The sequence below is a fragment of the Hemiscyllium ocellatum genome, chromosome 45 (assembly GCF_020745735.1).
Source record: "Hemiscyllium ocellatum isolate sHemOce1 chromosome 45, sHemOce1.pat.X.cur, whole genome shotgun sequence".
NCBI classification, from domain to species: domain Eukaryota; kingdom Metazoa; phylum Chordata; class Chondrichthyes; order Orectolobiformes; family Hemiscylliidae; genus Hemiscyllium; species Hemiscyllium ocellatum.
Window position 1 is genome coordinate 31,629,247 of NC_083445.1, and position 288,358 is coordinate 31,917,604.

At 52.1% G+C, this 288,358-nt stretch overlaps 2 protein-coding genes across 14 annotated transcripts in view; both read right to left on the reverse strand.

Moving 5' to 3' along the window:
• Positions 1 to 119,792: 119,792 nt before the first annotated feature.
• Positions 119,793 to 208,506, reverse strand: LOC132836041 (zinc finger protein Gfi-1-like). Of its 2 annotated transcripts, XM_060855273.1 has the most exons (7): positions 208,337 to 208,506; positions 191,348 to 191,492; positions 187,719 to 187,973; positions 137,501 to 137,745; positions 136,302 to 136,445; positions 130,412 to 130,577; positions 119,793 to 120,625 (listed from the first exon to the last, which is right to left on the reverse strand). In XM_060855273.1, exons 2-7 carry the CDS (start codon positions 191,454 to 191,456, stop codon positions 120,435 to 120,437), a joined length of 1,110 nt encoding a protein of 369 aa, XP_060711256.1. In that variant the 5' UTR covers positions 191,457 to 191,492; positions 208,337 to 208,506; the 3' UTR covers positions 119,793 to 120,434. The 2 variants fall into 2 exon arrangements, with proteins under 2 accessions (XP_060711256.1, XP_060711257.1); XM_060855274.1 differs by lacking the exon at positions 187,719 to 187,973.
• Positions 208,507 to 245,945: 37,439 nt separating this feature from the next.
• Positions 245,946 to 288,358, reverse strand: part of LOC132836039 (EVI5-like protein) — a 313,206-nt gene continuing 270,793 nt past the window's right edge. For all 12 annotated transcript variants that reach the window (XM_060855265.1, XM_060855263.1, XM_060855261.1 and 9 more), the window contains 2 exons: positions 283,521 to 283,616; positions 245,946 to 250,290 (listed from right to left, as the gene is read on the reverse strand). In XM_060855265.1, coding sequence (XP_060711248.1) covers positions 249,949 to 250,290; positions 283,521 to 283,616 — 438 coding nt within the window. In that variant the 3' untranslated portion in view covers positions 245,946 to 249,948. The remainder of the gene's footprint in view (positions 250,291 to 283,520; positions 283,617 to 288,358) is intronic.

A 288,358-nucleotide genomic window follows, 5' to 3' on the forward strand; every position in this document is an offset into this window, starting at 1 on the left:
CAGTGTGTGATCATGGTGATGGTCAGTGTGTGATCGCGGTGATGGTCAGTGTGTGATCGCGGTGATGGTCAGTGTGTGATCACGGTGATGGTCAGTGTGTGATCGCGGTGATGGTCAGTGTGTGATCACGGTGAAGGTCAGTGTGTGATCACGGTGATGGTCAGTGTGTGATCGTGGTGATGGTCAGTGTGTGATCGCGGTGATGGTCAGTGTGTGATCGTGGTATTGGTCAGTGTGTGATCGCGGTGATGGTCAGTGTTTGATCGCGGTGATGGTCAGTGTGTGATCACGGTGATGGTCAGTGTGTGATCGTGGTGATGGTCAGTGTGTGATCGCGGTGATGGTCAGTGTGTGATCGCGGTGATGGTCAGTGTGTGATCGCGGTGATGGTCAGTGTGTGATACTGGTGATGGTCAGTGTGTGATCGCGGTGATGGTCAGTGTGTGATCGCGGTGATGGTCAGTATGTGATCATGCTGGTGGTCAGTGTGTGAACACTGTGATGGTCAGTGTGTGATCGTGGTGATGGTCAGCGTGTGATCGCTGTGATGGTCATTGTGTGATCGTGGTGATGGTCAGTGTGTGATCGCGGTGATGGTCAGTGTGTGATCGCGGTGATGGTCAGTGTGTGATCGTGGTGATGGTCAGTGTGTGATCACGGTGATGGTCAGTGTGTGATCGCGGTGATGGTCAGTGTGTGATCGCGGTGATGGTCATGTGTGATCGCGGTGATGGTCAGTGTGTGATCGCGGTGATGGTCAGTGTGTGATCGCGGTGATGGTCAGTGTGTGATCGCGGTGATGGTCAGTGTGTGATCGTGGTGATGGTCAGTGTGTGATCACGGTGATGGTCAGTGTGTGATCGTGGTGATGGTCAGTGTGTGATCACGGTGATGGTCAGTGTGTGACCGCGGTGATGGTCAGTGTGTGATCGCGGTGATGGTCAGTGTGTGATCGTGGTGATGGTCAGTGTGTGATCGCGGTGATGGTCAGTGTGTGATCGCGGTGATGGTCAGTGTGTGATCGCGGTGATGGTCTGTGTGTGATCGTGGTGATGGTCAGTGTGTGATCGCGGTGATGGTCAGTGTGTCATCATGGTGATGGTCAGTGTGTGATCGTGGTGATGGTCAGTGTGTGATCGCGGTGATGGTCAGTGTGTGATCGTGGTGATGGTCAGTGTGTGATCGTGGTGATGGTCAGTGTGAGATCACAGTGATGGTCAGTGTGTGATCGTGGTGATGGTCAGTGTGTGATCGCGGTGATGGTCAGTGTGTGATCACGGTGATGGTCAGTGTGTGACCACGGTGATGGTCAGCGTGTGATCGCGGTGATGGTCAGTGTGTGATCGCGGTGATGGTCAGTGTATGATCGTGGTAATGGTCAGCGTGTGATCGCGGTGAAGGTCAGTGTGTGATCGCGGTGATGGTCAGTGTGTGATCACGGTGATGGTCAGTGTGTGATCGTGGTGATGGTCAGTGTGTGATCGCGGTGATGGTCAGTGCGTGATCGTGGTGATGGTCAGTGTGTGATCGCGGTGAAGGTCAGTGTGTGATCGCGGTGATGGTCAGTGTGTGATCACGGTGATGGTCAGTGTGTGATCGTGGTGATGGTCAGTGTGTGATCGCGGTGATGGTCAGTGTGTGATCGCGGTGATGGTCAGTGTGTGATCGCGGTGATGGTCAGTGTGTGATCGCGGTGAAGGTCAGTGTGTGATCGCAGTAATGGTCGGTGTGTGATCACGGTGATGGTCAGTATGTGATCGTGGTGATGGTCAGTGTGTGATCGCAGTGATGGTCAGTGTGTGATCGCGGTGATGGACAGTGTGTGATCGCGGTGATGGTCAGTGTGTGATCACGGTGATGGTCAGTGTGTGATCGCGGTGATGGCCAGTGTGTGATCATGGTGATGGTCAGTGTGTGATCGCGGTGATGGTCAGTGTGTGATCGCGGTGATGGTCATTGTGTGATCGCGGTGACGGTCAGTGTCCGATTGCGGTGATGGTCAGCGTGTGATCGTGGTAATGGTCAGTGTGTAATCATGGTGATGGTCAGTGTGTGATCACGGTGATGGTCAGTGTGTGATCGTGGTGATGGTCAGTGTGTGATCGCGGTGATGGTCAGTGTGTGATCGCGGTGACGGTCAGTGTGTGATCGTGGTGATGGTCAGTTTGTGATCGTGGTGATGGTCAGTGTGTGATCGCGGTGATGGTCAGTGTGTGATCGCGGTGATGGTCAGTGTGTGATCGCGGTGATGGTCAGTGTCTGATCACGGTGATGGTCAGTGTGTGATCGCGGTGATGGTCAGTGTGTGATCGTGGTGATGGTCAGTGTGTGATCGCGGTGATCGTCAGTGTGTGATCGCGGTGATGGTCAGTGTGTGATCGCGGTGATGGTCAGTGTGTGATCGCGGTGATGGTCAGTGTGTGATCGCGGTGATGGTCAGTGTGTGATCGCGGTGATGGTCAGTGTGTGATCGCGGTGATGGTCAGTGTGTGATCGCGGTGATGGTCAGTGTGTGATCGTGGTGATGGTCAGTGTGTGATCGCGGTGATGGTCAGTGTGTGATCGCGGTGATGGTCAGTGTGTGATCGCGGTGATGGTCAGTGTGTGATGGTGGTAATGGTCAGAGTGTGATCGCGGTGATGGTCAGTGTGTGATCGTGGTGATGGTCAGTGTGTGATCGCGGTGATGGTCAGTGTGTGATCACGGTGATGGTCAGTGTGTGATCGTGGTGATTGTCAGTGTGTGATCACGGTGATGGTCAGTGTGTGATCGTGGTGATGGTCAGAGTGTGATCGCGGTGATGGTCAGTGTGTGATCGTGGTGATGGTCAGAGTGTGATCACGGTGATGGTCAGTGTGTGATCGCGGTGATGGTCAGTGTGTGATCGCGGTGATGGTCAGTGTGTGAACGCGGTAATGGTCAGTGTGTGATCGCGGCGATGGTCAGTGTGTGATCGCGGTGATGGTCAGTGTCTGATCGTGGTGATGGTCAGTGTGTGATCGCGGTGATGGTCAGTGTGTGATCGCGGTGATGGCCAGTGTGTGATCATGGTGATGGTCAGTGTGTGATCGCGGTGATGGTCATTGTGTGATCGCGGTGATGGTCAGTGTGTGATCGCGGTGATGGTCAGTGTGTGATCGCGGTGATGGTCAGTGTGTGATCACGGTGATGGTCAGTGTGTGATCGCGGTGATGGTCAGTGTGTGATCGTGGTGATGGTCAGTGTGTGATCGCGGTGATGGTCAGTGTGTGATCGTGGTATTGGTCAGTGTGTGATCGCGGTGATGGTCAGTGTTTGATCGCGGTGATGGTCAGTGTGTGATCACGGTGATGGTCAGTGTGTGATCGTGGTGATGGTCAGTGTGTGATCGCGGTGATGGTCAGTGTGTGATCGCGGTGATGGTCAGTGTGTGATCGCGGTGATGGTCAGTGTGTGATACTGGTGATGGTCAGTGTGTGATCGCGGTGATGGTCAGTGTGTGATCGCGGTGATGGTCAGTATGTGATCATGCTGGTGGTCAGTGTGTGAACACAGTGATGGTCAGTGTGTGATCGTGGTGATGGTCAGCGTGTGATCGCTGTGATGGTCATTGTGTGATCGTGGTGATGGTCAGTGTGTGATCGCGGTGATGGTCAGTGTGTGATCGCGGTGATGGTCAGTGTATGATCGTGGTAATGGTCAGTGTGTGATCGCGGTGATGGTCAGTGTGTGATCGCGGTGATGGTCAGTGTGTGATCGCGGTGATGGTCAGTGTGTGATCGCGGTGATGGTCAGTGTGTGATCGCGGTGATGGTCAGTATGTGATCATGCTGGTGGTCAGTGTGTGAACACAGTGATGGTCAGTGTGTGATCGTGGTGATGGTCAGCGTGTGATCGCTGTGATGGTCATTGTGTGATCATGGTGATGGTCAGTGTGTGATCGCGGTGATGGTCAGTGTGTGATCGTGGTGATGGTCAGTGTGTGATCACGGTGATGGTCAGTGTGTGACCGCGGTGATGGTCAGTGTGTGATCGCGGTGATGGTCAGTGTGTGATCGCGGTGATGGTCAGTGTGTGATCGCGGTGATGGTCAGTGTGTGATCGCGGTGATGGTCAGTGTGTGATCGCGGTGATGGTCAGTGTGTGATCGTGGTGATGGTCAGTGTGTGATCGCGGTGATGGTCAGTGTGTGATCGTGGTGATGGTCAGTGTGTGATCACGGTGATGGTCAGTGTGTGACCGCGGTGATGGTCAGTGTGTGATCGCGGTGATGGTCAGTGTGTGATCGTGGTGATGGTCAGTGTGTGATCGCGGTGATGGTCAGCGTGTCATCGTGGTGATGGACAGTGTGTGATCGCGGTGATGGTCAGTGTGTGGTCGCGGTGATGGTCAGTGTCTGATCGCGGTGATGGTCTGTGTGTGATCGTGGTGATGGTCAGTGTGTGATCGCGGTGATGGTCAGTGTGTCATCATGGTGATGGTCAGTGTGTGATCGCGGTGATGGTCAGTGTGTGATCGTGGTGATGGTCAGTGTGTGATCGTGGTGATGGTCAGTGTGAGATCACAGTGATGGTCAGTGTGTGATTGTGGTGATGGTCAGTGTGTGATCGCGGTGATGGTCAGTGTGTGATCGCGGTGATGGTCAGTGTGTGATCACGGTGATGGTCAGTGTGTGATCGCGGTGATGGTCAGTGTGTGATCGCGGTGATGGTCAGTGTGTGATCGTGGTAATGGTCAGCGTGTGATCGCGGTGAAGGTCAGTGTGTGATCACGGTGATGGTCAGTGTGTGACCACGGTGATGGTCAGTGTGTGATCGTGGTGATGGTCAGTGTGTGATCGCGGTGATGGTCAGTGTGTGATCGTGGTGATGGTCAGTGTGTGATCGCGGTGATGGTCAGTGTGTGATCGCGGTGATGGTCAGTGTGTGATCACGGTGATGGTCAGTGTGTGATCGTGGTGATGGTCAGTGTGTGATCGCAGTGATGGTCAGTGTGTGATCGCGGTGATGGACAGTGTGTGATCGCGGTGATGGTCAGTGTGTGATCGCGGTGAAGGTCAGTGTGTGATCGCAGTAATGGTCGGTGTGTGATCACGGTGATGGTCAGTATGTGATCGTGGTGATGGTCAGTGTGTGATCGCGGTGATGGTCAGTGTGTGATCGCGGTGATGGACAGTGTGTGATCGCGGTGATGGTCAGTGTGTGATCACGGTGTTGGTCAGTGTGTGATCGCGGTGATGGCCAGTGTGTGATCATGGTGATGGTCAGTATGTGATCGCGGTGATGGTCAGTGTGTGATCGCGGTGATGGTCATTGTGTGATCGCGGTGACGGTCAGTGTCCGATTGCGGTGATGGTCAGCGTGTGATCGTGGTAATGGTCAGTGTGTGATCATGGTGATGGTCAGTGTGTGATCACGGTGATGGTCAGTGTGTGATCGTGGTGATGGTCAGTGTGTGATCGCGGTGATGGTCAGTGTGTGATCGCGGTGATGGTCAGTGTGTGATCGTGGTGATGGTCAGTTTGTGATCGTGGTGATGGTCAGTGTGTGATCGCGGTGATGGTCAGTGTGTGATCGCGGTGATGGTCAGTGTGTGATCGGTGATGGTCAGTGTGTGATCACGGTGATGGTCAGTGTGTGATCGCGGTGATGGTCAGTGTGTGATCGTGGTGATGGTCAGTGTGTGATCGCGGTGATGGTCAGTGTGTGATCGCGGTGATGGTCAGTGTGTGATCGCGGTGATGGTCAGTGTGTGATCGCGGTGATGGTCAGTGTCTGATCGCGGTGATGGTCAGTGTGTGATCGCGGTGATGGTCAGTGTGTGATCGCGGTGATGGTCAGTGTGTGATCGCGGTGATGGTCAGTGTGTGATCGTGGTGATGGTCAGTGTGTGATCGCGGTGATGGTCAGTGTGTGATCGCGGTGATGGTCAGTGTGTGATCGTGGTGATGGTCAGAGTGTGATCGCGGTGATGGTCAGTGTGTGATCGTGGTGATGGTCAGTGTGTGATCGCGGTGATGGTCAGTGTGTGATCACGGTGATGGTCAGTGTGTGATCATGGTGATGGTCAGTGTGTGATCACGGTGATGGTCAGTGTGTGATCGTGGTGATGGTCAGTGTGTGATCGCGGTGATGGTCAGTGTGTGATCGTGGTGATGGTCAGAGTGTGATCACGGTGATGGTCAGTGTGTGATCGCGGTGGTGGTCAGTGTGTGATCGCGGTGATGGTCAGTGTGTGAACGCGGTAATGGTCAGTGTGTGATCGCGGCGATGGTCAGTGTGTGATCGCGGTGATGGTCAGTGTCTGAACGTGGTGATGGTCAGTGTGTGATCGCGGTGATGGTCAGTATGTGATCGCAGTGATGGCCAGTGTGTGATCATTGTAATGGTCAGTGTGTGATCGCGGTGATGGTCAGTGTGTGATCGCGGTGATGGTCAGTGTGTGATCACGGTGATGGTCAGTGTGTGATCGCGGTGATGGTCAGAATGTGATCACGGTGAAGGTCAGTGTGTGATCACGGTGATGCTCAGTGTGTGATTGTGGTGATGGTCAGTATGTGATCGCGGTGATGGTCAGCGTGTGATCGTGGTATTGGTCAGTGTGTGATCGCGGTGATGGTCAGAATTTGATCGCGGTGAAGGTCAGTGTGTGGTCACGGTGATGGCCAGTGTGTGATTGTGGTGATGGTCAGTGTGTGATCGCGGTGATGGACAGTGTGTGATCGCGGTGATGGTCAGTGTGTGACCGCGGTGATGGTCAGTGTGTGATACTGGTGATGGTCAGTGTGTGATCGCGGTGATGGTCAGTGTGTGATTGCGGTGATGGTCAGTATGTGATCATGCTGGTGGTCAGTGTGTGAACACAGTGATGGTCAGTGTGTGATTGTGGTGATGGTCAGCGTGTGATCGCTGTGATGGTCATTGTGTGATCATGGTGATGGTCAGTGTGTGATCGCGGTGATGGTCAGTGTGTGATCGCGGTGATGGTCAGTGTGTGATCGTGGTGATGGTCAGTGTGTGATCACGGTGATGGTCAGTGTGTGATCGTGGTGATGGTCAGTGTGTGATCACGGTGATGGTCAGTGTGTGACCGCGGTGATGGTCAGTGTGTGATCGCGGTGATGGTCATGTGTGATCGCGGTGATGGTCAGTGTGTGATCGCGGTGAAGGTCAGTGTGTGATCGCGGTGATGGTCAGTGTGTGATCGCGGTGATGGTCAGTGTGTGATCGTGGTGATGGTCAGTGTGTGATCACGGTGATGGTCAGCGTGTGATCATGGTGATGGTCAGTGTGTGATCACGGTGATGGTCAGTGTGTGACCGCGGTGATGGTCAGTGTGTGATCGCGGTGATGGTCAGTGTGTGATCGTGGTGATGGTCAGTGTGTGATCGCGGTGATGGTCAGCGTGTCATCGTGGTGATGGTCAGTGTGTGATCGCGGTGATGGTCAGTGTGTGATCGCGGTGACGGTCAGTGTCTGATCGCAGTGATGGTCTGAATGTGATCGTGGTGAAGGTCAGTGTGTGATCGCGGTGATGGTCAGTGTGTGATCATGGTGATGGTCAGTATGTGATCGTGGTGATGGTCAGTGTGTGATCGCGGTGATGGTCAGAATGTGATCGTGGTGATGGTCAGTGTGTGATCGTGGTGATGGTCAGTGTGAGATCACAGTGATGGTCAGTGTGTGATCGTGGTGATGGTCAGTGTGTGATCGCGGTGATGGTCAGTGTGTGATCACGGTGATGGTCAGTGTGTGACCACGGTGATGGTCAGCGTGTGATCGCGGTGATGGTCAGTGTGTGATCGCGGTGATGGTCAGTGTGTGATCGTGGTAATGGTCAGCGTGTGATCGCGGTGAAGGTCAGTGTGTGATCACGGTGATGGTCAGTGTGTGATCACGGTGATGGTCAGTGTGTGATCGTGGTGATGGTCAGTGTGTGATCGCGGTGATGGTCAGTGCGTGATCGTGGTGATGGTCAGCGTGTGATCGTGGTGATGGTCAGTGTGTGATCGCAGTGATGGTCAGTGTGTGATCACGGTGATGGTCAGTGTGTGATCGTGGTGATGGTCAGTGTGTGATCGCAGTGATGGTCAGTGTGTGATCGCGGTGATGGACAGTGTGTGATCGCGGTGATGGTCAGTGTGTGATCGCGGTGATGGTCAGTGTGTGATCGCAGTAATGGTCGGTGTGTGATCACGGTGATGGTCAGTGTGTGATCGTGGTGATGGTCAGTGTGTGATCGCGGTGATGGTCAGTGTGTGATCGCGGTGATGGTCAGTGTGTGATCGCGGTGATGGTCAGTGTGTGATCACGGTGTTGGTCAGTGTGTGATCGCGGTGATGGCCAGTGTGTGATCATGGTGATGGTCAGTGTGTGATCGCGGTGATGGTCAGTGTGTGATCGCGGTGATGGTCATTGTGTGATCGCGGTGACGGTCAGTGTCCGATTGCGGTGATGGTCAGCGTGTGATCGTGGTAATGGTCAGTGTGTAATCATGGTGATGGTCAGTGTGTGATCACGGTGATGGTCAGTGTGTGATCGTGGTGATGGTCAGTGTGTGATCGCGGTGATGGTCAGTGTGTGATCGCGGTGATGGTCAGAGTGTGATCGTGGTGATGGTCAGTGTGTGATCGCGGTGAGGGTCAGTGTATGATCGTGGTGATGGTCAGTGTATGATCACGGTGCTGGTCAGTGTGTGATCGCGGTGATGGTCAGTGTGTGATCGCGGTGATGGTCAGTGTGTGATCGTGGTGATGGTCAGTGTGTGATCGCGGTGATGGTCAGTGTGTGATCGCGGTGATGGTCAGTGTGTCATCATGGTGATGGTCAGTATGTGATCATGGTGATGGTCAGTGTGTGATCGCGGTGATGGTCAGTGTGATCGTGGTGATGGTCAGTGTGAGATCACAGTGATGGTCAGTGTGTGATCGTGGTGATGGTCAGTGTGTGATCGCGGTGATGGTCAGTGTGTGATCACGGTGATGGTCAGTGTGTGACCACGGTGATGGTCAGCGTGTGATCGCGGTGATGGTCAGTGTGTGATCGCGGTGAAGGTCAGTGTGTGATCGCGGTGATGGTCAGTGTGTGATCGCGGTGATGGTCAGTGTGTGATCGTGGTGATGGTCAGTGTGTGATCACGGTGATGGTCAGTGTGTGATCGTGGTGATGGTCAGTGTGTGATCGCGGTGATGGTCAGTGTGTGATCGCGGTGATGGTCAGTGTGTGATCGCGGTGAAGGTCAGTGTGTGATCGCAGTAATGGTCTGTGTGTGATCACGGTGATGGTCAGTGTGTGATCGTGGTGATGGTCAGTGTGTGATCGCGGTGATGGTCAGTGTGTGATCGCGGTGATGGACAGTGTGTGATCGCGGTGATGGTCAGTGTGTGATCGCGGTGAAGGTCAGTGTGTGATCGCGGTGATGGTCGGTGTGTGATCGTGGTGATGGTCAGTGTGTGATCGCGGTGATGGTCAGTGTGTGATCGCGGTGATGGACAGTGTGTGATCGCGGTGATGGTCAGTGTGTGATCACGGTGTTGGTCAGTGTGTGATCGCGGTGATGGCCAGTGTGTGATCATGGTGATGGTCAGTATGTGATCGCGGTGATGGTCAGTGTGTGATCGCGGTGATGGTCATTGTGTGATCGCGGTGACGGTCAGTGTCCGATTGCGGTGATGGTCAGCGTGTGATCGTGGTGATGGTCAGTGTGTGATCATGGTGATGGTCAGTGTGTGATCACGGTGATGGTCAGTGTGTGATCGTGGTGATGGTCAGTGTGTGATCGCGGTGATGGTCAGTGTGTGATCGCGGTGATGGTCAGAATGTGATTGTGGTGATGGTCAGTATGTGATCGCGGTGATGGTCAGTGTGTGATCGCGGTGATGGTCAGTGTGAGATCGCGGTGATGGTCAGTGTATGATTGTGGTAATGGTCAGTGTGTGATCACGGTGATGGTCAGTGTGTGATCACGGTGATGGTCAGTGTGAGATCGCGGTGATGGTCAGTGTGAGATCGCGGTGATGGTCAGTGTGTGATCGTGGTGATGGTCAGTGTGTGATCACGGTGATGGTCAGTGTGTGATCGTGGTGATGGTCAGTGTGTGATCGCGGTGATGGTCAGTGTGTGATCGCGGTGATGGTCAGTGTGTGATCGTGGTGATGGTCAGAATGTGAACGTGGTGATCGTCAGTATGTGATCGCGGTGATGGTCAGTGTGTGGTTGCGGTGAAGGTCAGTGTGTGATCACGGTGATGGTCAGTATGTGATCGCGGTATTGGTCAGTGTGTGATCGTGGTGATGGTCAGTGTGTGATCGCGGTGATGGTCAGTGTCTGATCGTGGTAATGGTCAGTGTGTGATCACGGTGATGGTCAGTGTGTCCTCACGGTGATGGTCAGTATATGATCGTGGTGATGGTCAGTGTGTGATCGCGGTGATGGTCAGTGTGTGATCGCGGTGATGGTCAGTGTGTGTTCGTGGTGATGGTCAGTGTGTGATCACGGTGATGGTCAGTGTGGGATCACAGTGATGGTCAGTGTGTGATTGTGGTGATGGTCAGCGTGTGATCGCGGTGATGGTCAGTGTGTGATCGCGGTGATGGTCAGTGTGTGACCACGGTGATGGTCAGCGTGTGATCGCGGTGATGGTCAGTGTGTGATCGCGGTGATGGTCAGTGTGTGATCGCGGTGAAGGTCAGTGTGTGATCGCGGTAATGGTCGGTGTGTGATCACGGTGAAGGTCAGTGTGTGATCACGGTGATGGTCAGTGTGTGATTGCAGTGATGGTCAGTGTGTGATCGCGGTGATGGTCAGTGTGTGCTCGCGGTGATGGTCATTGTGTGATCGCGGTGACGGTCAGTGTGTGATCGCGGTGATGGTCAGTGTGTGATCGTGGTGATGGTCAGTGTGTGATCACGGTGATGGTCAGTGTGTGATCGTGGTGATGGTCAGTGTGTGATCGCGGTGATGGTCAGTGTGTGATCGCGGTGATGGTCAGTGTGTGATCGTGGTGATGGTCAGTGTGTGATCGCGGTGATTGTCAGTGTGTGATCACGGTGATGGTCAGTGTGTGATCGCGGTGATGGTCAGCGTGTGATCGCTGTGATGGTCAGTGTGTGATCGCGGTGATGGTCAGTGTGTGATCGCGGTGATGGTCAGTGTGTGATAGCAGTGATGGTCAGTGTGTGATCGCGGTGATGGTCAGTGTGTGATCGTGGTGATGGTCAGTGTGTGATCACGGTGATGGTCAGTGTGTGATCGCGGTGATGGTCAGTGTGTGATCGTGGTGATGGTCAGTGTGTGATCGCGGTGATTGTCAGTGTGTGATCGCGGTGATGGTCAGTGTGTGATCACGGTGATGGTCAGTGTGTGATCGTGGTGATGGTCAGCGTGTGATCGCTGTGATGGTCAGTGTGTGATCGCGGTGATGGTCAGTGTGTGATCGCGGTGATGGTCAGTGTTTGATCGCGGTGATGGTCAGTGTGTGATCGCGGTGATGGTCAGTGTGTGATCGCGGTGATGGTCAGTGTGTGATCGCGGTGATGGTCAGTGTGAGATCGCGGTGATGGTCAGTGTATGATTGTGGTAATGGTCAGTGTGTGATCGCGGTGATGGTCAGTGTGTGATCACGGTGATGGTCAGTGTGAGATCGCAGTGATGGTCAGTGTGTGATCGCGGTGATGGTCAGTGTGTGATCGTGGTGATGGTCAGTGTGTGATCACGGTGATGGTCAGTGTGTGATCGTGGTGATGGTCAGTGTGTGATCGCGGTGATGGTCAGTGTGTGATCGCGGTGATGGTCAGTGTGTGATCGTGGTGATGGTCAGAATGTGAACGTGGTGATCGTCAGTGTGTGATCGCGGTGATGGTCAGTGTGTGGTTGCGGTGAAGGTCAGTGTGTGGTCACGGTGATGGTCAGTATGTGATCGCGGTATTGGTCAGTGTGTGATCGTGGTGATGGTCAGTGTGTGATCGCGGTGATGGTCAGTGTCTGATCGTGGTGATGGTCAGTGTGTGATCAGTGTGTGATCGCGGTGATGGTCAGTGTGTCCTCACGGTGATGGTCAGTATATGATCGTGGTGATGGTCAGTGTGTGATCGCGGTGATGGTCAGTGTGTGATCGCGGTGATGGTCAGTGTGTGTTCGTGGTGATGGTCAGTGTGTGATCGCGGTGATGGTCAGTGTGGGATCGCGGTGATGGTCAGTGTGTGATTGTGGTGATGGTCAGTGTGTGATCGCGGTGATGGTCAGTGTGTGATCACGGGTGATGGTCAGTGTGTGACCACGGTGATGGTCAGCGTGTGATCGCTGTGATGGTCAGTGTGTGATCGCGGTGATGGTCAGTGTGTGATCGCGGTGAAGGTCAGTGTGTGATCGCGGTAATGGTCGGTGTGTGATCACGGTGAAGATCAGTGTGTGATCACGGTGATGGTCAGTGTGTGATCGCGGTGATGGTCAGTGTGTGATCGCGGTGATGGTCAGTGTGTGCTCGCGGTGATGGTCAGTGTGTGATCGCGGTGATGGTCAGTGTGTGATCGCGTGATGGTCAGTGTGTGATCGTGGTGATGGTCAGTGTGTGATCACGGTGATGGTCATTGTGTGATCGTGGTGATGGTCAGTGTGTGATCGCGGTGATGGTCAGTGTGTGATCGCGGTGATGTCAGTGTGTGATCGTGGTGATGGTCAGTGTGTGATCGCGGTGATTGTCAGTGTGTGATCACGGTGATGGTCAGTGTGTGATCGCGGTGATGGTCAGCGTGTGAATGCTGTGATTGTCACCGTGTGATTGCGGTGATGGTCAGTGTGTGATCGCGGTGATAGTCAGTGTGTGATAGCAGTGATGGTCAGTGTGAGATCGCGGTGATGGTCAGTGTGTGATTGTGGTAATGGTCAGTGTGTGATCACGGTGATGGTCAGTGTGTGATCGCGGTGATGGTCAGTGTGTGATCGTGGTGATGGTCAGTGTGTGATCGCGGTGATGGTCACTGTGTGATCACGGTGATTGTCAGTGTGTGATCGCGGTGATGGTCAGTGTGTGATCGTGGTGATGGTCAGCGTGTGAACGCTGTGATAGTCACCGTGTGATTGCGGTGATGGTCAGTGTGTGATCGCGGTGGTAGTCAGTGTTTGATCGCGCTGATGGTCAGTGTGTGATCGCGATAATGGTCAGTATGTGATCGCGGTGATGGTCAGTGTGTGATCCCGGTGATGGTCAGTGTGTGATCGTGGTGATGGTCAGTGTGTGATCGGGGTGATGGTCAGTGTGTGATCGCGGTGATGGTCAGTGTGTGATCGCGGTGATGGTCAGTGTGTGATGGTGGTGATGGTCAGAGTGTGATCGCGGTGATGGTCAGTGTGTGATCGTGGTGATGGTCAGTGTGTGATCGCAGTGATGGTCAGTGTGTGATCGCGGTAATGGTCAGTGTGTGATCACGGTGATGGTCAGTGTGTGATCGCGGTGATGGACAGTGTGTGATCGCGGTGATGGTCAGTGTGTGATCGCGGTGATGGTCAGTGTGTGATCGCGGTGATGGTCAGTGTGTGATCGTGGTGATGGTCAGTGTGTGATCGTGGTGATGGTCAGAGTGTGATCGCGGTGATGGTCAGTGTGTGATCGCGGTGATGGTCAGTGTGTGATCGTGGTGATGGTCAGAGTGTGATCGCGGTGATGGTCAGTGTGTGATCGTGGTGATGGTCAGTGTGTGATCGCGGTGATGGTCAGTGTGTGATCGCGGTGATGGTCAGTGTGTGATCGCGGTGATGGTCAGTGTGTGATCGCGGTGATGGTCAGTGTGTGATGTGGTGATGGTCAGTGTGTGATCGCGGTGATGGTCAGTGTGTGATCGTGGTGATGGTCAGTGTGTGAGCACGGTGATGGTCAGTGTGTGATCGCGGTGGTGGTCAGTGTGTGATCGCGGTGATGGTCAGTGTGTGATCGTGGTGATGGTCAGTGTGTGATCGCGGTGATGGTCAGTGTGTGATCGCGGGGATGGTCAGTGTGTGATCGCGGTGATGGTCAGTGTCTGATCGCGGTGATGGTCAGTGTGTGATCGCGGTGATGGTCAGTGTGTGATCGCGGTGATGGTCAGTGTGTGATCGTGGTGATGGTCAGTGTGTGATCGCGGTGATGGACAGTGTGTGATCGCGGTGATGGTCAGTGTGTGATCACGGTGATGGTCAGTGTGTGATCGCGGTGATGGCCAGTGTGTGATCGCGGTGAAGGTCAGTGTGTGATCGCGGTGATGGTCAGTGTGTGATCGTGGTGATGGTCAGTGTGTGATCGCGGTGATGGTCAGTGTGTGATCGCGGTGATGGTCAGTGTGTGATCGTGGTAATGGTCAGTGTGCGATCGTGGTGATGGTCAGTTTGTGATCGCGGTGATGGTCAGTGTGTGATCGCGGTGATGGTCAGTGTGTGGTCGCGGTGATGGTCAGTGTGTGATCGTGGTGATGGTCAGTGTGTGATCGCCGTGATGGTCAGTGTGTGATCGCGGTGATGGTCAGTGTGTGATCGTGGTGATGGTCAGTGTGTGATCGCGGTGATGGTCAGTGTGTGACCGCGGTGATGGTCAGTGTGTGATCGGTGATGGTCAGTGTGTGAACGTGGTGATGGTCAGTGTGTGATCGCGGTGATGGTCAGTGTGTGATCCCGGTGATGGTCAGTGTGTGATCGCGGTGATGGTCAGTGTGTGATCGCGGTGATGGTCAGTGTGTGATCGTGGTGATGGTCAGTGTGTGACCACGGTGATGGTCAGTGTGTGATCGCGGTGATGGTCAGTGTGTGATCGCGGTGAAGGTCAGTGTGTGATCGCGGTGATGGTCAGTGTGAGATCGCGGTGATGGTCAGTGTGTGATTGCGGTGATGGTCAGCGTGTGATCGCGGTTATGGTCAGCGTGTGATCGTGGTGATGGCCAGTGTGTGAACGCGGTGATGGTCAGTGTGTGATCGTGGTGATGGTCAGTGTGTGACCACGGTGATGGTCAGTGTGTGATCGCGGTGATGGTCAGTGTGTGATCGCGGTGAAGGTCAGTGTGTGATCGCGGTGATGGTCAGTGTGAGATCGCGGTGATGGTCAGTGTGTGATTGCGGTGATGGTCAGCGTGTGATCGCGGTTATGGTCAGCGTGTGATCGTGGTGATGGTCAGTGTGTGAACGCGGTGATGGTCAGTGTGTGATCGTGGTGATGGTCAGTGTGTGATCGCGGTGATGGTCAGTGTGTGATCGCGGTGATGGTCAGTGTGTGATCGCGGTGATGGTCAGCGTATGATCATGGTGATGGTCAGTGTGTGACCACGGTGATGGTCAGTGTGTGATCGCGGTGATGGTCAGTGTGTGATCGCGGTGAAGGTCAGTGTGTGATCGCGGTGATGGTCAGTGTGAGATCGCGGTGATGGTCAGTGTATGATTGTGGTAATGGTCAGTGTGTGATCGCGGTGATGGTCAGTGTGTGATTGTGGTGATGGTCAGTGTGTGATCGCGGTGATGGTCAGTGTGTGATCGCGGTGATGGTCAGTGTGTGATCGTGGTGATGGTCAGTGTGTGTTCGCGGTGATGGTCAGTGTGGGATCGTGGTGATGGTCAGTATGTGATCGCTGTGATGGTCAGTGTGTGATCGTGGTGATGGTCAGTGTGTGATCGCGGTGATGGTCAGTGTGTGATCGCGGTGATGGTCAGTGTGTGATCACGGTGAAGATCAGTGTGTGATCACGGTGATGCTCAGTGTGTGATCGCGGTGATGGTCAGTGTGTGATCGCGGTGATGGTCAGTGTGTGATCGTGGTGTTGGTCAGTGTGTGATCGTGTTGATGGTCAGTGTGTGATCGTGGTGATGGTCAGTGTGTGATCGCGGTGATGGACAGTGTGTGATCGCTGTGATGGTCAGTGTGTGATCGTGGTGATGGTCAGTGTGTGATCGCGGTGATGGTCAGTGTGTGATCGCTGTGATGGTCAGTGTGTGATCGTGGTGATGGTCAGTGTGTGATCGCGGTGATGGTCAGAGTGTGATCGCGGTGATGGTCAGTGTGTGATCGCGGTGATGGTCAGTGTGTGATCGGTGATGGTCAGTGTGTGATCGCGGTGATGGTCAGTGTGTGAACGTGGTGATGGTCAGTGTGTGATCGCGGTGATGGTCAGTGTGTGATCGCGGTGATGGTCAGTGTGTGATGGCGGTGAAGATCAGTGTGTGATCGCGGTGATGGTCAGTGTCTGATCGCGGTGATGGTCAGTGTGTGATGGTGGTGATGGTCAGTGTGTGATGTGGTGATGGTCAGTGTGCGATCACGGTGAAGATCAGTGTGTGATCGCTTTGATGGTCAGTGTGTGTTCGCGGTGGTGGTCAGCGTATGATCGCGGCGGTGGTCAGTGTGTGATGGCGGTGATGGTCAGTGTGTGATGGCGGTGATGGTCAGTGTGTGATGTGGTGATGGTCAGTGTGTGATCGCGGTGATGGTCAGTGTGTGATCGCGGTGATGGTCAGTGTGTGATCGTGGTGATGGTCAGTGTGTGATCGCGGTGATGGTCAGTGTGTGACCACAGTGAAGATCAGTGTGTGATCGCCGTATTGGTCAGTATGTGATCGCAGTGATGGTCAGTGTGCGATCGCGGTGATGGTCAGTGTGTGATGGCGGTGAAGATCAGTGTGTGATCGCGGTGATGGTCAGTGTCTGATCGCGGTGATGGTCAGTGTGTGATCTCGGTGATGGTCAGTGTGTGATGTGGTGATGGTCAGTGTGCGATCACGGTGAAGATCAGTGTGTGATCGCTTTGATGGTCAGTGTGTGTTCGCTGTGGTGGTCAGTGTATGATCGCGGCGGTGGTCAGTGTGTGATGGCGGTGATGGTCAGTGTGTGATGGCGGTGATGGTCAGCGTGTGAGTGTGGTGATGGTCAGTGTGTGATCGCGGTGATGGTCAGTGTGTGATCGCGGTGGTGGTCAGTGTGTGATCGCTTTGATGGTCAGTGTGTGTTCGCGGTGGTGGTCAGCGTGTGATCGCGGTGGTGGTCAGTGTGTGATCGCTTTGATGGTCAGTGTGTGTTCGCAGTGGTGGTCAGCGTGTGATCGCGGTGGTGGTCGGTGTGTGATCACGGTGATGGTCAGTGTGTGATCACGGTGATGGTCAGTGTGTGATCGCGGTGATGTTCAGAATGTGATCGCGGTAATGGTCAGTGTGTGATCGTGGTGATGGTCAGTGTGTGATCACGGTGATGGTCAGTGTGTGATCGTGGTGATGGTCAGTGTGTGATCGCGGTGATGGTCAGTGTGTGATCGTGGTGATGGTCAGTGTGTGATCGCGGTGATGGTCAGTGTGTGATCGCGGTGATGGTCAGTGTCTGATCGCGGTGATGGTCAGTGTGTGATCTCAGTGATGGTCAGTGTGTGATCGCGGTGTTGGTCAGTGTGTGATCGCGGTGATGGTCAGTGTGTGATCGCGGTGATGGTCAGTGTGTGATCGAGGTGATGGTCAGTGTGTGATCGCGGTGATGGTCAGTGTGTGATCGTGGTGATGGTCAGAGTGTGATCTCGGTGATGGTCAGTGTGTGATCGTGGTGATGGTCAGTGTGTGATCGTGGTGATGGTCAGTGTGTGATCACGGTGATGGTCAGTGTGTGATCGCGGTGGTGGTCAGTGTGTGATCGCGGTGATGGTAAGTGTGTGATCGTGGTGATGGTCAGTGTGTGATCGCGGTCATGGTCAGTGTGTGATCGTGGTGATGGTCACGGTGTGATCGTGGTGATGGTCAGTGTGTGATCACGGTGTTGGTCAGTGTGTGATCGCGGTGATGGTCAGTGTGTGATCGCGGTGATGGTCAGTGTGTGATCACGGTGATGGTCAGTGTGTGATCGTGGTGATGGTCAGTGTGTGATCGCGGTGATGGTCAGTGTGTGATCGTGGTGATGGTCAGTGTGTGATCGTGGTGATGGTCAGTGTGTGATCGCGGTGATGGTCAGTGTGTGATCGCGGTGATGGTCAGTGTGTGATCGCGGTGATGGTCAGTGTGTGATCGTGGTGATGGTCAGTGTGTGATCGCGGTGGTGGTCAGTGTGTGATCGCGGTGATGGTCAGTGTGTGATCGCGGTGATGGTCAGTGTGTGATCGTGGTGATGGTCAGTGTGTGATCGCGGTGGTGTTCAGTGTGTGATCGCGGTGATGGTCAGTGTGTGATCGTGGTGATGGTCAGTGTGTGATCGTGGTAATGGTCAGCGTGTGATCACGGTGATGGTCAGTGTGTGATCGTGGTGATGGTCAGTGTGTGGTCAGGGTGATGGTCAGTGTGTGATCACAGTGATGGTCAGTGTGTGATCGTGGTGTTGGTCAGTGTGTGATCGCGGTGATGGTCAGTGTGTGATCGCGGTGATGGTCAGTGTGTGATCGCGGTGAGGGTCAGTGTGTGATCGTGGTGATGGTCAGTGTGTGATCGCGGTGATGGTCAGTGTGTGATCGTGGTGATGGTCAGTGTGTGATCACGGTGATGGTCAGTGTGTGATCTTGGTGATGGTCAGTGTGTGATCACGGTGATGGTCAGTGTGTGATCGTGGTGATGGTCAGTGTGTGATCGCGGTGATGGTCAGTGTGTGATCGTGGTAATGGTCAGTGTGTGATCGTGGTGATGGTCAGTGTGTGATCGCGGTGAAGGTCAGTGTGTGGTCACGGAGATGGTCAGTGTGTGATCGCGGTGAAGGTCAGTGTGTGATCGCGGTGAAGGTCAGTGTGTGATCATTGTGATGGTCAGTCTGTGATCGTGGTGATGGTCAGTGTGTGATCGTGGTGATAGTCAGTGTGTGATCGCGGTGATGGTCAGAGTGTGATCGCGGTGACGGTCAGTGTGTGATCGCGGTGAGGGTCAGTGTGTGATCGTGGTGATGGTCAGAGTGTGATCACGGTGATGGTCAGTGTGTGATCGTGGTGATGGTCAGTGTGTGATCACGGTGATGGTCAGTGTGTGATCGCGGTGATGGTCAGTGTGTGATCACGGTGATGGTCAGTGTGTGATCGCGGTGAAGGTCAGTGTGTGATCACGGCGATGGTCAGTGTGTGATCGCGGTGATGGTCAGTGTGTGATCACGGTGATGGTCAGTGTGTGATCGTGGTGAAGGTCAGTGTGTGATCACGGTGATGGTCAGGGTGTGATCGCGGTGATGGTCAGTGTGTGATCGCGGTGATGGTCAGTGTGTGATCGTGGTGATGGTCAGTGTGTGATCGCGGTGATGGTCAGTGTGTGATCGCGGTGATGGACAGTGTGTGATCGTGGTGATGGTCAGTGTGTGATCGCGGTGATGGTCAGTGTGTGATCGTGTTGATGGTCAGTGTGTGATCACGGTGATGGTCAGTGTGTGATCGCGGTGATGGTCAGTGTGTGATCGCGGTGATGGCCAGTGTGTGATCGCGGTGATGGTCAGTGTGTGATCGCGGTGATGGTCAGTGTGTGATCGCGGTGATGGTCAGTGTCTGATCGCGGTGATGGTCAGTGTGTGATCTCGGTGATGGTCAGTGTGTGATCGCGGTGATGGTCAGTGTGTGATCGCGGTGATGGTCAGTGTGTGATCGAGGTGATGGTCAGTGTGTGATCGTGGTGATGGTCAGTGTGTGATCGCGGTGATGGTCAGTGTGTGATCGTGTTGATGGTCAGTGTGTGATCGTGGTGATGGTCAGTGTGTGATCACGGTGATGGTCAGTGTGTGATCACGGTGATGGACAGTGTGTGATCGCGGTGATGGTCAGTGTATGATCGTGGTAATGGTCAGTGTGTGATCACGGTGATGGACAGTGTGTGATCGCGGTGATGGTCAGTGTGTGATCGCGGTGATGGTCAGTGTGTGATCACGGTGATGGTCAGTGTGTGATCGTGGTGATGGTCAGTGTGTGATCGCGGTGATGGTCAGAGTGTGATCGCGGTGATGGTCAGTGTGTGATCGCGGTGAGGGTCAGTGTGTGATCGTGGTGATGGTCAGTGTGTGATCACGGTGATGGTCAGTGTGTGAAGGTGGTGATGGTCAGTGTGTGATCACGGCGATGGTCAGTGTGTGATCGCGGTGATGGTCAGTGTGTGATCACGGTGATGGTCAGTGTGTGATCGTGGTGATGGTCAGTGTGTGATCGCGGTGATGGTCAGTGTGTGATCACGGTGATGGTCAGTGTGTGATCACGGTGATGGTCAGTGTGTGATCGCGGTGATGGACAGTGTGTGATCGTGGTGATGGTCAGTGTTTGATCGCGGTGATGGTCAGTGTGTGATCGTGGTGATGGTCATTGTGTGATCACGGTGATGGTCAGTGTGTGATCGCGGTGATGGTCAGTGTGTGATCGCGGTGATGGTCAGTGTGTGATCGTGGTGTTGGTCAGTGTGTGATCGCGGTGATGGTCAGTGTGTGATCGTGGTGATGGTCAGTGTGTGATCGAGGTGATGGTCAGTGTGTGATCGCGGTGATGGTCAGTGTGTGATCGTGGTGATGGTCAGTGTGTGATCGCGGTGATGGTCAGTGTGTGATCGTGGTGATGGTCAGTGTGTGATCGTGGTGATGGTCAGTGTGTGATCGCGGTGATGGTCAGTGTGTGATCGCGGTGATGGTCAGTGTGTGATCGTGGTGATGGTCAGTGTGTGATCGCGGTGATGGTCAGTGTGTGATCGTGGTGATGGTCAGTGTGTGATCGCGGTGATGGTCAGTGTGATCGCGGTGATGGTCAGTGTGTGATCGTGGTGATGGTCAGTGTGTGATCGCGGTGATGGTCAGTGTGTGATCGCGGTGGTGGTCAGTGTGTGATCACGCTGATGGTCAGTGTGTGATCGCGGTGATGGTCAGTGTGTGATCGCGGTGATGGTCAGTGTGTGATCGTGGTGATGGACAGTGTGTGATCGCGGTGATGGTCAGTGTGTGATCGCGGTTATGGTCAGTGTGTGATCGTGGTGATGGTCAGTGTGTGATCGCGGTGATGGTCAGTGTGTGATCGCGGTGTTGGTCAGTGTGTGATCGCGGTGATGGTCAGTGTGTGATCGCGGTGGAGGTCAGTGTGTGATCACGGTGATGGTCAGAATGTGATCGTGGTGATGGTCAGTGTGTGATCGCGGTGATGGTCAGTGTGTGATGACGGTGATGGTCAGTGTGTGATCGCGGTGATGGTCAGTGTGTGATCACGGTGTTGGTCAGTGTGTGATCGTGGTAATGGTCAGTGTGTGATCGCGGTGATGGTCAGTGTGTGATCGCGGTGATGGTCAGTGTGTGATCGTGGTGATGGTCAGTGTGTGATTGTGGTGATGGTCAGTATGTGATCGCGGTGATGGTCAGTGTGTGATCGTGGTGATGGTCAGTGTGTGATCACGGTGATGTTCAGTGTGTGATCGTGGTGATGGTTAGAATGTGATCGTGGTGATGGTCAGTGTGTGATCGCCGTGATGGTCAGTGTGTGATCGCGGTGATGGTCAGTGTGTGATCGTGGTGATGGTCAGTGTGTGATCGCGGTGATGGTCAGTGTGTGATCGCGGTTATGGTCAGTGTGTGAACGTGGTGATGGTCAGTGTGTGATCACGGTGATGGTCAGTGTGTGATCGCGGTGTTGGTCAGTGTGTGATCGCGGTGATGGTCAGTGTGTGATCGCGGTGGAGGTCAGTGTGTGATCACGGTGATGGTCAGAATGTGATCGTGGTGATGGTCAGTGTGTGATCACAGTGATGGTCAGTGTGTGATCACGGTGATGGTCAGTGTGTGATCGCGGTGATGGTCAGTGTGTGATCACGGTGTTGGTCAGTGTGTGATCGTGGTAATGGTCAGAGTGTGATCACGGTGATGGTCAGTGTGTGATCGCGGTGATGGTCAGCGTGTGATCGCGGTGATGGTCAGTGTGTGATCACGGTGATGGTCAGTGTGTGATCGTGGTAATGGTCAGTGTGTGATCGCGGTGATGGTCAGTGTGTGATCGTGGTGATGGTCAGTGTGTGATCGCGGTGATGGTCAGTGTGTGACCGCGGTGATGGTCAGTGTGTGATCGCGGTGATGGTCAGTTTGTGATCGTGGTGATGGTCAGATTGTGATCGTGGTGATGGTCAGTGTGTGATCGTGGTGATGGTCAGTGTGTGATCGCGGTGATGGTCAGTGTGTGATCACGGTGATGGTCAGTGTGTGATCGTGGTGAAGGTCAGTGTGTGATCGCGGAGATGGTCAGTGTGTGATCACGGTGATGGTCAGTGTGTGATCGCGGTGATGGTCAGTGTGTGATCGTGGTGATGGTCAGTGTGTGATCGCGGTGATGGTCAGTGTGTGATCGCGGTGATGGACAGTGTGTGATCGTGGTGATGGACAGTGTGTGATCACGGTGATGGTCAGTGTGTGATCGCGGTGATGGTCAGTGTGTGATCGTGGTGATGGTCAGTGTGTGATCATGGTGATGGACAGTGTGTGATCGTGGTGATGGTCAGTGTGTGATCGTGGTGATGGTCAGAATGTGATCGTGGTGATGGTCAGTGTGTGATCGTGGTGATGGTCAGTGTGTGATCGTGGTGATGGTCAGTGTGTGATCGCGGTGATGGACAGTGTGTGATCGCGGTGATGGTCAGTGTGTGATCCTGGTGATGGTCAGTGTGTGTTCGCGGTGATGGTCAGTGTGTGATCGCGGTGATGGTCAGTGTGTGATCGCGGTGATGTTCAGAATGTGATCGCGGTAATGGTCAGTGTGTGATCGTGGTGATGGTCAGTGTGTGATCACGGTGATGGTCAGTGTGTGATCGTGGTGATGGTCAGTGTGTGATCGCGGTGATGGTCAGTGTGTGATCGTGGTGATGGTCAGTGTGTGATCGCGGTGATGGTCAGTGTGTGATCGCGGTGATGGTCAGTGTCTGATCGCGGTGATGGTCAGTGTGTGATCTCAGTGATGGTCAGTGTGTGATCGCGGTGTTGGTCAGTGTGTGATCGCGGTGATGGTCAGTGTGTGATCGCGGTGATGGTCAGTGTGTGATCGAGGTGATGGTCAGTGTGTGATCGCGCTGATGGTCAGTGTGTGATCGTGGTGATGGTCAGTGTGTGATCTCGGTGATGGTCAGCGTGTGATCGTGGTGATGGTCAGTGTGTGATCGTGGTGATGGTCAGTGTGTGATCACGGTGATGGTCAGTGTGTGATCGCGGTGGTGGTCAGTGTGTGATCGCGGTGATGGTAAGTGTGTGATCGTGGTGATGGTCAGTGTGTGATCGCGGTGATGGTCAGTGTGTGATCGTGGTGATGGTCAGTATGTGTGATCACGGTGATGGACAGTGTGTGATCGCGGTGATGGTCAGTGTGTGATCGCGGTGATGGTCAGTGTGTGATCGCGGTGATGGTCAGTGTGTGATCGCGGTGATGGTCAGTGTGTGATCGCGGTGAGGGTCAGTGTGTGATCACGGTGATGGTCAGTGTGTGATCGTGGTGATGGTCAGTGTGTGATCGTGGTGATGGTCAGTGTGTGATCGTGGTGATGGTCAGTGTGTGATCGTGGTGATGGTCAGTGTGTGATCGCGGTGATGGTCAGTGTGTGATCGTGGTGATGGTCATTGTGTGATCACGGTGATGGTCAGTGTGTGATCGTGGTGATGGTCAGTGTGTGATCGTGGTGATGGTCAGTGTGTGATCACGGTGATGGTCAGTGTGTGATCGTGGTGATGGTCAGTGTGTGATCACGGTGATGGTCAGTGTGTGATCGTGGTGATGGTCAGTGTGTGATCGTGGTGATGGTCAGAATGTGATCGCAGTGATGGTCAGTGTGTGATCGTGGTGATGGTCAGTGTGTGATCGTGGTGATGGTCAGTGTGTGATCACGGTGATTGTCAGTGTGTGATCGCGGTGATGGTCAGTGTGTGATCGTGGTGATGGTCAGTGTGTGATCACGGTGATGGTCAGTGTGTGATCGCGGTGATGGTCAGTGTGTGATCGTGGTGATGGTCAGTGTGTGATCGCGGTGATGGTCAGTGTGTGATCTTGGTGATGGTCAGTGTGTGATGTGGTGATGGTCAGTGTGTTATCACGGTGATGGTCAGCGTGTGATCGTGGTAATGGTCAGTGTGTGATCACGGTGATGGTCAGTGTGTGATCGCGGTGATGGTCAGTGTGTGATCACGGTGATGGTCAGTGTGTGATGGTGGTGATGGTCAGTGTGTGATCGCGGTGATGGTCAGTGTGTGATGGCGGTGAAGATCAGTGTGTGATCGCGGTATTGGTCAGTGTGTGATCGCGGTGATGGTCAGTGTCTGATCGCGGTGAAGGTCAGTGTGTGATGGCGGTGATGGTCAGTGTGTGATCTTGGTGATGGTCAGTGTGTGAGTGTGGGGATGGTCAGTGTGTGATCGCGGTGATGGTCAGTGTGTGATCGCGGTGATGGTCAGTGTGTGATCGCGGTGATCGTCAGTATGTGATCGCGGTGATGGTCAGTGTGTGATCGCGGTGATGGTCAGTGTGAGATCGTGGTGATGGTCAGAGTGTGATCGCGGTGATGGTCAGTGTGTGATCGTGGTGATGGTCAGTGTGTGATCGCGGTGATGGTCAGTGTGTGACCACAGTGAAGATCAGTGTGTGATCGCCGTATTGGTCAGTATGTGATCGCAGTGATGGTCAGTGTGCGATCGCGGTGATGGTCAGTGTGTGATGGCGGTGAAGATCAGTGTGTGATCGCGGTGATGGTCAGTGTCTGATCGCGGTGATGGTCAGTGTGTGATGGTGGTGATGGTCAGTGTGTGATCTCGGTGATGGTCAGTGTGTGAGTGTGGTGATGGTCAGTGTGTGATCTCGGTGATGGTCAGTGTGTGATGTGGTGATGGTCAGTGTGCGATCACGGTGAAGATCAGTGTGTGATCGCTTTGATGGTCAGTGTGTGTTCGCGGTGGTGGTCAGCGTATGATCGCGGCGGTGGTCAGTGTGTGATGGCGGTGATGGTCAGTGTGTGATGGCGGTGATGGTCAGCGTGTGAGTGTGGTGATGGTCAGTGTGTGATCGCGGTGATGGTCAGTGTGTGATCGCGGTGGTGGTCAGTGTGTGATCGCGGTGATGGTCAGTGTGTGATCGTGGTGATGGTCAGTGTGTGATCGCGGTGATGGTCAGTGTGTGACCACAGTGAAGATCAGTGTGTGATCGCCGTATTGGTCAGTATGTGATCGCAGTGATGGTCAGTGTGCGATCGCGGTGATGGTCAGTGTGTGATGGCGGTGAAGATCAGTGTGTGATCGCGGTGATGGTCAGTGTCTGATCGCGGTGATGGTCAGTGTGTGATCTCGGTGATGGTCAGTGTGTGATGTGGTGATGGTCAGTGTGCGATCACGGTGAAGATCAGTGTGTGATCGCTTTGATGGTCAGTGTGTGTTCGCTGTGGTGGTCAGCGTATGATCGCGGCGGTGGTCAGTGTGTGATGGCGGTGATGGTCAGTGTGTGATCGCGGTGATGGTCAGTGTGTGATGTGGTGATGGTCAGTGTGTGATCGCGGTGATGGTCAGTGTGTGATCGCGGTGATGGTCAGTGTGTGATCGCTTTGATGGTCAGTGTGTGTTCGCGGTGGTGGTCAGCGTGTGATCGCGGTGGTGGTCAGTGTGTGATCGCTTTGATGGTCAGTGTGTGTTCGCGGTGGTGGTCAGCGTGTGATCGCGGTGGTGGTCGGTGTGTGATCACGGTGATGGTCAGTGTGTGATCACGGTGATGGTCAGTGTGTGATCGCGGTGATGTTCAGAATGTGATCGCGGTAATGGTCAGTGTGTGATCGTGGTGATGGTCAGTGTGTGATCACGGTGATGGTCAGTGTGTGATCGTGGTGATGGTCAGTGTGTGATCGCGGTGATGGTCAGTGTGTGATCGTGGTGATGGTCAATGTGTGATCGCGGTGATGGTCAGTGTGTGATCGCGGTGATGGTCAGTGTCTGATCGCGGTGATGGTCAGTGTGTGATCTCGGTGATGGTCAGTATGTGATCGCGGTGTTGGTCAGTGTGTGATCGCGCTGATGGTCAGTGTGTGATCGCGGTGATGGTCAGTGTGTGATCGAGGTGATGGTCAGTGTGTGATCGCGCTGATGGTCAGTGTGTGATCGTGGTGATGGTCAGTGTGTGATCTCGGTGATGGTCAGCGTGTGATCGTGGTGATGGTCAGTGTGTGATCGTGGTGATGGTCAGTGTGTGATCACGGTGATGGTCAGTGTGTGATCGCGGTGGTGGTCAGTGTGTGATCGCGGTGATGGTAAGTGTGTGATCGTGGTGATGGTCAGTGTGTGATCGCGGTGATGGTCAGTGTGTGATCGTGGTGATGGTCAGTGTGTGATCGCGGTGATGGTCAGTGTGTGATCGCGCTGATGGTCAGTGTGTGATCGGTGATGGTCAGTGTGTGATCGCGGTGATGGTCAGTGTGTGATCGTGGTGATGGTCAGTGTGTGATCGCGGTGATGGTCAGTGTGTGATCGTGGTGATGGTTAGAAAGTGATCGCTGTGATGGTCAGTGTGTGATCGTGGTGATGGTCAGTGTGTGATCGCGGTGATAGTCAGTGTGTGATCGTGGTGATGGTCAGTGTGTGATCACGGTGATGGTCAGTGTGTGATCGTGGTTATGGTCAGTGTGTGATCGTGGTGATGGTCAGTGTGTGATCACGGTGATGGTCAGTGTGTGATCGCGGTGTTGGTCAGTGTGTGATCGCGGTGATGGTCAGTGTGTGATCGCGGTGATGGTCAGTGTGTGATCACGGTGATGGTCAGTGTTTGATCGCGGTGATGGTCAGTGTGTGATCGTGGTGATGGTCAGTGTGTGATCACGGTGATGGTCAGTGTGTGATCACTGTGATGGTCAGTGTGTGATCGTGGTGATGGTCAGTGTGTGATCGCGGTGATGGTCAGTGTGTGATCGCGGTGATGGTCAGTGTGTGATCGTGGTGATGGTCAGTGTGTGATCGCGGTGATGGTCAGTGTGTGATCGCGCTGATGGTCAGTACGTGATCACGGTGATGGTCAGTGTGTGATCGCGGTGATGGTCAGTGTGTGATCGTGGTGATGGTCAGTGTGTGATCGCGGTGATGGTCAGTGTGTGATCGTGGTGATGGTTAGAAAGTGATCGCGGTGATGGTCAGTGTGTGATCGTGGTGATGGTCAGTGTGTGATCGCGGTGATAGTCAGTGTGTGATCGTGGTGATGGTCAGTGTGTGATCGCGGTGATGGTCAGTGTGTGATCGTGGTTATGGTCAGTGTGTGATCGTGGTGATGGTCAGTGTGTGATCACGGTGATGGTCAGTGTGTGATCGCGGTGATGGTCAGTGTGGATCGCGGTGATGGTCAGTGTGTGATCGCGGTGATGGTCAGTGTGTGATCACGGTGATGGTCAGTGTTTGATCGCGGTGATGGTCAGAATGTGATCGTGGTGATGGTCAGTGTGTGATCACGGTGATGGTCAGTGTGTGGTCACTGTGTTGGTCAGTGTGTGATCGTGGTGATGGTCAGTACATGATCGCGGTGATGGTCAGCGTGTGATCGCGGTGATGGTCAGTGTGTGATCACGGTGATGGTCAGTGTGTGATCGTGGTGATGGTCCGTGTGTGATCACGGTGCTGGTCAGTGTGTGATCGCGGTGATGGTCAGTGTGTGATCGCCGTGATGGTCAGTGTGTGATCACGGTGATGGTCAGTGTGTGATCGTGGTGATGGTCAGTGTGTGATCACAGTGATGGTCAGTGTTTGATCACGGTGATGGTCAGTGTGTGATCGTGGTGATGGTCAGTGTGTGATCACGGTGATGGTCAGTGTGTGATCGCGGTGATGGTCAGTGTGTGATCGTGGTGATGGTCAGTGTGTGATCGCGGTGATGGTCAGAATGTGACCGCGGTGATGGTCAGTGTGTGATCGCGGTGATGGTCAGTTTGTGATCGTGGTGATGGTCAGTGTGTGATCACGGTGATGGTCAGTGTGTGATCGTGGTGATGGTCAGTGTGTGATCGTGGTGATGGTCAGTGTGTGATCGCGGTGATGGTCAGTGTGTGATCACGGTGATGGTCAGTGTGTGATCGTGGTGATGGTCCGTGTGTGATCACGGTGATGGTCAGTGTGTGATCGCGGTGATGGTCAGCGTGTGATCGCGGTGATGGTCAGTGTGTGATCACGGTGATGGTCAGTGTGTGATCGTGGTGATGGTCAGTGTGTGATCGTGGTGATGGTCAGTGTGTGATCACGGTGATGGTCAGTGTGTGATCGCGGTGATGGTCAGTGTGTGACCGCGGTGATGGTCAGTGTGTGATCGCGGTGAGGGTCAGTGTGTGATCGTGGTGATGGTCAGTGTGTGATCACGGTGATGGTCAGTGTGTGATCGTGGTAATGGACAGTGTGTGATCGCGGTGATGGTCAGTGTGTGATCGCGGTGATGGTCAGTGTGTGATCGTGGTGATGGTCAGTGTGTGATCGTGGTGATGGTCAGTGTGTGATCGTGGTGATGGTCAGTGTGTGATCGCGGTGATGGTCAGTGTGTGATCGTGGTGATGGTCAGTGTGTGATCACGGTGATGGTCAGTGTGTGATCGCGGTGATGGTCAGTGTGTGATCACGGTGATGGTCAGTGTGTGATCACGGTGATGGTCAGTGTGTGATCACGGTGATGGTCAGTGTGTGATCGCGGTGATGGTCAGTGTGTGATCGCGGTGATGGTCAGTGTGTGATCACGGTGATGGTCAGTGTGTGATCGCGGTGATGGTCAGTGTGTGATCGTGGTGATGGTCAGTGTGGGATCGTGGTGATGGTCAGTGTGTGATCGCGGTGATGGTCAGTGTGTGATCGTGGTGATGGTCAGTGTGTGATCACGGTGATGGTCAGTGTGTGATCGCGGTGATGGTCTGTGTGTGATCGTGGTGATGGTCAGTCTGTGATCGCGGTGATGGTCAGTGTGTGATCGTGGTGATGGTCAGTGTGTTATCACGGTGATGGTCAGTGTGTGATCGTGGTGATGGTCAGTGTGTGATCGTGGTGATGGTCAGTGTGTGATCGTGGTGATGGTCAGTGTGTGATCGCGGTGATGGTCAGTGTGTGATCGTGGTGATGGTCAGTGTGTGATCGCGGTGATGGTCAGTGTGTGATCGTGGTGATGGTCAGTGTGTGATCGTGGTGATGGTCAGTGTGTGATCGCGGTGATGGTCAGTGTGTGATCGTGGTGATGGTCAGTGTGTGATCGCGGTGTTGGTCAGTGTGTGATCGTGGTGATGGTCAGTGTGTGATCACGGTGATGGTCAGTGTGTGATCGCAGTGATGGTCAGTGTGCGATCGCGGTGATGGTCAGTGTGTGATCGCCGTATTGGTCAGGATGTGATCGCAGTGATGGTCAGTGTGTGATCGCGGTGATGGTCTGTGTGTGATCGCGGTGAAGATCAGTGTGTGATCGCGGTATTGGTCAGTGTGTGATCGCGGTGATGGTCAGTGTCTGATCGCGGTGAAGGTCAGTGTGTGATGGCGGTGATGGTCAGTGTGTGATCTTGGTGATGGTCAGTGTGTGATGTGGTGATGGTCAGTGTGTGATCGCAGTGATGGTCAGTGTGTGATCGCGGTGGTGGTCAGTGTGTGATCGCGGTGATCGTCAGTATGTGATCGCGGTGATGGTCAGTGTGTGATCGCGGTGATGGTCAGTGTGTGATCGTGGTGATGGTCAGAGTGTGATCGCGGTGATGGTCAGTGTGTGATCGTGGTGATGGTCAGTGTGTGATCGCGGTGATGGTCAGTGTGTGACCACAGTGAAGATCAGTGTGTGATCGCGGTATTGGTCAGTGTGTGATCGCGGTGATGGTCAGTGTGTGATCGCGGTGATGGTCAGTGTGTGATGGCGGTGAAGATCAGTGTGTGATCGCGGTGATGGTCAGTGTCTGATCGCGGTGATGGTCAGTGTGTGATGGTGGTGATGGTCAGTGTGTGATCTCGGTGATGGTCAGTGTGTGATGTGGTGATGGTCAGTGTGCGATCACGGTGAAGATCAGTGTGTGATCGCTTTGATGGTCAGTGTGTGTTCGCGGTGGTGGTCAGCGTATGATCGCGGCGGTGGTCAGTGTGTGATGGCGGTGATGGTCAGTGTGTGATGGCGGTGATGGTCAGCGTGTGAGTGTGGTGATGGTCAGTGTGTGATCGCGGTGATGGTCAGTGTGTGATCGCGGTGGTGGTCAGTGTGTGATCGCGGTGATGGTCAGTGTGTGATCGTGGTGATGGTCAGTGTGTGATCGCGGTGATGGTCAGTGTGTGACCACAGTGAAGATCAGTGTGTGATCGCCGTATTGGTCAGTATGTGATCGCAGTGATGGTCAGTGTGCGATCGCGGTGATGGTCAGTGTGTGATGGCGGTGAAGATCAGTGTGTGATCGCGGTGATGGTCAGTGTCTGATCGCGGTGATGGTCAGTGTGTGATCTCGGTGATGGTCAGTGTGTGAGTGTGGTGATGGTCAGTGTGCGATCATGGTGAAGATCAGTGTGTGATCGCTTTGATGGTCAGTGTGTGTTCGCTGTGGTGGTCAGCGTATGATCGCGGCGGTGGTCAGTGTGTGATGGCGGTGATGGTCAGTGTGTGATGGCGGTGATGGTCAGCGTGTGAGTGTGGTGATGGTCAGTGTGTGATCGCGGTGATGGTCAGTGTGTGATCGCGGTGATGGTCAGTGTGTGATCGCTTTGATGGTCAGTGTGTGTTCGCGGTGGTGGTCAGCGTGTGATCGCGGTGGTGGTCGGTGTGTGATCGCTTTGATGGTCAGTGTGTGTTCGCGGTGGTGGTCAGCGTGTGATCGCGGTGGTGGTCGGTGTGTGATCACGGTGATGGTCAGTGTGTGATCACGGTGATGGTCAGTGTGTGATCGCGGTGATAGTCAGTGTGTGATCGTGGTGATGGTCAGTGTGTGATCGTGCTGATGGTCAGTGTGTCATCGCGGTGATGGTCACGGTGTGATGGTGGTGATGTTCAGTGTGTGATCACGGTGATGGTCAGTGTGTGATCATGGTGATGGTCAGAATGTGATCGCGGTGATGGTCAGTGTGTGATCGCGGTGATGGTCAGTGTGTGATCGTGGTGATGGTCAGTGTGTGATCGCGGTGATGGTCAGTATGTGATCGCGGTGATGGTCAGTGTGTGATCGTGGTGATGGTCAGTGTGTGATCGTGGTGATGGTCAGTGTGTGATCGCGGTGGTGGTCAGTGTGTGATCGCGCTGATGGTCACTGTGTGATCGTGGTGATGGTCAGTGTGTGATCGCGGTGGTGGTCAGTGTGTGATCGCAGTGATGGTCAGTGTGTGATCACGGTGATGGTCAGTGTGTGATCGTGGTGATGGTCAGTGTGTGATCGCGGTGGTGGTCAGTGTGTGATGGCGGTGATGGTCAGTGTGTGATCGTGGTGATGTCAGTGTGTGATCGTGGTGATGGTCAGTGTGTGATCACGGTGATGGTCAGTGTGTGATCGTGGTGATGGTCAGTGTGTGGTCAGGGTGATGGTCAGTGTGTGATCACAGTGATGGTCAGTGTGTGATCGTGGTGTTGGTCAGTGTGTGATCGCGGTGATGGTCAGTGTGATCGCGGTGATGGTCAGTGTGTGATCGCGGTGATGGTCAGTTTGTGATCGTGGTGATGGTCAGTGTGTGATCACGGTGATGGTCAGTGTGTGATCGTGGTGATGGTCAGTGTGTGATCACGGTGATGGTCAGTGTGTGATCGCGGTGATGGTCAGTGTGTGATCACGGTGATGGTCAGTGTGTGATCGCGGTGATGGTCAGTGTGTGATCGTGGTAATGGTCAGTGTGTGATCGTGGTGATGGTCAGTGTGTGATCGCGGTGATGGTCAGTGTGTGGTCACGGAGATGGTCAGTGTGTGATCGCGGTGATGGTCAGTGTGTGATCGTTGTGATGGTCAGTGTGTGATCACGGTGATGGTCAGTCTGTGATCGTGGTGATGGTCAGTGTGTGATCGTGGTGATAGTCAGTGTGTGATCGCGGTGATGGTCAGAGTGTGACCGCGGTGATGGTCAGTGTGTGATCGCGGTGAGGGTCAGTGTGTGATCGTGGTAATGGTCAGAGTGTGATCACGGTGATGGTAAGTGTGTGATCGTGGTGATGGTCAGTGTGTGATCACGGTGATGGTCAGCGTGTGATCGCGGTGAAGGTCAGTGTGTGATCGCGGTGATGGTCAGTGTGTGATCGCGGTGAAGGTCAGTGTGTGATCACGGCGATGGTCAGTGTGTGATCGCGGTGATGGTCAGTGTGTGATCATGGTGATGGTCAGCGTGTGATCGTGCTGATGGTCAGTGTGTGACCGCGGTGATGGTCAGTGTGTGATCGCGGTGATGGTCAGTGTGTGATCGCGGTGATGGTCAGTGTGTGATCGCGGTGATGGTCAGTGTATGATCGTGGTAATGGTCAGTGTGTGATCACGGTGATGGTCAGTGTGTGATCGTGGTGATGGTCAGTGTGTGATCGCGGTGATGGTCAGCGTGTGATCGCGGTGATGGACAGTGTGTGATCGTGGTGATGGTCAGTGTGTGATCGCGGTGATGGTCAGAATGTGATCGTGTTGATGGTCAGTGTGTGATCACGGTGATGGTCAGTGTGTGATCGCGGTGATGGTCAGTGTGTGATGTGGTGATGGTCAGTGTGCGATCACGGTGAAGATCAGTGTGTGATCGCTTTGATGGTCAGTGTGTGTTCGCGGTGGTGGTCAGCGTATGATCGCGGCGGTGGTCAGTGTGTGATGGCGGTGATGGTCAGTGTGTGATGGCGGTGATGGTCAGCGTGTGAGTGTGGTGATGGTCAGTGTGTGATCGCGGTGATGGTCAGTGTGTGATCGCGGTGGTGGTCAGTGTGTGATCGCGGTGATGGTCAGTGTGTGACCGTGGTGATGGTCAGTGTGTGATCGCGGTGATGGTCAGTGTGTGACCACAGTGAAGATCAGTGTGTGATCGCCGTATTGGTCAGTATGTGATCGCAGTGATGGTCAGTGTGCGATCGCGGTGATGGTCAGTGTGTGATGGCGGTGAAGATCAGTGTGTGATCGCGGTGATGGTCAGTGTCTGATCGCGGTGATGGTCAGTGTGTGATCTCGGTGATGGTCAGTGTGTGAGTGTGGTGATGGTCAGTGTGCGATCACGGTGAAGATCAGTGAGTGATCGCGGTGATGGTCAGTGTGTGATCGCGGTGATGGTCAGTGTGTGATAGCGGTGATGGTCAGTGTGTGATCGTGGTAATGGTCAGTGTGTGATCGCGGTGATGGTCAGTGTGTGATCGCGGTGAAGGTCAGTGTGTGGTCACGGTGATGGTCAGTGTGTGATCGCGGTGATGGTCAGTGTGTGATCGCGTGATGGTCAGTGTGTGATCACGGTGATGGTCAGTGTGTGATCGTGGTGATGGTCAGTGTGTGATCGTGGTGATGGTCAGTGTGTGATCGCGGTGATGGTCAGAGTGTGATCGCGGTGACGGTCAGTGTGTGATCGCGGTGAGGGTCAGTGTGTGATCGTGGTGATGGTCAGAGTGTGATCGCGGTGATGGTCAGTGTGTGAGTGGTGATGGTCAGTGTGTGATCACGGTGATGGTCAGTGTGTGATCGCGGTGAAGGTCAGTGTGTGATCGCGGTGATGGTCAGTGTGTGATCGCGGTGAAGGTCAGTGTGTGATCACGGTGATGGTCAGTGTGTGATCGCGGTGATGGTCAGTGTGTGATCATGGTGATGGTCAGCGTGTGATCGTGCTGATGGTCAGTGTGTGATCGCGGTGATGGTCAGTGTGTGATCGCGGTGAAGGTCAGTGTGTGATCGCGGTGATGGTCAGTGTGTGATCGCGGTGATGGTCAGTGTATGATCGTGGTAATGGTCAGTGTGTGATCACGGTGATGGTCAGTGTGTGATCGTAGTGATGGTCAGCGTGTGATCGCGGTGATGGTCAGCGTGTGATCGCGGTGATGGTCAGTGTGTGATCGTGGTGATGGTCAGTGTGTGATCGCGGTGATGTTCAGAATGTGATCGTGTTGATGGTCAGTGTGTGATCACGGTGATGGTCAGTGTGTGATCGCGGTGATGGTCAGTGTGTGATGTGGTGATGGTCAGTGTGCGATCACGGTGAAGATCAGTGTGTGATCGCTTTGATGGTCAGTGTGTGTTCGCGGTGGTGGTCAGCGTATGATCGCGGCGGTGGTCAGTGTGTGATGGCGGTGATGGTCAGTGTGTGATGGCGGTGATGGTCAGCGTGTGAGTGTGGTGATGGTCAGTGTGTGATCGCGGTGATGGTCAGTGTGTGATCGCGGTGGTGGTCAGTGTGTGATCGCGGTGATGGTCAGTGTGTGATCGTGGTGATGGTCAGTGTGTGATCGCGGTGATGGTCAGTGTGTGACCACAGTGAAGATCAGTGTGTGATCGCCGTATTGGTCAGTATGTGATCGCAGTGATGGTCAGTGTGCGATCGCGGTGATGGTCAGTGTGTGATGGCGGTGAAGATCAGTGTGTGATCGCGGTGATGGTCAGTGTCTGATCGCGGTGATGGTCAGTGTGTGATCTCGGTGATGGTCAGTGTGTGATGTGGTGATGGTCAGTGTGCGATCACGGTGAAGATCAGTGTGTGATCGCTTTGATGGTCAGTGTGTGTTCGCTGTGGTGGTCAGCGTATGATCGCGGCGGTGGTCAGTGTGTGATCGCGTGATGGTCAGTGTGTGATGGCGGTGATGGTCAGCGTGTGAGTGTGGTGATGGTCAGTGTGTGATCGCGGTGATGGTCAGTGTGTGATCGCGGTGGTGGTCAGTGTGTGATCGCTTTGATGGTCAGTGTGTGTTCGCGGTGGTGGTCAGCGTGTGATCGCGGTGGTGGTCGGTGTGTGATCGCTTTGATGGTCAGTGTGTGTTCGCGGTGGTGGTCAGCGTGTGATCGCGGTGGTGGTCGGTGTGTGATCACGGTGATGGTCAGTGTATGATCGCGGTGATGGTCAGTGTGTGATCGCGGTGATAGTCAGTGTGTGATCGTGGTGATGGTCAGTGTGTGATCGTGGTGATGGTCAGTGTGTGATCGCGGTGATGGTCACGGTGTGATGGTGGTGATGTTCAATATGTGATCACAGTGTTGGTCAGTGTGTGATCGCGGTGATGGTCAGTGTGTGACCGCGGTGATGGTCAGTGTGTGATCACGGTGATGGTCAGTGTGTGATCGTGGTGATGGTCAGTGTGTGATCGCGTGATGGTCAGTGTGTGATCGCGGTGATGGTCAGTTTGTGATCGTGGTGATGGTCAGTGTGTGATCGTGGTGATGGTCAGTGTGTGATCGCGGTGGTGGTCAGTGTGTGATCGCGTGATGGTCAGTGTGTGATCGTTGTGATGGTCAGTGTGTGATCGCGGTGGTGGTCAGTGTGTGATCGCAGTGATGGTCAGTGTGTGATCGCGGTGATGGTCAGTGTGTGATCGTGGTGATGGTCAGTGTGTGATCGCGGTGGTGTTCAGTGTGTGATCGCGGTGATGGTCAGTGTGTGATCGTGGTAATGGTCAGCGTGTGATCACGGTGATGGTCAGTGTGTGATCGTGGTGATGGTCAGTGTGTGGTCAGGGTGATGGTCAGTGTGTGATCACAGTGATGGTCAGTGTGTGATCGTGGTGATGGTCAGTGTGTGTGATCGCGGTGAGGGTCAGTGTGTGATCGTGGTGACGGTCAGTGTGTGATCGCGGTGATGGTCAGTGTGTGATCGTGGTGATGGTCAGTGTGTGATCACGGTGATGGTCAGTATGTGATCGCGGTGATGGTCAGTGTGTGATCACGGTGATGGTCAGTGTGTGATCGCGGTGATGGTCAGTGTGTGATCACGGTGATGGTCAGTGTGTGATCGTGGTAATGGTCAGTGTGTGATCGTGGTGATGGTCAGTGTGTGATCGCGGTGAAGGTCAGTGTGTGGTCACGGAGATGGTCAGTGTGTGATCGCGGTGAAGGTCAGTGTGTGATCATTGTGATGGTCAGTGTGTGATCACGGTGATGGTCAGTCTGTGATTGTGGTGATGGTCAGTATGTGATCGTGGTGATAGTCAGTGTGTGATCGCGGTGATGGTCAGAGTGTGACCGCGGTGACGGTCAGTATGTGATCACGGTGAGGGTCAGTGTGTGATCGTGGTAATGGTCAGAGTGTGATCACGGTAATGGTCAGTGTGTGAAGGTGGTGATGGTCAGTGTGTGATCACGGTGATGGTCAGAGTGTGATCGCGGTGAAGGTCAGTGTGTGATCACGGTGATGGTCAGTGTGTGATCGCGGTGAAGGTCAGTGTGTGATCACGGCGATGGTCAGTATGTGATCGCGGTGATGGTCAGTGTGTGATCATGGTGATGGTCAGCGTGTGATCGTGCTGAAGGTCAGTGTGTGATCACGGTGATGGTCAGTGTGTGATCGTGGTGAAGGTCAGTGTGTGATCGCGGTGATGGTCAGTGTGTGATCGCGTGATGGTCAGTGTATGATCGTGGTAATGGTCAGTGTGTGATCACGGTGATGGTCAGTGTGTGATCGTAGTGATGGTCAGCGTGTGATCGCGGTGATGGTCAGCGTGTGATCGCGGTGATGGACAGTGTGTGATCGTGGTGATGGTCAGTGTGTGATCGCGGTGATGTTCAGAATGTGATCGTGTTGATGGTCAGTGTGTGATCACGGTGATGGTCAGTGTGTGATCGCGGTGATGGTCAGTGTGTGATCGCGGTGATGGCCAGTGTGTGATCGTGGTGATGGTCAGTGTGTGATCGCGGTGATGGTCAGTGTGTGATCGCAGTGATGGTCAGTGTCTGATCGCGGTGATGGTCAGTGTGTGATCTCGGTGATGGTCAGTGTGTGATCGCGGTGTTGGTCAGTATGTGATCGCGGTGATGGTCAGTGTGTGATCGAGGTTATGGTCAGTGTGTGATCGTGGTGATGGTCAGTGTGTGATCGTGGTGATGGTCAGTATGTGATCACGGTGATGGTCAGTACGTGATCACGGTGATGGACAGTGTGTGATCGCGGTGATGGTCAGTGTATGATCGTGGTAATGTTCAATGTGTGATCACGGTGATGGACAGTGTGTGATCGCGGTGATGGTCAGTGTGTGATCGCAGTGATGGTCAGTGTGAGATCACGGTGATGGTCAGTGTGTGATCGTGGTGATGGTCAGTGTGTGATCGCGGTGATGGTCAGAGTGTGACCCCGGCGACGGTCAGTATGTGATCGCGGTGAGGGTCATTGTGTGATCACGGTGATGGTCAGTGTGTGAAGGTGGTGATGGTCAGTGTGTGATCACGGCGATGGTCAGTGTGTGATCACGGTGATGGTCAGCGTGTGATCGTGGTGATGGTCAGTGTGTGATCGCGGTGAAGGTCAGTGTGTGATCACAGTGATGGTCAGTGTGTGATCGTGGTGATGGTCAGCGTGTGATCGCGGTGATGGACAGTGTGTGATCGTGGTGATGGTCAGTGTGTGATCGCGGTGATGTTCAGAATGTGATCGTGGTGATGGTCAGTGTGTGATCACGGTGATGGTCAGTGTGTGATCGCGGTGATGGTCAGTGTGTGGTGGTGGTGTTGGTCAGTATGTGATCGCGGTGATGGTCAGTGTGTGATCGCGGTGATGGTCAGTGTGTGATCGCGGTGATGTTCAGAATGTGATCGTAGTGATGGTCAGTGTGTGATCGCGGTGATGGTCAGAGTGTGACCCCGGCGACGGTCAGTATGTGATCGCGGTGAGGGTCATTGTGTGATCACGGTGATGGTCAGTGTGTGGTGGTGGTGATGGTCAGCGTGTGATCGCGGTGATTGTCAGCGTGTGATCGTGGTGATAGTCAGTGTGTGATCGTGGTGATGGTCCGAGTGTGATCACGGTGATGGTCAGTGTGTGATCGCGGTGATGGTCAGCGTATGATCGCGGTGATGGTCAGTGTGTGATCACGGTGATGTCAGTGTGTGATCGTGGTAATGGACAGTGTGTGATCATGGTGATGGTCAGTGTTTAATCGCGGTTATGGTCAGTGTGAGATCGTGGTGATGGTCAGTATGTAATCATGGTGATGGTCAGTGTGTGATCGCGGTGTTGGTCAGTGTTGGATCGCGGTGATGGTCAGTGTGTGATCGCGGTGGAGGTCAGTGTGTGATCACGGTGATGGTCAGAATGTGATCGTGGTGATGGTCAGTATGTGATCACGGTGATGGTCAGTATGTGATCACAGTGATGGTCAGTGTGTGATCGCGGTGATGGTCAGTGTGTGATCACGGTGTTGGTCAGTGTGTGATCGTGGTAATGGTCCGAGTGTGATCACGGTGATGGTCAGTGTGTGATCGCGGTGATGGTCAGCGTATGATCGCGGTGATGGTCAGTGTGTGACCACGGTGATGGTCAGTGTGTGATCGTGGTAATGGTCAGTGTGTGATCGCAGTGATGGTCAGTATGTGATCGTGGTGATGGTCAGTGTGTGATCGCGGTGATGGTCAGAATGTGACCGCGGTGACGGTCAGTGTTTGATCATGGTGATGGTCAGTGTGTGATCGTGGTGATGGTCAGTGTGTGATCGCGGTGATGGTCAGTGTGTGACTGTGGTGATGGTCAATGTGTGATCGCGGTGATGGTCAGTGTGTGATCGCAGTGATGGTCAGTGTCTGATCGCGGTGATGGTCAGTGTGTGATCTCAGTGATGTTCAGTGTGTGATCGCGGTGTTGGTCAGTATGTGATCGCGCTGATGGTCAGTGTGTGATCGCGGTGATGGTCAGTGTGTGATCGAGGTTATGGTCACTGTGTGATTGCGCTGATGGTCAGTGTGTGATCGTGTTGATGGTCAGTGTGGGATCTCGGTGATGGTCAGCGTGTGATCGTGGTGATGGTCAGTGTGTGATCGTGGTGATGGTCAGTGTGTGATCACGGTGATGGTCAGTGTGTGGTCGCGGTGGTGGTCAGTGTGTGATCGCGGTGATGGTAAGTGTGTGATCGTGGTGATGGTCAGTACGTGATCGTGGTGATGGTCAGTGTGTGATCGTGGTGATGGTCAGTATGTGATCGCGGTGATGGTCAGTGTGTGATCGCGCTGATGGTCAGTACGTGATCACGGTGATGGTCGGTGTGTGATCGCGGTGATGGTCAGTGTGTGATCGTGGTGATGGTCAGTATGTGATCGCGGTGATGGTCAGTGTGTGATCGTGGTGATGGTTAGAATGTGATCGCTGTGATGGTCAGTATGTGATCGTGGTGATGGTCAGTGTGTGATCGCAGTGATGGTCAGTGTGTGATCGTGGTGATGGACAGTGTGTGATCGCGGTGATGGTCAGTGTTGGATCGCGGTTATGGTCAGTGTGAGATCGTGGTGATGGTCAGTATGTAATCACGGTGATGGTCAGTGTGTGATCGCGGTGTTGGTCAGTGTTGGATCGCGGTGATGGTCAGTGTGTGATCGCGGTGGAGGTCAGTGTGTGATCACGGTGATGGTCAGTGTGTGATCGCGGTGATGGTCAGAATGTGATCGTGGTGATGGTCAGTATGTGATCACGGTGATGGTCAGTGTGTGATCACTGTGTTGGTCAGTGTGTGATCGTGGTGATGGTCAGTGTGTGGTCAGGGTGATGGTCAGTGTGTGATCACAGTGATGGTCAGTATGTGATCGTGGTGTTGGTCAGTGTGTGATCGCGGTGATGGTCAGAATGTGACCTCGGTGACGGTCAGTATGTGATCGCGGTGAGGGTCAGTTTGTGATCGTGGTAATGGTCAGTGTGTGATCACGGTGATGGTCAGTGTGTGATCGTGGTGATGGTCAGTGTGTGATCACGGTGATGGTCAGTATGTGATCGCCGTGATGGTCAGTGTGTGATCACGGTGATGGTCAGTGTGTGATCGCGGTGATGGTCAGTGTGTGATCGTGGTAATGGTCAGTGTGTGATCGTGGTGATGGTCAGTGTGTGATCGCGGTGAAGGTCAGTGTGTGGTCACGGAGATGGTCAGTGTGTGATCATGGTGATGGTCAGTGTGTGATCGCGGTGAAGGTCAGTGTGTGATCATTGTGATGGTCAGTGTGTGATCACGGTGATGGTCAGTCTGTGATTGTGGTGATGGTCAGTATGTGATCGTGGTGATAGTCAGTGTGTGATCGCGGTGATGGTCAGAGTGTGATCGCGGTGACGGTCAGTATGTGATCGCGGTGAGGGTCAGTGTGTGATCGTGGTAATGGTCAGAGTGTGATCACGGTGATGGTCAGTGTGTGAAGGTGGTGATGGTCAGTGTGTGATCACGGTGATGGTCAGCGTGTGATCGCGGTGAAGGTCAGTGTGTGATCACGGTGATGGTCAGTGTGTGATCGCGGTGAAGGTCAGTGTGTGATCACGGCGATGGTCAGTATGTGATCGCGGTGATGGTCAGTGTGTGATCACGGTGATGGTCAGCGTGTGATCGTGCTGAAGGTCAGTGTGTGATCACGGTGATGGTCAGTGTGTGATCGCGGTGAAGGTCAGTGTGTGATCGCGGTGATGGTCAGTGTGTGATCGCGGTGATGGTCAGTGTATGATCGTGGTAATGGTCAGTGTGTGATCACGGTGATGGTCAGTGTGTGATCGTAGTGATGGTCAGCGTGTGATCGCGGTGATGGTCAGCGTGTGAACGCGGTGATGGACAGTGGGTGATCGTGGTGATGGTCAGTGTGTGATCGCGGTGATGTTCAGAATGTGATCGTGTTGATGGTCAGTGTGTGATCACGGTGATGGTCAGTGTGTGATCGCGGTGATGGTCAGTGTGTGATCGCGGTGATGGTCAGTGTGTGATCGTGGTGATGGTCAGTGTGTGATCGCGGTGATGGTCAGTGTGTGATCGCAGTGATGGTCAGTGTCTGATCGCGGTGATGGTCAGTGTGTGATCTCGGTGATGGTCAGTGTGTGATCGCGGTGTTGGTCAGTATGTGATCGCGGTGATGGTCAGTGTGTGATCGAGGTTATGGTCAGTGTGTGATCGTGGTGATGGTCAGTGTGTGATCGCGGTGATGGTCAGAATGTGATCGTGTTGATGGTCAGTGTGTGATCGTGGTGATGGTCAGTATGTGATCACGGTGATGGTCAGTACGTGATCACGGTGATGGTCAGTGTGTGATCGCGGTGATGGTCAGTGTATGATCGTGGTGATGTTCAGTGTGTGATCACGGTGATGGTCAGTGTGTGATCGCGGTGATGGTCAGTGTGTGATCGCGGTGATGGACAGTGTGTGATCACGGTGATGGTCAGTGTGTGATCGTGGTGATGGTCAGTGTGTGATCGCGGTGATGGTCAGTGTGTGAAGGTGGTGATGGTCAGTGTTTGATCATGGCGATGGTCAGTGTGTGATCACGGTGATGGTCAATGTGTGATCGTGGTGATGGACAGTGTGTGATCGCGGTGATGGTCAGTGTGTGATCGCGGTTATGGTCAGTGTGTGATCGTGGTGATGGTCAGTATGTAATCACGGTGATGGTCAGTGTGTGATCGCGGTGTTGGTCAGTGTTGGATCGCGGTGATGGTCAGTGTGTGATCGCGGTGAGGTCAGTGTGTGATCACGATGATGGTCAGTGTGTGATCACGGTGATGGTCAGTGTGTGATCGCGGTGATGGTCAGAATGTGATCGTGGTGATGGTCAGTATGTGATCACGGTGATGGTCAGTGTGTGGTCACTGTGTTGGTCAGTGTGTGATCGTGGTGATGGTCAGTGTGTGGTCAGGGTGATGGTCAGTGTGTGATCACAGTGATGGTCAGTATGTGATCGTGGTGTTGGTCAGTGTGTGATCGCGGTGATGGTCAGAATGTGACCTCGGTGACGGTCAGTATGTGATCGCGGTGAGGGTCAGTTTGTGATCGTGGTAATGGTCAGTGTGTGATCACGGTGATGGTCAGTGTGTGATCGTGGTGATGGTCAGTGTGTGATCACGGTGATGGTCAGTATGTGATCGCGGTGATGGTCAGTGTGTGATCACGGTGATGGTCAGTGTGTGATCGCGGTGATGGTCAGTGTGTGATCGCGGTGATGGTCAGTGTGTGATCGTGGTAATGGTCAGTGGGTGATCGTGGTGATGGTCAGTATGTGATCGCAGTGAAGGTCAGTGTGTGGTCACGGGGATGGTCAGTGTGTGATCATGGTGATGGTCAGTGTGTGATCGCGGTGAAGGTCAGTGTGTGATCATTGTGATGGTCAGTGTGTGATCACGGTGATGGTCAGTCTGTGATTGTGGTGATGGTCAGTATGTGATCGTGGTGATAGTCAGTGTGTGATCGCAGTGATGGTCAGAGTGTGACCGCGGTGATGGTCAGTATGTGATCGCGGTGAGGGTCAGTGTGTGATCGTGGTAATGGTCAGAGTGTGATCACGGTGATGGTCAGTGTGTGAAGGTGGTGATGGTCAGTGTGTGATCACGGTGATGGTCAGCGTGTGATCGCGGTGAAGGTCAGTGTGTGATCGCGGTGAGGGTCAGTGTGTGATCGTGGTAATGGTCAGAGTGTGATCACGGTGATGGTCAGTGTGTGAAGGTGGTGATGGTCAGTGTGTGATCACGGCGATGGTCAGTATGTGATCGCGGTGATGGTCAGTGTGTGATCACGGTGATGGTCAGCGTGTGATCGTGCTGAAGGTCAGTGTGTGATCACGGTGATGGTCAGTGTGTGATCGCGGTGAAGGTCAGTGTGTGATCGCGGTGATGGTCAGTGTGTGATCGCGGTGATGGTCAGTGTATGATCGTGGTAATGGTCAGTGTGTGATCACGGTGATGGTCAGTGTGTGATCGTAGTGATGGTCAGCGTGTGATCGCGGTGATGGTCAGCGTGTGATCGCGGTGATGGACAGTGTGTGATCGTGGTGATGGTCAGTGTGTGATCGCGGTGATGTTCAGAATGTGATCGTGTTGATGGTCAGTGTGTGATCACGGTGATGGTCAGTGTGTGATCGCGGTGATGGCCAGTGTGTGATCGTGGTGATGGTCAGTGTGTGATCGCGGTGATGGTCAGTGTGTGATCGCAGTGATGGTCAGTGTCTGATCGCGGTGATGGTCAGTGTGTGATCTCGGTGATGGTCAGTGTGTGATCGCGGTGTTGGTCAGTATGTGATCGCGGTGATGGTCAGTGTGTGATCGAGGTTATGGTCAGTGTGTGATCGTGGTGATGGTCAGTGTGTGATCGCGGTGATGGTCAGAATGTGATCGTGTTGATGGTCAGTGTGTGATCGTGGTGATGGTCAGTATGTGATCACGGTGATGGTCAGTACGTGATCACGGTGATGGACAGTGTGTGATCGCGGTGATGGTCAGTGTATGATCGTGGTAATGTTCAGTGTGTGATCACGGTGATGGACAGTGTGTGATCGCGGTGATGGTCAGTGTGTGATCGCAGTGATGGTCAGTGTGTGATCACGGTGATGGTCAGTGTGTGATCGTGGTGATGGTCAGTGTGTGATCGCGGTGATGGTCAGAGTGTGACCGCGGTGATGGTCAGTATGTGATCGCGGTGATGGTCATTGTGTGATCGTGGTAATGGTCAGTGTGTGATCGCGGTGATGGTCAGTGTGTGAAGGTGGTGATGGTCAGTGTTTGATCACGGCGATGGTCAGTGTGTGATCACGGTGATGGTCAGCGTGTGATCGTGGTGATGGTCAGTGTGTGATCGCGGTGAAGGTCAGTGTGTGATCACGGTGATGGTCAGTGTGTGATCGTGGTGATGGTCAGCGTGTGATCGCGGTGATGGACAGTGTGTGATCGTGGTGATGGTCAGTGTGTGATCGCGGTGATGTTCAGAATGTGATCGTGGTGATGGTCAGTGTGTGATCACGGTGATGGTCAGTGTGTGATCGCGGTGATGGTCAGTGTGTGATCGCGGTGATGGTCAGTGTGTGATGGTGGTGTTGGTCAGTGTGTGATCGCGGTGATGGTCAGTGTGTGATCGCGGTGATGGTCAGTGTGTGATCGAGGTTATGGTCAGTGTGTGATCGCGGTGATGTTCAGAATGTGATCGCAGTGATGGTCAGTGTGTGATCGTGGTGATGGTCAGTATGTGATCACGGTGATGGTCAGTGTGTGATCGCGGTGATGTTCAGAATGTGATCGTGGTGATGGTCAGTGTGTGATCGCGGTGGTGGTCAGTGTGATCGCGGTGATGGTCAGTGTGTGATCGTGGTGATGGTCAGTACGTGATCGCGGTGATGGTCAGTGCGTGATCGCGGTGATGGTCAGTGTGTGATCGTGCTGATGGTCAGTACGTGATCACGGTGATGGTCAGTGTGTGATCGCGGTGATGGTCAGTGTGTGATCGGGGTGATGGTCAGTGTGTGATTGTGGTGATGGTCAGTATGTGATCGCGGTGATGGTCAGTGTGTGATCGTGGTGATGGTCAGTGTGTGATCACGGTGATGGTCAGTGTGTGATTGTGGTGATGGTTAGAATGTGATCGTGGTGATGGTCAGTGTGTGATCGCCGTGATGGTCAGTGTGTGATCGCAGTGATGGTCAGTGTGTGATCGTGGTGATGGACAGTGTGTGATCATGGTGATGGTCAGTGTTGGATCGCGGTTATGGTCAGTGTGTGATCGTGGTGATGGTCAGTATGTAATCACGGTGATGGTCAGTGATTGATCGCGGTGTTGGTCAGTGTTGGATCGCGGTGATGGTCAGTGTGTGATCGCGGTGGAGGTCAGTGTGTGATCATGGTGATGGTCAGAATGTGATCGTGGTGATGGTCAGTATGTGATCACGGTGATGGTCAGTATGTGATCACAGTGATGGTCAGTGTGTGATCGCGGTGATGGTCAGTGTGTGATCACGGTGTTGGTCAGTGTGTGATCGTGGTAATGGTCCGAGTGTGATCACGGTGATGGTCAGTGTGTGATCGCGGTGATGGTCAGCGTATGATCGCGGTGATGGTCAGTGTGTGATCACGGTGATGGTCAGTGTGTGATCGTGGTAATGGACAGTGTGTGATCATGGTGATGGTCAGTGTTTAATCGCGGTTATGGTCAGTGTGAGATCGTGGTGATGGTCAGTATGTGATCACGGTGATGGTCAGTGTGTGATCGCGGTGTTGGTCAGTGTTGGATCGCGGTGATGGTCAGTGTGTGATCGCGGTGGAGGTCAGTGTGTGATCACGGTGATGGTCAGAATGTGATCGTGGTGATGGTCAGTATGTGATCACGGTGATGGTCAGTATGTGATCGTGGTGATGGTCAGTGTGTGATCGCGGTGATGGTCAGAATGTGACCGCGGTGACGGTCAGTGTTTGATCATGGTGATGGTCAGTGTGTGATCGTGGTGATGGTCAGTGTGTGATCGCGGTGATGGTCAGTGTGTGACTGTGGTGATGGTCAATGTGTGATCGCGGTGATGGCCAGTGTGTGATCGTGGTGATGGTCAGTGTCTGATCACGGTGATGGTCAGTGTGTAATCTCAGTGATGGTCAGTGTGTGATCGCGGTGTTGGTCAGTATGTGATCGCGCTGATGGTCAGTGTGTGATCGCGGTGATGGTCAGTGTGTGATCGAGGTTATGGTCACTGTGTGATCGCGCTGATGGTCAGTGTGTGATCGTGTTGATGGTCAGTGTGTGATCTCGGTGATGGTGAGCGTGTGATCGTGGTGATGGTCAGTGTGTGATCGTGGTGATGGTCAGTGTGTGATCACGGTGATGGTCAGTGTGTGATCGCGGTGGTGGTCAGTGTGTGATCGCGGTGATGGTAAGTGTGTGATCGTGGTGATGGTCAGTACGTGATCGCGGTGATGGTCAGTGTGTGATCGTGGTGATGGTCAGTATGTGATCGCGGTGATGGTCAGTGTGTGATCGCAGTGATGGTCAGTGTCTGATCACGGTGATGGTCAGTATGTGATCGCGGTGATGGTCAGTGTGTGATCGTGGTGATGGTCAGAATGTGATCGCTGTGATGGTCAGTAGGTGATCGTGGTGATGGTCAGTGTGTGATCGCGGTGATGGTCAATGTGTGATCGTGGTGATGGACAGTGTGTGATCGCGGTGATGGTCAGTGTTGGATCGCGGTTATGGTCAGTGTGAGATCGTGGTGATGGTCAGTATGTAATCACGGTGATGGTCAGTGTGTGATCGCGGTGTTGGTCAGTGTTGGATCGCGGTGATGGTCAGTGTGTGATCGCGGTGGAGGTCAGTGTGTGATCACGGTGATGGTCAGTGTGTGATCGCGGTGATGGTCAGAATGTGATCGTGGTGATGGTCAGTATGTGATCACGGTGATGGTCAGTGTGTGGTCACTGTGTTGGTCAGTGTGTGATCGTGGTGATGGTCAGTACGTGATCGCGGTGATGGTCAGCGTATGATCGCGGTGATGGTCAGTGTGTGATCACGGTGATGGTCAGTGTGTGAGCGTGGAAATGGTCCGTGTGTGATCACGGTGATGGTCAGTGTGTGATCGCGGTGATGGTCAGCGTATGATCGCGGTGATGGTCAGTGTGTGATCACGGTGATGGTCAGTGTGTGATCGTGGTAATGGTCAGTGTGTGATCACGGTGATGGTCAGTGTTTGATCACGGTGATGGTCAGTGTGTGATCGTGGTGATGGTCAGTGTGTGTTCACGGTGATGGTCAGTGTGTGATCGTTGTGATGGTCAGTATGTGATCGCGGTGATGGTCAGTGTGTGATCACGGTGATGGTCAGTGTGTGATCGCGGTGAAGGTCAGTGTGTGATCACGGTGATGGTCAGTGTGTGATCACGGTGATGATCAGCGTGTGATCGCGGTGATGGTCAGTGTGTGATCACGGTGATGGTCAGTGTGTGATCACGGTGATGATCAGCGTCTGATCGCGGTGATGGTCAGTGTGTGATCACGGTGATGGTCAGTGTGTGATCGCGGTGAAGGTCAGTGTGTGATCGCGGTGATGGTCAGTGTGTGATCACGGTGATGGTCAGTGTGTGATCGTGGTGATGGTCCGCGTGTGATCGCGGTGATGGTCAGTGTGTGATCGCGGTGAAGGTCAGTGTATGGTCACGGTGATGGTCAGTGTGTGATCGTGGTGATGGACAGTGTGTGATAGCGGTGATGGTCAGTGTGTGATCGCGTTGATGGTCAGTATGTGATCGTGGTGATGGTCAGTGTGTGATCGTGGTGATAGACAGTGTGTGATCGTGCTGATGGTCAGTGTGTGATCGCGGTGATGTTCAGAATGTGATCGTGGTGATGGTCAGTGTGTGATCACGGTGATGGTCAGTGTGTGATCGCGGTGAAGGTCAGTGTATGATCACGGTGATGGTCAGCGTGTGATCACGGTGATGGTCAGTGTGTGATCACGGTGATGATCAGCGTGTGATCGTGGTGATGGTCAGCGTGTGATCGTGGTGATGGTCAGTGTGTGATCACGGTGATGGTCAGCGTGTGATCGTGGTGATGGACAGTGTGTGATCGCGGTGATGGTCAGTGTATGATCGTGGTAATGTTCAGTGTGTGATCACGGTGATGATCAGCGTGTGATCGCGGTGAAGGTCAGTGTGTGATCGTGGTGATGGTCAGTATGTGATCGTGGTGATGGTCAGCGTGTGATCGTGGTGATGGTCAGTGTGTGATCGCGGTGATGGTCAGTGTGTGATCGTGGTGATGGTCAGTATGGGATCGCGGTGATGGTCAGTGTGTGATCGCGCTGATGGTCAGTACGTGATCACGGTGATGGTCAGTGTGTGATCGCGGTGATGGTCAGTGTGTGATCGCGGTAATGGTCAGTGTGTGATCGTGGTGATGGTCAGTATGTGATCGCGGTGATGGTCAGTGTGTGATCGTGGTGATGGTTAGAATGTGATCGCTGTGATGGTCAGTATGTGATCGTGGTGATGGTCAGTGTGTGATCGCGATGATGGTCAATGTGTGATCGTGGTGATGGACAGTGTGTGATCGCGGTGATGGTCAGTGTTGGATCGCAGTGATGGTCAGTGTGTGATCGCGGTGGAGGTCAGTGTGTGATCACGGTGATGGTCAGTGTGTGATCGTGGTGATGGTCAGTGTGTGATCGTGGTGATGGTCAGTATGTGATCGCGGTGATGGTCAGTGTGTGATCGTGGTGATGGTCAGCGTGTGATCGCGGTGATGGTCAGCGTGTGATCGCGGTGATGGTCAGTGTGTGATCGCGGTGATGTTCAGACTGTGATCGTGGTGATGGTCAGTGTGTGATCGCGGTGATGTTCAGACTGTGATCGTGGTGATGGTCAGTGTGTGATCGCGGTGATGTTCAGACTGTGATCGTGGTGATGGTCAGTGTGTGATCACGGTGATGGTCAGTGTGTGATCGCGGTGATGGACAGTGTGTGATAGTGGTGATGGTCAGCGTGTGATCGTGCTGATGGACAGTGTGTGATCGTGGTGATGGTCAGTGTGTGATAGCGGTGATGGTCAGTGTGTGATCGCGGTGATGTTCAGTGTGTGATCGTGGTGATGGTCAGTGTGTGATCGCGGTGATGGTCAGTGTGTGATCGCGGTGAAGGTCAGTGTGTGATCGTGGTGGTGGACAGTGTGTGATAGCGGTGATGGTCAGTGTGTGATCGCGGTGATGTTCAGTGTGTGATCGTGGTGATGGTCAGTGTGTGATCGCGGTGATGGTCAGTGTGTGATCGCGGTGAAGGTCAGTGTATGATCACGGTGATGGTCAGTGTGTGATCGTGGTGATGGTCAGTATGTGATCGTGGTGATGGTCAGCGTGTGATCGTGGTGATGGACAGTGTGTGATCGTGGTGATGGTCAGTGTGTGATCGCGGTGATGTTCAGAATGTGATCGTGGTGATGGTTAGTGTGTGATCATGGTGATGGTCAGTATGTGATCGCAGTGATGGTCAGTGTGTGATCGTGGTGATGGACAGTGTGTGATCGCGGTGATGTTCAGAGTGTGATCGTGGTGATGGTCAGTGTGCGATCACGGTGATGGTCAGTGTGTGATCACGGTGATGGCCAGTGTGTGATCGCGGTGAAGGTCAGTGTATGATCACGGTGATGGTCAGCGTGTGATCACGGTGATGGTCAGTGTGTGATCGTGGTGATGGTCAGTGTGTGATCGCGGTGAAGGTCAGTGTATGATCACGGTGATGGTCAGCGTGTGATCACGGTGATGGTCAGTGTGTGATCACGGTGATGATCATCGTGTGATCGCGGTTATGGTCAGTATGTGATCATGGTGATGGTCAATGTGTGATCGTGGTGATGGACAGTGTGTGATCGCGGTGATGGTCAGTGTTGGATCGCGGTTATGGTCAGTGTGAGATCATGGTGATGGTCAGTATATAATCACGGTGATGGTCAGTGTGTGATCGTGGTGTTGGTCAGTGTTGGATCGCGGTGATGGTCAGTGTGTGATCGCGGTGGAGGTCAGTGTGTGATCACTGTGATGGTCAGTGTGTGATCGCGGTGATGGTCAGAATGTGATCGTGGTGATGGTCAGTATGTGATCACGGTGATGGTCAGTGTGTGGTCACTGTGTTGGTCAGTGTGTGATCGTGGTGATGGTCAGTACGTGATCGTGGTGATGGTCAGCGTATGATCGCGATGATGGTCAGTGTGTGATCACGGTGATGGTCAGTGTGTGATCGCGATGATGGTCAGCATATGATCGCGGTGATGGTCAGTGTGTGATCACGGTGATGGTCAGTGTGTGATTGTGGTAATGGTCAGTGTGTGATCACGGTGATGGTCAGTGTGTGATCGTGGTGATGGTCAGTGTGTGTCACGGTGATGGTCAGTGTGTGATCGCAGTGATGGTCAGTATGTGATCGTGGTGATGGTCAGTGTGTGATCGCGGCGATGGTCAGAATGTGATCGCGGTGACGGTCTGTATGTGATCGCGGTGAGGGTCAGTTTGTGATCGTGGTAATGGTCAGTGTGTGATCACGGTGATGGTCAGTGTGTGATCGTGGTGATGGTCAGTGTGTGATCACGGTGATGGTCTGTGTGTCATCGCGGTGTTGGTCAGTGTGTGATCATGGTGATGGTCAGTGTGTGATCGCGGTGATGGTCAGAATGTGACCGCGGTGATGGTCAGTTTGTGATCGTGGTAACGGTCAGTGTGTGATCACGGTGATGGTCAGTGTGTGATCGTGGTGATGGTCAGTGTGTGATCGTGGTGATGGTCAGTATGTGATCGCAGTGATGGTCAGTGTGTGGTCACTGTGTTGGTCAGTGTGTGATCGTGGTGATGGTCAGTACGTGATCGCGGTGATGGTCAGCGTATGATCGCGGTGATGGTCAGTGTGTGATCACGGTGATGGTCAGTGTGTGAGCGTGGAAATGGTCCGTGTGTGATCACGGTGATGGTCAGTGTGTGATCGCGGTGATGGTCAGCGTATGATCACGGTGATGGTCAGTGTGTGATCACGGTGATGGTCAGTGTGTGATCGTGGTAGTGGTCAGTGTGTGATCACGGTGATGGTCAGTGTGTGATCGTGGTGATGGTCAGTGTGTGGTCACGGTGATGGTCAGTGTGTGATCGCAGTGATGGTCAGTATGTAATCGTGGTGATGGTCAGTGTGTGATCGCGGTGATGGTCAGAATGTGACCGCGGTGACGGTCAGTATGTGATCGCGGTGAGGGTCAGTTTGTGATCGTGGTAACGGTCAGTGTGTGATCACGGTGATGGTCAGTGTGTGATCGTGGTGATGGTCAGTGTGTGATCGTGGTGATGGTCAGTATGTGATCGCGGTGATGGTCAGTGTGTGATCACGGTGATGATCAGCGTGTGATCGTGGTGATGGTCAGCGTGTGATCGCGGTGTTGGTCAGCGTGTGATCGCGGTGATGGTCAGTGTGTGATCACGGTGATGGTCAGTGTGTGATCGCGGTGATGGACAGTGTGTGATCTTGGTGATGGTCAGCGTGTGATCGTGGTGATGGACAGTGTGTGATCGCGGTAATGGTCAGCGTGTGATCGCGGTGATGGTCAGCGTGTGATCGTGGTGATGGACAGTGTGTGATCGTGGTGATGGTCAGCGTGTGATCGCGGTGATGGTCAGTGTGTGATCGCGGTGAAGGTCAGTGTATGATCACGGTGATGGTCAGTTTGTGATCGTGGTGATGGTCAGTGTGTGATAGCGGTGATGGTCAGTGTGTGATCGCGGTGATGGTCAGTGTGTGATCGTGGTGATGGTCAGTGTGTGATCGCGGTGATGGTCAGTGTGTGATCGCGGTGAAGGTCAGTGTATGATCACGGTGATGGTCAGTGTGTGATCGTGGTGATGGTCAGTATGTGATCGTGGTGATGGTCAGCGTGTGATCGTGGTGATGGACAGTGTGTGATCGTGGTGATGGTCAGTGTGTGATCGCGGTGATGTTCAGAATGTGATCGTGGTGAAGGTCAGTGTGTGATCACGGTGATGGTCAGTGTGTGATCGCGGTGAAGGTCAGTGTATGATCACGGTGATGGACAGTGTGTGATCACGGTGATGGTCAGTGTGTGATCACGGTGATGATCAGCGTGTGATCGTGGTGATGGTCAGCGTGTGATCGTGGTGATGGTCAGTGTGTGATCACGGTGATGGTCAGCGTGTGATCGTGGTGATGGACAGTGTGTGATCGCGGTGATGGTCAGTGTATGATCGTGGTAATGTTCAGTGTGTGATCACGGTGATGATCAGCGTGTGATCGTGGTGATGGTCAGTATGTGATCGCAGTGATGGTCAGCGTGTGATCGTGGGGATGGTCAGTGTGTGATCGTGGTGATGGTCAGTGTGTGATCACGGTGATGGTCAGTGTGTCATCACGGTGATGGTCAGTGTGTGATCATGGTGATGGTCAGTGTGTGATCGCGTTGATGGTCAGAATGTGACCGCGGTGACGGTCAGTATGTGATCGCGGTGAGGGTCAGTTTGTGATCGTGGTAACGGTCAGTGTGTGATCACGGTGATGGTCAGTGTGTGATCGTGGTGATGGTCAGTGTGTGATCGTGGTGATGGTCATTATGTGATCGCGGTGATGGTCAGTGTGTGATCACGGTGATGATCAGCGTGTGATCGTGGTGATGGTCAGCGTGTGATCGCGGTGATGGTCAGCGTGTGATCGCGGTGATGGTCAGTGTGTGATCACGGTGATGGTCAGTGTGTGATCATGGTGATGGTCAGTGTGTGATCGTGGTGATGGTCAGCGTGTGATCGTGGTGATGGACAGTGTGTGATCACGGTGATGGTCAGTGTGTGATCGCGGTGATGGTCAGTGTGTGATCACGGTGATGGTCAGCATGTGATCGCGGTGATGGACAGCGTATGATCGCGGTGATGGTCAGTGTGTGATCACGGTGATGGTCAGTGTGTGAGCGTGGAAATGGTCCGTGTGTGATCACGGTGATGGTCAGTGTGTGATCGCGGTGATGGTCAGCGTATGATCGCGGTGATGGTCAGTGTGTGATCACGGTGATGGTCAGTGTGTGATCGCGGTGAATGTCAGTGTATGATCACGGTGATGGTCAGTGTGTGATCGTGGTGATGGACAGTGTGTGATAGCGGTGATTGTCAGTGTGTGATCGCGGTGATGGTCAGTGTGTGATCGTGGTGATGGTCAGTGTGTGATCGCGGTGATGGTCAGTGTGTGATCGCGGTGAAGGTCAGTGTATGATCACGGTGATGGTCAGTGTGTGATCGTGGTGATGGTCAGTATGTGATCGTGGTGATGGTCAGCGTGTGATCGTGGTGATGGACAGTGTGTGATCGTGGTGATGGTCAGTGTGTGATCGCGGTGATGTTCAGAATGTGATCGTGGTGATGGTCAGTGTGTGATCACGGTGATGGTCAGTGTGTGATCGCGGTGAAGGTCAGTGTATGATCACGGTGATGGTCAGCGTGTGATCACGGTGATGGTCAGTGTGTGATCACGGTGATGATCAGCGTGTGATCGTGGTGATGGTCAGTGTGTGATCGTGGTGATGGTCAGTATGTGATCGCAGTGATGGTCAGTGTGTGGTCACTGTGTTGGTCAGTGTGTGATCGTGGTGATGGTCAGTACGTGATCGCGGTGATGGTCAGCGTGTGATCGCGGTGATGGTCAGTGTGTGATCACGGTGATGGTCAGTGTGTGATCGTGGTATGGTCAGTGTGTGATCACGGTGATGGTCAGTGTGTGATCGTGGTGATGGTCAGTGTGTGGTCACGGTGATGGTCAGTGTGTGATCGCAGTGATGGTCAGTATGTGATCGTGGTGATGGTCAGTGTGTGATCACGGTGATGGTCAGAATGTGATCGCGGTGACGGTCAGTATGTGATCGCGGTGAGAGTCAGTTTGTGATCGTGGTGATGGTCAGTGTGTGATCGTGGTGATGGTCAGTATGTGATCGCGGTGATGGTCAGTGTGTGATCACGGTGATGATCAGCGTGTGATCGTGGCGATGGTCAGTGTGTGATCGCGGTGATGGTCAGTGTGTGATCACGGTGATGGTCAGTGTGTGATCGTAGTGATGGTCAGCGTGTGATCGCGGTGATGGACAGTGTGTGATCTTGGTGATGGTCAGCGTGTGATCGTGGTGATGGACAGTGTGTGATCGCGGTAATGGTCAGCGTGTGATCGCGGTGATGGTCAGCGTGTGATCGTGGTGATGGTCAGTGTGTGATCGCGGTGAAGGTCAGTGTATGATCACGGTGATGGTCAGTTTGTGATCATGGTGATGGACAGTGTGTGATAGCGGTGATGGTCAGTGTGTGATCGCGGTGATGTCAGTGTGTGATCGTGGTGATGGTCAGTGTGTGATCGCGGTGATGGTCAGTGTGTGATCGCGGTGAAGGTCAGTGTATGATCACGGTGATGGTCAGTGTGTGATCGTGGTGATGGTCAGTATGTGATCATGGTGATGGTCAGCGTGTGATCGTGGTGATGGACAGTGTGTGATCGTGGTGATGGTCAGTGTGTGATCGCGGTGATGTTCAGAATGTGATCGTGGTGAAGGTCAGTGTGTGATCACGGTGATGGTCAGTGTGTGATCGCGGTGAAGGTCAGTGTATGATCACGGTGATGGTCAGCGTGTGATCACGGTGATGGTCAGTGTGTGATCACGGTGATGATCAGCGTGTGATCGTGGTGATGGTCAGCGTGTGATCGTGGTGATGGTCAGTGTGTGATCACGGTGATGGTCAGCGTGTGATCGTGGTGATGGACAGTGTGTGATCGCGGTGATGGTCAGTGTATGATCGTGGTAATGTTCAGTGTGTGATCACGGTGATGGTCAGCGTGTGATCGTGGTGATGGTCAGTATGTGATCGTGGTGATGGTCAGTGTGTGATCGTGGTGATGGTCAGTGTGTGATCACGGTGATGGTCAGTGTGTGATCACGGTGATGGTCAGTGTGTGATCATGGTGATGGTCAGTGTGTGATCGCGTTGATGGTCAGAATGTGACCGCAGTGATGGTCAGTATGTGATCGCGGTGATGGTCAGTTTGTGATCGTGGGAACGGTCAGTGTGTGATCACGGTGATGGTCAGTGTGTGATCGTGGTGATGGTCAGTGTGTGATCGTGGTGATGGTCATTATGTGATCGCGGTGATGGTCAGTGTGTGATCACGGTGATGATCAGCGTGTGATCGTGGTGATGGTCAGTGTGTGATCGCGGTGATGGTCAGCGTGTGATCGCGGTGATGGTCAGTGTGTGATCACGGTGATGGTCAGTGTGTGATCATGGTGATGGTCAGTGTGTGATCGTGGTGATGGTCAGTGTGTGATCGTGGTGATGGACAGTGTGTGATCACGGTGATGGTCAGTGTGTGATCGCGGTGATGGTCAGTGTGTGATCACGGTGATGGTCAGCGTGTGATCGCGGTGATGGACAGCGTGTGATCGCGGTGATGGTCAGTGTGTGATCACGGTGATGGTCAGTGTGTGATCGTGGAAATGGTCAGTGTGTGATCACGGTGATGGTCAGTGTGTGATCGCGGTGATGGTCAGCGTGTGATCGCGGTGATGGTCAGTGTGTGATCACGGTGATGGTCAGTGTGTGATCGCGGTGAATGTCAGTGTATGATCACGGTGATGGTCAGTGTGTGATCGTGGTGATGGTCAGTGTGTGATAGCGGTGATTGTCAGTGTGTGATCGCGGTGATGTTCAGTGTGTGATCGTGGTGATGGTCAGTGTGTGATCGCGGTGATGGTCAGTGTGTGATCGCGGTGAAGGTCAGTGTATGATCACGGTGATGGTCAGTGTGTGATCGTGGTGATGGTCAGTATGTGATCGTGGTGATGGTCAGCGTGTGATCGTGGTGATGGTCAGTGTGTGATCGTGGTGATGGTCAGTGTGTGATCGCGGTGATGTTCAGAATGTGATCGTGGTGATGGTCAGTGTGTGATCACGGTGATGGTCAGTGTGTGATCGCGGTGAAGGTCAGTGTATGATCACGGTGATGGTCAGCGTGTGATCACGGTGATGGTCAGTGTGTGATCACGGTGATGATCAGCGTGTGATCGTGGTGATGGTCAGTGTGTGATCGTGGTGATGGTCAGTGTGTGATCGTGGTGATGGTCAGCGTGTGATCGTGGTGATGGACAGTGTGTGATCACGGTGATGGTCAGTGTGTGATCGTGGTGATGGTCAGTATGTGATCGCGGTGATGGTCAGTGTGTGATCGCGCTGATGGTCAGTACGTGATCACGGTGATGGTCAGTGTGTGATCGCGGTGATGGTCAGTGTGTGATCGCGGTGATGGTCAGTATGTGATCGCGGTGATGGTCAGTGTGTGATCGTGGTGATGGTCAGTGTGTGATCGCGGTGACGGTCAGTGTGTGATCGTGGTGATGGTTAGAATGTGATCGCTGTGATGGTCAGTATGTGATCGTGGTGATGGTCAGTGTGTGATCGCGGTGATGGTCAATGTGTGATCGTGGTGATGGACAGTGTGTGATCGCGGTGATGGTCAGTGTTGGATCGCGGTTATGGTCAGTGTGAGATCGTGGTGATGGTCAGTATGTAATCACGGTGATGGTCAGTGTGTGATCGCGGTGTTGGTCAGTGTTGGATCGCGGTGATGGTCAGTGTGTGATCGCGGTGGAGGTCAGTGTGTGACAACGGTGATGGTCAGTGTGTGATCGCGGTGATGGTCAGAATGTGATCGTGGTGATGGTCAGTATGTGATCACGGTGATGGTCAGTGTGTGGTCACTGTGTTGGTCAGTGTATGATCGTGGTGATGGTCAGTACATGATCGCGGTGATGGTCAGCGTGTGATCGCGGTGATGGTCAGTGTGTGATCACGGTGATGGTCAGTGTGTGAGCGTGGAAATGGTCCGTGTGTGATCACGGTGATGGTCAGTGTGTGATCGCGGTGATGGTCAGCGTATGATCGCGGTGATGATCAGTGTGTGATCACGGTGATGGTCAGTGTGTGATCGTGGTAATGGTCAGTGTGTGATCACGGTGATGGTCAGTGTTTGATCACGGTGATGGTCAGTGTGTGATCGTGGTGATGGTCAGTGTGTGGTCACGGTGATGGTCAGTGTGTGATCGCAGTGATGGTCAGTATGTGATCGTGGTGATGGTCAGTGTGTGATCGCGGTGATGGTCAGAATGTGACCGCGTTGACGGTCAGTATGTGATCGCGGTGAGGGTTAGTTTGTGATCGTGGTAACGGTCAGTGTGTGATCACGGTGATGGTCAGTGTGTGATCGTGGTGATGGTCAGTGTGTGATCGTGGTGATGGTCAGTATGTGATCGTGGTGATGGTCAGTGTGTGATCGTGGTGATGGTCAGTATGTGATCGCGGTGATGGTCAGTGTGTGATCACGGTGATGGTCAGTGTGTGATCACGGTGATGGTCAGTGTGTGATCGTGGTGATGGTCAGTATGTGATCGCGGTGATGGTCAGTGTGTGATCACGGTGATGTTCAGAATGTGATCGTGGTGATGGTCAGTGTGTGATCACGGTGATGATCAGCGTGTGATCGTGGTGATGGTCAGTGTGTGATCGCGGTGATGGACAGTGTGTGATCGCGGTGATGGTCAGTGTGTGATCGTGGTGATGGTCAGTGTTTGATCGTGGTGATGGTCAGCGTGTGATCGCGGTGATGGTCAGCGTGTGATCGCAGTGAAGGTCAGTGTATGATCACGGTGATGGTCAGTGTGTGATCGTGGTGATGGACAGTGTGTGATAGCGGTGATGGTCAGTGTGTGATCGCGGTGATGGTCAGTATGTGATCGTGGTGATGGTCAGCGTGTGATCGTGGTGATGGACAGTGTGTGATCGTGGTGATGGTCAGTGTGTGATCGCGGTGATGTTCAGAATGTGATCGTGGTGATGGTCAGTGTGTGATCACGGTGATGGTCAGTGTGTGATCGCGGTGAAGGTCAGTGTATGATCACGGTGATGGTCAGCGTGTGATCACGGTGATGTTCAGAATGTGATCGTGGTGATGGTCAGTGTGTGATCACGGTGATGGTCAGTGTGTGATCGCGGTGAAGGTCAGTGTATGATCACGGTGATGGTCAGCGTGTGATCACGGTGATGGTCAGTGTGTGATCACGGTGATGATCAGCGTGTGATCGTGGTGATGGTCAGCGTGTGATCGTGGTGATGGTCAGTGTGTGATCGTGGTGATGGTCAGTGTGTGATCACGGTGATGGTCAGCGTGTGATCGTGGTGATGGACAGTGTGTGATCGCGGTGATGGTCAGTGTATGATCGTGGTAATGTTCAGTGTGTGATCACGGTGATGGTCAGCGTGTGATCGTGGTGATGGTCAGTGTGTGATCGTGGTGATGGTCAGTATGTGATCGCAGTGATGGTCAGCGTGTAATCGTGCGGATGGTCAGTGTGTGATCGTGGTGATGGTCACTGTGTGATCACGGTGATGGTCAGTGTGTCATCGCGGTGTTGGTCAGTGTGTGATCATGGTGATGGTCAGTGTGTGATCGCGGTGATGGTCAGAATGTGACCGCGGTGACGGTCAGTATGTGATCACGGTGTGGGTCAGTTTGTGATCGTGGTAACGGTCAGTGTGTGAACACGGTGATGGTCAGTGTGTGATCGTGGTGATGGTCAGTGTGTTATCGTGGTGATGGTCAGTATGTGATCGCGGTGATGGTCAGTGTGTGATCGTGGTGATGGTCAGCGTGTGATCGCGGTGATGGTCAGTGTGTGATCGCGGTGATGGTCAGTGTGTGATCGTGGTGATGGTCAGCGTGTGATCGTGGTGATGGTCAGTGTGTGATCGCGGTGAATGTCAGTGTATGATCACGGTGATGGTCAGTGTGTGATCGTGGTGATGGTCAGTGTGTGATCGTGGTGATGGTCAGTGTGTGATCACGGTGATGGTCAGTGTGTCATCGCGGAGATGGTCAGTGTGTGATCACGGTGATGGTCAATGTGTGATCGTGGTAATGGTCAGTGTGTGATCACGGTGATGGTCAGTGTTTGATCACGGTGATGGTCAGTGTGTGATCGTGGTGATGGTCAGTGTGTGGTCACGGTGATGGTCAGTGTGTGATCGCAGTGATGGTCAGTATGTGATCGTGGTGATGGTCAGTGTGTGATCGCGGTGATGGTCAGAATGTGACCGCGTTGACGGTCAGTATGTGATCGCGGTGAGGGTTAGTTTGTGATCTTGGTAACGGTCAGTGTGTGATCACGGTGATGGTCAGTGTGTGATCGTGGTGATGGTCAGTGTGTGATCGTGGTGATGGTCAGTATGTGATCGCGGTGATGGTCAGTGTGTGATCACGGTGATGATCAGCGTGTGATCGTGGTGATGGTCAGCGGGTGATCGTGGTGATGGACAGTGTGTGATCGTGGTGATGGTCAGCGTGTGATCGCGGTGATGGTCAGTGTGTGATCGCAGTGAAGGTCAGTGTATGATCACGGTGATGGTCAGTGTGTGATCGTGGTGATGGACAGTGTGTGATAGCGGTGATGGTCAGTGTGTGATCGCGGTGATGGTCAGTATGTGATCGTGGTGATGGTCAGCGTGTGATCGTGGTGATGGACAGTGTGTGATCGTGGTGATGGTCAGTGTGTGATCGCGGTGATGTTCAGAATGTGATCGTGGTGATGGTCAGTGTGTGATCTCGGTGATGGTCAGTGTGTGATCGCGGTGAAGGTCAGTGTGTGATCGCGGTGATGGTCAGTGTGTGATCGCGGTGATGTTCAGAATGTGATCATGGTGATGGTCAGTGTGTGATCACGGTGATGGTCAGTATGTGATCGCGGTGATGGTCAGCGTGTGATCGTGGTGATGGACAGTGTGTGATCGTGGTGATGGTCAGTGTGTGATCGCGGTGATGTTCAGAATGTGATCGTGGTGATGGTCAGTGTGTGATCACGGTGATGGTCAGTGTGTGATCGCGGTGAAGGTCAGTGTATGATCACGGTGATGGTCAGCGTGTGATCACGGTGATGGTCACTGTGTGATCGCGGTGATAATCAGCGTGTGATCGTGGTGATGGTCAGCGTGTGATCGTGGTGATGGTCAGTGTGTGATCACGGTGCTGGTCAGCGTGTGATCGTGGTGATGGACAGTGTGTGATCGTGGTGATGGTCAGTGTATGATCGTGGTAATGTTCAGTGTGTGATCACGGTGATGATCAGCGTGTGACCGTGGTGATGGTCAGTGTGTGATCGTGGTGATGGTCAGTATGTGATCGCAGTGATGGTCAGCGTGTAATCGTGCGGATGGTCAGTGTGTGATCGTGGTGATGGTCAGTGTGTGATCACGGTGATGGTCAGTGTGTCATCGCGGTGTTGGTCAGTGTGTGATCATGGTGATGGTCAGTGTGTGATCGCGGTGATGGTCAGAATGTGACCGAGGTGACGGTCAGTATGTGATCACGTTGAGGGTCAGTTTGTGATCGTGGTAACGGTCAGTGTGTTATCATGGTGATGGTCAGTGTGTGATCGTGGTGATGGTCAGTGTGTTATCGTGGTGATGGTCAGTATGTGATCACGGTGATGGTCAGTGTGTGATCGTGGTGATGGTCAGCGTGTGATCGCGGTGATGGTCAGTGTGTGATCGCGGTGATGGTCAGTGTGTGATCGTGGTGATGGTCAGCGTGTGATCGCGGTGATGGTCAGTGTGTGATCGCGGTGAATGTCAGTGTATGATCACGGTGATGGTCAGTGTGTGATCGTGGTGATGGACAGTGTGTGATAGCGGTGATGGTCAGTGTGTGATCGCGGTGATGTTCAGTGTGTGATCGTGGTGATGGTCAGTGTGTGATCGCGGTGATGGTCAGTGTGTGATCGCGGTGTAGGTCAGTGTATGATCACGGTGATGGTCAGTGTGTGATCGTGGTGATGGTCAGTATGTGATCGTGGTGATGGTCAGCGTGTGATCGTGGTGATGGACAGTGTGTGATCGTGGTGATGGTCAGTGTGTGATCCCGGTGATGTTCAGAATGTGATCGTGGTGATGGTCAGTGTGTGATCACGGTGATGGTCAGTGTGTGATCGCGGTGAAGGTCAGTGTATGATCACGGTGATGGTCAGCGTGTGATCACGGTGATGGTCAGTGTGTGATCACGGTGATGATCAGCGTGTGATCGTGGTGATGGTCAGTGTGTGATCATGGTGATGGTCAGTGTGTGACCGTGGTGATGGTCAGCGTGTGATCATGGTGATGGACAGTGTGTGATCACGGTGATGGTCAGTATGTGATCGCGGTGATGGTCAGTGTGTGATCGCGCTGATGGTCAGTACGTGATCACGGTGATGGTCAGTGTGTGATCGCGGTGATGGTCAGTGTGTGATCGCGGTGATGGTCAGTGTGTGATCGTGGTGATGGTCAGTATGTGATCGCGGTGATGGTCAGTGTGTGATCGTGGTGATGGTCAGAATGTGATCGCTGTGATGGTCAGAATGTGATCGTGGTGATGGTCAGTGTGTGATCGCGATGACGGTCAATGTGTGATCGTGGTGATGGTTAGAATGTGATCGCTGTGATGGTCAGTATGTGATCGTGGTGATGGTCAGCGTGTGATCGCGGTGATGGTCAGTGTTGGATCGCGGTTATGGTCAGTGTGAGATCGTGGTGATGGTCAGTATGTAATCACGGTGATGGTCAGTGTGTGATCGCGGTGTTGGTCAGTGTTGGATCGCGGTGATGGTCAGTGTGTGATCGCGGTGGAGGTCAGTGTGTGATCACGGTGATGGTCAGTGTGTGATCGCGGTGATGGTCAGAATGTGATCGTGGTGATGGTCAGTATGTGATCACGGTGATGGTCAGTGTGTGGTCACTGTGTTGGTCAGTGTGTGATCGTGGTGATGGTCAGTACATGATCGCGGTGATGGTCAGCGTATGATCGCGGTGATGGTCAGTGTGTGATCGCGGTGATGGTCAGTGTGTGATCGTGGTAATGGTCAGTGTGTGATCACGGTGATGGTCAGTGTTTGATCACGGTGATGGTCAGTGTGTGATCGTGGTGATGGTCAGTGTGTGGTCACGGTGATGGTCAGTGTGTGATCGCAGTGATGGTCAGTATGTGATCGTGGTGATGGTCAGTGTGTGATCGCGGTGATGGTCAGAATGTGACCGCGTTGACGGTCAGTATGTGATCGCGGTGAGGGTCAGTTTGTGATCGTGGTAACGGTCAGTGTGTGATCGCGGTGATGGTCAGCGTGTGATCGCGGTGATGGTCAGTGTGTGATCGCGGTGATGGTCAGTGTGTGATCGTGGTAATGGTCAGTGTGTGATCACGGTGATGGTCAGTGTTTGATCACGGTGATGGTCAGTGTGTGATCGTGGTGATGGTCAGTGTGTGGTCACGGTGATGGTCAGTGTGTGATCGCAGTGATGGTCAGTATGTGATCGTGGTGATGGTCAGTGTGTGATCGCGGTGATGGTCAGAATGTGACCGCGTTGACGGTCAGTATGTGATCGCGGTGAGGGTCAGTTTGTGATCGTGGTAACGGTCAGTGTGTGATCACGGTGATGGTCAGTGTGTGATCATGGTGATGGTCAGTGTGTGATCGTGGTGATGGTCAGTATGTGATCGCGGTGATGGTCAGTGTGTGATCACGGTGCTGATCAGCGTGTGATCGTGGTGATGGTCAGCGTGTGATCGCGGTGATTGTCAGCGTGTGATCGTGGTGATGGACAGTGTGTGATCGTGGTGATGGTCAGCGTGTGATCGCAGTGAAGGTCAGTGTATGATCACGGTGAAGGTCAGTGTGTGATCGTGGTGATGGACAGTGTGTGATAGCGGTGATGGTCAGTGTGTGATCGCGGTGATGGTCAGTATGTGATCGCGGTGATGGTCAGCGTGTGATCGTGGTGATGGACAGTGTGTGATCGTGGTGATGGTCAGTGTGTGATCGCGGTGATGTTCAGAATGTGATCGTGGTGATGGTCAGTGTGTGATCACGGTGATGGTCAGTGTGTGATCGCGGTGAAGGTCAGTGTGTGATCGCGGTGATGGTCAGTGTGTGATCGCGGTGATGTTCAGAATGTGATCGTGGTGATGGTCAGTGTGTGATCACGGTGATGGTCAGTGTGTGATCGCGGTGAAGGTCAGTGTATGATCACGGTGATGGTCAGCGTGTGATCACGGTGATGGTCAGTGTGTGATCACGGTGATGATCAGCGTGTGATCGTGGTGATGGTCAGCGTGTGATCGTGGTGATGGTCAGTGTGTGATCACGGTGATGGTCAGTATGTGATCGTGGTGATGGTCAGTGTGTGATCGCGGTGATGGTCAGTGTGTGATCGCGGTGAAGGTCAGTGCATGATCACGGTGATGGTCAGCGTGTGATCACGGTGATGGTCAGTGTGTGATCGTGGTGATGGTCAGTGTGTGATCGCGGTGATGGTCAGAATGTGATCGTGTTGATGGTCAGTGTGTGATCGTGGTGATGGTCAGTGTGTGATCATGGTGATGGTCAGCGTGTGATCGTGGTGATGGACAGTGTGTGATCGCGGTGATGGTCAGTGTATGATCGTGGTAATGTTCAGTGTGTGATCACGGTGATGATCAGCGTGTGATCGTGGTGATGGTCAGTGTGTGATCGTGGTGATGGTCAGTATGTGATCGCAGTGATGGTCAGCGTGTGATCGTGGGGATGGTCAGTGTGTGATCGTGGTGATGGTCAGTGTGTGATCACGGTGATGGTCAGTGTGTGATCGCGGTGTTGGTCAGTGTGTGATCATGGTGATGGTCAGTGTGTGATCGCGGTGATGGTCAGAATGTGACCGCGGTGATGGTCAGTATGTGATCGCGGTGAGGGTCAGTTTGTGATCGTGGTAACGGTCAGTGTGTGATCACGGTGATGGTCAGTGTTTGATCCCGGTGATGGTCAGTGTGTGATCGTGGTGATGGTCAGTGTGTGGTAACGGTGATGGTCAGTGTGTGATCGCAGTGATGGTCAGTATGTGATCGTGGTGATGGTCAGTGTGTGATCGCGGTGATGGTCAGAATGTGACCGCATTGACAGTCAGTATGTGATCGCGGTGAGGGTTAGTTTGTGATCGTGGTAACGGTCAGTGTGTGATCACGGTGATGGTCAGTGTGTGATCGTGGTGATGGTCAGTGTGTGATCGTGGTGATGGTCAGTATGTGATCGCGGTGATGGTCAGTGTGTGATCACGGTGATGATCAGCGTGTGATCGTGGTGATGGTCAGCGTGTGATCACGGTGATGGTCAGTGTGTGATCGTGGTGATGGACAGTGTGTGATAGCGGTGATGGTCAGTGTGTGATCGCGGTGATGGTCAGTATGTGATCGCGGTGATGGTCAGCGTGTGATCGTGGTGATGGTCAGTATGTGATCACGGTGATGGTCAGTGTGTGATCGCGGTGTTGGTCAGTGTTGGATCGCGGTGATGGTCAGTGTGTGATCGCGGTGAGGTCAGTGTGTGATCACGGTGATGGTCAGTGTGTGATCGCGGTGATGGTCAGAATGTGATCGTGGTGATGGTCAGTACATGATCGCGGTGATGGTCAGCGTATGATCGCGGTGATGGTCAGTGTGTGATCACGGTGATGGTCAGTGTGTGATCGCGGTGTTGGTCAGTGTTGGATCGCGGTGATGGTCAGTGTGTGATCGCGGTGAGGTCAGTGTGTGATCACGGTGATGGTCAGTGTGTGATCGCGGTGATGGTCAGAATGTGATCGTGGTGATGGTCAGTACATGATCGCGGTGATGGTCAGCGTATGATCGCGGTGATGGTCAGTGTGTGATCACGGTGATGGTCAGTGTGTGAGCGTGGAAATGGTCCGTGTGTGATCACGGTGATGGTCAGTGTGTGATCGCGGTGATGGTCAGCGTATGATCGCGGTGATGGTCAGTGTGTGATCACGGTGATGGTCAGTGTGTGATCGTGGTAATGGTCAGTGTGTGATCACGGTGATGGTCAGTGTTTGATCACGGTGATGGTCAGTGTGTGATCGTGGTGATGGTCAGTGTGTGGTCACGGTGATGGTCAGTGTGTGATCGCAGTGATGGTCAGTATGTGATCGTGGTGATGGTCAGTGTGTGATCGCGGTGATGGTCAGAATGTGACCGCGTTGACGGTCAGTATGTGATCGCGGTGAGGGTTAGTTTGTGATCTTGGTAACGGTCAGTGTGTGATCACGGTGATGGTCAGTGTGTGATCGTGGTGATGGTCAGTGTGTGATCGTGGTGATGGTCAGTATGTGATCGCGGTGATGGTCAGTGTGTGATCACGGTGATGATCAGCGTGTGATCGTGGTGATGGTCAGCGGGTGATCGTGGTGATGGACAGTGTGTGATCGTGGTGATGGTCAGCGTGTGATCGCGGTGATGGTCAGTGTGTGATCGCAGTGAAGGTCAGTGTATGATCACGGTGATGGTCAGTGTGTGATCGTGGTGATGGACAGTGTGTGATAGCGGTGATGGTCAGTGTGTGATCGCGGTGATGGTCAGTATGTGATCGTGGTGATGGTCAGCGTGTGATCGTGGTGATGGACAGTGTGTGATCGTGGTGATGGTCAGTGTGTGATCGCGGTGATGTTCAGAATGTGATCGTGGTGATGGTCAGTGTGTGATCTCGGTGATGGTCAGTGTGTGATCGCGGTGAAGGTCAGTGTGTGATCGCGGTGATGGTCAGTGTGTGATCGCGGTGATGTTCAGAATGTGATCATGGTGATGGTCAGTGTGTGATCACGGTGATGGTCAGTATGTGATCGCGGTGATGGTCAGCGTGTGATCGTGGTGATGGACAGTGTGTGATCGTGGTGATGGTCAGTGTGTGATCGCGGTGATGTTCAGAATGTGATCGTGGTGATGGTCAGTGTGTGATCACGGTGATGGTCAGTGTGTGATCGCGGTGAAGGTCAGTGTATGATCACGGTGATGGTCAGCGTGTGATCACGGTGATGGTCAGTGTGTGATCACGGTGATAATCAGCGTGTGATCGTGGTGATGGTCAGCGTGTGATCGTGGTGATGGTCAGTGTGTGACCGTGGTGATGGTCAGCGTGTGATCGTGGTGATGGACAGTGTGTGATCGTGGTGATGGTCAGTGTATGATCGTGGTAATGTTCAGTGTGTGATCACGGTGATGATCAGCGTGTGACCGTGGTGATGGTCAGTGTGTGATCGTGGTGATGGTCAGTATGTGATCGCAGTGATGGTCAGCGTGTAATCGTGCGGATGGTCAGTGTGTGATCGTGGTGATGGTCAGTGTGTGATCACGGTGATGGTCAGTGTGTCATCGCGGTGTTGGTCAGTGTGTGATCATGGTGATGGTCAGTGTGTGATCGCGGTGATGGTCAGAATGTGACCGAGGTGACGGTCAGTATGTGATCACGGTGAGGGTCAGTTTGTGATCGTGGTAACGGTCAGTGTGTTATCATGGTGATGGTCAGTGTGTGATCGTGGTGATGGTCAGTGTGTTATCGTGGTGATGGTCAGTATGTGATCACGGTGATGGTCAGTGTGTGATCGTGGTGATGGTCAGCGTGTGATCGCGGTGATGGTCAGTGTGTGATCGCGGTGATGGTCAGTGTGTGATCGTGGTGATGGTCAGCGTGTGATCGCGGTGATGGTCAGTGTGTGATCGCGGTGAATGTCAGTGTATGATCACGGTGATGGTCAGTGTGTGATCGTGGTGATGGACAGTGTGTGATAGCGGTGATGGTCAGTGTGTGATCGCGGTGATGTTCAGTGTGTGATCGTGGTGATGGTCAGTGTGTGATCGCGGTGATGGTCAGTGTGTGATCGCGGTGTAGGTCAGTGTATGATCACGGTGATGGTCAGTGTGTGATCGTGGTGATGGTCAGTATGTGATCGTGGTGATGGTCAGCGTGTGATCGTGGTGATGGACAGTGTGTGATCGTGGTGATGGTCAGTGTGTGATCGCGGTGATGTTCAGAATGTGATCGTGGTGATGGTCAGTGTGTGATCACGGTGATGGTCAGTGTGTGATCGCGGTGAAGGTCAGTGTATGATCACGGTGATGGTCAGCGTGTGATCACGGTGATGGTCAGTGTGTGATCACGGTGATGATCAGCGTGTGATCGTGGTGATGGTCAGTGTGTGATCATGGTGATGGTCAGTGTGTGACCGTGGTGATGGTCAGCGTGTGATCATGGTGATGGACAGTGTGTGATCACGGTGATGGTCAGTGTGTGATCGTGGTGATGGTCAGTATGTGATCGCGGTGATGGTCAGTGTGTGATCGCGCTGATGGTCAGTACGTGATCACGGTGATGGTCAGTGTGTGATCGCGGTGATGGTCAGTGTGTGATCGCGGTGATGGTCAGTGTGTGATCGTGGTGATGGTCAGTATGTGATCGCGGTGATGGTCAGTGTGTGATCGTGGTGATGGTTAGAATGTGATCGCTGTGATGGTCAGAATGTGATCGTGGTGATGGTCAGTGTGTGATCGCGATGACGGTCAATGTGTGATCGTGGTGATGGTTAGAATGTGATCGCTGTGATGGTCAGTATGTGATCGTGGTGATGGTCAGCGTGTGATCGCGGTGATGGTCAGTGTTGGATCGCGGTTATGGTCAGTGTGAGATCGTGGTGATGGTCAGTATGTAATCACGGTGATGGTCAGTGTGTGATCGCGGTGTTGGTCAGTGTTGGATCGCGGTGATGGTCAGTGTGTGATCGCGGTGGAGGTCAGTGTGTGATCACGGTGATGGTCAGTGTGTGATCGCGGTGATGGTCAGAATGTGATCGTGGTGATGGTCAGTATGTGATCACGGTGATGGTCAGTGTGTGGTCACTGTGTTGGTCAGTGTGTGATCGTGGTGATGGTCAGTACATGATCGCGGTGATGGTCAGCGTATGATCGCGGTGATGGTCAGTGTGTGATCGCGGTGATGGTCAGTGTGTGATCGTGGTAATGGTCAGTGTGTGATCACGGTGATGGTCAGTGTTTGATCACGGTGATGGTCAGTGTGTGATCGTGGTGATGGTCAGTGTGTGGTCACGGTGATGGTCAGTGTGTGATCGCAGTGATGGTCAGTATGTGATCGTGGTGATGGTCAGTGTGTGATCGCGGTGATGGTCAGAATGTGACCGCGTTGACGGTCAGTATGTGATCGCGGTGAGGGTCAGTTTGTGATCGTGGTAACGGTCAGTGTGTGATCACGGTGATGGTCAGTGTGTGATCATGGTGATGGTCAGTGTGTGATCGTGGTGATGGTCAGTATGTGATCGCGGTGATGGTCAGTGTGTGATCACGGTGCTGATCAGCGTGTGATCGTGGTGATGGTCAGTATGTGATCGCGGTGATGGTCAGTGTGTGATCGTGGTGATGGTTAGAATGTGATCGCTGTGATGGTCAGAATGTGATCGTGGTGATGGTCAGTGTGTGATCGCGATGACGGTCAATGTGTGATCGTGGTGATGGTTAGAATGTGATCGCTGTGATGGTCAGTATGTGATCGTGGTGATGGTCAGCGTGTGATCGCGGTGATGGTCAGTGTTGGATCGCGGTTATGGTCAGTGTGAGATCGTGGTGATGGTCAGTATGTAATCACGGTGATGGTCAGTGTGTGATCGCGGTGTTGGTCAGTGTTGGATCGCGGTGATGGTCAGTGTGTGATCGCGGTGGAGGTCAGTGTGTGATCACGGTGATGGTCAGTGTGTGATCGCGGTGATGGTCAGAATGTGATCGTGGTGATGGTCAGTATGTGATCACGGTGATGGTCAGTGTGTGGTCACTGTGTTGGTCAGTGTGTGATCGTGGTGATGGTCAGTACATGATCGCGGTGATGGTCAGCGTATGATCGCGGTGATGGTCAGTGTGTGATCACGGTGATGGTCAGTGTGTGAGCGTGGAAATGGTCCGTGTGTGATCACGGTGATGGTCAGTGTGTGATCGCGGTGATGGTCAGCGTATGATCGCGGTGATGGTCAGTGTGTGATCGCGGTGATGGTCAGTGTGTGATCGTGGTAATGGTCAGTGTGTGATCACGGTGATGGTCAGTGTTTGATCACGGTGATGGTCAGTGTGTGATCGTGGTGATGGTCAGTGTGTGGTCACGGTGATGGTCAGTGTGTGATCGCAGTGATGGTCAGTATGTGATCGTGGTGATGGTCAGTGTGTGATCGCGGTGATGGTCAGAATGTGACCGCGTTGACGGTCAGTATGTGATCGCGGTGAGGGTCAGTTTGTGATCGTGGTAACGGTCAGTGTGTGATCACGGTGATGGTCAGTGTGTGATCATGGTGATGGTCAGTGTGTGATCGTGGTGATGGTCAGTATGTGATCGCGGTGATGGTCAGTGTGTGATCACGGTGCTGATCAGCGTGTGATCGTGGTGATGGTCAGCGTGTGATCGCGGTGATTGTCAGCGTGTGATCGTGGTGATGGACAGTGTGTGATCGTGGTGATGGTCAGCGTGTGATCGCAGTGAAGGTCAGTGTATGATCACGGTGAAGGTCAGTGTGTGATCGTGGTGATGGACAGTGTGTGATAGCGGTGATGGTCAGTGTGTGATCGCGGTGATGGTCAGTATGTGATCGCGGTGATGGTCAGCATGTGATCGTGGTGATGGACAGTGTGTGATCGTGGTGATGGTCAGTGTGTGATCGCGGTGATGTTCAGAATGTGATCGTGGTGATGGTCAGTGTGTGATCACGGTGATGGTCAGTGTGTGATCGCGGTGAAGGTCAGTGTGTGATCGCGGTGATGGTCAGTGTGTGATCGCGGTGATGTTCAGAATGTGATCGTGGTGATGGTCAGTGTGTGATCACGGTGATGGTCAGTGTGTGATCGCGGTGAAGGTCAGTGTATGATCTCGGTGATGGTCAGCGTGTGATCACGGTGATGGTCAGTGTGTGATCACGGTGATGATCAGCGTGTGATCGTGGTGATGGTCAGCGTGTGATCGTGGTGATGGTCAGTGTGTGATCACGGTGATGGTCAGCGTGTGATCGTGGTGATGGACAGTGTGTGATCGCGGTGATGGTCAGTGTATGATCGTGGTAATGTTCAGTGTGTGATCACGGTGATGATCAGCGTGTGATCGTGGTGATGGTCAGTGTGTGATCGTGGTGATGGTCAGTATGTGATTGCAGTGATGGTCAGCGTGTGATCGTGGGGATGGTCAGTGTGTGATCGTGGTGATGGTCAGTGTGTGATCACGGTGATGGTCAGTGTGTCATCGCGGTGTTGGTCAGTGTGTGATCATGGTGATGGTCAGTGTGTGATCGCGGTGATGGTCAGAATGTGACCGCGGTGACGGTCAGTATGTGATCGCGGTGAGGGTCAGTTTGTGATCGTGGTAACGGTCAGTGTGTGATCACGGTGATGGTCAGTGTTTGATCCCGGTGATGGTCAGTGTGTGATCGTGGTGATGGTCAGTGTGTGGTAACGGTGATGGTCAGTGTGTGATCGCAGTGATGGTCAGTATGTGATCGTGGTGATGGTCAGTGTGTGATCGCGGTGATGGTCAGAATGTGACCGCATTGACAGTCAGTATGTGATCGCGGTGAGGGTTAGTTTGTGATCGTGGTAACGGTCAGTGTGTGATCACGGTGATGGTCAGTGTGTGATCGTGGTGATGGTCAGTGTGTGATCGTGGTGATGGTCAGTATGTGATCGCGGTGATGGTCAGTGTGTGATCACGGTGATGATCAGCGTGTGATCGTGGTGATGGTCAGCGTGTGATCACGGTGATGGTCAGTGTGTGATCGTGGTGATGGACAGTGTGTGATAGCGGTGATGGTCAGTGTGTGATCGCGGTGATGGTCAGTATGTGATCGTGGTGATGGTCAGCGTGTGATCGTGGTGATGGACAGTGTGTGATCGTGGTGATGGTCAGTGTGTGATCGCGGTGATGTTCAGAATGTGATCGCAGTGATGGTCAGTATGTGATCGTGGTGATGGTCAGTGTGTGATCGCGGTGATGGTCAGAATGTGACCGCGTTGACGGTCAGTATGTGATCGCGGTGAGGGTCAGTGTGTGATCGTGGTAACGGTCAGTGTGTGATCACGGTGATGGTCAGTGTGTGATCATGGTGATGGTCAGTGTGTGATCGTGGTGATGGTCAGTATGTGATCGCGGTGATGGTCAGTGTGTGATCACGGTGCTGATCAGCGTGTGATCGTGGTGATGGTCAGCGTGTGACCGCGGTGATTGTCAGCGTGTGATCGTGGTGATGGACAGTGTGTGATCGTGGTGATGGTCAGCGTGTGATCGCAGTGAAGGTCAGTGTATGATCACGGTGAAGGTCAGTGTGTGATCGTGGTGATGGACAGTGTGTGATAGCGGTGATGGTCAGTGTGTGATCGCGGTGATGGTCAGTATGTGATCGCGGTGATGGTCAGCGTGTGATCGTGGTGATGGACAGTGTGTGATCGTGGTGATGGTCAGTGTGTGATCGCGGTGATGTTCAGAATGTGATCGTGGTGATGGTCAGTGTGTGATCACGGTGATGGACAGTGTGTGATCGCGGTGAAGGTCAGTGTGTGATCGCGGTGATGGTCAGTGTGTGATCGCGGTGATGTTCAGAATGTGATCGTGGTGATGGTCAGTGTGTGATCACGGTGATGGTCAGTGTGTGATCGCGGTGAAGGTCAGTGTATGATCACGGTGATGGTCAGCGTGTGATCACGGTGATGGTCAGTGTGTGATCACGGTGATGATCAGCGTGTGATCGTGGTGATGGTCAGCGTGTGATCGTGGTGATGGTCAGTGTGTGATCACGGTGATGGTCAGCGTGTGATCGTGGTGATGGACAGTGTGTGATCGCGGTGATGGTCAGTGTATGATCGTGGTAATGTTCAGTGTGTGATCACGGTGATGATCAGCGTGTGATCGTGGTGATGGTCAGTGTGTGATCGTGGTGATGGTCAGTATGTGATCGCAGTGATGGTCAGCGTGTGATCGTGGGGATGGTCAGTGTGTGATCGTGGTGATGGTCAGTGTGTGATCACGGTGATGGTCAGTGTGTCATCGCGGTGTTGGTCAGTGTGTGATCGTGGTGATGGTCAGTACATGATCGCGGTGATGGTCAGCGTATGATCGCGGTGATGGTCAGTGTGTGATCGCGGTGATGGTCAGTGTGTGATCGTGGTAATGGTCAGTGTGTGATCACGGTGATGGTCAGTGTTTGATCACGGTGATGGTCAGTGTGTGATCGTGGTGATGGTCAGTGTGTGGTCACGGTGATGGTCAGTGTGTGATCGCAGTGATGGTCAGTATGTGATCGTGGTGATGGTCAGTGTGTGATCGCGGTGATGGTCAGAATGTGACCGCGTTGACGGTCAGTATGTGATCGCGGTGAGGGTCAGTTTGTGATCGTGGTAACGGTCAGTGTGTGATCACGGTGATGGTCAGTGTGTGATCATGGTGATGGTCAGTGTGTGATCGTGGTGATGGTCAGTATGTGATCGCGGTGATGGTCAGTGTGTGATCACGGTGCTGATCAGCGTGTGATCGTGGTGATGGTCAGTATGTGATCGCGGTGATGGTCAGTGTGTGATCGTGGTGATGGTTAGAATGTGATCGCTGTGATGGTCAGAATGTGATCGTGGTGATGGTCAGTGTGTGATCGCGATGACGGTCAATGTGTGATCGTGGTGATGGTTAGAATGTGATCGCTGTGATGGTCAGTATGTGATCGTGGTGATGGTCAGCGTGTGATCGCGGTGATGGTCAGTGTTGGATCGCGGTTATGGTCAGTGTGAGATCGTGGTGATGGTCAGTATGTAATCACGGTGATGGTCAGTGTGTGATCGCGGTGTTGGTCAGTGTTGGATCGCGGTGATGGTCAGTGTGTGATCGCGGTGGAGGTCAGTGTGTGATCACGGTGATGGTCAGTGTGTGATCGCGGTGATGGTCAGAATGTGATCGTGGTGATGGTCAGTATGTGATCACGGTGATGGTCAGTGTGTGGTCACTGTGTTGGTCAGTGTGTGATCGTGGTGATGGTCAGTACATGATCGCGGTGATGGTCAGCGTATGATCGCGGTGATGGTCAGTGTGTGATCACGGTGATGGTCAGTGTGTGAGCGTGGAAATGGTCCGTGTGTGATCACGGTGATGGTCAGTGTGTGATCGCGGTGATGGTCAGCGTATGATCGCGGTGATGGTCAGTGTGTGATCGCAGTGATGGTCAGTGTGTGATCGTGGTAATGGTCAGTGTGTGATCACGGTGATGGTCAGTGTTTGATCACGGTGATGGTCAGTGTGTGATCGTGGTGATGGTCAGTGTGTGGTCACGGTGATGGTCAGTGTGTGATCGCAGTGATGGTCAGTATGTGATCGTGGTGATGGTCAGTGTGTGATCGCGGTGATGGTCAGAATGTGACCGCGTTGACGGTCAGTATGTGATCGCGGTGAGGGTCAGTTTGTGATCGTGGTAACGGTCAGTGTGTGATCACGGTGATGGTCAGTGTGTGATCGTAGTGATGGTCAGTATGTGATCGCGGTGATGGTCAGTGTGTGATCACGGTGCTGATCAGCGTGTGATCGTGGTGATGGTCAGCGTGTGATCGCGGTGATTGTCAGCGTGTGATCGTGGTGATGGACAGTGTGTGATCGTGGTGATGGTCAGCGTGTGATCGCAGTGAAGGTCAGTGTATGATCACGGTGAAGGTCAGTGTGTGATCGTGGTGATGGACAGTGTGTGATAGCGGTGATGGTCAGTGTGTGATCGCGGTGATGGTCAGTATGTGATCGCGGTGATGGTCAGCGTGTGATCGTGGTGATGGACAGTGTGTGATCGTGGTGATGGTCAGTGTGTGATCGCGGTGATGTTCAGAATGTGATCGTGGTGATGGTCAGTGTGTGATCACGGTGATGGTCAGTGTGTGATCGCGGTGAAGGTCAGTGTGTGATCGCGGTGATGGTCAGTGTGTGATCGCGGTGATGTTCAGAATGTGATCGTGGTGATGGTCAGTGTGTGATCACGGTGATGGTCAGTGTGTGATCGCGGTGAAGGTCAGTGTATGATCACGGTGATGGTCAGCGTGTGATCACGGTGATGGTCAGTGTGTGATCACGGTGATGATCAGCGTGTGATCGTGGTGATGGTCAGCGTGTGATCGTGGTGATGGTCAGTGTGTGATCACGGTGATGGTCAGCGTGTGATCGTGGTGATGGACAGTGTGTGATCGCGGTGATGGTCAGTGTATGATCGTGGTAATGTTCAGTGTGTGATCACGGTGATGATCAGCGTGTGATCGTGGTGATGGTCAGTGTGTGATCGTGGTGATGGTCAGTATGTGATTGCAGTGATGGTCAGCGTGTGATCGTGGGGATGGTCAGTGTGTGATCGTGGTGATGGTCAGTGTGTGATCACGGTGATGGTCAGTGTGTCATCGCGGTGTTGGTCAGTGTGTGATCATGGTGATGGTCAGTGTGTGATCGCGGTGATGGTCAGAATGTGACCGCGGTGACGGTCAGTATGTGATCGCGGTGAGGGTCAGTTTGTGATCGTGGTAACGGTCAGTGTGTGATCACGGTGATGGTCAGTGTTTGATCCCGGTGATGGTCAGTGTGTGATCGTGGTGATGGTCAGTGTGTGGTAACGGTGATGGTCAGTGTGTGATCGCAGTGATGGTCAGTATGTGATCGTGGTGATGGTCAGTGTGTGATCGCGGTGATGGTCAGAATGTGACCGCATTGACAGTCAGTATGTGATCGCGGTGAGGGTTAGTTTGTGATCGTGGTAACGGTCAGTGTGTGATCACGGTGATGGTCAGTGTGTGATCGTGGTGATGGTCAGTGTGTGATCGTGGTGATGGTCAGTATGTGATCGCGGTGATGGTCAGTGTGTGATCACGGTGATGATCAGCGTGTGATCGTGGTGATGGTCAGCGTGTGATCACGGTGATGGTCAGTGTGTGATCGTGGTGATGGACAGTGTGTGATAGCGGTGATGGTCAGTGTGTGATCGCGGTGATGGTCAGTATGTGATCGCGGTGATGGTCTGCGTGTGATCGTGGTGATGGACAGTGTGTGATCGTGGTGATGGTCAGTGTGTGATCGCGGTGATGTTCAGAATGTGATCGCAGTGATGGTCAGTATGTGATCGTGGTGATGGTCAGTGTGTGATCGCGGTGATGGTCAGAATGTGACCGCGTTGACGGTCAGTATGTGATCGCGGTGAGGGTCAGTTTGTGATCGTGGTAACGGTCAGTGTGTGATCACGGTGATGGTCAGTGTGTGATCATGGTGATGGTCAGTGTGTGATCGTGGTGATGGTCAGTATGTGATCGCGGTGATGGTCAGTGTGTGATGACGGTGCTGATCAGCGTGTGATCGTGGTGATGGTCAGCGTGTGATCGCGGTGATTGTCAGCGTGTGATCGTGGTGATGGACAGTGTGTGATCGTGGTGATGGTCAGCGTGTGATCGCAGTGAAGGTCAGTGTATGATCACGGTGAAGGTCAGTGTGTGATCGTGGTGATGGACAGTGTGTGATAGCGGTGATGGTCAGTGTGTGATCGCGGTGATGGTCAGTATGTGATCGCGGTGATGGTCAGCGTGTGATCGTGGTGATGGACAGTGTGTGATCGTGGTGATGGTCAGTGTGTGATCGCGGTGATGTTCAGAATGTGATCGTGGTGATGGTCAGTGTGTGATCACGGTGATGGTCAGTGTGTGATCGCGGTGAAGGTCAGTGTGTGATCGCGGTGATGGTCAGTGTGTGATCGCGGTGATGTTCAGAATGTGATCGTGGTGATGGTCAGTGTGTGATCACGGTGATGGTCAGTGTGTGATCGCGGTGAAGGTCAGTGTATGATCACGGTGATGGTCAGCGTGTGATCACGGTGATGGTCAGTGTGTGATCACGGTGATGATCAGCGTGTGATCGTGGTGATGGTCAGCGTGTGATCGTGGTGATGGTCAGTGTGTGATCACGGTGATGGTCAGCGTGTGATCGTGGTGATGGACAGTGTGTGATCGCGGTGATGGTCAGTGTATGATCGTGGTAATGTTCAGTGTGTGATCACGGTGATGATCAGCGTGTGATCGTGGTGATGGTCAGTGTGTGATCGTGGTGATGGTCAGTATGTGATCGCAGTGATGGTCAGCGTGTGATCGTGGGGATGGTCAGTGTGTGATCGTGGTGATGGTCAGTGTGTGATCACGGTGATGGTCAGTGTGTCATCGCGGTGTTGGTCAGTGTGTGATCATGGTGATGGTCAGTGTGTGATCGCGGTGATGGTCAGAATGTGACCGCGGTGACGGTCAGTATGTGATCGCGGTGAGGGTCAGTTTGTGATCGTGGTAACGGTCAGTGTGTGATCACGGTGATGGTCAGTGTTTGATCCCGGTGATGGTCAGTGTGTGATCGTGGTGATGGTCAGTGTGTGGTAACGGTGATGGTCAGTGTGTGATCGCAGTGATGGTCAGTATGTGATCGTGGTGATGGTCAGTGTGTGATCGCGGTGATGGTCAGAATGTGACCGCATTGACAGTCAGTATGTGATCGCGGTGAGGGTTAGTTTGTGATCGTGGTAACGGTCAGTGTGTGATCACGGTGATGGTCAGTGTGTGATCGTGGTGATGGTCAGTGTGTGATCGTGGTGATGGTCAGTATGTGATCGCGGTGATGGTCAGTGTGTGATCACGGTGATGATCAGCGTGTGATCGTGGTGATGGTCAGCGTGTGATCACGGTGATGGTCAGTGTGTGATCGTGGTGATGGACAGTGTGTGATAGCGGTGATGGTCAGTGTGTGATCGCGGTGATGGTCAGTATGTGATCGCGGTGATGGTCAGCGTGTGATCGTGGTGATGGACAGTGTGTGATCGTGGTGATGGTCAGTGTGTGATCGCGGTGATGTTCAGAATGTGATCGTGGTGATGGTCAGTGTGTGATCACGGTGATGGTCAGTGTGTGATCGCGGTGAAGGTCAGTGTGTGATCGCGGTGATGGTCAGTGTGTGATCGCGGTGATGTTCAGAATGTGATCGTGGTGATGGTCAGTGTGTGATCACGGTGATGGTCAGTGTGTGATCGCGGTGAAGGTCAGTGTATGATCACGGTGATGGTCAGCGTGTGATCACGGTGATGGTCAGTGTGTGATCACGGTGATGATCAGCGTGTGATCGTGGTGATGGTCAGCGTGTGATCGTGGTGATGGTCAGTGTGTGATCACGGTGATGGTCAGTGTGTGATCGTGGTGATGGACAGTGTGTGATCGCGGTGATGGTCAGTGTATGATCGTGGTAATGTTCAGTGTGTGATCACGGTGATGATCAGCGTGTGATCGTGGTGATGGTCAGTGTGTGATCGTGGTGATGGTCAGTATGTGATCGCAGTGATGGTCAGCGTGTGATCGTGGGGATGGTCAGTGTGTGATCGTGGTGATGGTCAGTGTGTGATCACGGTGATGGTCAGTGTGTCATCGCGGTGTTGGTCAGTGTGTGATCATGGTGATGGTCAGTGTGTGATCGCGGTGATGGTCAGAATGTGACCGCGGTGACGGTCAGTATGTGATCGCGGTGAGGGTCAGTTTGTGATCGTGGTAACGGTCAGTGTGTGATCACGGTGATGGTCAGTGTTTGATCCCGGTGATGGTCAGTGTGTGATCGTGGTGATGGTCAGTGTGTGGTAACGGTGATGGTCAGTGTGTGATCGCAGTGATGGTCAGTATGTGATCGTGGTGATGGTCAGTGTGTGATCGCGGTGATGGTCAGAATGTGACCGCATTGACAGTCAGTATGTGATCGCGGTGAGGGTTAGTTTGTGATCGTGGTAACGGTCAGTGTGTGATCACGGTGATGGTCAGTGTGTGATCGTGGTGATGGTCAGTGTGTGATCGTGGTGATGGTCAGTATGTGATCGCGGTGATGGTCAGTGTGTGATCACGGTGATGATCAGCGTGTGATCGTGGTGATGGTCAGCGTGTGATCACGGTGATGGTCAGTGTGTGATCGTGGTGATGGACAGCGTGTGATAGCGGTGATGGTCAGTGTGTGATCGCGGTGATGGTCAGTATGTGATCGTGGTGATGGTCAGCGTGTGATCGTGGTGATGGACAGTGTGTGATCGTGGTGATGGTCAGTGTGTGATCACGGTGATGTTCAGAATGTGATCGTGGTGATGGTCAGTGTGTGATCACGGTGATGGTCAGTGTGTGATCGCGGTGAAGGTCAGTGTGTGATCGCGGTGATGGTCAGTGTGTGATCACGGTGATGGTCAGTATGTGATCGTGGTGATGGTCAGCGTGTGATCGTGGTGATGGACAGTGTGTGATCGTGGTGATGGTCAGTGTGTGATCGCGGTGATGTTCAGAATGTGATCGTGGTGATGGTCAGTGTGTGATCACGGTGATGGTCAGTGTGTGATCGCGGTGAAGGTCAGTGTATGATCACGGTGATGGTCAGCGTGTGATCACGGTGATGGTCAGTGTGTCATCACGGTGATGATCAGCGTGTGATCGTGGTGATGGTCAGCGTGTGATCGTGGTGATGGTCAGTGTGTGATCACGGTGATGGTCAGCGTGTGATCGTGGTGATGGTCAGTGTGTCATCGCGGTGTTGGTCAGTGTGTGATCATGGTGTTGGTCAGTGTGTGATCGCGGTGATGGTCAGAATGTGACCGCGGTGACGGTCAGTATGTGATCGCGGTGAGGGTCAGTTTGTGATCGTGGTAATGGTCAGTGTGTGATCACGGTGATGGTCAGTGTGTGATCGTGGTGATGGTCAGTGTGTGATCGTGGTGATGGTCAGTATGTGATCGCGGTGATGGTCAGTGTGTGATCGTGGTGATGGTCAGCGTGTGATCGCGGTGATGGTCAGCGAGTGATCGCGGTGATGGTCAGTGTGTGATCGCGGTGATGGTCAGTGTGTGATTGTGGTGATGGACAGTGTGTGATCACGGTGATGGTCAGTGTGTGATCGCGGTGATGTTCAGAATGTGATCGTGGTGATGGTCAGTGTGTGATCACGGTGATGGTCAGCGTGTGATCGTGGTGATGGACAGTGTGTGACGTGGTGATGGTCAGTGTGTGATCGTGGTAATGGACAGTGTGTGATAGCGGTGATGGTCAGTGTGTGATCGCGGTGATGTTCAGTGTGTGATCGTGGTGATGGTCAGTGTGTGATCGCGGTGATGGTCAGTGTGTGATCGCGGTGAAGGTCAGTGTATGATCACGGTGATGGTCAGTGTGTGATCGTGGTGATGGTCAGTATGTGATCGTGGTGATGGTCAGCGTGTGATCGTGGTGATGGACAGTGTGTGATCGTGGTGATGGTCAGTGTGTGATCGCGGTGATGTTCAGAATGTGATCGTGGTGATGGTTAGTGTGTGATCGTGGTGATGGTCAGTATGTGATCGCAGTGATGGTCAGTGTGTGATCGTGGTGATGGACAGTGTGTGATCGCGGTGATGTTCAGAGTGTGATCGTGGTGATGGTCAGTGTGCGATCACGGTGATGGTCAGTGTGTGATCACGGTGATGGCCAGTGTGTGATCGCGGTGAAGGTCAGTGTATGATCACGGTGATGGTCAGCGTGTGATCACGGTGATGGTCAGTGTGTGATCGTGGTGATGGTCAGTGTGTGATCGCGGTGAAGGTCAGTGTATGATCACGGTGATGGTCAGCGTGTGATCACGGTGATGGTCAGTGTGTGATCACGGTGATGATCATCGTGTGATCGCGGAGATGGTCAGTATGTGATCATGGTGATGGTCAATGTGTGATCGTGGTGATGGACAGTGTGTGATCGCGGTGATGGTCAGTGTTGGATCGCGGTTTTGGTCAGTGTGAGATCATGGTGATGGTCAGTATGTGATCACGGTGATGGTCAGTGTGTGATCGTGGTGTTGGTCAGTGTTGGATCGCGGTGATGGTCAGTGTGTGATCGCGGTGGAGGTCAGTGTGTGATCACTGTGATGGTCAGTGTGTGATCGCGGTGATGGTCAGAATGTGATCGTGGTGATGGTCAGTATGTGATCACGGTGATGGTCAGTGTGTGGTCACTGTGTTGGTCAGTGTGTGATCGTGGTGATGGTCAGTACGTGATCACGGTGATGGTCAGCGTATGATCGCGATGATGGTCAGTGTGTGATCACGGTGATGGTCAGTGTGTGATCGCGATGATGGTCAGCGTATGATCGCGGTGATGGTCAGTGTGTGATCACGGTGATGGTCAGTGTGTGATCGTGGTAATGGTCAGTGTGTGATCACGGTGATGGTCAGTGTGTGATCGTGGTGATGGTCAGTGTGTGGTCACGGTGATGGTCAGTGTGTGATCGCAGTGATGGTCAGTATGTGATCGTGGTGATGGTCAGTGTGTGATCGCGGTGATGGTCAGAATGTGACCGCGGTGACGGTCTGTATGTGATCGCGGTGAGGGTCAGTTTGTGATCGTGGTAACGGTCAGTGTGTGATCACGGTGATGGTCAGTGTGTGATCGTGGTGATGGTCAGTATATGATCGCAGTGATGGTCAGTGTGTGGTCACTGTGTTGGTCAGTGTGTGATCGTGGTGATGGTCAGTACGTGATCGCGGTGATGGTCAGCGTATGATCGCGGTGATGGTCAGTGTGTGATCACGGTGATGGTCAGTGTGTGAGCGTGGAAATGGTCCGTGTGTGATCACGGTGATGGTCAGTGTGTGGTCACGGTGATGGTCAGTGTGTGATCGCAGTGATGGTCAGTATGTGATCGTGGTGATGGTCAGTGTGTGATCGCGGTGATGGTCAGAATGTGACCGCGGTGACGGTCAGTATGTGATCGCGGTGAGCGTCAGTTTGTGATCGTGGTAACGGTCAGTGTGTGATCACGGTGATGGTCAGTGTGTGATCGTGGTGATGGTCAGTGTGTGATCGTGGTGATGGTCAGTATGTGATCGCGGTGATGGTCAGTGTGTGATCACGGTGATGATCAGCGTGTGATCGTGGTGATGGTCAGCGTGTGATCGCGGTGATGGTCAGCGTGTGATCGCGGTGATGGTCAGTGTGTGATCGTAGTGATGGTCAGCGTGTGATCGCGGTGATGGACAGTGTGTGATCGTGGTGATGGTCAGCGTGTGATCGTGGTGATGGTCAGCGTGTGATCGTGGTGATGGACAGTGTGTGATCGTGGTGATGGTCAGCGTGTGATCGCGGTGATGGTCAGTGTGTGATCGCGGTGAAGGTCAGTGTATGATCACGGTGATGGTCAGTGTGTGATCGTGGTGATGGACAGTGTGTGATAGCGGTGATGGTCAGTGTGTGATCGCGGTGATGTTCAGTGTGTGATCGTGGTGATGGTCAGTGTGTGATCGCGGTGATGGTCAGTGTGTGATCGCGGTGAAGGTCAGTGTATGATCACGGTGATGGTCAGTGTGTGATCGTGGTGATGGTCAGTATGTGATCGTGGTGATGGTCAGCGTGTGATCGTGGTGATGGACAGTGTGTGATCGTGGTGATGGTCAGTGTGTGATCGCGGTGATGTTCAGAATGTGATCGTGGTGATGGTCAGTGTGTGATCACGGTGATGGTCAGTGTGTGATCGCGGTGAAGGTCAGTGTATGATCACGGTGATGGTCAGCGTGTGATCACGGTGATGGTCAGTGTGTGATCACGGTGATGATCAGCGTGTGATCGTGGTGATGGTCAGCGTGTGATCGTGGTGATGTTCAGTTGTGATCACGGTGATGGTCAGCGTGTGATCGTGGTGATGGACATTGTTTGATCGCGGTGATGGTCAGTGTATGATCGTGGTAATGTTCAGTGTGTGATCACGGTGATGATCAGCGTGTGATCGTGGTGATGGTCAGTATGTGATCGCAGTGATGGTCAGCGTGTGATCGTGGGGATGGTCAGTGTGTGATCGTGGTGATGGTCAGCGTGTGATCGCGGTGATGGTCAGCGTGTGATCGCGGTGATGGTCAGTGTGTGATCACGGTGATGGTCAGTGTGTGATCATGGTGATGGTCAGTGTGTGATCGTGGTGATGGTCAGCGTGTGATCGTGGTGATGGACAGTGTGTGATCACGGTGATGGTCAGTGTGTGATCGCGGTGATGGTCAGTGTGTGATCACGGTGATGGTCAGCGTGTGATCGCGGTGATGGACAGCGTATGATCGCGGTGATGGTCAGTGTGTGATCACGGTGATGGTCAGTGTGTGAGCGTGGAAATGGTCCGTGTGTGATCACGGTGATGGTCAGTGTGTGATCGCGGTGATGGTCAGCGTATGATCGCAGTGATGGTCAGTGTGTGATCACGGTGATGGTCAGTGTGTGATCGTGGTAATGGTCAGTGTGTGATCACGGTGATGGTCAGTGTGTGATCGTGGTGATGGTCAGTGTGTGATCACGGTGATGGTCAGTGTGTGATCGCATTGATGGTCAGTATGTGATCGTGGTGTTGGTCAGTGTGTGATCGCGGTGATGGTCAAAATGTGACCGCGGTGACTGTCAGTATGTGATCGCGGTGAGGGTCAGTTTGTGATCGTGGTAACGGTCAGTGTGTGATCACGGTGATGGTCAGTGTGTGATCGTGGTGATGGTCAGTGTGTGATCGTGGTGATGGTCAGTATGTGATCGCGGTGATGGTCAGTGTGTGATCACGGTGATGATCAGCGTGTGATCGTGGTGATGGTCAGCGTGTGATCGCGGTGATGGTCATCGTGTGATCGCGGTGATGGTCAGTGTGTGATCACGGTGATGGTCAGTGTGTGATCGTAGTGATGGTCAGCGTGTGATCGCGGTGATGGACAGTGTGTGATCGTGGTGATGGTCAGCGTGTGATCGTGGTGATGGACAGTGTGTGATCGCGGTGATGGTCAACGTGTGATCGCGGTGATGGTCAGCGTGTGATCGTGGTGATGGACAGTGTGTGATCGTGGTGATGGTCAGCGTGTGATCGTGGTGATGGTCAGTGTGTGATCGCGGTGAAGGTCAGTGTATGATCACGGTGATGTTCAGTGTGTGACGGTGGTGATGGTCAGCGTGTGATCGCGGTGATGGTCAGTGTGTGATCGCGGTGAAGGTCAGTGTATGATCACGGTGATGGTCAGTGTGTGATCGTGGTGATGGTCAGTATGTGATCGTGGTGATGGTCAGCGTGTGATCGTGGTGATGGACAGTGTGTGATCGTGGTGATGGTCAGTGTGTGATCGCGGTGAAGGTCAGTGTATGATCACGGTGATGGTCAGCGTGTGATCACGGTGATGGTCAGTGTGTGATCACGGTGATGATCAGCGTGTGATCGTGGTGATGGTCAGCGTGTGATCGTGGTGATGGTCAGTGTGTGATCACGGTGATGGTCAGCGTGTGATCGTGGTGATGGACAGTGTGTGATCGCGGTGATGGTCAGTGTATGATCGTGGTAATGTTCAGTGTGTGATCACGGTGATGATCAGCGTGTGATCGTGGTGATGGTCAGTATGTGATCGCAGTGATGGTCAGCGTGTGATCGTGGGGATGGTCAGTGTGTGATCGTGGTGATGGTCAGTGTGTGATCACGGTGATGGTCAGTGTGTCATCGCGGTGTTGGTCAGTGTGTGATCATGGTGATGGTCAGTGTGTGATCGCGTTGATGGTCAGAATGTGACCGCGGTGACAGTCAGTATGTGATCGCGGTGAGGGTCAGTTTGTGATCGTGGTAATGGTCAGTGTGTGATCACGGTGATGGTCAGTGTGTGATCGTGGTGATGGTCAGTGTGTGATCGTGGTGATGGTCATTCTGTGATCGCGGTGATGGTCAGTGTGTGATCACGGTGATGATCAGCGTGTGATCGTGGTGATGGTCAGCGTGTGATCGTGGTGATGGTCAGTGTGTGATCGTGGTGATGGTCAGTGTGTGATCGCGGTGAAGGTCAGCGTATGATCACGGTGATGGTCAGCGTGTGATCACGGTGATGGTCAGCGTGTGATCGTGGTGATGGACAGTGTGTGATAGCGGTGATGGTCAGTGTGTGATAGCGGTGATGGTCAGTGTGTGATCGTGGTGATGGTCAGTATGTGATCGTGGTGATGGGCAGCGTGTGATCGTGGTGATGGTCAGTGTGTGATCGCGGTGATGTTCAGAATGTGATCGTGGTGATGGTCAGTGTGTGATCACGGTGATGGTCAGTGTGTGATCGCGGTGAAGGTCAGTGTATGATCACGGTGATGGTCAGCGTGTGATCATGGTGATGGTCAGTGTGTGATCACGGTGATGATCAGCGTGTGATCGTGGTGATGGTCAGCGTGTGATCGCGGTGATGGTCAGTGTGTGATCACGGTGATGGTCAGCGTGTGATCGTGGTGATGGACAGTGTATGATCGTGGTAATGTTCAGTGTGTGATCACGGTGATGATCAGCGTGTGATCGTGGTTATGGTCAGTGTGTGATCGTGGTGATGGTCAGTATGTGATCGCAGTGATGGTCAGCGTGTGATCGTGGTGATCGTCAGTGTGTGATCGTGGTGATGGTCAGTGTGTCATCGCGGTGATGGTCAGTGTGTGATCATGGTGATGGTCAGTGTGTGATCACGGTGATGGTCAGTCTGTGATCGCGGTGATGGTCAGTATGTGATCGTGGTGATGGTCAGTGTGTGATCGCGGTGATGATCAGCGTGTGATCGTGGTGATGGTCAGTGTGTGATCGTGGTGATGGTCAGTGTGTGATGGTGGTGATGGTCAGTATGTGATCGCAGTGATGGTCAGCGTGTGATCGTGGTGATGGTCAGTATGTGATCGCAGTGATGGTCAGTGTGTGATCGTGGTGATGGTCAGTGTGTGATCGTGGTGATGGACAGTGTGTGATCGTGGTGATGGTCAGTGTGTGATCGCGGTGATGTTCAGAATGTGATCGTGGTGATGGTCAGTGTGTGATCGTGGTGATGGTCAGTGTGTGATCGCGGTGAAGGTCAGTGCATGATCACGGTGATGGTCAGCGTGTGATCACGGTGATGGTCAGTGTGTGATCGTGGTGATGGTCAGTGTGTGATCGCGGTGAAGGTCAGTGTATGATCACGGTGATGGTCAGCATGTGATCACGGTGATGGTCAGTGTGTGATCATGGTGATGATCATCGTGTGATCGCGGTGATGGTCAGTATGTGATCGTGGTGATGGTCAGTGTGTGATCGCGGTGATGGTCAATGTGTGATCGTAGTGATGGACAGTGTGTGATCGCGGTGATGGTCAGTGTTGGATCGCGGTTATGGTCAGTGTGAGATCGTGGTGATGGTCAGTATGTAATCACGGTGATGGTCAGTGTGTGATCGCGGTGTTGGTCAGTGTGTGATCACGGTGATGGCCAGTGTTGGATCACGGTTAAGGTCAGTGTGAGATCGTGGTGATGGTCAGTATGTAATCACGGTGATGGTCAGTGAGTGATCGCGGTGTTGGTCAGTGTTGGATCGCGGTGATGGTCAGTGTGTGATCGGGGTGGAGGTCAGTGTGTGATCACGGTGATGGCCAGTGTGCGATCGCGGTGATGGTCAGAATGTGATCGTGGTGATGGTCAGTATGTGATCACGGTGATGGTCAGTGTGTGGTCACTGTGTTGGCCAGTGTGTGATCGTGGTGATGGTCAGTACGTGATCGCGGTGATGGTCAGCGTATGATCGCGGTGATGGTCAGTGTGTGATCACGGTGATGGTCAGTGTGTGATCGTGGTAATGGTCAGTGTGTGATCACGGTGATGGTCAGTGTGTGATCGCGGTGATGGTCAGCGTATGATCGCGGTGATGGTCAGTGTGTGATCACGGTGATGGTCAGTGTGTGATCGTGGTAATGGTCAGTGTGTGATCACGGTGATGGTCAGTGTGTGATCGTGGTGATGGTCAGTGTGTGGTCACGGTGATGGTCAGTGTGTGATCGTGGTGATGGTCAGTATGTGATCGTGGTGATGGTCAGCGTGTGATCGTGGTGATGGTCAGTGTGTGATCGCGGTGATGTTCAGAATGTGATCGTGGTGAAGGTCAGCGTATGATCACGGTGATGGTCAGCGTGTGATCACGGTGATGGTCAGCGTGTGATCGTGGTGATGGACAGTGTGTGATAGCGGTGATGGTCAGTGTGTGATAGCGGTGATGGTCAGTGTGTGATCGTGGTGATGGTCAGTATGTGATCGTGGTGATGGGCAGCGTGTGATCGTGGTGATGGTCAGTGTGTGATCGCGGTGATGTTCAGAATGTGATCGTGGTGATGGTCAGTGTGTGATCACGGTGATGGTCAGTGTGTGATCGCGGTGAAGGTCAGTGTATGATCACGGTGATGGTCAGCGTGTGATCACGGTGATGGTCAGTGTGTGATCACGGTGATGATCAGCGTGTGATCGTGGTGATGGTCAGCGTGTGATCGTGGTGATGGTCAGTGTGTGATCACGGTGATGGTCAGCGTGTGATCGTGGTGATGGACAGTGTATGATCGTGGTAATGTTCAGTGTGTGATCACGGTGATGATCAGCGTGTGATCGTGGTTGTGGTCAGTGTGTGATCGTGGTGATGGTCAGTATGTGATCGCAGTGATGGTCAGCGTGTGATCGTGGTGATCGTCAGTGTGTGATCGTGGTGATGGTCAGTGTGTCATCGCGGTGATGGTCAGTGTGTGATCATGGTGATGGTCAGTGTGTGATCACGGTGATGGTCAGTCTGTGATCGTGGTGATGGTCAGTATGTGATCGTGGTGATGGTCAGTGTGTGATCGCGGTGATGATCAGCGTGTGATCGTGGTGATGGTCAGTGTGTGATCGTGGTGATGGTCAGTATGTGATCGCAGTGATGGTCAGCGTGTGATCGTGGTGATGGTCAGTATGTGATCGCGGTGATGGTCAGTGTGTGATCGTGGTGATGGTCAGTGTGTGATCGTGGTGATTGACAGTGTGTGATCGTGGTGATGGTCAGTGTGTGATCGCGGTGATGTTCAGAATGTGATCGTGGTGATGGTCAGTGTGTGATCGTGGTGATGGTCAGTGTGTGATCGCGGTGAAGGTCAGTGCATGATCACGGTGATGGTCAGCGTGTGATCACGGTGATGGTCAGTGTGTGATCGTGGTGATGGTCAGTGTGTGATCGCGGTGAAGGTCAGTGTATGATCACGGTGATGGTCAGCATGTGATCACGGTGATGGTCAGTGTGTGATCACGGTGATGATCATCGTGTGATCGCGGTGATGGTCAGTATGTGATCGTGGTGATGGTCAGTGTGTGATCGCGGTGATGGTCAATGTGTGATCGTGGTGATGGACAGTGTGTGATCGCGGTGATGGTCAGTGTTGGATCGCGGTTATGGTCAGTGTGAGATCGTGGTGATGGTCAGTATGTAATCACGGTGATGGTCAGTGTGTGATCGCGGTGTTGGTCAGTGTTGGATCGCGGTGATGGTCAGTGTGTGATCGGGGTGGAGGTCAGTGTGTGATCGTGGTGATGTCCAGTGTGTGATCGCGGTGATGGTCAGAATGTGATCGTGGTGATGGTCAGTATGTGATCACGGTGATGGTCAGTGTGTGGTCACTGTGTTGGCCAGTGTGTGATCGTGGTGATGGTCAGTACGTGATCGCGGTGATGGTCAGCGTATGATCGCGGTGATGGTCAGTGTGTGATCACGGTGATGGTCAGTGTGTGATCGTGGTAATGGTCAGTGTGTGATCACGGTGATGGTCAGTGTGTGATCGCGGTGATGGTCAGCGTATGATCGCGGTGATGGTCAGCGTATGATCGCGGTGATGGTCAGTGTGTGATCACGGTGATGGTCAGTGTGTGATCGTGGTAATGGTCAGTGTGTGATCACGGTGATGGTCAGTGTGTGATCGTGGTGATGGTCAGTGTGTGGTCACGGTGATGGTCAGTGTGTGATCGTGGTGATGGTCAGTATGTGATCGTGGTGATGGTCAGCATGTGATCGTGGTGATGGTCAGTGTGTGATCGCGGTGATGTTCAGAATGTGATCGTGGTGATGGTCAGTGTGTGATCACGGTGATGGTCAGTGTGTGATCGCGGTGAAGGTCAGCGTATGATCACGGTGATGGTCAGCGTGTGATCACGGTGATGGTCAGCGTGTGATCACGGTGATGGTCAGTGTGTGATCGTGGTGATGGTCAGTGTGTGGTCACAGTGATGGTCAGTGTGTGATCGTGGTGATGGTCAGTATGTGATCGTGGTGATGGTCAGTGTGTGATCGCGGTGATGGTCAGAATGTGACCGCGGTGACGGTCAGTATGTGATCGCGGTGAGGGTCAGTTTGTGATCGTGGTAACGGTCAGTGTGTGATCACGGTGATGGTCAGTGTGTGATCGTGGTGATGGTCAGTATGTGATCGCGGTGATGGTCAGTGTGTGATCACGGTGATGATCAGCGTGTGATCGTGGTGATGGTCAGCGTGTGATCGCGGTGATGGTCAGCGTGTGATCGCGGTGATGGTCAGTGTGTGATCACGGTGATGGACAGTGTGTGATCGTGGTGATGGTCAGTGTGTGATAGTGGTGATGGTCAGCGTGTGATCGTGGTGATGGACAGTGTGTGATAGCGGTGATGGTCAGTGTGTGATCGTGGTGATGGTCAGCGTGTGATCGTGGTGATGGACAGTGTGTGATAGCGGTGATGGTCAGTGTGTGATCGTGGTGATGGTCAGCGTGTGATCGTGGTGATGGACAGTGTGTGATAGCGGTGATGGTCAGTGTGTGATCGTGGTGATGGTCAGTATGTGATCGAGGTGATGGTCAGCGTGTGATCGTGGTGATGGACAGTGTGTGATCGTGGTGATGGTCAGTGTGTGATCGCGGTGATGTTCAGAATGTGATCGTGGTGATGGTCAGTGTGTGATCACGGTGATGGTCAGTGTGTGATCGCGGTGAAGGTCAGTGTATGATCACGGTGATGGTCAGCGTGTGATCACGGTGATGGTCAGTGTGTGATCACGGTGATGATCAGCGTGTGATCGTGGTGATGGTCAGCGTGTGATCGTGGTGATGGTCAGTGTGTGATCACGGTGATGGTCAGCGTGTGATCGTGGTGATGGACAGTGTATGATCGTGGTAATGTTCAGTGTGTGATCACGGTGATGATCAGCGTGTGATCGTGGTTATGGTCAGTGTGTGATCGTGGTGATGGTCAGTATGTGATCGCAGTGATGGTCAGCGTGTGATCGTGGTGATGGTCAGTGTGTGATCGTGGTGATGGTCAGTGTGTCATCGCGGTGATGGTCAGTGTGTGATCGTGGTGATGGTCAGTGTGTGATCGTGGTGATGGTCAGTATGTGATCGCGGTGATGGTCAGTGTGTGATCACGGTGATGATCAGCGTGTGATCGTGGTGATGGTCAGCGTGTGATCGCGGTGATGGTCATCGTGTGATCGCGGTGATGGTCAGTGTGTGATCACGGTGATGGTCAGTGTGTGATCGTAGTGATGGTCAGCGTGTGATCGCGGTGATGGACAGTGTGTGATCGTGGTGATGGTCAGCGTGTGATCGTGGTGATGGACAGTGTGTGATCGCGGTAATGGTCAACGTGTGATCGCGGTGATGGTCAGCGTGTGATCGTGGTGATGGACAGTGTGTGATCGTGGTGATGGTCAGCGTGTGATCGTGGTGATGGTCAGTGTGTGATCGCGGTGAAGGTCAGTGTATGATCACGGTGATGTTCAGTGTGTGACGGTGGTGATGGTCAGCGTGTGATCGCGGTGATGGTCAGTGTGTGATCGCGGTGAAGGTCAGTGTATGATCACGGTGATGGTCAGTGTGTGATCGTGGTGATGGTCAGTATGTGATCGTGGTGATGGTCAGCGTGTGATCGTGGTGATGGACAGTGTGTGATCGTGGTGATGGTCAGTGTGTGATCGCGGTGATGTTCAGAATGTGATCGTGGTGATGGTCAGTGTGTCATCGCCGTGAAGGTCAGTGTATGATCACGGTGATGGTCAGCGTGTGATCACGGTGATGGTCAGTGTGTGATCACGGTGATGATCAGCGTGTGATCGTGGTGATGGTCAGCGTGTGATCGTGGTGATGGTCAGTGTGTGATCACGGTGATGGTCAGCGTGTGATCGTGGTGATGGACAGTGTGTGATCGCGGTGATGGTCAGTGTATGATCGTGGTAATGTTCAGTGTGTGATCACGGTGATGATCAGCGTGTGATCGTGGTGATGGTCAGTATGTGATCGCAGTGATGGTCAGCGTGTGATCGTGGGGATGGTCAGTGTGTGATCGTGGTGATGGTCAGTGTGTGATCACGGTGATGGTCAGTGTGTCATCGCGGTGTTGGTCAGTGTGTGATCATGGTGATGGTCAGTGTGTGATCGCGTTGATGGTCAGAATGTGACCGCGGTGACAGTCAGTATGTGATCGCGGTGAGGGTCAGTTTGTGATCGTGGTAATGGTCAGTGTGTGATCACGGTGATGGTCAGTGTGTGATCGTGGTGATGGTCAGTGTGTGATCGTGGTGATGGTCATTCTGTGATCGCGGTGATGGTCAGTGTGTGATCACGGTGATGATCAGCGTGTGATCGTGGTGATGGTCAGCGTGTGATCGTGGTGATGGTCAGTGTGTGATCGTGGTGATGGTCAGTGTGTGATCGCGGTGAAGGTCAGCGTATGATCACGGTGATGGTCAGCGTGTGATCACGGTGATGGTCAGCGTGTGATCGTGGTGATGGACAGTGTGTGATAGCGGTGATGGTCAGTGTGTGATAGCGGTGATGGTCAGTGTGTGATCGTGGTGATGGTCAGTATGTGATCGTGGTGATGGGCAGCGTGTGATCGTGGTGATGGTCAGTGTGTGATCGCGGTGATGTTCAGAATGTGATCGTGGTGATGGTCAGTGTGTGATCACGGTGATGGTCAGTGTGTGATCGCGGTGAAGGTCAGTGTATGATCACGGTGATGGTCAGCGTGTGATCATGGTGATGGTCAGTGTGTGATCACGGTGATGATCAGCGTGTGATCGTGGTGATGGTCAGCGTGTGATCGTGGTGATGGTCAGTGTGTGATCACGGTGATGGTCAGCGTGTGATCGTGGTGATGGACAGTGTATGATCGTGGTAATGTTCAGTGTGTGATCACGGTGATGATCAGCGTGTGATCGTGGTTATGGTCAGTGTGTGATCGTGGTGATGGTCAGTATGTGATCGCAGTGATGGTCAGCGTGTGATCGTGGTGATCGTCAGTGTGTGATCGTGGTGATGGTCAGTGTGTCATCGCGGTGATGGTCAGTGTGTGATCATGGTGATGGTCAGTGTGTGATCACGGTGATGGTCAGTCTGTGATCGCGGTGATGGTCAGTATGTGATCGTGGTGATGGTCAGTGTGTGATCGCGGTGATGATCAGCGTGTGATCGTGGTGATGGTCAGTGTGTGATCGTGGTGATGGTCAGTGTGTGATGGTGGTGATGGTCAGTATGTGATCGCAGTGATGGTCAGCGTGTGATCGTGGTGATGGTCAGTATGTGATCGCAGTGATGGTCAGTGTGTGATCGTGGTGATGGTCAGTGTGTGATCGTGGTGATGGACAGTGTGTGATCGTGGTGATGGTCAGTGTGTGATCGCGGTGATGTTCAGAATGTGATCGTGGTGATGGTCAGTGTGTGATCGTGGTGATGGTCAGTGTGTGATCGCGGTGAAGGTCAGTGCATGATCACGGTGATGGTCAGCGTGTGATCACGGTGATGGTCAGTGTGTGATCGTGGTGATGGTCAGTGTGTGATCGCGGTGAAGGTCAGTGTATGATCACGGTGATGGTCAGCATGTGATCACGGTGATGGTCAGTGTGTGATCATGGTGATGATCATCGTGTGATCGCGGTGATGGTCAGTATGTGATCGTGGTGATGGTCAGTGTGTGATCGCGGTGATGGTCAATGTGTGATCGTAGTGATGGACAGTGTGTGATCGCGGTGATGGTCAGTGTTGGATCGCGGTTATGGTCAGTGTGAGATCGTGGTGATGGTCAGTATGTAATCACGGTGATGGTCAGTGTGTGATCGCGGTGTTGGTCAGTGTGTGATCACGGTGATGGCCAGTGTTGGATCACGGTTAAGGTCAGTGTGAGATCGTGGTGATGGTCAGTATGTAATCACGGTGATGGTCAGTGAGTGATCGCGGTGTTGGTCAGTGTTGGATCGCGGTGATGGTCAGTGTGTGATCGGGGTGGAGGTCAGTGTGTGATCACGGTGATGGCCAGTGTGCGATCGCGGTGATGGTCAGAATGTGATCGTGGTGATGGTCAGTATGTGATCACGGTGATGGTCAGTGTGTGGTCACTGTGTTGGCCAGTGTGTGATCGTGGTGATGGTCAGTACGTGATCGCGGTGATGGTCAGCGTATGATCGCGGTGATGGTCAGTGTGTGATCACGGTGATGGTCAGTGTGTGATCGTGGTAATGGTCAGTGTGTGATCACGGTGATGGTCAGTGTGTGATCGCGGTGATGGTCAGCGTATGATCGCGGTGATGGTCAGTGTGTGATCACGGTGATGGTCAGTGTGTGATCGTGGTAATGGTCAGTGTGTGATCACGGTGATGGTCAGTGTGTGATCACGGTGATGGTCAGTGTGTGATCGTGGTGATGGTCAGTGTGTGGTCACGGTGATGGTCAGTGTGTGATCGTGGTGATGGTCAGTATGTGATCGTGGTGATGGTCAGCGTGTGATCGTGGTGATGGTCAGTGTGTGATCGCGGTGATGTTCAGAATGTGATCGTGGTGAAGGTCAGCGTATGATCACGGTGATGGTCAGCGTGTGATCACGGTGATGGTCAGCGTGTGATCGTGGTGATGGACAGTGTGTGATAGCGGTGATGGTCAGTGTGTGATAGCGGTGATGGTCAGTGTGTGATCGTGGTGATGGTCAGTATGTGATCGTGGTGATGGGCAGCGTGTGATCGTGGTGATGGTCAGTGTGTGATCGCGGTGATGTTCAGAATGTGATCGTGGTGATGGTCAGTGTGTGATCACGGTGATGGTCAGTGTGTGATCGCGGTGAAGGTCAGTGTATGATCACGGTGATGGTCAGCGTGTGATCACGGTGATGGTCAGTGTGTGATCACGGTGATGATCAGCGTGTGATCGTGGTGATGGTCAGCGTGTGATCGTGGTGATGGTCAGTGTGTGATCACGGTGATGGTCAGCGTGTGATCGTGGTGATGGACAGTGTATGATCGTGGTAATGTTCAGTGTGTGATCACGGTGATGATCAGCGTGTGATCGTGGTTGTGGTCAGTGTGTGATCGTGGTGATGGTCAGTATGTGATCGCAGTGATGGTCAGCGTGTGATCGTGGTGATCGTCAGTGTGTGATCGTGGTGATGGTCAGTGTGTCATCGCGGTGATGGTCAGTGTGTGATCATGGTGATGGTCAGTGTGTGATCACGGTGATGGTCAGTCTGTGATCGCGGTGATGGTCAGTATGTGATCGTGGTGATGGTCAGTGTGTGATCGCGGTGATGATCAGCGTGTGATCGTGGTGATGGTCAGTGTGTGATCGTGGTGATGGTCAGTATGTGATCGCAGTGATGGTCAGCGTGTGATCGTGGTGATGGTCAGTATGTGATCGCGGTGATGGTCAGTGTGTGATCGTGGTGATGGTCAGTGTGTGATCGTGGTGATTGACAGTGTGTGATCGTGGTGATGGTCAGTGTGTGATCGCGGTGATGTTCAGAATGTGATCGTGGTGATGGTCAGTGTGTGATCGTGGTGATGGTCAGTGTGTGATCGCGGTGAAGGTCAGTGCATGATCACGGTGATGGTCAGCGTGTGATCACGGTGATGGTCAGTGTGTGATCGTGGTGATGGTCAGTGTGTGATCGCGGTGAAGGTCAGTGTATGATCACGGTGATGGTCAGCATGTGATCACGGTGATGGTCAGTGTGTGATCACGGTGATGATCATCGTGTGATCGCGGTGATGGTCAGTATGTGATCGTGGTGATGGTCAGTGTGTGATCGCGGTGATGGTCAATGTGTGATCGTGGTGATGGACAGTGTGTGATCGCGGTGATGGTCAGTGTTGGATCGCGGTTATGGTCAGTGTGAGATCGTGGTGATGGTCAGTATGTAATCACGGTGATGGTCAGTGTGTGATCGCGGTGTTGGTCAGTGTTGGATCGCGGTGATGGTCAGTGTGTGATCGGGGTGGAGGTCAGTGTGTGATCGTGGTGATGTCCAGTGTGTGATCGCGGTGATGGTCAGAATGTGATCGTGGTGATGGTCAGTATGTGATCACGGTGATGGTCAGTGTGTGGTCACTGTGTTGGCCAGTGTGTGATCGTGGTGATGGTCAGTACGTGATCGCGGTGATGGTCAGCGTATGATCGCGGTGATGGTCAGTGTGTGATCACGGTGATGGTCAGTGTGTGATCGTGGTAATGGTCAGTGTGTGATCACGGTGATGGTCAGTGTGTGATCGCGGTGATGGTCAGCGTATGATCGCGGTGATGGTCAGCGTATGATCGCGGTGATGGTCAGTGTGTGATCACGGTGATGGTCAGTGTGTGATCGTGGTAATGGTCAGTGTGTGATCACGGTGATGGTCAGTGTGTGATCGTGGTGATGGTCAGTGTGTGGTCACGGTGATGGTCAGTGTGTGATCGTGGTGATGGTCAGTATGTGATCGTGGTGATGGTCAGCATGTGATCGTGGTGATGGTCAGTGTGTGATCGCGGTGATGTTCAGAATGTGATCGTGGTGATGGTCAGTGTGTGATCACGGTGATGGTCAGTGTGTGATCGCGGTGAAGGTCAGCGTATGATCACGGTGATGGTCAGCGTGTGATCACGGTGATGGTCAGCGTGTGATCACGGTGATGGTCAGTGTGTGATCGTGGTGATGGTCAGTGTGTGGTCACAGTGATGGTCAGTGTGTGATCGTGGTGATGGTCAGTATGTGATCGTGGTGATGGTCAGTGTGTGATCGCGGTGATGGTCAGAATGTGACCGCGGTGACGGTCAGTATGTGATCGCGGTGAGGGTCAGTTTGTGATCGTGGTAACGGTCAGTGTGTGATCACGGTGATGGTCAGTGTGTGATCGTGGTGATGGTCAGTATGTGATCGCGGTGATGGTCAGTGTGTGATCACGGTGATGATCAGCGTGTGATCGTGGTGATGGTCAGCGTGTGATCGCGGTGATGGTCAGCGTGTGATCGCGGTGATGGTCAGTGTGTGATCACGGTGATGGACAGTGTGTGATCGTGGTGATGGTCAGTGTGTGATAGTGGTGATGGTCAGCGTGTGATCGTGGTGATGGACAGTGTGTGATAGCGGTGATGGTCAGTGTGTGATCGTGGTGATGGTCAGCGTGTGATCGTGGTGATGGACAGTGTGTGATAGCGGTGATGGTCAGTGTGTGATCGTGGTGATGGTCAGCGTGTGATCGTGGTGATGGACAGTGTGTGATAGCGGTGATGGTCAGTGTGTGATCGTGGTGATGGTCAGTATGTGATCGAGGTGATGGTCAGCGTGTGATCGTGGTGATGGACAGTGTGTGATCGTGGTGATGGTCAGTGTGTGATCACGGTGATGGTCAGTGTGTGATCGCGGTGAAGGTCAGTGTATGATCACGGTGATGGTCAGCGTGTGATCACGGTGATGGTCAGTGTGTGATCACGGTGATGATCAGCGTGTGATCGTGGTGATGGTCAGCGTGTGATCGTGGTGATGGTCAGTGTGTGATCACGGTGATGGTCAGCGTGTGATCGTGGTGATGGACAGTGTATGATCGTGGTAATGTTCAGTGTGTGATCACGGTGATGATCAGCGTGTGATCGTGGTTATGGTCAGTGTGTGATCGTGGTGATGGTCAGTATGTGATCGCAGTGATGGTCAGCGTGTGATCGTGGTGATGGTCAGTGTGTGATCGTGGTGATGGTCAGTGTGTCATCGCGGTGTTGGTCAGTGTGTGATCATGGTGATGGTCAGTGTGTGATCGCGGTGAAGGTCAGTGCATGATCACGGTGATGGTCAGCATGTGATCACGGTGATGGTCAGTGTGTGATCACGGTGATGGTCAATGTGTGATCGTAGTGATGGACAGTGTGTGATCACGGTGATGGTCAGTGTTGGATCGCGGTTATGGTCAGTGTGAGATCGTGGTGATGGTCAGTATGTAATCACGGTGATGGTCAGTGTGTGATCGCGGTGTTGGTCAGTGTTGGATCGCGGTGATGGTCAGTGTGTGATCGCGGTGGAGGTCAGTGTGTGATCACGGTGATGGTCAGTGTGTGATCGCGGTGATGGTCAGAATGTGATCGTGGTGATGGTCAGTATGTGATCACGGTGATGGTCAGTGTGTGGTCACTGTGTTGGTCAGTGTGTGATCGTGGTGATGGTCAGTACGTGATCGCGGTGATGGTCAGCGTATGATCGCGGTGATGGTCAGTGTGTGATCACGGTGATGGTCAGTGTGTGATCGTGGTAATGGTCAGTGTGTGATCACGGTGATGGTCAGTGTGTGATCGCGGTGATGGTCAGCGTATGATCGCGGTGATGGTCAGTGTGTGATCACGGTGATGGTCAGTGTGTGATCGTGGTAATGGTCAGTGTGTGATCACGGTGATGGTCAGTGTGTGATCGTGGTGATGGTCAGTATGTGATCGTGGTGATGGTCAGCGTGTGATCGTGGTGATGGTCAGTGTGTGATCGCGGTGATGTTCAGAATGTGATCGTGGTGATGGTCAGTGTGTGATCACGGTGATGGTCAGTGTGTGATCGCGGTGAAGGTCAGCGTATGATCACGGTGTTGGTCGGCGTGTGATCACGGTGATGGTCAGCGTGTGATCACGGTGATGGTCAGTGTGTGATCGTGGTGATGGTCAGTATGTGGTCACAGTGATGGTCAGTGTGTGATCGCAGTGATGGTCAGTATGTGATCGTGGTGATGGTCAGTGTGTGATCGCGGTGATGGTCAGAATGTGACCGCGGTGACGGTCAGTATGTTATCGCAGTGAGGGTCAGTTTGTGATCGTGGTAACGGTCAGTGTGTGATCACGGTGATGGTCAGTGTGTGATCGTGGTGATGGTCAGTGTGTGATCGTGGTGATGGTCAGTATGTGATCGCGGTGATGGTCAGTGTGTGATCACTGTGATGGTCAGTGTGTGATCGTGGTGATGGTCAGTGTGTGGTCACGGTGATGGTCAGTGTGTGATCGTGGTGATGGTCAGTGTGTGATCGTGGTGATGGTCAGTATGTGATCGTGGTGATGGTCAGCGTGTGATCGTGGTGATGGTCAGTGTGTGATCGCGGTGATGTTCAGAATGTGATCGTGGTGATGGTCAGTGTGTGATCACGGTGATGGGCAGTGTGTGATCGCGGTGAAGGTCAGCGTATGATCACGGTGATGGTCAGCGTGTGATCACGGTGATGGTCAGCGTGTGGTCACGGTGATGGTCAGTGTGTGATCGTGGTGATGGTCAGTGTGTGGTCACAGTGATGGTCAGTGTGTGATCGCAGTGATGGTCAGTATGTGATCGTGGTGATGGTCAGTGTGTGATCGCGGTGATGGTCAGAATGTGACCGCGGTGACGGTCAGTATGTGATCGCAGTGAGGGTCAGTTTGTGATCGTGGTAACGGTCAGTGTGTGATCACGGTGATGGTCAGTGTGTGATCGTGGTGATGGTCAGTGTGTGATCGTGGTGATGGTCAGTATGTGATCGCGGTGATGGTCAGTGTGTGATCACGGTGATGATCAGCGTGTGATCGTGGTGATGGTCAGCGTGTGATCGCGGTGATGGTCAGTGTGTGATCACGGTGATGGTCAGTGTGTGATCGTAGTGATGGTCAGCGTGTGATCGCGGTGATGGACAGTGTGTGATCGCGGTGATGGTCAGAATGTGACCGCGGTGACGGTCAGTATGTGATCGCGGTGAGGGTCAGTTTGTGATCGTGGTAACGGTCAGTGTGTGATCGCGGTGATGGTCAGCGTGTGATCGTGGTGATGGACAGTGTGTGATCGTGGTGATGGTCAGCGTGTGATCGTGGTGATGGACAGTGTGTGATCGTGGTGATGGTCAGTGTGTGATCGCGGTGATGTTCAGAATGTAATCGTGGTGATGGTCAGTGTGTGATCACGGTGATGGTCAGTGTGTGATCGCGGTGAAGGTCAGTGTATGATCACGGTGATGGTCAGCGTGTGATCACGGTGATGGTCAGTGTGTGATCACGGTGATGATCAACGTGTGATCGTGGTGATGGTCAGCGTGTGATCGTGGTGATGGTCAGTGTGTGATCACGGTGATGGTCAGCGTGTGATCGTGGTGATGGACAGTGTGTGATCGCGGTGATGGTCAGTGTGTGATCGTGGTGATGGTCAGTGTGTGATCGTGGTGATGGTCAGTGTGTGATCACGGTGATGGTCAGTGTGTCATCGCGGTGATGGTCAGTGTGTGATCACGGTGATGGTCAGTGTGTGATCGCGGTGATGGTCAGAATGTGACCGCGGTGACGGTCAGTATGTGATCGCGGTGAGGGTCAGTTTGTGATCGTGGTAACGGTCAGTGTGTGATCACGGTGATGGTCAGTGTGTGATCGTGGTGATGGTCAGTGTGTGATCGTGGTGATGGTCAGTATGTGATCGCGGTGATGGTCAGTGTGTGATCACGGTGATGATCAGCGTGTGATCGTGGTGATGGTCAGCGTGTGATCGCGGTGATGGTCAGTGTGTGATCGCGGTGATGGTCAGTGTGTCATCGCGGTGATGGTCAGTGTGTGATCATGGTGATGGTCAGTGTGTGATCACGGTGATGGTCAGTCTGTGATCGCGGTGATGGTCAGTATGTGATCGTGGTAATGGTCAGTGTGTGATCACGGTGATGATCAGTGTGTGATCGTGGTGATGGCCAGTATGTGATCGCAGTGATGGTCAGCGTGTGATCGTGGTGATGGTCAGTGTGTGATCGCGGTGATGGTCAGTGTGTCATCGCGGTGATGGTCAGTATGTGATCGCGGTGATGGTCAGTGTGTGATCACTGTGATGGTCAGTGTGTGATCGTGGTGATGGTCAGTGTGTGGTCACGGTGATGGTCAGTGTGTGATCGTGGTGATGGTCAGTGTGTGGTCGTGGTGATGGTCAGTATGTGATCGTGGTGATGGTCAGCGTGTGATCGTGGTGATGGTCAGCGTGTGATCGTGGTGATGGTCAGTGTGTGATCGCGGTGATGTTCAGAATGTGATCGTGGTGATGGTCAGTGTGTGATCACGGTGATGGTCAGTGTGTGATCGCGGTGAAGGTCAGCGTATGATCACGGTGATGGTCAGCGTGTGATCACGGTGATGGTCAGCGTGTGGTCACGGTGATGGTCAGTGTGTGATCGTGGTGATGGTCAGTGTGTGGTCACAGTGATGGTCAGTGTGTGATCGCAGTGATGGTCAGTATGTGATCGTGGTGATGGTCAGCGTGTGATCGTGGTGATGGTCAGTGTGTGATCGTGGTGATGTTCAGAATGTGATCGTGGTGATGGTCAGTGTGTGATCACGGTGATGGTCAGTGTGTGATCGCGGTGAAGGTCAGCGTATGATCACGGTGATGGTCAGCGTGTGATCACGGTGATGGTCAGTGTATGATCACGGTGATGGTCAGCGTGTGATCACGGTGATGGTCAGTGTGTGATCACGGTGATGATCAGCGTGTGATCGTGGTGATGGTCAGCGTGTGATCGTGGTGATGGTCAGTGTGTGATCGCGGTGATGGTCAGAATGTGACCGCGGTGACGGTCAGTATGTGATCGCAGTGAGGGTCAGTTTGTGATCGTGGTAACGGTCAGTGTGTGATCACGGTGATGGTCAGTGTGTGATCGTGGTGATGGTCAGTGTGTGATCGTGGTGATGGTCAGTATGTGATCGCGGTGATGGTCAGTGTGTGATCACGGTGATGATCAGCGTGTGATCGTGGTGATGGTCAGCGTGTGATCGCGGTGATGGTCAGCGTGTGATCGCGGTGATGGTCAGTGTGTGATCATGGTGATGGTCAGTGTGTGATCGTGGTGATGGTCAGTGTGTGATCACGGTGATGGTCAGCGTGTGATCGTGGTGATGGACAGTGTGTGATCGCGGTGATGGTCAGTGTATGATCGTGGTGATGGTCAGTGTGTGATCACGGTGATGGTCAGTGTGTCATCGCGGTGATGGTCAGTGTGTGATCACGGTGATGGTCAGTGTGTGATCGCGGTGATGGTCAGAATGTGACCGCGGTGACGGTCAGTATGTGATCGCGGTGAGGGTCAGTTTGTGATCGTGGTAACGGTCAGTGTGTGATCGCGGTGATGGTCAGTGTGTGATCGTGGTGATGGTCAGCGTGTGATCGCGGTGATGGTCAGCGTGTGATCGTGGTGATGGACAGTGTGTGATCGTGGTGATGGTCAGCGTGTGATCGTGGTGATGGACAGTGTGTGATCGTGGTGATGGTCAGTGTGTGATCGCGGTGATGTTCAGAATGTAATCGTGGTGATGGTCAGTGTGTGATCACGGTGATGGTCAGTGTGTGATCGCGGTGAAGGTCAGTGTATGATCACGGTGATGGTCAGCGTGTGATCACGGTGATGGTCAGTGTGTGATCACGGTGATGATCAGCGTGTGATCGTGGTGATGGTCAGCGTGTGATCGTGGTGATGGTCAGTGTGTGATCACGGTGATGGTCAGCGTGTGATCGTGGTGATGGACAGTGTGTGATCGCGGTGATGGTCAGTGTGTGATCGCGGTGATGGTCAGTGTGTGATCGTGGTGATGGTCAGTGTGTGATCGTGGTGATGGTCAGTGTGTGATCACGGTGATGGTCAGTGTGTCATCGCGGTGATGGTCAGTGTGTGATCACGGTGATGGTCAGTGTGTCATCGCGGTGATGGTCAGAATGTGACCGCGGTGACGGTCAGTATGTGATCGCGGTGAGGGTCAGTTTGTGATCGTGGTAACGGTCTGTGTGTGATCACGGTGATGGTCAGTGTGTGATCGTGGTGATGGTCAGTGTGTGATCGTGGTGATGGTCAGTATGTGATCGCGGTGATGGTCAGTGTGTGATCACGGTGATGATCAGCGTGTGATCGTGGTGATGGTCAGTGTGTGATCGCGGTGAAGGTCAGTGTATGATCACGGTGATGGTCAGCGTGTGATCACGGTGATGGTCAGTGTGTGATCACGGTGATGATCAGCGTGTGATCGTGGTGATGGTCAGCGTGTGATCGTGGTGATGGTCAGTGTGTGATCACGGTGATGGTCAGCGTGTGATCGTGGTGATGGACAGTGTGTGATCGCAGTGATGGTCAGTGTATGATCGTGGTGATGGTCAGTGTGTGATCACGGTGATGGTCAGTGTGTCATCGCGGTGATGGTCAGTGTGTGATCACGGTGATGGTCAGTGTGTGATCGCGGTGATGGTCAGAATGTGACCGCGGTGACGGTCAGTATGTGATCGCGGTGAGGGTCAGTTTGTGATCGTGATAACGGTCAGTGTGTGATCGCGGTGATGGTCAGTGTGTGATCGTGGTGATGGTCAGCGTGTGATCGCGGTGATGGTCAGCGTGTGATCGTGGTGATGGACAGTGTGTGATCGTGGTGATGGTCAGCGTGTGATCGTGGTGATGGACAGTGTGTGATCGTGGTGATGGTCAGTGTGTGATCGCGGTGATGTTCAGAATGTAATCGTGGTGATGGTCAGTGTGTGATCACGGTGATGGTCAGTGTGTGATCGCGGTGAAGGTCAGTGTATGATCACGGTGATGGTCAGCGTGTGATCACGGTGATGGTCAGTGTGTGATCACGGTGATGATCAGCGTGTGATCGTGGTGATGGTCAGCGTGTGATCGTGGTGATGGTCAGTGTGTGATCACGGTGATGGTCAGCGTGTGATCGTGGTGATGGACAGTGTGTGATCGCGGTGATGGTCAGTGTGTGATCGCGGTGATGGTCAGTGTGTGATCGTGGTGATGGTCAGTGTGTGATCGTGGTGATGGTCAGTGTGTGATCGTGGTAATGGTCAGTGTGTGATCACGGTGATGATCAGTGTGTGATCGTGGTGATGGCCAGTATGTGATCGCAGAGATGGTCAGCGTGTGATCGTGGTGATGGTCAGTGTGTGATCGCGGTGATGGTCAGTGTGTCATCGCGGTGATGGTCAGTATGTGATCGCGGTGATGGTCAGTGTGTGATCACTGTGATGGTCAGTGTGTGATCGTGGTGATGGTCAGTGTGTGGTCACGGTGATGGTCAGTGTGTGATCGTGGTGATGGTCAGTGTGTGATCGTGGTGATGGTCAGTATGTGATCGTGGTGATGGTCAGCGTGTGATCGTGGTGATGGTCAGCGTGTGATCGTGGTGATGGTCAGTGTGTGATCGCGGTGATGTTCAGAATGTGATCGTGGTGATGGTCAGTGTGTGATCACGGTGATGGTCAGTGTGTGATCGCGGTGAAGGTCAGCGTATGATCACGGTGATGGTCAGCGTGTGATCACGGTGATGGTCAGCGTGTGGTCACGGTGATGGTCAGTGTGTGATCGTGGTGATGGTCAGTGTGTGGTCACAGTGATGGTCAGTGTGTGATCGCAGTGATGGTCAGTATGTGATCGTGGTGATGGTCAGCGTGTGATCGTGGTGATGGTCAGTGTGTGATCGCGGTGATGTTCAGAATGTGATCGTGGTGATGGTCAGTGTGTGATCACGGTGATGGTCAGTGTGTGATCGCGGTGAAGGTCAGCGTATGATCACGGTGATGGTCAGCGTGTGATCACGGTGATGGTCAGTGTATGATCACGGTGATGGTCAGCGTGTGATCACGGTGATGGTCAGTGTGTGATCACGGTGATGATCAGCGTGTGATCGTGGTGATGGTCAGCGTGTGATCGTGGTGATGGTCAGTGTGTGATCGCGGTGATGGTCAGAATGTGACCGCGGTGACGGTCAGTATGTGATCGCAGTGAGGGTCAGTTTGTGATCGTGGTAACGGTCAGTGTGTGATCACGGTGATGGTCAGTGTGTGATCGTGGTGATGGTCAGTGTGTGATCGTGGTGATGGTCAGTATGTGATCGCGGTGATGGTCAGTGTGTGATCACGGTGATGATCAGCGTGTGATCGTGGTGATGGTCAGCGTGTGATCGCGGTGATGGTCAGCGTGTGATCGCGGTGATGGTCAGTGTGTGATCATGGTGATGGTCAGTGTGTGATCGTGGTGATGGTCAGTGTGTGATCACGGTGATGGTCAGCGTGTGATCGTGGTGATGGACAGTGTGTGATCGCTGTGATGGTCAGTGTATGATCGTGGTGATGGTCAGTGTGTGATCACGGTGATGGTCAGTGTGTCATCGCGGTGATGGTCAGTGTGTGATCACGGTGATGGTCAGTGTGTGATCGCGGTGATGGTCAGAATGTGACCGTGGTGACGGTCAGTATGTGATCGCGGTGAGGGTCAGTTTGTGATCGTGGTAACGGTCAGTGTGTGATCGCGGTGATGGTCAGTGTGTGATCGTGGTGATGGTCAGCGTGTGATCGCGGTGATGGTCAGCGTGTGATCGTGGTGATGGACAGTGTGTGATCGTGGTGATGGTCAGCGTGTGATCGTGGTGATGGACAGTGTGTGATCGTGGTGATGGTCAGTGTGTGATCGCGGTGATGTTCAGAATGTAATCGTGGTGATGGTCAGTGTGTGATCACGGTGATGGTCAGTGTGTGATCGCGGTGAAGGTCAGTGTATGATCACGGTGATGGTCAGCGTGTGATCACGGTGATGGTCAGTGTGTGATCACGGTGATGATCAGCGTGTGATCGTGGTGATGGTCAGCGTGTGATCGTGGTGATGGTCAGTGTGTGATCACGGTGATGGTCAGCGTGTGATCGTGGTGATGGACAGTGTGTGATCGCGGTGATGGTCAGTGTGTGATCGCGGTGATGGTCAGTGTGTGATCGTGGTGATGGTCAGTGTGTGATCGTGGTGATGGTCAGTGTGTGATCACGGTGATGGTCAGTGTGTCATCGCGGTGATGGTCAGTGTGTGATCACGGTGATGGTCAGTGTGTCATCGCGGTGATGGTCAGAATGTGACCGCGGTGACGGTCAGTATGTGATCGCGGTGAGGGTCAGTTTGTGATCGTGGTAACGGTCTGTGTGTGATCACGGTGATGGTCAGTGTGTGATCGTGGTGATGGTCAGTGTGTGATCGTGGTGATGGTCAGTATGTGATCGCGGTGATGGTCAGTGTGTGATCACGGTGATGATCAGCGTGTGATCGTGGTGATGGTCAGTGTGTGATCGCGGTGAAGGTCAGTGTATGATCACGGTGATGGTCAGCGTGTGATCACGGTGATGGTCAGTGTGTGATCACGGTGATGATCAGCGTGTGATCGTGGTGATGGTCAGCGTGTGATCGTGGTGATGGTCAGTGTGTGATCACGGTGATGGTCAGCGTGTGATCGTGGTGATGGACAGTGTGTGATCGCAGTGATGGTCAGTGTATGATCGTGGTGATGGTCAGTGTGTGATCACGGTGATGGTCAGTGTGTCATCGCGGTGATGGTCAGTGTGTGATCACGGTGATGGTCAGTGTGTGATCGCGGTGATGGTCAGAATGTGACCGCGGTGACGGTCAGTATGTGATCGCGGTGAGGGTCAGTTTGTGATCGTGATAACGGTCAGTGTGTGATCGCGGTGATGGTCAGTGTGTGATCGTGGTGATGGTCAGCGTGTGATCGCGATGATGGTCAGCGTGTGATCGTGGTGATGGACAGTGTGTGATCGTGGTGATGGTCAGCGTGTGATCGTGGTGATGGACAGTGTGTGATCGTGGTGATGGTCAGTGTGTGATCGCGGTGATGTTCAGAATGTAATCGTGGTGATGGTCAGTGTGTGATCACGGTGATGGTCAGTGTGTGATCGCGGTGAAGGTCAGTGTATGATCACGGTGATGGTCAGCGTGTGATCACGGTGATGGTCAGTGTGTGATCACGGTGATGATCAGCGTGTGATCGTGGTGATGGTCAGCGTGTGATCGTGGTGATGGTCAGTGTGTGATCACGGTGATGGTCAGCGTGTGATCGTGGTGATGGACAGTGTGTGATCGCGGTGATGGTCAGTGTGTGATCGCGGTGATGGTCAGTGTGTGATCGTGGTGATGGTCAGTGTGTGATCGTGGTGATGGTCAGTGTGTGATCACGGTGATGGTCAGTGTGTCATCGCGGTGATGGTCAGTGTGTGATCACGGTGATGGTCAGTGTGTGATCGCGGTGATGGTCAGAATGTGACCGCGGTGACGGTCAGTATGTGATCGCGGTGAGGGTCAGTTTGTGATCGTGGTAACGGTCTGTGTGTGATCACGGTGATGGTCAGTGTGTGATCGTGGTGATGGTCAGTGTGTGATCGTGGTGATGGTCAGTATGTGATCGCGGTGATGGTCAGTGTGTGATCACGGTGATGATCAGCGTGTGATCGTGGTGATGGTCAGCGTGTGATCGCGGTGATGGTCAGTGTGTGATCGCGGTGATGGTCAGTGTGTCATCGCGGTGATGGTCAGTGTGTGATCATGGTGATGGTCAGTGTGTGATCACGGTGATGGTCAGTCTGTGATCGCGGTGATGGTCAGTATGTGATCGTGGTAATGGTCAGTGTGTGATCACGGTGATGATCAGTGTGTGATCGTGGTGATGGCCAGTATGTGATCGCAGTGATTGTCAGCGTGTGATCGTGGTGATGGTCAGTGTGTGATCGCGGTGATGGTCAGTGTGTCATCGCGGTGATGGTCAGTGTGTGATCATGGTGATGGTCAGTGTGTGATCACGGTGATGGTCAGTCTGTGATCGCGGTGATGGTCAGTATGTGATCGTGGTGATGGTCAGTGTGTGATCGCGGTGATGATCAGCGTGTGATCGTGGTGATGGTCAGTGTGTGATCGTGGTGATGGTCAGTGTGTGATCGTGGTGATGGTCAGTATGTGATCGCAGTGATGGTCAGCGTGTGATCGCGGTGATGGTCAGTGTGTGATCGTGGTGATGGTCAGTGTGTGATCGCAGTGATGGTCAGCGTGTGATCGCAGTGATGGTCAGTGTGTGATCGCGGTGATGGTCAGTGTGTGATCGTGGTAATGGTCAGTGTGTGATCACGGTGATGGTCAGTGTGTGATCGCGGTGATGTTCAGAATGTGATCGTGGTGATGGTCAGTGTGTGATCACGGTGATGGTCAGTGTGTGATCGCGGTGAAGGTCAGTGTATGATCACGGTGATGGTCAGCGTGTGATCACGGTGATGGTCAGTGTGTGATCGTGGTGATGGTCAGTATGTGATCGTGGTGATGGTCAGCCTGTGATCGTGGTGATGGACAGTGTGTGATCGCGGTGATGTTCAGAATGTGATCGTGGTGATGGTCAGTGTGTGATCACGGTGATGGTCAGTGTGTGATCGCGGTGAAGGTCAGTGTATGATCGTGGTGATGGTCAGCGTGTGATCGTGGTGATGGTCAGTGTGTGATCGCGGTGATGGTCAGTGTGTGATCGTGTTAATGGTCAGTGTGTGATCACGGTGATGGTCAGTGTGTCTTCGCGGTGATGGTCAGTGTGTGATCACGGTGATGGTCAGTCTGTGATCGCGGTGATGGTCAGTGTGTGATCATGGTGATGGTCAGTGTGTGATCACGGTGATGGTCAGTCTGTGATCGCGGTGATGGTCAGTATGTGATCGTGGTGATGGTCAGTGTGTGATCGCGGTGATGATCAACGTGTGATCGTGGTGATGGTCAGTGTGTGATCGTGGTGATGGTCAGTATGTGATCGCAGTGATGGTCAGCGTGTGATCGTGGTGATGGTCAGTGTGTGATCGCAGTGATGGTCAGTGTGTCATCGCGGTGATGGTCAGTGTGTGATCATGGTGATGGTCAGTGTGTGATCGTGGTGATGGTCAGTATGTGATCGCGGTAATGGTCAGTGTGTAATCACGGTGATGGTCAGTGTGTCATCGCGGTGATGGTCAGTGTGTGATCATGGTGATGGTCAGTGTGTGATCGTGGTGATGGTCAGTATGTGATCGCGGTGATGTTCAGTGTGTGATCACGGTGATGGTCAGTGTGTGATCACGGTGATGGTCAGCGTGTGATCGTGGTGATGGACAGTGTGTGATCACGGTGATGGTCAGCGTGTGAAGGTGGTAATGGTCAGTGTGTGATCACGGTGATGGTCAGTGTGTGAAGGTGGTGATGGTAAGTGTGTGATCGCGGTGATGATCAGCGTGTGATCGTGGTGATGGTCAGTGTGTGATCGTGGTGATGGTCAGTGTGTGATCGTGCTGATGGTCAGTATGTGATCGCAGTGATGGTCAGTGTGTGATCGTGGTGATGGTCAGTGTGTGATCGCGGTGATGGTCAGTGTGTGATCGTGGTAATGGTCAGTGTGGGATCACGGTGATGGTCAGTGTGTCATCGCGGTGATGGTCAGTGTGTGATCATGGTGATGGTCAGTGTGTGATCATGGTGATGGTCAGTCTGTGATCGCAGTGATGGTCAGCGTGTGATCGTGGTGATGGACAGTGTGTGATCGCGGTGATGGTCAGTGTATGATCACGGTGATGGTCAGTGTGTGATCGTGGTGATGGTCAGTGTGTGATCGTGGTGATGGTCAGTATGTGATCGCAGTGATGGTCAGCGTGTGATCGTGGTGATGGTCAGTGTGTGATCGTGGTGATGGTCAGTGTGTGATCACGGTGATGGTCAGTGTGTGATCATGGTGATGGTCAGTGTGTGATCACGGTGATGGTCAGTCTGTGATCGCGGTGATGGTCAGTATGTGATCGTGGTGGTGGTCAGTGTGTGATCGTGGTGATGGTCAGTGTGTGATCGCGGTGATGGTCAGCGTGTGATCGTGGTGATGGTCAGTGTGTGATCGCGGTGATGGTCAGCGTGTGATCGTGGTGATGGTCAGTATGTGATCGCAGTGATGGTCAGCGTGTGATCGCAGTGATGGTCAGTGTGTGATCGCGGTGATTGTCAGTGTGTCATCGTGGTGATGGTCAGTGTGTGATCGTGGTGATGGACAGTGTGTGATCGTGGTGATGGTCAGTGTGTGATCGTGGTGATGGTCAGTGTGTGATTACGGTGATCGTCAGTGTGTGATCGCGGTGAAGGTCAGTGTATGATCACGGTGATGGTCAGCGTGTGATCACGGTGATGGTCAGTGTGTGATCACGGTGATGATCAGCGTGTGATCGTGGTGATGGTCAGCGTGTGATCGTGGTGATGGTCAGTGTGTGATCACGGTGATGGTTAGCGTGTGATCGTGGTGATGGACAGTGTGTGATCGCGGTGATGGTCAGTGTATGATCACGGTGATGGTCAGTGTGTGATCGTGGTGATGGTCAGTGTGTGATCGTGGTGATGGTCAGTATGTGATCGCGGTGATGGTCAGCGTGTGATCGTGGTGATGCTCAGCGTGTGATCGTGGTGATGGTCAGTGTGTGATCACGGTGATGGTCAGTGTGTCATCACGGTGATGGTCAGTGTGTGATCATGGTGATGGTCAGTGTGTGATCACGGTGATGGTCAGTATGTGATCGTGGTGATGGTCAGTGTGTGATCGTGGTGATGGTCAGTGTGTGATCGTGGTGATGGTCAGTATGTGATCGTGGTGATGGTCAGCATGTGATCGCGGTGATGGTCAGTATGTGATCGCAGTGATGGTCAGCGTGTGATCGCAGTGATGGTCAGTGTGTGATCGCGGTGATTGTCAGTGTGTCATCGCGGTGATGGTCAGTGTGTGATCGTGGTGATGGTCAGTGTGTGATCGCGGTGATGGTCAGTCTGTGATCGCGGTGATGGTCAGTATGTGATCGCGGTGATGGTCAGTGTGTGATCGCGGTGATGATCAGCGTGTGATCGTGGTGATGGTCAGTGTGTGATCGTGGTGATGGTCAGTGTGTGATCGTGGTGATGGTCAGTATGTGATCGCAGTGATGGTCAGCGTGTGATCGCGGTGATGGTCAGTGTGTGATCGCGGTGATGGTCAGTGTGTGATCGTGGTAATGGTCAGTGTGTGATCACGGTGATGGTCAGTCTGTGATCGCGGTGATGGTCAGTGTGTGATCATGGTGATGGTCAGTGTGTGATCACGGTGATGGTCAGTCTGTGATCGCGGTGATGGTCAGTATGTGATCGTGGTGATGGTCAGTGTGTGATCGCGGTGATGATCAACGTGTGATCGTGGTGATGGTCAGTGTGTGATCGTGGTGATGGTCAGTATGTGATCGCAGTGATGGTCAGCGTGTGATCGTGGTGATGGTCAGTGTGTGATCGCAGTGATGGTCAGTGTGTCATCGCGGTGATGGTCAGTGTGTGATCATGGTGATGGTCAGTGTGTGATCGTGGTGATGGTCAGTATGTGATCGCGGTAATGGTCAGTGTGTAATCACGGTGATGGTCAGTGTGTCATCGCGGTGATGGTCAGTGTGTGATCATGGTGATGGTCAGTGTGTGATCGTGGTGATGGTCAGTATGTGATCGCGGTGATGTTCAGTGTGTGATCACGGTGATGGTCAGTGTGTGATCACGGTGATGGTCAGCGTGTGATCGTGGTGATGGACAGTGTGTGATCACGGTGATGGTCAGCGCGTGAAGGTGGTAATGGTCAGTGTGTGATCACGGTGATGGTCAGTGTGTGAAGGTGGTGATGGTAAGTGTGTGATCACGGCAATGGTCAGTATGTGATCGTGGTGATGGTCAGTGTGTGATCGCGGTGATGATCAGCGTGTGATCGTGGTGATGGTCAGTGTGTGATCGTGGTGATGGTCAGTGTGTGATCGTGCTGATGGTCAGTATGTGATCGCAGTGATGGTCAGTGTGTGATCGCGGTGATGGTCAGTGTGTGATCGCGGTGATGGTCAGTGTGTGATCGTGGTAATGGTCAGTGTGGGATCACGGTGATGGTCAGTGTGTCATCGCGGTGATGGTCAGTGTGTGATCATGGTGATGGTCAGTGTGTGATCATGGTGATGGTCAGTCTGTGATCGCAGTGATGGTCAGCGTGTGATCGTGGTGATGGACAGTGTGTGATCGCGGTGATGGTCAGTGTATGATCACGGTGATGGTCAGTGTGTGATCGTGGTGATGGTCAGTGTGTGATCGTGGTGATGGTCAGTATGTGATCGCAGTGATGGTCAGCGTGTGATCGTGGTGATGGTCAGTGTGTGATCGTGGTGATGGTCAGTGTGTGATCACGGTGATGGTCAGTGTGTGATCATGGTGATGGTCAGTGTGTGATCACGGTGATGGTCAGTCTGTGATCGCGGTGATGGTCAGTATGTGATCGTGGTGGTGGTCAGTGTGTGATCGTGGTGATGGTCAGTGTGTGATCGCGGTGATGGTCAGCGTGTGATCGTGGTGATGGTCAGTGTGTGATCGCGGTGATGGTCAGCGTGTGATCGTGGTGATGGTCAGTATGTGATCGCAGTGATGGTCAGCGTGTGATCGCAGTGATGGTCAGTGTGTGATCGCGGTGATTGTCAGTGAGTCATCGTGGTGATGGTCAGTGTGTGATCGTGGTGATGGACAGTGTGTGATCGTGGTGATGGTCAGTGTGTGATCGTGGTGATGGTCAGTGTGTGATTACGGTGATGGTCAGTGTGTGATCGCGGTGAAGGTCAGTGTATGATCACGGTGATGGTCAGCGTGTGATCACGGTGATGGTCAGTGTGTGATCACGGTGATGATCAGCGTGTGATCGTGGTGATGGTCAGCGTGTGATCGTGGTGATGGTCAGTGTGTGATCACGGTGATGGTTAGCGTGTGATCGTGGTGAAGGACAGTGTGTGATCGCGGTGATGGTCAGTGTATGATCACGGTGATGGTCAGTGTGTGATCGTGGTGATGGTCAGTGTGTGATCGTGGTGATGGTCAGTATGTGATCGCGGTGATGGTCAGCGTGTGATCGTGGTGATGCTCAGCGTGTGATCGTGGTGATGGTCAGTGTGTGATCACGGTGATGGTCAGTGTGTCATCACGGTGATGGTCAGTGTGTGATCATGGTGATGGTCAGTGTGTGATCACGGTGATGGTCAGTCTGTGATCGCGGTGATGGTCAGTATGTGATCGTGGTGATGGTCAGTGTGTGATCGTGGTGATGGTCAGTGTGTGATCGTGGTGATGGTCAGTATGTGATCGTGGTGATGGTCAGCATGTGATCGCGGTGATGGTCAGTATGTGATCGCAGTGATGGTCAGCGTGTGATCGCAGTGATGGTCAGTGTGTGATCGCGGTGATTGTCAGTGTGTCATCGCGGTGATGGTCAGTGTGTGATCGTGGTGATGGTCAGTGTGTGATCGCGGTGATGGTCAGTCTGTGATCGCGGTGATGGTCAGTATGTGACCGCGGTGATGGTCAGTGTGTGATCGCGGTGATGATCAGCGTGTGATCGTGGTGATGGTCAGTGTGTGATCGTGGTGATGGTCAGTGTGTGATCGTGGTGATGGTCAGTATGTGATCGCGGTGATGGTCAGCGTGTGATCGCGGTGATGGTCAGTGTGTGATCGCGGTGATGGTCAGTGTGTGATCGTGGTAATGGTCAGTGTGTGATCACGGTGATGGTCAGTCTGTGATCGCGGTGATGGTCAGTATGTGATCGTGGTGATGGTCAGTGTGTGATCGCGATGATGGTCAGAGTGTGACCGCGGTGATGGTCAGTATGTGATCGCGGTGAGGGTCAGTGTATGATCATAGTAATGGTCAGTGTGTGATCACGGTGATGGTCAGTGTGTGATCACGGCGATGGTCAGTATGTGATCGTGGTGATGGTCAGCCTGTGATCGTGGTGATGGACAGTGTGTAATCGTGGTGATGGTCAGTGTGTGATCGCGGTGATGTTCAGAATGTGATCGTGGTGATGGTCAGTGTGTGATCACGGTGATGGTCAGTGTGTGATCGCGGTGATGGTCAGCGTGTGATCACGGTGATGGTCAGTGTGTGATCGTGGTGATGGTCAGTATGTGATCGTGGTGATGGTCAGCCTGTGATCGTGGTGATGGACAGTGTGTGATCGTGGTGATGGTCAGTGTGTGATCGCGGTGATGTTCAGAATGTGATCGTGGTGATGGTCAGTGTGTGATCACGGTGATGGTCAGTGTGTGATCGCGGTGAAGGTCAGTGTATGATCACGGTGATGGTCAGCGTGTGATCACGGTGATGGTCAGTGTGTGATCGCGGTGATGGTCAGTGTGTGATCGTGGTGATGGACAGTGTGTGATCGCGGTGATGGTCAGTGTGTGATCGTGGTAATGGTCAGTGTGTGATCACGGTGATGGTCAGTCTGTGATCGCGGTGATGGTCAGTATGTGATCGTGGTGATGGTCAGTGTGTGATCATGGTGATGGTCAGTGTGTGATCACGGTGATGGTCAGTGTGTGATCACGGTGATGGTCAGTCTGTGATCGCGGTGATGGTCAGTATGTGATCGTGGTGATGGTCAGTGTGTGATCACGGTGATGGTCAGTCTGTGATCGCGGTGATGGTCCGTGTGTGATCGTGGTGATGGTCAGTGTGTGATCGCGGTGATGATCAGCGTGTGATCGTGGTGATGGTCAGTGTGTGATCGTGGTGATGGTCAGTATGTGATTGCAGTGATGGTCAGCGTGTGATCGTGGTGATGGTCAGTGTGTGATCGCGGTGATGTTCAGTGTGTGATCGTGGTAATGGTCAGTGTGTGATCACGGTGATGGTCAGTGTGTCATCGCGGTGATGGTCAGTGTGTGATCATGGAGATGGTCAGTGTGTGATCACGGTGATGATCAGCGTGTGATCGCGGTGATGGTCAGTATGTGATCGTGGTGATGGTCAGTGTGTGATCGTGGTGATGGTCAGAGTGTGACCGCGGTGACGGTCAGTATGTGATCGCGGTGAGGGTCAGTGTGTGATCACGGTGATGGTCAGTGCGTGATCGTGGTGATGGTCAGTGTGTGATCACGGTGGTGGTCAGTGTGTGATCATGGTGATGGTCAGTGCGTGATCGTGGTGATGGTCAGTATGTGATCGCAGTGATGGTCAGCGTGTGATCGTGGTGTTGTTCAGTGTGTGATCACGGTGATAGTCAGTGTGCGATCGTGGTAATGGTCAGTTTGTGATCACAGTGATGGTCAGTGTGTCATCGCGGTGATGGTCAGTGTGTGATCATGGTGATGGTCAGTGTGTGATCACGGTGATGGTCAGTCTGTGATCGCGGTGATGGTCAGTATGTGATCGTGGTGATGGTCAGTGTGTGATCATGGTGATGGTCAGTGTGTGATCACGGTGATGGTCAGCGTGTGATCGCAGTGATGGTCAGTATGTGATATTGGTGATGGTCAGTGTGTGATCGCGGTGATGATCAGCGTGTGATCGTGGTGATGGTCAGTGTGTGATCGTGGTGATGGTCAGTATGTGATCGTGGTAATGGTCAGTGTGTGATCACGGTGATGGTCAGTGTGTCATCGCGGTGATGGTCAGTGTGTGATCATGGTGATGGTCAGTGTGTGATCACGGTGATGGTCAGTCTGTGATCGAGGTGATGGTCAGTATGTGATCGTGGTGATGGTCAGTGTGTGATCGCGGTGATGGTCAGAGTGTGACTGCGGTGACGGTCAGTATGTGATCGCGGTGAGGGTCAGTGTGTGATCGTGGTAATGGTCAGTGTGTGATCACGGTGATGGTCAGTGTGTGAAGGTGGTGATGGTCAGTATGTGATCATGGTGATGGTCAGTGTCTGATCGCGGTGATGGTCAGTGTGTGATCTCGGTGATGGTCAGTGTGTGATCACGGCGATGGTCAGTATGTGGTCGCGGTGATGGTCAGTGTGTGATCATGGTGATGATCAGCGTGTGATCGTGGTGATGGTCAGCGTGTGATCGTGGTGATGGTCAGTGTGTGATCACGGTGATGGTCAGTGTGTGATCGCGGTGATGGTCAGTGTATGATCGTGGTAATGGTCAGTGTGTGATCACGGTGATGGTCAGTGTGTGATCGTGGTGATGGTCAGCGTGTGATCGCGGTGATGGTCAGCGTGTGATCGCGGTGGTGGACAGTGTGTGATCATGGTGATGGTCAGTGTGTGATTGCGGTGATGTTCAGAATGTGATCGTGGTGATGGTCAGTGTGTGATCACGGTGATGGTCAGTGTGTGATCGCGGTGATGGCCAGTGTGTGATCGCGGTGAAGGTCAGTGTATGATCATGGTGATGGTCAGTGTGTGATCGTGGTGATGGTCAGTGTGTGATCGCGGTGATGGTCAGTGTGTGACTGTGGTGATGGTCAATGTGTGATCGCGGTAATGGTCAGTGTGTGATCGCAGTTATGGTCAGTGTCTGATCGCGGTGATGGTCAGTGTGTGATCTCGGTGATGGTCAGTGTGTGATCGCGGTGTTGGTCAGTATGTGATCGCGGTGATGGTCAGTGTGTGATCGCGGTGATGGTCAGTGTGTGATCGTCGTTATGGTCACTGTGTGATCACGGTGATGGTCAGTATGTGATCGTGGTGATGGTCAGTGTGTGATCGCGGTGATGGTCAGAATGTGATCGTGGTGACGGTCAGAGTGTGATCGCGGTGATGGTCAGTGTGTGATCGTGGTAATGGTCAGTGTGTGATCACAGTGATGGTCAGTGTGTGATCGTGGTGATGGTCAGTGTGTGATCACGGTGATGGTCAGTGTGTGATCGCGGTGATGGTCAGTGTGTGATCACGGTGCTGGTCAGTGTGTGATCACTGTGATGGTCAGTGTGTGATCACGGTGCTGGTCAGTGTGTGATCACTGTGATGGTCACGGTGTGATGGTGTCGATGGTCAGTATGTGGATGGTGAGGAAGGAAGTGGTAAGTTACAGCGGGATATAGATAAGTTGCAGAGCTGGGCGGAAATGTGGCAAATGGAATTCAATGTAGCTAAGTGCGAAGTCGTTCACTTTGGTAGGAATAACAAGATGATGGATTACTGGGCTAATGGTAGGCTACTTGGTAGTGTGGATGAGCAGAGGGATCTTGGTGTCCATGTACACAGATCTCTGAAAGTTGCCACCCAGGTAAATAGTGATGTGAGGAAGGCATATGGTGTACTGGGCTTTATTGGCAGAGGAATTGAGTTCCGGAGTCCTGAGGTCATGTTGCAGTTGTATAAGATTCTGGTGCGGCCTCATCTGGAGTATTGTGTGCAGTTTTGGTCGCCATACTATAGGAAGGATGTGGAAGCTTTAGAACGGGTGCAGAGGAGGTTTACCAGGATGTTGCCTGGAATGGTAGGAAAATCTTATGAGGAAAGGCTGAGGCACTTGGGGCTGTTCTCATTGGAGAAGAGAAGGTTTAGGGGAGATCTGATAGAAGTGTATAAGATGATTAGGGGTTTAGATAGGGTAGATACTAAGAACCTTTTACAGCTAATGGAGTCAGGTGTTACTAGGGGACATAGCTTTAAATTAAGGGGTGGTAGGTATAGGACAGATGTTAGGGGTAGATTCTTCACACAGCGGGTTGTGAGTTCATGGAATGCCCTGCCAGTAGCAGTGGTGAACTCTCCTTCTTTATGGTCATTTAAGCGGGCATTGGATAGGCATTTGGAAGTTATTGGGCTAGTATAGGTTAGGTAGGATTCGGTCGGCGCAACATCGAGGGCCGAAGGGCCTGTACTGCGCTGTATCCTTCTATGTTCTATGTTCTATGTGATCGCGGTGATGGTCAGTGTGTGATCGCAGTGATGGTCAGTATGTGATCGCGGTGATGGTCAGTGTGTGATCGCGGTGATGGTCAGTGTGTGATGGTGGTAATTGTCAGAGTGTGATCGCGGTGATGGTCAGTGTATGATCGTGGTGATGGTCAGTGTGTGATCACGGTGATGTCCGTGTGTGATCGCGGTGATGGCCAGTGTGTGACCACGGTGAAGATCAGTGCGTGATCGCGGCATTGGTCAGTATGTGATTGCGGTGATGGTCAGTGTGTGATCGCGGTGATGGTCAGTGTGTGATGGCGGTGATGGACAGTGTGTGATGGCGGTGATGGTCAGTGTGTGATCTCGGTGATGGTCAGTGTGTGAGTGTGGTGATGGTCAGTGTGTGATCACGGTGATGGTCAGTATGTGATCGCGGTGATGGTCAGTGTGTGATCGCGGTGATGGTCAGTGTGTGATGGTGGTAATTGTCAGAGTGTGATCGCGGTGATGGTCAGTGTATGATCGTGGTGATGGTCAGTGTGTGATCACGGTGATGGTCAGTGTGTGATCGCGGTGATGGTCAGTGTGTGATCGCGGTGATTGTCACTGTGTGATCACGGTGATGGTCAGTATGTGATTGCGGTGATGATCAGTGTGTGATCGCGGTGATGGTCAGTGTGTGATCGCGGTGATGGTCAGTGTGCGATCGCGGTGATGATCAGTGTGTGATCGCGGTGATGATCAGTGTGTGATCGCGGTGATGGTCAGTATGCGATCGCGGTGATGGTCAGTGTGTGATCGCGGTGATGGTTAGTGTGTGATCACGGTGATGGTCAGTGTGTGTCCGTGGTGATGGTTAGAATGTGATCGCGGTGATGGTCAGTGTGTGATCGTGTTGATGGTCAGTGTGTGATCGCGGTGATGGTCAGTGTGTGATTACGGTGATGGTCAGTGTGTGATCGTGGTGATGGTCAGTATGTGATCACGGTGATGGTCAGTACGTGATCGCGCTGATGGTCAGTGTGTGATTATGGTGATGGTCAGTGTGTGATCACGGTGATGGTCAGTGTGTGATCGCGGTGATGGTCAGTGTGTGATCGCGGTGAAGGTCAGTGCGTGATCACGGTGATGGTCAGTGTGTGATCGTGGTGATGGTCAGTGTGTGATCGCGGTGGTGGTCAGTGTGTGATCGCGCTGATGGTCAGTGTGTGATCTTGGTGATGGTCAGTGTGTGATCGCGGTGGTGGTCAGTGTGTGATCGCGGTGATGGTCAGTGTGTGATCGTGTTGAATGTCAGTGTGTGATCGTGGTAATGGTCAGTGTGTGATCACGGTGATGGTCAGTGTGTGATCGCGGTGGTGGTCAGTGTGTGATCGCGGTGATGGTCAGTGTGTGATCGTGTTGAATGTCAGTGTGTGATCGTGTTGAATGTCAGTGTGTGATCGTGGTAATGGTCAGTGTGTGATCACGGTGATGGTCAGTGTGTGATCGTGGTGATGGTCAGTGTGTGGTCACGGTGATGGTCAGTGTGTGATCGCAGTGATGGTCAGTATGTGATCGTGGTGTTGGTCAGCGTGTGATCGTGGTGATGGTCAGTGTGTGATTGCGGTGAAGGTCAGTGTGTGATCACGGTGATGGTCAGTGTGTGACCGCGATGATGGTCAGTGTATGATCGTGGTAATGGTCAGTGTGTGATCACGGTGATGGTCAGTGTGTGATCGTGGTGATGGTCAGCGTGTGATCGCGGTGATGGTCAGCGTGTGATCGCGGTGATGGACAGTGTGTGATCGTGGTGATGGTCAGTGTGTGGTCACGGTGATGGTCAGTGTGTGATCGCAGTGATGGTCAGTATGTGATCGTGGTGTTGGTCAGCGTGTGATCGTGGTGATGGTCAGTGTGTGATTGCGGTGAAGGTCAGTGTGTGATCACGGTGATGGTCAGTGTGTGACCGCGATGATGGTCAGTGTATGATCGTGGTGATGGTCAGTGTGTGACCACGGTGATGGTCAGTGTGTGATCGCGGTGATGTTCAGTGTGTGATCGCGGTGATGTTCAGTGTGTGATCGCGGTGATGGTCAGTGTGTGATCGCGGTGATGTTCAGTGTGTGATCGCGGTGATGGTCAGTGTGTGACCACGGTGATGGTCAGTGTGTGATCGCGGTGATGGTCAGTGTGTGATCGCGGTGATGTTCAGTGTGTGATCGCGGTGATGGTCAGTGTATGATCGCGGTGATGTTCAGTGTGTGATCACGGCGATGGTCAGTATGTGATCGCGGTGATGGTCAGTGTGTGATCATGGTGATGGTCAGCGTGTGATCGTGCTGAAGGTCAGTGTGTGACCACGGTGATGGTCAGTGTGTGATCGCGGTGAAGGTCAGTGTGTGATCGCGGTGATGGTCAGTGTGTGATCGCGGTGATGGTCAGTGTATGATCGTGGTAATGGTCAGTGTGTGATCACGGTGATGGTCAGTGCGTGATCACGGTGATGGTCAGTATGTGATCGTGGTGATGGTCAGTGTGTGATCGTGGAGATGGTCAGTGTGCGATCGCGGAGATGGTCAGTGTGTGATCACGGTGATGGTCAGTGTGTGATCACGGTGATGGTCAGTGTGTGATCGCAGTGATGGTCAGTATGTGATCGTGGTGTTGGTCAGCGTGTGATCGTGGTGATGGTCAGTGTGTGATTGCGGTGAAGGTCAGTGTGAGATCACAGTGATGGTCAGTGTGTGATTGTGGTGATGGTCAGCGTGTGATCGCGGTGATGGTCAGTGTGTGATCGCGGTGATGGTCAGTGTGTGACCACGGTGATGGTCAGTGTGTGATCGCGGTGATGGTCAGTGTGTGATCGCGGTGATGTTCAGTGTGTGATCGCGGTGATGGTCAGTGTATGATCGTGGTGATGGTCAGTGTGTGACCACGGTGATGGTCAGTGTGTGATCGCGGTGATGTTCAGTGTGTGATCGCGGTGATGTTCAGTGTGTGATCGCGGTGATGGTCAGTGTGTGATCGCGGTGATGTTCAGTGTGTGATCGCGGTGATGGTCAGTGTGTGACCACGGTGATGGTCAGTGTGTGATCGCGGTGATGTTCAGTGTGTGATCGCGGTGATGGTCAGTGTATGATCGTGGTGATGGTCAGTGTGTGATCACGGTGATGGTCAGTGTGTGATCGCGGTGATGGTCAGTGTGTGATCGCGGTGATTGTCACTGTGTGATCACGGTGATGGTCAGTATGTGATTGCGGTGATGATCAGTGTGTGATCGCGGTGATGGTCAGTGTGTGATCGCAGTGATGGTCAGTGTGCGATCGCGGTGATGATCAGTGTGTGATCGCGGTGATGATCAGTGTGTGATCGCGGTGATGGTCAGTATGCGATCGCGGTGATGGTCAGTGTGTGATCGCGGTGATGGTTAGTGTGTGATCACGGTGATGGTCAGTGTGTGTCCGTGGTGATGGTTAGAATGTGATCGCGGTGATGGTCAGTGTGTGATCGTGTTGATGGTCAGTGTGTGATCGCGGTGATGGTCAGTGTGTGATTACGGTGATGGTCAGTGTGTGATCGTGGTGATGGTCAGTATGTGATCACAGTGATGGTCAGTACGTGATCGCGCTGATGGTCAGTGTGTGATTATGGTGATGGTCAGTGTGTGATCACGGTGATGGTCAGTGTGTGATCGCGGTGATGGTCAGTGTGTGATCGCGGTGAAGGTCAGTGCGTGATCACGGTGATGGTCAGTGTGTGATCGTGGTGATGGTCAGTGTGTGATCGCGGTGGTGGTCAGTGTGTGATCGCGCTGATGGTCAGTGTGTGATCTTGGTGATGGTCAGTGTGTGATCGCGGTGGTGGTCAGTGTGTGATCGCGGTGATGGTCAGTGTGTGATCGTGTTGAATGTCAGTGTGTGATCGTGGTAATGGTCAGTGTGTGATCACGGTGATGGTCAGTGTGTGATCGCGGTGGTGGTCAGTGTGTGATCGCGGTGATGGTCAGTGTGTGATCGTGTTGAATGTCAGTGTGTGATCGTGTTGAATGTCAGTGTGTGATCGTGGTAATGGTCAGTGTGTGATCACGGTGATGGTCAGTGTGTGATCGTGGTGATGGTCAGTGTGTGGTCACGGTGATGGTCAGTGTGTGATCGCAGTGATGGTCAGTATGTGATCGTGGTGTTGGTCAGCGTGTGATCGTGGTGATGGTCAGTGTGTGATTGCGGTGAAGGTCAGTGTGTGATCACGGTGATGGTCAGTGTGTGACCGCGATGATGGTCAGTGTATGATCGTGGTAATGGTCAGTGTGTGATCACGGTGATGGTCAGTGTGTGATCGTGGTGATGGTCAGCGTGTGATCGCGGTGATGGTCAGCGTGTGATCGCGGTGATGGACAGTGTGTGATCGTGGTGATGGTCAGTGTGTGGTCACGGTGATGGTCAGTGTGTGATCGCAGTGATGGTCAGTATGTGATCGTGGTGTTGGTCAGCGTGTGATCGTGGTGATGGTCAGTGTGTGATTGCGGTGAAGGTCAGTGTGTGATCACGGTGATGGTCAGTGTGTGACCGCGATGATGGTCAGTGTATGATCGTGGTGATGGTCAGTGTGTGACCACGGTGATGGTCAGTGTGTGATCGCGGTGATGTTCAGTGTGTGATCGCGGTGATGTTCAGTGTGTGATCGCGGTGATGGTCAGTGTGTGATCGCGGTGATGTTCAGTGTGTGATCGCGGTGATGGTCAGTGTGTGACCACGGTGATGGTCAGTGTGTGATCGCGGTGATGGTCAGTGTGTGATCGCGGTGATGTTCAGTGTGTGATCGCGGTGATGGTCAGTGTATGATCGTGGTGATGGTCAGTGTGTGACCACGGTGATGGTCAGTGTGTGATCGCGGTGATGTTCAGTGTGTGATCGCGGTGATGTTCAGTGTGTGATCGCGGTGATGGTCAGTGTGTGATCGCGGTGATGTTCAGTGTGTGATCGCGGTGATGGTCAGTGTGTGACCACGGTGATGGTCAGTGTGTGATCGCGGTGATGTTCAGTGTGTGATCGCGGTGATGGTCAGTGTGTGGTGATGTTTGGGTCCAAGGATTTGGAATTGAATGGGAATTCTCTGTGACAAAGTGGGAGTGAAGCCACTGAATCCGTTCTGCGCTGTCTGCCCCGTACTGGCCTGGGTCATTTATTCATTAATTCGCTGTGACACAGATTGAAATGCAGTTTGGGTTATTCCCTCCCGGATTGTCCCGGTGTCTCTGATGGTGGAGAGGTTCCCCTTCATGGGAGGGTCCAGCCTTTTGTTCAGGAGCTGGCCGTTGCAATATCTCTCGGTCACTTTCAGATCTGTCAGTGTTTGTGCTTTTACACTTGGTTCCAACTCCATACACTTTCTCAAAACAGGTCAATCACTTTGCAGGCAGCTCAGGAAAGGTGCAGAGAGAGAGCCCACAGTCCCAAAAGCAACGATATTCGGAAAATAACAGACTGCTCTACATTTTGCAGTCGGTCTAATTGTGACTCCAGTCCTGGATTGACGCCAACATCTTGACCCTGAGGTCAGGCTGCTGGGGTACAGAGGTGTGCGGAGATCTGGGGTAAAGGCAGCAGCTTGACCTGATGGAGCGAGTGGCCTCCTTCCGTGCTGTAACAGTTCCAATCTTCCCTGGGATTCCCAGGAGGAGGAGGAGGAGCACACGGAAACACATCTCGACACTGACACCACCCGATAGCCAGTCTCCCCAGTCTCCCCGGGCTGGAGGATACAGAGATCCCTGGACAGGGTCTGAGTGTTCCTCATGGGCTGGGTGTCACACAGCCACTGGATCCAGTCCCGTGTGTGTCTCCTGGTGCCTTCGCAGATCCACCTTCCGCTGAAAGCCTTTCCCACAGGCCGAGCAGATGAAGGGTTTGAAGCCGGTGTGCTTGCGGCTGTGAGTAATCAGATTGGAACTCTGGCTGAAAGCTTTCCCACAAACCTGACACTTGTGAGGCTTCTCACCTGAAAGAGAGGATTGTTCACCACAGCACAGTCACCATCGTGTCAGAGCAGCACAGTCACCATCGTGTCAGACCGGCACAGTCACCATCGTGTCAGAGCAGCACAGTCACCATCGTGTCAGACCAGCACAGTCACCATCGTGTCAGACCAGCACAGTCACCATCGTGTCAGAGCAGCACAGTCACCATCGTGTCAGACCAGCACAGTCACCATCGTGTCAGAGCAGCACAGTCACCATCGTGTCAGAGCGGCACAGTCACCATCGTGTCAGACCAGCACAGTCACCATCGTGTCAGACCAGCACAGTCACCATCGTGTCAGAGCGGCACAGTCACCATCGTGTCAGAGCAGCACAGTCACCATCGTGTCAGACCAGCACAGTCACCATCGTGTCAGAGCAGCACAGTCACCATCGTGTCAGAGCAGCACAAAACGGGCACTGCTTCATCGCCAGTGTCTCACTGCCAATACGTGGGAGTGTGTACCCAGCAGTGTGCCCGTACCTGTGGGAGTGTGTACCCAGCGGTGAGGCCGTACCTGTGGGAGTGTGTACCCAGCAGTGTGCCCGTACCTGTGGGAGTGTGTACCCAGCAGTGAGGCCGTACCTGTGGGAGTGTGTACCCAGCGGTGAGGCCGTACCTGTGGGAGTGTGTACCCAGCAGTGAGGCCGTACCTGTGGGAGTGTGTACCCAGCGGTGAGGCCGTACCTGTGGGAGTGTGTACCCAGCAGTGAGGCCGTACCTGTGGGAGTGTGTACCCAGCAGTGAGGCCGTACCTGTGGGAGTGTGTACCCAGCAGTGTGCCCGTACCTGTGGGAGTGTGTACCCAGCAGTGAGCCCGTTCCTGTGGGAGTGTGTACCCGGCAGTGTGCCCGTACCTGTGGGAGTGTGTACACAGCAGTGTGCACGTACCTGTGGGAGGGTGTACCCGGCAGTGTGCCCGTACCTGTGGGAGTGTGTACCCGGCAGTGTGCCCGTACCTGTGGGAGGGTGTACCCAGCAGTGAGGCCGTACCTGTGGGAGTGTGTACACAGCAGTGAGGCCGTACCTGTGGGAGTGTGTACACAGCAGTGTGCCCGTACCTGTGGGAGTGTGTACACAGCAGTGAGGCCGTACCTGTGGGAGTGTGTACCCAGCAGTGAGGCCGTACCTGTGGGAGTGTGTACCCAGCAGTGTGCCCGTACCTGTGGGAGGGTGTACCCAGCAGTGTGCCCGTACCTGTGGGAGGGTGTACCCAGCAGTGTGCCCGTACCTGTGGGAGGGTGTACCCAGCAGTGAGGCCGTACCTGTGGGAGTGTGTACCCGGCAGTGAGGCCGTACCTGTGGGAGTGTGTACCCAGCAGTGTGCCCGTACCTGTGGGAGGGTGTACCCAGCAGTGTGCCCGTACCTGTGGGAGGGTGTACCCAGCAGTGTGCCCGTACCTGTGGGAGGGTGTACCCAGCAGTGAGGCCGTACCTGTGGGAGGGTGTACCCAGCAGTGTGCCCGTACCTGTGGGAGTGTGTACCCAGCAGTGAGGCCGTACCTGTGGGAGCGTGTACCCAGCAGTGAGGCCGTACCTGTGGGAGGGTGTACACAGCAGTGTGCCCGTACCTGTGGGAGTGTGTACCCAGCGGTGAGCCCGTACCTGTGGGAGTGTGTACCCAGCAGTGAGGCCGTACCTGTGGGAGTGTGTACACAGCAGTGTGCCCGTACCTGTGGGAGTGTGTACCCAGCAGTGTGCCCGTACCTGTGGGAGTGTGTACACAGCAGTGTGCCCGTACCTGTGGGAGTGTGTACCCGGCAGTGAGGCCGTACCTGCGTGAGTGTGTACACAGCGGTGAGCCCGTACCTGTGGGAGTGTGTACCCAGCAGTGTGCCCGTACCTGTGGGAGTGTGTACCCAGCAGTGTGCCCGTACCTGTGTGAGTGTGTACACAGCGGTGAGCCCGTACCTGTGGGAGTGTGTACCCAGCAGTGAGCCCGTACCTGTGGGAGTGTGTACACAGCAGTGAGGCCGTACCTGTGGGAGTGTGTACCCAGCAGTGAGGCCGTACCTGTGGGAGGGTGTACCCAGCAGTGAGGCCGTACCTGTGGGAGTGTGTACCCAGCAGTGAGGCCGTACCTGTGGGAGTGTGTACCCAGCAGTGTGCCCGTACCTGTGGGAGTGTGTACACAGCAGTGAGGCCGTACCTGTGGGAGTGTGTACCCAGCAGTGAGGCCGTACCTGTGGGAGTGTGTACACAGCAGTGAGGCCGTACCTGTGGGAGTGTGTACCCAGCGGTGAGGCCGTACCTGTGGGAGGGTGTACCCAGCAGTGAGGCCGTACCTGTGGGAGTGTGTACCCAGCAGTGAGGCCGTACCTGTGGGAGCGTGTACCCAGCGGTGTGCCCGTACCTGTGGGAGGGTGTACCCAGCAGTGAGGCCGTACCTGTGGGAGTGTGTACCCAGCAGTGTGCCCGTACCTGTGTGAGTGTGTACACAGCGGTGAGCCCGTACCTGTGGGAGTGTGTACCCAGCAGTGTGCCCGTACCTGTGTGAGTGTGTACACAGCGGTGAGCCCGTACCTGTGGGAGTGTGTACCCAGCAGTGTGCCCGTACCTGTGGGAGTGTGTACACAGCAGTGAGGCCGTACCTGTGGGAGTGTGTACCCAGCAGTGAGGCCGTACCTGTGGGAGGGTGTACCCAGCAGTGAGGCCGTACCTGTGGGAGTGTGTACCCAGCAGTGAGGCCGTACCTGTGGGAGCGTGTACCCAGCGGTGTGCCCGTACCTGTGGGAGGGTGTACCCAGCAGTGAGGCCGTACCTGTGGGAGTGTGTACCCAGCAGTGTGCCCGTACCTGTGTGAGTGTGTACACAGCGGTGAGCCCGTACCTGTGGGAGTGTGTACCCAGCAGTGAGGCCGTACCTGTGGGAGGGTGTACACAGCAGTGAGGCCGTACCTGTGGGAGGGTGTACCCGGCAGTGAGGCCGTACCTGTGGGAGCGTGTACCCAGCGGTGTGCCCGTACCTGTGGGAGGGTGTACCCAGCAGTGAGGCCGTACCTGTGGGAGTGTGTACCCAGCAGTGTGCCCGTACCTGTGTGAGTGTGTACACAGCGGTGAGCCCGTACCTGTGGGAGTGTGTACCCAGCAGTGTGCCCGTACCTGTGTGAGTGTGTACACAGCGGTGAGCCCGTACCTGTGGGAGTGTGTACCCAGCAGTGTGCCCGTACCTGTGGGAGTGTGTACACAGCAGTGAGGCCGTACCTGTGGGAGTGTGTACCCAGCAGTGAGGCCGTACCTGTGGGAGGGTGTACCCAGCAGTGAGGCCGTACCTGTGGGAGTGTGTACCCAGCAGTGAGGCCGTACCTGTGGGAGTGTGTACACAGCAGTGTGCCCGTACCTGTGGGAGTGTGTACCCAGCAGTGAGCCCGTACCTGTGGGAGTGCGTACCCAGCAGTGAGGCCGTACCTGTGGGAGTGTGTACCCAGCAGTGAGCCCGTACCTGTGGGAGTGTGTACACAGCAGTGTGCCCGTACCTGTGGGAGTGTGTACCCAGCAGTGAGGCCGTACCTGTGGGAGTGTGTACCCAGCAGTGAGGCCGTACCTGTGGGAGTGTGTACCCAGCAGTGTGCCCGTACCTGTGGGAGTGTGTACCCAGCAGTGTGCCCGTACCTGTGGGAGGGTGTACCCAGCAGTGTGCCCGTACCTGTGGGAGGGTGTACCCAGCAGTGAGGCCGTACCTGTGGGAGGGTGTACCCAGCAGTGAGGCCGTACCTGTGGGAGTGTGTACCCAGCAGTGTGCCCGTACCTGTGGGAGTGTGTACCCAGCAGTGAGGCCGTACCTGTGGGAGGGTGTACCCAGCAGTGAGGCCGTACCTGTGGGAGCGTGTACCCAGCAGTGAGGCCGTACCTGTGGGAGCGTGTACCCAGCAGTGAGGCCGTACCTGTGGGAGTGTGTACCCAGCAGTGAGGCCGTACCTGTGGGAGTGTGTACACAGCAGTGTGCCCGTACCTGTGGGAGTGTGTACACAGCAGTGTGCCCGTACCTGTGGGAGTGTGTACACAGCAGTGTGCCCGTACCTGTGGGAGTGTGTACACAGCAGTGAGGCCGTACCTGTGGGAGTGTGTACCCAGCAGTGAGGCCGTACCTGTGGGAGGGTGTACACAGCAGTGTGCCCGTACCTGTGGGAGTGTGTACCCAGCAGTGAGGCCGTACCTGTGGGAGCGTGTACCCAGCAGTGAGGCCGTACCTGTGGGAGGGTGTACACAGCAGTGTGCCCGTACCTGTGGGAGTGTGTACCCAGCAGTGAGGCCGTACCTGTGGGAGTGTGTACCCGGCAGTGAGGCCGTACCTGTGGGAGTGTGTACACAGCAGTGAGGCCGTACCTGTGGGAGGGTGTACCCGGCAGTGAGGCCGTACCTGTGGGAGTGTGTACACAGCAGTGTGCCCGTACCTGTGGGAGTGTGTACCCAGCAGTGTGCCCGTACCTGTGTGAGTGTGTACACAGCGGTGAGCCCGTACCTGTGGGAGTGTGTACCCAGCAGTGAGCCCGTACCTGTGGGAGTGTGTACCCAGCAGTGTGCCCGTACCTGTGGGAGTGTGTACCCAGCAGTGTGCCCGTACCTGTGTGAGTGTGTACACAGCGGTGAGCCCGTACCTGTGGGAGTGTGTACCCAGCAGTGTGCCCGTACCTGTGGGAGTGTGTACACAGCAGTGAGGCCGTACCTGTGGGAGTGTGTACCCAGCAGTGAGGCCGTACCTGTGGGAGGGTGTACCCAGCAGTGAGGCCGTACCTGTGGGAGTGTGTACCCAGCAGTGAGGCCGTACCTGTGGGAGTGTGTACACAGCAGTGTGCCCGTACCTGTGGGAGTGTGTACCCAGCAGTGAGCCCGTACCTGTGTGAGTGTGTACACAGCAGTGAGGCCGTACCTGTGGGAGTGTGTACCCAGCAGTGTGCCCGTACCTGTGGGAGTGTGTACCCAGCAGTGAGGCCGTACCTGTGGGACTGTGTACAAAAGCAGTGAGGCCGTACCTGTGGGAGGGTGTACACAGCAGTGAGCCCGTACCTGTGGGAGTGTGTACCCAGCAGTGTGCCCGTACCTGTGGGAGTGTGTACACAGCAGTGAGGCCGTACCTGTGGGAGGGTGTACACAGCAGTGTGCCCGTACCTGTGGGAGTGTGTACCCAGCAGTGAACCCGTACCTGTGGGAGTGTGTACCCAGCAGTGTGCCCGTACCTGTGGGAGTGTGTACCCGGCAGTGAACCCGTACCTGTGGGAGTGTGTACCCAGCAGTGAACCCGTACCTGTGGGAGTGTGTACCCAGCAGTGAACCCGTACCTGTGGGAGTGTGTACCCGGCAGTGAGCCCTTACCTGTGGGAGTGTGTACACAGCAGTGTGCCCGTGCCTGTGGGAGTGTGTACCCAGCAGTGAGGCCGTACCTGTGGGAGTGTGTACCCAGCAGTGAGGCCGTACCTGTGGGAGGGTGTACCCAGCAGTGTGCCCGTACCTGTGGGAGTGTGTACCCAGCAGTGAGGCCGTACCTGTGGGAGTGTGTACACAGCAGTGAGGCCGTACCTGTGGGAGGGTGTACACAGCAGTGTGCCCGTACCTGTGGGAGAGTGTACCCGGCAGTGTGCCCGTACCTGTGGGAGTGTGTACCCAGCAGTGAGGCCGTACCTGTGGGAGTGTGTACCCAGCAGTGAGGCCGTACCTGTGGGAGTGTGTACCCAGCAGCGAGGCCGTACCTGTGGGAGTGTGTACCCAGCAGCGAGGCCGTACCTGTGGGAGGGTGTACACAGCAGTGAGGCCGTACCTGTGGGAGTGTGTACCGGGCAGTGAGGCCGTACCTGTGGGAGTGTGTACACAGCAGTGTGCCCGTACCTGTGGGAGTGTGTACCCAGCAGTGTGCCCGTACCTGTGGGAGGGTGTACCCAGCAGTGAGCCCGTACCTGTGGGAGTGTGTACACAGCAGTGAGGCCGTACCTGTGGGAGGGTGTACCCAGCAGTGTGCCCGTACCTGTGGGAGTGTGTACCCAGCAGTGAGGCCATACCTGTGGGAGTGTGTACCCAGCAGTGAGGCCGTACCTGTGGGAGTGTGTACCCAGCAGTGTGCCCGTACCTGTGGGAGTGTGTACCCAGCAGTGAGGCCATACCTGTGGGAGGGTGTACCCAGCAGTGAGGCCGTACCTGTGGGAGGGTGTACCCAGCAGTGTGCCCGTACCTGTGGGAGGGTGTACACAGCAGTGTGCCCGTACCTGTGGGAGGGTGTACCCAGCAGTGTGCCCGTACCTGTGGGAGTGTGTACACAGCAGTGAGCCCGTACCTGTGGGAGGGTGTACCCAGCAGTGAGGCCGTACCTGTGGGAGTGTGTACCCAGCAGTGAGGCCGTACCTGTGGGAGGGTGTACCCAGCAGTGAGGCCGTACCTGTGGGAGTGTGTACACAGCAGTGAGGCCGTACCTGTGGGAGTGTGTACCCAGCAGTGAGGCCGTACCTGTGGGAGTGTGTACACAGCAGTGAGGCCGTACCTGTGGGAGTGTGTACCCAGCAGTGAGGCCGTACCTGTGGGAGTGTGTACACAGCAGTGAGGCCGTACCTGTGGGAGTGTGTACCCAGCAGTGAGGCCGTACCTGTGGGAGTGTGTACCCAGCAGTGAGGCCGTACCTGTGGGAGTGTGTACCCAGCAGTGAGGCCGTACCTGTGGGAGTGTGTACACAGCAGTGAGGCCGTACCTGTGGGAGTGTGTACCCAGCAGTGTGCCCGTACCTGTGGGAGTGTGTACCCAGCAGTGTGCCCGTACCTGTGGGAGTGTGTACCCAGCAGTGAGGCCGTACCTGTGGGAGTGTGTACCCAGCAGTGAGCCCGTACCTGTGGGAGTGTGTACACAGCAGTGAGGCCGTACCTGTGGGAGTGTGTACCCAGCAGTGAGGCCGTACCTGTGGGAGTGTGTACCCAGCAGTGAGCCAGTACCTGTGGGAGTGTGTACACAGCAGTGTGCCCGTACCTGTGGGAGTGTGTACACAGCAGTGTGCCCGTACCTGTGGGAGAGTGTACCCGGCAGTGTGCCCGTACCTGTGGGAGTGTGTACCCAGCAGTGAGGCCGTACCTGTGGGAGTGTGTACCCAGCAGTGAGGCCGTACCTGTGGGAGTGTGTACCCAGCAGTGTGCCCGTACCTGTGGGAGTGTGTACCCAGCAGTGAGCCCGTACCTGTGGGAGTGTGTACCCAGCAGCGAGGCCGTACCTGTGGGAGTGTGTACCCAGCAGCGAGGCCGTACCTGTGGGAGTGTGTACCCAGCAGTGAGCCCGTACCTGTGGGAGTGTGTACCCAGCAGCGAGGCCGTACCTGTGGGAGTGTGTACCCAGCAGCGAGGCCGTACCTGTGGGAGTGTGTACCCAGCAGTGAGGCCGTACCTGTGGGAGTGTGTACCCAGCAGTGAGCCCGTACCTGTGGGAGTGTGTACCCAGCAGCGAGGCCGTACCTGTGGGAGTGTGTACCCAGCAGTGAGGCCGTACCTGTGGGAGTGTGTACCCAGCAGTGAGGCCGTACCTGTGGGAGTGTGTACCCAGCAGTGAGGCCGTACCTGTGGGAGTGTGTACCGGGCAGTGAGGCCGTACCTGTGGGAGTGTGTACACAGCAGTGTGCCCGTACCTGTGGGAGTGTGTACCCAGCAGTGTGCCCGTACCTGTGGGAGTGTGTACACAGCAGTGAGCCCGTACCTGTGGGAGTGTGTACCCAGCAGTGAGGCCGTACCTGTGGGAGTGTGTACACAGCAGTGAGGCCGTACCTGTGGGAGTGTGTACACAGCAGTGTGCCCGTACCTGTGGGAGTGTGTACACAGCAGTGAGGCCGTACCTGTGGGAGGGTGTACCCAGCAGTGTGCCCGTACCTGTGGGAGTGTGTACCCAGCAGTGAGGCCATACCTGTGGGAGTGTGTACCCAGCAGTGAGGCCATACCTGTGGGAGGGTGTACCCAGCAGTGAGGCCGTACCTGTGGGAGGGTGTACCCAGCAGTGTGCCCGTACCTGTGGGAGTGTGTACCCAGCAGTGAGGCCATACCTGTGGGAGGGTGTACCCAGCAGTGAGGCCGTACCTGTGGGAGTGTGTACCCAGCAGTGTGCCCGTACCTGTGGGAGTGTGTACCCAGCAGTGAGGCCATACCTGTGGGAGTGTGTACCCGGCAGTGTGCCCGTACCTGTGGGAGTGTGTACCCAGCAGTGAGGCCGTACCTGTGGGAGTGTGTACCCGGCAGTGAGCCCGTACCTGTGGGAGTGTGTACACAGCAGTGAGGCCGTAACTGTGGGAGTGTGTACCCAGCAGTGAGGCCGTACCTGTGGGAGTGTGTACACAGCAGTGAGGCCGTAACTGTGGGAGTGTGTACCCAGCAGTGAGGCCGTACCTGTGGGAGTGTGTACACAGCAGTGAGGCCGTACCTGTGGGAGTGTGTACACAGCAGTGAGGCCGTACCTGTGGGAGTGTGTACACAGCAGTGAGGCCGTACCTGTGGGAGTGTGTACCCGGCAGTGAGGCCGTGCCTGTGGGAGTGTGTACCCAGCAGTGAGGCCGTACCTGTGGGAGGGTGTACCCAGCAGTGAGGCCGTACCTGTGGGAGTGTGTACACAGCAGTGAGGCCGTACCTGTGGGAGTGTGTACCCAGCAGTGTGCCCGTACCTGTGGGAGTGTGTACCCAGCAGTGTGCCCGTACCTGTGGGAGGGTGTACCCAGCAGTGAGCCTGTACCTGTGGGAGGGTGTACCCAGCAGTGAGGCCGTACCTGTGGGAGTGTGTACACAGCAGTGAGGCCGTACCTGTGGGAGTGTGTACCCAGCAGTGAGGCCGTACCTGTGGGAGTGTGTACACAGCAGTGTGCCCGTACCTGTGGGAGTGTGTACACAGCAGTGAGGCCGTACCTGTGGGAGTGTGTACACAGCAGTGAGGCCGTACCTGTGGGAGTGTGTACCCAGCAGTGTGCCCGTACCTGTGGGAGTGTGTACCCAGCAGTGTGCCCGTACCTGTGGGAGTGTGTACACAGCAGTGAGGCCGTACCTGTGGGAGTGTGTACACAGCAGTGTGCCCGTACCTGTGGGAGTGTGTACCCAGCAGTGAGCCCGTACCTGTGGGAGTGTGTACACAGCAGTGTGCCCGTACCTGTGGGAGTGTGTACCCAGCAGTGAGGCCGTACCTGTGGGAGTGTGTACACAGCAGTGAGGCCGTACCTGTGGGAGTGTGTACCCAGCAGTGAGGCCGTACCTGTGGGAGTGTGTACCGGGCAGTGAGGCCGTACCTGTGGGAGTGTGTACCCAGCAGTGAGGCCGTACCTGTGGGAGTGTGTACCCAGCAGTGAGGCCGTACCTGTGGGAGGGTGTACCCAGCAGTGAGGCCGTACCTGTGGGAGTGTGTACACAGCAGTGAGCCCGTACCTGTGGGAGTGTGTACCCAGCAGTGAGGCCGTACCTGTGGGAGTGTGTACACAGCAGTGAGGCCGTACCTGTGGGAGGGTGTACCCAGCAGTGAGGCCGTACCTGTGGGAGGGTGTACACAGCAGTGAGGCCGTACCTGTGGGAGTGTGTACCCAGCAGTGAGGCCGTACCTGTGGGAGTGTGTACACAGCAGTGAGGCCGTGCCTGTGGGAGTGTGTACCCAGCAGTGTGCCCGTACCTGTGGGAGTGTGTACCCAGCAGTGAGGCCGTACCTGTGGGAGGGTGTACCCAGCAGTGTGCCCGTACCTGTGGGAGTGTGTACACAGCAGTGAGGCCGTACCTGTGGGAGTGTGTACACAGCAGTGTGCCCGTACCTGTGGGAGTGTGTACCCAGCAGTGTGCCCGTACCTGTATGAATGAAGGTGTGTTTTTTCATGTCTGATTTCTGGTGGAAACACTTGCCGCAGTACTGACAGGGATACGGCCGGGTGTCCGAGTGGATCAACAGGTGGGTGGACAGCGTGGATGAACGTTTAAAATTTTTCCCACAGATCTTGCAGGTGAAATTCCTCTCCTGCAGAAACGGAAGGAGAGACATTACAATAACGGTCCTTTTGACTTGATTTCTGAAATAATGGTTGGGAGGGGGTGATGTAGAAACTGAGGTTAGGGCTTGGGGAGAGATAAACCATTGAAGCTTCAGTGCAGATGTGGATAATTTGAACAAATTCTTGCATCCAAAGATCCAGGGAAGTATGGCACTGACCAGTGTGGGGGTGGTATTCCCCCTCGTTCATAATGAAACCGAAACGAGTTTAGTTTGAGGGCTCGGTAAAGTTCTGAAGCGATTGACCTTCACCCTCACTCCGGGAATTCAAATCGAAGCTTTCTATTAGGAAAAGGAAATGAGTCACGGAAAGGGTTTAATCAGAACCAGGAAGAATTTATTTCAAAATGACACTCTGGTTGAAGACCCCATTTTGGAATGAGAATGGAGGGAGTAATGATTCCAGCAGTTTGTTTAATCTCTCAGGCAAATGATCGGGGTATTTTGGAAACATTATGAGATTATGGGAGGACATAGGCTTGTCCATCATGAATTGTGAGTTTACTGGATTGGATATATCGATAGAACCTCGAACATTACAGGCCCTTCAGCCTTCGATGTAGCACCCACCTGTGGAGCCAATCTGAAGGCCAGCTAACCTACGCTGTTCCATTCTCATCCACATGTCTATCCAATGACTGTTGGAGGCAGTGCGTTCCACATCCCTACCACTCTCTGAGTAAGGACCCTACCTCTAACACCTGCCCTATATGGATTAACCCTCCATTTCAAGTTGTGTTAAACCCTCGTGCTCGCCATCACCATCTGAGGGGAAAGGCTCTCCCTGTCCACCCTTTCTAACCCTCTGATTATCTTGTGTGTCTCAATTAAGTCACCTCTCAACCATCTTCTCTCTAACAAAAACAGCCTCAAGTCCCTCAGCCTTTCCTCATAAGACCTTCCCTTCATACCAGGCAACATTCTCATAAATCTCCTCTAAACCCTTTCCAAAGCTTCCACATCTTTCCAATAATACAGTGACCAGAACAGAACTTAATACTCCGAGTGAGCCGCACGAGAGTTTTGTACAGCTGCAGCATGTCCTCGTGGCTCCGAAACTCAATCCCTCAACCAATAAAAGCTAACACACTGCATACCTTCTTATTAAAAAATGAGGTCTGCAGATACGTTTCGAGCATAACGTCGAATTCTCTATTCCTGAGATGCTGCCTGGCCTGCTGTGCTTTGACCAGCAACACATTTTCAGCTGCCTTCTTATTAACCCTATCAACCTGGGTGGCAACTTTCAGGGACCTATGTACATGGACCCCGAACTCTCTGCACATCTACACTACCAAGAGTCTTACCATTAGCCCAATACTCTGCATTCCTGTTGCTTGTTCCAAAGTGAATCACCTCACACTTTTCCACATTAAACTCCATTTACCACCTCTCAGCCCAGCTCTGCAGCTTATCTATGTCCTTCTGTAACCTACGGCATCCTTCAGAGCTATCCACAACACTGCCAACAATCTACAAATCCACAAATATACTAACCCTTCCTTCTCTGCCCTCATCCAAGTTGTTTATAAAAATGACAAACAGCAGTGGCCCCAAAACAAATCCTCGCGCTACACCACTCATAACTGAGTACCAGGATGAACATTTCCCATCAACCATCACCCTCTGTCTTCTTTAAGCTAATTTCTGATCCAAACCACTAAATCACCCTCAATTCCATGCAGCAGCCTACCGTGGGCAACCTTATCAAACGCCTTACTGAAATCCATATACACCACATCAACCACATTACTCTCATCCACCTGTTTGGTCACCTTCTCAAAGAACTCAATAAGGTTTGAGGAACAACCTATCCTTCACAAACCCGTATTGACTATTCCTAATCAAATTATTCCTCTCTAGATGATTGTAAATCCTATCTCTCATAGCATTTTCCAACACTTTACCCACAACTGAAGTAAGGCTCATTGGTCTATAATTACCATAGTTGCCTCTACTCCCCTTCTTGAAGAAGGGGACAACATTTGCTACCCTCCAGTCTTCTGGCACTATCCCTGCAGACAATGATGACAAAGATCAAAGTCAAAGGCTCTGCCATCTTCTCCCTGGTTTCCCTTCCAGCCCAGGAGACTGATCTATTATTACACTTTCCAGAATTGCTAACACCTCCTCCTTGTGAGCCTCAAACCCATCTAGTCTAGTGGCCTGTACCTCAGTATTCTCCTCATCAACATTGCCTGTTTCCAGTGTGAATACTGATGAAAAACATTCATTTGTTGCTTCCCCTATCTCCTCGGGCTCCATGCACAGCTTCCCACTACTATCCTCGATTGGCCATAATCTAACTCTAGTCATTCTTTTATTCCTGATATACCTATGGAAAGCTTTAGGGTTTTTTTTATCCTATCTGCCAACGACATCTCATGTCCCCTGCTGGCTCTTCTTAGCTCTCTGTTTAGATCTGGCCTGGCTAACATGTAACTCTCACGCACCCAAACTGAGCCTTCACACCTCATCCTAACATTAACCTTCTTTATCTTCACAAGAGATTCAACTTCCTTCGTAAACCACAGCTCCCACACTCGACCACTCCCTCCCTGCCGGACCAGTACATACTTATCAAGGACACGAGGTAGCTGTTCCTAAAATAAGCTTCACATTTCAATTGTACCCACCCCCCGGAAGTTTCCTTCCCCATCCCATGCATCCTAAATCTTGCCTGATCTCATCATAATTGCCTTTCCCCCCGCAGCCCTGTGGTATATACCTATCCCTTTCCATCACTAAAATAAACATAACTGAATTGTGGTCACTCTCACCAAAGTGCTCACCAAATCTAACCAGGCCAGGTTCATTACCCAGCACCAAATTGAGTGTGGCCTCTCCCCTTGTTGGCCTGTCTATGTACTGTGTCAGGAAACCCTCCTCACACATTGATCAAAACTAGGCCATCGAAGTACTAAGCTATAGTATTCCCAGTCAATATTGGGGAGTTAAAGTCCCCCCCCCCTAACAACCACCCTGTCGATGGGGAGGGGGGGTGTGGCTGACAATAACATCAATGTTGCATTAATTATGGTAACATGAAAGATATAAACATGCTGAATTCCGCTGGGAAACCGAGCCCGCCCCCAATCAGAGCTGGAACCATGAGGGCACCTGGTCCTGGTGTGAAAGCTGGATTGGGAGTGACCTTTGGCCTTTCCCACACGTGTGGGAACAGAGCTCTGAATACTTGTACTGCCAAACACACACCTCGAGATTCCTCTTTGATATTTTTCGCTATAATTTCCCTCGAAAACCCTTCCTACTCATACATTTCCTAAAGACCCAGAAACCTTTCCAATGCTGTAACGGTACACACCTCCGTCACTTCCTCGGGCAGCCTGTTCCACACACACACCACCTTCTGATCCTCCCGCTCCTTTGTAAAGCTTTCCCCTCTCACCTTAAACCCAGGCTCTCGAATTTTGGACTCCAAATGTGGCTATTCACTCTATCCATGTCCCTCATGATTTTATAAATCTCTATAAGGTCACCCCTCAGCCTCCGACGCTCCAGGGAAAACAGCCCCAGCCTGTTCAGCCTCTCCCTGTAGCTCAGATCCTCTAACCCTGGCAACATCCTTGTAAATCTTGGACATCCTTCCTTTTGCAGGGTGTCTGTATATATGTGTGTAAGAGTATGTGAACGTTTGTGTGTGTGTGAGTGTGTGTATGTGAGAGTGTATGAGAGTATGTGTGAGTGTTTGTGTGTGTGTGAGTGTTTGTGTGTGTGTGAGAGTGTGTGAGAGTGTGTGAGAGTGTGTGAGCATGTGTGAGTGTGTGAGTCTGTGTGAGGGTGTGTGAGTATGTGTGAGTATGTGTGTCTGTGTAAGTGTGCGAGTGAGTGTGTGAGTGTGAGTGAGCAAGAGTGTGTGACTGTGTGTGTGATTGAGTGTATGTGCGAGTGTGTGTGTGAGTGTGAGTGAGTGTGTGTGTGTGTCTGAGAACGCAACCACAACAATGAGAGTGTGTGTGGGTGTGAGTGTGAGTGTTTGTGAGTCTGTGTGAGTGTGTGAGTGAGTGCGAGTGCGTGTGTGTGTGTGTGTGTGAGTGTGAGTGTATGAGTGTGTGAGAGTGTGTGTGTCTGTGTTAGTTTGTGTGTGAGTGTGAGTGTGTGTATGTGTGTGAATGTGTGTGTGTGTCTGAGTGTGTGGGTGCGTGAGTGAGAGTGTGAGTGTGTGTGAGTGTGTGAGTGTGAGTGGTGAGTGTGTGAGTGTGAGTGAGTGAGTGAGTGTGAGTGTGAGTGTGTGAGTGTGAGTGTGTGTGTGTGAGTGTGTGTGAGTGAGTGTGAGTGTGTGTGAGTGAGTGTGTGTGTGTGATTGTGAGTGTGAGTGTGAGTGTGTGTGAGTGTGTGTGAGTGTGAGTGTGAGTGTGTGTGAGTGTGAGTGTGTGTGTGTGTGAGAGAGTGTGTGTGTGTGTGAGTGTGTGTGTGTGAGTCTGAGTGCGTGAGTTCTGAGTGTGAGTGTGAGTGTGTGAGTGTGAGAGTGTGAGTGTGAGAGTGTGAGTGTGTGAATGTTTGTGTGTGTGTGTATGTGTGTGTGTGAGAGAGAGTGTGTGAGAGTGTATGAGAGTGTGTATGTATGTGAGTGTGTATGAGTGTGTGTGAGTGTGTGAGCATGTGTGTGTGAGTGTGTAAGTGTGAGTGTGTGTGCCTATGTGAGTGTGAGTCTGTGTAAGAGTGTGAGTGTGAGCGTGAGTCTGTGTGAGTGTGACTATGTGAGTGTGACTATGCGAGTGTGTGTGTCTGCGTGAGTGTATGTGTGGGTGTGTGTGAGTGCGTGTGTGTGAGCGTCTGAGTATGAGTGTGTGAGTTCTGAGTGTGAGTGTGAGTGTGTGAGTTCTGAGTGAGAGTGTGAGAGTGTGAGTGTGTGAATGTTTGTGTGTGTGTATGTGTGTGTGTGAGAGAGAGTGTGTGAGAGTGTATGAGAGTGTGTGTATGTGTGTGTGTATGAGTGTGTGTGAGTGTGTGTGAGTGTGTGTGAGTGTGTGTGAGTGTGAGTGTGTAAGTGTGAGTGTGTGTGCCTGTGTGAGTGTGAGTCTGTGTGAGAGTTTGAGTGTGAGCGTGAGTCTGTGTGAGTGTGAGTATGTGAGTGTGTGTGTGGCTGTGTGAGTGTGTGTGTGTGTGTGTGAGTGCGTGTGAGTGTGTGTGAGTATGGGTGTGTGTGAGTGTGAGAGTGTGTGTGTGAGTGTGTGAGTGTCTGAGTGCGTGTGTGTGTGAGTGTGTGAGTGTGTGAGTGTGTGAGTGTCTGAGTGTCTGAGTGTGAGTGCCTGAGTGTGAGTGTGTGAGTTCTGAGTGTGAGTGAGTGTGAGTGTGAGAGTGTGAGTGTGTGTGAGTGTGAGAGTGTGAGTGTGAGTGAGTGCGAGACTGTGAGTGTGAGTGTGTGTGTGTGTGAGTGTGTGTGAGTGAGTGTGAGTGTGTGAGTGGTGAGTGTGTGAGTGTGAGTGAGTGAGTGAGTGTGAGTGTGAGTGTGTGAGTGTGAGTGTGTGTGTGTGAGTGTGTGTGAGTGAGTGTGAGTGTGTGTGAGTGAGTGTGTGTGTGTGTGATTGTGAGTGTGAGTGTGAGTGTGTGTGAGTGAGTGTGTGTGAGTGTGAGTGTGAGTGTGTGTGTGAGTGTGAGTGTGTGTGTGTGTGTGAGTGTGTGTGAGTGTGAGTGTGTGTGAGTGTGTACAGTGACTGTAGCTCTCACCTTGACCTGGGAGTGTGTGGCCTGGTGTTGTTCCAGACTTACAGCGTGCCCAAAGGCTTTGCCACACACCTCACAGGCGAAGAGCTGGCTGCCGCTGTGTGACCTTCGCACGTGGACCTCCAGGCCGTGAGAGGTGGAAAATACCTACAAACAAACACAGCAGAGATCAGGCCAGCTCACAGTGACCCAGGGCTGCAGAGGGACAGGTACAGGTGCCCAGCTCAGTCAGTCTACAACAGTCACAAATCACCCCCAAATGTGTCCCATCCACAACCAAACCCTCTCCCCACCAGCACCCCTCACAGTTTACACAGAGGGTGGTTCGTACGTGGGCAGCACGGTGGCACAGTGGTTAGCACTGCTGCCTCACCGCGCCAGGGACCCAGGTTCAATTCTCGCCTCAGGCGACTGTCTGTGTGGAGTTTGCACGTTCTCCCCGTGTCTGCGTGGGTTTCCTCCGGGTGCTCCGGTTTCCTCCCACAGTCCAAAGATGTGCGGGTCAGGTGAATTGGCCATGCTAAATTGCCCATAGTGTTAGGTACATTAGTCAGGGGTAAGAAAATGGGTGAGTGTGTGTGTGTGAGACTGTGACAGTGTGTGTGTGAGAGAGAGAGACTGTGACAGTGTGTGTGACTGTGACTCTGTGTGACTGTGACTGTGTGTGTGCGACTGTGACAGTGTGTGTGTGTGTGTGTGTGTGACTGTGTGTGTGTGACTGTGACAGTGTGTGTGTGAGACTGTGACAGTGTGTGTGACTGTGACAGTGTGTGTGTGCGACTGTGACAGTGTGTGTGTGTGTGAGACTGTGACAGTGTGTGTGTGTGACTGTGACAGTGTGTGCGACTGTGACAGTGTGTGTGTGCGACTGTGACAGTGTGTGTGTGCGTGTGTGTGTGTGTGTGTGACTGTGACAGTGTGTGTGTGACTGTGACAGTGTGTGTGTGTGTGTGTGACTGTGACAGTGTGTGTGTGTGACTGTGACAGTGTGTGTGTGTGTGTGACTGTGACAGTGTGTGTGACTGTGACAGTGTGTGTGCGTGTGTGCGTGTGTGACTGTGAGACTGTGACTGTGACAGTGTGTGTGTGTGTGTGACTGTGACAGTGTGTGTGTGCGACTGTGACAGTGTGTGTGCGTGTGTGCGTGTGTGACTGTGAGACTGTGACTGTGACTGTGTGTGTGTCGGGCTGTGATCCATTACCTTGTCACATTTGTTGCAGCTGTAGGGAGTTTGCTGCATGTCCCTCTGGGTGTAGCTGACAGCACTGGTATCCTTCATGTTTCCTGCTGTGTTCTGATGCTGAAGTGTGCTCCTGGGGTCTAACATCGGTGACAGATATTCCTCCACCCGATGTTTCAGTCCAACTGTCGCGTAAGGACTCCAGGAGTAGGGTTGGAATTGTAATCCCAGACTGCGAGGTGACTCCGAAGAGAGAAGCAAGTTGTCTGAAATCAAAACATACAACCGTATATACAAATATACAACTAACCTGACCTCAAATTCCTTCCTCATGCGCAATGTTCCTCCGACACATATGGATCCAATGTTTTATTGAGGGGCGGATGGTGGTCTGATATTGATGATCCCAGTCCCACCCCAATGAAGACGATGGAATGTGATTTCGGTTAAAAAAAAGGGTGAGTCTGGAATGGGTGGCTCACCGCGGGGAACGATACCATCATTGTTATAAAAACATTCTGGTTGATTCATGTCTCTCAGGAAAGGAAATCTGCCATGTTCACCTGGTCTGGCTTACATGTGGAACTCTTGTAGCTTTGACAGTACAGACTCATAGAACATAGAACAATACAGCACAGAACAGGCCCTTCGGCCCACGATGTTGTGCCGAACATCTATCCTAGATTAAGCACCCATCCATGTACCTATCCAATTGCCGCCTAAAGGTCACCAATGATTCTGACTCTACCACTCCCACGGGCAGCGTATTCCATGCCCACACCACTCTCTGGGTAAAGAACCCACCCCTGACATCTCCCCTATACCTTCCACCCTTCACCTTAAATTTATGTCCCCTTGTAACACTCTGTTGTACCCGGGGAAAAGTTTCTGACTGTTTACTCTATCTATTCCTCTGATCATCTTATAAACCTCTATCAAGTCACCCCTCATCCTTCGCCGTTCCAACGAGAAAAGGCCGAGAACTCTCAACCTATCCTTGTACGACCTAGTCTCCATTCCAGGCAACATCCTGGTAAATCTTCTCTGCACCCTCTCCAAAGCTTCCACATCTTTCCTAAAGTGAGGCGACCAGAACTTCACACAGTACTCCAAATGTGGCCTAAACAAAGTCCTGTACAGCTGCAACATCACTTCACGACTCTTGAATTCAATCCCTCTGCTAATGAACGCTAATACACCATAGGCCTTCTTACAAGCTCTATCCACCTGAGTGGCAACTTTCAAAGATCTATGTACATAGACCCCAAGATCCCTCTGTTCCTCCACCTGACTAAGAACCCTACCATTAACCCTGTATTCCGCATTCTTATTTGTTCTTCCAAAATGGACAACCTCACACATGACAGGGTTGAACTCAATGGGCCAAAGGGCCTCTTTTGTCCTGCTGTGACTCCAGCCTGACACCGATCAGATTGACCCCAGGGATACGTGATAAATCTGGCCCAGGCAGTGGCTGCCACATCCTGCCTCCTCGTCACCAGGCAGCAGGGGCTGGGATTTACTCGGGGTGGGGGTGGGGTGAGGGGGGGGGGGGCGCGGGGGTCACTGTACTCTCCTGACGCTGCTCACAGAATTACCCCAGCGCAGGAGGATATTCGGCCCCATGTACTCGCTCATCTCTGTACATTGACAATCGTTACCCCAGCGCCATATTGCGGAGGCCCGTGGCATGCTGGGAAGGTTAGGAAACCTCCGAACGTAAACATTAACACAAAGAGCGACGGGAAATTACGAAGGAAAACTGGCACAAAATATCAAAAAGGATGGGAAAAACTTCGATAGGTACATCAAAGGGAACAGAGTCACTCAGGTAAATGTTGGTCCCTTGGAAGGTGAAAGCTGAAAAGTCATTAACGGGGAAGACGGAGATGCTCCAATCAGCCTCAGTTTTCATGGTGTCGGATAACAGTCCCATTCTGATTACAATGGGAATGTCAGAGGCAGCAGACAAGGTCAACCTTGGGACAATCATTACCGAGAGGGAAAAGGTACCCATGGAATCCCTACAGTGTGGAAACAGGCTCTTCGGCCCAACCAGTCCATACCGACCCTCCCAGACCCATTCCCCTACCCTATTACCCGACTTTTACCCCTAACCTGCACAGCCCTGAACACTACAGGTAATTTAGCACGGCCAATCCACCCTAACCTATACATCTTTGGATTGTGGGAGGAAACTGGAGCACCCAGAGGAAACCCACGCACACTCTGGGGGAATGTACAAACTCCACACAGACCCGAGGCTGGAATCGAACCTGGGACCCTGGTGCTGGGAGGCAGCAGTGCTAACTACTATTAGGATTGAGGACAGATAAGTCTCCTGGGCCTGATGACCTCCATCCCAGGATATTAAAGGAAGTGGTGACAGAGATAGTGAATCCATTGGTTACAATATTCCAAAATTCCCTGGACACGGGAAGAGTTCCAAATGGATTGGGAAAACGCTCACGTGACACCCTTATGCAAAAAGCGAGGGGGCTGAAATGTGGGAAATTACAGAGCAGTTAGCTCACCATTTGTTTTGGGAAGGTGTTCAAATCAATGACCGAGGAAGGAATATTGGGATATTGGGAAAATCCCAAATGCTATCCATCAGTTTACCAAGGGTACGTCAGGTTTGACTAATCTGCTAAAGTTCTCGACGATGTAACAAGCGAAGTGAACAATGGGGATCCTGTTGATGGAATGTATCAGGACTTCAGGAAGGGGTTTGATAGGGGGTGGTACACAAAGGGTTAATTCCCTGGGTCGGATCATGTGGGATGAAGTGTAATTTATTCACTGGGATAGATGGACACTGGACAGAGTCAGGAGAAATGTTTTTTTCCCTGCTTGGCGGGATGTAACTAGGAGGGTAGGGCAGGGTTGGGTCCTTGGAGCCCAGCTATTTACAATTAACCTTAACGACCTGGATACTGGGGTGGAACGCTCAATCGCCAAGTTCGACAGGAAATTGCAAGGAGGAAATACGGACCTTCCAAATGGGTAAAGATAGGTTCGGAGAGTGGGCCAAAATGTGTCAGATGGAGTCTAGGGTGTGAGGTCAAAGCAATGGGAAGGTGACCTCAGTGGGGAGGGAGTTTGGGGTGCTCCAGTGCAGAGGGATCTAGGTGTACCCCTTCATCAGTCACTGAAAACTACTGGGCAGGGACAGCACATCAGAGAGAAAGCCAATGGACCGTTAGCTTTTATAGCCAAAGGAACAGCAGATAAAGGGAAGGACCTATCGGTGGAAGTGTACCAGGTATCGGTGAGCCCACACCAGGGGGCACGCTGCGCAGCGTTGTTTCCCTTGTTTGAGGGAAGCTGTAGGGGGGCAATTGGAGTCAGTACCAAGGAGGGTTCACTCGACTGATCCCAGAGGCGAGGGGGTTTGTCGTATGAGGGGAGATTGGACAGTTTAGGCCGATACTCTCTGGAAAAGAGAAGAATGAAGGAAGATCAAAGGGAGGGGTTCAAGGTGGGAAATGGTGCGGATAAAATAGAGGGGCAGCAGATGCTTCCTCACGTAGGGCATCCTGGGGTGAGAGGTCATAGCCCTTACCAGAAACGCAAACAGAGCTGAAGAGAAACTATTTCTCCCAAGCAGTGGGGAATCTATGGAATTGGCTACTCCAAGGAGGGAGGATGCTGGGGCACAGAGTACATTTAAGGTGGAGTTAGATATTTAGTTGGTAATGGGTTGGAGGGATATAGGAAGAAGGGGAGAAATGGGGGGGCCATGGTTGAATGGTGGAGAAGACTCGATGGGCAGAATGGCCTAACACAGCTCTGATACCTTATAAACTAATGCCAGTGTCCTGGGTTAGCCCATACCCTTGGAGATTATTTCTATTCGATGATCATCCAATTCCCTCTTGAATGACCCAGTTGAACCCGTCCCAACCACATTTCCAAACAGCCCAACTACGCCCTGGGTGGGGAGGGGCCTCCGGACCTTACACTGGCTTCAGTGACGTATCTTTTTCAATGTTTCCCCTTCGATTATCTTTTATGAGCAGGAACAGCTTATCCCTTCCACTCGATACAACACACACATGACCCGGAAAAGCATCAAATCTCCACTCAGCTGCCTTCTCTCAGGGAGAACAATCCCAATTAGAACACAGAGTCTAGAACACAAAATCTAGAACACAGAACACAGAGCGCAGAGCACGGGACACGGGACACGGGACACGGGACACGGGACACGGGACACGGAGCGTGGAACGCGGAGCGCAGGGCACAGGGCACAGGGCACAGAGCGCAGAACGGAGGGCGCAGGGCACAGGGCACAGGGCACGGGACACGGGACACGGGACACGGGACACGGAGCACGGAACGCGGAACGCAGGACACAGGACACAGGACACAGGACACAGGACACAGGGCGCAGGGCGCAGAGCGCAGAACGCAGAACGCAGAACGCAGGGCGCAGGGCGCAGAGCACAGAGCACAGAGCACAGAACACAGAACACAGGGCACAGGGCACAGGGCACAGGGCACAGGGCACAGGGCACAGAGCACAGAGCACAGAGCACAGAGCACAGAGCACCGAGCACAGAGCACAGAGCACAGAGCACCGAGCACAGAACACAGAACCGAGCACCGAGCACCGAGCACAGAGCACAGAACACAGAGCACAGAGCACAGAGCACCGAGCACCGAGCACCGAGCACCGAGCACAGAGCACAGAGCACAGAGCACAGAACACAGAACAGAGCACAGAGCACAGAGCACAGAGCACAGAGCACAGAACACAGAGCACAGAGCACAGAGCACAGAGCACAGAACACAGAGCACAGAACACAGGGCACAGGGCACAGGGCACAGGGCACAGAGCACAGGGCACAGGGCACAGGGCACAGGGCACAGAACACAGAACACAGAGCACAGAACACAGAGCACAGAACACAGAGCACAGAGCACAGAGCACAGGGCACAGAACACAGAGCACAGGGCACAGGGCACAGAACACAGAACACAGAACACAGAACACAGAGCACAGAACACAGAACACAGAGCACAGAGCACAGGGCACAGGGCACAGAACACAGAGCACAGGGCACAGGGCACAGAACACAGAACACAGAACACAGAACAGAGCACAGAGCACAGAGCACAGAACACAGAGCACAGAGCACAGAACACAGGGCACAGGGCACAGGGCACAGGGCACAGGGCACAGGGCACAGAACACAGAACACAGAGCACAGAACACAGAGCACAGAACACAGAGCACAGAGCACAGAACACAGAGCACAGAACACAGGGCACAGGGCACAGGGCACAGAGCACAGGGCACAGGGCACAGGGCACAGAGCACAGGGCACAGGGCACAGAACACAGAACACAGAACACAGAACACAGAACAGAGCACAGAGCACAGAGCACAGAACACAGAGCACAGAACACAGAACACAGAACACAGAACAGAGCACAGAACACAGAGCACAGAACACAGAACACAGGGCACAGGGCACAGGGCACAGAGCACAGAACACAGAACACAGGGCACAGGGCACAGAGCACAGAGCACAGAGCACAGAACACAGAACACAGAACACAGAACACAGAACACAGAGCACAGAACACAGAGCACAGAACACAGAGCACAGAGCACAGAGCACAGAACACAGAACAGAGCACAGAGCACAGAACACAGAGCACAGAGCACAGAGCACAGGCGACAGGGCACAGAGCACAGAGCACCGAGCACCGAGCACCGAGCACCGAGCACAGAACACATTACACAGAGCACAGGGCACAGGGCACAGGGCACAGGGCACCGAGCACAGAACACCGAGCACAGAGCACAGAGCACAGAACACCGAGCACTGGGCACCGGGCACCGAGCACAAAGCACAGAGCACAGAACACAGAACACAGAACACAGAGCACAGGGCACCGAGCACAGAACACCGGGCACAGAGCACAGGGCACAGAACACAGATCACCGAGCACAGGCCACCGAGCACAGGGCACCGAGCACAGGGCACAGGGCACAGAGCACAGGGCACAGGGCACCGAGCACAGGGCACCGAGCACAGAGCACAGAGCACCGAGCACAGAACACAGAGCACAGGGCACCGAGCACAGAGCACCGAGCACAGGGCACCGAGCACAGGGCACCGAGCACAGAGCACAGAGCACAGAACACAGAGCACAGAGCACAGAACACAGAACACAGAACACAGAGCACAGAACACAGAGCACAGAGCACAGAACACAGATCACAGATCACAGAGCACAGAGCACAGAGCACAGAGCACAGAGCACAGGGCACAGAGCACAGAGCACAGAACACAGAGCACAGAACACAGAGCACAGATCACAGATCACAGAACACAGAGCACAGAGCACAGAGCACAGAACACAGAGCACAGGGCACCGAGCACAGAGCACCGAGCACAGGGCACCGAGCACAGGGCACCGAGCACAGAGCACAGAGCACAGAACACAGAGCACAGAGCACAGAACACAGAGCACAGAGCACAGAACACAGATCACAGATCACCGAGCACAGAGCACAGAGCACAGAGCACAGAGCACAGGGCACAGAGCACAGAACACAGAGCACAGAACACAGAGCACAGATCACAGATCACAGATCACAGATCACCGAGCACAGAGCACAGAGCACAGGGCACAGAGCACAGGGCACAGAGCACAGGGCACAGAGCACAGAGCACAGAGCACAGAGCACAGAGCACAGGGCACAGAGCACAGAGCACAGAGCACAGGGCACAGAGCACAGAACACAGAGCACAGAACACAGAGCACAGATCACAGATCACAGATCACAGATCACCGAGCACAGAGCACAGAGCACAGGGCACAGAGCACAGGGCACAGAGCACAGGGCACAGAGCACAGGGCAGAGGGCACAGAGCACAGAACACAGAGCACAGAACACAGAGCACAGAACACAGAGCACAGAGCACAGAGAACAGAGCACAGAGAACAGAGCACAGAACACAGAGCACAGAGCACAGAGCACAGAGCACAGGGCACAGGGCACAGGGCACAGGGCACCAGGCACAGAACACAGAGCACCGAGCACAGAACACCGAGCACTGGGCACAGAGCACAGAGCACAGGGCACCAGGCACAGAACACAGAGCACAGAGCACAGAGCACAGAGCACAGAACACAGGGCACAGGGCACAGGGCACCGAGCACAGAACACCGAGCACTGGGCACCGGGCACCAGGCACCGAGCACAGAGCACAGAACACAGAACACAGGGCACCGAGCACAGAGCACAGAGCACCGAGCACAGGGCACAGACCACAGGGCACAGAGCACAGAACAGAGCACAGAGCACAGAGCACAGAACACAGAACACAGAACACAGATCACCGAGCACAGAGCACAGAGCACAGGGCACAGAGCACAAGGCACAGAGCACAGAGCACAGGGCACAGGGCACAGAGAACAGAACACAGGGCACAGAGCATAGACCACAGAGCACAGAGCACAGGGCACAGAGCACAGGGCACAGAGCACAGGGCACAGGGCACAGAACACAGAACACAGGGCACAGGGCACAGGGCACAGGGCACAGAACACAGAACACAGAGCACAGAGCACAGAGCACAGAGCACAGAACACAGAACACAGAGCACCGGGCACCGAGCACCGGGCACCGGGCACCGGGCACAGAACACAGAACACAGGGCACAGGGCACAGGGCACAGAGCACAGAACACAGAACACTGAACACAGAACACAGAGCACAGAGCACAGGGCACCGAGCACAGGGCACCGAGCACAGAGCACAGAGCACAGAGCACAGGGCACAGAGCACAGGGCACAGGGCAAAGGGCAAAGGGCACAGAGCACAGAGCACAGGGCACAGAGCACCGGGCACCGAGCACAAAGCACAGAGCACAGAGCACAGAGCACAGAACACAGAACACAGGGCACCGGGCACCGGGCACCGGGCACAAAGCACAGAACACAGAGCACAGAACACAGAACACAGAACACCGAGCAAAGGGCACAGACCACAGGGCACAGGGCACAGGGCACAGAGCACAGGGCACAGAGCACAGGGCACAGGGCACCGAGCACAGAGCACAGAGCACAGAACACAGAACACAGAACACAGAACACAGAACACAGAGCACAGAGCACAGAGCACAGAGCACAGAGCACAGAGCACAGAACACAGAGCACAGAACACAGAACACAGAACACAGAACAGGGCACCGAGCACAGAGCACAGAGCACAGAACAGAGCACAGAACACAGAACACAGAACACAGAGCACAGAGCGCAGAGCGCAGAACGCAGAACGCAGAACGCAGAGCGCAGAGCGCAGAACGCTGAACGCTGAACGCAGAGCGCAGAGCGCAGAACACAGAGCATAGAGTACAGAACACAGAGCACAGAACACAGAACACAGAGCGCAGAGCACAGAGCGCAGAGCACAGAGCGCAGAACACAGAGCACAGAACACAGAGCACAGAGCACAGAGCACAGAGCACAGAACACAGAGCACAGAGCACAGAGCACAGAACACAGAACACAGAGCGCAGAGCGCAGAACGCAGAACGCAGAACGCAGAACACAGAACACAGAACACAGAGCACACAGCGCAGAGCGCAGAACGCAGAACGCAGAACGCAGAGCGCAGAGCGCAGAACGCTGAACGCTGAACGCAGAGCGCAGAGCGCAGAGCGCAGAGCGCAGAACACAGAGCATAGAGTACAGAACACAGAGCACAGAGCACAGAACACAGAACACAGAGCGCAGAGCACAGAGCGCAGAACACAGAGCACAGAACACAGAACACAGAGCACAGAACACAGAGCACAGAACACAGAACACAGAACACAGAGCGCAGAGCACACAGCGCAGAACACAGAACACAGAGCACAGAACACAGGGCACAGAACACAGAGCACAGAACACAGAGCACAGAACACAGAGCACAGAGCACAGAACACAGAACAGGGCACCGAGCACAGAGCACAGAGCACAGAGCGCAGAACACAGAGCACAGAACACAGAACACAGAGCGCAGAGCACAGAACACAGAACACAGAGCACAGAACACAGAACACAGAGCACAGAACACAGAGCACAGAACACAGAGCACAGAGCACAGAGCACAGAGCACAGAGCACAGAACACAGAGCACAGAACACAGAGCACAGAACACAGAGCACAGAACGCAGAGCACAGAGCGCAGAGCTCAGAGCGCAGAGCTCAGAGCGCAGAGCGCAGAGCGCAGAACACAGAGCACAGAACACAGAGCACAGAGCGCAGAGCGCAGAACGCAGAACGCAGAACGCAGAACGCAGAGCGCAGAGCGCAGAACGCTGAACGCTGAACGCAGAGCGCAGAGCGCAGAACACAGAGCATAGAGTACAGAACACAGAGCACAGAGCACAGAACGCAGAACACAGAGCGCAGAGCACAGAGCACAGAGCGCAGAACACAGAGCACAGAACACAGAGCACAGAACACAGAACACAGAGCACAGAACACAGAGCACAGAACACAGAGCACAGAACACAGAGCACAGAACACAGAGCACAGAGCACAGAGCACAGAACGCAGAGCACAGAGCGCAGAACGCAGAGCGCAGAGCGCAGAGCGCAGAGCGCAGAGCGCAGAACGCTGAACGCTGAACGCAGAGCGCAGAACACAGAGCATAGAGTACAGAACACAGAGCACAGAGCACAGAACACAGAGCACAGAACACAGAACACAGAACACAGAGCTCAGAGCGCAGAGCGCAGAGCGCAGAACGCAGAGTGCAGAGCGCAGAACACAGAGCACAGAACACAGAGCACAGAACACAGAGCGCAGAGCGCAGAGCGCAGAACGCAGAGCGCAGAGCGCAGAACGCTGAACGCTGAACGCAGAGCGCAGAGCGCAGAGCGCAGAACACAGAGCATAGAGTACAGAACACAGAGCACAGAGCACATAACACAGAACACAGAACACAGAGCGCAGAGCACAGAGCGCAGAACACAGAGCACAGAACACAGAGCACAGAGCACAGAGCACAGAGCACAGAACACAGAGCACAGAACACAGAGCACAGAACACAGAGCGCAGAGCTCAGAGCGCAGAGCGCAGAGCGCAGAACACAGAGCACAGAGCTCAGAGCACAAAACACAGAACACAGAACAGAGAACACAGAACACAGAGCGCAGAACACAGAGCATAGAGTACAGAACACAGAGCACAGAGCACAGAACACAGAGCACAGAACACAGAACACAGAACACAGAGCTCAGAGCGCAGAGCGCAGAGCGCAGAACGCAGAGTGCAGAGCGCAGAACACAGAGCACAGAACACAGAGCACAGAACACAGAGCGCAGAGCGCAGAGCGCAGAACGCAGAGCGCAGAGCGCAGAACGCTGAACGCTGAACGCAGAGCGCAGAGCGCAGAGCGCAGAACACAGAGCATAGAGTACAGAACACAGAGCACAGAGCACATAACACAGAACACAGAACACAGAGCGCAGAGCACAGAGCGCAGAACACAGAGCACAGAACACAGAGCACAGAGCACAGAGCACAGAGCACAGAACACAGAGCACAGAACACAGAGCACAGAACACAGAGCGCAGAGCTCAGAGCGCAGAGCGCAGAGCGCAGAACACAGAGCACAGAGCTCAGAGCACAAAACACAGAACACAGAACAGAGAACACAGAGCGCAGAACACAGAACGCAGAACACAGAACGCAGAACACAGAACGCAGAGCTCAGAGCGCAGAACACAGAGCACAGAGCACAGAGCGCAGAGCGCAGAACACAAAACACAGAACACAGAACGCAGAACGCAGAACACAGAACGCAGAGCTCAGAGCGCAGAACACAGAGCATAGAACACAGAGCACAGAGCACAGAGCACAGAGCACAGAACACAGAGCACAGAGCACAGAGCACAGAACACAGAGCACAGAGCACAGAACACAGAACACAGAGCGCAGAACACAGAGCACAGAGCTCAGAGCACAAAACACAGAACACAGAACAGAGAACACAGAACAGAGAACACAGAACACAGAACTCAGAGCGCAGAGCGCAAAACACAGAGCACAGGACACAGAGCACAGGACACAGAGCACAGAACACAGAGCACAGAGCGCAGAGCGCAGAGCGCAGAACACAGAACACAGAACACAGAACACAGAGCACAGAACACAGAACACAGAGCACAGAGCACAGAACACAGGGCACAGAGCACAGGGCACAGGGCACAGAACACAGAGCACAGGGCACAGGGCACAGGGCACAGAACACAGAACACAGAACACAGAACAGAGCACAGAGCACAGAGCACAGAACACAGAGCACAGAACACAGGGCACAGGGCACAGGGCACAGGGCACAGAGCACAGGGCACAGGGCACAGGGCACAGGGCACAGAACACAGAACACAGAGCACAGAGCACAGAACACAGAGCACAGAACACAGGGCACAGGGCACAGGGCACAGGGCACAGAGCACAGGGCACAGGGCACAGGGCACAGGGCACAGAGCACAGGGCACAGGGCACAGAACACAGAACACAGAACACAGAACAGAGCACAGAGCACAGAGCACAGAACACAGAGCACAGAACACAGAACACAGAACACAGAACAGAGCACAGAACACAGAGCACAGAACACAGAACACAGGGCACAGGGCACAGGGCACAGAGCACAGAACACAGAACACAGGGCACAGGGCACAGAGCACAGAGCACAGAGCACAGAGCACAGAACACAGAACACAGAACACAGAACACAGAACACAGAGCACAGAACACAGAGCACAGAACACAGAACAGAGCACAGAGCACAGAACACAGAGCACAGAGCACAGAGCACAGGCGACAGGGCACAGAGCACAGAGCACCGAGCACCGAGCACCGAGCACCGAGCACAGAACACATTACACAGAGCACAGGGCACAGGGCACAGGGCACAGGGCACCGAGCACAGAACACCGAGCACAGAGCACAGAGCACAGAACACCGAGCACTGGGCACCGGGCACCGAGCACAAAGCACAGAGCACAGAACACAGAACACAGAACACAGGGCACAGAACACCGAGCACTGGGCACCGGGCACCGAGCACAAAGCACAGAGCACAGAACACAGAACACAGAACACAGAACACAGAACACAGAACACAGGGAACCGAGCACAGGGCACCGAGCACAGAACACCGGGCACAGAGCACAGGGCACAGAACACAGATCACCGAGCACAGGCCACCGAGCACAGGGCACCGAGCACCGAGCACAGAACACATTACACAGAGCACAGGGCACAGGGCACAGGGCACCGAGCACAGAACACCGAGCACAGAACACCGAGCACTGGGCACCGGGCACCGAGCACAAAGCACAGAGCACAGAACACAGAACACAGGGCACCGAGCACAGAACACCAAGCACAGAGCACAGGGCACAGAGCACAGGGCACAGAGCACAGGGCACAGAGCACAGGGCACAGAACACAGATCACCGAGCACAGAACACAGAGCACAGGGCACCGAGCACAGGGCACAGAACACAGATCACCGAGCACAGGGCACCGAGCACAGGGCACAGAGCACAGGGCACCGAGCACAGAACACAGAGCACAGGGCACCGAGCACAGAGCACAGGGCACCGAGCACAAAGCACAGAGCACAGAGCACAGAGCACAGAACACAGAGCACAGAGCACAGAGCACAGAGCACAGAGCACAGGGCACAGGGCACAGGGCACAGAGCACAGAACACAGAGCACAGATCACCAAGCACAGAGCACAGAGCACAGGGCACAGAGCACAGAGCACAGAGCACAGGGCACAGGGCACAGGGCACAGAGCACAGGGCACAGAGAACAGAGCACAGAGCACAGAGAACAGAACACAGAGCACAGAACACAGAGCACAGAGCACAGAGCACAGAGCACAGGGCACCAGGCACAGAACACAGAGCACAGAGCACAGAGCACAGAGCACAGAACACAGGGCACAGGGCACAGGGCACCGAGCACAGAACACCGAGCACTGGGCACCGGGCACCAGGCACCGAGCACAGAGCACAGAACACAGAACACAGGGCACCGAGCACAGAGCACAGAGCACCGAGCACAGGGCACAGACCACAGGGCACAGAGCACCGAGCACAGAGCACAGAACAGAGCACAGAGCACAGAGCACAGAACACAGAACACAGAACACAGATCACCGAGCACAGAGCACAGAGCACAGGGCACAGAGCACAAGGCACAGAGCACAGAGCACAGGGCACAGGGCACAGAGAACAGAACACAGGGCACAGAGCACAGACCACAGAGCACAGAGCACAGGGCACAGAGCACAGGGCACAGAGCACAGGGCACAGGGCACAGAACACAGAACACAGGGCACAGGGCACAGGGCACAGAACACAGAACACAGAGCACAGAGCACAGAGCACAGAACACAGAACACAGAACACAGAGCACCGGGCACCGAGCACCGGGCACCGGGCACCGGGCACAGAACACAGAACACAGGGCACAGGGCACAGGGCACAGAGCACAGAACACAGAACACTGAACACAGAACACAGAACACAGAGCACAGAGCACAGGGCACCGAGCACAGGGCACCGAGCACAGAGCACAGAGCACAGAGCACAGGGCACAGAGCACAGGGCACAGGGCAAAGGGCAAAGGGCACAGAGCACAGAGCACAGGGCACAGAGCACCGGGCACCGAGCACAAAGCACAGAGCACAGAGCACAGAGCACAGAACACAGAACACAGAACACAGGGCACCGGGCACCGGGCACCGGGCACCGGGCACAAAGCACAGAACACAGAGCACAGAACACAGAACACAGAACACCGAGCAAAGGGCACAGACCACAGGGCACAGGGCACAGAGCACAGGGCACAGAGCACAGGGCACAGGGCACCGAGCACAGAGCACAGAGCACAGAACACAGAACACAGAACACAGAACACAGAACACAGAACACAGAGCACAGAGCACAGAGCACAGAGCACAGAGCACAGAACACAGAGCACAGAACACAGAACACAGAACACAGAACAGGGCACCGAGCACAGAGCACAGAGCACAGAACAGAGCACAGAACACAGAACACAGAACACAGAGCACAGAGCGCAGAGCGCAGAACGCAGAATGCAGAACGCAGAGCGCAGAGCGCAGAACGCTGAACGCTGAACGCAGAGCGCAGAGCGCAGAACACAGAGCATAGAGTACAGAACACAGAGCACAGAACACAGAACACAGAGCGCAGAGCACAGAGCGCAGAGCACAGAGCGCAGAACACAGAGCACAGAACACAGAGCACAGAGCACAGAACACAGAGCACAGAACACAGAGCACAGAACACAGAGCACAGAGCACAGAACACAGAACACAGAGCGCAGAGCGCAGAACGCAGAACGCAGAACGCAGAACGCAGAACACAGAACACAGAGCACAGAGCGCAGAGCGCAGAACGCAGAACGCAGAACGCAGAGCGCAGAGCGCAGAACGCTGAACGCTGAACGCAGAGCGCAGAGCGCAGAGCGCAGAGCGCAGAACACAGAGCATAGAGTACAGAACACAGAGCACAGAGCACAGAACACAGAACACAGAGCGCAGAGCACAGAGCGCAGAACACAGAGCACAGAACACAGAACACAGAGCACAGAACACAGAGCACAGAACACAGAACACAGAACACAGAGCGCAGAGCACAGAGCGCAGAACACAGAACACAGAACACAGAACACAGAGCACAGAACACAGAACACAGAACACAGAACACAGAACACAGAGCGCAGAGCACAGAGCGCAGAACACAGAACACAGAACACAGAACACAGAGCGCAGAACACAGAGCACAGAACACAGAACACAGAGCACAGAACACAGAGCACAGAACACAGAACACAGAACACAGAGCGCAGAGCACAGAGCGCAGAACACAGAACACAGAACACAGAACACAGAGCGCAGAGCACAGAGCGCAGAACACAGAGCACAGAACACAGAACACAGAACACAGAGCGCAGAGCACAGAGCGCAGAACACAGAGCACAGAACACAGAACACAGAGCACAGAACACAGGGCACAGAACACAGAGAACAGAACACAGAGCACAGAACACAGAGCACAGAGCACAGAACACAGAACAGGGCACCGAGCACAGAGCACAGAGCACAGAGCACAGAGCACAGAACACAGAGCACAGGGCACAGAGCACAGGGCACAGGGCACAGGGCACAGAACACAGAACACAGAGCACAGAGCACAGAGCACAGAACACAGAGCACAGAGCACAGAGCACAGAACACAGAACACAGAACACAGAGCACAGAGCACAGAGCACAGAACACAGAGCACAGAACACAGGGCACAGGGCACAGGGCACAGAACACAGAGCACAGGGCACAGGGCACAGAACACAGAACACAGAACACAGAACACAGAACACAGAGCACAGAACACAGAGCACAGAGCACAGGGCACAGGGCACAGAACACAGAGCACAGGGCACAGGGCACAGAACACAGAACACAGAACACAGAACAGAGCACAGAGCACAGAGCACAGAACACAGAGCACAGAGCACAGAACACAGGGCACAGGGCACAGGGCACAGAACACAGAACACAGAGCACAGAACACAGAGCACAGAGCACAGAACACAGAGCACAGAACACAGAGCACAGAACACAGGGCACAGGGCACAGGGCACAGGGCACAGAGCACAGGGCACAGGGCACAGGGCACAGAGCACAGGGCACAGGGCACAGAACACAGAACACAGAACAGAGCACAGAGCACAGAGCACAGAACACAGAGCACAGAACACAGAACACAGAACACAGAACAGAGCACAGAACACAGAGCACAGAACACAGAACACAGGGCACAGGGCACAGGGCACAGAGCACAGAACACAGAACACAGGGCACAGGGCACAGAGCACAGAGCACAGAGCACAGAACACAGAACACAGAACACAGAACACAGAACACAGAGCACAGAACACAGAGCACAGAACACAGAGCACAGAGCACAGAGCACAGAACACAGAACAGAGCACAGAGCACAGAACACAGAGCACAGAGCACAGAGCACAGGCGACAGGGCACAGAGCACAGAGCACCGAGCACCGAGCACCGAGCACAGAACACATTACACAGAGCACAGGGCACAGGGCACAGGGCACAGGGCACAGGGCACCGAGCACAGAACACCGAGCACAGAGCACAGAGCACAGAACACCGAGCACTGGGCACCGGGCACCGAGCACAAAGCACAGAGCACAGAACACAGAACACAGAACACAGGGCACAGAACACCGAGCACTGGGCACCGGGCACCGAGCACAAAGCACAGAGCACAGAACACAGAACACAGAACACAGAACACAGAACACAGAACACAGAACACAGGGAACCGAGCACAGGGCACCGAGCACAGAACACCGGGCACAGAGCACAGGGCACAGAACACAGATCACCGAGCACAGGCCACCGAGCACAGGGCACCGAGCACAGGGCACAGGGCACAGAGCACAGGGCACAGGGCACCGAGCACAGGGCACCGAGCACAGAGCACAGAGCACCGAGCACAGAGCACAGAACACAGAGCACAGGGCACCGAGCACAGAGCACCGAGCACAGGGCACCGAGCACAGGGCACCGAGCACAGAGCACAGAGCACAGAACACAGAGCACAGAGCACAGAACACAGAGCACAGAACACAGAACACAGAGCACAGAGCACAGAGCACAGAGCACAGAACACAGAGCACAGAACACAGAGCACAGAGCACAGAACACAGATCACAGATCACAGATCACCGAGCACAGAGCACAGAGCACAGAGCACAGAGCACAGGGCACAGAGCACAGAACACAGAGCACAGAGCACAGGGCACAGAGCACAGGGCACAGAGCACAGGGCACAGAGCACAGATCACAGATCACCGAGCACAGAGCACAGAGCACAGAGCACAGGGCACAGAGCACAGGGCACAGAGCACAGAGCACAGAGCACAGAGCACAGAGCACAGGGCACAGAGCACAGGGCACAGAGCACAGGGCACAGAGCACAGAACACAGAGCACAGAACACAGAGCACAGATCACAGATCACAGATCACAGATCACCGAGCACAGAGCACAGAGCACAGGGCACAGAGCACAGGGCACAGAGCACAGGGCACAGAGCACAGGGCAGAGGGCACAGAGAACAGAGCACAGAGCACAGAACACAGAGCACAGAACACAGAGCACAGAACACAGAGCACAGAGCACAGAGAACAGAGCACAGAGAACAGAGCACAGAACACAGAGCACAGAGCACAGAGCACAGAGCACAGGGCACAGGGCACAGGGCACCAGGCACAGAACACAGAGCACCGAGCACAGAACACCGAGCACTGGGCACCGGGCACCAGGCACCGAGCACAAAGCACAGAGCACAGAGCACCGAACACAGAACACAGGGCACCGAGCACAGGGCACCGAGCACCGAGCACCGAGCACAGAGCACAGACCACAGACCACAGGGCACCGAGCACCGAGCACCGAGCACCGAGCACAGAGCACAGAGCACAGAGCACAGAACACAGAGCACAGAACACAGAACACAGAACACAGAACACAGAGCACAGGGCACAGGGCACAGGGCACAGGGCACAGGGCACAGGGCACAGAGCACAAAGCACAAAGCACAGAGCACAGAGCACAGAGCACAGAGCACAGGGCACAGGGCACAGGGCACAGGGCACAGAGCACAGAGCACAGAACACAGAACACAGAACACAGAACACAGAGCACAGAACACAGAGCACAGAGCACAGAGCACAGAACACAGAACACAGAGCACAGAACACAGAGCACAGAACACAGAGCACAGAACACAGAGCACAGAACACACAGCACAGAGCACAGAGCACAGAGCACAGAGCACAGAACACAGAACACAGAACACAGAGCACAGAACACAGAACAGAGCACAGAACACAGAACACAGAACAGAGCACAGAACACAGAACAGAGCACAGAACACAGAACACAGAACACAGAACACAGAACACAGAACACAGAGCACAGAGCACAGAACACAGAACACAGAACACAGAACACAGAGCACAGGCGACAGGGCACAGAGCACAGAGCACCGAGCACCGAGCACAGAACACATTACACAGAGCACAGGGCACAGGGCACAGGGCACCGAGCACAGAACACCGAGCACAGAACACCGAGCACTGGGCACCGGGCACCGAGCACAAAGCACAGAGCACAGAACACAGAACACAGGGCACCGAGCACAGAACACCAAGCACAGAGCACAGGGCACAGAGCACAGGGCACAGAGCACAGGGCACAGAGCACAGGGCACAGAACACAGATCACCGAGCACAGAACACAGAGCACAGGGCACCGAGCACAGGGCACAGAACACAGATCACCGAGCACAGGGCACCGAGCACAGGGCACAGAGCACAGGGCACCGAGCACAGAACACAGAGCACAGGGCACCGAGCACAGAGCACAGGGCACCGAGCACAAAGCACAGAGCACAGAGCACAGAGCACAGAACACAGAGCACAGAGCACAGAGCACAGAGCACAGAGCACAGGGCACAGGGCACAGAGCACAGAACACAGAGCACAGATCACCAAGCACAGAGCACAGAGCACAGGGCACAGAGCACAGAGCACAGAGCACAGGGCACAGGGCACAGGGCACAGAGCACAGGGCACAGAGAACAGAGCACAGAGCACAGAGAACAGAACACAGAGCACAGAACACAGAGCACAGAGCACAGAGCACAGAGCACAGGGCACCGGGCACAGAGCACAGAGCACAGAGCACAGAACACAGGGCACAGGGCACAGGGCACCGAGCACAGAACACCGAGCACTGGGCACCGGGCACCAGGCACCGAGCACAGAGCACAGAACACAGAACACAGGGCACCGAGCACAGAGCACAGAGCACCGAGCACAGGGCACAGACCACAGGGCACAGAGCACCGAGCACAGAGCACAGAACAGAGCACAGAGCACAGAGCACAGAACACAGAACACAGAACACAGATCACCGAGCACAGAGCACAGAGCACAGGGCACAGAGCACAAGGCACAGAGCACAGAGCACAGGGCACAGGGCACAGAGAACAGAACACAGGGCACAGAGCATAGACCACAGAGCACAGAGCACAGGGCACAGAGCACAGGGCACAGAGCACAGGGCACAGGGCACAGAACACAGAACACAGGGCACAGGGCACAGGGCACAGAACACAGAACACAGAGCACAGAGCACAGAGCACAGAGCACAGAACACAGAACACAGAACACAGAGCACCGGGCACCGAGCACCGGGCACCGGGCACCGGGCACAGAACACAGAACACAGGGCACAGGGCACAGGGCACAGAGCACAGAACACAGAACACTGAACACAGAACACAGAACACAGAGCACAGAGCACAGGGCACCGAGCACAGGGCACCGAGCACAGAGCACAGAGCACAGAGCACAGGGCACAGAGCACAGGGCACAGGGCAAAGGGCAAAGGGCACAGAGCACAGAGCACAGGGCACAGAGCACCGGGCACCGAGCACAAAGCACAGAGCACAGAGCACAGAGCACAGAACACAGAACACAGGGCACCGGGCACCGGGCACCGGGCACCGGGCACAAAGCACAGAACACAGAGCACAGAACACAGAACACAGAACACCGAGCAAAGGGCACAGACCACAGGGCACAGGGCACAGGGCACAGAGCACAGGGCACAGAGCACAGGGCACAGGGCACCGAGCACAGAGCACAGAGCACAGAACACAGAACACAGAACACAGAACACAGAACACAGAGCACAGAGCACAGAGCACAGAGCACAGAGCACAGAGCACAGAACACAGAGCACAGAACACAGAACACAGAACACAGAACAGGGCACCGAGCACAGAGCACAGAGCACAGAACAGAGCACAGAACACAGAACACAGAACACAGAGCACAGAGCGCAGAGCGCAGAACGCAGAACGCAGAGCGCAGAGCGCAGAACGCTGAACGCTGAACGCAGAGCGCAGAGCGCAGAACACAGAGCATAGAGTACAGAACACAGAGCACAGAACACAGAACACAGAACACAGAGCGCAGAGCGCAGAGCACAGAGCGCAGAACACAGAGCGCAGAACACAGAGCACAGAACACAGAGCACAGAGCACAGAACACAGAGCACAGAACACAGAGCACAGAACACAGAGCACAGAGCACAGAACACAGAACACAGAGCGCAGAGCGCAGAACGCAGAACGCAGAACGCAGAACACAGAACACAGAACACAGAGCACAGAGCGCAGAGCGCAGAACGCAGAACGCAGAACGCAGAGCGCAGAGCGCAGAACGCTGAACGCTGAACGCAGAGCGCAGAGCGCAGAACACAGAGCATAGAGTACAGAACACAGAGCACAGAGCACAGAACACAGAACACAGAGCGCAGAGCACAGAGCGCAGAACACAGAGCACAGAACACAGAACACAGAGCACAGAACACAGAGCACAGAACACAGAGCACAGAACACAGAGCGCAGAGCACAGAGCGCAGAACACAGAACACAGAGCGCAGAACACAGGGCACAGAACACAGAGCACAGAACACAGAGCACAGAGCACAGAACACAGAGCACAGAACACAGAGCACAGAGCACAGAACACAGAACAGGGCACCGAGCACAGAGCACAGAGCACAGAGCGCAGAACACAGAGCACAGAACACAGAACACAGAGCGCAGAGCACAGAACACAGAACACAGAGCACAGAACACAGAACACAGAGCACAGAACACAGAGCACAGAACACAGAGCACAGAACACAGAGAACAGAACACAGAGAACAGAACACAGAGCACAGAACACAGAGCACAGAACACAGAGCACAGAGCACAGAGCACAGAACACAGAGCACAGAACACAGAGCACAGAACACAGAGCACAGAACGCAGAGCACAGAGCGCAGAGCTCAGAGCGCAGAGCTCAGAGCGCAGAGCGCAGTACACAGAGCACAGAATACAGAGCACAGAGCGCAGAGCGCAGAGCGCAGAACGCAGAACGCAGAACGCAGAACGCAGAGCGCAGAGCGCAGAACGCTGAACGCTGAACGCAGAGCGCAGAGCGCAGAACACAGAGCATAGAGTACAGAACACAGAGCACAGAGCACAGAACGCAGAACACAGAGCGCAGAGCACAGAGCGCAGAACACAGAGCACAGAACACAGAGCACAGAACACAGAGCACAGAACACAGAACACAGAGCACAGAACACAGAGCACAGAACACAGAGCACAGAGCACAGAGCACAGAACGCAGAGCACAGAGCGCAGAGCGCAGAACGCAGAACGCAGAGCGCAGAGCGCAGAGCGCAGAGCGCAGAACGCTGAACGCTGAACGCAGAGCGCAGAACACAGAGCACAGAGCGCAGAGCGCAGAGCGCAGAGCGCAGAACGCAGAGCGCAGAGCGCAGAACACAGAGCACAGAACACAGAGCACAGAGCGCAGAGCGCAGAACGCAGAGCGCAGAGCGCAGAACGCTGAACGCTGAACGCAGAGCGCAGAGCGCAGAGCGCAGAACACAGAGCATAGAGTACAGAACACAGAGCACAGAGCACATAACACAGAACACAGAACACAGAGCGCAGAGCACAGAGCGCAGAACACAGAGCACAGAGCACAGAGCACAGAGCACAGAGCACAGAGCACAGAACACAGAGCACAGAGCACAGAACACAGAGCACAGAACACAGAGCACAGAACACAGAGCGCAGAGCTCAGAGCGCAGAGCGCAGAGCGCAGAACACAGAGCACAGAGCTCAGAGCACAAAACACAGAACACAGAACAGAGAACACAGAACAGAGAACACAGAACACAGAACTCAGAGCGCAGAGCGCAAAACACAGAGCACAGGACACAGAGCACAGAACACAGAGCGCAGAGCGCAGAGCGCAGAACACAGAGCACAGAGCACAGAGCGCAGAGCGCAGAACACAGAACGCAGAACACAGAACGCAGAACACAGAACGCAGAGCTCAGAGCGCAGAACACAGAGCACAGAGCACAGAGCGCAGAGCGCAGAACACAAAACACAGAACACAGAACGCAGAACGCAGAACACAGAACGCAGAGCTCAGAGCGCAGAACACAGAGCATAGAACACAGAGCACAGAGCACAGAGCACAGAGCACAGAGCACAGAACACAGAGCACAGAACACAGAGCACAGAACACAGAGCACAGAGCACAGAACACAGAGCACAGAGCACAGAACACAGAACACAGAGCGCAGAACACAGAGCACAGAGCTCAGAGCACAAAACACAGAACACAGAACAGAGAACACAGAACAGAGAACACAGAACACAGAACTCAGAGCGCAGAGCGCAAAACACAGAGCACAGGACACAGAGCACAGGACACAGAGCACAGAACACAGAGCACAGAGCGCAGAGCGCAGAGCGCAGAACACAGAGCACAGAGCACAGAGCGCAGAGCGCAGAACACAGAACACAGAACACAGAACGCAGAACACAGAACGCAGAGCTCAGAGCGCAGAACACAGAGCGCAGAACACAGAGCGCAGAACACAGAGCACAGAGCACAGAACACAGAGCGCAGAACACAGAGCACAGAGCACAGAGCACAGAGCACAGAACACAGAGCACAGAACACAGAGCACAGAGCACAGAACACAGAGCACAGAGCACAGAGCACAGAGCACAGAACACAGAGCGCAGAGCACAGAGCGCAGAACACAGAGCGCAGAACACAGAGCACAGAGCACAGAGCACAGAGCACAGAACACAGAGCACAGAACACAGAGCACAGAGCACAGAACACAGAGCACAGCACACAGAGCACAGAGCACAGAACACAGAACACAGAGCACAGAACACAGAACACAGAGCACAGAACACAGAGCACAGAGCACAGAACACAGAACACAGAGCACAGAACACAGAGCACAGAACACAGAGCACAGAATACAGAGCACAGAACACAGAGCACAGAACACAGAGCACAGAACACAGAGCACAGAGCACAGAGCACAGAACACAGAGCACAGAACAAAGAGCACAGAACACAGAGCACAGAGCACAGAACGCAGAACACAGAACGCAGAATGCAGAACACAGAGCGCAGAGCACAGAGCGCAGAACACAGAGCGCAGAACACAGAGCGCAGAACACAGAGCGCAGAGCACAGAGCGCAGAGCACAGAGCGCAGAACACAGAGCGCAGAACACAGAACACAGAACACAGAGCACAGAGCACTGAGCTCAGAGCACAGAACACAGAACACAGAGCGCAGAACACAGAGCGCAGAACACAGAGCGCAGAACACAGAGCGCAGAACACAGAGCGCAGAACACAGAGCGCAGAACACAGAGCACAAAACACAGAGCGCAGAACAGAGCACAGAGCACAGAACACAGAGCACAGAACACAGAGCACAGAACACAGAACACAGAACACAGAGCACAGGCGACAGAGCACAGAGCACAGAGCACCGAGCACAGAACACATTACACAGAGCACAGGGCACAGGGCACAGGGCACCGAGCACAGAACACCGAGCACAGAGCACAGAGCACAGAGCACAGGGCACAGAGCACAGAACACCGAGCACTGGGCACCGGGCACCGAGCACAAAGCACAGAGCCCAGAGCACAGAACACAGAACACAGAACACAGGGCACAGAGCACAGGGCACCGAGCACAGAGCACAGAACACCGAGCACTGGGCACCGGGCACCGAGCACAAAGCACAGAGCACAGAACACAGAACACACGGCACCGAGCACAGGGCACCGAGCACAGAACACCGGGCACAGAGCACAGGGCACAGAACACAGATCACCGAGCACAGAACACAGAGCACAGGCCACCGAGCACAGGGCACCGAGCACAGAACACAGAGCACCGAGCACAGGGCACAGGGCACCGAGCACAGGGCACCGAGCACAGAGCACAGAACACAGAGCACAGAGCACAGAGCACAGGGCACAGGGCACAGGGCACCGAGCACAGAGCACAGAACACAGAGCACAGAGCACAGAACACAGAGCACAGAGCACAGGGCACAGGGCACAGGGCACAGGGCACAGGGCACCGAGCACAGGGCACAGAACACAGAGCACAGAGCACAGAGCACAGAGCACAGGGCACAGGGCACAGGGCACAGGGCACCGAGCACAGGGCACCGAGCACAGAGCACAGAACACAGAGCACAGAGCACAGGGCACAGGGCACAGGGCACAGGGCACCGAGCACAGAGCACAGAACACAGAGCACAGGGCACCAAGCACAGAGCACAGAACACAGAGCACAGAGCACAGGGCACAGGGCACCGAGCACAGGGCACCGAGCACAGAGCACAGAACACAGAGCACAGAGCACAGGGCACAGGGCACAGGGCACCGAGCACAGAGCACAGAACACAGAGCACAGAGCACAGAACACAGAGCACAGAGCACAGGGCACTGGGCACAGGGCACAGGGCACAGGGCACCGAGCACAGGGCACCGAGCACAGAGCACAGAACACAGAGCACAGAGCACAGAGCACAGGGCACAGGGCACAGGGCACCGAGCACAGAGCACAGAACACAGAGCACAGGGCACCGAGCACAGAGCACAGAACACAGGGCACAGAGCACAGAGCACAGATCACAGATCACAGATCACAGATCACAGATCACCGAGCACAGAGCACAGAGCACAGAGCACAGAGCACAGGGCACAGGGCACAGAGCACAGGGCACAGAGCACAGGGCAGAGGGCACAGAGAACAGAGCACAGAGCACAGAACACAGAGCACAGAGCACAGAGCACAGAGAACAGAGCACAGAGAACAGAGCACAGAACACAGAGCACAGAGCACAGAGCACAGAGCACAGAGCACAAGCACAGAGCACAGAACACAGAACACAGAACACAGAACACAGAACACAGAACACAGATCACCGAGCACAGAGCACAGAGCACAGGGCACAGGGCACAGACCACAGGGCACAGAGCACCGAGCACCGAGCACCGAGCACCGAGCATAAAGCACAGAACACAGAGCACAGAGCACAGAGCACAGAGCACAGAGCACAGAACACAGAGCACAGAGCACAGAACACAGAACACAGAACACAGAACACAGAACACAGATCACCGAGCACAGAGCACAGAGCACAGACCACAGGGCACAGGGCACAAAGCACAGAGCACAGAGCACAGGGCACAGAGCACAGGGCACAGAGCACAGAACACAGAACACAGAACACAGAACACAGAACACAGAGCACAGAGCACAGAACACAGAACACAGAGCACAGAGCACAGAACACAGAGCACAGAACACAGAACACAGAGCACAGAACACAGAGCACAGAACACAGAGCACAGAACACAGAGCACAGAACACAGAGCACAGAGCACAGAACACAGAGCACAGAACACAGAGCACAGGGCACAGGGCACAGAGCACAGAACACAGAACAGAACACAGAGCACAGAACACAGAACACAGGGCACAGGGCACAGGGCACAGAGCACAGAACACAGAACACAGAACACAGAGCACAGAACACAGAGCACAGAACACAGAACACAGAGCACAGGCGACAGGGCACAGAGCACAGAGCACAGAGCACAGAGCACAAGCGACAGGGCACAGAACACAGAGCACAGGCGACAGGGCACAGAGCACAGAGCACAGAGCACCGAGCACAGAACACATTACACAGAGCATAGGGCACAGGGCACCGAGCACAGAACACCGAGCACAGAGCACAGAGCACAGAACACAGAGCACAGAGCACAGAACACCGAGCACTGGGCACCGGGCACCGAGCACAAAGCACAGAGCACAGGGCACAGAACACAGGGCACCGAGCACAGAACACCAAGCACAGAGCACAGGGCACAGAGCACAGGGCACAGAACACAGATCACCGAGCACAGAACACAGAGCACAGGGCACCGACCACAGGGCACAGAGCACAGGGCACAGAACACAGATCACCGAGCACAGAACACAGAGCACAGGGCACCGAGCACAGGGCACCGAGCACAGGGCACAGAGCACAGGGCACCGAGCACAGGGCACAGGGCACAGAACACAGAGCACAGGGCACCGAGCACAGGGCACCGAGCACAAAGCACAGAGCACAGAGCACAGAGCACAGGGCACAGAGCACAGAACACAGAGCACAGATCACCAAGCACAGAGCACAGGGCACAGGGCACAGAGCACAGGGCACAGAGCACAGGGCACAGAGCACAGAGCACAGAGCACAGAGCACAGAGAACAGAACACAGAGCACAGAACACAGAGAACAGAGCACAGAACACAGGGCACAGGGCACAGAGCACAGGGCACAGAGCACAGATCACCAAGCACAGAGCACAGAGCACAGGGCACAGGGCACAGGGCACAGAACACAGAGCACAGAACACAGAGCACAGAGCACAGGGCACAGGGCACCAGGCACAGAACACAGAGCACAGAGCACAGAGCACAGAGCACAGAACACAGAACACAGGGCACAGGGCACAGGGCACAGGGCACCGAGCACCGGGCACCAGGCACCGAGCACAGAACACAGAACACAGGGCACCGAGCACAGGGCACCGAGCACAGAGCACCGAGCACCGAGCACCGAGCACCGAGCACCGAGCACAGGGCACAGACCACAGGGCACAGGGCACAGAGCACCGAGCACCGAGCACAGAGCACAGAACAGAGCACAGAGCACAGAACACAGAACACAGAACACAGATCACCGAGCACAGAGCACAGAGCACAGGGCACAGAGCACAGGGCACAGAGCACAGAGCACAGGGCACAGGGCACAGAGAACAGAACACAGGGCACAGAGCATAGACCACAGAGCACAGGGCACAGAGCACAGGGCACAGAGCACAGGGCAAAGGGCACAGGGCACAGAGCACAGGGCACAGAGCACAGGGCACAGAGCACAGAGCATAGACCACAGAACACAGGGCACAGAGCATAGACCACAGAGCACAGGGCACAGAGCACAGAGCACAGAGCACAGAGCACAGGGCACAGGGCACAGAACACAGAACACAGAACACAGAACACAGAACATAGAACACAGAACACAGAGCACAGGGCACCGAGCGCAGAACACCGAGCACAGAGCACAGGGCACAGGGCAAAGGGCACAGAGCACAGAGCACAGGGCACAGAGCACCGGGCACCGAGCACAGAGCACAGAGCACAGAACACAGAACACAGAACACAGGGCACCGGGCACCGGGCACCGGGCACAAAGCACAGAACACAGAGCACAGAACACAGAACACCGAGCAAAGGGCACAGACCACAGGGCACAGGGCACAGAGCACAGGGCACAGAGCACAGGGCACAGAGCACAGAACACAGGGCACAGAACACAGGGCACAGGGCACAGGGCACCGAGCACAGAGCACCGAGCACAGAGCACAGAGCACCGAGCACAGAGCACAGAGCACAGAGCACAGAGCACCGAGCACAGAGCACAGAGCACAGAACACAGGGCACCGAGCACAGAACACAGAGCACAGAGCACAGAACACAGAACACAGAACACAGAACACAGAGCACAGAGCACAGAACACAGAGCACAGAACACAGAACACAGAGCACAGAGCACAGAGCACAGAGCACAGAACACAGAACACAGAACACAGAGCACAGAGCACAGAACACAGAGCACAGAGCACAGAGCACAGAACACAGAACACAGAACACAGAACACAGAACACAGAACACAGAGCACAGAGCACAGAGCACAGAACACAGAGCACAGAACACAGAGCACAGAACACAGAGCACAGAACACAGAACAGGGCACCGAGCACAGAACACAGAGCACAGAGCACAGAACACAGAACACAGAACAGAACACAGAACACAGAACACAGAGCACAGAACGCAGAACGCAGAACGCAGAACGCAGAGCGCAGAACGCTGAACGCTGAACGCAGAGCGCAGAGCGCAGAACACAGAGCATAGAGTACAGAACACAGAGCACAGAGCACAGAACACAGAACACAGAGCGCAGAGCACAGAGCGCAGAACACAGAACACAGAACATACAACACAGAGCACAGAGCACAGAACACAGAGCACAGAACACAGAGCACAGAACACAGAGCACAGAACACAGAGCACAGAGCGCAGAACACAGAACACAGAGCGCAGAGCACAGAGCGCAGAACACAGAACACAGAACATACAACACAGAGCACAGAGCACAGAACACAGAGCACAGAACACAGAGCACAGAACACAGAACGCAGAGCGCAGAGCGCAGAGCACAGAGCACAGAACACAGAACATAGAACACAGAACACAGAACACAGAACATACAACACAGAGCACAGAACACAGAACACAGAGCACAGAGCGCAGAGCGCAGAGCGCAGAGCACAGAGCGCAGAGCACAGAACACAGAGCACAGAACACAGAACACAGAACACAGAACGCAGAACGCAGAACGCAGAACGCAGAGCGCAGAACGCAGAACGCAGAACGCAGAACGCAGAACATAGAACACAGAACATAGAACACAGAGCACAGAGCACAGAACACAGAGCACAGAACACAGAGCGCAGAACGCAGAACGCAGAGCGCAGAGCACAGAGCACAGAACACAGAGCACAGAACACAGAGCACAGAGCACAGAGCACAGAGCACAGAACACAGAACACAGAGCACAGAACACAGAGCACAGAACACAGAACACAGAGCACAGAACACAGAGCGCAGAACATAGAACACAGAACATAGAACACAGAACACAGAACATACAACACAGAGCACAGAGCACAGAACACAGAGCACAGAACGCAGAACGCAGAGCGCAGAGCGCAGAGCACAGAGCACAGAACACAGAGCACAGAACACAGAGCACAGAACATACAACACAGAGCACAGAGCACAGAACACAGAGCACAGAACACAGAGCACAGAACACAGAGCACAGAACATACAACACAGAGCACAGAGCACAGAACACAGAGCACAGAACACAGAGCACAGAACACAGAGCACAGAACACAGAACACAGAGCACAGAACACAGAGCGCAGAACATAGAACACAGAACATAGAACACAGAACACAGAACACAGAACATACAACACAGAACACAGAGCACAGAACACAGAGCACAGAACACAGAACACAGAACACAGAGCACAGAACGCAGAGCGCAGAGCGCAGAGCACAGAACGCAGAACGCAGAACGCAGAGCGCAGAGCACAGAACACAGAACACAGAACACAGAACGCAGAGCACAGAGCACAGAGCACAGAGCACAGAACACAGAGCACAGAGCACAGAGCACAGAACACAGAGCACAGAACACAGAGCACAGAGCGCAGAGCGCAGAACGCAGAACGCAGAGCGCAGAACATAGAACACAGAACATAGAACACAGAACACAGAACACAGAACATACAACACAGAGCACAGAGCACAGAACACAGAACTCAGAACGCAGAGCGCAGAACGCAGAGCGCAGAGCGCAGAGCACAGAGCACAGAACACAGAGCACAGAACACAGAGCACAGAACATACAACACAGAGCACAGAGCACAGAACACAGAGCACAGAACACAGAGCACAGAACACAGAGCACAGAACACAGAACACAGAGCACAGAACACAGAGCGCAGAACATAGAACACAGAACATAGAACACAGAACACAGAACACAGAACATACAACACAGAGCACAGAGCACAGAACACAGAGCACAGAACACAGAGCACAGAACACAGAGCACAGAACACAGAACACAGAACACAGAGCACAGAACGCAGAGCGCAGAGCGCAGAGCACAGAACGCAGAACGCAGAACGCAGAGCGCAGAGCACAGAACACAGAACACAGAACACAGAGCACAGAGCACAGAGCACAGAGCACAGAACACAGAGCACAGAGCACAGAGCACAGAACACAGAGCACAGAACACAGAGCACAGAGCGCAGAGCGCAGAACGCAGAACGCAGAGCGCAGAACATAGAACACAGAACATAGAACACAGAACACAGAACACAGAACATACAACACAGAGCACAGAGCACAGAACACAGAACTCAGAACGCAGAGCGCAGAACGCAGAACGCAGAGCGCAGAACATAGAACACAGAACATAGAACACAGAACACAGAACACAGAACATACAACACAGAGCACAGAGCACAGAACACAGAACTCAGAACGCAGAGCGCAGAACGCAGAACGCAGAGCACAGAGCACAGAACACAGAGCACAGAGCACAGAACACAGAGCACAGAGCACAGGGCACAGGGCACAGGGCACCGAGCACAGGGCACCGAGCACAGAGCACAGAACACAGGGCACAGGGCACAGGGCACAGGGCACCGAGCACAGAGCACAGAACACAGAGCACAGGGCACCGAGCACAGAGCACAGAACACAGGGCACAGAGCACAGAGCACAGAGCACAGATCACAGATCACAGATCACAGATCACAGATCACAGATCACCGAGCACAGAGCACAGAGCACAGAGCACAGAGCACAGGGCACAGGGCACAGAGCACAGGGCACAGAGCACAGGGCAGAGGGCACAGAGCACAGAGCACAGAACACAGAGCACAGAGCACAGAGCACAGAGAACAGAGCACAGAGAACAGAGCACAGAACACAGAGCACAGAGCACAGAGCACAGAGCACAGGGCACAGGGCACCAGGCACAGAACACAGAACACAGAGCACAGAGCACAGAGCACAAGCACAGAGCACAGAACACAGAACACAGAACACAGAACACAGAACACAGAACACAGAACACAGATCACCGAGCACAGAGCACAGAGCACAGGGCACAGGGCACAGGGCACAGGGCACAGACCACAGACCACAGGGCACAGAGCACCGAGCACCGAGCACCGAGCACCGAGCACCGAGCACAAAGCACAGAACACAGAGCACAGAGCACAGAGCACAGAGCACAGAACACAGAACACAGAGCACAGAACACAGAACACAGAACACAGAACACAGAACACAGATCACCGAGCACAGAGCACAGAGCACAGACCACAGGGCACAGGGCACAAAGCACAGAGCACAGAGCACAGGGCACAGAGCACAGGGCACAGAGCACAGAACACAGAACACAGAACACAGAACACAGAGCACAGAACACAGAGCACAGAGCACAGAACACAGAACACAGAGCACAGAGCACAGAGCACAGAACACAGAGCACAGAACACAGAACACAGAGCACAGAACACAGAGCACAGAACACAGAGCACAGAACACAGAACAGAGCACAGGCGACAGGGCACAGAGCACAGAGCACAGAACACAGAACACAGAGCACAGAACACAGAGCACAGAACACAGAACACAGAGCACAGGCGACAGGGCACAGAGCACAGAACACAGAACACAGAACACAGAGCACAGAACACAGAGCACAGAACACAGAACACAGAGCACAGGCGACAGGGCACACAGCACAGAGCACAGAGCACAGAGCACAGGCGACAGGGCACAGAACACAGAGCACAGGCGACAGGGCACAGAGCACAGAGCACAGAGCACAGAGCACCGAGCACCGAGCACAGAACACATTACACAGAGCATAGGGCACAGGGCACAGGGCACCGAGCACAGAACACCGAGCACAGAGCACAGAGCACAGAGCACAGAACACAGAGCACAGAGCACAGAACACCGAGCACTGGGCACCGGGCACCGAGCACAAAGCACAGAGCACAGGGCACAGAACACAGGGCACCGAGCACAGAACACCAAGCACAGAGCACAGGGCACAGAGCACAGGGCACAGAACACAGATCACCGAGCACAGAACACAGAGCACAGGGCACCGAGCACAGGGCACCGAGCACAGGGCACAGAGCACAGGGCACCGAGCACAGGGCACAGGGCACAGAACACAGAGCACAGGGCACCGAGCACAGGGCACCGAGCACAAAGCACAGAGCACAGAGCACAGAGCACAGGGCACAGAGCACAGAACACAGAGCACAGATCACCAAGCACAGAGCACAGAGCACAGGGCACAGGGCACAGAGCACAGGGCACAGAGCACAGGGCACAGAGCACAGAGCACAGAGCACAGAGCACAGAGAACAGAACACAGAGCACAGAACACAGAGAACAGAGCACAGAACACAGGGCACAGGGCACAGAGCACAGGGCACAGAGCACAGAGCACAGAGCACAGAGCACAGAGAACAGAACACAGAGCACAGAACACAGAGAACAGAGCACAGAACACAGAGCACAGAGCACAGGGCACAGGGCACAGGGCACAGAACACAGAGCACAGAACACAGAGCACAGAGCACAGGGCACAGGGCACCAGGCACAGAACACAGAGCACAGAGCACAGAGCACAGAGCACAGAACACAGAACACAGGGCACAGGGCACAGGGCACAGGGCACCGAGCACCGGGCACCAGGCACCGAGCACAGAACACAGAACACAGAACACAGGGCACCGAGCACAGGGCACCGAGCACAGAGCACAGAGCACCGAGCACCGAGCACAGGGCACAGACCACAGGGCACAGGGCACAGGGCACAGAGCACCGAGCACCGAGCACAGAGCACAGAACAGAGCACAGAGCACAGAACACAGAACACAGAACACAGATCACCGAGCACAGAGCACAGAGCACAGGGCACAGAGCACAGGGCACAGAGCACAGAGCACAGGGCACAGGGCACAGAGAACAGAACACAGGGCACAGAGCATAGACCACAGAGCACAGAGCACAGGGCACAGAGCACAGGGCACAGAGCACAGGGCACAGGGCACAGGGCACAGAGCACAGGGCACAGAGCACAGGGCACAGAGCACAGAGCATAGACCACAGAACACAGGGCACAGAGCATAGACCACAGAGCACAGGGCACAGAGCACAGAGCACAGAGCACAGAGCACAGGGCACAGGGCACAGAACACAGAACACAGAACACAGAACACAGAACATAGAACACAGAACACAGAGCACAGGGCACCGAGCACAGAACACCGAGCACAGAGCACAGAGCACAGGGCACAGGGCAAAGGGCACAGAGCACAGAGCACAGGGCACAGAGCACCGGGCACCGAGCACAGAGCACAGAGCACAGAACACAGAACACAGAACACAGGGCACCGGGCACCGGGCACCGGGCACAAAGCACAGAACACAGAGCACAGAACACAGAACACCGAGCAAAGGGCACAGAACACAGGGCACAGGGCACAGAGCACAGGGCACAGAGCACAGGGCACAGAGCACAGAACACAGGGCACAGAACACAGGGCACAGGGCACAGGGCACAGGGCACCGAGCACAGAGCACCGAGCACCGAGCACAGAGCACAGAGCACAGAGCACCGAGCACAGAGCACAGAGCACAGAGCACAGAACACAGGGCACCGAGCACAGAGCACAGAGCACAGAGCACAGAACACAGAACACAGAACACAGAACACAGAACACAGAGCACAGAGCACAGAGCACAGAACACAGAGCACAGAACACAGAGCACAGAACACAGAACACAGAGCACAGAGCACAGAGCACAGAGCACAGAACACAGAACACAGAACACAGAGCACAGAGCACAGAACACAGAACACAGAGCACAGAACACAGAGCACAGAGCACAGAGCACAGAGCACAGAGCACAGAGCACAGAGCACAGAACACAGAACACAGAACACAGAACACAGAACACAGAGCACAGAGCACAGAGCACAGAACACAGAGCACAGAACACAGAGCACAGAACACAGAGCACAGAACACAGAACAGGGCACCGAGCACAGAACACAGAGCACAGAGCACAGAACACAGAACACAGAACAGAACACAGAACACAGAACACAGAGCACAGAACGCAGAACGCAGAACGCAGAACGCAGAGCGCAGAACGCTGAACGCTGAACGCAGAGCGCAGAGCGCAGAACACAGAGCATAGAGTACAGAACACAGAGCACAGAGCACAGAACACAGAACACAGAGCGCAGAGCACAGAGCGCAGAACACAGAACACAGAACATACAACACAGAGCACAGAGCACAGAACACAGAGCACAGAACACAGAGCACAGAACACAGAACACAGAACACAGAGCACAGAGCGCAGAACACAGAACACAGAGCGCAGAGCACAGAGCGCAGAACACAGAACACAGAACATACAACACAGAGCACAGAGCACAGAACACAGAGCACAGAACACAGAGCACAGAACACAGAACGCAGAGCGCAGAGCGCAGAGCACAGAGCACAGAACACAGAGCACAGAACACAGAACACAGAGCACAGAACACAGAACATAGAACACAGAACACAGAACACAGAACATACAACACAGAGCACAGAGCACAGAACACAGAACACAGGGCACCGAGCACAGAACACAGAGCACAGAGCACAGAACACAGAACACAGAACACAGAACACAGAGCACAGAGCACAGAACACAGAGCACAGAACACAGAACACAGAGCACAGAGCACAGAGCACAGAGCACAGAACACAGAACACAGAACACAGAGCACAGAGCACAGAACACAGAGCACAGAGCACAGAGCACAGAACACAGAACACAGAACACAGAACACAGAACACAGAGCACAGAGCACAGAGCACAGAACACAGAGCACAGAACACAGAGCACAGAACACAGAACAGGGCACCGAGCACAGAACACAGAGCACAGAGCACAGAACACAGAACACAGAACAGAACACAGAACACAGAACACAGAGCACAGAACGCAGAACGCAGAACGCAGAACGCAGAGCGCAGAACGCTGAACGCTGAACGCAGAGCGCAGAGCGCAGAACACAGAGCATAGAGTACAGAACACAGAGCACAGAGCACAGAACACAGAACACAGAGCGCAGAGCACAGAGCGCAGAACACAGAACACAGAACATACAACACAGAGCACAGAGCACAGAACACAGAGCACAGAACACAGAGCACAGAACACAGAGCACAGAACACAGAGCACAGAGCGCAGAACACAGAACACAGAGCGCAGAGCACAGAGCGCAGAACACAGAACACAGAACATACAACACAGAGCACAGAGCACAGAACACAGAGCACAGAACACAGAGCACAGAACACAGAACGCAGAGCGCAGAGCGCAGAGCACAGAGCACAGAACACAGAGCACAGAACACAGAACACAGAGCACAGAACACAGAACATAGAACACAGAACACAGAACACAGAACATACAACACAGAGCACAGAACACAGAACACAGAGCACAGAGCGCAGAGCGCAGAGCGCAGAGCACAGAGCGCAGAGCACAGAACACAGAGCACAGAACACAGAACACAGAACACAGAACGCAGAACGCAGAGCGCAGAACGCAGAACGCAGAACGCAGAACGCAGAACATAGAACACAGAACATAGAACACAGAGCACAGAGCACAGAACACAGAGCACAGAACACAGAGCGCAGAACGCAGAACGCAGAGCGCAGAGCACAGAGCACAGAACACAGAGCACAGAACACAGAGCACAGAGCACAGAGCACAGAGCACAGAACACAGAACACAGAGCACAGAACACAGAGCACAGAACACAGAACACAGAGCACAGAACACAGAGCGCAGAACATAGAACACAGAACATAGAACACAGAACACAGAACATACAACACAGAGCACAGGGCACAGAGCACAGAACACAGGGCACAGAACACAGGGCACAGGGCACAGGGCACAGGGCACAGGGCACCGAGCACAGAGCACCGAGCACAGAGCACAGAGCACCGAGCACAGAGCACAGAGCACAGAGCACAGAGCACCGAGCACAGAGCACGGAGCACAGAACACAGAACACAGAACACAGAACACAGAGCACAGAGCACAGAACACAGAGCACAGAACACAGAACACAGAGCACAGAGCACAGAGCACAGAGCACAGAGCACAGAACACAGGGCACCGAGCACAGAACACAGAGCACAGAACACAGAACACAGAACACAGAACACAGAGCACAGAGCACAGAACACAGAGCACAGAACACAGAACACAGAGCACAGAGCACAGAGCACAGAGCACAGAACACAGAACACAGAACACAGAGCACAGAGCACAGAACACAGAGCACAGAGCACAGAGCACAGAACACAGAACACAGAACACAGAACACAGAACACAGAGCACAGAGCACAGAGCACAGAACACAGAGCACAGAACACAGAGCACAGAACACAGAGCACAGAACACAGAACAGGGCACCGAGCACAGAACACAGAGCACAGAGCACAGAACACAGAACACAGAACAGAACACAGAACACAGAACACAGAGCACAGAACGCAGAACGCAGAACGCAGAACGCAGAGCGCAGAACGCTGAACGCTGAACGCAGAGCGCAGAGCGCAGAACACAGAGCATAGAGTACAGAACACAGAGCACAGAGCACAGAACACAGAACACAGAGCGCAGAGCACAGAGCGCAGAACACAGAACACAGAACATACAACACAGAGCACAGAGCACAGAACACAGAGCACAGAACACAGAGCACAGAACACAGAGCACAGAACACAGAGCACAGAGCGCAGAACACAGAACACAGAGCGCAGAGCACAGAGCGCAGAACACAGAACACAGAACATACAACACAGAGCACAGAGCACAGAACACAGAGCACAGAACACAGAGCACAGAACACAGAACGCAGAGCGCAGAGCGCAGAGCACAGAGCACAGAACACAGAGCACAGAACACAGAACACAGAGCACAGAACACAGAACATAGAACACAGAACACAGAACACAGAACATACAACACAGAGCACAGAACACAGAACACAGAGCACAGAGCGCAGAGCGCAGAGCGCAGAGCACAGAGCGCAGAGCACAGAACACAGAGCACAGAACACAGAACACAGAACGCAGAACGCAGAACGCAGAACGCAGAGCGCAGAACGCAGAACGCAGAACGCAGAACATAGAACACAGAACATAGAACACAGAGCACAGAGCACAGAACACAGAGCACAGAACACAGAGCGCAGAACGCAGAACGCAGAGCGCAGAGCACAGAGCACAGAACACAGAGCACAGAACACAGAGCACAGAGCACAGAGCACAGAGCACAGAACACAGAACACAGAGCACAGAACACAGAGCACAGAACACAGAACACAGAGCACAGAACACAGAGCGCAGAACATAGAACACAGAACATAGAACACAGAACACAGAACATACAACACAGAGCACAGAGCACAGAACACAGAGCACAGAACGCAGAACGCAGAGCGCAGAGCGCAGAGCACAGAGCACAGAACACAGAGCACAGAACACAGAGCACAGAACATACAACACAGAGCACAGAGCACAGAACACAGAGCACAGAACACAGAGCACAGAACACAGAGCACAGAACACAGAACACAGAGCACAGAACACAGAGCGCAGAACATAGAACACAGAACATAGAACATACAACACAGAGCACAGAGCACAGAACACAGAGCACAGAACACAGAACACAGAACACAGAGCACAGAACGCAGAGCGCAGAGCGCAGAGCACAGAACGCAGAACGCAGAACGCAGAGCGCAGAGCACAGAACACAGAACACAGAACACAGAACACAGAGCACAGAGCACAGAGCACAGAGCACAGAACACAGAGCACAGAGCACAGAGCACAGAACACAGAGCACAGAACACAGAGCACAGAGCGCAGAGCGCAGAACGCAGAACGCAGAGCGCAGAACATAGAACACAGAACATAGAACACAGAACACAGAACACAGAACATACAACACAGAGCACAGAGCACAGAACACAGAACTCAGAACGCAGAGCGCAGAACGCAGAACGCAGAGCGCAGAACATAGAACACAGAACATAGAACACAGAACACAGAACACAGAACATACAACACAGAGCACAGAACACAGAACTCAGAACGCAGAGCGCAGAACGCAGAACGCAGAGCACAGAGCACAGAACACAGAGCACAGAGCACAGAACACAGAGCACAGAGCACAGGGCACAGGGCACAGGGCACCGAGCACAGGGCACCGAGCACAGAGCACAGAACACAGAGCACAGAGCACAGAGCACAGAGCACAGGGCACAGAGCACAGGGCACAGGGCACAGGGCACAGGGCACCGAGCACAGAGCACAGAACACAGAGCACAGGGCACCGAGCACAGAGCACAGAACACAGGGCACAGAGCACAGAGCACAGAGCACAGAGCACAGATCACAGATCACAGATCACAGATCACAGATCACAGATCACAGATCACCGAGCACCGAGCACCGAGCACAGAGCACAGAGCACAGAGCACAGGGCACAGGGCACAGAGCACAGGGCACAGAGCACAGGGCAGAGGGCACAGAGAACAGAGCACAGAGCACAGAACACAGAGCACAGAGCACAGAGCACAGAGAACAGAGCACAGAGAACAGAGCACAGAACACAGAGCACAGAGCACAGAGCACAGAGCACAGGGCACAGGGCACCAGGCACAGAACACAGAACACAGAGCACAGAGCACAGAGCACAAGCACAGAGCACAGAACACAGAACACAGAACACAGAACACAGAACACAGAACACAGATCACCGAGCACAGAGCACAGAGCACAGGGCACAGGGCACAGGGCACAGGGCACAGACCACAGACCACAGGGCACAGAGCACCGAGCACCGAGCACCGAGCACCGAGCACCGAGCACAAAGCACAGAACACAGAGCACAGAGCACAGAGCACAGAACACAGAACACAGAGCACAGAGCACAGAACACAGAACACAGAACACAGAACACAGAACACAGATCACCGAGCACAGAGCACAGAGCACAGACCACAGGGCACAGGGCACAAAGCACAGAGCACAGAGCACAGGGCACAGAGCACAGGGCACAGAGCACAGAACACAGAACACAGAACACAGAACACAGAGCACAGAACACAGAGCACAGAGCACAGAACACAGAACACAGAGCACAGAGCACAGAGCACAGAACACAGAGCACAGAACACAGAACACAGAGCACAGAACACAGAGCACAGAACACAGAGCACAGAACACAGAACAGAGCACAGGCGACAGGGCACAGAGCACAGAGCACAGAACACAGAACACAGAGCACAGAACACAGAGCACAGAACACAGAACACAGAGCACAGGCGACAGGGCACAGAGCACAGAACACAGAACACAGAACACAGAGCACAGAACACAGAGCACAGAACACAGAACACAGAGCACAGGCGACAGGGCACAGAGCACAGAGCACAGAGCACAGAGCACAGGCGACAGGGCACAGAACACAGAGCACAGGCGACAGGGCACAGAGCACAGAGCACAGAGCACAGAGCACCGAGCACCGAGCACAGAACACATTACACAGAGCATAGGGCACAGGGCACAGGGCACCGAGCACAGAACACCGAGCACAGAGCACAGAGCACAGAGCACAGAACACAGAGCACAGAGCACAGAACACCGAGCACTGGGCACCGGGCACCGAGCACAAAGCACAGAGCACAGGGCACAGAACACAGGGCACCGAGCACAGAACACCAAGCACAGAGCACAGGGCACAGAGCACAGGGCACAGAGCACAGGGCACAGAACACAGATCACCGAGCACAGAACACAGAGCACAGGGCACCGAGCACAGGGCACCGAGCACAGGGCACAGAGCACAGGGCACCGAGCACAGGGCACAGGGCACAGAACACAGAGCACAGGGCACCGAGCACAGGGCACCGAGCACAAAGCACAGAGCACAGAGCACAGAGCACAGGGCACAGAGCACAGAACACAGAGCACAGATCACCAAGCACAGAGCACAGAGCACAGGGCACAGGGCACAGAGCACAGGGCACAGAGCACAGGGCACAGAGCACAGAGCACAGAGCACAGAGCACAGAGAACAGAACACAGAGCACAGAACACAGAGAACAGAGCACAGAACACAGGGCACAGGGCACAGAGCACAGGGCACAGAGCACAGAGCACAGAGCACAGAGCACAGAGAACAGAACACAGAGCACAGAACACAGAGAACAGAGCACAGAACACAGAGCACAGAGCACAGGGCACAGGGCACAGGGCACAGAACACAGAGCACAGAACACAGAGCACAGAGCACAGGGCACAGGGCACCAGGCACAGAACACAGAGCACAGAGCACAGAGCACAGAGCACAGAACACAGAACACAGGGCACAGGGCACAGGGCACAGGGCACCGAGCACCGGGCACCAGGCACCGAGCACAGAACACAGAACACAGGGCACCGAGCACAGGGCACCGAGCACAGAGCACCGAGCACCGAGCACCGAGCACAGGGCACAGACCACAGGGCACAGGGCACAGGGCACAGAGCACCGAGCACCGAGCACAGAGCACAGAACAGAGCACAGAGCACAGAGCACAGAACACAGAACACAGAACACAGATCACCGAGCACAGAGCACAGAGCACAGGGCACAGAGCACAGGGCACAGAGCACAGAGCACAGGGCACAGGGCACAGAGAACAGAACACAGGGCACAGAGCATAGACCACAGAGCACAGAGCACAGGGCACAGAGCACAGGGCACAGAGCACAGGGCACAGAGCACAGGGCACAGAGCACAGAGCATAGACCACAGAACACAGGGCACAGAGCATAGACCACAGAGCACAGGGCACAGAGCACAGAGCACAGAGCACAGAGCACAGGGCACAGGGCACAGAACACAGAACACAGAACACAGAACATAGAACACAGAACACAGAGCACAGGGCACCGAGCACAGAACACCGAGCACAGAGCACAGAGCACAGGGCACAGGGCAAAGGGCACAGAGCACAGAGCACAGGGCACAGAGCACCGGGCACCGAGCACAGAGCACAGAGCACAGAACACAGAACACAGAACACAGGGCACCGGGCACCGGGCACCGGGCACAAAGCACAGAACACAGAGCACAGAACACAGAACACCGAGCAAAGGGCACAGACCACAGGGCACAGGGCACAGAGCACAGGGCACAGAGCACAGGGCACAGAGCACAGAACACAGGGCACAGAACACAGGGCACAGGGCACAGGGCACCGAGCACAGAGCACCGAGCACCGAGCACAGAGCACAGAGCACCGAGCACAGAGCACAGAGCACAGAGCACAGAGCACAGAACACAGGGCACCGAGCACAGAGCACAGAGCACAGAGCACAGAACACAGAACACAGAACACAGAACACAGAACACAGAGCACAGAGCACAGAGCACAGAACACAGAGCACAGAACACAGAGCACAGAACACAGAACACAGAGCACAGAGCACAGAGCACAGAGCACAGAGCACAGAACACAGAACACAGAACACAGAGCACAGAGCACAGAACACAGAACACAGAGCACAGAACACAGAGCACAGAGCACAGAGCACAGAACACAGAACACAGAACACAGAACACAGAACACAGAGCACAGAGCACAGAGCACAGAACACAGAGCACAGAACACAGAGCACAGAACACAGAGCACAGAACACAGAACAGGGCACCGAGCACAGAACACAGAGCACAGAGCACAGAACACAGAACACAGAACAGAACACAGAACACAGAACACAGAGCACAGAACGCAGAACGCAGAACGCAGAACGCAGAGCGCAGAACGCTGAACGCTGAACGCAGAGCGCAGAGCGCAGAACACAGAGCATAGAGTACAGAACACAGAGCACAGAGCACAGAACACAGAACACAGAGCGCAGAGCACAGAGCGCAGAACACAGAACACAGAACATACAACACAGAGCACAGAGCACAGAACACAGAGCACAGAACACAGAGCACAGAACACAGAACACAGAACACAGAGCACAGAGCGCAGAACACAGAACACAGAGCGCAGAGCACAGAGCGCAGAGCACAGAACACAGAACATACAACACAGAGCACAGAGCACAGAACACAGAGCACAGAACACAGAGCACAGAACACAGAACGCAGAGCGCAGAGCGCAGAGCACAGAGCACAGAACACAGAGCACAGAACACAGAACACAGAGCACAGAACACAGAACATAGAACACAGAACACAGAACACAGAACACAGAACATACAACACAGAGCACAGAGCACAGAACACAGAGCGCAGAACGCAGAACGCAGAGCGCAGAGCGCAGAGCACAGAGCACAGAACACAGAGCACAGAACACAGAGCACAGAGCACAGAGCACAGAGCACAGAGCACAGAACACAGAACACAGAGCACAGAACACAGAGCACAGAACACAGAACACAGAGCACAGAACACAGAGCGCAGAACATAGAACACAGAACATAGAACACAGAACACAGAACACAGAACATACAACACAGAGCACAGAGCACAGAACACAGAGCACAGAACGCAGAACGCAGAGCGCAGAGCGCAGAGCACAGAGCACAGAACACAGAGCACAGAACACAGAGCACAGAACATACAACACAGAGCACAGAGCACAGAACACAGAGCACAGAACACAGAGCACAGAACACAGAACACAGAGCACAGAACACAGAGCGCAGAACATAGAACACAGAACATAGAACACAGAACACAGAACACAGAACATACAACACAGAGCACAGAGCACAGAACACAGAGCACAGAACACAGAGCACAGAACACAGAGCACAGAACACAGAACACAGAACACAGAGCACAGAACGCAGAGCGCAGAGCGCAGAGCGCAGAGCACAGAACGCAGAACGCAGAACGCAGAGCGCAGAGCACAGAACACAGAACACAGAACACAGAGCACAGAGCACAGAGCACAGAACACAGAGCACAGAACACAGAGCACAGAGCACAGAGCACAGAACACAGAGCACAGAACACAGAGCACAGAGCGCAGAGCGCAGAACGCAGAACGCAGAGCGCAGAACATAGAACACAGAACATAGAACACAGAACACAGAACACAGAACATACAACACAGAGCACAGAGCACAGAACACAGAACTCAGAACGCAGAGCGCAGAACGCAGAACGCAGAGCGCAGAACATAGAACACAGAACATACAACACAGAGCACAGAGCACAGAACACAGAACTCAGAACGCAGAGCGCAGAGCGCAGAGCGCAGAGCACAGAACACAGAACACAGAACACAGAGCACAGAACACAGAACACAGAACGCAGAACGCAGAACGCAGAGCGCAGAGCGCAGAACGCAGAACGCAGAGCGCAGAACGCAGAACGCAGAGCGCAGAGCGCAGAACGCAGAGCGCAGAACGCAGAGCGCAGAGCGCAGAGCACAGAACACAGAACACAGAACACAGAACACAGAACACAGAGCACAGAGCACAGAACACAGAGCACAGAGCACAGAGCACAGAACACAGAGCACAGAACACAGAGCACAGAGCGCAGAGCGCAGAACGCAGAACGCAGAGCGCAGAACATAGAACACAGAACATAGAACACAGAACACAGAACACAGAACACAGAACATACAACACAGAGCACAGAACACAGAGCACAGAACACAGAGCACAGAACACAGAGCACAGAACACAGAACGCAGAGCGCAGAGCGCAGAGCGCAGAGCGCAGAGCACAGAGCGCAGAGCACAGAACACAGAACACAGAACACAGAGCACAGAACGCAGAACACAGAACGCAGAACACAGAACACAGAACACAGAACACAGAGCACAGAGCACAGAACATAGAACATAGAACACAGAACACAGAACACAGAACACAGAACATATAACACAGAGCACAGAGCACAGAGCACAGAGCACAGAACACAGAGCACAGAACACAGAGCACAGAACACAGAACACAGAGCGCAGAGCACAGAACACAGAGCACCGAACACAGAACACAGAACGCAGAACGCAGAACGCAGAACGCAGAGCGCAGAGCGCAGAACGCAGAACGCAGAATGCAGAGCGCAGAACATAGAACACAGAACACAGAGCACAGAACGCAGAACACAGAACGCAGAACACAGAACACAGAACACAGAACACAGAGCACAGAGCACAGAACATAGAACATAGAACACAGAACACAGAACACAGAACACAGAACATATAACACAGAGCACAGAGCACAGAGCACAGAGCACAGAACACAGAGCACAGAACACAGAGCACAGAACACAGAACACAGAGCGCAGAGCACAGAACACAGAGCACCGAACACAGAACACAGAACGCAGAACGCAGAACGCAGAACGCAGAGCGCAGAGCGCAGAACGCAGAACGCAGAATGCAGAGCGCAGAACATAGAACACAGAACATAGAACACAGAACACAGAACACAGAACATACAACACAGAGCACAGAGCACAGAGCACAGAACACAGAACACAGATCCTAAGATCCTAATCATTAGTCTATCGGATGAAGGAAGAGTCCCAGTGCCTGGGGAATTCTGCACTCGGTCATACTGTATCTATTGGCTATTACTTTCCTATCACTCAGCCCAGGATGTACAGTTGCTACAGTCCATCTTGTGCCCTAGCCAATAACCTTCCTGACAAGTCTGTTCTGTTGAATGCCTCTTGGAAATCTCCATCATTAGCAATACCCTCATGGTCCCTTTCTATCAACTTCAAAACGCTTCAGCCAACTGGTTGAAGAAGACTCCTCCTTAGAAATCCATTTTCTGGATTAGTGATGCTGGAAACCAGGTTCTGGATCAGTGGTGCTGGAAAAGCACAGCAGTTCAGGCAGCATCCGAGGAGCAGGAACATGCAGCATTTCTGATGAAGGGCTTTTGCCTGAAACATGGATTTTCCTGCTCCTCGGATGCTGCCTGAACTGCTGTGCTTTTCCAGCACCACCAATCCAGAATCTGGTTTCCAGCATCTGCAGTCATTGTTTTGACCCTTTAGAAATCTATGTTGACTCTACCTTTTGCCTTGGGATTATTAATTCGATCCCGGATGATTGCTTCTAGAGGTTCCCTCCTCACTGCTTTTAGGTCTGGAGCTTTTCCACCCCCTGAACATAAAGTGATTGCTCTGTAACTGTGGTGATTAATCTAACCACCTTCCTTGAACAAGACCATTTGCAGTTCTCCAGTCTTCCGGCACCTCCCCCAGGGAATTCTGACAGATGATTCAGTCACAAAGCCCACAGTAACTCAGGGAGATTCTGTTCCTCATTGACCCGGACCCTCTGTATTGGTGGAGAATGTAACTGGAAGGGACTGGCTGGTACAGTGGCTCAGTGGTTAGCACTGCTGCCTCACAGCGCCAGGTTCGATCCCACCCTCGGGCGACTGACTGTGTGGAGTTTGCACATTCTCCCAGTGTCTGCGTGGGTTTCCTCCGGGTGCTCCGGTTTCCTCCCACAGTCCAAAGACGTGCAGGTTGGTACGGATTGGCCAGGGGAAATTGCCCGTAGTGTACACGGATGTGTAGGCTAGGTGCAATAGCCAGGGGGGAATATAGGGGAATGGGTCTGGGTGGGTTACTCTTCACAGGTTCAGTGTGGACTGGTCGGGCCGAAGGGCCTGTTTCCACGCTAATAAAATTCCACTCAATCACAACTCTATCCAACGCTGAGTTTGAGGTCACTGACAGCCTGTCACTAACAAAGCATTAATCCCAGGGCTGATGACCACTGTTTATTGTTGGGCTCAGTGAGTGAGTGAGTCCAGTTCTGAAGTAATTGCCCAGAGGCACAAAGCTAACCAACAGGCTGATCACCAAACTAGACCCACCCTATTTCCCTGCTCTCAGCCCACAGCCTCCTGTGCCCATCAGCTGTTTCTTCAATGTCACCAGAATAGCTGCCTCCACCATCCTCTCTCAGATCCCCTCGAAACTATTTACTCCTCACCTTCGACGTTCACCCTCTGGGCTTGGACATACCTCCCTTGGGAATGGGATTGTCATGGTCTGCTCTGTCTATGATTCACAATGTAGTATACCTCAATCAGATCACCCATCCCCAGCCCCCCTCTGTCCCACGGAAAACCGATACAGCCTCCTCATATCTGAGCCTTTCCACCCATTAGAACATTCCGGTGAGTCTCCCGGACTCCCTCACCAATGCAATCACACAGTGTGGAGACCAGAACTGCACACAGCGTTTCATTCAGAGTCAACCCAATGTTTTATAGAGTTGAACCAAGACTTCCTTGCTGTTAAATGTCACACCCTGGGTAATGAAGGTCACATGTCCTTGACAGCAGCCTGTCCACTGTTCTCTACACCTTCAGTAAACCCCTTTCCCCTTGTTCCTCAGTACTCCCTACCATTCATTGTGGACATCCTGTCCTTATTAGACCTCCCCAAAGTGCATCACCTTGCACCGATCAGGATTAGGTTCCATCGTCCATTGCTCTACCCTGTTATCCAGCTGGACAATGTCAGACTGGAACTTGAAAACTGTAGATAACTATAGTCATACCTCGGGCGGCACGGTGGCACAGTGGTTAGCACTGCTGCCTCACAGCGCCAGAGACCCGGGTTCAATTCCCGCCTCAGGCGACTGACTGTGTGGAGTTTGCACGTTCTCCCCGTGTCTGCGTGGGTTTCCTCCAGGTGCTCCGGTTTCCTCCCACAGTCCAAAGATGTGCGGGTCAGGTGAATTGGCCATGGGAAATTGCCCGTAGTGTTAGGTTAGGGGTATGGGTGGGTTGCGCTTCGGTGGGTCGGTGTGGACTTGTTGGACCGTAGGGGCCTGTTTCCACACTGTAAGTAATCTAATCTTAAATAACACCCCCCATTTTATTGTCATTTTACTAATTATACTTGCTACGTGCAAGCCATTAATGTAAGTAACAAACAGGCAGGGTCCCAGTGCCCATCCCTGTGGTACACCAATGGCTTCCAATCCCAATAACACCCCACCACCATCACCCTCTATCTCCTGTTTACCAGCCAATGTCGGACGCAGTTTGCTGACTTGTCTTGGATCCCCTGGGCTCTCACCTTGTGGATCAGCCTTCCATGTGGGAGGCTTGTCAAAGGCCTAACTCAATGCAATTAGGTCAAAGATCCCACACCACCAGGTTAGAGTCCATCAGGTTTATTTGGAAGCACTAGCTTTCGGAGCGACGCTCCTTCATCAGGGGGAGCAGGATCACGGGACACAGAATTTAGAGCAAACGTCACAGGGCCATCCACTGATGTGATGTATTGAACAAACGTAGGTTGCTGTTAAGTCTTTCACCTTTTGGAATGAGTTGCAGGTTCCATGTCAAATTTTAGAGATAGCTAAAGGTTTTATAAAATAAAAGGTGACATCTCAGCTCAGAAATGTGATTGGGAAGACATTCTGGGATTTACTTATTAATGAACTGAAACTTGCATTGCCATCCTTTTAGAGATAACATTAATCTAGGTTTGTTCAATATGTCACGTCAGTGTACAACACTATGATGCTGTGTCCCGTGATCCTGCCCCACAACTACCTGATGAAGGAGCGTCGCTCCGAAAGCTAGTGCTTCCAAATAAACCTGTCGGACTCTAACCTGGTGGTGTGGGATTTGTAACTTTGCCCACCCCAGTGTAACACCGGCTCTTCCACATCAATTCAATTAATCAGACAGGATCTCCCTATAACACAGTGCGGCACAGTGGCTCAGTGGTTAGCACTGCTGCCTCTCGGTGCTTGGGACCCAGGTTCGATTCCACCCTCGGGCGAGTGTCTGTGTGGAGTGTGTACATTCTCCCCGTGTCTGTGTGGGTTCCCTCCCACAGTCTGAAGATGTGGAGGTTAGGTGAATTGGCCATGCTAATTGTTCAGGGATGTGCAGGATAAGGGTATCAGTCAGGGGGAATAGGGAATGGGTTGGGATGGGATACTCAGTGTGGACTTGTTGGGCTGAAGGGCCTGTTTCCACACTGTAGGCATTCTATGCTGACTATCTTTGATCAATCCCTGCTTTTCCAAGTGTTGAATAATCCCATCTCTCAGTATTGTTTCCAATAATGTCCCTCCCACTGCCACCAGACTACCTGCTCTGTCATTCCCTGGCCTATCCCTGCTGCCTGACTTGTACAATGGAGCCACATTAGCTACCTCCCTGTCGTCTGGTGACCGTCTGTGGCCACTGAAGTCGGAAATATCCCTGTCAGGTTCTCAGAAATCTCCCCCTTCACATCCAGTCCACCCGGCTATATCGCTCGTCAGGCCCTGGGGATTTACACACCTTCCTGCCTGCTGAACCAGCTAATACACCCTCTTTATTAATCTCAACACATTCTCGAACCTCGCCATCCCACCTGGAATCCCCGGCTCCAGTCTCCTTCTCCTTTGTGAATAAAGGTGGGAAGTGTTTGTTTAAGATCGCACCACTGGCTCCGCGTACAGGTTACCTCCCCTGGGTCCCTCACAGGGTCCCACCCTTGCCCTGCGAATCCTCCTCCTGTTAATGTACTTATAAAAAGCCTTGGCGTTTTCTTAATACCGTATATTTTGAGGTCCTTATGCCTCCCTGATTTCCTTTAACAGCAAGCCCCTGCACTGTCTATATATCTGAGGGCCCTCCTCTGTTTATAACGTGCTGTACCTGATCTCTGCTTCCTTCCTTTTGCTGACTAAACTCTTGACATACCAGGGTTCCCTGGGCTCAGTCTCGCCAAGGGGACACACTGGCTCCGAGCTCGCACAGCGCTATTTTGAAAAAGCTCCCACCTCCCTAATTTGCAAGTGGTCTAGGTTTGCCAGATCCTGCCCCTAATGATGTTGAAATCTACACACTGGCACAGAAGACTCAACACTTTAACGATTCCACCCTGATAAGGGTGATCCCAGGAACTGTTAGCAAAGCTGAAATCTTCTCCACCTATTACCCCTTCTATATATTGCCTACATATTTGTTCTTTCATCTCCCTCTGACTGTTGGGAGGCCGGAACAATAATCCCAGCAAGATAGTCACCTCCTTTATTATTCCGCTCCCATCACAAGTGAAGGAGTTGCCTGTGAGGAGTCGGCATTCCTCACTGCCCATGCCCAGCTCTCTCTGCCTGATGATGCTCTGAGAGGATTTACCATTCGTTGTATAATCTGCACCTGAATTTGATCTTTCATCACCTGACGTTTGTCCATTTGCCATTTCTCTGTGTAAATCTACCATCTCTTGATGTCCTCCTGGATCCGTTGACACTGTCTGGCACTCCAACAATTTTGGTGAAATTACAAGACAGATAGACGATTGGCTAACTAATGGGAGACAGAGAGTGGGGGTTAGGGGGCATTTTCATCCAGCACCGCGTGGAGGTGCCCCAGGGGTCAGGGACTGGGGCTACAGTTACTTCCAAGATACAGTAATGATTTTACTGAGGAACGTGAATATACTGTAGCCACGTTTGCAGTTGGTGAGCAGTGACAATGACACAAAGAGTCTGCAGTTGGATGGAGACAGGGTGAACACATGGAACATAATGTGGGTAGATGTGAGATTGACAGCAAGGATGTTATTGCAAGGCAGAAAGACTTCAGAAAGTTTCAGCGCTGAGGGATTTGGGAGAGCCATTGAATACATCACAAATATTGACCATCCAATTTCAACCCAAAACAGAAAAGACAAAAGGAATGTTTGCCTTTATTTCAAAGGGAGTAGGGTTTAAAAATAGGGAGGTCTCACCAAAACTGTACCAAGACCTAGTCAGACAGTTGGAAGACTGTGAACAATTTTAGGCTCTGGAATTTGCAGCATTGGAGACTCCCTGGAGAAGGGTCATGGTTGATGCTGAGCATGGAGGGATTGTTTTGGGAGGACAGGTTTGGGGGGAGCTTGGAACTCCAGCCATGGAAGATGAGAGGTGACCTTATTGACACCTTTCAGATTTGTAGGGGATTTGACAGGATCGATGTGAAGACCCTTTGTGGGAGGGTTGAGAAGAGGCAGGGCCTGAGTTAGGACAGAGACATTGTGCTCCCAGAGGCTAGTGAAGCTGTGTAATTGGGCTGGTCACAGGATATTCAAGGCTGAGGTAGACGGGTTTTTGAACTGTCAGGGAGTGAAGGGCTTTGGAGTAAGGGGAGGGAGGTGGAGTTGGGGGTTTTCAGATCCATGATGACCTCATGGAATGGTGGGGCTGATGGGCTGAATGGCCAACTGCTGCTACTAGGTTTATGGAGCTTCCCACTGGTGGCTACTGCTTTGGAGAAGGAGTTTGAATGAACCAAGGGCACAAACTACAGGAAGCTCTGAAGTTTATAAAAACCTACCAGATGAAGAGACAGATGCCCAGATGTTCTGCACTGGGCTCTCGCACTTCCCTGTCTCTGGACCATGAGGATTTGTGAAGATCTCTCGCCCATTGATTGATCCATTGTTTATCTGAGGTGTCCTCCAACAGCCAAACTCTGACCCTTGCCCCAGGCTGTCCTTCTCAATGGGATTGACAATCCGGGCGGGATCCAGACATTTGATCAAGGATTCTGACGTTCCTTGGGGCACAGGCTTCTGTTTGTCAGCTCGCCCTGAAGACAAAGAAGGAGAGAGGCAGAGTCAAGGAGGTTGGAGATGGGGTGGTGGGCAATGAGTGTTAGCACAGCAGACAGTGTGACAGCAAAACTGGGCAACGAGGGAACCAGGCCAGATTTGTGACCCCGTGTGTCCTGGGTCCGGGTGGAGAGCAGTACTTCGATGGGTCTTCAGGACATGGGTCAACCACAGGGTCAGTCACTGCTCATTCCTCATGCTGACTTGGAGGGGTGGGTGGTGAGGGAATATCTCCTTCTGTAGACGACGTGTCAAGGTGCAGCCACATTGAGCTGCACGATATCTGAGTGCTGGCTTGGCTCCACAAAAGGGGGTAGAGTTTGGAGTTGGTCCTGAGCAGGGCAGGCAGGTAATGGTGGCCTACCCTGTGGGCAGGAAGCGAGAAACCAGGAAGGAAGAATAGGCCGTTCGGCCTTCCAAGCCTATCCCACACTCAGTATGATCACGGTTGATCCCCTACCTCAATGCCATACCCTTTGATGCCTTTAACATTGAAAAATGTAGCTGTCTCAAATATATTCAGGGTCTTTGGCTTTTGTGGTGGCGAATTCTACAGGTTAACTAATCTTTGAGTGAAATATGCTTTCCTCGCTTCAGTGGGAAATGGCCTACTCACTATCTTGTGACTGCGTCCCCTTGCGTCTGCAGTCAGGGAGAGTGTCCTCCCCGTATCTAGTCTGTCCAGCCCATTTAGAAAGGTTGATGTTTCAATCAGATCCCCTCTCATTGTTCTCCATTTGAGCCAATACAGACCCAGCTGAACCAATCTCTCCCCATGAGACAGACCTGCCATCCCTAGTGTTAGCCGAGTGAAACTTCCCCTCCACGTCCTGTTTGGCAAGGATATCCTTTCTGAGGGAGAAAGTGAGGTCTGCAGATGCTGGAGATCAGAGCTGAAAATGTGTTGCTGGAAAAGCGCAGCAGGTCAGGCAGCATCCAAGGAACAGGAGAATCGACGTTTCGGGCATAAACCCTTCTTCAGGAATCTTCAGGATTCCTGAAGAAGAGCTTATGCCCGAAACGTCGAATCTCCTGCTCCTTGGATGCTGCCTGACCTGCTGCGCTTTTCCAGCAACACATTATCCTTTCTGAAGTCAGGGAGGACCAAGACAATACATAATACTCCAGGGCCAGTCTCACCAAAGCCCTGTATAACTGCATAAAACACGTTACTTCTGAACTCAAATCCCCTTGTCGTAAGGCCCACATAACTTTGGCCTTATCCTTTCCATGGCCTACCTACCTCCATTGACTGTCGCGCAAAGATACCCACAATCCTTTGTGTCAGCAATTAACCAAGACTCTTCCTTCCTGTTTCTCACACCTAGTATATCACTTCACCTAAGGCCATGTTATCCTGCATCTGCCACGTGTCTGTCCACACATCCAATGTCGTCTAAGCCTACCTTGAAGCCTCCTTTGCATCCTCCTCACAACTCACAATCCTTCCTAATTTTGTGTCGTCAACGAATTTGGAAATATTGCAATTGGACCATCCATCCAGGTTATACAGAAATGTCGTGAATACCTGGGGCCCAAGCAGTAGCCTGCAGTACCATCCTGGCATCTAAGGCTGTGTTGCTGGAAAAGCACAGCAGGTCAGGCAGCATCCGAGGACAGGAGAATCGATGAAGGGCTTATACCCGAAACGTTGACTCTCCTGCTCCTCGGATGCTGTCTGACCTGCTGTGCGTTTCCAGCCCCACACTCTCCCCTCTGATCTCTGACATCTGCAGCCCTCACTCCCCCCCAGTACCCTATTAGCTATTGCCAGCCCTTCACAGAGAGCCTTGTTTGTTCTCACGCTCTGTCTCCAGTCTGCCACCCAATCAGTGCCAATACTTGACACCGTCTCCCATGGAAGGTTAATTTGCCCACTGGCCTCTTATGTAGGATCTGATTAAAAGTCTTCTGGAATTCCAAATGTACCTGGCCAAAGGTACTCCTAGTTACAACCTCAAAATAACTCTAGTAGATTTATTAAGCATGATTTGTCTTTCATCAACTCGTGCTGCATTTATCTAATCCTGTTAATACTTACCAAACATTCTGTTATGTCTCTCCAAATACACGCCAGCATTTCCCAACCATTGACATTATCCTGTAATGCCTGATAGTGTTCTCTCTCCCTCCCTATTTAAACAGCGCAGTGCCATTTGCCACTCTCTAATCCCACACTGAACTGCTGCAGAGCCCAGTAAATTCTGGAAGACCACACTGATTTATCCAACCTTTCGATGTCCGTTTCCATGCGTGCCGAGGGATAGATGTTATCAGGCTGTGGTAATGCGACAGCCTTCAGCCCCATTGATCCCTTCCACCATTTCCTTACGAATACCGATCTCCATCAAACCCACCCTCTCATTAGGCCCTTCATCCATCAGCCGTTTGGCAGGTAATTTATTCCGACTTTCGTGAAGACAGAACCAAAACCTGTGCTCAATTCTTTTGCCATTTCCGTGTTCCCTTATCATTTCCTCAACTTCTGATTGTTAGAATTTATTTTTAATGATCTTTTTGTCCACAGATTTAGAGAAGCTTTTACACTCAGTTTTCATATTGCTGCAATTTTACTCCTGTACACTCATTTTGCCCCGTGGACCGATCTTTTGGCCCCTCACCATGGATCCACATCACCGTGGATACATGTCACCGTGGATACATGTCACCGTGGATACACGTCACCGTGGATACATGTCACCGTGGATACACGTCACCGTGGATACACGTCACTGTGGATACACGTCACCGTGGATACATGTCACCGTGGATACATGTCACCGTGGATACATGTCACCGTGGATACACATCACTGTGGATACACATCACTGTGGATACACGTCACTGTGGATACATGTCACCGTGGATACATGTCACCGTGGATACACGTCACTGTGGATACACATCACTGTGGATACACATCACTGTGGATACATGTCACTGTGGATACATGTCACCGTGGATACACATCACTGTGGATACATGTCACCATGGATACACATCACTGTGGATACACATCACTGTGGATACATGTCACCGTGGATACATGTCACCGTGGATACACATCACTGTGGATACATGTCACCATGGATACGCCTCACTGTGGATACCCCTCACCATACATACCCCTTACCGTACATACCCCTTACTGTGGATAACCTGCGTCTGAAGTGAGCTATCCATGGTGACAGCAGGAAATATCCACAATTATTTCACATTCCTGGATAGCACGAGCTGGAGAGCAGAGACTAGACACACGACAATCTTCACCGGACTCTCACACCTCCCTGTGCTGAAGGAGGGGGGGAAGAGGGGGGACAGGAATGAGCAAATCTGAACACAAGTTGCTTACCTGCACTATGCGCTGTTCCACATCGTCCTGGGACACTCTCTCCATCGCTATAGAGCTGCTCCTGATAACTACTGACGCGCTTACACCTCACGAGGAAGGATCGGGGCATCCTGTTAATCTCCCAGTCGGAGAGTCACACCACGCTCTGTAAATATAACACAAAACCTTGTAAATCTGAGTGAGTCTACAATTCACAAAGTTAGCTCAACATCTCTCGGAGGGAGAAAGTTAGGAGATTATCATAAGGAGGTATAGTGGGGCATTCTGATAAGTTCCAGGCAATTGGGACGAATCAGGATGGTTTTGTGAAATCACATTTGACCAATCTATCGGAATACTTTAAGATTGTATCACGGACTGCAACACAAACATCGAGTCTGGGGACCAGCACAAAATTATACCTAGGCCAGACTGGGGCCGGTGTCTGCACTTGCTTGGGGCAGGTTGAACCTAGAATTCGGTGAAAGGTGACCGAGAATTTGTCACCCGAAGCAGAGAGGAAAGAGAAACAAAGCGAGCAATAACAGCAGGAATAGGAAATGCAATGTTCGTGGCCACAGTATTCACGAGGAAGGAGGTAAATAGGGCTGCAGTTCAGGGAGAGGTTAGGATTATCGGAGCCTTGTATCTTAATGCACAAAGAACTCAGAATAAGGACTGATAGCACAAATCGAGGGAAACAGATATGGTCTCATAGCCATCATGGTCGTAATGAGATCCGAATTCGGAATCTAACATCCAGGGCTATTTGATCGTTTGGAAAGACAGGAGGAATGGGAAGGCACTGTTTCTGAGAGATGAAATGACAAGTTGTTTAAAATTATCTCAGTTTGAATGGTGCGCAGTCTATTTGAGTGGAGCATGGGGTTTTAGGCACTGGTAGGAAAAGGATGTAGACTCCTAAACAGTAACCATGCCATAGGAAAGTCTATACATCAACAAATTATACGAGCAAGTTAAATAAAAACACTAATAATTATGGATGACTCTAATCTTCATGTCAATTGAGCCAATCAAGTTGTAGTTACAATAACAAATTCAGAAAATAGATTCCCAGAATAATATGGAGCCAACCAGGGAGCAGGCTATCCTGGATATGGTAATGGGGAAATAAAGATTCAATAAATAAATTAATACTTTAATAAATAAATGCTTTCCTTTATTGGTCAGAGTACTGAGTACAGGAGTTGGGAGGTCATGTTGCGGCTGTACAGGACATTGGTTAGGTCACTGTTGGAATATTACGTGCAATTCTGGTCTCCTTCCTATCGGAAAGATGCTTTGAAACTTGAAAGGGTTCAGAAAAGATTTACAAGGATGTTGCCAGGGTTGGAGGATCTGAGCTACAGGGAGAGGTTGAACAGGCTGGGGCTGTTTTCCCTGGAGCGTCGGAGGCTGAGGGGTGACCACATAGAGGTTTATAAAATTATGAGGGCCATGGATAGGGTAAATAGGCAAAGTCTTTTCCCTGGAGTCAGGGAATCCAGAACTAGAGGGCATAGGTTTAGGGTGAGAGGGGAAAGATATAAAAGAGACCTAAGGGGCAACATTTTCACACAGAGGGTGGTACGTGTATGGAATGAGCTGCCAGAGGATGTAGTGGAGGCTGATACAATTGCAACATTTAAGAGGCATTTGGATGGGTATATGAATAGGAAGGGTTTGGAGGGATATGGGCCGGGTGCTGGCAAGTGGGACTAGATTGGATTGGAATATCTGGTCAGCATGGACGGGTTGGACCGAAGGGTCTGTTTCTGTGCTGTACATCTCTGTGACTCTATAACAAAGAACAATACAGCACAGGAACAGGCTTTTCAGCCCTCCAAGCCTGTGCTGACACATTCTGTCCTTCACTTACAGGATCCGTATCCCTCTATTCCCTTCCTATCCATGGATCGGTCTCAGTGCCTCCTGAGTGCTGCTATTGTATCTCCACCCCCTCCTCTGACAGTGTGTTCCAGGCACACACCACCCTTTATAGGAAAATCCTGCCTCACACATCTCTTTCAAAGTCCCCCTCCCCCAGCCCCTTGAACCTGTCCCCCTAGTAACTACCCCTCCACCCTGGGGAAAAGGCCTCAGACATTCCACCCTATCTATGCCATTCACAATCTTATAAACCTCCATCAGGCCACCCCTTAACCTCCTGCGTTCCAGTGAAAATAAACCCAGTCTACCCAGCCTTTTCATGGCTAAACCCCTCCTCTCCCCACTACGCCCCAGCCAATACCAGGCAACATCCTGGTAAACCTTTACTGGACCCTCTCCAAAACATCCACGTCCTTCTGGGAGTGTGGTGAGCAGAAATGTCCGCAGTATTCCAAGTGTGGCCTAACTAAAGTTCTGTAAAGCTGCAGCCTAACTTGCCTATCCTGATTCTCAGTGCCCCTTCCAGTGCAGGTCAGCATGTCATTGGTCTTTGTTACTGCCTTATCTCGCTGCACGGCCACCTCCAATGATCTGTGGGCCTGTACACCCAGATCCCTCCCCAGGGTCCTGCCATTCACGGTATCATTTCCACCTGTACTTGACCTTCCAAAATGCCCCCACATTTGTTAGGATTAAACTCCCATCTGCCATTTTTCTGTCCATGCCTCCAACTGATCTATATCCTGCTAAATCCTCTGACAGTCCTCCTCATGATCCACAACTCCACCAATCTTTCGATCATCCACAAACTCACGAATCAGACCAGCTACGTTTCCTCCAAACCATTTCTGTCGATCGCGAACAGCAGAGTTCCCAGCGCTGATCCCGGTGGAACACCACTAGGCACAGCCCTCTGTTCCGAAAAGCCTCCTTCTAACGCTACCTTCTGTCTGCTATGACCTAAGCCAGTTCTGTACCCATCTTGTCAGCTCACCTCTAACGCCACGTGGTTTCAACTTTTGTCCCAGTCTGCTCTGGGGGCCCTTGTCTGAGGTTTTACTCAAACCCATGTAGACAACGTTAACCACTTTCCCCTTATCGATCATCTTTGTCACCTCCTCAAAAAACATTAGTGAGGAACGATCTCTCCAGCCCAAAACTGTGCTGTTTACTGCTAATAAGTCCATTGCTTGTAAATGAATATAGATCTTGCCTCTGAGAATCTTTTCCAATAAATTCCCTGTCACTGACGTCAGGCTCTCAGGCCTGTAATTTCCTGGATTATCCCTTCCTAAACATTGGGACAACACCGGGTATTGTCCCGCCCTCTGGGACCCCACCTGGGGCCAAAGAGAATACAAAGATACTTCTTCATTTCAGGTGCTTCTTGAATGCTGCTGTTGTTGTGTTGCCTTCCTCGCTGCTCTGGGATCGATTCCCATTAGGGATCCCGGGGATTTATCTGCCTTAATACTTTTTTAAGACACACAAAACCCCTTCCTTTTTAATAGCAACATGGTATAGAAACTCAATCCCTGAGATTATCCTCCACCAATTCCATCTCGCTGGTGAATGCCGACACCAAGTATTGGTTTAAGGGCTCACCCACCTCTCCTGGCCCCACACACAGACTCCCTCCTTTATCCTTGAGGCGGTGGGGGCAACCCTTTAGGAGAGAGTGAGGACTGCAGATGCTGGAGATCAGAGCTGAAAAATGTGTTGCTGGAAAAGCGCAGCAGGTCAGGCAGCATCCAAGGAGCAGGAGAGCCCTGAGGAATGGCTCATGCCCGAAACGTCGATTCTCCTGCTCCTTGGATGCTGCCTGACCTGCTGCGCTTTTCCAGCAACACATTTTCAGCTCTGGGCCAACCCTTTCCCTGGCTACAATCTGGCTTTCTTTATCTGTATAAAAATCCTTGGAATTCTCCTTAATCCTGTTTGCTCATGATTCTTCATGACCGCTTTCTAATTCCTTAACTAAGTTCTTTCCTACTTTTATGACCTGGGAGTGGAAATATCTACGAGAAATTAGTGATCATAACCTGATGGAATCCAATATTCAGTTTGAGAAATCTGGGTGACAAACAATTGCATTTAACTTAAATAAAGGGGATTATAACACACCGAGAATAAAATGGAGTTAGCTAAAGTGGGCTGGACTGGGTGGATAGATTCTGGATTAGTGGTGCTGGAAGAGCACAGCAGTTCAGGCAGCATCCAAGGAGCAGGAAAATCGACGTTTCGGGCAAAAGCCCTTCATCAGAAATAAAGGCAGAGAGCCTGAAGGGTGGAGAGATAAACTAGAGGAGGGTGGGGTGGGGGGAAAGTATCATAGAGTACAATGGGTGAGTGGGGGAGGGGATGGAGGTGATAGGTCAGGGAGGAGAGGGTGGAGTGGATAGGTGGAAAAGGAGCTAGGCAGCTAGCACAAGTCCGGACAAGTCATGGGACAGTGCTGAGCTGGAAGTTTGGAACTAGGGTGAGGTGGGGGAAGGGGAAATGAGGAAACTGTTGAAGTCCACATTGATGCCCTGGGGTTGAAGTGTTCCGAGGCGGAAGATGAGGCGTTCTTCCTCCAGGCGTCTGGTAGTGAGGGAGCGGCGGTGAAGGAGGCCCAGGACCTCCATGTCCTCGGCAGAGTGGGAGGGGGAGTTGAAATGTTGGGCCACGGGGCGGTGTGGTTGATTGGTGCGGGTATCCCAGAGATGTTCCCTAAAGCACTCTGCTAGGAGGCGCCCAGTCTCCCCAATGTAGAGGAGACTGCATCGGGAGCAACGGATACAATAAATGATATTAGTGGATGTGCAGGTAAAACTTTGATGGATGTGGAAGTCTCCTTTAGGGCCTTGGATAGAGGTGAGGGAGGAGGTGTGGGCACAGGTTTTACAGTTCCTGCGGTGGCAGGGGAAAGTGCCAGGATGGGAGGGTGGGTTGGATAGATTAGCAGGAAAGGCAATAAATAAACAGTGATAGTTATTTAAGGAGGAAGGTTATGATTCCCAGCAAAACTATATCTCACTGGGGAAGAAAGATTCTAAGAGAGAGATGAACCAGAATGGAGGGTGTAGAGAACAGTTAGATTTCACATATTGGCTCTGGTCCTGATGGACCGACTCATCACTGACAGGAGCCAGGGAAAGGTCTGACCTCCAGGCCTTGTCCAGGAGGCTGCAATGTGACCCTCGTTACTCTAGAGGGTGAGCAAGAGTTACTAAAGAAGGAGGGATCTTGCTGTCTCCCACCCTCGGTGTCTGTTCTCGGTGTGGTGCAGTGTTCCAGTGAACCACAGCGCCAAACTACAGCAGCAACATCTCCTCTTCACACCACACACTACTGCAGCCCCTTGGGCTCAGTGTTAGGTTCAACACCTTTAAACGGTGAACCACTTGTGGCTCAGTGGGTTAGCACTGCTGCCTCACAGTCCCAGGTTCGATTCCAGCCTCGGGCGACTGTCTGTGTGGAGTTTGCACATTCTCCCCGTGTCTGTGTGGGTTTCCTCCCTCAGTCCAGAGATGAGCAGGTTAGGGTGAATTGGCCATGGGGAATCGCCCCATAGTGTTCGGTGCATTAGTCAGCGAAATGGGTCTGGGTGGGCTACTCTGTGGAGGGTCGGGTTGGGCTGAAGGGCCTGTTTCCACACTTGTAGGGATTGGAATCTAATCTCTCCTCTCCTCCTTTTTTTACCTTGTTACCGTGTCCTCCCCTCACCCCATCCCACTTCCTCTCCTTCCCAGTCCAGCAGTTAGACCCACCATCGTTCTGCCATTCTCACATTCCCATCACTTTGCCTGAACTTTCAACATCCGCTCTCTTTCAGCACCCCCCCCCCACACACACTCCCCAGCACCCTCCCCAAACTATCGCCTGAACGCTGCCCCCTCCACACCACATCAGCGCCGATAGAGAGTCATTTCGACTGGAAGTGTTCGTTTGCTCTCCCTGCCTGTGGACGCTGCCTGACCTGCTGGGATCTCCAGCATTTGCTCTTCTCAATCCCAGCTTCCAGCATCTGCAGGAATGTGTTCCTCTCAGTTATCCCAAAGGGCTTTCTCGCTAATGACTTATGACTGACTCCCAATGTTTGGAATATTGTGTAAAGTTCTGGGATCACCAGGAGGATGTGGAGAGGGCTGGTTAACCTGGTATGGAGGGGCACCAGCTCTAAGGAGAGATTGGGCAAAATGAGTGTGTTTTCACTTGAACGTCTCAGCATGGAGGGGGACCTGGTCAGTGTTTACAAAATCATGAGGGGCACAGAGAGAGAGAGAGAGAGAGAATGGATGGTTGGAGTCTTTTTTCCCAGGGTAGAAATGTCAATGACCAGGGAACATAGGCTGAAGGTAGAAGGGGGGGATGTTTAAGCAGATGCGGGGCAAGGTAAGCTTTTGGCATAGAGGGTGGTAAGGGCCTGGAATGTGTTACCAGAGGAAGTGGTGGACACAGATACAGTAGCAACTTTTCAGAGACACTGACAGATATAGGGGTAGACAGAGAATACAGACAAAAGAGTTTGACCAGATCAGCAACATGAGTTTGATGGGCTGAAGCGCTTGTGAACTGTTTGAGGTGGCACGGTGGCTCAGTGGTTAGCGCTGCTGCCTCACAGCGCCAGGGACCCGGGTTCAATTCCCGACTCAGGCGACTGACTGTGTGGAGATTGCACGTTCTCCCTGTGTCTGCGTGGGTTTCCTCCCATAATCCAAAGATGTGCAGCTCAGGGTGGGTTGGCCATGGGAAATAGCTCATAGTGTTCAGGGATATGCAGGTTACGGGCATTAGTCAGGGGGTAAATGTAGAGTGATAGTGGAATGGGCCGGGATGGGTTACTGTTCGAGGGTCGGTGTGGACTTTTGGGCAGAATGGCCTGTTTCCACCCTCTGGGGAACCTAACTATCAAAGAGACAGTGAGTTTAACAGCTTCTCCAAAGGACAGTGCAGCGCTCCCTCAGCACTGACCCTCTGACAGTGCAGCACTCCCTCAGCACTGACCCTCCGACAGTGCAGCACTCCCTCAGCACTGACCCTCCGACAGTGCGGCACTCCCTCAGCACTGTTCCTTCGACAGTGCCCACTCCCTCAGTACTGACCCTCCGACAGTGCTCACTCCCTCAGCACTGACCCTCCGACAGTGCCCACTCCCTCAGCACTGACCCTCCGACAGTGCGGCACTCCCTCAGCACTGACCCTCCGACAGTGCCCACTCCCTCAGCACTGACCCTCCGACAGTGCGGCACTCCCTCAGCACTGACCCTCCGACAGTGTCCACTCCCTCAGTACTGACCCTCCGACAGTGCGGCACTCCCTCAGCACTGACCCTCCGACAGTGTCCACTCCCTCAGCACTGACCCTCCGACAGTGCGGCATTCCCTCAGCACTGACCCTCCGACAGTGCAGCACTCCCTCAGCACTGACCCTCCGACAGTGTCCACTCCCTCAGCACTGACCCTCCGACAGTGCGGCACTCCCTCAGCACTGACCCTCCGACAGTGTCCACTCCCTCAGCACTGACCCTCCGACAGTACCCACTCCCTCAGCACTGACCCTCCGACAGTGCGGCACTCCCTCAGCACTGACCCTCCGACAGTGTCCACTCCCTCAGCACTGACCCTCCGACAGTGCGGCACTCCCTCAGCACTGACCCTCCGACAGTGTCCACTCCCTCAGCACTGACCCTCCGACAGTGCCCACCCCCTCAGCACTGACCCTCCAACAGTGCAGGGCTCCCTCAGCACTGACCCTCCGACAGTGCGGCACTCCCTCAGCACTGACCCTCCGACAGTGCGGCACTCCCTCAGCACTGACCCTCCGACAGTGTCCACTCCCTCAGCACTGACCCTCCGACAGTGCGGCACTCCCTCAGCACTCACCCTCCGACAGTGCGGCACTCCCTCAGCACTCACCCTCCGACAGTGTCCACTCCCTCAGCACTGACCCTCCGACAGTGCCCACCCCCTCAGCACTGACCCTCCAACAGTGCAGGGCTCCCTCAGCACTGACCCTCCGACAGTGCGGCACTCCCTCAGCACTGACCCTCCGACAGTGCGGCACTCCCTCAGCACTGACCCTCCGACAGTGCCCACTCCCTCAGCACTGACCCTCCGACAGTGCTCACCCCCTCAGCACTGACCCTCCGACAGTGTCCACTCCCTCAGCACTGACCCTCCGACAGTGCGGCACTCCCTCAGCACTGACCCTCCGACAGTGCGGCACTCCCTCAGCACTGACCCTCCGACAGTGCCCACTCCCTCAGCACTGACCCTCCGACAGTGCTCACCCCCTCAGCACTGACCCTCCGACAGTGTCCACTCCCTCAGCACTGACCCTCTGACAGTGCGGCACTCCCTCAGTACTGTTCCTCCGACAGTGCCCACTCCCTCAGCACTGACCCTCCGACAGTGCGGCACTCCCTCAGCACTGACCCACCGACAGTGTCCACTCCCTCAGCACTGACCCACCGACAGTGCCCACTCCCTCAGCACTGTTTTTCCGACAGTGCCCACTCCCTCAGCACTGACCCTCCGACAGTGCCCACTCCCTCAGCACTGACCCTCCGACAGTGCGGCGCTCCCTCAGCATTGTCCCTCCGACAGTGCCCACTCCCTCAGCACTGACCCTCCGACAGTGCCCACTCCCTCAGCACTGACCCTCCGACAGTGCGGCGATCCATCAGCACTGATCCTCCGACAGTGCCCACACTCTCAGCACTGACCCTCCGACAGTGCCCACTCCCTCAGCACTGACCCTCCGACAGTGCCCACTCCCTCAGCACTGACCCTCCGACAGTGCGGCGATCCCTCAGCACTGACCCTCCGACAGTGCCCACACTCTCAGCACTGACCCTCCGACAGTGTGAGAATCCCTCAGCACTGACCCTCCGACAGTGCGGCACTCCCTCAGCACTGACCCTCCGACGGTGCGATGCTCCGTCAGCACTGACCCCTGTGTGTGTGTGTGTGGGAGCTGTACCCCAGTGAGGGTCAGTGTGTGTGGGAGCTGTACCCCAGTGAGAGTCAGTGTGTGTGGGAGCTGTACCCCAGTGAGGGTCAGTGTGTGTGGGAGCTGTATCCCAGTGAGAGTCAGTGTGTGTGGGAGTGTACCCCAGTGAGAGTCAGTGTGTGTGGGAGTGTACCCCAGTGAGAGTCAGTGTGTGTGGGAGCTGTATCCCAGTGAGAGTCAGTGTGTGTGGGACTTTACCCCGGTGAGAGTCAGTGTGTGTGGGAGCCGTACCCCAGTGAGAGTCAGTGTGTGTGGGACTGTACCCCAGTGAGAGTCAGTGTGTGTGGCAGCTGTACCCCAATGAGTGTCAGTGTGTGTGGGACTGTACCCCAGTGAGAGTCAGTGTGTGTGGGACTTTACCCCAGTGAGAGTCAGTGTGTGTGGGACTGTCCCCAGTGAGTGTCAGTGTGTGTGGGACTGTACCCCAGTGAGAGTCAGTGTGTGTGGGACTGTACCCCAGTGAGAGTCAGTGTGTGTGGGACTTTACCCCAGTGAGAGTCAGTGTCTCGATAGGGACTCGATAGTTCGGGACACAGATAGGCGGTTTTGTGGGGGCGAGAGAGACTCACGTTTGGTATGTTGTCTCCCAGGTGCAAGGGTACGTGATGTCTCTGATCGTGTTTTCCGGGTCCTTAAAGGGGAGGGGGAGCAGCCCCAGGTCGTGGTCCACGTTGGCACCAACGATATAGGTAGGAAGAGGGGTGAGGATGTCAGGCAGGCTTTCAGGGAGCTAGGTTGGAAGCTCAGAGCTAGAACGAACAGAGCTGTTGTCTCTGGTTTGTTACCCGTGCCACGTGATAGAGAGTCGAGGAATAGGGAGAGAGAGCAATTAAATGCGTGGCTACAGGGATGGTGCAGGAGGGAGGGATTCCGGTTTCTGGACAACTGGGGTTCTTTCTGGGGAAGGTGGGACCTCTATAAACAGGATGGTCTACACCTGAACCTGAGGGGCACCAGTATCCTTGGGGGGAGGTTTGCTAGTGCTCTCTCTGGGGGTTTAAACTAACTCTGCAGGGGCATGGGAACCTGGACTGTAGCTTTAGGGTACAGGACCTTGAGTGTAGGGAGGTTAGGAACATGGCATCGATCTCGAAGGAGGGTGCCTGTAAACAGGAAGGTGGCTTGAAGTGTGTATACTTCAATGCCAGAAGTATACGAAATAAGGTAGGTGAACTTGCAGCATGGGTTGGTACCTGGGACTTCGATGTTGTGGCTATTACAGAGACGTGGGTAGAACAGGGACAGGATTGGTTGTTGCAGGTTCCAGGGTTTAAATGTTTTAGTAGGGTCAGAGCTGGGGGTAAAAGAGGGGGAGGTGTGGCATTGCTTGTCAAGGATAGTATTACAGCGGTGGAAAGGACGATGGAGGAAGACTTGCCATCTGAGGTAGTTTGGGCTGAGGTTAGAAATAGGAAAGGTGAGGTCACCCTGTTAGGAGTTTTCTACAGGCCTCCTAATAGTCCGAGAGACGTAGAGGAAAGTATTGCGAGGATGATTCAGGAGAAGGGTGAAAGTAGCAGGGTGGTTGTTATGGGGGACTTTAACTTCCCAGATATTGACTGGGAAAGCTATAGCTCGAGGTCGTTAGATGGGTTGGTGTTTGTCCAATGTGTGCAGGAGGGTTTCCTGACACAATATGTAGACAGGCCAGCAAGAGGTGAGGCTATACTGGATTTGGTTCTAGGTAACGAACCAGGCCAGGTGTTAGAATTGGAGGTGGGTGAGCACTTTGGGGACAGTGATCACAACTCGGTGACTTTTACTTTAGTGATGGAGAGGGATAAGTGTGCACTGCAGGGCAAGGGTTATAGCTGGGGGCAGGGAAATTATAATGTGGTGAGGCATGACTTAGGATGTGTGGATTGGAAAAACAGGCTTCAAGAGAAGGACACAAATGATATGTGGAGCTTGTTCAAGGAGCAGCTACTGAGTGTCCTTGATAAGTATGTACCAGTCAGGCAGGGAGGGAAGGGTCGTGTGAGGGAACCGTGGTTTAATAAGGAATTGGAATCTCTTGTTAAAGGGAAGAGGGCGGCCTATGTAAAGATGAGGCGTGAAGGTTCAGTTGGGGCGATTGAGAGTTATAAGGTAGCCAGGAAGGATCTAAAGAGAGAGCTAAGAGCAGCGAGAAGGGGACATGAAAAGTCCTTAGTTGGTAGGATTAGGGAAAACCCAAAGGCTTTCTATAGGTATGTCAGGAATAAAAGGATGACGAGGGTAGGAATCGGTCCAGTCAAGGATAGTAGTGGGAAGTTGTGTGTGGAGGCGGAGGAGATTGGGGAGACACTGAATGGATACTTTTTGTCAGTATTCACTCAGGAACAGGACATTGTGGCCGATGTGAATATTGAGTCACAATTAATTAGAATGGATGGCTTTGAGATATGTAGGGAAGAGGTGTTGGAAATTCTGGAAAGGGTGAAAATAGATAAGTCCCCTGGGCCTGATGGCATTTATCCTAGGATCCTCTGGGAAGCAAGGGAGGAGATTGCAGAGCCATTGGCCTTGATTTTTATGTCCTCGTTGTCTACAGGAATAGTGCCAGAAGACTGGAGGATCGCAAGTGTGGTTCCCTTGTTCAAGAAGGGGAGTAGGGATAGCCCTAGTAACTATAGGCCGGTGAGTCCCACTTCTGTTGTGGGCAAAGTCTTAGAGAGAATTGTAAGGGGTAGGATTTATGAACATCTGGATAGGAATAATGTGATCAAGGATAGTCAGCATGGTTTTGTGAAGGGCCGGTCATGCCTCACAAACCTTATTGAATTCTTTGAGAAGGTGACTAAGGAGGTGGACGAGGGTAAAGCAGTAGATGTGGTGTATATGGATTTTAGTAAGGTGTTTGATAAGGTTCCCCATGGTAGGCTACTGCAAAAACTACGGAGTATGGCATTGAGGGTGAGTTGGAGGTTTGGATTAGGAATTGGCTGGCTGGAAGAAGACAGAGGGTAGTAGTTGATGGTAAAGGTTCATCTTGGAGTGCAGTTACCAGCGGTGTTCCACAAGGATCTGTTTTGGGACCATTGCTGTTTGTCATTTTTATAAATGACCTGGAGGAGGGGCTAGAAGGTTGGGTGAGCAAGTTTGCGGATGATACGAAAGTCGGTGGAGTTGTTGACAGTGAGGAAGGATGTGGCAGGTTACAGCGGGATATAGATAAGGTGCAGAGCTGGGCAGAAAGGTGGCAAATGGAGTTCAATGTAGCTAAGTGTGAAGTGATTCACTTTGGTAAGAGTAACAAGAAGATGGATTACTGGGCTAATGGTCGGATACTTGGTAGTGTGGATGAGCAGAGGGATCTTGGTGTCCATGTACACAGATCTCTGAAAGTTGCCACCCAGGTAAATAGTGCTGTGAAGAAGGCATATGGTGTACTGGCTTTTATTGGTAGAGGAATTGAGTTCCGGAGTCCTGAGGTCATGTTGCAGTTGTATAAGACTCTGGTGCGGCCTCATCTGGAATATTGTGTGCAGTTTTGGTCGCCATACTATAGGAAGGATGTGGAGGCACTGGAACGGGTGCAGAGGAGGTTTACCAGGATGTTGCCTGGTATGGTAGGAAGATCGTATGAGGAAAGGCTGAGGCACTTGGGGCTGTTCTCATTGGAGAAAAGAAGGTTTAGGGGAGATCTGATAGAAGTGTATAAGATGATTAGGGGTTTAGATAGGGTAGATACTAAGAACCTTTTACCGCTAATGGAGTCAGCTGTTACTAGGGGACACAGCTTTAAATTAAGGGATGGTAGGTATAGGACAGATGTTAGGGGTAGATTCTTTACTCAGCGGGTTGTGAGTTCATGGAATGCCCTGCCAGTAGCAGTGGTGGACCCTCCCTCTTTATGGGCATTTAAGCGGGCATTGGGTAGACATATGGAGTATAGTGGGCTAGTGTAGGTTAGGTGGGCTTCGGTCGGCGCAACATCGAGGGCCGAAGGGCCTGTACTGTGCTGTATTTTTCTATGCTGTATGTTCTATGACTTTACCCCAGTGAGAATCAGTGTGTGTGGGTCTGTATCCCAGTGAGAGTCAGTGTGTGTGTGTGTGGGACTGTATCCCAGTGAGAGTCAGTGTGCGTGGGAGTGTACCCCAGTGAGAGTCAGTGTGTGTGGGATTGTACCTCAGTGAGAGTCAGTGTGTGTGTATAGGACTGTACCCCAGTGAGAGTCAGTGTGTGTGGGAGCTGTACCCCAGTGAGGGTCAGTGTGTGTGGGACTGTCCCCAGTGAGTGTCAGTGTGTGTGGGACTGTACCCCAGTGAGAGTCAGTGTGTGTGGGACTGTACCCCAGTGAGAGTCAGTGTCTCGATAGGGACTCGATAGTTCGGGACACAGATAGGCGGTTTTGTGGGGGTGAGAGAGACTCACGATTGGTATGTTGCCTCCCAGGTGCAAGGGTACGTGATGTCTCTGATCGTGTTTTCCGGGTCCTTAAGGGGGAGGGGGAGCAGCCCCAGATCGTGGTCCACGTTGGCACCAACGATATAGGTAGGAAGAGGGATGAGGATGTCAGGCAGGCTTTCAGGGAGCTAGGTTGGAAGCTCAGAGCTAGAACGAACAGAGCTGTTGTCTCTGGTTTGTTACCCGTGCCACGTGATAGAGAGTCGAGGAATAGGGAGAGAGAGCAATTAAATGCGTGGCTACAGGGATGGTGCAGGAGGGAGGGATTCCGGTTTCTGGATAACTGGGGTTCTTTCTGGGGAAGGTGGGACCTCTATAAACAGGATGGTCTACACCTGAACCTGAGGGGCACCAGTATCCTTGGGGGGAGGTTTGCTAGTGCTCTTTCAGCGGGTTTAAGCTAACTCTGCAGGGGCATGGGAACCTGGACTGTAGCTTTAGGGTGCGGGACCTGGAGTGTAGGGAGGTTAGGAACATGGCATCGATCTCGAAGGAGGGTGCCTGTAAACAGGAAGGTGGCTTGAAGTGTGAAAACTTCAATGCCAGAAGTATACGAAATAAGGTAGGTGAACTTGCAGCATGGGTTGGTACCTGGGACTTCGATGTTGTGGCTATTACAGAGACATGGGTAGAACAGGGACAGGATTGGCTGTTGCACGTTCCAGGGTTCAAATGTTTTAGTTGGGTCAGAGATGGGGGTAAGAGAGGGGGAGGTGTGGCATTGCTTGTCAAGGATAGTATTACAGCGGTGGAAAGGACAATGGAGGAAGACTCGCCATCTGAGGTAGTTTGGGCTGAGGTTAGAAATAGGAAAGGTGAGGTCACCCTGTTAGGTGTTTTCTACAGGCCTCCTAATAGTCCGAGAGACGTAGAGGATAGTATTGCGAGGATGATTCAGGAGAAGAGTGAAAGTAATCGGGTGGTTGTTATGGGGGACTTTAACTTCCCAGATATTGACTGGGAAAGCTATAGCTCGAGTTCATTAGATGGGTTGGTGTTTGTCCAATGTGTGCAGGAGGGTTTCCTGACACAATATGTAGACAGGCCAACAAGAGGTGAGGCTATACTGGATTTGGTTCTGGGTAATGAACCAGGCCAGGTGTTAGACTTGGACGTAGATGAGCACTTTGGGGACAGTGACCACAATTCAGTGACTTTTACTTTAGTGATGGAGAGGGATAAGTGTGCACTGCAGGGCAAGAGTTATAGCTGGGGGCAGGGAAATTATGATGCAGTGAGGCATGACTTAGGATGCGTGGCTTGGAAAAGTAGGCTTCAAGGGAAGGGTGCAATCGATATGTGGAGCTTGTTCAAGGAGCAGCTATTGAGTGTCCTTGATAAGTATGTACCTGTCAGGCAGGGAGGGAAGGGTCGTGTGAGGGAGCCGTGGTTTAATAAGGAATTGGAATCCCTTGTGAAAGGGAAGAAGGCGGCATATGTAAAGATGAGGCGTGAAGGTTCAGTTGGGGCGATTGAGAGTTATAAGGTAGCCAGGAAGGATCTAAAGAGAGAGCTATGAGAAGCGAGAAGGGGACATGAAAAGTCCTTAGTTGGTAGGATTAGGGAAAACCCAAAGGCTTTCTATCGGTATGTCAGGAATAAAAGGATGACTAGGGTAGGAATAGGTCCAGTCAAGGATAGTAGTGGGAAGTTGTGTGTGGAGGCGGAGGAGATTGGGGAGATACTGAATGGATACTTTTTGTCAGTATTCACTCAGGAACAGGACATTGTGGCCGATGTGAATATTGAGTCACAATTAATTAGAATGGATGGCTTTGAGGTATGTAGGGAAGAGGTGTTGGAAATTCTGGAAAGGGTGAAAATAGATAAGTCCCCTGGGCCTGATGGCATTTATCCTAGGATCCTCTGGGAAGCAAGGGAGGAGATTGCAGAGCCATTGGCCTTGATTTTTATGTCCTCGTTGTCTACAGGAATAGTGCCAGAAGACTGGAGGATCGCAAGTGTGGTTCCCTTGTTCAAGAAGGGGAGTAGGGATAACCCTAGTAACTATAGGCCAGTGAGTCTCACTTCTGTTGTGGGCAAAGTCTTAGAGAGAATTGTAAGGGATAGGATTTATGAACATCTGGATAGGAATAATGTGATCAAGGATAGTCAGCATGGTTTTGTGAAGGGCAGGTGGACCCCAGTGAGAGTCAGTGTGTATGGGAGCGTACCTCAGTGAGTGTCAGTGTGTGTGGGACTGTACCCCAGTGAGTGTCAGTGTCTGTGGGACTGTACCCCAGTGAGAGTCAGTGTGTGTGGGACTGTACCCCAGTGAGGGTCAGTGTGTGTTGGACTGTAACCCAGTGAGAGTCAGTGTGTGTGTGGGACTGTACCCCAGTGAGAGTCAGTGTGTGTGGGACTGTACCCCAGTGAGTGTCAGTGTGTGTGGGACTGTACCCCAGTGAGAGTCAGTGTGTGTGGGACTGTACCCCAGTGAGAGTCAGTGTGTGTGGGACTGTACCCCAGTGAGTGTCAGTGTGTGTGGGACTGTACCCCAGTGAGTGTCAGTGTGTGTGTGGGAGCTGTATCCCAGTGAGAGTCAGTGTGTGTGGGAGCTGTATCCCAGTGAAAGTCAGTGTGTGTGGGACTGTACCCCAGTGAGTGTCAGTGTGTGTGTGGGAGCTGTATCCCAGTGAGAGTCAGTGTGTGTGGGAGCTGTATCCCAGTGAGAGTCAGTGTGTGTGGGACTGTACCCCAGTGAGAGTCAGTGTGTGTGGGAGTGTACCCCAGTGAGGGTCAGTGTGTGTGGGACTGTACCCCAGTGAGAGTCAGTGTGTGTGTGTGGGAGTGTACCCCAGTGAGTGTCAGTGTGTGTGGGACTGTACCCCAGTGAAGGTCAGTGTGTGTGGGACTGTACCCCAGTGAGAGTCAGTGTGTGTGTGTGGGAGTGTACCCCAGTGAGTGTCAGTGTGTGGGGGACTGTACCCCAGTGAGTGTCAGTGTGTGTGGGACTGTATCCCAGTGAGGGTCAGTGTGTGTGGGAGCTGTACCCCAGTGAGAGTCAGTGTGTGTGGGACTGTACCCCAGTGAAGGTCAGTGTGTGTGGGAGTGTACCCCAGTGAGAGTCAGTGTGTGTGTGTGGGACTGTACCCCAGTGAGAGTCAGTGTGTGTGTGTGGGACTGTACCCCAGTGAGTGTCAGTGTGTGTGGGACTGTACCCCAGTGAGAGTCAGTGTGTGTGTGTGGGACTGTACCCCAGTGAGTGTCAGTGTGTGTGGGACTGTATCCCAGTGAGGGTCAGTGTGTGTGGGACTGTACCCCAGTGAGTGTCAGTGTGTGTGGGACTGTACCCCAGTGAGAGTCAGTGTGTGTGGGACTGTACCCCAGTGAGTGTCAGTGTGTGTGGGACTGTATCCCAGTGAGTGTCAGTGTGTGTGGGACTGTACCCCAGTGAGAGTCAGTGTGTGTGGGACTGTATCCCAGTGAGTGTCAGTGTGTATGGGAGCTGTATCCCAGTGAGAGTCAGTGTGTGTGGGACTGTACCCCAGTGAGAGTCAGTGTCAGTGTGTGTGTGTGTGTGTGTGTGTGTGTGTTTGTGATTTCCCTGTGGGGAGGGTCGGTGGAGCTGGACCCCATTATCTTGCCCCTGGATAACCGTGAATGCCCGCGAGAGTGGGCTGCCTGAATGTGCGAGTCGGTTACAACCACCTGCTGTCTGCTTTGCTGGGTCTGCTAATGTGCTGTGACCACACGATATCTACAGTGAATATCCCAGCTCGCTCTACTCACCGGGGAAGGGTCAATCCTCATACTGGTGTAGTGGGAGCCTGCTGGAGCGTGGAGCTGGAGTGGAACAGTTGCCAGAGTTTGGTGAATCCGAGCTGATGCGATGTGGATTCCAGCTCCACTTCAAGCTTTGATCGCTGAGAGCCAGGGCTGTAGTTCCTGCCGCATTTAGCAGCCGGCGCTGACTGAAACCACCACTTCCCCTTCACAACCAGAAACGCGACAATTCAGCCAGCCGCTGACGTGGCTGGATTGGGCGGGCAGGGGGGCGGGTCTGGCCCTGTCAATCTCCCACACCCCCCACCCTGAGGGCTGCCCGCTGAGACCATTCCCAGGGGCCTCTCCCAACTCCCCCCGAGAGCCTGGAGGGGGTTGTCCTGTCCTGAGAGAGGGTACGGTCACTCTCGAACGCCACCTGCTTTACACTTGCAGATGCTGACAGTTGGTCTGCGCTGAACACACACAAACCCAGCCCTTGCTGAGACCACGGGGGGAGGGGGGGGGGGGGTGGAGAAATCGCTTCGAATATCATCATCCTGGATTTGTCATTGGAGGTGGGGGTCACTGGCTGGGCCCCAGATTTACCAGCCTGTCCCTAGTTGCCCCTTGAGAAGGTGGGGGTCACTGGCTGGGCCCAGGATTTACCAGCCTGTCCCTAGTTGCCCCTTGAGAAGGTGGGGGTCATTGGCTGGGCCCGGGATTTATCGGCCTGTCCCTAGTTGCCCCTTGAGAAGGTGGGGGTCACTGGCTGGGCCCCAGATTTACCAGCCTGTCCCTAGTTGCCCCTTGAGAAGGTGGGGGTCACTGGCTGGGCCCAGGATTTACCAGCCTGTCCCTAGTTGCCCCTTGAGAAGGTGGGGGTCATTGGCTGGGCCCGGGATTTATCGGCCTGTCCTTAGTTGCCCCTTGAGAAGGTGGGGGTCGCTGGCTGGGCCCAGGATTTACCGGCCTGTCCCTAGTTGCCCCTTGAGAAGGTGGGGGTCGCTGGCTGGGCCCAGTATGTATCGGCCTGTCCCTAGTTGCCCCTTGAGAAGGTGGGGGTCATTGGCTGGGCCCGGGATTTACCGGCCTGTCCCTAGTTGCCCCTTGAGAAGGTGGAGGTCGCTGGCTGGACCCAGGGTGTATCGGACTGTCCCTAGTTGCCCCTTGAGAAGGTGGGGGTCGCTGGCTGGGCCCAGGATGTATCGGCCTGTCCCTAGTTGCCCCTTGAGAAGGTGGGGGTCGCTGGCTGGGCCCAGGATGTATCGGCCTGTCCCTAGTTGCCCCTTGAGAAGGTGGGGGTCGCTGGCTGGGCCCAGGATGTATCGGCCTGTCCCTAGTTGCCCCTTGAGAAGGTGGGGGTCGCTGGCTGGGCCCAGGATGTATCGGCCTGTCCCTAGTTGCCCCTTGAGAAGGTGGGGGTCGCTGGCTGGGCCCAGGATTTATCGGCCTGTCCCTAGTTGCCCCTTGAGAAGGTGGGGGTCGCTGGCTGGGCCCGGGATTTACCGGCCTGTCCCTAGATGCCCCTTGAGAAGGTGGGGGTCGCTGGCTGGGCCCAGGATGTATCGGCCTGTCCCTAGTTGCCCCTTGAGAAGGTGGGGGTCGCTGGCTGGGCCCAGGATGTATCGGCCTGTCCCTAGTTGCCCCTTGAGAAGGTGGAGGTCGCTGGCTGGGCCCAGGATGTATCGGCCTGTCCCTAGTTGCCCCTTGAGAAGGTGGGGGTCGCTGGCTGGGCCCGGGATTTATCGGCCTGTCCCTAGTTGCCCCTTGAGAAGGTGGGGGTCGCTGGCTGGGCCCGGGATTTACCGGCCTGTCCCTAGTTGCCCCTTGAGAAGGTGGGGGTCGCTGGCTGGGCCCGGGATTTATCGGCCTGTCCCTAGTTGCCCCTTGAGAAGGTGGGGGTCGCTGGCTGGGCCCGGGATTTATCGGCCTGTCCCTAGTTGCCCCTTGAGAAGGTGGGGGTCGCTGGCTGGGCCCGGGATTTATCGGCCTGTCCCTAATTGCCCCTTGAGAAGGTGGGGGTCGCTGGCTGGGCCCGGGATTTATCGGCCTGTCCCTAGTTGCCCCTTGAGAAGGTGGGGGTCGCTGGCTGGGCCCGGGATTTATCGGCCTGTCCCTAGTTGCCCCTTGAGAAGGTGGGGGGGTAAGCTGCCTTCCTGAACTGCTGCAGTCCCTATGCTGTAGGGTAGACCCACAATGTCCTGGGGGAGGGAATTGCAGGGTTCTGACCCAGTGACACTGAGATTAAGTTCTGAGTCAGGATGGTGGCTGGCTTTGAGAGTCATCATGGAATCAGACAGTACAGAAAGGGGCCTCTCAGCCCATCAAATCCGTGCTGTCAAAAATACACCAGGCCATACCCACTATAGCGTCACTGTCCCACTTTTCAGCACTAGGCCCGGAGCCTTGAATCTAGATTAGAGTGGTGCTGGAAAAACACAGCAGGTCAGGCGGCATCCGTGGAGCAGGAAAATCGACGTTTCAGGCAAAAAGGACCTTCGTTGGTCATTCCTGATGAAGGGCTTTTGCCCGAAACGTTGATTTTCCCTGCCCCTGACCTGCTGTGTTTTTCCAGCACCACTCTGATCTCCAGCGTCTGCACTCCCCACCCCCAGCATCGCCTTGAATGTAATGGGGCTCCAAGGTCCCAGCCAAGGTTTTGGAGAGGGGTGTGCAGGTGGTGGGCTGCCACATATCTGCTGTCCTCGTCTTTCTAGATGGAACTAGTCACGATAAAAGCCACTTGTATTGTTCTGAAGTGAGGATTGTATCCGGGAAACAGCTACTGCTTTAAATGAAGGGAACTGTGGAGGATGAAGCTGCAGTTTACTGGAACACGTTGAGAGTTGCGTCCACAATGGTCCATTACGACAGCAATGGGGAGGGACACTGGTCACCTGTACTTCAACCCTGGGTGTTCACAGTGTTACTGTTCAGAGACAGAAGGTCCGAAGTGGGGATGGTCACTGATGATGGCCCAGGGTTCAGCTCGATTCCCAACTCCACAGATCCTGAAACAGTCCGTGTCTAAACACAACAAGATCTGGACAATATCCGGGCTTGGGCTGACAAGGGGTGAGTAACATTCACACCACACAACTCCCAGGCTGTGATCATCACCGTGAAGACAGTATCTAACCACTGCCCCTTGACATTACCGTCACCGAATCCCCCACTATCAACATCCTGGGGGGGGTTACCACTGACCGGAAACTCAACAGGACCCACCACATAAACACAGTGGCTACAAGAGCAGGTCAGAGACCAGGGATACTGTGGCAAGTCAGTCACCCCCTGACTCCCCCAGAGCCTGTCCCACCATCTCCAAGGCACAGGTCAGGAGGGGGAGGGAATACTCCCCACTTGCCCCTGGATGGGGGCAGCCCCAACAACACTCAAGAAGCTCGACACCATCCAGGGACAAAGCAGCCCCCGTCTGATTGGCCCCACATCCTCAAACATCCCCTCCCTCCACCCCCCGCTGACGCTCAGTAGCAGCAGTGTGCACCATCCCCTCCCTCCACCCCCCGCCGACGCTCAGTAGCAGCAGTGTGTACCATCCCCTCCCTCCACCCCCCGCTGACGCTCAGTAGCAGCAGTGTGTACCATCCCCTCCCTCCACCCCCCCGCTGACGCTCAGTAGCAGCAGTGTGTACCATCCCCTCCCTCCACCCCCCGCTGACGCTCAGTAGCAGCAGTGTGTACCATCCCCTCCCTCCACCCCCCCGCTGACGCTCAGTAGCAGCAGTGTGCACCATCTACAAGATGCAGAAACTCACCAAAGACCCTCAGGCAGCACCTTCCAAACCCTCGGCCACTTCCATCCAGAAGGACAAGGGGCAGCAGATACATGGGAACCCCACCCCCTGCACGTTCCCCTCCGAGCCCCTCCCCATCCTGACTTGGAAATACATTGCTGTTCCTTCACTGTCACTGGGTCAGAATCCTGGAATTCCCTCCCAAAAAATCAATAATTAAAAGGAAAGTGGCCTGGTTGGGTTTTGGGTTGGGGAGTTCAAGCCCAGGAAGGTTCAGTGTGCGGCACAGGCACAGAAACAGTGTACTCTCTCACTCTCAATCACTCTCTCTCTGTGTCTCAATCTCTCACTCTCTCTCCCTCTCACTTTATCTCTCACTGTCTGTCTTTCTCTCTCTGTCTCTCTGTCTCTCTCTCTATCTCACTCTCCTCACTCTCTCTCTGTCTCTCTCTCTCTGCCTGCCTCTCTGTGCCTCTGTCTCTCTCTCTCTCTCTCTCTCGCTCTCTGTCTGTCTGTCTCTCTTTCTATCTCTCACACACTCTCTCTGTCTATGCCTCACTCTCTCTGTCTGCCTGACTCTCTCTCTATCTTTCACTCTCTCTCTCTCTCTCTGACCCCCCCCTCCCTCTTTCTCTCTGTCTGCCCCCTTGCTTGCTCTCTCTCTCTACCCGTCTTATTCTCTCTCTCTCTCCCTTTCTCTCTTTCTCCCCCCACTGTATGTCTCTCTTTGTATCTCTCTCTCTCTCTCTCTCTGGACCCCCACCCCCTTCTCTCTCTCTCTGGCCCCCTCTCTCGCGCTCTCTACCTGTCCTTTTTCTCTCCTTTTCTCTCTCTCTCTCTCCCTCCCTCTCTCACACACACCTTTCCTTGTAGAGAAATAACAGGAGATGTCCCTGTTGCTGTTCTCGCTCCCCATTCTCTCGGTGCGTTCCCTGGGTGAAAGGCTGAAAGGAGGGGAAACACCATCAGACATTGAACGATTGTGTCTTTAAGCTCTCGTAGTGAGATGGGAACCTGTGGCTCCACAATCCCACATCATCGGCAAACAGTAGAACCATGAAGGAACAACCTCACTGACACCTGTGACCTAGACTGGTGGAGAAACAGGTCCTTCGGCCCAACAAATCTACACCAGCCCTCTAAAAGTAACCCATCCCCCTGACTAATGTGCCTAGCCTACACATCCCTGAACCTTATGGACAGTTTAGCATGGCCAGTTCACCCTAACCTGCACATCTTTGGACACAGACACGGGGAGAATGTGCAAACATCACACAGACAGTTGCCCGGGGCTGGAATTGAACCCGGGTCCCCGGTACTATGAGATAACAGTGCTAACCACTGCGTTTATTATCCTTCCTTCACACATTACACAGTCCTTCTCATCTCTTGCTTGTTTGAGTGTGCACGGGAATATTTGAAAAAGGGGCAGTGTTTACATTGTAAGTTAGCAACGCGATTGGTTAAAACCAGCGTGAGGACAATTAATAGAGATTTCCTTGTTAATGGAAGACCTGACACGAATGTTCCGTTAATCGGAATTAAACAGTTCGATAAAAATCAGGTAATGCAGCAATTTGTCACATTGGTGATCACTCTGGGAGTAGTCTCGATTTCTAACTCACATTTGGGTCAGCCGGGGGCTGGGGGCTGGGGCTGTAGTTCCAGTGTCCAGGGGGTTGAGAGTAATGAGGTCACGAATAAGGTTTCAGGGTTGCAGGAGTGTGCCGGCAGGCAGGAAGCCCGGTAGAAGTGTGTCTACTTCAACACCAGGAGCATCCGGAATACGGTGGGGGAACCTGCAGCATGGGTCAGTACCTGTGGCCAGTTCGGAGACATGGATAAAGCAGGGACAGGAATGGTTGTTGCAGGTTCCAGGATTTAGATGTTTCAGTGGGAACAGAGAAGGTGGTAAAAGAGGGGGTGGGTGGTGGCATTGTTAGTCAAGGACAGTATTACGTTGGCAGAAAGGATGTTGAGGACTCGTCCACTGAAGTAATATGGGCTGATGTTAGAAACAGCAAAAGAGAGGTCACCCAGTTGGGAGTTTCCTAACAGCCCCTGAATAGTTCCAGAGATGGAGGGGAAAGGATAGATTAGATGATTCTGGATAGGAGCGAGAGTAACAGGATAGTTGTCATGGGGTCTTTAACTTTCCAAATATTGACTGGAAATGCTATAGCTCGAGTAATTTAGATGGGTCTGATTTTGTCCAAAGTGTGCAGGAGGGTTTGCTGACACAGTACGTAGACAGGCCAACAAGTGAAGAGGCCACATTAGATTTGGTACTGGGTAATGGACCCAGCCAGCTGTTAGAGTTGGAGGGAGGTGAGCACTTTGGTGATAGTGACCTCTAGTCAGTTGCGTTTACTTTAGCGATGGAAAGGGACGGGTAAAGACCGCAGGGTAAGAGTTATAGCTTGGGGAAAGGCAATTACAATGCGATTAGGCAAGATTTAGGATGAAACTTTAGCAGATGGGCACATTGAAATGTGGAGCTACTGCGTGTCCTTGGTAAGTATGTCCCAGTCAGGCAGGGAGGAAGGGGTCGAGTGAGGGAGCGGTGGTTTACTGAAGAAGTTGAATCTCTTGTCAAGAGAAAGAAGGCAGCTTATGTGAGGGTGTACAAAGTTAAAAAAATCCCACAACACCAGGTTATAGTCCAATAGGTTTAATTGGAAGCACTAGCTTTCGGAGCGTCGCTCCTTCATCACCTCCACAACCACCTGATGAAGGAGCGTCGCTCCGAAAGCTAGTGCTTCCAATTAAACCTGTTGGACTATAACCTGGTGTTGTGGGATTTTTTAACTTTGTACACCCCAGTCCAACACCGGCATCTCCAAATCACGTTAGGATGAGACATGAAAGCTCAGTTAGGGTGCTTGAGAGTCAGAGCTGAAAAATGTGTTGCTGGAAAAGTGCAGCAGGTCAGGGAGCGTCCAAGGAGCAGGAGAATCAACGTCATTCCTGAAGAAGGGCTTATGCCCGAAACATCGATTCTCCTGCTCCTTGGATGCTGCCTGACCTGCTGCGCTTTTCCAGCAACACATTTTCAGCTCTGATCTCCAGCATCTGTAGACCTCACTTTCTCCTACTTGAGAGTTAGAACGTAGCCAGGAAAGAGCTAAAGAGAGCTGAGAAGAGCCAGGAAAGGACACAGGAAATTCTTGGCAGATAGGATCAAGGAAATCCCTCAAGATTTCTATAGGTATATCAGGAATAAAAGAATGACCAAAGTAAGATTTGGGTATTTGGGAAATTTTATAAAAAGCTGGTAAGTTCCTGGGAGCTGATGGCCTCCACCAGAAAGTTTGAATTAGAATTAGAATCCCCATACTGTGGAAACCGGCCATTCGGCCCAACAATTCCAGACCATCCTCTGAAGAGTAACCCACCCAGACCCATTCCCCTACCGTAATACTCGACATTTCCCCCTGACTAACACATCTAACCTGCACACCCCTGAACACTATGGCCAGTTCACCTGACTGACACAGCTTTGGACTGTGGGAGGAAACGCACACAGACACAGGGAGAATGTGCAAACTCCACACAGCCAGTCACCCGAGGCTGGAATCGAACCCAGGTCCCTGGTGGTACAAGACAGCAGTGCTCGCCACTGAGTCATCAGAGATAATAGATTCTCTGGTTCTGACTTTTCAATATTCCCAAGAAAACCAAGCAATTGGAATGCATCAGAGAGAGAAAACACTCAGTGACTCTGACATTAATTGTCAGGAAAATACTCAAAACCCTTATGGATGTTTTAACAATGCACTAAAAAAACCAGAGTGTAATCAAACAACATCAACACGGGTTTCAATGTGACTCTCACATTCATTAGAATCGGTTTTAAGGAAGGCGGAGCATGGTGATGTCATACCCTTGCATTTTCACTGGATATTTTACAATGTGCCACGTTCCAAATGAATACACAAGTCAGGGCCGGGGGTAGTTAGAGATAGTCAGGGGTTGGAGACATGGACAGGACAGATGGACTATACCAAGGTTAAAACTCAGGTCAAAAACTCTACTTTCTTCTCTGGATTAAAAATTTCTCACTTACACTTGGATGTGTTTTGTGTTGGAGCTTTCTGGGCAGGGACTTCCTGTCATATTCCTGTCCAGAATTTGACAAATCTGGGCCCGGTATGTGGAGAGAACATGTTTTCTCTTTCCCTTGGCAAGTGACGTTGAGGCAGATGAGAAGCAACGAGCAATATCCCTTGACAGCCTGTGGATCCACAGCTTTTTCAGTTACTGGGGGCATAAGTGCCAGACACTAAAACCTGTCAAGAGTTGGCAGATTTAGCCCCAATCCTCCCCTAATTCGGAGACACTATTGGTTTTGATCAGCCAGGGGAATCCATGTCAGGGGGGTTTGACGAGGTTCAGATGAATGTGATTTTGGTTTAATCCTTAATGAGATGCTGAGAGGCTGTTTGGTGTGTGGGATTAATGATGCAACCAAACTTAAACACCGACTGGCTGAAGCCCAACTGAACTTCAAACAGGAATTACAACCGGCTTTGTCATCGGAAAATGTGGCGAATGGAGTTTGAGAGTTACAGGGCATTCTGACAGGCCCGCAGCCCCTCGCCAGGCCGCCTGGGCTTGGGGAACACTATCTGAGTGAAGGCAGTTGCATAGCCTCATTAAGGGCATTTCCTCAACACAGGGACTCTAGCTCAGCCCATAACAAAACTCCTAAATAAAGCCAAGCCCCAGCCAAAAGGGTTAAACCTTGCTTCAGGAGCCAGGCCGGAAAGCCACTGTAGTTGGTGCCAGTATGCGGACTTGAGACAGCAAAAGAATCCCACCAGGCCTAAATGGAATAAGAGAACTTTGTAAGGCGGTATACAGGAGAGAGCACAGTCTGAAAGTTCCACCTACATTTGGGTTGGAGCAGTTAAATTGTTCAGCAACATCCAAATCCGAACCAATCAAAATAACCATCTGGTTAAATGGTCACCAGGTTCGAACAGATGTTGATAGCAGTGTCGCTGTATCAGTGACTGTGGAACCAGTCTTTCATAACATTCACTCTCCACTCCAATGTTTAGGTTTATACCAGGCCTTAGCGAAATGGAGAACCCATCCCAGGGATCCTTTACAGATTAAGAATGTGACATTGGTTCTGGCATTGGATAAGATTCTCTACAGTGTGGAAACAGGCCCTTCAGCCCAACAAGTCCACACCGACCCTCCCAGGCGTGACCCACACCCTCTCTGACGAAGGCACCTGGCATGGTGGACAATTTAACACGGCCGATTCACCTAACCTGCACATCTTTGTGACTGTGGGAGGAATGTGCAAACTCTACACAGTCAGTTGCCCGAGGCTGGAATCGAACCTGGGTCCCTGGCGCTGTGAGGCAGCAGTGCTAACCACTGAGCCACCGTGCCACCCCCTACTGATTATAGTAAAAGGCTCAGGCCCGAGCCTGATGGGGTGAAATTGGTTGAGAAATATTCATCTCGATTGGCTCAACGTTTATCGATTAGAGAATGGCTGCCCAAGTTAAATATCTGGAATCAAGGTCAGCTTGTACGTTGACCTGGAAGTGATTGTGTGATGTTGCTCAGCCCTCCCAGTGCCATCAGAGACAGCAAAGGAATCATCAAACCAGGCGTGCGTGGGGACTGGGCCACACCAGGTGTGCGTGGGGAGTGGGCCACGCCAGGCGTGCGTGGGGAGTGGGCCACGCCAGGCGTGCGTGGGGAGTGGGCCACGCCAGGCGTGCGTGGGGAGTGGGCCACGCCAGGCGTGCGTGGGGAGTGGGCCACGCCAGGCGTGCGTGGGGAGTGGGCCACGCCAGGCGTGCGTGGGGAGTGGGCCACGCCAGGCGTGTGTGGGGGAGTGGGCCACACCAGGCGTGTGTGGGGAGTGGGCCACACCAGGCGTGCGTGGGGAGTGGGCCACACCAGGCGTGCGTGGGGAGTGGGCCACGCCAGGCGTGAAGTCCGATGGGTCGCTTCACTTTTGTCGGGATTTTAAACAAAAGATAAACGGTTTGTTTTTTGCAGCTGGACAAATACTCAGCCCCTCTCCAAGAGGATGTCCATGGAAAGTTGGGAATGGGGAGGGGGCTGGACATGAGCTGGACATACTGTGACCACGCCCACCTCCCCCACACCCCCTCCAAGACTAAAACAGGAACAGCCAGAGAGGAGCACCCCACCCTCTAATCTGGAGAAGGTGGGAGGCAGGTGGAGGTGGGGGGGGGCGGAGAGGAGGGGGGCAGGTAGAGGTGGGGGGGGAGAGGAGGGGGGCAGGTGGAGGTGGGGGGGGGGGGAGAGGAGGGGGGCAGGTGGGGCAGGTGGAAAGTGGGGTAACCTGCTCTTCAGCAGCTTCTAGTGGCTCTATAATAAATAAATCCCTGACACTCAGTTTCACATCAACAAGTAACAATTTTTTTATCCAACAGTGAACAAACGAACCAACCGGGTACATCCCTTCAAACCAGTACCTGTTCCCCAATAAACACCAATCTAATGTTACGCTGTTCCAAAAAACACAAGTCCCACTCGTAAACAAACTATAGAATTTAGACTCTTGAAATTACAGCCAGGTTACGGCGATAGACATAGGACAGATATTAGGGGTAGTTTCTTCACTCAGAGAGTGTCAGGGCGTGGAACATACTGCCCTCAACAGTCGTAGACTCACCAACGTTAAAGGGCATTTAAATGGGCATTGGACATACACATGGATAATGATGGAATGGGGTAGGTTAGATGGGCATCAGATTAATGTCACAGGTCTGTACAAATTCGAGGGCTGAAGGGCCTGCGCTGTGCTGTAACGCTCCCTGTACAGTACATGCCTGGGGTGTTCTATACTTTCTTCCATTGGGTTTTCTGTCAGGAACGCCTTCTCTGTTCTTGGTACAATAGTTATTTAGATGGTGCTTTCTCTAACACACAGATAAGGCTGTGTGAGTGTGTGTCTGTCTCTCTCTCTCTGTCTCTCCCTGTCTCTCTCTCTGTTGACCATTAGCTCTGGCGGATGGCAGTCAGTTCTGGGCTCTTTGTCCCACTGCCCCCTTCATGTATACCTGTGATGACACACCAATATTTCTGACAACAGGATTGGTCTTATTAGATTAGTTTTTTTTCGATTAGATTACTTACAGTGTGGAAACAGGCCCTTCGGCCCAATGAGTCCACACTGACCCTCCGAAGAGTAACCCACCCAGACCCATTCCCCTAACCTTTACCCCTTCACCTAACACTACGGGCAATTTAGCATGGCCAATTCACCTGACCTGCACATCTTTGGACTGTGGGAGGAAACCGGAGCACCCGGAGGAAACCCACGCAGACACGGGGAGAATGTGCAAACTCCACACAGTCAGTCGCCTGAGTCGGGAATTGAACCCGGGTCTCTGGTGCTGAGAGGCAGCAGTGCTAACCACTGTGCCACTCATTATGTTATCAAAATCATCAGATTTAAATTGAATAGGGTTTGGTATGTGCTTGATTCAAATCGATCGGCTAAATGCGAAAGTTGGTTATCTTGGTAAAGATTGCTGCTTTGCCTGCTGACTGTACGGCCTTTTGATATTAATGTTTCAGTTCGAGTTCTCAATGTCCTTGCATTTTAAATCTCTCAGCACAGGGAAAAAAAAACACCATCTTTTAAAGGGGCCACGCAATGCTTTTCCCATTTTACAACTTACACACACAAAATACTAACTTCCTGCAGCCCCCTCCCAATCTGCAATTATTCTACCCACCTTCACAACAATCCCTTTAACTGCAGGGAGATGAGGGGTCCCAGGAACATGCTGCACTTAATACCCAGAAGGGTTTGTACCAATGTACGAGACTGTTTTTAGGGGAATTCTCAGCCTGTCCCATTTTCCCAGAGAAACATTTTAAAAGGTCCATTCCGGATCACCTTTTATCTGGATGATGTGCTAACAGCAGGAAGACCAATAAGGAGCATTTAGAGGGTTCGGACATAGTGTTTAAGCATTTCTCCAAGGTGTGTGTGTGTGTGTGTGTGTGTGTGTGTGTGTGTGTGTGTGTTCCAGGTATCCCTATCTGGACTATGGAATCATCTAAACCAGCTCATACCCATTGGAGGGTAAAGTGAGGGTAGTCAAAGGTGCCCTGACTCTCACGTCTGTGCCAGAGCTCAGGCTCTTCCTTTGGTTGGTGAGTTATTACGGTATGTTCATACGTAACCCCACCCTCCGTACTGACACCTTTACAGCTGCTACTGAGAAAGGGTCAGCTTTGGAAATGGTCCCAGAGCCACACTGTAATTGTTGGGGAAGTGACCCATTATCCCGGGTATTGGCCCACTCCGATGCTGAGTGAGCTGTGGTACTGACGTACGATGCTCTCTCCATACAGTACAGGGTCACGTTGGTAACTCAATGCAGAGGAACATCCGATAGGACTGGCTTCCCGGACTCCAGCTGATGCTGTACCAGATTGAGAAGGAGAGGTTGGGGGTTACCGTTGGTGTGAGAGAGTTTCAGCGATACCTTTAAAGATGTACATAATAGTCACAGATCCCAACCCCCTGCTCAGGGCCTGTTAGACAGGACAAGCCCATGGCCTCAGGTCCCAATCTGACCATGTCCAGTTACAGGGTGGCACACTGCCCAGGAGGGGCAGACCCCTCCTGCTGGTATTGCCCCACCCCCACGAGCACAGTCTGCTCTGGTTTTAAACCTTCCGGATGCCCTTCTCGTTACCGCTGACAATATCAGAGAGTGGCCACCATGGCAAAACTAACCCAGCTGGTGCTGAAGGGGGCAACACAGCCAGGATTGAAACCTTTCTGGGTCCAGGGAGAGACCAGATCCCCATGGAGAATGGCAGGTTATTATGGGGAGCAAAGGTGATAGTCCTGAGCAAATGTCACTGCCAGAACTCCACCAGGGACAGCCTGGGGTTTCCAAAATGAAGGTGTTGGTGAGACGTTATGCCTGGTGGCCAGGGTTGGGTGTAGACACAGCTGCACTGGTGCGGCAGTGGTCAGAGTGCCAACACAGACACGATTTACCACCAGCAGCCTCCCCCACCCCCCCATTCGGGAATGGCCGGGTCAGCTCTGGACCCAGTTAGACATTGACGATAGCAGCCCTTTCATGGGCTTGATGTTCGTAGTCAGTGTGGACACCCACTCCGAGTGGCTGCACATGCCCAGGGTTCACTCATCAAACACACCGACGATGACTGTAATATTTGGCAATCCATGGTTTTCCGAATGTGTTGGCCATCAGTCACCAGCAGGAAGTCCGAGCAGTTCCCAAAGGTCCAATAGCATTCGGCATGTTGGCCAGCCTCATGCCTGGACAGCCTCATGCCTGGACAGCCTCATGCCATCTATTATCCAATGGTGTGGCAGGGTGAGCAGCCCAAACTTCCAAGGTGGCCTTCGAGAGACAGCTCAGCTTCACTCGATACCAAAACCGGTCCCAGTTCCGATTGGATGGCAGGAACTCCCCTCTCGATGACAGGAGCCGATGGGGAGAAGGCCAGATCCCAGGTTACACCTGGTTTTCCCAGATCCCAGGGAAATAGCATCAGGACACACGACTCCTGTCCGCAAAGGAGGGAGCTTACCTCAGGGCGTGAAACCATGGGAATGACCCTGCACATGGGTAAGAGGCAGGGTCAACACGAGGTCAAGTCCCGTCTCTCTCTCACACACAGTTTGGAGAGGTGTGTGGAAGCTGTAATCTCCAAAATCTGGGCAGGAGCAAAATACACTGGGTCCCTCCGACCAGCAGATAAATCAGTCAGAGCCCCTGGGGTACTCTGCCTCCATCTTGGGTCAGTCAGACCTCAGGACCAGATACACACGGCTGATCTCCACCCGCGATGCTGTTACTGCCGGAAGGTGCTGACGTTTGGTTGGAGATGCTCCAGACACAGGATGGTCCGTCCCGTACCGGAGATGTTGCCGGGTTTGGAGGGAAGGCCTTACAAGGAAAGGCTGAGGGACATGAGGTAGTTTCTTTACTCAGAGAGTAGTAAGGGTATGGAACACCCTGCCTGCAACAGGAGTAGACTCGCCAACGTTAAGGGCATTTAACTGGGCATTGGATGGACATATGGATGGAAATGGAATAGTGTGGGTTAGATGGGCTTCAGGTTGGTTCCACAGGTCAGCACAACAGAGGGCCGAAGGGTCTGTACTGGGCTGTAATGTTCTATGTTCTACAGGGTCAGGTGGGGGAAGAGAGCACAGCGGGGTCAGAGGGAGCTGGGTTAAAGTGAAGGAAGAGAGCTGAGAAGTGAAGGGAGCCAGCTCTCGATGGAGAGGTTGCAGGCAGGTAAACGGCCAGAGGGAGGGGTCCTGGTGAAGGGGGGGGGGGGCTAGAGATGGCAGAGAGCATCTGGGACAAGTATTAAAGGTCAGAGCAGTAGCACATCTGGGACTGAGACAGATGGGGGAATGGCCAGAAGGAAATCGGAGGAATAGAACATCTGGGTTAGGAACAGGGAATGGTTTGAGAGAACATCAGAAATGTAGTAAAGTAAAAAGGCTAGAAGCAACTAATAAAGAACGTAACATTCTTTAATTGCAATAAGCCAGGGCAAGAGCACAGGGTCCAGTCACAGAAGGGGTACGGAAAATGCAGTCTTCATTTTATGTTTTGCGAGCTCCGAGAGGGTTAAGCGAGAGTCTACAATAAACTGAAGCTTTGGGAAAGTGAGAAAGAGATCAGACAAACGTTGGAATAATTGGGAGATGGGTCACTGGACCTGGCATGTTAACTCTGATTTCTCTCCAGAGGTGCCGCCCGACCTGCTGAGCTTTTCCAGCAACTTCTGGTTGTGTTTCTGATTTCCAGCGTCCTTTCTTTTCTTCATTGGGATAACCGAATTTGGAAGCAACAAAGACAAGGAGAGGCAAAGGGTCCAACCATCTTCCACTGCTCCATCAAAGACCTTCCCCCCAGCATACGGTCCAGCGTGGGGGTGATTGTGCAGTACACCATGGAACATAGAACATGACAGCGCAGTACAGGCCCTTCGGCCCTCGATGTTGTGCCGACCTGTGAACCCAATCTGAAGCCCATCTATCCGACCCTATTCCATTATGTCCATATGTCCATCCAATGACCGTTCACATGCCCTTGATGTTGGTGAGTCTAGTGCTGTTGCAATGTTTGTCACCAATGATCACAGCTCAGATACTGGAGCACTCTGTGTTCAAATGCAACAAGATCTGGGCACCATTAAGGGCTGGACTTACACATCCCACAAACACCGGGCAATAACCATCTCCAACAAAGGACAATCTAACTGTATCCCCCTGACACTCCATGGCAGAAACATCACCAGATCCCCTCTCGATCAGCTCCCGGGGGGGGGGAACACTCACCACAGACGCAATTAACCAGAGAAGTGCAGTTCCAGGCTGGGGCCTTGCACAGAGCGGTTCAGGAGGACCATGTGGGGCAGTGAGCCCGGTCACCGTGCGCCCCGTCACCGTGAGCCCCGTCACCGTGAGCCCGGTCACCGTGAGCCCGGTCACCGAGAGCCCGGTCACCGAGAGCCCGGTCACCGAGAGCCCGGTCACCGTGAGCCCGGTCACCGAGAGCCCGGTCAGAGTGAGCCCGGTCAGAGTGAGCCCGGTCAGAGTGAGCCCGGTCACCGAGAGCCCGGTCACCGTGAGCCCGGTCAGAGTGAGCCCGGTCACCGAGAGCCCGGTCAGAGTGAGCCCGGTCAGAGTGAGCCCGGTCAGAGTGAGCCCGGTCACCGAGAGCCCGGTCACCGTGAGCCCGGTCAGAGTGAGCCCGGTCACCGAGAGCCCATTCACTGAGAGCCCGGTCGCTGACCCCGGTCACAGAGAGCCCGGTCACCGAGAGCCCGGTCACTGACCCCGGTCACCGAGAGCCCGGTCACCGAGAGCCCCGGTCACCGAGAGCCCCGGTCACCGAGAGCCCGGTCACCGAGAGCCCCAGTCACCGAGAGCCCCGTCACCGTGAGCCCCGTCACCGTAAGCCCGGTCACCGAGAGCCCGGTCACCGTGAGCCCGGTCACCGAGAGCCCGGTCACTGACCCCGGTCACCGAGAGCCCGGTCACCGAGAGCCCCGGTCACCGAGAGCCCCGGTCACCGAGAGCCCCGTCACCGTGAGCCCGGTCACCGAGAGCCCGGTCACCGTGAGCCCGGTCACCGTGAGCCCAGTCACCGTGAGCCCCAGTCACCGTGAGCCCCGGTCACCGTGAGCCCCGGTCACCGTGAGCCCCGTCACCGTGAGCCCGGTCACCGTGAGCCCGGTCACCGTGAGCCCCAGTCACCGTGAGCCCGGTCACCGTGAGCCCCGTCACCGTGAGCCCCGTCACCGTGAGCCCGGTCACCGTGAGCCCCGTCACCGTGAGCCCCGTCACCGTGAGTCCCGTCACCGTGAGCCCGGTCACCGAGAGCCCCGTCACCGAGGGCCCCGTCACCGAGAGCCCCGTCACCGAGGGCCCCGTCACCGAGGGCCCCGTCACCGAGAGCCCGGTCACCGTGAGCCCGGTCACCGAGGGCCCGGTCACCGAGGGCCCGGTCACCGTGAGCCCGGTCACCGAGAGCCCGGTCACCGTGAGCCCCGTCACCGAGAGCCCCGTCACCGAGAGCCCCGTCACCGAGAGCCCCGTCACCGAGGGCCCGGTCACCGTGAGCCCGGTCACCGAGAGCCCGGTCACCGTGAGCCCGGTCACCGAGGGCCCGGTCACCGAGAGCCCGGTCACCGAGAGCCCGGTCACCGTGAGCCCGGTCACCGAGAGCCCGGTCACCGTGAGCCCGGTCACCGAGAGCCCGGTCACCGTGAGCCCGGTCACCGTGAGCCCGGTCACCGAGGGCCCGGTCACCGAGGGCCCGGTCACCGAGAGCCCGGTCACCGAGAGCCCGGTCACCGTGAGCCCGGTCACCGTGAGCCCGGTCACCGAGAGCCCGGTCACCGTGAGCCCGGTCACCGAGAGCCCGGTCACCGAGAGCCCGGTCAGAGTGAGCCCGGTCACCGAGAGCCCGGTCACCGAGAGCCCGGTCACCGTGAGCCCGGTCACCGTGAACCCGGTCACCGTGAGCCCAGGCCTGTCTGGTGCTGCACGGTCGATCCACCCTCTCCAGCTGTGTTTCTGATAACCTTCAGCCCCTGTTGTGAAACCGTCACCTCCCACAGAGTGATTCTCAGAACCGGCAGGTCGAGCTGATTAACCGTGGGGCTTTTCTGGTGCAGAGATTGACGTTTGTGACAGTGATTTATCAAAAATAGAATGAGGTGATTAAGATCAGTGAGATCCGCGCACAGAGATGTCTCCCAGTGTGTCTCATACTGTTTGATCTGCTCAGATAGAACTGTGGTATGGTGTAGACTGACTGAAAATATTCTGTGGGTGCATTGTGACCACAAAACACGAAACTTACTCACAGATCAACAACAGTCTCCATTTCCCTCCACTCAGCCTCAGCACCTTCTTCACTTCCTTCTCTTGAGTATTAATTGTGGTTTCGGCTGCATGAAATTGAACCTGATTCTCTGGAGTTGTCTCAGAGGCTGAGCACGGAATATTCTTTGGCAGGGTCTGGGTGTGATTGTCAAGACAGGAATATTAGGTTACTTACTTAGTGTGGAAACAGGCCCTTCGGCCCAACAAGTCCTCACCGACCCATCGAAGCGCAACCCACCCATACCCCTACATTTACCCCTTACCTAACACTACGGGCAATTTAGCTTGGCCAATTCACCTGACCCGCACATCTTTGGACTGTGGGAGGAAACCGGAGCACCCGGAGGAAACCCACGCAGACACGGGGAGAACGTGCAAACTCCACACAGACAGTCACCTGAGGCAGGAATTGAACCCGGGTCTCAGGCGCTGTGAGGCAGCAGTGCTAACCACTGTGCCACCATGCCACCCGAAATGTTATCCATCTCTTGGACCGAGGGGTTTGCCAGGCCATTTCGGAGGGCAGTTCATAGACTGTTCACTTCGGCTGTGACTCTGGGACCATGTGTAGGCCAGACTGTGTTGGGAACGGGAGATTTCCTTCATTAACGAAGGAAGTTCATGATCCAGCTGGATATTTACAATGAACAATGATTCTTGTTTTCAAGTTCCGACTTATGAATTGAATTTCAATCTCGGTCTTGGTGGGATTTGAACCCATTGGCCCCAGAGGGAGACACTGGGAACACGGCTGTGATAAACCTCACCTCCTCATCACTCCGAGAGTGGTGCAGATCCAGAGGGGCTGCTCAATGGAGTGCCCCCACGAGGAGGTCTTCTGAGACTCGGAGTGGAATGAACATTGACATGTGATTTCCGCCCAGTCCATGGACGTACACAGCTAATAATAAAACATCCGAGGCACCAGGGGGCAGCACTTCAGGCTCCCTGAGCTGTCAACCCAGCTCATGGGGTTGGTATCCTAAGGCAGTCTGGAGATATGACTGGGGGAAGTGGGTGGGGGAATTGTCCCTAGGCTCCAGCTCCTGAAGTGGGGGGGGGGGGGGAGAATTACAGCAGGAGAGGGGTGTGTTCACAGGCTATGGAGGTCAGCTCTCTCCCCCCACCCCAGCCCCTCCCAAACCAATAACCATCTCCATCTCACAGGACAGGGGCAGCAGGGACATAGGGACACCATCCCCCTCAGCAGGTTCCACTCCAAGCCCCTCACCATCCTAACTTGGAAATATCTCAGCGTTCCTTCAGTGTCACTGGGTCAGAATCCTGATGCTCCCTCCCTCAGCACAAGGACTGCAGCGGTTCAAGATGGCAGCTCACTCCCACCTTCTCAAGGGGCAACTAAATGCTGAGCCTAGCTAGTGACATCTGCACCCCATAAAATAATTGGTAAATGAGCTTCATGATTCTCACCCCGAGGTGCTGCACCCTGACCCCGTCTTCCTCCATTGGGCTGAGTCAAACAGCGAGTGAGCAGCTGATCTACTGTTCCAGATCCCAGTCAGTGGGGACCCAGGGGGTGGGGGTGGGAGAGGGGGGACTGCCCCCCGCCCCCCTCCCCCCCCAGAGTTCCCAATCTCACAGCCTGCAGGTTAGATCTGTCCAAAATCTCAAGATATTGTTCACTTTGGCAAGAAAGGTAACAAGGCAAACTATCACCCAAACAGAGGGAGGTGGTGTAATTCCAAAGTGCAGAGGGATCTGGGTGTTTGAGCACATGGATCACAAATAAACAAGAATGCAGATTCAGTCCACAATAAAAGCAACTAATCCTAACCCTGGCAAAAGAAATTGAAAGTCTAAGTAAGGATATTAAGCGCCAGTTATTCAGGGCACTGGTGAGACCACAGCTTGACGAGAGTTTGTCGTTTTAGTCTTTATTAAGGAAGGGTGAGTTGACAGCGCAGGCAGTCTGCTCGAGTGGATTACAGTTAGGAGTGAATTGAATGAAGTGTATAAGGTTCTGAAAGGTGAGTGTTGGGAGAAGGGTTTGAACTATTGTTTACAAATGAACCTTTGACCTTTTAGGATAGCGAAGTGCAGAATCCTTCCCTATCAGAGATCTTTAAGACAGTCACAGAGTCATACAGCACAGATACAGACCACCCCCACTGCCAGCCTACTGACTAAGTTCCTCAGACTGAATTACTCCCATTTTCCTGCGTTTGGCCCATATTCATGTAACTGGCCCAATGCTTTTTAAATGTTTTAATAGCACCTGCACCTCCCAATTCCTCTGGCAATTCATTCCATATTCCCTGGAGGAAAAGCATTTGTCATCGGGTCCCTTTTAAATCTTTCTCCTCTTCCCCCTCTAATTCTTACTCTAGGGAAAAGGCCTTTGCTATTCACCTTACTGATACCCCTCAGGACTTTATAAATCTCGATAAGGCCCCACCTCAACCTCTTACACTTCAGCGAAAATCCTCTCCTTATAACCTGCAGATGTTGGAAATTTGAAACAAAACACATATTACTGGAGAGACTCAGCAGGTCTGCTGGAGAGAAAGCAGAGCACATGTTTTGAGTCTAGTGAGCTTTTTTTCATCACTTTCTTACTGAGCAGGTATGTTCCAGCCTCACTGATTCCGTTAGCCCTAGTTTAGTCACTGCCTGACCCACGCTGGCTCTCTCCTGAATCAGGTTAACAGGCATTCTGCCCTTCAGAACAGATTCTAGCATCTACTCGATGGCTCCAATCGCATTAGAACACTTGGAATTTCCGGTTTTCTGCACTCAAATTCCTTTTCAATATTGATCGTTTGCTCGGTTTCTGGGCCCAGCCCTGAATCGAGAGAGTTTCTGAAGTTTCTGAAGAACAACTTGTTGGCAAAGCTCTTTCTATCCCCCAGGTAGAAACCGCTGGGAGCCGCTGATGTGTCTGTCTTTAAACTCACTGGTTTCTTTAACGTCTTCCCTTTGACCTCTGACTGAATACATCGCTCTCATTTCTTTATCTGTTTCTCGTCCTGGGACAGATGGGGAGATTCGCCCTGATCCCACCAGAGAGATTACACCAGAAAACTCATCACAGGGTAGTTAGGCTCTCAGTCTCTGTGCCCTCGTTGCTATGACCTGTGTTTAACTCCTATTATTATGGCGGGTTTTACCAATCATGTAATAGGGCCAGATGACATCCAGGTCAAGCAAACCTAGTCCACCCCATTGAAGTGAGTCAGGCAGCAGAGAAACAGAGCCTTTGGTCCAATCCATCCATGCCAACCAGATATCATCAGAAACATCAACCACCCGGACAATCTGACAAGAGGAAACATCAAGATTCCTGGGATTTCCTGGGCTCTGCTTTCTCACTCACTATCTCAGTCACCTTTTTCTAACTGATCCTCCTCAATTCTCTGCTGTGCCATGTGGCACATGAGACAGATCATGGAATCACAGAGTTCTTCCAGCCCAGGCTGAGGCCTGTTCCTCAGACAGGTGCCATTATCCAGCGCCAATCTCCTGTGATTTCCAAACAGCTCTCGCCAAGTGAATACCCGCTTGCAGGACTCTGCTCAATCCACCTCCTCCCCATTTCCGGGACCCCCACCACCCACCGTGGGAAGGAACTTTCCCTTCCTTCACCCTGAACCTCACCGCTCTCGGGTCGTGTCCAGGGACTGCACTAAACAAGGTATAACCTAATGTTTGCTCTCAGAAGCAGCTGCTGGAGGTGCAACGGAAGGATTTACAAATTGATGATTGTTTCGATTTTGACAATTATATTCTGGAACGTTCCTCAGCCGGCAGGTTCTGGAACATTCAGTCAGATTAGCACCACCCCCATCTTCCTGGCCTTTGGGTTTTTACTTCAGTTTAATCTTCATGTATCCACCAGAAAGATCACCTTCTCTCTATCCTCCCCCAGAGACCCCCCACCCAGGGATCCCCCCCCCCAGGGATCCCACACAGGGATCCCCACTCAGAGATCCTCCCCCCAGAGACTCCTTCCCCCCAGGGATTCCCCCCCACACAGAGATCCCTCCCCCACAGACCCCCCACCCAGGGATTCCTCACCCCCAAGCTCCCCCCCTCCACCCACAGATCCCCCCCACCTAGGGATCCCCTCCCCCCAAGAGATCCCCCACACAGAGATCCCTTCCCCACCCAGGGATCCTGCCTCCTAGGGATTTCCCCCCTCAGGGATCCTGCCCCCTAGGGATTTCCCCCCCATGGACCCCCCACCCAGGGATCCTCACCAAGAGATCTCCTTAATTCTATTTGCCAAAGCTATTTCATGTCCCTTTCTGACCTCCATGGGAGGCACGGTGGCACAGTGGTTAGCACTGCTGTCTCACAGCGCCAGAGACCCGGGTTCAATTCCCGACTCAGGCGACTGTCTGTGTGGAGTTTGCACGTTCTCCCCGTGTCTGCGTGGGTTTCCTCCGGGTGCTCCGGTTTCCTCTCACAGTCCAAAGATGTGCGGGTCAGGTGAATTGGCCATGCTAAATTGCCTGTAGTGTTAGGTAAGGGGTAAATGTAGGGGTATGGGTGGGTTGCGCTTCGGCGGGTCGGTGTGGACTTGTTGGGCCGAAGGGCCTGTTTCCACACTGTAAGTAATCTAATCTAATCTACTTCCTTTATACTCTTCTAAGGATTCACTCGATCTATCCTGTCTATATCTTACATATGCTTCCTTCTTTTTCTTAATCAAACCCTCAATTTCTTTAGTCATCCAGCCTTCCCTATACCTACCAGCCTTCCCTTTCACCATAACAGGAATATACTTCCTCTGGATTCTTGTTATCTCATTTCTGAAGGTTTCCCATTTTCCAGCCGTCCCTTTACCTGTGAACATCTGTCCCCAATCAGCTTTCGAACGTTCTTGCCTAATAGCGTCAAAATTAGCCTTTCTCCAATTTAGAACTTCAACTTTTAGATCTGGTCTATCCTTTACCATCACTATTTTAAAATGAATAGAATTATGGTCGCTGGCCCCAAAGTGCTCCCCCACTGACACCTCAGTCACCTGCCCTGCCTTATTTCCCAAGAGTAGGTCAGGTTTTGCACCTTCTCTAGTAGGTACATTCGCATACTGAATCAGAAAATTGTCTTGTACGCACTTAACAAATTCCTCTCCATCTAAACCCTTAACACTATGGCAGTCCCCATCTCTGTTTTCGAAAGTTAAAATCCCCTACCATAACCACCCTATTATTCTTACAGATCGCTGAGATCTCCTTACAAGTTTGTTTCTCAATTTCCCTCTGACTATTGGAGGATCTATAATACAATCCCAATAAGGTGACCATCCCTATCTTATTTCTAGTTCCACCCAAATAACTTCCCTGGATGTATTTCCGGGAATATCCTCCCTCAGCACAGCTGTAATGCTATCCCTTACCAAAAATGTCACTCCCCCTCCTCTCTTGCCTCCCTTTCTATCCTTCCTGTAGCATTTGTATCCAGGAACATTAAGCTGCCACTCCTGCCCATCCCTGAGCCATGTTTCTGTAATTGCTATGATATCCCAGTCCCATGTTCCTAACCATGCCCTGAGTTCATCTGCCTTCCCTGTTGGGCCCCTTGTATTGAAATAAATGCAGTTTAATTTATTAGTCCTACCTTGTCTGTGCCTGCCCTGACTGTTTGACTCACTTCCGTTCTCAACTGTACCAGTCTCAGATTGATCTCTCTCCTCACTATCTCCCTGGGTCCCACCCCGCTGTTACTAGTTTAAATCCTCCCGAGCAGCCTTCCAACTTACTCCCCTTCCCTTAAACCTAAGCTCCCCCCAGTAACTGACCTCTCTCCCCTGCTTAAACAAAACACCAACTATCCGTTCCATCCATGCCTCCCATAATTCTGTAAACGTCGACCAGGTCGCACCCCCACCTCCAAGTGAAAACAAACCAAGTTTGTCTGATCTCTGCTCATACCAAACACTCTCCAGACCGGGCCACATCCCGGGAAAGCTTGCCTGTCCCCTCTCCTCCTGTTAGTGCAGTGACCAGGACTGTATACAATACTCCAAACGTTACCTGATTGAGGTTCTAACATGACTTGCCAATGTTTACGCTCTCTGCCCTGACTGATGAAGGTAAACATTGCTATGTGCCTTCTTCACTACCTTACCCACCTGATGCAACATGGGTTCATGAGGGGTATATCACGTTTAACTAATCTGCTGGAATCCTTTGAGGGAGCTGGGGCCTTGGATATCTAGATCCCTCTGTATGTTGATGCTGCTATGGGATCTGCCATTTAGTGTACACCTCCCTCCTGCGTTCGACCTTCCCAAACACATCACCTCAGCTTTGTCCGGATTAACTCCAGCTGCCATTTCTCTACCCAAGCCTCCACCCTATCGATATCCTCACAGTGCCCTCATCTTTGTGTTATCGTCATTGGAATATATTACAAACATACCTGCAGAACACCACTGAGCACAGATCTCCAGCCCCTGATGAAGACACCTCTGTATCCATGTTGTCCGTTCACCCCTGACCCCATGTGATTTCAGTTTTGGTATCAGCTGGCCATGAGACACCTTGTCAAAGGCCTTGCTAAATACAGACACGTAGACAACACCTAAGGGTGGCACGGTGGCTCAGTAGTTAGCACTGCCGCCTCACAGCACCAGGGATCTAGGTTTAATTCTCAGCTGACTGTCTGTGTGGAGTTTGCACATTCTCCCCGTGTCTGCGTGAGTTTCCTATCACAATCCAAGGATGTGCAGGTTAGGGGAGATTGGCCATGGGAAATTGCCCCATAGTGTTCAGGGATGTGTAGGTTAGGGGGGATTGGTCAGGGACAAGTATAGGGTAGGGGAATGGTTCTGGGTAGGTTACTCTGGAGAGGATCGGTGTGGCCTCGATTGACTGAAGGGCCTGTTTCCACACTATCGGGATACTAATTCTGATCTACCACCCTGTCCTCAATCATCTTTGTCACTTCCTCAAAATACTCCGTTGGGTTCGGGAGATACTGGCTTCCCTGCAAAAAGCCGGGCTACCTATTGGTAATATATTTTACAAATGTGAGTAAACTCTGAGAATCTTCCCGAATTATTTCCCTATCGCTGCCAAGAGGCAGACCAGGGTGTAAATGTCCCGGATATTCCCGTTACCCTCCTTCAACAAAGGAACAACGCTGACTCTTTTGCAGTTCTCTGGGACACTGCCTGTGATTAAAGAGGAGACAAAGATATCGCTCGAGGCCCAGCAACGTCCTTGCCAGCTTCCCTCAGCATTCCGCAATAATTCCCAGCAGATCCTGGGAACCTGTTGACCTTAATGCTTTTGAAAGCAGCCAACACCTTATCCTTTTAAACGCTGACATACCCTGGGATATCCCGGGATTCACCGTCCTTCCTGCCCTGCTCCTTTGGGAAGGTCAATGCGATGCATTTGTTGACAGTATCACTCACTCCCTCAGGCTTCTTCCAGAAGTACCCTCCTTTGTCCTTGAATGGACTGACCCTTTCCCTCGGTACACCTTTATTGAAACGCCTCGGGGCTGTGTGAATCGTGACTCTCTCGACCATTTCACACTCTCCTACTCGAATTCCCATGTTTACGCCCAACTATGTGTTTCTATAAGGCAGAAGTGAGAACTGCAGATGCTGGAGATCAGAGTCTAGATTAGAGTGGTGCTGGAAAAACACAGCAGGTCAGGCAGCATCCGAGGAGCAGGAGAATTGACGTTTCACGGAAAAGGAATGATTACATTCCTGATGAAGGATTCAGACCCAAAACATCGACTCCCCTGCTCCTCAGATGCATGACCTGCTGTGCTTTTCCAGCACCACACTGTTTGATGACAACTCTTGTCCTGGCCATGTCTATTGCTCGTTGTTAGAGAGATATTAATATATTATTCCTGTCCCCTTCAAATTAACTGTCATCATTTCACTCAAACATTCTACCCTTGACTGTTGAAGCTTCCGACCCATTTTCACTTTTCCTCGGAATGCATTGACATTTCCCAAATCCAAGCCAATTTGGAGCTTGGAACATAGAACAATACAGCACAGAACAGGCCCTTCGGCCCTCGGTGTTGCGTCGACCTGTGAACTATTCTCAACTCGTCCCCCTACACCATCCTAAAATCATCCACGTGCTTATCCAAGGATTGTTTAAATCTCCCTCATGTGGCTGAGTTGACTACATTAGCAGGTTGGGCATCGCACACCATTACCATTCTCTGCGTAAAGAATCTGCCTCTGACATCTGTCTTAACTCTATCACTCCTCATCATTATCCTAGGAAAATGTATTTCACTGTCTCCCCTATCTAACCCTCTGATCATCTTGTATGTCTCTATCAAATCCCCTCTTAGCATTCTTCTTACCAATGAGAACAGACCCAAGTCCCTCAGCCTTTCCTCATAAGACCTTCCCTCCTTACCAGGCAACATCCTGGTAAATCTCCTCTGCACCTTTTTCAATGCTTCCACATCCTTCCCGAAATATGACGACCAAAACTGTACACAATATTCCAAGTGTGGTCGCATGAGTGTTTTGTATAGTTGCAGTATGGTATTGCGACTCTGGAACTCAATCCCTCTACCAATGAAACCTAACACACCGAATGCCTCCTTAACAGCACTATCCAACTGGGTGGCAACTTTCAGGGATCTATGTACATCCACACAACCGAGAATCTTTCCATTGACCCAGTACTCTGCCTTTCTGTTATTCTTCCCAAAGTGCATCACTTCACATTTAGCTGCATTGAACTCCATTTGCCACCTCTCAGCCCAAATCTGCAGTTTATCCAAGTCCCCCTGCAACCAGTAACATTCTTCCACACTGTCCACTCCTCCACCAACTTTAGTGTTGTCTGCAAATTTACTAATCCATCCACCTATACCTGCGTCGGAGTCATTGATAAAAATGACAAACAGCAGTGGTCCCAAAACGGATCCTTGTGGAACTCCACTAGTAATCGGACTCCAGGCTGAATATTTTCCATCAACCATCACTCGCTGCCTTCTTTCAGAAAGCCAGTTTCTAATCCAAACTGCTAAATCACCCTCAATTCCATGCCTCTGCATTTTCTCCATTTCTCATTACTCCATCACAGCGTGGAGTCACTCCCAGTTTCAGCTGTACCAAACACGGTGAATCTGCACCTCCCGAATTGGACATTAGTTTGGCCTTTTGCCAGTGGAAGGCCAGACTTGTCCAAGAGGGATATCAGTGAAGGTTCACTGGACCGATTCCTGGCAATGCTGAGGAGAGACCGTGGAGGCTGGATCCAACTTCCCCAGCTGTGAACAACAAGAGGTGATCGCATTGAAACTTAGAAAATTCTTAAAAGGGATAGACATGGTGAATGCAGAAAAGAGGTTTCCCCTGACTGTGGGACAGTCTCTGAATAAAAGTGAAGCCATTTAGGATTGAGATGAGCAGAAACCGCTTCGTTCAGATGGTGCAGTGTCTTTGGAATTTTCTACTCCAGAAGGCCAAGGAAGTTCAACCATTGTGTTCAGGAGAGAGATTGACAAATTGCCAATGACATTGAGGGACAGTGTGGGTGTGTGGCATTGAGATAGATTACCCAGAGGGTGAATGGCCTACTCCTACACTCTGTTCCCTTCTCACGTTGCCAGCCGTCTGTGGGTGAGTACGGGTATTGGTGCACCATGCTAATGCTCCCCCATGGTCATTGATCTAACCGTTACTCGCATATCTCCATTCCTCATCACCCACATGGTTACCATGGCAGCTGTCGACAGCCTACCCTTGGCCCCCTCTTATTTCTGCCCGGCAATCTCACTGCCCAGAATGCATCCGCATGAGACTCTGCTTTACCTCAGACCCTACCTCCCCCGGACCTTTGCCACCTTCTGAAGTTCCCCGTGCTGCTTTGGATGGGCAGGGCACTCTGCAGCCAAAATATAGCAAAGGTCAAAGGTGGCATCATCGAGGATGCAGAAGGTTGGTGTGTGAGGTAGGAAGGAAGCTGTGAAGGTTTGGGAACGCGTGTCGACAGGAGGGAAGGAAGGTCATGGCAGGACATAGACATGAGAATGCAGTAGGTATGGAGTTAGGGGCATCAGGTCCCTGCAGAGGGAGGGACAGGTGGATCTCAGTCAATGTGTTCATCTGAGGTGCACTGTACAGGACAACGGCTGGTCATTCACAGCATTGTGCGTGGGACCCAGCACTTTGGATTCAAGTATTTCTTGGAGGACTTAAGCTTTGAGGAATTGTGGAAAATGGATTTATTTCAAGGATCATGGAAATTACCTGGAGGGCTTTGTTTAAGACGGCAGTGAAAGGTTTTTCTGGACATGAGTGGACATCCTTCAAGCACGCCCATGCCTGGTGAGAACTTGGCTGAACAGTGCGGAGAGGGTGGTGCTGGAAAACCACGGCAACATCTGAGCAGCAGAGACTCCTGGAGGAGGTTCGGGGCTGACCTGGATAAAGTCGGAAGAATAAGCGACCCAGCTGAACCTCCACATTTTTGAAAAGAAAAGTCATTTGTTGAGATCAAGGTGAAACCTAGTCCTTTTTCCTGAAGGGAAAGGTTGAAGGCACATTGCAAGATTTCCTGAGCAAGCTGTGTCTGCAAAGATCCCAGCAACAACTGTGTGAGATTAGTGACTCGATCTCACTAAATTATTACATGGCAGACAGAGGCCACTTGGCCCATCACAATTAAACTTGTTGTGTTATGTACAGAGTGTAAGAATCTGGAGATCCAACACTATCTTTTTGTTGAAAGAACAGCCCATTAACCAAACAGTTTAGTTCAGACAGCCAATCTCTGCAAAGAAATCTATTCGCATTCCTGATTTTCTTAACTTTATGCGTGTGCTTTGGAGATATTCAGAGAGGATTAACATTCACATTACTGCATATGTTAATCAATTATTGCATCTTTAATGTATGGGTTTTACTTTGATAATAAACTAACTGTTTTGTTTACGGGAACCGGTTGAGCTCAGTTGGTTGACTTGTTGGTTTACAGAGCAGGGTGATGCTAACAGTGTGGGTTCAATTCCCATCTCCGGTTTGAGGTTACCATGAACAGCTCTCCTTCTCAACCTCTCCCCTCCCTGAGGTCTGGGAGCCCTCAGGTTAAATCCCCACCAGTCGTCTCTCTCTCCAATGAGAGAGCAGCCCCTATGGTCAGGTAGGACTGCGGCGATACACAATACAATCTGTTTATGAAGGAACCTGGCTGATGGATTTTTTAAAATTTAAAATCTCACGTAGACAATGTATTGAGATTAGCCATCCTGGGAACTGTAAACAACATACAACATCCCATGGAGGAATGCAATCAGAAAGACCGTGCACTCCTCGACTGTAATACTTAGGGTGGGGCTGTTCTCCCTGGAACATAGGGATCTTACAGAAATGTATAAGATCATGACAGGCCTGGACAGGGTGAATGCATTCGGTCTTTTTCCCAGGGTTGGGGGAGCGAGGACTGGAGGGGATCAGTTTAAGGTGAGAGGGGAAAGAATAAAAGGGAACTTGAGGGGCAACTTTTATTTTTTACACAGAGGGTGGTAGGGTATGGAATGAGCTGCCAGTGGAAGTGGTTGAGGGGGGTACATTAACAACATTTAACAGGCATCTGGACAGATCCACGGTCAGGAAAGGATGAGAAGGGTATGGGCCGAGTGCAGGGAGATGGGGATCACGTGAAAGGATATTATGGTCGGCATGGACCAGTTCAAGGCCGAAGAGCCTGTCTATGATTGTTAATCCCTTTTCTATTGGGAGAGGTTCCTCATTAATTACCTTCAAGTATGAAAAATGTGGAGCTGAAAAAGCACAGCAGGTCAGGCAGCATCGCATGGGGCAGGAGAATCAATGTTTCAGGCAAAAGCCCTTCATCAGGAATGTTGGGTGGAGGAAGGGGGCTGAGAGATAAATAGGGAGCCGGGAGGCAGGGGGAAGGCAGCTGAGAGTGCGATAGGTAGATGAAGGTGGGAGTAATGGTGATAGGTCGGAGGGGAGGGTGGAGTGGATAGGTGGGAAGGAAGATGGACAGGTAGGACAGGTCATGAGGGCGGTGCCAAGTTGGAGGGTTGGATCTGGGATAAGGTGTGGGTGGGGGGGAAAGATGAGGAAACTGGTGAAATTGACATTGTCCCGAGGTGGAAAGATGAGGTGTATGTGGTGACGGAGGAGCCCAGTCCTTGGCGGAGTGGGTGGGGGAGTTGAAGTGGTCAGCCGGGGGGGGCAGTGGGGTTGTTTGGTGCGTATGTCCCAGAGATGTTCCCTGAAACATTCAGCTCTCAGTACCGCTGTTAACTCTCTCGATCTGCCTTCTCTGAAAAAGAACAATCCCAGAGTCTTCCGATTATCCACGGACTCCTGGCACTGATCCAGTAAATCTCTCCCACACCTTCCCCAAGACTTTGACCTCTTCTTCCCAGAACGAGGCAACTATCTGGGTCACCACACACAATGCATATTAACCATCAGGTATTCATTTATTGCTCACATATCGACATAAGTTAGACATTAATGCAGCTATCTGCTACTGACAGTGTTAATTCTAAGAGCGTTGGATGCAAAACAATTTCTGCAGAACTCTGCTGGTGAGCTGAAGTGAACATCTCTCTATAAAAATCATTTCCTCTCTGTGCAGGTTCGTCGGTCACATGTGTATTAACGGTTTCGTGTTTTAAATGCCAGTGACCGCATTCACCAGGATTTTTTTTTAATGAACTGAGATTGTACAACCTATTTGCTGGGTTCACCTGAAATCCTTGGTGAACACCCTCAGCCTTTTCCAAGAACTGAAATCAATAATTTCCAATCAAACCTTGAGTTTCAATGGCATTGCCATCACTTAAACCCCCACGGTCAACATTCTGCAGGTTACCATCACCCAGAAACTAAACGGGACCAGCCTGTTTATAAAAACATTATGGCTAGAATCTCAGCAATGACAACAACACTGTTGTCCACCAGCCCAGTGACCTTCCATTCCCTGAAAACCCATCCCATTCCCAACTATTTCCTGTTCTGACAAAAGGTGACAGAGCAGAAACATTGCCTGTGTTTCCTCTCTACGCGGAGGCTGCCGGACAGGCTCTGCTTTCAGGTGAGCTGACAGTCGCTGGATATTGGAAAGGGGGTTCACTTAATCCAGGAAATTAATGTTAAAACCTGGCAGAGAACAAGTGTTTTGGGATTCAGAGCCATGGCACAGGGAGAGTCAGTGGGAAACTGCAGTGATTACGTTTCATTTCAATGAGAGAGATAGAGACAGGGAAGAAACTGAGGCACGAGGAGAGACCGGTTGATTACCGTTTGGATGCAGAAATCCAGAGGCAACAATCGAAACGAGCTGGCAGAGGGGTGTCAGCAGTTGGAACAAAACTCATCAACACAAAGATTAAAGGCATCGGAAATGATGGGGCTGAACCACAACAACAGAGAACCAATACCAATCTTGATTAAATGCAGAAGGAGGCACTGAGTGTGCAGAGATGTGGTGACAAGGGACGGATTGGAGGATCAGTGTCCTATGGTCCTACTCCATGAGCTACCTGATGTAGGAGCAATGGTCTGAGACCTTGTACCTCCAAAGAAACCTGATGGACTATAGCCTGGTGTTGTGGGATAAAAGAACAAAGGAAGTTTACAGCCCAGGAACAGGCCCTTCGGCCCTCCAAGCCTGAGCTGATCCAAATGTACTGTCTAAACCTGTCAGTCAGTTCCTAAGCCTCTGTATCCCTCTGCTCCCCACCTGCTCAGCATCTGTCCAGACGCATCTTAAATGAACCTACCATGCCTGCCTCTCCCACCTCTGCTGGCAACGCATTCCGAATACCCACCACCCTCTGTGTGAAGTACTTGCCGCGAGTACCCCCCTTAAACTTTCCACCTCTCACCTTGAAAGTGTGACCTCTCGTTATTGAATCCTTCACCCTGGGAGAAAGCTTATCTCTATCCACCCTGTCTATCCCCTTCATGATGTGGAGATGCTGGTGTTGGACTGGAGTGTACACAATTAAAAATCCCACAACACCAGGTTATAGTCCAACAGGTTTAATTGGAAGCACACTCACTTTCGGAGTGACGCTCCTGATCACCTCATGAAGGAGCTCATCACCTGATGAAGGAGCGTTGCTCCGAAAGCTAGTGTGCTTCCAATTAAACCTGTTGGACTATAACCTGGTGTTGTGGGATTTTTAACTTTGTACATCCTTCATGATTTTGTAAACCTCAAGCAGGTCCCCCCTCAATCTCCTTTTTTCTAATTAAAACAAACCTAACCTACACACCCTCTCTTCATAGCTAGCACCTTCCATACCAGGCAACATCCTCGTAAACCTTCTCTGCACCCTCTCCAAAGCATCCACATCCTGTTGGTAATGTGGCGACCAGAACTGTACACAGTATTCTAAATGTCGTGTACTATTTTAACATGACCTGCCAGCTCTTATACTCAATACCCCGTCCAATGAAGGCAAGCATACTACATGCCTTTTTGACCACTCTATCCACCTGAGCAGCAACCTTCAGGGTACAATGGACCTGCGCTCCCAGATCTCTCTGCCCATCAACTTTTCCCAAGGCTCTTCTGTTCACTGTATAATTCGCTCTAGAATTAGTCTTGCCTAAATGCATCACCTCACATTTGCCTGGATTGAACTCCATCTGCCAGTTTCCCACCCAACTCTCCAGTCTATCTATATCCTCCTGTATTCTCTGACAGTCCCTTACATTTTCTGCTGCTCCACCAATCTTTGTGTCATCTGCAAACTTGCTGATCATACCAACAGTGCCCTCTTCTAGATCATTTGTGTATATTACAAACAACAGTGGCCCCAATACTGACCCCTGTGGAACACCACTGGTCACCTTTCTTCATTTCGAGAAACTCCCTTCAACTACTACTCTCTGTCTCCTGTTGCTCAACCAGTTCTTTATCCACCTAGCTAGAACACCCTGCACACCATGTGACTTCACGTTCTCCATTAGTCTACCATGGGGAACCTTATCAAACGCCTTACTGAAGTCCATGTATATGACATCAACAGCTCTTCCTTCATCTATTAACTTGGTCACTTCCTTGAAGAACTCTACTAAGTTGGTAAGGCACGATCTCCCCCGCACAAAACCATGTTGCCCATCACCAATAAGCTCATTCTTTTCTAAATATAAATAGATCCTATCCCTCAAGACCTTCTCCAGCAACTTTCCTACTACCGACGTCAGGCTCACTGGTCTGTAGTTACCCGGAACATCCCTACTACCCTTCTTGTACAGGGACAACATGAGCAACCTTCCAGTCCTTTGGCACCTCACCTGTATTGAAGGATGCCACAGAGATATCTGTCAGGGCCCCAGCTATTTCCTCTCTCACCTCCTTCAGCAACCTGGGATAGATCCCATCTGGTCCTGGGGATTTGTCCTCCTTAATAACCTCTAGCATACCCAACACATCTTCCCTACTTATGTCAACGTGATCCAGACTAATCAAACTTCTCTCTCTAATCTCAAAATTCATCATGTTCCTCTCCTCAGTGAACACTGATGCAAAGTAATCATTCAGAATCGCGCCCATTCTCTCAGGTTCGGTTTACAGCCTTCCTTCATTATCCTTTCTCTAGTTACCCGCTTGCTTCTTATATAAGAATAAAATGCTTTGGGAGTCTCCTTAATTCTGCTCGCTAAAGTCATTCCATGACCCCATTTAGCCGCTTAATTCCTTGTTTAAGGATTTAAGATATTCCTCCAGGGCCTGTTCTGTTCCTAGCTGCCTGAACCTTACATGCGCTTGCCTTTTCCTCTTTGCTAGTCATACGATTCCTCCTATCATCCACGGTTCATGAAGTTTGCCTTTCCGATCCTTTGCCTTCAATGGGAAAACTCTCCTGGACACTTCTTACAAATTCTACCCCATCCAGACCTCTGACACTAAGTGTATCCCAGTCAATGTTGGGAAAATTAAAATCTCCCATCACCATTACCCTATTGCCTCTACATCTTTCCATAATCTGTTTACCTATTTGTTTTTCTACAGCCCCAACAACGTAACTGCACCTTCTTATTGCTCAGCTCTACCCCTAGTGCCTCACTACCCAAGCCCTCCATAGTGTCCTCCTTTAGCACAGCCGTGATATCGTCCCTGACCAGCAATGTAACTCCACCACCTCCCCCACCCTTTTACTTTCCTCCCTGTCCTGCCTGAAGCGTCTATATCCTGGAAGATTTAGTTGCCCTTCCTTCAACCAAGTCTCTGTGATGGCAATAACGTCATGTTCCCTGGCATCAATCCAAGCCCTAGGTACATCTGCCTTACCCACTATACTCCTTGCATTAAAGTAGATGCATTTCAGGCCACCAGTTCTTTTGCGTTCACCTGCTCTCTGCCTATTCTTACTTTTATTAATGCTATCTTCATAATTTTTAAGAGTCTCCAGTCTCCACCTCGCTGCCGACTTGTTTTCGTTTCTGGTTCCCAGCCCCCTGCCACATTCGTTTAAAACCTCCCCAACAGCAGAAGCAGAAACTCTCCCAAGGACATTGGTTCCGGTCTGGTTCAGATGTAGACTGTCCAATTTATAATAGTCCCATCTTCCCCAGAACTAGTCCCAAAGTCCAACAAACCTGAATCTCTCCCTGTACACCCTGCCTATTTTTTCATTTTGGCGATAGCTAGCACGTGGCACTGGTAGTAATCCAGAGATCAGGACCCCATCTCGTTTTCTACTTCTATCGTTGGAGCCTATATGCACCAAGACAATGGCTGCCCACCCTCCCCCTTTTAAAATGTTCTGCAGCCAATCATTGACATCCCTGACCCGAGCACCTGGGAGGCACCATACCATCCGGGAGTCCCGTTTTCGGCCACAGAACCGCCTATCTACTCCCCTCACAATAGAATTTCCTATGACTACAGCCCTACGAGTCTTTTTCCCGCCCTTCTGAACAGCAGTGCCCGCCATGGTGCCATGATCCTGGCAACTGCTGCACTCCCCTGGTGAGCCATCTCCCCCAGCAGTATCCAAACCGGTGTACCTGTTTTGGAGGGAGATGACCGCAGGGGACACCTGCACTGCCTTCCTACTCTATCTCTGCCTTTTGGTCACCCACTCACGGTCTCCCTCAGCAATCCTAACCTGCGGTGTGACCAGTTCACTAAACATACTCTCCACGCCTTCCTCAGCATCACGGATGCTCCACGGTGAGTCCATCCACAGATTCAGAGCCACCACACGGTCAAACAACAGCTGCAGCGGGACACACTTCCTGCAAGTGTCAGAGTCATCCCTGAGCTCCCACATCAGGCAAGAGGCACATGCCATGGATCGGAGGTCCCATGCCATTGTAGGCTTAGCTTTATACCAACTAACTAACACCAAACAATGCACTTAAATATATGAAAAAGAAAGATAAGAAATAAAAGCCTTACCTTACAGAGTCTTTTTCTTCTGGTTAGAGGAGGGGGGCGGGAGGGAGATACTACACGTGTGGTATCTCAGGTTTAGCCATTGCCCAAATGTCAATTAAGCCCTTACCTTCCCAGCAGCCCTCGCTTCACTCCTCCTTCACTCCTCGCCACTCTGGCAAAATGGATGCTTTAGATTTTGTAGGGTCTGGACCAGGGTCTCCGGTTGCAAAGGGAGCTGAACCCAGGAAGGGGAAGCTCGAACTGAAATTGCCATCTCTGACGTGAGAACGCTCACACACGCACACTGGGTCAGTGAAAGCTCAGTTTGTGCAATGAGAAGATGACAGCATTGAGGAGATCTGTCTAGGGTAGGATTTAGTAAACATAACAGGAGAGGCAGGACCTGATAGCCAGCATCTCATTTCCCCCTTCCCTCTGCCCTATCACAGACCTGCTTTATTTATCCTGTCTCCTCCACATTGGACAAGTTTGAAAACTTCAGTTCTTATGAAAGATCCTCTGACTGAAAGGTTAAGTTGCCCACTTTGAGTACTTTCTGACCATTTCCAGTTTTATTTGAGTAACTGGAAGTGGCTGCACCATGGGATTACCTTCTGGGACAGATACACACCAGTCATTCCACACCTTTCTCCTGAGCAGCCTGTTCCAAAGCCTCTGTCTATCCCACATCCCCAGTGGCACAGCAGTTCATATTATGTTTACTCTAAGGACATGGTCATCACCGGCTGGGCCCTGCATTTATTGTCCCATCCCTAGTTGTCCCTTGAGAAGGTGGGGGTGAGCTGCCTTCGTGAACCACTGCAGTCCACCTGCTGTAGGGTGACCCACAATGCCCTTAGGGAGGGAATTCCAGGACTCTGACCCAGTGACAGTGAAGGAACAGTGATATATTTCCAAGTCAGGATGGGGAGGGGCTCGGAGGGGAACTTGCAGGGGGTGGGGTTCCCATGTATCTGCTGCCCCTTGTCCTTCTGGATGGAAGTGGCTGAGGGTTTGGAAGGTGCTGTCTGAGGGTCTTTGGTGAGTTTCTGCATCTTGTAGATGGTACACACTGCTGCTACTGAGCGTCGGCGGGGGGTGGAGGGAGGGGATGTTTGTGGATGTGAGGCCAATCAAACGGGGGCTGCTTTGTCTCTGGATGGTGTTGTTGGGGCTGCCCCCATCCAGGGCAAGTGGGGAGTATTCCCTCCCCCTCCTGCCTTGTGCCTGTTGGATAGGCTTTGGGGAGTCAGGAAGGGAGTTACTTGCCATAGTACACCAAGCCTCTGCTCTGCTCTTGTAGCCACTGTGTTTATGCAGTGGGCCCTGTTGAGTTTCCGATCAATGGTAATCCCCAGGATGTTGATAGTGAGGGATTCAGTGATAAACGTTGGGAGATAGCTAGATAGTCTCTTATTGGTGATGGTCATAGCCATGCATTTATGTGTCACCAATGTTACTTGCCAGTTGTCAGCCCAAGCCTGGATATTGTCCAGATCTTGTTACATTTGAACATGGACTGCTTCAGGATCTGAGTTGAGATCAGAGCTGAACATTGTTCACTGATGAGTGCACATCCTCACTTCGGACCTTATGGTGGAGGGAAGGTCACTGATGAAGCAGTTGGAGATGGTTGGGCCGAGGACACTACCCTGAGGGACTCCTGCAGAGATGTCCTGGAGCTGAGATGACTGACCTCCAACAACCACCACCATCTTCCTGTGTGCCAGGTATGACTCCAACCATTGGAGAGTTGTTTCCTGATAGGTATCGATTCCAGTTTTGCCGGGGCTCCTTGATGCCACACTCATTCAAATACAGCCTTGATGTTAAGGGCTGTCCCTCCCCTCTGGAGTTCAGCTCTTTTGTCCAGGTTTGACCCAAGGCTGTGATGAGGTCAGGAGCTGAGTGACCCTCGGGGGAACCCAACCTGGGCGTCACTGAGCAGGTTATTGCTGAGCAGGTGCTGCTTGACAGTCCTGTTGCTGTCCCCTTCTGTTACTTGCCCGATGATGGAGAGGAGACTGATGGGGCGGGAATTGGCTGGGTTGGATTTGTCCTGCTTTGTACATATCTGGGTAATTGTCGGGTAGATGCCAGTGTTGTAACTGTACCGGAACAGCTTGGCCAGGGGAGTGACAAGTTCTGGAGCACACATCTTCAGTCCTATTGCCGGAATGTTGCCATGTTACAGTGAGAGAAGGATTTTAAAGGATTTTAGGAGGAGCAATTTTTTTTTTAAGACACCGAGTAGATCATGTGGGGAATGAACTTCCAGAGAAAGTGGTGGATGCTGATACAGGTAAAAGGAATAAAACCAGCTGGGTAAGGACACAGCCAAATGTTTGGAGGGAAATGAGCCAAGTACAGACAGACCAGACTGGTTTAGTCTGGGATTATGGTGAGCCTGGACGGGTGGAACTGAAGGGTCTGTTTCAGTGCTGTAGGACTATGACCCAAAGCTTTGTAGTATCCATGCCTTCAACTGTTTCCAGGTATCACGTGGAGTGATGTAATGGAACAGAGTAATGACAGCAGCGGATACAGCAAGGCTAGTTATAGAATTGGGGCGGGGAGTGATGACAGAATCAGGGAGGGGAGTAATTTGTGGAATTGGCTTGGAGAGAGTAATTAAGGAATGTGGGGAGAGTGGTTACAAAGTGGATATGGAGAGTGTAATTACAGAACGGGAGTGTTGGGGGCAATAGAAAGACAGTAATGAGAAAATCCATTGTGAACAGAATAATTACAGTGTGTGGGAGAGAGTAATCAGAGTTGGGTACGGTGATAATAATTACAGTCTCACGGTGGAGACAGGAATTAAACAGTAATTAAAGAAGCAGATGCAGTGGGAGCCATCACAGCACCAGCTCAGAGGGAGTGATGACAGAATTGGCACAGACAGTGTACTAACAGGCTTGGGTGGGGAGTTAGTCATTATAGAATTAGTTTTGAGAGAGTAATTAACAGATGGAGAATAACACCGTTCCATTTGATGTGTTCCCAATGGGAACAGCGGGTCGAATGCCAGATCACACCCAAGAACCAATTGCAGCCAGCACTGCTCATGTTTACTGAACTCCCTCAAGTTTAAACTCGCCTTTGAGTGTATAAATGACCAGGAGAAAAACAGGCCCACAATGTTCTGGTTTAATATCTCTGGATCACATTCACTGCTTTACGAGGATATCCTCCACTGTTACACAGTACATACAAATAAAGCTCATGTCTCGATACAGTTATGGTTCAGTGTGCACTGGTGTCCTTATTTACAGAGCCAGGGGCTAGACACGATCATGATTCAGTATGGATCAGCTTTACAAGAGGAACTGGCAATCTGAATGTGGCAACACAGACATTTCTAAAACCATTGTGGAGTATTTTCACACTAAAAGTCAATATAAACGGTATACTACATTGTTTTGGCAATACACAACAGCAGAATATATACAATTCAGTAACAGCCCTGGCATTCTGCCATATGTAACCTCTAACCACTGGTCCCGTGAGACATTACATGGCACAGCACCACCACTTGCCATGGAACACAACAGGGTAACACATTTATACAACGGAGCAAAACTGGGACTCTCTGCATGGCTGGGAATGTGACACCAACTATAACACACAATACAACATAGTGAGTGAGCTCAGGGCAGACCAGCACCTCAGAGTGCTCAGCACACACTGCAAACCCGTCTGCAGCCCTGCCACGTGGGGCTGGGAGTCGTTATTACACTTGCATGCTAGTACACAGCTGCACTGGAGATCTACACTTTCACTCTCCAAATAACAAACCTTGCTTTCATACGGAGACAACAGATAGATTTCTCTGACACCTGTCAGAATCTGATTTCTAGGACACTACAGACAGCATTGCACTTCTCACAGGCACAGTATCCCAAACTGCAGACATGACCCACTCCCCCTCCCCCACCCCCCCCCCTCCCCACCCACCCCCCCACCATGATGTGTCAGGGTTGGACTGGGGCGCACAGTCAGAAGTCACACATCACCAGGTTTATCTGAATACACAGAAGCTTTCAGCCTGCGATTTTGAAATGGCCTATTGGAGTATGAGCTGGTATTGTGAGATATCTGACTTTGCCCAGCCCAGTCCAAGCACCTTCCAGGGAATGTGCTAAGATTCAGCCAGTCCCCTCCATGCAGTGGCCCCACACAGTAACCATTTTCTGTCAGGAGGTGGTGGACTAAGCACGGCCATTTCGACACTGGACAACAGGTGATGGGGCAAGTGGTTTTCCCTCTTGTATATGATCATGCTTAACTCCAAATGCAGAGTATATTCAAGTCCAGTTCAAATTTAACAAATATTGAAGCATTGTTTCAAAGTGACATTTGAAAGCAGGATGGTAGAGAACTTTGCACTTACTTGTAACAGTATCCTAGGTAGCAGGAGAGCTAAACTAAAAAGAAATCTGTTGCATAAAATGACACAAGTTGGCCAGATATGTTCAAAACACTTCAGGAACTTGCAAATGCAATCCCATCGTACAAAGCAACATCTGTATAACTAGAGATTGGAACATTGGACCAATTATGGACTTCACTATCAAATTGGGACAGATCACTTGAGTTAGTGACGATACTCAAAGCATTGGTCCTTGGATCAGAGATACCTGCAGCTGCAGTAAGACCAGTGGCTGCCTCTCACCCCACACCCTGAGCTGGGACTGATGGCACCAAAGTCTGATACTAGATGGGTGACCGCTTCCTTGCAGTGATACTCCAGACAGTGACTAGGGACAAGGTACATCATGTTGGCAGTGAATAGGAGAGAGTCTGAAGGATACAATACACTGCAGTAGGTTAAACGGAGATTGACCCATCAAGGCTCAGTGGGCCCACATCGTCATCAGCTCCACTTTACGCTGAAAGTGCTGTTTTATCTAAACTGAGAGTTGCCACATAGAAATGGACAGGTCAAAGACCTCATCAACTTAACACCTTATAGAAATGGCCACATGTCTCTGTACACCTTGCCCCAAGCTGATGAAGACATCAGATGCTTAGTGAAAAGCTTGGAAGGTGAACCGAAGGAGAAGGGCTCATGGTAATAAAACAGACAGAAAGCCAAGCACGCCATGCCAAGGGAGTATACACCATCGCTCCTGCCCAGAAACACTGATAGTGCCTGAATTTCACCACAGACCTCAAGCAGGCTGATGTTTCCTCAAATCATTGCAGCACAGTCCCTCCTTCCCCTTCCTTAATCCCCCCCCCACCCCCGGCAGTGATCCAGAAAATGATGGAGACACACACTATCATTCAGTTTGCTCGATTTTGACCATATTCTCAAAACACTGAAACAGTACACCAGAAACACAATCTGATGTGCCCAGGACAGCAACAGCACCAAAGCGATGTGAAGACATTTTACGTTGATGTGATGATGTATTATGTTAATACAACAACAGAAAACAAAAGTCAAGTGACTTATAATTGGCACACTGCTCCCTTACACAGATGGTCATAAACAGAGACTGAAATGTGACAACAGAGATCACTTGGACCACACGACCAGCAATTCACTCCCTCAAGGACACATGACACTTTGTCCTTTCCTAACATCACCCTGGGTTACTCAGTTTCAGCAAGTCAGTGCACTCCCTCAAAAAGAGATTCATTAAGGACTCTCGCTGCCAAGTGCGGGAGCAGGCCACTCTGCCAACTTCAATCATTTCAGTAATCTAGGGAAAAAAAGGAACATTGGTCCCACCTAATACCTGGAGATGTCAGGGGCTCAGTGTGGGCCATAGTACACCCTGCCCCCATGGGTTCAGCCTGACACTCACCTCACTAGCCCCTTTAACAACATTTCTCAGGTACCACATGAAAGTCCTTTCAGATTGGCTGTGAGCAGATCACCTCTCTGGATCGGATTTAAAAAGAAATACTTTCCAGGGTTGAAACCTTTGGAAATGATAGAAGCATCACCGTACCATTGCAAAGCCAGCCAAGTGCTCGAGCAACACAATAAGGGTACCGGTAAGTGGCAGAGTTCAGAAAGTAGCAAAACTAAACTAAGACAAAAAGTGCTCGGAGTCAGGTCAAATTAAATTAAAAAGTTATAAAAATTAACTCAAAGAAAAATGTGAAGATAGCACAGGATTTGATGAGGATCTGGATTGAAAAACAAATGTTTTAATTTAATATCTAAGCAGCAAAGGGTTGGATGATAATTTCACTCTGGGGCACAGAATTTTCTGATTGAGTCGGTTACATCAATGGGGTCAAACTTCGAGTTACAAGAATACAAAGGCTTTGAGTGATGGCTAGTTACAACAATTAAGTGAGTCAGTTCGATACTGTGCCAGTCAGTAAATGTTTCAACAGGCACTACAGTGTGTCAGATACTGAGTTGGCCAGACATCAGCAAAACAAACACTCAGTCAGAAACTATGCTGTTGTGTCAAATAATACATTAATTATCATGTCAATGAGATACTGTCAGTTGGCACATGAACCGTTTTCTATCAAGCCCTGTTGTGAGACTGCCTCTATGTATGAGCTGTTTCCCTGACAAACATAGAAATTAAATATATAACTGCTATAATGTTTGGTCTTTTCTCTCGCTCAACCTCCAAGTTACAGGAGATGATAATGATCCACAAACGTGGTAATCCCAGAAAATCTCCGGTGGAAAGCGATAGTTAGAGGTTAGTGGTGAACCTGCCCCGGTGCATCATTCTCCTAATGAGGAACTGGAATGGAGGAGAGGAGAGATCAGATCCCATAGACACCAGCTTTCTGGTGTTGTTGCAAGCCCCTGTACCCCACGTGCAGTGTGCACCAGGAAGACAGCACATTAAGCACCACGGAAGACTGAACACCAATATTTTAGCAACTGGGCAGCTGGGTTTCAGAAAACAGTGACAACACCAGAGAATCCCAACGTTTTTCCAAACTACCCTACTCCATTCCCTTCAATGGAAAAATAATGATCAGACACAGCAGCATTTAAAATGACTGCTGAGTGAAGAGGATTCCTTGTCGGCAAATATGCATGGAATTTAATGTTAGACCAAAATCTTAGAGAAGTAATCGACAGTTCAGGATGGTCTCATACACGGTGAAGTCTCACTGAGTGGAATGCCATAGTGTTCCCCATTAAACGGTTGTCGAGATGGATGGTGGCTTATTTGGGCTGTCATTACACATTATATGATTGGCCATCTCAGCTTCAAGCTCCAGTGCAGAATTCCGCTCCTCCTGATCGCTGTCAGTGCTGCCATCACTGTCCTTTCCCGAGATCTCCAGCCCTCTGAGGAAATGCCCATTTCCGTGTGGGATTGGGTAGAGCCCCTCCTGCAGACCGCTTATTCCCATGGGGCTAGGTAAGAGATCCTCATCGGACGACTGAGTGGATTCGTCATCTGCGACCATATGATTCACAATATGAATCCCATCAAAGCTCATCGGAAAGGAGCCCTGACCTTTGAAGAGTCGGATCTGTGTTCAAAAATAAACAAACATTAATCCAAAGCTGCAAACTTTGATGTAAACAGATGAGAACACATCCACCTCACTCCACAATCCGTCTCCTGGTGGTACCATAGCTTTGTTAACTCCTGCAATGGCTCGTTTAACTTGAGTGAACCTCCATAAATTACCCTCTCATAATACAGGACAGCAGTCCATTAGCCTCAATTCCTTGCTGCTTGTACTGAGAAATCTAGTGTAATATTATTCTTTATTATACAAGGATAGGATCTGCAGTTCAGGGCGATATCAGTCAGTTAGGCAGGGCATTCGTGAGAGTGCATTGGAAATACTGTGCACAGAGTTATGATCCCTGTTCCTAAGCATATAAATAAATGCTAGGCAGTTCAGAGAACTTTTCCTGGATTGATACCTGAAATGACTGGGTTGTCTTATGGAGATGGTTGGGCAGAATGGGGTTTCTTGGCTTGACCGGAGGACTGAGGGAGAACTGAACTGAAGTGTGCAGGACTCTACCCTGTCTTGACAGGGATGTTTCCTCTTGTAGATCAGTCCAGAATTAGGGGGAACTGTTTTAGAATTCAGGTCCACTCTTTCAGGACCGAGATGTGAAAGCGTTTTTCTGAGGATTGCGTGCCTTTCGAACGGTCTCAGAAGGCAATGGAGACTGTAACCACACGGGGTAAACCCCTCCTGCTTCATTTAAAACCAGCAGCACACTAAAGATTATCCTGTGCAGTAATCCATGAAAATTTGAGATGCCAAGAACTATTTAAAGTAAAAAATAACAACTTTATTTCTTAAAGTACAACAGAGAATAACTAGCTAACAACTATTCCCAACTCCTTTGTCTAACCTATCTTTTACCTTCCCGTCTATAACACTAGTCGGATAAAACTCCCAATTCAGATTTACAAAACAACACTTCTTATCTCAAAACCAGGCAACTTTCGCTTTCCTTGGTATCCCTGTCATCTTCTCTCATTCTTGGGGAATTCTGCCTCCCAGTTTACTGGTCGATAAAGATACCTTGAAGAGAGCTATTCTCTGGGTAGTTTGTAGATGTCGTTGGCTTGGTAGTTCTCCTCCCAACTGTTCAACTTTCCCTGGTCTTATATCCCCAAAGCATTGGATTGTGTCATTGGCTTTTAAGATCGTCAATATACTCAATTCAAATTTGGTTGGAGTTTTGTATTTTTCAGGGTATAATTTGAACTGATTGGCCTGACTTGAATCTGCTTTGTCGGTTCCAGGCAACCAGATAATTTGGCTTTGTTACATTGAGAACACTTGATGCAGTCAGGTAGCTCTATCAGCTTCTAACTCTTTTAAAGGTACAACAAACCCACATCTTCATAACAAGGCGATAACACCAGACTGGTCAAAGTCAGCAGAAAAACGGCATACCAAATTCCATTTGGAGAAGTGTAACATTAGTATATTTAGAGAGGATAAATGTTAGGAACGAGAGAGGGAGACAGAAAGCATTCTCGGAATGCAAATTACAAGCCCTGAGGGTAGCAGTATAGTGCGTCTTTATTAATTGAGGTGAAGGACACAAGAGCAGAATGGTTAAACTAGAATTGTGTAAAATACCAGTCAGGCTACGGTACTGTACAGAGTTCAGGTCACCAAACGGGAGGAAGAACGTCATGGTACCTGGAGGAGAGTCTAGAGGAGATTCAGAAGGTTATGGCCAGGAATTGAGGGAGTTTAGCTTGAGGAAAGAGTGCATTTTCTTTGGAGTCGAGATTTAATAGTGCTGTATGAATTGATGACACGTGCTATATAAATTTATTAATAATGAATTTGGAATATTGCATGCAGTTCTGGATGCCACACTACCAGGAGTTCGTGGATGCTTTGGAGGGGGTACAGAGGAGGATGTCGCCTGGTCTGGAGGGGTTCAGTAAGAGGAGAGGTTGGATAAACTCAATATTTTTTTCATTGGGTTGAGGGGTGACCTGAAAGAGGTCTACAAAACAGTGAGGGGGTGGACAGTCAGAGGCTTTCACCCAGGGTGAAAGGGTCAACGACAAGAGCGAGGAGGGGAATGGTGTTTAGGAGAGAAATGCAGGGAAAATGTTTCACCCAGAGGGTGGTGGGTGCCTGGAAGGTACTGTCAGTGGAGGTGGTGGAAGCAGGAACATTCACAATGTTTAAGGCATATACTGATAAGACATATGACCAGGAAGTAAACAGAGGGATCGAATCTACACACACGTGTAGGTTGCAATAAGGGTTAGGAATTGGCACAGGCTTAGTGGGCCGAAGGGAGTGTTCCTGTGCTAGATTGCATTGCGTTTTACTGTACTGTATAAATAGACAGAGAATAGCAAGGATGAAGGGCTTTTGCCCGAAACGTTGATTTTACTGCTCCTCGGATGCTGCCTGAACGGCTGTGCTCTTCCAGCACCACTAATCCAGAATCTGGTTTCCAACATCTGCAGTCATTGTTTTTACCTCGAGAGCAGGAAGGATGTGAGGGATAAGGAACACGGTAGGGCACAAGGATCCAAAAGGTGACAGAGAGAAACTCAGAAGTGTAGGAGTTTGAGACTTGCTGCCTGAAAGATAAACCCGATCATATTAACGACATATCCACATACATGTTAAAAACACTGAAACCTCAAGTGTTAAATATACAAGAACTGGCTTTTGGATGATGCTACATCATCGGGCAGATACCACAGGCCAAACACTCTTCTGTAACAATCTCGATTTCTAAAATACACTATTATGGACATGCAGGGATCCGGTCGCTCTGGCCCATGGGAATCCTGTGGTTTTGGTAAACTAGGCATTCAAAGTGGAGCTGGTTTTTGTAAATGGTCTCTACGGTGGTATCTCCATTGGTGATGGTATAACCCAATCAGAGGAGGTTTATCAGGATGGCCCTGGTCTGCAGGGCTCTGGTATTGTTTACCAATCCTTTTATCCAGCTAGGTGTCCCGAGGGGCTGATCCCTTCCTGGGGGTGAGCCCAGCAAGATACCAAAGAGAGAACATAGAGTAGTACAGGCCCTTCGGCCGTCGATGCTATGCTGACTTTTCAATCCTCGTCTACTCTTCATTCTCCTACCTCCCATGGGCCTATCCATGAGAAGCTTATGTATCTGACTCTACTCCCACTGCTGACAGTGCACTCCATCCACCACTCTCTGTGGGAGGAACCTACCTCCCATAAACCTTCCTCCAATCACCATAAACCCTGCATGATGGCCATTTCCACCCTGGGAAAAAGTCCAGGAATTGCTTCTGATCATCTTAAGGCCCCAAGGGATCCTTCAACATGTCCAAACCCCCCACCAACCCAACCTCCACTCCTGACACCTTCCTCTGCAACCACAAGAAACGCAAAACTTGTGCCCACACCTCCTCCCTTACTTCTCTCCAAGGCCCCAAGGGATCCTTCAACTTGACCTCCTTCCACCTATCACATCTCCATCGCCCCTCCCCCAATTCTCTCTCCTCCCTACCTTTTATCTTAGCCTGCTGGACACACTTTCCTCATTCCTGATGAAGGGCTTATGCCCGAAACGTCGAATTTCCTGCTCCTTGGATGCTGCCTGACCTGCTGCACTTTTCCAGCAACACATTTTCAGCTCTGATCTCCAGCATCTGCAGTCCTCATTTTCTCCTCGAAGATCTTCATGTTGTAAGCTTGCTCACTGAGCTGGTGGGTGTGTTCTCAGATGTTTCGTCACCGTGCTAGGTAACATAATCAGTGAGTCACTGGTGAAGTGCTGGTGTTAATGACCCGCTTTCTATTTGTGCGTCTTGGTCTGTTAAGGTGGTTGTATTATTTCCGGTTCTTTCGCTCAGAGGTTGGTAAATGGGGTCTAAATTGATATGTTTATTGAATGCCAGGCCTCTAGGAATTCCCGTGCATGTCTCTGTTTAGCCTGCCCGAGGATGGATGTGTTGCCCCGATCAAAGTGGGGTCCTCCTTCATCTGTGTGTAAGTGATAGTTGGTCATGTCTTTTGGTGGCTAGTTGGTGTTCCTGTATCCTGGTGGCTAGTTGGTGTTCCTGTATCCTGGTGGCTAGTTGGTGTTCCTGTATCCTGGTGGCTAGTTTTCTGCCTGTGTCCGATGTTTATTGCAGTCCTCACCTTGTACATCTCTACCAAGTCACCTCTCATCTTTCTTCGCTCCAATGAGAAAAGCCCGAGCTCCCTCTACCTTTCTCCAGAAGACACACCCTCCAGTCCAGGCAGCATCCTGGGAAATCTCCTCGGCACCCTCTCTAAAGCATCATCATCCTTCCTATAATGAGGCAACCAGAACTGAATACAATATTCCAAGTGTGGTCTAACCAGGGCTTTATACAGCTGCAACATAACCTTGTGGCTCGTAAACTCAATCCCCCACTAACAAAAGCCAACGTACAATTTGCCTTCTTAACAACCTGATCAACTTGGGGCAATTTTGAGGCATTCATGAACATGGATCCCAAGATCCCTCTATTCCTCCATACTGCCAAGAATCCAGTCTTTAACCCTGCATTCCACATTCAAATTCAACCTTCCAAAATGAATCACTCCACACGTTTCCAGGTTGACCTCCATCTGCCACTTCCCAGCCCAGCTCTACATCCTGTCAATGTCCCACTGCAACCTACAACAGTCCTCCACACATTCCACCACTCCACAAACCTTTGCGTCATCGGTAACCTTACTAACCCACCCTTCCACTTCCTCATCAAGTCATTGATAAACACCACAAAGACCAGAAGTCCCTGTGGAACACCACTGGCCACCGAGCTCTAGACTGAATACTTTCCTATCTACTACCACTCTCTGCCTTGTATGGGCCAGTCAATTCTGTATCCAGATGGCCAATTTCTCTGTATCCAATGCCTCCTTACTTTCTGAATGAACCTACCATGGAGAACCCTCATCAAACGCCTTGCTAAAATCCACATACACTTCATCAATGTATTTTGTCACATCCTCAAAGAATTCAATAAGGCTTGTGAGGCATGACCTGCCCCTCACAAAACCATGCTGACTATCCCTAATCAAACTCTAATCCAAGTGATCATAAATCCTGTCTCTCAGATTCCTCTCCAATAATTTGCCCACCACAGATAAGACTGACTGGTCTGTAATTCTCAGGATTATCCCGGTTCCCTTCCTTGAACAAGGAAATAATATTTGCCACCCTCCAATCACCTGGTATTGCTGCAGTGGACAGTGAGGACTTAAAGGTCATCGCGGACACAACCTCTTCCCTCACTTCACGTAGTACCCTTGGGTATATCCCATCCGTCCCGGGGATCTCTCTATCCTCGTGTTTTTCATAATTTCCAGCACATCCTCCTTCTTAGCATTAACCTGTTTGAGCAGATCGCCCTGTTTCACACTGTCCTCACAACTGACAAGACCCCTCTCAGTAGTGAATACAGAAGCAAAGTATTCATTAAGGACCTCCACTCCTTCCTCTGACTCCAGGTGCAAGTTCTCTCCACTATCCCTGATCAGCCCTACCCTCTCTCTCTCGGACCATCCTTTTGTCCCTCACGTAAGGGTAGGACATCTTAGGGCATTCCTTAATCCTACCTGCTAAAGCTTTCTCGTGCCCCCTTCTACCTCTCCTAAGTCCATTCTTCAGTTCCTTCCTGGCTACCTTGTAACCTTCTAAAGCCCTGTCTGATCCTTGCCTCCTCAACCTTCAGTAACCTTCCTTCTTCCTCTTGACTAGATGTTCCACATCCCTTGTCACCTAAGGTTCCTTTACCCTACCGTCCTTTCCTTGTCTCAGTGGGACATATCTATCCAGCACCATCAGCAAGAGCTCCCTAAACAACCTCCACAATTCTGTTGTGTATTTCCCTGAGAATATTTGTTCCCAATTTAGGGACCCCAGTTCCTGCCTAATACCATTGTAATTCCCCCTCCCTAGTTAAATACTTTCCCATACAGCCTGCTCCTATCCCTCTCCATGGGATTCCCCAGCTATCACAGCCACACAAACTATACTGGGGGAGGAGGGTTAATCTGCCTCCCCAAATATCCAGGTGAGCACACTTGTCAATAGAAATGGTAAGGGACTGCTCCCCCAGCCACAGGATAGCTCACATCTGTGTTTGCTGTTATTTGAGCTGTGAGCAGATTAAGAAAGAGGCTGCAGTGGGGTTGATGGGGACAGGGATTGTTTAAAACAGGCTGGGAGCACAGGGTAACAGGCAGAGGGGTAAAGAAACAAAAGCTGCATTGGGGAAAACACTCTTTGACTTGAGGAGAAAGAAAGCAGCTGTAAAGAAGTGAGAATGGTTTCCAACTTGACAAAGGAACACTCAGCTAACCAGGAAGTGTTCAAATCCTTAAAGCACTGAACTACTTGCACATAAATGTGGAATCTCTAGCTTAAGGCTTGTGCTCAGTAGCTACTATATGGAAAATGGGTGTAGATGCTTTTGGAGTGAACACTGCCAATTCTTCAATCAGAGGGTGAGACCCAAGACACAGTAAAGGTGGAGCCACTACCCAGCGCTAATATTCCAGTTTTGTGCCTCTGCCATGCTGAATGATTGTGTGTTATTTGTGTCAATTTAAATAGTGATATTTAAATTCATGGCTTCGTGTTTTGCTTAAAATTTTATAGATGCCTGATAATTTTCTTAAGGGCATTGACTTTTTTTTCTCATTCTGTTTCTGCGCGAATCTAAATGCAACATAAATCCAGAAGGTATTGGTCATATGTGACTGTATTACCTTGTAAATAAAACCAGGCCAATAGTGGTCACCCTTTTCCATGCTGAAAATGTGTTGCTGGAAAAGCGCAGCAGGTTAGGCAGCATCCAAGGAGCAGGAAATTCAACGTTTCGGGCCAGAGCCCTTCATCAGGATTCCTGATGAAGGGCTTATGCCCGAAACATTGAATTTCCTGTTCCTTGGATGCTGCCTGACCTGCTGCGCTTTAACCAGCAGCACATTTTCAGCTCTGATCTCCAGCATCTGCAGTCCTCACTTTTTACCCTTTTCCATGATCAACCAATTCAATTCTGAACAGATATTTAAGCAAATCTTCTCAAAACAGTTAAGCAGAGAGCTCCATAGTTGGTGCTTCAGTTTGCTGGAAGAGTTATTCAGCCTGGTTCGTACATTCCTGCTGGGGTGGCCAATGCTGAGAGATTACTGCACAGTCAAGTAAAACAGAGGCTCCTCGGAGCGCATGACTTCTTGCAAATTAAAGTCTTCCTGAGTGATAAATAATATATCTCCTCAGCCCACCTTCCAGTAATAGACTCGGACTCTAAGTCATCCCCCAGGAATAAATCTGCCTTCACTCTTTCCCCCACATTTCCCTCCCCCCCTCCCCCCACCACATCGGCATTTCCACAGTAAATAACCCCCGCTACCCCTCCCCCATCCTCTAATCCCTCAGGTAACTGATCATGCAGGCCCACTTCAATCTGCCAGACTCCTCTTTGCACATCGCAGCAGAGAGACTGCGCATTGTTTTGTGCTGCAGAACTGGACTGACGCGCTCCAACACAATCCAGTCTGATATTAACAGTCTGCAGGGATCATTCCGGTCTGAACCCTCCCCACAACACCTTCCCCAGCAACCCAGGTGGTGTCATACCAGCCCATTTCCCGAGTATCCAAGGGCCAGGTGGAGGCAGCATTTTACCTGTACTTCCGATAATCTAGTCTCCTGTCCATTGGGGAAATTAAACAAACCCAAGGTGATTGCTTTGCAGAACATGGACTCTGTGCCCGCAAAGACAGGAGAGCCTGAGCTTCCCACTGCCTGTCACTCCTACACACCAGCCTGTCCCCTGGTCAATATCTCTGGTACAGGCTTGCTGCAGTGATCCAGGAAGGCTGGAAGAACAGCAACTCGTTTTCCACTTGGGGACCCTGCAGCTTTCTGGGCTCAATATCGAGTTGAATACCTTTAGGGTTTGAACTCTCGCATGTCCTTGTCATTACCCCGACAGTCTGCTGTTACACTGTTAGCCACTAACTGTCCCCACTAACAGCTATTCACCCACCCAGCCAGGTTATCACCCATTCCTTTATCTGTCCACCTGTTCTCTCTCTTTGGCTGCATCACTACCTATTATTTACCTCCTCATACCACCCCAGCCCATCATCTGCACATAAACTGGTGTGTCCCCAGCTACCATCAGTTCTGAGGAAGGGTCACAGGACTGGGAACATTCACTCGGATTTCTCTCGCCAGATGCTGCCAGCCTGGCTGAACTTGGCCAACAATTTCTGTTGTGTGTTTGTTTGAAGTGACAGTTGAGTTGACTTTGATCTGACCATGTGAGCTGCAGTTAGACCTGGCTCCCAGGGATGTTTGCTAAGTCACTGCACCACCTGACAGCACACTCACCGAAAGGTGAGAGGGCACAGAGTACGGTGATCAACAACAACCTGCTGCACCTACCCCACTGAAGGCTGCTGGGACAGAGAACACCACACCCAGTCTACTTGGCACCGCAGCGTTTGGGTCTCTCGGCATAGTTTGTCAGGATTTGCTTTGATGGTAATAGCTATAAGATTCCGCAGGCTGAGAGCTCTGGGTCTGAAAACCTCACTGCTCTACTGAACGCTATCTCATCAGACCACAGCCTCCTACACTTTGCCACAACTACTCGAAATCTGACTGCCGTGTGGGAACAGTGCCCTGAAACACACTTAGTCTGAAGACATTTCAGAGCTCTTCAACATAGCGTGCAAAGCTGGGGGATGAGGGGTTGAAGAAATGTTAGAGAGAGAGAGAGACAGAGAGAGAGTGTGAGAGAGAGAGAAAGAAAACAACAGAAAGTGTCTTTGTATGGGGACATGAAGAGGTGTTACAACAGGAGTTAGACCTGTTAGCTTGAGGTAAATATGAACATAAGACTCTCTCAGTAATGAAAAACAGGTTTAAAGCAGACCAGACCAGTTTGGGGAGAGCATATCTGGAAAATTCCTCTGGAAAGCCCGAGATGAGGAAGCTGACGAAGACATCACTATATTCTGAATTCCCAACAACAGTCTCAGTCTCTGGGAAAGCAGTGACATCTACCACAGGAGAAACAGGTCTAGTTTGTGTGTGAAAGAATTCAGTGAATCATTGCTGTGTGAGAGATGTTAGCCTGCTCCTGAAGGAGACAGTGAGGACTGCAGATGCTGCAGATCAGAGCTGAGAGAGTGGTGCTGGAAAAGCGCAGCAGGTCAGGCAACATCTGAGGAGCAGGAGAATTGGCATTTTGGGCATAAGCTCAACATTCCTGATGAAGGGGCCGAAACGCTGATTCTCCTGCTCCTCGGATGTTGCCTGACCTGCAGTGCTTTTACAGCACCACTCTCTCAAGCCTGCTCCTGAAGTCCACTCAGCTCAGGGAAAAGAACTCACTCATCACAGCTCAGGATCTGGCCTCTGGTCAAAACAACTACAGAAAAGGGTGACCTCTATACCATGATATTCATGAGTAATGTTGCTCAGATATACATGTTAGTACCTTACCTTTGGCTAATAAAAACAGAACATCATTCCACTGAAGGTGACTGTTGAGCCTTTATAGATATCTATTTTAGTTCCCTGTGTGTTATGTTTGAGAGTGAGGTTGGGAAGGATGGTTTCTGTCTGATAGGGAGGCAACGGGAGAGGATGGATTGCAATTACATGAAAATGTCACCTGTGTAAACAACAACTCCCGATTTTTGACTAAACATTTAGACATACAAACTTCATTTCCACACAATTATGCACGGTATTTTATTGCACTTTCCTACTGCCTCTAATGAAATAAAACATCCCTGGGTAATTCACCAAATTTTTATTGAGAAAAATTTGAGTCATTTAACTAGAAATTGGCAGAGGCAATCTAAAACTCATTCAGAGCTCAATTTCCGAAGGAGGGAGGGAATGACAGAGGGAAAAGCTGGGTGGGAGGAAGAGGTGGAGGGGTGGTGGGGTGGTTATGAGGGAGGGGGTGAGAAGGAGGCAGTGACAAGGAGGGGCACCATGAGATGGTGGGCGAGAGGAAACAAGGCAGTGAGAAGGAGGGAAGGAGGCAGCAAGGGAGGGAGGGAGGGAGAGGGACGGAGGGAGGCAATGAGAGGATTGGTGGGTGGAAGAGAGGCAGACAAACAGACAGACAGAGTGTGGATGAGAGGATGGTAACAGGAGGGAGGTACAAGGAGGGAGGGAGATAGTGAGATGGTGCAAGGCATGGAGAGTGATGTTGTGTGTGAGGGTGAGTGGGAGGATGGGGGCGTGGGGTGCTGAAATAGATTCGCTGTTTACAGATATGGTCCTCACTCCTTTGCTGTCTGGGGCTCAGTCCCTTGACCCATGTTTATAATGAGTGGTCCTACCAATACCCAGACGAAGCAGTGAGCAGGTTGGTGGTGAGTAATTAGTATTTGTTAGCCCTGTCGATGACATTATAGCTGGTTGGTAGTATGTTGTTCTCAATGTTAACTCTCTGGGACAGGTTTGTGCTGCTTGGAGGGTAGAACATTGTAGAGGTTTGCTCACTTTTAGGTATTGTTTCCCCCTCACAGGCACTTCTTGTGTGTACCACTAACACGTACAGTCTGCATGCAGGGAAGTGCAGCTTCATTAGAAAGTGATAAGTTGTGAAATTGTCAGTTTTGGCATAAAGAATAAAAAACCCACGCCCCTGAAACGGTAAGAGATTGCAGAGCTCGGAGGTGCAGATCAGTCCAGCTGCCCTGGTGCATGAATCACAGCCAGTAAGCCAATAGATACTCTGGTTTATTGCAAGGGGAATTGAATGTAAGTGTACAAATGTGATGTTTCACTTATACAGGGTATTGGTGGGACTATATCAGCAATAGTGTGTACAGAGTGTAGATACGGTCACCAGGCAGGTCACTACTGCATTGGAAACAGCTCAGAGGAGGTTTACTCCATTACTACCTGGACTGAGCAGATTGGATTGTGAGGAAAGGTTCGTAAACCACTCCATCCTCTGGAGGTTAGAAAGGTCAGAGGTGACTTAATTATAACATACAAGGTCTTGAGGGGAGTTTACTAGATCGATGTCAAAACCACATTCCCTCTTGTGGGAGCACTCCGAATCAGGGCTCAGAGATTAAAAGTAAGAGGATATCCATTTCAACCCGATTAGGAGACATCATCTTCCCTGAAGAGTTGAGGGTCTTTTAAATTCCCTTCCTCAAAAGGCAGTAGATGCAGAATGCTTAAATATTTTTAAAGCAGAGTTAGACTCTTGACCACTGAGCATATAAAAGATTATTGGGGAGACGTAGCAATCTGATCAGCTCTGACTTGATTGAATAGCCAAGCGGATTTGAAGGCCCAAGAGGTCTACTCTCGTTCCTTGTTCATATAATCCACAAGTGTCACTTTACGATGAGGGTGGGGGTGGGGGTGAGGGAGGGATATTCAGCAATGAATGAGGAATTTACACACCACCCTCTCAGGGCTGAGGGGCATCATCTCTCACCATGACCATTTCCTTTTGTGCTAACTATGACTCCAACCAACAAAGTGCTCCCCTCCACATTCTCGATTTGAAAAGACTTCAATTTTACTGGCATTGCTTTGTGCCACACTTGGTCAAACCAGCCTCAATGTCAAGGACACTGCAGCTTTTAATACCATTCCCTTGTCAATGGTTTTGCCCCAGGCTGAACAAGATCCAAAGTCACGTGGCCCTGATCGGACCAATGCTGTGCATGGCTGAGGAAGGTATTACAGGTAAGGGGAGGGTTGAGCCTCTCTCACACCGTGTGAATGGTTTCAGGTATGCTAACTGAACAGTAAATGGACAGATTGGGTTTGTCTCTGTTTTTGTCGATGGGCAGACCTGGGTAAATTCTGACATTAGCAGAGAGATGTAGTACCTTTCCTCCTGCAGCTGTGTTACCAGAAGTTGCATTTACATCATACCATGAACAGTAAAGTGACCTGAGCAGTTTTACAGAGCTGCAAGTTAAAAGGCAGAACCCAAGAAAGTTGTCCAAATAGATGCTTCAACAGAGAGGCAAGTAGGAGTAGCAAGGTTTAGCGAAGGAATTTATTGGTGTGAAGCAGGGTTACTGTCAGCTGTGAAAAGGGTTGATTTGTTACAGCAAGGAAATGGAGTGTCTGGGAAAGCTGCTTTAGGACTGGAGGTTAGACATCAGGAGGGACATGGCCATACGACAGGAAGATGAAACTGTTAAATTTGGGGCACTAAGCTACAAGTCTGTCAGTTCAGCGAGCTGGACACGTTGCAGATTAGGGTTTGAGCAAAGTTGAGGCTAGCTCAAGTGCTCTGTGTTTTTGTATGGTAGCAGCAAAAATAGCAAATCAAATATCGATATCTAAGTCAGATATTCTGGCCCAAGTCACCGAGGCATTCTGCCCACACTGTCGCAAAGTGCCTGAGGCCAGTGTTCAGCAAAGTACACTAGATTCTGATTAAGATGGTCATGTAATGGAAATGCTTCCATCTCCCATTAGTGGAAAAGGTGACAGGACCTGTTATTGTTCCTTTGGTGGTTGGTCGTTCAGGATTTGAGAACTGCTTGATCTTTATGCCATTGGGTCCATCATCAGAAATTCATTTGGGATGTCTCAGTTTTCTTGAACATTAGACCATCAGTCATTAAAATGGAGGGGAGATTTCTGAAGGGCTTTGATAAGAGTCTAAAACATTGTTTTAGAGTTGAGACTGATTAACAGGAGGTAGATTAATTCTGCCTGTCTTTGTTGACTGAGGCTATACACTGCAGAGCCTTCATATCTGTGGTCTCAGGGCAGGAGCACAGGCAGCCTGTGAGTAATCTTGATAAAAGCACATCAGTGATAAGTCAGCAGCAAGCAGCCATGGTGGTCGTGTTACTGAAGGGAGAGTTCAGCTGGACATTCATGGTTTGAACAGGGAGCAGCAGCACCACCTCATGGCAGGGTACACCAAGGATATGGGATACTGTACGACAAGTCTGAGCGCTTCCTTCCCTGGAAACCCAGCAAGACTTTGAAACAGATTGACTCCACATCATTGCTCCTTCCTGAAGTTGTGGAGATGCTGTTCAATGAAAGACTGCATTGAGCATAACTTCTCAATGTTTGGAATGGTTTAACCTCTACACTGGAAATCTTCTTGGTCTTTACTTGCTCATGGACAGAGAGATGAAAATTTGCAGGCTTCTAATGATGTTTGCATTGGAAACAGTATCCTCGGTGAATCACTGACAGATAGATTCTTATTTTACATGATCAAGGCAATGACATTAGCATCACCAAATTGATGGGATTCTGCTTTGGGTACATCACTTGGGTTTACAGAGGACTAAGGTTAGGAGGTTGGTTAGCTGAGTGCTGCAACAGTTCAGCGTGAAGGGACAGGGACAGGGAAAGGGGTTTGATTAGATGTAAGGACAGAGATGGATAATGTTGTGGACGTGGCTGAACAGTTGGGCAAAAGTTACAAACAACGATTTTGCCCCAGATGGTCTCCAGATTGGAAAGATTATGTCCAATCTTCGCCATTAATCTGATACTAGGAAAGAACCAGATTCATTCCAGACTGGATAAGTTGCTGTGGAAGCAGCCTAGGAGATTGCAGAGGGGAAGAGAGGAAGGGTGGAGTCGTGTATCACACATGGCACCAAGGGGGAATCTCAGAAATGAGAAAGCAGAGGGGTAAATAAGGCTTCCTGGTATTGTCTCGATGGAAAGGGAACCTACTGCTAAAACAGCTCAGGATGTGATCAGTGGTTAAAGTGGTACCTAGTAAAGGCATGAAACTGAATAACAGAGCTGAAACTTTGCAGCAGGATAGGGTGGGAAGAGAAAGAAAATGATGGAAGAAGCAATCTGTTCACAGTCAAGGACAATGTTATTGTAACTTTGTTCAAGGTTTCAGTCCTGCAACAAGTTAGGAAACAAGATTTGAATGAGCTACAGGAAAAGTTAGCGTAGCACTGGAGAGAATGACACAGCCAGACATATGAATTAAGAACAGGAATAGGCCACTCAACCCCCTCAAACCAGCTCTACCATTTCATAGGATTACAGCTGATCTGACTATGGACACAACGACACTTTCCAGCCCATCCCCTGACACTATCAATTCCTTTTCATCAATACTCTAACTCCAAAGTAAAATGCAACTCTTTCTTCACTGCTCTCCGGGGAAGAGAATTCTTCATCTTAATGGCCCTTGGATAAAACGTCCTCATCTCCATCTTGGATGGGAGACATTCATTCTAGTGTCTCCCAGAAGGAGGAAGCATCCTCTTAACATCCATCCAGTCAATCCTCCTTTGGAGCTTCAAGTTCAGGAACTGCAACTCAGTCTCAGCTCCAGTGAGTACAGGCGTAAGTGAATCAATCTTCCCTCACAAGCCAATCCCATCATCAGTTGGGGGTGAATCTCTGCTGAACTGCTTCCATTGCATTTACATCCTTTCAGTGGGGGGGGGGCAGCAAAACTTTGAAAGTCACCAAAAGTGCCAGAGGCCCGTAAGCTGCAATGACCCCAAAGGTCACCAGATCCCACAGTGATCTCCAGGATGGTGCGGGAATCGAACAGTTAGCGTCACTCTAGATGCAACGCTGCCATTCAGCGGCTAGGCTACCCAACCCCAAAGTACTACACAGGCCTCCAGACCACGAGTTCACTAACATCCTGTATAACTCAAACTAAAACTTCCCAACTTTTATACTGGTGTCCTTGCAATAAATGCTAACATACCATTTGACTTTTAATCACAATTTGCAACTGTCCAGAAGACATCGGAGCAGAAATTAAGCTGGTCAGCCCATCAAGACTGCTCTGTCATTTAACCCTGGCTGAGGAGTTTCTCAATACCATTCTCCCACCTTCTCCACGTAACCCTTGATACTCCTGAACCTATCTCAGGTGTTAAATCTACTCACTGATCTGGTCTCCACAGCCTTCTGGGGCAGCGAATCCCATCGATTCCCCACTCCCAGGCTGAAGAAGTTTCACCTCATCTCTTCTATAGGTTCTTCCCTTTACTCGAAGGCAATACCCACGGGTCCTGGTCTCTCCTGCCAAGGGAAACATCTTCCCACCATCCACTCTGTCCAGACCATTCAGTATTCTGTCTGTTTCAATTAGATCCCCTCCCTCATCCTTCTAAACTCCATCGAGTGTAGATACAGAGTCCTCAAACGTTCCTCACACGTTAAGCCTTTCATTCCTGGGACAATCTCCTGAACCTCCTGTGAACACGCTCCAGGGCCAGTACATCCTTCCTGAGATATGGGGCCCAAAACTGCACACAATACTCCCAAATGTGGTCTGCCCCGAGCCTGATAGAGCCTCAGAAACACATCTCTGCTTTTATCTTCAAATGGTCTCAACATAAATGCTATCATTGCATTTGCCTTCCTAACGACTGACTCAACCTAAACGTTTACCGCGAGGGGATCCTGGACTAGAATCCCCAAGTCTCTCTGAACTTTCAGACTTCAGAATTTTCTCCCCATTAAGAAAGTCATCATGCCTGTGATCTTCCTACCAAAGTGTATGACCACACACTTTCCCACACTGTACTCTATCTGCCACTTCTTTGCCCACTCTCCGAACCTGCCCACTAGCCTTTTGTGGTTAATGTACCAGGACATCCAGATCTCTGTCGGGCAGAATGCACTCTCTCTCTCTCTATTCAAACCTATTCCTCCTGTCAAGCTTTACATTTCCCATATATTATTTATTTCTATTTGAATCATTAATTCGTTTAGTTGTTAGAAATGATTTGTGCATTCATACACAGAGCCTTTGGGTGTGTCATTTTCTCTGTGAGCATCATTAAATTCCTATATTACTAAATCTGCCCTCATTGGTTATTGCACTCAAACTGGTACACTCTGTCTGTTCCTGCCAATATCACTCCTCTTCGATTACCTTTTCCTTTCTATCCATCAGATCTTTGCTCTTTCAAAGGACGTGGAAGGAGGTGAGCAGGCCCTACAATAACTGAACTCGATATCGAGTCTCGAAGCCTACAGGATCGCCAAGTGGAAAGTGAGATGCTGTTCTTCCAGTTTTCCTGAGCCCCACTGGAACACTGCGACAAGCCCGAGACAGGAAGGTTGGCCAGAGAACACAGTGGTGTGCTGGAATGGGAGACACCTGGAAACTGTGGTCATGTTCACAAGCAGTGTTGGTCAGGAAGTGGACAAGTTCAACTGGGGGAGACCGAGGGTAATCCCACTTTCGCCACGTGGGAATCTTTTAAAAGCCAGTTGATCAGTGTTCAGGACCAGCACGTTCCTATGAGATTAGAATGGTCAGATTCAGGAACTGTAGGTGCCAAGAAAGTTTGCAAGTTTAGCCAAAAAGAAAAATAAAGCATGTGTAAGGTTTGGAAAACTGAAATCAGACACTACCTTTGTGGAACATAAAGGAAGCAGAAAAGAACTGAAAGATAAAAGGGGACCATGACATACCCTTGGCAAGTGGGATTAAGATGACTCCTAAAGCATTTCATATGTATATTAGGAGCAAGGAGGCAGCTTGGGAAAGGGGGACATGGAGGGAATTTAAACATGGAGCCAGAAGATGTGGGCGAGGTCCTTAATGAGCACTTTGCATCAGTATTCCCTAAAGGAGGAGGATAAGGATGACAGTAAGATTAAGGATGGGCATGTTGATATTGAAGGCCATGCCAATATTAAGGTGCTGGTGGTGATGGTGCTGGGTTGGTCCTTGAAAAACATCATGGGAGATAATCCCCCTGAGCCTGACGTCACCTGCCCAAGGATGCTGATGGAGGCAGGGGAGAGGAGACAGCTTTGTATCCCCTTTAGCCACAGGTGAGGCCCCAGAAGACTGGAGAACAGCCAATGTTCATTTGTTCCAGAATAACCCAGGAAACTATAAGCTAGCAAGCCTCACCTCAACGGCAGAGAAATCACTGGAGATGATTAAGGACAGATTTTCACACATTTGGAAAAGAATGGAATTATTGGGGTTAGTCAGCATGTTTTTATTCTGAGAGGTCTGGCCTCACAAACTGGTTGACCTTCTGAGAAGGTGAGGGTGATGACTGGGGGAGGTAGGGCAGTTGATGTTGTCCACATGAACTTTACTAAAGCATGTGACAAGGTCCTCATGGGAGGCTGGCCCAGAAGATCAATGGTTAGGTCTGCTCCTGCATCGTGTGGTCTTTAAGGAAATGCCTTGAGATGAAAAGACCAACATGGTCCATTGCTGATCTTCAGAATGATCAGAATACAGTGGGTGGTTTTAGCAGAAAACAACAGACACATCAAACGGTCCCAGTCCCATCTGGTGGCAGATGGCTAAACTATCTGAAGGTGCACTCCTTGTGCTTCGGATGAAGAAAGGCAGATATACCCAACAGGCTCGATTTGAGGTGGGAGTGAGGAAGGGCTTCACTGGGGAACAAGGGCATACAACTTTGGACAGGGAATGGCCATCATAGTGAGGATGTAGCCAGCTCATCCGAAAGATAGAGACAGAACGACAGAGTTTGGCAGAATAGCAGAGAGGGGAAGCTTTCTGCACAGAAATGCAGAGGGCCATGGAGGGTGGTGTGGGTCACAGGAATGGGGGTGGGTGTTGAGTGATGCAAAGAAAAGTCAAAGATGGCCTTATCTTTCATTGAGGCCACAGCAGTGGAGCTGTGGGGGCAGGTACGAACATGTCATAGCCAAAGGTCACCAGCCCTCTGGACATTAACTTATAATTCCAAAACCTATTTTATTACAAAAAGGGGGCCAATATAGCCAAAGATGGCTCTGCTATAAATTACCTGGCTAGTGTGAGTGAGAGAGAGACAGACAGAGAGAGAGAGAGAGAGAGACAGAGAGAGAGAGAGAGCGCGCGCGAGCGCGACAGAGAGACAACCATTGATGTTGGTTGGAAGTGGTTGACCAAGACTCCCTGAGAACTTTCTGCTCTCCCACTTGTTTTATTGGACTTCCTTCATTCACCAGAATCATTTGAACAAGCAGCATAGAATCCCTACAGTGTGGAAACCGACCATTCGGCCCAACAAGTCTACACAGACCCTCTGAAGAGTAACCCACCAAGACCTATTCCCTTACCCTATCATCTTATATTTATCTGACTAATGCACCTAACCTACACATCCCTGAACACTATGGGTAATTTAGCATGGCCAATCACCCTGACCTGCACATCTATGGACTGTGGGAGGAAATCGGAGCACCCGGAGGAAACCCACGCAGACACGGGGAGAACGTGCAAACTCCACACAGACAGTAGCCCAGCGCTAACCACTGAACCACCGTGCTGCCCATTTAGCATGGATCTTTGTGTAACAGCTCCTTCAAGAATGAAGCAGAGGCTTCCTGCTCTTTCCCCATTACATCTCGAACGAGGGACCAATCAATGTCCCAAAAGGATGATCTGATTTCACGGCACCCCCAGTACTTGGCTACCAGACAAAACTCTGGAATATTTGTGATGTTGGGTGGGTGTGTGGGTGTGTGGGTGTGTGTGTGTGTGTGTGTGTGTGTGTGTGTGTGTGTGTGTGGGGGGTGGGGGGGGGTTAGAGAAGTACTCAGCTTTCACAATCCGACGATAAGATGGTTTCCTACCACAAGACAGTAAAAAGCCCACATACAGCATGAAACAGCGCAGACCAACCTTGCTGGAGGTGTTTTCAGATTGGAGAATTGCTTCACTATCAGATATCATTCACCCTGGCAAGCTCGGCAATTGTCACCACTACAAAGTACACACTTCAGTTTGAAGCACATTTATTGCCACACACGTTCCTAGAAATTGACAAACAATTCTCATTTACATTGCTACTTTCTGGCTTATTCTGGTCAAGACTTTCAACGTTTATTGCTGGAAATAGAGTGGGGGCTATGGTGTTATATTCCTTCCTTCAACTTTGTTATTTCATGGAGTGTAGGAGGTTGAGGGATGACCTTATCTAGGCTTATAAAGTTATGAGAAGCATAAATAAGGTCAGTAGCCAAGGTCTTACCCCTAGGGGAGGGGAGTTCAAAATTAGAGGGCCTAGGTATAAGGTAAAAGGGGAAAGATCTAAAAGGCACCTGAGGGACAACTTTTCCCACACAGAGGTTAGTGCATGTAAGGAATGAATTGCCAGAGGAAGTGGTAAATGCAGGTACCAGTGCAACATTTAAAGGTAATTCAGGCAGATTCATGAATAGGAAAAGGTTTAGAGGGATAAGGGCCAAATGCAGGGAAATGGGACAGGTTCAGTTTGGGAAATCTGGTTGGCAGGGACAGGTTGGACCAAAGGATCTGTTTCCATGGCGTCTGACTATGATTCGTCCCCCACAACCTGCTATTTACAAACTTGCGCTGGCTTTCTCTGATTAACTCAAACCTTTCGGTACACATTAGTTTTTATCCACATGAAAACACGTCTCTGCACACGCTGTCTGCCCTGTCAAATATTGTTATTTTATTTTCTAACCCTTTACGAAATGTTGCTGTGACCAAGGTAACACATTACAATGTGAGCATCAAAGAAGCTTCCAAAGCTCCAGGGTAGAAAGTCAACATCAACGTCAAATATGAATGTCATCGAATCACAGATTTCTAATGTTAGAAAGGAAATGGATGATCCAATGACATTTATCTTTGAACATGGCTCACTGTAAGCATTCCTTTCTACCCTTGAGTGTAGGAAGCTTTTTCGGTGCTAATACTTTAAAATGTGTCAGCTTGGTCACACTGCAATATTTTGCAAAAGATTAGATTTTTTTTAAAAATTGGAAATATTCAACAGGCCATGCAAAGTGTTTAATGGAACAGGTTTCTGGTCAGTAACCCGCCTGCCAGATTTCCAGTATCTACACTAAACGGCTGGTAACTGTTGTGAACTCTTGCAAGGTCACTCTGTGGCTGCACAATTCTAACTTTGACAATTCAGTCAGATGGAAGTAGCTCTTATTTTGCTCAGTTGATGGTTGAGGGCTAGAACTCACTGAATAAAAGTAATGGTACAGGTGGAAATTCACAACTCATTTAAAAGGGACCTGGATATGTGGACCCAGTGTTGCCATTACAGAAAACGTTAGCAAAATAACAGAAAACAGTGGTGGCTGGTTCCTGTAACCACCATTGCCCTTAAAACAATCGAGTTGTCAGATCACAATAATGTTGGCTTGTGAAAACTTGAACACACAGCAATGCTGAAAATTGTAAGGAAAGAAACCCTGACAGTGTTTGTTCAACACCAAGCACACAACAGAAGGGCCAAAAAACAAATCAAGGCTGCGTTGAGGAATGGACCAAGAAACGATGGTCACCATTGTCAGCCCGATCATAAACCCCAACCTGCTCTGTTCCTGTGTCAGAAAGTGTGGTGCTGGAAAAGCACAGCATGAATGATGAAAGGCTTAAGCAGTAATACTGAAGACCTGAACTCCAGAACTTCCTGAAGCCCTCAGCAAGCTGCTGTCCCACAGCTAAAACACTGGCAGCTACCCTGACAACGTGGTGAAGAGTCACTGCACCTGAAACATTAACTCTGCTTTCTCCCAACACGTGTTGCCAGACCAGCAAGTTCTACCTTTCCACAGACTCCCTACAGTGTGGAAACAGACCATTCAGCCCAACAGGTCCACACCGACTCTCCATACAGCATCCCATTCCGATTAACCTGCCCACCCTAATCCTGCAATCCACCTAACCTGCACATCTTTGGACTGTGGGAGGAAACCGGGGAGAATGTGCAAACTCCACACAGACAATCGCCTGAGGCTGGAATTGAACTTGGGTCCCTGACGCTGAGAGGCAGCAGTGCTCACCACTGAGTGACTGTGCCACCCAATGTGACAAGGTGGGAGATTGCTCGTTAAATTGCACTCAAAAAACAGAAGCAATCCAAACTGGCCAATTACTGTCCATTCAATCTCACTGCGATCAGCAACAAAGTGACACCAGGGCAATGTTTGACCAACGTGGGCAGCACGGTGGCACAGTGGTTAGCACTGCTGCCTCACAGCGCCAGAGACCCGGGTTCAATTCCTGCCTCAGGCGACTAACTGGGTGGAGTTTGCACGTTCTCCCCGTGTCTGCGTGGGTTTGCTTCGGTTTCCTCCCACAGTCCAAAGATGTGCGGGTCAGGTGAATTGGCCATGCTAAATTGCCCGTAGTGTTAGGTAACAGGTAAATGTAGGGGTAAGGGTAGGTTGCGCTTCAGCTTGTTGGGCCGAAGGGCCTGTTTCCACACTGTAAGTAATCTAATCTAATCTAACTGTGGCGTTAAGGAGGCAAATTAACTGAAATTGGGTGAAAGTTCTTTGATGGTTGGAGTCAGACTGAGCACAAAGGAAGATGGTTGTGGCCATCGTAATTTAAATAACCTCAGCCCTGAGCATTATCCCAACCTCGTGCAGTTGCTTCAATGAGTGAGAAGAGGGGGATATTTGCTGATGTCAAGATCACAGGCTTCAATAACAGTTATTGAAACAGTCCACATCCACATGTAGGAAGACATGGGTAACATCCAGGCTTGGGCTGGTAAGGTGCAACTAACAGGAAGCCATGGAAATGCTGAACAATGACCATCTCTAACCAGAGAGAATCTCACCAGCTCTCAATGGCAATACCAGTGCTGAAACCCCAACACACGAAGCATTGTGTACACTTTAATTAAAACAGCAAGTGAGAGGCTAAGGATTCCGGGAAAAGTAACTCACCTCCCGACTCCCCAAAGCCTGTCCACCTTCTACAAGGCCTAAGCCAACAGTGTGATGGAATACTCCCCACTTGCCTGGATGGGTACAACACTAAAGAGGTTTGGCACCAGTCAGACCAAAGCAGCCCACTGATGAGCATTCCATCCACCATCTTATATGTCCACCCCCATGCAGTGGCAGCATTTCACAAGATACACACCAACACATCACTAAGCTTTTACCCACAGCACCTTCCAAAGCCATGATAGCTACCACCTGGAAAGACCAGGAGGGAAGACACATTGTTGTGGTTGTGTTCGCCGAGCTGGGAGTTTTTGTTGCAAACGTTTGATCCCCTTTATAGGTGACATTCACCTAGCGCTTCACAGGAGGCTCCCAAGCACTGAGGATGTCACCTAGACAGGGGACGAAACGTTTGCAACAAAAACTCCCAGCTCGGCGAACACAACCACAACAACGAGCACCCAAGCTACAAATCTTCGCACAAACTTTGAAGGGAAGACAGCTAGCAACACCATCAGCTGAGTTCCCCTGAAAGTCATACCCATCCTGACTCAGGAGTATATCGCCGTTCCAGAGTGCTGGAGCAAACTTCCTAATACCACTGTGCGTGCACCTACAGATGGTCAGAATCCCAACAGTGTGGAAGACAGGCCATTCGGCCCATTGTACCCACACCAACCCTCTGAAGATTAGCCCATCCAGATCCACCTCCCTAACCCGATCTATGTAATCCTGTATTTGCCATGGCCAATCCACCTGGCCTGCACATTCCTGGACACGATGGGATAATTTAGCATGGCCAATCCAGCTAACCTACACAATCATTTCCCCAAGGAAACCCTGGGGAGAACACACAAACTCCACACAGACAATCGCCCAAGGGTGGAATCAAACCCTGGCCCCTGGCGCTGTGAGGCAGCAATGCTAACTACTGAGCCACCCAGTGATGGACTGCAGTGGTTCAAGAGGGTTGCTCAACAACACCTTGCTGTAATCAGGACTCCGCAGCAACGGACTGCTCTGCTAGTACACTCACTGCCCAAGAGACAAGAATAAATCCCTGATGGAACAGGAACTGAACTAGCCCCTTCCACACAGCTTTTATTGACAGAAGCATCTTATACAAGCTCTATTAATGATTTGGAGATGTCGGTGTTGGACTGGGGTGTATAAAGTTAAAAATCACACAACACTAGGTTATAGTCCAACAGGTTTAATTGGAAGCACACTAGCTTTCGGAGCGACGCTCCTTCATCAGGTGATAATGGAGGGCTCGATCGTAACATAGAATTTATAGCTATAATTCTGTGTTAAGATTGAGCCCTCCATTATCACCTGAAGAAGGAGCGTTGCTCCGAAAGCTAGTGTGCTTCCAATTAAACCTGTTGGACTATAACCTGGTGTTGTGTGATTTTTAACTCTATTAAAGTAGTGAAAATTTGATGTAATGCTTTCGAATTTGAGATAGAACTTTTTACTCATTGAAATTTGCCTTTTACACACCAGTAACTTTTGGGGAATAGAAACCTTGGAGCAAAACAAAGTTTACCTGGAAAACAACAACATAGGACTGCTGTTAACTTGAGAGAATTTTCTCAGCTGTTTTACAGAACAGAAAATGTCTCTGAACAGTGAGACACATGACCAAAAGGATTGGAAAGAAATCGCTTTGTATCTTGATCACTAACAGCTGTATCAGCTCAATGCCTTAAATGACTCTCATGGATGAAATGATGGTAGGATGTCAGAGCTACATCGGTAAGGGAATTGCAAAGTTCAAAACCGTGGCAACTTAAGGCCTACCCACCGATGATGCAGCGATTAAAATCAGAGTTCCTCAACAAGGTCACAACTAGGAGTAGCGAAACCTCAGAGGGTTTTAGGGCTGAATTGAATTTCACAGGGAGGGAGGGAGGGAGGGAGGGAGGGAGGACATGGCCATGGAGAGATTGGGAAAAAAGATGGAGACGTTTAAAAATCAAAAAGTTGCTTTATTAAAAAAAAGGAACAGCTTGCAACATGTGCACGTTTCCTGGTGACCAAACTAATGACAAGCTCTCCAGAGGGACAAACATCTGGGAGGGAAACAGAGGGCAAGGAAAACCAATGCTTACTGAATCTTTTCTAAAGAGTTCTCTCCTGTTGGTGCTGGCACTGTTTAATACCAAGTACCCCAATAACTGTGGGTGGTATTCTGGAGTATACCATTACTACCAGATGATTACACATCATTACACTCTGAACACCACCTAGCTTGGTCTGTCATGCTTGCGTGACTTGATACCTCTCCCCCTCAGCGAGTGACTAAACTATGTAGCTCTGGTTATCAGCTGAACTTCAATCACTTAGCTGGGTGTACTTTGCAAGCTCTGATTCAGTGCCTCCCTGTTAACATTGATTTGGACCCACGATCCGAGCAGCTCCCAGGGCTGGGATCTCGAGTTTCCAAACGGAGAACAATAAATGGATTGGTCTAGTGTTGCATTTCTAGGAGGGGGAGAGAGCAGACAGGTAGTTTCAGGGCAAAATCCTCTCTTCCCCTGTCTATCAGTGGTTGTTAGGGGAAAAAAAACCCTACGTACAGCACTGAGTGCACAGTGGAAAGTTGCAAGAATTTAACAGCCTGTTTCAGTGGGTAACTTGGTTGTCTGACTCAAAAGGTTATAGCCTCACTCCAGAGTACAGCACATAACCTCAGCAAACATTTCAGCATTTCTGGAGCACTGCGGGGTCAGATGCACTGACTTGCAGATGAGATGTCACATTGAGGCCCCACAGGCTTCTCGGTTGGAGGCAGAAGAAAAACCCATGATATGGGCGACACAGTGGCTCACAGTGCGAGAGACCTGGGTTCGATTCCAGCCTCGGGCAACTGTCTGTGTGGAGTTTGCACATTCCCCCAGAGTCTGCGCGGGTTCCCTCCCACAGTTCAAAGATGGTCAGACTAGGTGGGCAATTTAGCATGGCCAATTCAGTGTTCTGGGACGTGCAGGTTGGGTACATTAGTCAGGGGTAAATGTCCAGCAGTAGGGTAGGGGGATGTATCTGGGTGGGTTATTCTTTGCAGGGTCGGTGTGGACTTGTTGGGCTAAACGGCCTGTTTCCCCACCACGGGGATTCTCTGAAGGAAGGGAGGGTGGTAAAGAAGGCATGGTTTCAGGAGGAGCACAAGACTATAAGCTTGGTCAATATTCTATCCTCAAACCCCAAAACAGCACCAGAGACACCAGATGATTGACTCATTTGCTGCAAGCCTGTTTGGTGGCTGTCTCCTCTGAGCTGCAATACTCTTCAAATATACTTGACCATCTCCAAACGTGGTTTTAAACACCTGGATCTCACAGAAGGCTCTACAAAACTGAAGCTCCAGTCCTCCCCCCCCCCCCCCCGCCGGAAACTCTGATTTATGGTAATTTCTTCATGCTAAATGGAGGCAGGTCAATTTACTTTCAAAATTACCAATTCAAATGGTTTGAAAGGAAGCTACCTGTGCTGGGGTTCCCATAGCTCGGTTTTCGTCGTTCACTATATATTCCATTGCTTGTTGAAGCAGCATGTTTGTGTTGAGTTCACCCACGTGTGGGAGGGCATCATGCAGTGCCTTGTACATCAAGTACAGAGCAGGATTCGAGAGACACACGTTAAATCCAAATCAGGAATGGAATTTGATGAAGATGCTTTTGGCTGGGACCAGGGAGAGTATAAAACTGGCCCTGCTGAACCGACTGAAATTGTCAGGAAAATCCAAACTGCTTTCTTGCTTGTTCATGGGAAACGAGACAAAAAACAAACTGCAGATGCTGGTACCCAAGACAAGTAAGAGACTGGGGGACACAGCAAGGCAGGCAGCATCAGGAGGGACAGGCAGGAGGCTGGGGGAACACAGCAAGGCAGGCAGCATCAGGAGGGACAGGCAGGAGGCTGGGGGAACACAGCAAGGCAGGCAGCATCAGGAGGGACAGGCAGGAGGCTGGGGGAACACAGCAAGGCAGACAGCATCAGGAGGGACAGGCAGGAGGCTGGGGGAACACAGCAAGGCAGGCAGCATCAGGGGGGACAGGCAGGAGGCTGGGGGAACACAGCAAGGCGGGCAGCATCAGAGGGACAGTCAGGAGGCTGGGGGAACACAGCAAGGCGGGCAGCATCAGGAGGGATAGGCAGGAGGCTGGGAGAACACAGCAAGGCAGGCAGCATCAGGAGGGACAGGCAGGAGGCTGGGGGAACACAGCAAGGCAGGCAGCATCAGGAGGGACAGGCAGGAGGCTGGGGGAACACAGCAAGGCAGGCAGCATCAGGAGGGACAGGCAGGAGGCTGGGGGAACACAGCAAGGCAGGCAGCATCAGGAGGGACAGGCAGGAGGCTGGGGGAACACAGCAAGGCAGGCAGCATCAGGGGGGACAGGCAGGAGGCTGGGGGAACACAGCAAGGCAGGCAGCATCAGGAGGGATAGGCAGGAGGCTGGGGGAACACAGCAAGGCAGGCAGCATCAGGGGGGACAGGCAGGAGGCTGGGGGAACACAGCAAGGCAGGCAGCATCAGGAGGGACAGGCAGGAGGCTGGGGGAACACAGCAAGGCAGGCAGCATCAGGAGGGACAGGCAGGAGGCTGGGGGAACCCAGCAAGGCAGGCAGCATCAGGAGGGACAGGCAGGAGGCTGGGGGAACCCAGCAAGGCAGGCAGCATCAGGAGGGACAGGCAGGAGGCTGGGGGAACACAGCAAGGCAGGCAGCATCAGGAGGGACAGGCAGGAGGCTGGGGGAACACAGCAAGGCAGGCAGCATCAGGAAGTGGAGAAGTCAACAGTTTGGGTGTAACTGTGTCCTGAAGAGAGTTACATGCAAACGGTTGACGTCTCCACTTCCTGATGCCACTTGGTTTGCTGTGTTCCCCCAGCCTCCTGCCTGTGGGTGTATAATGGCAGACAGACATGGTTGAGGGACTGAATTCCCGACTCTAAGCTCTCATGCTCTGTTCAGTAGCCTGGCAAGTCACTCAGGTTTAACTAGACTCAACATTACCCTCTTAAGGTAACCAGAAATGGACAATAAATTAGGGTTTTCCACTGTCAGTCAGTCACACCCTGAAAGCCAGCAAGAAAATAAACTCCCTGATACCACCAAGAGGGAGTTTTGTATAAATGTCTGTGGTTTACTCGTGTCTCAGAGCAGCACCGAACACTGACAAAGCAACCTTGAGGCAGTAGATTGTATCACAGCATATCCTTGAGAACGTGAAAATAAGTATTAAATGTTTGTTCAGATCATATGACAGTGCTATCACGTTGCAGAGATTTATCGAGTCCAGGTGGTTTTTGTTTGGCCTGTACGGTGTCAGCAAGGTCATAGTGAGAGAGCAGGGCGTTCTCATTGTGCAACTGATCAATTTAACACCTTGATCACAAATACTAAACTGGGTTATTCAGGCACTTTCAGGTGGCACGGTGCTCGTGGTTAGCACTGCTGCCTCACAGCACCAGGGTCCCTGGTTCGATTCGCGCCTCAGGCGACTGACTGTGTGGAGTTTGCACGTTCTCCCCGTGTCTGCGTGGGTTTCCTCCGGGTGCTCCGGTTTCCTCCCACAGTCCAAAGATATGCGGGTCAGGTGAATTGGCCATGCTCAATTACCTGAAGTGTGAGGTGTATTAGTCAGGGGTAAATATAGGGGAGGGTAATGGGTCTGGGTGGGTTGGTCTTCTGGGGGTCGGTGTGGACTTGTTGGGCCAAATGGCCTGTTTCCACACTGTTGGGAATCTAATCATCTTTTTGCTGTGTGAGAATTAGCTGGTGCACTTGCCTCCACTGCTACAGTGATTGACGACATCTCCTCAATAATTACTTGGACACCGATATTTTTTTGGTAAGTGAAATGCTGGAAGAATGGGTCACACTTCTACACTGCTGGGATAAGTACAGTGGGTCAAACAGGCTTCACTGGCTCAGTGACCTTTCACAACTCCGTGGCACAGCAGTACAGTATGAACCTCCTTCAGATTGTAGCCAGAAGGTGTTACTGACTGTTGAGCTGTGTAATGACCAGGCTGAGAACAGAGCTGACCAGCTCAACAACTTCCTGCTGTGGGTGGAGTCGGCTGAGACCTGCTTGGACAGTCCTTGATGCCTTTACGAGTGAGGGATGGATCAATCAGAAACTGTTCACTTTCTGTCACTGTTTTCATCTGAGTCAGAGAGCCAGCATGAACACTGGCTGGTTCCCAGCACAGTGAAGCAGACAAAACACCAGGGGTGGGTTAGTACATTTGCAGATGACACGCAGGTTGGAGGTATCATTGATAGTATAGAGGGCTACTGCAGGCTGCAGCGCGACACAGACAGGATGCAGAGCTGGGCTGAGAAATGGCAGATGGAGTTCAACTTGGATAAATGCGAAGTGATGCATTTTGGAAGGTCAAACTTAAATGCTGAATATAAGATTAAAGACAGGATTCTTGGCAGTGTGGAGGAGCAGAGGGATCTGGGTGTGCAAGTACATAGATCCCTCAAAGTTGCCACCCAAGTGAATAGGGTTGTTAAGAAAGCATATGGTGTTTTGGCTTTCGTTAACAGGGGGATTGAGTTTAAGAGCCGTGAGGTTTTGCTGCAGCTCTACCAGTCCCTGGTGAGACCACACTTGGAATATTGTGTCCAGTTCTGGTCACCCTACTATAGGAAAGATACAGAGGCTCTGGAGAGGGTGCAAAGTAGGTTTACCAGGATACTGCCTGGGCTGGAGGGCTTGTTTTATGAAGAAAGGTTGAATAAGCTCAGACTTTTCTCTCTGGGGAGAAGGAGGAAGAGAGGAGACCTGATCGAGGTGTACAAAATAATGAGAGGAATAGATAGAGTCAATAGCCAGAGACGTTTCCCCAGGGCAGGGTTGACTGGTACGAGGAGTCATAGTTTGAAGATATTAGGGGGAAGGTATAAAGGAGACGTCAGAGGTAGTATCTTTACACAGAGAGTTGTGAATGCATGGAATGTGTTACCAGCGGTGGTGGTGGAAGCAGAGTCATTAGGGACATTTAAGCGACTGCTGGACATGCACATGGATAGCAGTGAGTTGAGGGGTGCGTAGGTTCAGTTACTTTATTTTACATTAGGATTAAACCTCAGCACAACATCGTGGGCCAGAGGGCCTGTTCTGTACTTTTCTATGTCCTAAAACACATCCAGAAACCCTAGCCACTCCCCTCTACATTACAGACATCTTGGAAATGACTGCCAGACTACTCAGACCCCCGGCAACATGGTAGCCCACAAACCCACCCACACACTAAAACAGCAGCTCATGAACCTGAAAGACCCGATACAGACACCAAACAAAACTAATGTCATTCACAAAACACTGTGCAAGGACTGTAACAAACACGACATTGGACAAACAGGCAGAAAACTAGGCACCAGGATACATGAACATGACCCTCTCTCACTAGTATCCTCACATACAGATGAGGAAGGACACCACTTCGACTGGGACAATACATCCATCCGAGGACAAGCCAAACAGAGCCATGCACGAGAATTCCTAGAAGCATTGCATTCCAACTGGAACTCTATCAACAAACATATCGACTTGGACCCCATCTACCACCCCCTGAGAAAAAGAACTGAAAACAACATCACCATAAGAAATGACATCCCCAACCCAAGGAAACCCAAACATAGAAATAGAAAGCAGGAAACACCAGCAGTGCTTTGTCCTGAGGCTCACTGAAGATGTCACCTGGTCGGGTAACGCTTCATTTAAATCACAACTTTAATGCTGTTACTGTGCCAAGCATTCCATGTGAGAAAGCATGCAGTGTTCAATAAACTTCAGAGTCACAACCTTTCTTCTCACTAGCTCCTATGTTGGGTTTTCTCCTTATGATGGAGAAAGTGAGGACTGCAGATGTTAGAGACCAGAGCGGAAAAATATGGTGCTGGAAAAACACAGCATCCGAGGAGCAGGAGAATCGATGTTACGGGCATAAACCCTTTTATCTTTATGAAGTCTACTTAAGGTAATATCAAAGAAACACCGAGAAGGTAAGTGCACAAAATGGTTTCCCTTTGTAGGAGAAATGTTGACCGATGTATACTTCCTATCCAACGCTGTTTTGTGTTTTTATAAAATACTATCAGACATTTTCATTACAGAGTACAATTCAATCCTGACTGATGTGTAAGCAAAGCTTTTACTGGTCATACCATCGAAAACTCCATGAGCTGGCTGAGTCAGTCATTGACCTACTTTGTAGGTAGTTTGTGACTGTGGTCTGAAGGAAAACATACTAGTTACTGTTACTTGAGTTAGAAGACTACAGTCCCCCATGAATAGCTATTCACCCTCCTAGCCAGATCATTATCCATGCCTTTACTTAACTGCTCTTCTCTCTCTCTATCATTTACCCCTTCACCCCCTCCCCCCCCCCACCCTAAACTGACATTTCCCCAGCTACCATCTGTTCCAAGGATGGATTGCCTGACCGGAAGCATTAACTCTGCTTTCTCTCCACAGATACTGCCAGACCTGCAGAGCTTTACCAGCAATTTCTGTTAGTTACTGTCAGTTGGTGCCCTGTGAAAAAAGTGATTTGAAATTGTAATGACAGCAACAGACAGTGTTGACTGCAGCTGAGACTACACCACACACCACAGCTATTCACATCTCAAATGCGTCATCGTCAGGTACAACAGTTCCAGACAAACATGTTGGTGCAGACCTCGCCCTCAGAATTCAACACTCCTTCATTCCATTTACATGGTCAGTGAGCCGAGAGGGCACATTGTTTTGCTATCCGTGTTTTTTAATTCATCAATCAGGAGAGGACAGCACAGCACTTTTTTTAAACTCTAGATCCTTATCAGTAGTTAATTTTGACTATGACACTTTTTTGTCATTACCCTGAATATAGGGCACTTCAATAGAATACTGTTCATCTGTTCCTGTGAAGATGAGGAGGCTGGAGGTGGGTGAGTGGGGGACAAGGAAGAGATGATGATAAATTAGCTCACAAACAGATCTGGCTGGGGGATTAGATGTGGTAGCTTGGTGAGAAACACTGTCGCTATAAGAATTCAGGGAACAGCAAGAACGCCTAGACTGAGGACAGAGGAAAGCAGAAACTAAACACTAATACAGCCAAACCTGGGAATGTTTGCTGATGGGCAAGTCCACCCTGGCAGTTACTGGACACTCCACTGCAGGTGATCAAAATATGAAATACTAGGTTTAATTCTGAAAGTTTCTGATCAATTTTAAAGAGATTTTACGTCAAAGTTGAGCTTGTTTTGATACATGCTCACAAGGACAAAAGTTAAGGGGACCCATACATGTTGTTTACAATGTTTAAGGGGACCCATACATGTTATTTACAATGTGCATGTTTAGAGGATAATTGATCAGAAACTTTATTGAAGCAGTGGGCTAAACCTGATATGGTATATTTATCCGTCTAAGTGCATCTCTTGGAGGGAAATTCAGTGAGAATGCATTTGGAGAAAGGGAATGGGTGCTTTTTTAAAAATTATTCATTCATGTGATGAGAGTGTCATCGCTAGACCAACATTTAGTACTCACCATCAATTGCCAAGAGGGCAGTCATAAGGGTCAACTAATTTGCTTTGGGTCAGGAGTCACATGTAGGCCAGGCCAGGTAAGGACAGCAGATTACTTCTGGAAAGAATGCTCGTGAACTGCATGAATTTTTCACAACAATTCTAGACTCGGTTTTAATTTCAAACTTTACCATTTGCCATGGTGGGATTCAAACTTAGGTCCCAGAACATGAGCTGGGTTTCTGGGTTGATAGACTAGTGATAATATCACTAACCCAATGCCTCTCCACAGGATTCATTATGTTACACTTTGATGTCTGCATGAAATTGTTCCGTTTGTTGAAAACTGTCTTTCGAAGTTGGTGACTTGGCCTAAACACCACCATGTAAGAACCATCATAGGAACGCAGAAAAACATTCAAACAGGTCAGCTCCTTCCAATGTGGGCATGTTACTCCTCAGACAGAATACCTAACACTCCCCACCTGAGAATTTCAGCTTTTCCTGAAAAAGGGAAGGGCAGACCACCTCTCTGAAAACAAAAACACAGTAGAGACAGTGCTGTGCAGACCACCACATGGTAATGGACAGCTAAAATGGCAGTGTAGTGCGATGTACAATTACATCCCTTGTTTCTCCAACAGCCCCTGAAATGTCTGATTCCTTGCTGTTAGGACCAAGTGAACACATTTCATTGCAATCCTTTCCAGAATCTTCCATTGCTTTGGACCTAGGTAAGGAAAGCACAGGGGACACTGATTCAAACAGGATAAAGCGTGCCTCCCTTGCTCTGCTGACCCAAGACAAAAATCATGAGTTTAACGTTCTGGGAGGAAAACCAGCCACGGAGAATCTAGATAGGAATTCAAACTAGGGGTCGATGAATTAGAAATCTGAAGCTGCATCACTCGATTATGGTGTCAAATGTATTCAATCCAAAACCCACTTCACCGTGCAGAGACATTTCAACTGACTGGTTATTACTGAAGTGATACTTTTCTAGATTAATATTGCAACCTCAAAATGCAAACAAGGAGAAAAAAAATGGAAACATATAGAACTAGTTTGTGCAAAGAGTTAGTTACACCATGGTTTTCCAACCAGATATCAGCCTGAGGATCTCTGGTTAAACAAACTCTCACAGTTCGGGGTGAATTGGGCTGAAATGAGTTAAAGAGATGGCACACCCAAATGGATCCAAGTGCCAGGTTCCCTGTATTTGTTGGATAGGTTTGGTAGATGTTACAGAGGAAAGCTCCCTCTGCATGGTCACATACACTCCCGAGCTCACACCACTTCACAAACAACTGAAAATGGCTTAGGTCACTCAGCTTGGTGGTTTATTTTACAATCACTCAAGCTGCTTCAAGATTCAATTTGAGTAAAAAATGAGGTCTGCAGATGCTGGAGATCAGAGCTGCAAATGTGTTGCTGGTCAAAGCACAGCAGGTTAGGCAGCATCTCAGGAATAGAGAATTCAACGTTTCGAGCATAAGCCCTTCATCAGGAATATTTGACCAAACCAGGCCTTGCCTGAAAAATGACTGTCCTGTCTGTCCAAACCTACAAGGCTTCACTGGTTTAGGAAAGTTGCTCACCTCCCCTGTGGTACAGGCAGCTTTCAGATAGGGCTCCATGTCAAAACAAAATTAAGTTTAAGAAACTGACACACCAGTGAAACTAGATGATGGTGGTGTAGGACAGTTTTAGTCATTTTCACAGGTTCAGGTAGAATGTTGCACAAAGTGAAAATGGTAATTTTTCGCTGATAATCCCATTTTCAATAGGTGTTGTATTTGGCTAGCACTTCTGAATACACCGAAAAACATCTGCTAAATGGAAAAAAACATTGCCATTCTATCACTCTGCCTGACACTGAATCATGGGAAAATGTTACTTCAGCAATTAATGGAGTGAAGTTTAGCAGGAACTTGACCTGTGACTCACCTGGGCAATTCCCACAGTGCACCCAAAGCAGAAACACTTTCTTCATCTTCAACTAGTCACAGCACTAACTGGTCAGAGCAGATGATCACTAAAGCCTGACACAATTATTTAGCATTACCTCTGTTTTTAACTCTGTGATCTGGTCCTTCAGCTCCCGAATGATCTGATTGGAGTCAGAGTTGTTCAGTTGGCCTTGGATCCGACCCTCTTCTCTCTTGGAAGCACAAAACAGACAAGCAATTTGTGAAAAGATTTCTTGACCATAAATATTTTGGGCACTGTTACACTTGGGTTCACAGTCTGTGCAACTGATTTAACCTCCCCAGTTTGGGATTCGGTTCCACTAAATGCAACTTTTTAAAAAAATTCTTTCTTGGGACAGTGGAATCATTGGCAAGACCAATGGTTATTGGCCATCCCCAATTGTCTTTGGGCCAAATGACTTGCCACTGCCATTTCAGAGGGGAGTTAGGAGGTAACCACTTTCATAAACTCGTAGAACATGGCCATCATTGGCTGGGCCTTTCCCTGAGGAGGAGATGGGGAGCTGGCTTCTTGAACCGCAGCAACTGTGTGCTGTAGGTAAAGCACCAAACCATCAGGGAGAGAGTTCCAGGGTTCTGGCTGACAGACACTGAAGGAACAGTGAAATATTTCCAAGTTGGGATGGTAAGTGGTTCAAAGGCAAACATACGGTTGTTAGATTAGATTCGATTATTTACAGTGTGGAAACAGGCCCTTCGGCCCAATAAGTCCACACTGACCCGCCGAAATGCAACCCACCCAGACCCATGTATCTGTTGTCCTTGTCCTCCTAGAAGGTGGTGGTCAGGGGTTTGAAAGGTGCTGTCTAAGGAGCCTTGGTGAATTGCTGCAGTGCACCTTGTCAATGGTACACGTACTGCTACTGAGCGTCATTGGTGGAGGGGGTGGATGTATGTAACTGCAGTGTCAATGAAGTGGGTTGCTTGGTCCTGGATGATAGCTGCAAATGTGTTGCTGGTCAAAGCACAGCAGGTTAGGCAGCATCTCAGGAATAGAGAATTCGACGTTTCGAGCATAAGCCCTTCATCAGGAAGATCTCAAGCTTCATGGATGTTGCTGCAGCTGTACCCATCAAGGCAAGCAGAGACCATTCCATCACAGTGCTGACCAGTACCTTGTAGACAGGGGACAGGCTTTAAATAGTCAGGAGCTGGTGCAAGGTTCCTGGCCTCTGACCTGCTCCTGTAGGCACAGAGTTTACAGCTGAGCCCAGTCCAGTTCCTGGCCAACGGGAACCCTCACAATGTTGATGTTCTGATTTGGAGATGTCGGTGTTGGACTGGGGTGTACACAGTTAAAAATCACACAACACCAGGTTATAGTCCAACAGGTTTAATTGGAAGCACTAGCTTGTTGACGTTGGGAGACAGTGATAGTAACAGCACTGAATTGTTAGAGTTTCTTGTTAGAAATGGTAAATGCCTGGGACTTGTGATGGGGGTGGGGGGGGGGTGTTGGGGACAGTGGGGGGAGGGGGTTGGGGACAGTGGGGGGAGGGGGTTGGGGACAGTGGGGGGAGGGGGTTGGGGACAGTGGGGGGGGGTGGTAGAAGGAGGAGAAGGAGAGGGGGAATAGAGGGAGGGGAGGCAGAGTGAGAGATATACACAGGGTGACTGAGGAAGGATCTTCCTCATGCCGATGGGAAACACCAATGGACATGAAGAAACTGACCATCACCGCTCCCACAAGGAGGTTCCCCTGGTACAGTGCCTGCCCTGAGGCAGGATCTCATCAGGCAGTCACACACACACACACACACACACACACACACACACACACACACGGTAAAGGAATACAGAACCTGGCCAGGGCAAAGTCTGCCAAACACACGCTTCTCATCCCTGATGGACAATACTCTAATAACTATTTAAAACCCCTCAATCCATCAACAGCCTGCAGTCCAGATGCTGATCGCTAGACCCACCCCATCCTGCTGAGAGAGGCAGTCAGTTAGTCAGCCCCATAGGGCTGTCACATTCCATTCCCATCTGCTGGTTACCAAGTGAGACCCACAGAACCATGGAATAGCTTCAGGGGACTAAACTGCCAACCCCCTACTGCTGTAATCCAAAACTGGGTGCTGTATAAACACAGTGGAATGAATATAGCGAGAAATAAAGTCATAATCTCATTGGTTATTACAATTAGTGCTGTTTAATGTGAAATGCCCTAATAACTGCTGATTCTCATAAATACTTAGAGCATTGACATGATTACCAGCTGATCACAAGCCATTACTCATAACACTGCCTAGCGTGGTCTTTTATGCTTGCGTGACTGGAGATTACCTCTCCCCACCACACAACACCAACCACCTCTCAGTCTGTGGTGAGTGACTGAATTCAGTAGTTCTGATTATCATCTGCACTCAAATCACTGACATGGGCCCAATTTGCAAGCTCTGATTCAATGCCTCCCTAGTAACACTGATTTCAATATTTCCCTCACACTCAAAATTTGAGACTGCGAGCTCCCAAACTGAAGTAAATTGGTTAGTTTGGGATTGGATTCCAGGGATGGGAGAGAAAACAGAGCAGTAATTTCAGAGCAAAATCTTCTTCGTCCCTTTTCACTTGCAGTTTATTACAAACATAATTTCCTCACTGCAGTGAACCAATAGGAGCTGCAGGAATTTAAGAGTCACAGGTCTGTTTCAGGGTTGGGTTAACCATCAGTCACAATGTATGCATCAATACTCTGAAATCAAAGAAATTCAGGATTTAATCCCCATCCCACAGGTGTGGGTACAAACTCCACACTGGCCCTCCAGTGCAGCTTGGAGGGAGAATGTTACATACAGGCCATGCCTAACCTGTCAAAGAACCCCAATCTCACTATTCAAACAGGAGGCAGGAGAGCTCTCCCTCCTGCCCAGGTCACTATTTATCCATTAATGACTTTAATAAAGCAGGTGATTTGGTTAATCCCCTTCCAGCTTGCTGTGTGAAAACTGGCTGCTAGATTTCCGACACTATAACGGCGACTATAATTATTTCACGGGAACGGCAGTACTTTGGAAGGTTCCCGGATGGTGGCCAGGACTTACCAGTCCCATCATTTGGGCTGGATGCTGAGGTACAGCCCAAGCCCAGCAGGCAGGCAGAGGTTTTACACCATTACAGAGACAGACTAGCTTACAGTGCAGCTGGCATTGTGCAGACAGTGAGCTGACGGCTCACTGAGGGGCAAGACAGGTCTCACTCATCACAGAAAACAGCACACATCCCCCCCCCAACCCCTCTCAGCCTGTGATAGCCCTGAGGAAGGAAGCCTTCTCTCTCAGTAGCTGTGGGTGGACTTGCCAGCCACTCAATCAGGAAGCTGCCTGTGGTAATGCTGCTGAGCAGATTTCAGTGCTAGTGTGGGCTAGCTGACTCAGGACCCACTTTCCCCCTGACGCTGAGGTACTAAAGCCTTATGTTTATGCAAATCCCTCCTTCGTTCTCAAAGTGAAGTCACGTGGATTCAGTTACCCCTGAGCTCAGGACAAATACCAAGTGGGGAATTGAAGGGCTCTTGATCTCTCTCAATTCTAACCTTCATTGTGTGGACAAGCTGTTGGCATGCATGGTTAAGACCTGTCAGGCACATTTAGCATAATTTATATTTATTAACACTCAGAACGAGTTTTCAAATCTTTTGCAATATTTTTGAAATGACTGCGCAGCTTATTCATTCGAATTTCTATGATCTCAGTCTTAGCCGATAGTTTAAAAGAGCAGTGGAATGAGAGAGGCTCATTTTCCTAGTCCCACAGTGCAGACAATGTTAAAAATCACACAACACCAGGTTATAGTCCAACAGGTTTAATTGGAAGCACACTAGCTTTCGGAGCGACGCTCCTTCATCAGGTGATAGTGGAGGGCTCGATTGTAACACAGAACTTATAGCTATAATTCTGTGTTACGATCGAGCCCTCCACTATCACCTGATGAAGGAGCATCGCTCCGAAAGCTAGTGTGCTTCCAATTAAACCTGTTGGACTATAATCTGGTGCTGTGTGATTTTTAACTTTGTACACCCCAGTCCAACACCGACATCTCCAAATAGTGCATACGATGTGTGGTTAAAAACTGAACTACTTACTAAACACAGGAATGCAGCAAGTGACTCATCAGCTCTCACATTTCGGTCAGACATCACCCAAATTCTCAAATGAAACACTGAAAGGGGACAGGAGATGTCCAAAGATTTTTGGAAGCTAAGTCTCACCAGAATATGGAAGACTCAATGTGGATATTTCAAATGTGCTCCCCAGAGCCTCTCTGTGATCAAAACAAAGTGCTGGAGAAACTCTGCAGGCCCAGGTGTATTGTCAAGAGGAAGAGTTATCATTTCACGTCCAATATGACTTCTGTGGGTTACAAAGGGGAGTCATATCAGAAATTAAATGTTAATTGCATCTCTCTCCCCACCAGACCTGCTGAGTTTCTGCAGGCCTCTGTGCTTTATTTCAGATATTCAGTATTTGCAGTATTCTGCTTGGATTCTAATTTTCTCTGCAACTCAAATAAGATTTCTCAATTTTTAAACTGCAGCTTCTCAGCTGAATTCTCAAAATGGGTCATGCTGTGGTTGGAATATGGTGTACCATTTTTACTGCTCATTGATATACTGCCCTTAGTGACAATCTAAAAGAGCAGTGCGGGTCAGCACATGTATACTGATGACCCTGTTTCTTCAACATCATCTCCCTTGACCCTGTCACTGGTATTGGAGAGGAACGGGAAATTGGAGATGGGGATGATTGTTTGGGCTTGTGGGAGGATTTTGAAGCAAACAGCAATGATAGCAGCTTCAGTAGAAATTAAAACAGTAACGGGGGAGAGCAAGCAGCTCGCACAGTCCTATAGGTGACATCAGTCAAGTTCAAAGTTAACACCATATTGTCTGAAATCACCAACCTCAGGT

Coding starts and splice junctions, on each gene's coding strand:
- LOC132836041 (XM_060855273.1), bottom strand. CDS start 191,456: ATGCCCCGATCCTTCCTCGTGAGGTGTAAGCGCGTCAGTAGTTATCAG. Junction 187,974..191,347: donor TGGAACAGCGCATAGTGCAG/GTAAGCAACTTG, acceptor CTTTGTCTTCAG/GGCGAGCTGACAAACAGAAG. Junction 136,446..137,500: donor GCTGCAACAAATGTGACAAG/GTAATGGATCAC, acceptor GTTTGTTTGTAG/GTATTTTCCACCTCTCACGG.